At 41.9% G+C, this 288,358-nt stretch overlaps 1 protein-coding gene across 1 annotated transcript; it reads right to left on the bottom strand.

Annotated features, from left to right (window-relative positions):
* Positions 1-77,517: 77,517 nt before the first annotated feature.
* LOC124722755 lies at positions 77,518-216,084 on the bottom strand. Its single transcript, XM_047247894.1, has 4 exons — positions 215,868-216,084; positions 153,906-154,008; positions 77,816-78,010; positions 77,518-77,755 (listed from the first exon to the last, which is right to left on the bottom strand). The coding sequence occupies exons 1-4, from the start codon at positions 216,082-216,084 to the stop codon at positions 77,518-77,520; spliced, it is 753 nt and encodes a 250-aa protein (XP_047103850.1).
* Positions 216,085-288,358: the final 72,274 nt, after the last annotated feature.

The following is a 288,358-nucleotide window of genomic DNA, read 5'->3' as shown; positions in this document are numbered from 1 at the left end:
ACAAGTAATACAAAAATTTCATATTTCAGAGGACACTCGCGCTCCGGTACGGGAAGAGGGACATAGAAATACGGAACAACCACAAAATAATAACACAGGACATTTCGGAAATTATGAAAGAAATTGGCAAGATGCACCGAATTTTGAAATGGAACCGCCGAAACGACGTAACAATGACCGATATGCGACTCGCCGACGTGATGATTTTGACTATTAGCTGTTCATTACTACACATACATTTAAAACATTTAAGAATTCTGGCAACGACATTCATCCACAAGCGTGGCTCCATCAATTCTCTCATTCTTTTCCTCCCAACTGGTGATTAGAGCACAGATTAGAATTTATGTGTGGCTATTTAGAGAATGAACCAGCTGTAAGAATGCGATCGGTCATTCACGATTGTCACAGTGAAGGAGAATTTTACTATGCCTTCCTCTCAGCATATTGGTCTCAAGCTACACAAGACCGAGTAAAACATAGCATCATAATGATGAAACATTTCGAACAATCTGAATTTTCCAGTCTTGTGAAATATTTTGAAGACATGTTGCACAAGAATCAGTACCCGTCAAACCCATACAGCCCCTCAGAACTCATCCGCATTTGCTTAATCAAATTACCTGAACATTTATGACATATTATTTTGGCAGGACGTTGCAAAGACAATATTGAAGCTTTTCAGGGACTGTTACAAGAATTAGAAATTGACACTGACAATCGCGGAACGCGAAAACAGGAACACAACAATTACAGGTCACATCCGAAGCAATTCCGTGATGACAGAAACAATAACTGGACACGACAAGTCTATTCTTACAACGTAAATCGTGACCAAAACAGACACCATCCGTATGACAACCACTGGCAGAGTAATAGTTACAGAGAAAGATCGCATTTCCGTAGTAATGAATATGACAGAGACAATCATAGCAACAGACAATTTGGCAACCAGAACTATTATTATCATGGGAGACAGAATAACTTCAGATGCAACGGTCCACCGTGCAGTGATAATTCAGGGAGAAATTCTGCACCACTTAACCGACAAGAAAGAAACTACAGGAACTACCGACATAACGACAGACGATATAATCATAACGACAGACCTGTATTTCATCAGAACTGGTGGGATTTAAACAGGGCTGGGCCCTCTGGGCAAGGTGAATTTGTAGAAGTTAGACCTTCAAATCCCAATAACGACGCGGGCCAACAAAGAAACGGACAATGACTCGCACCGCAGGCAGCCACGTGCGCCAGCTGGCTCAGAGAAAAATAACATAGACGCAAACATTGAGAAAAATTCCAGTATTCTTTACCGACATATACCACATGATAATTGAGTCGAAGTTGAAACACTGCATACTGGGAAGAGTAAAGATTTACACCACATTTCACATGTAAAATCATTTATTGAGAGATAATCTGCTTTTTAACTTAGTCTTTGTTATAAAATTTTTCACTTTACATTACTAGTATGCTTTGTCAGACTTAGAATCTGTTAACATGCAACAATGTCTGAAGTTAAATATCCAGTCAAGAACCAAGAGAACTTATTTAAACAGAAATTACCACTGCATTGTGATAGTGAACAGAGGACACAGTGTTACTGTGTGTGTACATTCTTGCTTGTTAGTTGCATGATCACGTAACGACTATAAGGCTCACATACTTAGAACATATACCGGCACTGCTAATGAGATTTTCATGCAACATTTTGGTTTACTTGAAAATACATTCTGGATTTAAAGTACTTTCTGTGAGATACCAAACGACACAGTGGTTAGTTTATGTGACAACTACACGGTTTTATCACGACGCTAGTAATGAGTGACAATTTACAATGTTGCTTTTGCAGTGTTTCTGTTTTATATCTGCACAGTTTTTCTGAATTCTTCTGGAAAGTGAAACATGTTCTAGTAGTAACTTTTGTGGTATAGCTACAAGGAGACAGTCTTTTCCGTAGCACAACAATACGTTACAGCACAGTACTTTCTTCATCACGGCAATAAGCGTAATAACTAAGATATCTATACGCAAAGCATTTCACTTTTGTTTATCATGAGGCAAGTACATTGGCTTCTGCAGAACTTAGCTTTCGGAGGACGATAACTACGACACTTCCACAGAGATTATCTTCTAACAAGACGCACAGTTTAGCGCTACAGTACACGTATTTGAATGATTAATTTTGTACTTAAATCATTTATTTTTAAAGATATTTGAAGTACAATGATACAAAGGTTTTCCGTGATACATTTCATTCCATTGCTGTAATCTGTAACACCTGAGGGTATAATTACATTAATCCTCAGGGGGGTACACGCTTACTTTGTGTACCATGTGTGTGGCAAACACAAGGAGCCCTAGCTAATATGGTATTTGCTTATACAACTTTACACATCGGTACCATATTTCTCCAACACAAAATACACAGCTACCTGATCATTTAACTGAGAGAGACAAACATTTATTTTACTACATCAGTGACAGATGCTTACATAATTACACCGTTGGATAACCTCACACTTACGAAATTGTATTTTGTCTGTACTTTGTGAACTGTTCATATTTTTTCGGAACCATTGTGATACTATGAGAGCTTTGAATGATGTATTTGGTATGGGGTCATGATTTTTCAAGTACGTTGGAGGTAGATGACACTATTGAAATGAGCAGAGAATTTTTTTATTTTTTGACATTATAGCAGAAAGCTACGTCTTTTTTGAGATTTGGCTGAGGTTTTATGATGTTATGATGACAATGTGTATTACGCTATTGCGGTATGTTTATGATCAATAAGCTGATGCTATATGAGGAATTTGATTATGCTACGTATTTATTATGATGAAATATTGAAGAAGTGTCGACGAATATGTATATGTGTAATAAGGTAAGGAATAACGAGTAGTGGTTTGGGACTCTGACTTGTGAAAAAATATGTTGGAAACCAAGAATCGTACTTTAAGAGTTATGAAATGTGTCTAAATGTGTGAATGTATCACAATGCTGACGAATATTTTTTGGACACTGTTATATTTATATTGTTTCTACAGATTTGCAACGCAAATTCTCGAACTGTGAAATTTTTATATGAGACTGTCACTGTAGTGCGAACTGGTGTCGTAAATATTTCGGTAAGAAAGTTAAGTGACCGCCTGGACGTAATGCGTCGTGGGCACCCAGCTGTGCGAGTCGCCTGGAAAAAAGCATTAGGGTGTACCTTTCAGAGGCACAGGTGGAAAAAAAAGAGGCTATTATCCTCGCTATTAACATTCCTTTGTAGAAAGCATCGCAAATACGACACACTCAAACTTGAAAACATAATGATTACACTGTGGAGCTCTTAATTTATGATATTTACTGAAATGCCTAATGAAATGATGAGAAACATTTTACATTTATTGTCTTTCTAGTTGAGAGGTTCTTTTGCCTTTGGAGACGCCATTTGCCTAGTGAATGACGTTTCATGCATTGCTCTATATAGGCTATATATATTTGCTCATTTCGTTTAATATCTAGTTTCTAGCTGCACTGCAGCGTTGGTTATTATAAAATTTAGTAGATGTACTAATATCACTATTTTCTGTCTACAGACCGAGGAAAGAATACATTTATGATGTACTTTCTTAGAAAAGAGAGCACAAATAGACATTTCCCTTCACAGGAACTGCATAAATAATTTTTTAAACGATTTGGTAACTTGTCTGCTACAGTAACTTATCGTGATGCATCACTCTAGTATTAAGATGTGACATAGGTATTAGACATGGCCATCTTTAGTGTAATATCCTTTCTGATTGAGCTTTGTCATGTTTAGATATAAGTTATTGCATTTGCTGCTGCTGTTTGCCAGGCGTAGTGCTGCTAAATTTCACTTTGTATTACTCTGTTAAGCTAGTTTTACTACTGATTTATTTTTCTTGTTGCTGCACATTGGCTCATATTAGTTGTAATGTTGCATTGCTTGGTAATTTAGATTTACTGTAGCTTGCTTTGCAATTTTCCATTTTTTTTGTCGTTGCTGTTTGTGTTAATTGTTTTGTGCTGCTGCATTGCCTCGTCCCTTAGTTTAGCATCTGTGCTCAGTAGATTTAAGTTAGCTTAAGAGGGGGTAGCCTATAAGAGAATGAGTTGCGATGAATTTGAAGAAACGCACTGAGAGGCTATACCAGAAAAGTACAGAAAGCAGGTATAGATAGGACTTTTTGGAAATAATGAAGAATGAAGGGAGATCTCCGAGAAGTAAAGAAAGTTTTGTTTGCAAAATACTGCAGTAAAACAAACCCTGTCCTTTCCTTGTGTTATCCCACTATGTGTTTGTGTACCCTTGTGTATTTATGTTCTTCCTGTCTTTATATGTTTATCTGATAAGACTTATGTTGTAGAATTTTTCTAATACTCAGCTATATGAACTATGATGAGGAATACTGTTATCCTCAAATATAATTTGCATTAATAATATGTTATTTACTTTGTAAAGATGTTAGACATTATTAATTCTGTTCTGTTTTAATGCTCATGTGTGTAGTTGATGTTTCAATAATTATTCTGATCTTTTATGTATTTACTTATGTCATAATTCCTGTAACACTGATGTATATGTTTATTTCTATTCTTTTGTAAAACCCCTATTAGTACAAATGTTATCTGTATTATTATGTTTTTAATGATGTATTTTGTACCTTTGTTATTGTATTTTTATGTTATAAAATTGTAATTGATACCAGTTCATCAAATTAAGTAACTTGTAAGTTACATTTCACTGCACACGTTTCTGTTGGTCATAGTATATGAACAATATGTGAGAAGTAGGGACTGTTAGTGTTTGCACGTGTGTTAATAATTCAGCAAGGGGATGGATAATAGCATTGCTGGTTCTAAGGACAATTCCAAAAACTTTGTGAGTGCACAAGTGGTGGTTATGGACTTGCTATATTGTCCGCAAGACTCTTCGATGGTGATAGTGCACCTGCACAGTCGCAGCAGATTTCTGCTGGACATCTCTACAAGAACTACAGTGGGTTTGCTCTTTGATGACCTAGCTACCAATATTCTTCAAAACTTCGAATGACTCTGTTGTGGGTTTGCTATGTTGTGGCCCATTACCTGTCTGCATGTCGAGAGTCAGCACTGTCTTTCCGTTGGAAGGACAACACTACTTCTTCAAGACTGCATGGAAATCCACTACTTTCGCGTGCATTTTCTTTTACTGCTCAGACTTTGAGAAAAACACTGCAATTTTCCTGTGATGAATGATCAGGACTGTCTTTATGGACTGTGAGAAAATTTTAGGTTTTGACCAACATTGTATTAATAAGTGTGTGCATTTGATAGCTTTATTACTGTAATTATGAAAAAAATTTTCAAATCTGTATTGGCCAGTGCCCAAAAGAATTTGTAAAATTTTTTGTGGGGAGCATGGGGGCTATGTAAGTAGGCTGTTTATGTTTCTTATTGGCAACGTTACGTAGCGCTCTGTATGAAAATCACTGGCTGTGCTGTGTGCAGTCTGTGGCTAGTTTGCATTGTTGTCTGCCATTGTAGAGTTGGGCAGTTGGATGTTAACAGCGCATAGCGCTGTGCAGTTGGAGGTGAGCCGCCAGCAGTGGTGGATGTGGGGAGAGAAATGGCGGAGTTTTGAAATTTGTAAGACTGGATGGCATGAACTGCTATATATATCATGACTATTAAGGTAAATACATTGTTAGTTCTCTATTAAAATCTTTCATTTGCTAACTATGCCTATTAGTAGTTAGTGCCTTCCGTAGTTTGAATCTTTTATTTAGCTGGCAGTAGTGGCGCTCGCTGTATTGCAGTAGTTCGAGTAACGAAGATTTTTGTGAGGTAAGTGATTTGTGAAACGTATAGATTAATTTAGTCAGGGCCATTCTCTTGTAGGGATTACTGAAAGTCAGATTGCGTTGCGCTAAAAAAAAAAAAAAAAAAAAAAAAAAAAAAAAAAAAAAAAAAAAAAAAAAATTGTGTGTCAGCTTAAGCACAGTCTTGTATAATTGTTCAAAGGGGACGTTTCAATACCACAATAAAAATGGGACCAATAGATGTTCGTGATAACGGACTCATGGATACGGTTTACTATCGCATTAAAATGCTGGATCGATGCTGACAGAAATTTAATGTAGGTGATTTGGTACATATCTCAAAACAGAAGACGGCATTTAAGAAATCATGCAAATCATGCCTACCAAACTGGTCAACAGAGATATTTACAGTTTCAAAGGGGCAGAGAACGAATTCTAGAACTTATATACTGAAGGTTAGTAAAGGAGAAGAAATAGCAGGCTGCTTCTACACCGAGGAGTTGCAGAAAAGCTCAGAACCGGATGTTTTTCCCGTGGAGAGAGTCATATGAAGTCGTTGAAATAAAGCACTAGTCAAATGGCTTGGTTTTCCTGCTACACAAAACAGTTGGATTGATACCGACGATTTGCTATATAATGGGGGCGCATAGTTCACAACTAGCGCAGTAGCATAACATGTGTGCTAGGAGACGCATTAGAGAATGTGGTGGTATCCTAGACAAATTGTTAGTGGAATTACACGTCCCTGGGTATAAGTACAGTGGACCTGGGAGAAAGCTTCAGAAACGCGTGGTACGAGGTGATACAGGGGTTAATCTGCTCGACGAAGCGTGTATGGAACATGACATTGCATACGCTGCAAATAAAGACCTATCGAGTCGTCACATAGCAAACAGGATTTTAGATGATAAGGCTAAGGCGATACGTAGTTGGAAGGATATTGGTATAGGTCAATGCATCGCAGTATTTGCAGTTGATAAAATCATACGAGGAAAAATTAGGTTGGGTTTAGTGCTGATGAATTTGAAGCGAGTTATGAATGCTGCACGTGGTGCACTAAACAAGAAGAAGGACAAGGGCGGGAAGCAGAGTTGTTTCAAGAACTGTATCCTGACAGCGATGTATGCAGCTAAAACATACTGAAGCAGCCAGATGCGGGAAGATGAAGAAGACGAAGAAGAGGATAGGTTAAAGCACCTCGAGTTCTACCAATACCCAAGACATCTGTCGCTTTTCTTCCATTTCTCATCCCGGCCGTCTCCGCGCTCTCGGCGGTAGGTTCCCTCGCTGGTGGTGCTGCAGTTATCGTTCGAACGGTCAAGAACGCGCAAAAATCCCAAGCGTAGTTAGGAGAGGCAAGAAGACATAATCGTATATGGAAGCCGCAGCCATCGGAAAAGGGCTATACTTGAAACCGTACAGGAAAGGGCTTAGACTATCCATAAATTAAAAAAAAAGCCCATTAGCGGTCCTACCACATCGACCACTCACAAATACTGATCTTCTTAAGTCTGTTAGAAACAAACTCAACGTACCAAGATTCCGTGGTGTGTTTATGCGGGATACATTACCGAAGACTATGTGGAAAACTGGTGAATGTGGCGTTGTGAATTTAGATGTTGCTGGAGGCCCTAGCACCCACTGGGTATCATATGTTATGAAAAATGCGGATACCATCCACTATTTCGACTCATTTGGTGACCTGCAACCGTCAGAAGAATTACAACTATACTACACTCACAGAAGACGTGTGTTCTACAATTATGGTCGCTATCAGGATTTTAATACATCCCTCTGTGGAGATCTATGCATCATGTTTCTCTTGAGGTTTGCAAAGAAGAAGAAGCATTCTATATAAGGAGGAGCTTTAAACATTCCTTCATCAGTTGAGGTTCAGATGCAATGTCGTACACTTTGACGTGAAAAGAACAATCATCTGTATTGTATACAAATTGCTTCCCGCTAACTGATTCGAGCGTTGCTGAATGGAGTATTGCACTGACTGGACTGGAGCAGTCCAAAACATCCCAAATATCACTGAGACTAACAACAAACTTAATCTGGATATTACTGGTGGAAAAGATATTGTGGAAATAGAACCGGTTGCATACAATATACACGATTTAAACGAAGTCTTAAAACAGTCTGGAAAAGGTATTGAACTATATGGAAACATCAATACATTTAAATCTGAAACAAGGACTGCAAATGCAACAATTCACTTTAACCAGTAAGATTCAATAGGGCGCTCGCTGGTTTCACAAAAGGGCAGGATTTGAAGAAGGATCGAAGTAAATTTTACAAATCAGATCAGACTGTGACCATATTTCCCGTCAGCACAATCCGAATCGAGTGTAACGTGGCAATGAACTCCTATCTCGACGATAGTCTGATTCATACTATTTACGGATTCTTCCCCTCAGTTGCAATGGGGTACAAGATTGTTGAGACCTCTGCCAATGCAATATACCTTCCAGCGACAGCTCAGACATTGGATTATTTGGATCTGCGTATTGTGGACCAGAATAACCAACTTGTTGACTTTCGTGGTGAGAATACATCTAAGGCGGGTTGGGCGTACAGTATAAAACGAGTGCATGCAATCCACAGCATGCCACTTCGCTACCGAACAGCAAAGTGAAAACACATGTGAACTACGAGTTTCTTAAATCAGTTGACTTGAAACGGCGCAATGATGTCCTCACTCTATATACCCAGTCCGGTAGAGTACCGTATAATGAGAGAATTATACGTAAGGAACAATTCTCATAAACCTTACGCTTCAACCACATTTAAGAAGAACGATGAAATTAGGATTGTCATCCAGCACCAAGATGCACTCACGCTTCCATGCAAGAGTTTCATATATCTAGAGGGGTCATTAAAGAAAACCGATGCCAGCAACACAGTGGGATCCAAGCTTACACGTTACGCTTTAGCATTCCTGTTCGAAGAAGTACGCTATAAACTCAATGTGTCTGAGATCGACTGTACACGCAATGTTCCCATAACATCACCACTTCAAACTTACGTCTCTGCATCACCCACAGGTTTGCATAATTTAGAAAATGGGGGATGGTTCACATACGAACCAGAGGATAGAGTAGTTGCAAAGTACACGCAATGTACTGCATGCATACCTCTAAAATGCTTATGGGGTACTTTGAGGACATGAGACAGATTATTATGAACGCTAAACAGTAGCTCATTCCGGTGCGGAGTGCAACGGACAATAATTCATACATTCAAGGAGGTCAAGACGAGAATATGACCACAGTCAGCAAGATAATATGGAAAATACCTCACATCAGTGTATTCGAAGAGGGGCGTTTGAAGCTTTTAAAAGTCATGATTTCCGGTACATTTCTGTCACTGACATTTCGCTCGTCGGAGGTTTTCGAGTACCCAGTGTTACCGACTGAGCAGACAAACATGGGCTATTAAAACCTCTTCGCAGCTAGAAACACCTAGATTCATCATACTTGCGTTTCAGACTGATAGAAGGGGTATTGTAGCAAATGATTCCATCGTGTTTGAGAACTGCAAATTAACTAATGCCAAAGTCTACCCCAATTCAGCATTATACCCATGTGGCAATTTACATCTGCAATCTAATCAGAATGTATACAGTCTAGCTTATGACAGGTATGCAAGATTTCGCGCTTCTTACTATGAAATTGCCAAAGGAGAGGGAGGAAGGTGTCTACTCAGTCCACGTAAGTTCAAGGAGCTTTCACCGATCACTGAAATAGACTGCCAGAAACGGAACGAGATAATTAGGTCTGGACCTATAGATGTGCGAATTGAATTTGAATCTTCGACAAATTTCCCAGAACACACTGCCGTGTATGCTCTAGTTTTACATGACCGTTTGATCAACTACTGCTTGCTCACCGGTGTTGTGCAACGAGCTGTATAAATGAATAGGTGCTGCGCCATTCCTAGAGCATTTCACAATGGCGTCTCAAGGTGTGAACATCATTGCAGACTCTCAGGGCCTCTGTGATTGTGGGTGTAGACAGTTCATATTTAAAGGCGTTGCGTTTGTAGCGTACACCAACTTGCTGGAATAATAGAAACATTCTCAGCAAGCATTGCATCACTATCTCTTTCCAGTATGTGAAGAGTGCTAAGACACGGAAGAGCGCAAAGTGGTTAACACATTTTTACCATGGAATTCACTGGTATGATCCTGGCATACCTTATAAAGATATGGCGACGGTGCTTAAATTATTCGATGACAAGGATACCATCGTCTATGTGCAGGGAAAAGAGAAGATCTCATGGATGCATCGAATTTTTAAGTTTGCTGCTATTCAAGACCTGGAATTCTATGAGTGTCCTTCTCTCCATCGACTCAAGAACATGTATGAAAAACATGTTGCTGTGTCTGCTTATGAAAATGTAAAATTAGTTTTAAGTTGGATTAGAAATAAATGAATTTTTACTTCACAACCTCTGTGTTCATTTTCCTCAACCCTGCTCCCACTGCGACAGTTCACAGTTTTTTAATCACATGTTCTGTCTGTGGTTTTCTTCAAGTACACGAGATATAATTTTAGATATTTAATGATTTTTTCATGATACAGGGCCACAGTCATATCATATTTCTTTAAAGTCAGTACCACCATTAGACTTGTTTATTTGCAGTGTTACATTTACATTTACACGATCATGATTTCGTCTTCAGAGTGTCAATGTCAAGTGTTTTAAGTGTCATACAGCGCCTAAGATAGCATACTCTCGTATTTAAAATACACTATTAGATACATTGTCTAAGGGTCGATATTTCTAGTAAGGCTTACTGCTTTGTTTCATCACTGAGTACACCATCTTCACTGCCATCTTAGGCACTGTGTAACACTTAAAACCCTTATAATGGCACTTTGAAGCCGAAATCACGATCGTGTAAATGAAAATGTAACACTGCAAATAAACAACAGTCTATGGCGGTACTGACTTTAAAGAAATTTTAGACATGTCTGCTATATATCATTGGAAGCGCACACAGTCATGTGCCTCCTGCTCCCATAACCCAGTTCGTGCTGCATGATAAGCGTAATTCCAAGCAACCTTTATATATATTTTGTTACCTCCCATTTTAAACTTCACCTCCTTAATAGCACTCACCTTCAGCAAATGCGACTGTCATTTGAGATGGTGCTCCCACACTGGCAGCAGGAGCAGTTTGACGGGTAAATTCAGTGACGATCGCTAGGAAGAATGCATCCTGTGCTATTCTGGGAAGCATTGCAACATCTCTCGGCAGTGGACCCACACCCCAGGTATGCGTTATCGCACCAGCAATAGTGTCTAGGTGCATAAATTTCGTCAGGAATTTCTAGGGTGTCAAGTATGAAAGGGATGCCAGCACCTCATGCTTGCGGGTCCCAAACAAACATCTGTGTGTCACTGGGCAGCTGATGGCCGCATCGCCACTTCACGGGGCCCACCGATTCTCCTGGACTTCAGCGTTGGCGGTGGGTGTCGAGTGGCAGGATGTGCTTTTTTATTAGCGATCTTTTCTTTAAACTATATTCCATCGATTTCACCGACCAACTGGATGCTGTGAATTAAAAAAAAAGCCCATGCATGCGAGGAATATTGATTTAATTAATTTGGATAAATTTTTTGTTTCAACATGGTGTTAGCAGTAAAATAGTTAAGGGGAAGGTGTGCGTGAGTGGGTGACAAGGAGCAGAACAGCAGGTTAAGTGCAGAACACTATGTTAATTTGCATAATCTTTATGGAAAACGCAGTACAATAGTTTAAGGGGGTGGGTGACAAAGAAGAATGCGCCAGAAACGGCGTTCAAAAGCATGTGAAATTCGAAAAGTGTACTAGAAAATGGTGGGAAGACATAACTAATTACATAACTAATTACTTAATTTGGTATCAAACGTGGTGCAACAGTTTAAGGAAATGGGGGTGACATGGAAAACCAGATAACAGAACAATAGGTTAAATAAGACGTGTCCATCGTATCCAGCATGGACTGAGTCCTTTTCCAGACCGTTCCTAGGAAGGGGTGGCGGTCAGATGACTTCGGTTAGTGGAGGGAGCCCAAGGGCCCTGTCTTTCCCGCCATTTCCTTAGGTTAGTAGAGATAGCCCAAGTGGCCTTTCTTTACCGCCAAAATTCAAATTTCTGTCCAATCTCAAGTAGGAGGTGGCAGTCAGATGACTTACATTAGTGGAGGTAGCAAAAGTGACGTATCTTCTTTCCATTCTCTTAGGTTAGTAGAGGTTGCATTGTCCTGATGGAATTTGAATTTCCCACCAGGGGGCTATGGCACTTTCCCATTAGAGAGGTTAATTAATTGATCAATTTGATTAAGTAGTCAATCTAATTGATAAAAGTAAGAGGGGGCCTTTCCAATAACTCAGACCTGAAAGTGTACCTTAGCAGTGAGGGGGAGGTTTTCTGGGGGGGGGAAGTGGGAGGGGTTGGGGGGAGGGCAACAGGATAAGTTCCTGTCAATCAAAAGAGAACGGGGTTGACATGGAAAACCGCTTAACAGAACAATAGGTTAAGTACCTGTCAATCAAAGGAGAAAAATACATTTGCTCCTGAATGCATACCTGTCACTGATGTAGGCAACCTGTACTAACAAAATGCAGTGGCGCCGCCCTTGTCCTCATACTCGAATCAGCATCTTAACTATGCAGAATGCAATAGCGGTCATCTTGATGTCATGACCTCTGAAAAACCAAGAATTAGTATAATTAAAATACTTAATATTAAAAACTGAAAAATTTATAAGGGGATACGATACATCCCCTGAAGAACCTCAAGATTCATAACATGTGATAGCAAGAGATCAAGCAAGAACGTCCTTACCTGGTATTTCTTTTGTTTGTTGTGATAACTATTTATAATATCATACAATTTTCTTATTTCCAAATAAAGCAGTACCCAGCTATAACAACGTTCAAAGGACCTTGAAAATTATATTGTTCTAAACGAGTGTCCTTGTAACTGAGGTTCTTATTTTAGTCTAATGTAGTGGCGAATGGAAAAGAACAACTTTATTTATCCCTGTTTTATTTTACATACAATATTCACTCTTAAGGTTAAATGAATACTTTATATAAAGCTGTATGTCGAGTACTCACCAAACTTCCTTACTCATGAGCGAAGTAATCAATCATTTTAGTCTTCTGTCTATTTGCCCAATACACACTTTCCAAATTACGTGCTACACTCATGCTCATAAATTAAGGATAATTGCAGAACGTGTTGCCACCCAACGTTGCCCTACACAAAACTGGCACTAATAGCATAGTCACATAGGGAATACACGCGACACAGATGTTTAAGTCCACGGTATTGGTGATAAGTTGAGAAAACTGTCCCGAATCACATGTGCTATGAAACGTCACTTTTTCCTGCGCATGTATTCTGATCTCACCATGCACATATACACAAGCCACACAACGGGTTGGCATACTCTGAATCAGGTGGTCGAGCAGCTGCTGGGGTATAGCCTCCATTCTTGCACCAGTGCCTGTCGGAGCTCCTGAAGTGTCCTAGGGGTTTGAAGACGTGCAGTGATACGTCGACCGAGAGCATCAAAAATGGCTCTGAGCACTATGGGAGTTAACATCTGAGGTCACCAGTCCCCTAGAACTTAGAACTACTGAAACCTAACTAACCTAAGGACATCACACACATCCATGCCCGAGGCAGGATTCGAACCTGCGACTGTAGCAGTCGAGCGGTTCCGGACTGAAGCGCCTAGAACCGCTCGGCCACCGTGGCCTGCTACCGAGAGCATCCCAAACGTGCTCGATGGGGTTTAGGTCTGGAGAACAGGCAGGACACTCCATTCGCCTGATATCTTCCGTTTCAAGGTACTCCTCCACGATGGCAGCTCGTTATCGTCCAGCAGGAGGAAGGTGGGACCCACTGCACCCCTGAGCAGGCGGACATACTGGTGCAAAATAACGTCCTGATACACTTTGAAAGGGTACAGTACCGCCCGACATTGAAAATAGGTACAACATACTTCATTATTTTTGTCAGAACAACACATTTTTTTTGTAAAATAACTCAATTTCAATTAATACAGCGAAGCCGGATACCAGTGTGGGAAAGAATGACAATTTATTTATTTAATTGATCACATGTGCACTCCCACAAAGTAAATCCCTACATCCAGTTTGGTGAGATCTGTGAAATGAATGAATGTATGGTCGTCTGCTAACCGCAGATAGTGAATGTGAATATATGATCATCTTTGAGTCGATCCTTTGGCCACCTTTGGTGGGACCAAAGAGATGAAATTTACCAGAGCTTTGAGCGCCTGAAATGTGGCTGACCAATACGATAGCAAGGTGCTTCCCCCACCTCGACAGAGATGGGAGAGGACCTCGAGAACGGCCATATTTCAGCACTCTGCCGCTGGATCTTGTGCTGTTATGACCTGTTTTAGTTGTGCTCGTAATGACGAAAGAGTGGAGACATGGTATGCATGTGGAATATTTAAGAGTAGTTTGAAATATTAATTTCTCTATTTCAGGAACTTTTGTGGGGAGAATTAAATGTCAGGCAGGTAATATTAATGGGGTTGTAGGAATCTTCGGAAGTGACCAACGGTCACAATGAAACCATGTGTAGGAATAAGTTGAAATACTTCCGTGTGCTTAAGTTAAGCTGAATTACTAGCGTGTGTACAATAAGTTGAAATATTTAAGAAATAGCGTGTGTACCATAAGTTGAAATATTTAAGAAATGGCGTGTGCAGGACTTCAAATTAGAGACGAGTTCTTCCACGTGGTGAGTACTGTGTGAGTCTCAAACTGTGTATGAGACAAAGGATAAAGAGAAGTACTCGTCCATGGTATCAGTTGAGGACTCGCGTGTGTGATGTTCTTAATATTACTTTGCGTGATATGATTCTGTGTGACGCTTGATTCAAACTCTGAGAGAGAAGCAAGGTGAGTCGGCCGTCTATCCAGCAACGCCACTTGGCTTGCATTGCACAGGAAGACGTGCAAATATCTCCAGAGTTCATAGTAGGAAAGTAGAATTACGAAGTGGGGCAGTGTCGTGTGAAACTGGGATAAATATTAATTGAAGTGGGAAAGCTGAAAGTGATAGTGTTGTGACTATTTAGTGTTTTATATTTCTTATTGCAGTGTGATGTATGTCATGTAATTTGGGTATGTGTGGTTTGCATGGGAGAGTAGCAAGGTAGTTTCAAAAGATTAGTGGGTTATGCTTGTTCCTTCTGTACCGCTCGGTCTGGAGGAAAGTTTAGTGACGATGATTGTGAAAGTCGAAGTGTGGGGTACAATAGAAGACCCACCAGCCTATCCAGAAAGTGCACTGTAGCGTTAAAAGTAATTACGAGACCATAATATAGAGATTCACCATTGTAGGGCCATGCCCACTGGGCGGAATTTCTTATGTGTTATTGTTGTAGGTTGTAGAATTTGTGTGTTTAGGTTAGAGAATTTATCGGAATAAATAAGATAGTGAAAAGAAAAAGATTGGTGGACTTTAACTTCGAATTGTATGTTGTCATAATGTCCCGAATTTATAATGTGTGCGGTGGCCACGTGTTGACAAAAGCCGTTAAATAAAAGACAAAAAAGAAAATGTAGTATTACCAGTGTGTAGTGTACAGTCAGAGTTCTGTAAATTATTGATAGTCAGATGCGTGTTTCCGTTGCGTATTAATCATATAGGAGGATAACTTGTAACTTAAATTGTGAGTACGAGAGTTCATGTTACTCGATAAATTAAGAATGAATCCACTCGCTTGGCAGACCACTCATCTTGCAGGCCTGACTGCTTGATGCCACAGTATGAGCAAGGCATGTGGGTGCCTCTCATAATTTCGACCCTGCCAGGATTATTTTGCCAGGATTTTTTTTTGCTTCCAGGATATTTTGCCAGGATATTTTGCTGTTAGGGTTTGCTGTTAAGATTTTTTTATTTTCTGATGGAATATATTGTGGTAGCGCTAAGAAGTAAAATTTTTTCTGTTCGCAATTTCTTTCTGGATTGGTGAGGATCTTTTATTTTTTTAATGTAATTAATTGCTATATCGTCCAAGGCTGGAAGATCGTGGTATAATTTTTTTTGCGTAATGTCCGTAGTAACTAGGTTGCAGTCGAAAAGTGTAGCCACCATGGAGAATAGCGATTCTGGGGTGGACGTAGCAGTGCAGCAGGAAGTAGCTGTTGACCATGGGTTAATGAGCGGGGACGGCAAGCACTCAGAAGGGGCTGAATTGTTCAGCGGACCGCGGCTAGGTGATCCTTTATGCGGCGGGCTTTGTCCACAAACGGGGGCTTTTCCCGACGACGCGGGCGAGCCGGGACTAGGTCAGGTATGCGGTGAAAGTGCAGCTACCCTTAGCGAAGCTACGGTTTCTCAGGCGAACGAGGTGAGCGTGTCGAAAGTAGCAAATGACAATGTGATACTACAGTTTTTACAGAGGATGGATAGGGAGACTAAGAAAGGATTGGAAGCAAATAAGGAAAGATTGGAAGCGATGGATAGAGATAATAAGGAGAGAGATAGGGAGAGAGATAGGGAGAATAAGGAAAGATTGGAAGCAATGGATAGGGAGACTAAGAAAAGATTGGAAGCAAATAAGGAAAGATTGGAAGCGATGGATAGAGATAATAAGGAGAGAGATAGGGAGAATAAGGAAAGATTGGAGGCAATGGATAAGGGAAATAAAGAGGCAACGAGGAAGCTACACACAGTTATCGATGAGCGTCTGTCCGCAGTTAATAATCGGTTAGATGAGGGGGAGAAGAATCTGGGTGCGGTGAAGCAAGTATGTGATGCCGTGAAAGAAAAAACCGATAATTTGGAGGTACGAATAAGTGCAATAGAGAGCGATATTACAGAACATAGGGGCGTGTGGCCGGATGAGCGAATCAAAGAGATAGTGGAGGACTTACTTGCAGATAACAAGGGGCATTAGACAGCGTGGAAGCTCAAGTCACACGGCAGGAAGTGGCGCTAAATAAACACAGGGATGAACTTGCAGAGGTAGTGGTCAGAATGAATACGATTAGTGCAGATGTAGAAAAGCTCAGTATAAGAGGCGAGACAGGCTCTGACAGTACGCAGCGAGAGGTTTATGCCAACCAGGGGGAGATACAATCACTATTACAACTTAAAGAGGCGCAATTAGAAATAAGTAGGAAACATAGGGAAGAACTAGCACAGTTGCAATTAGCGTGCAGTAGCGAAGGTGACACACCACCAGGTAGACTGCAGAGGGAGAGTGAGATAAATTCAAAAAACGAAAATAGGCAGAAAGAGGAAGATGAACTCAGAGAGTTAGAAGAACGGTTGTGTCGGATAAAGCAGGTGGCAAACCCAACTGGGTATAGTCCAAGGTCGGAAAACATAAATGCGGAAGAAGAATGTAGGAGGCACTTCGTGTCGGTACAAACGTACACTTGTTTTCCGGATCCTGTTAATTACCAACATCCATGCCTGTGGCTGTCTCAGTTTCAAGATTCATTACCTTCATCGTGGGGACCGCTCCTCAAAATGAAGTTTGTGTGTAACCATTTGAGGGACGAGGCTAGAGCGATAATGCAGGAAGTTGTTAAAGACTGTAGTAGCTACAAGATATTTTGTGACAAGTTTTTAAATGAATTCTGGTCGAAAAGTAAGCAGGACCAGGTTACGCAAAGCATATTGATGATGCCAAATTGTAACGAAGGTGGTATAAGAGATCCAGTGTCGTGCTATCAGGAAATGCTGAGACGAAGTGGATGTGCCATACGAAACTGGGGAGCACATTAGGATCTGTATAACGAAGTTGCCAGTGAGATTGCGCAGAGGTTTAGTGATGGCAGGCAGAGGCTTAGACGATTCCGCGTCACTTCAGCACTTGTTGCAAGAATTGGGTAATGAGAGCAATATCGTGAACGGAGACACGACTCATAGGTCAGACAGAGTCGAGGATAGGAACGGCAGAAACTATCAGAATGACAGGAGAGCATGGAATCCTGGCATTTCATTCTTGTCATAATGGATTGAAACTAGGAGAAACTAATCCAACATATCAGCCCTTAATGTCTTGCTTTAAAACACATGCAGCTGGCACTGAAAATTGTCTATGTAGCGGACATATTCTACTAATATGTAGGAATGCAAATACCATACTTCTGATCAGAGAATAAAACACCAGTAATGGCATCTGTTAGGCTGGTCTCTCAGAGCAAAATTTGCAAATTTTTATTTGGGACAGTAAAGTAAAAGGACTGTTTCCTCAAAAATCAGTTGCTAAAAAAATGTTAGGTTAATGCCAATGAGTCCAGTTTAAATAGTGCGATTTGACTATTGCAGGTACTTAACACGTAATGTAAAAAGTCAACATGTGATCGAAGTTTTTAAATTAGATGCCATCTGATCTATAGTATGTCATAGTCGTGGTGACAGTTATAATGAGGTGCTGTGTATGGTTGTTCGGAATCTGGTGTTAGGGAAAGAGGCCACTAGCACCAAAGTTTCTAACACTTGGACTGTCCCATCTCTCCCAGCTTGTATATTCTCTGCACACATTTAATTTTCATGTAAACTTAGATTCCTAACTAGCAAATTCTTTACTGTGTATAGTGGACCATTCAGAGTGAGGCGGATTGTCCAGGAAAATGCTGTACTGATTGAGACGATCAAGGGAAAACAACCTCGTGGGCTTCATCACATTTCTAACATCAAATTATGGAAAAGTTAAGGATAGATCTAAAGTAGGCAATTTATGGTAGATAGTCAGTGTATTTATTTGTGGTGTGTAACGTTGTGCAGGGTCAAATCGAACATAAGAATTTTCAGGCGGGATGTCAGGAAGTATGACGGAATAGACTGGTCGAATGAGTCATGAACAGGAGTCGACAGAGTGGTGTATGTACGTATTTTTTGTCATATGAATAAGGATCAAGCAGAAACGACGTGATGATTAATGAGTGGATAAAGATGGTAGATAGAGAAGCGACGTGATAAATAGTAGTGGATAAAGGTGATATCTAAGGAGAGAAGCGACGTGAAGCAGTGTGATTAATAAAGAAAGATTCGACGTGATGAAACAGTGGTAAATAAAGGTGAGTAGAATTAATAATGTGGAGATGTCTTAGATGTCTTAGATGTATGTTACAGAGAGACCTGTGTATGCTGCAATAGAGATTGATGCCAATGGCGAAGGAAGACCAGGAAATGATGGAGTAATGGACGGACGGAGAGCCGAAATACGAATGAAGAGATGAGGACAACTGCACAATGTGAAAGGACATAAAGGGAGTACGAGATCCAGATGGTGAACGTTGTGGAATACTGACGTAAGATGTAATATAAGTGTAGATCTAATTCTTAACATAACATTTGCGATTTGGCAAAAATAATATTTTTTGTTGTTGTTGAAGCCTGGTACCAGTATAACTAATCAAAACGGTACCAATAATGTGTACAGTTATTTTGCAGGAGGAATAATTTGTGTATTTTTTGTTCTTAGATGAAACGTCGCAATTCTAAAGTGATAGTCAGCAGGAGGAATAGTCGGTAAAGCGAATGCAGAGGTAAGCCGATGGAGAGAGGTGCCAGAGTGAAAGGACGAATTCGGAGACTGGAATGCTATCTCCGAAACAGCTTCATGTGTTATGTGGTTGAGTATAAGGGAGCAAAGGTATGGTATGTTGTTGTGAGTGTGGTGGTGTTATGAGTATAAGGGAGCAAAGGTATGGTATGTTGTTGTGAGTGTGGTGGTGTTAAGGTTAGCTGACTTCTAGACCTATTCTGTTAGTGTATTAATGGATTGAATGAGAAGGAAAATGTGATGTCTGGTGAGTGAGAGTCGTAAAGTAGTGTGATCAATGCGCACACTCCTGTAAAGGGGATGCTACCGATCTGTAACTAAAACATTATTATGTATTGTTTGATTTGGATGAACCTCGATGGCAGGTCAGGATCTGACATCATGTGGATGGTTCATACGTGTCCTAGAAATGTTGTTATATATAATAAAATGTAAAATATTTAAAGAGATACTGATTTCAGTCTGTCACAAGCACAAAGGTTCGTTGCATAATGTAGTTTTAGAATCAACAGTTTCTAATATTTTCACTGTGATAGGATGTTGGAGTAGTCTACCATATGATATTGTAATTATGAGCAGTATAGATTGCTTATTACTCCTATTGTTTTTTTTGTTTTTACACTTTCATGTTTTGTATGAGGGACGACAGGTACAATCAATAGCGCAAGTGTGGGCTGTATATAGAAAAGGGATAAATGTTGATGTATGTGTAGAAAACTAGGGTGTATAGTTTTATGTTTTTTAGAACAAAGATTCTTCTATTACCAATGTATCTAATAGATCATACATGTAATCAATGAGTATTTAAATATATCCTTTTGTCTGTAATGTTGCGAGATGCACAGAAGGGTCTGACTGATTGGGTGTCGTAACGCCCATGCCGCTAGCAGGCCGAGCTGACGTAGCCATGGCGACGGGCGACAGAGCCGCGGCACTCCCCACTCCACTGCCGGACGGGGTACACTCCACGCGCCCGCTACAGCAGGTCAACGGCCTGGGGCGACACGCACGTACCACTGGCCATTCATAAGTTCCGCCACCCTTACGACTGGGGAAAGTATCCCGCGGAGGCAACAGCGGGTGGTTTCTTCTGCTCAACGGCGCGCGCAACGGCGCCACGGCTGAAAGGACGACTCGCAGCAGAGCCCGGCGGGCATTTGTTACCAGCAACTATTAACTAGTACTGGACTGTGGAGCCGTGAAGCAAGATGACTGCTCGCATGTCTCCATAAGGTGGAAAGTGAAAGACTGGTGTTCCCACGTTGTGAGTAGTGGAAAAGATTTTGTCTTTAGCAGACAGGACGATCGTTTTGTTTTTTCTTGACCACTGAATGATGGGATCCATAAACTTTTGGCAGTGACTTGTTAAGTGTGCTTTGTGAATTGCATGTGGGACGCTTGGTATTCTTGAAGAGGACAGGTGTCGTTTGGTGACTAATTATTGTATGAACGCAAGAAACTAGAGTGGGACATTGACATTTGCGTCTGTAGTAGGAGACATTTGGTGCGCGAATAGGTGCTGTTTGTTGGAACTTACGACTTTTAATTACACCATGAACTGAAAGGACAGAACCGTGGGTAATAGTAGTTGTAGGGCCATTTCTGGACGACCAGATTCGTGTGGATGGTACACTGAGAGTGACTATGACATTTGTGTTTCATGTGAGATACAGTTTACTGTTCAGTGCGTGTTCAAAATGCCGATTTGAGTGACTTAAAGACTTTCGTCCGGGAAACCATGGGAGAGCTTTGACACCGAGACAGTGTTTCTAGGAAAACTATCAGCAACTTTTTGACCCCAAGAAAATCACAGAATGAAATGTTTCCGTGTGACTCGCAAGATAGGGAATAATGTATTTGTAATTGTGTAAATGTTTTTTTTATATGTTTCATTCCTGAAGGGACAGAAAGTGTAATTGTATTTTATTAACATTTGTGTTTAGAATAGTTAGTGTTTTTTTTGTTTGTTCTGGGTTATCAAGTTCACGTAGCATGTTTATTAGAATATTTGGTACAATGATGCTTTAATTATTAGCCAGTGGCGTAATACTAATGTAGCGGCCCTTGTAGCATTGATCAGTAAGATTGTCACAGGGGACAAGAGTTTGCATTGCACAACAAATATCGGAATTAACTGATGCATTTTGATGTCGTGGACAGTAATGATCTTGTTGGTGTGTTGACTGAAGCCACTTATTTTCATTATCACAGTGGTGATTTTTCACATTAAAGTGTAACGAAAGCTAGTCGAAATGCAAGTTCTTGTCGTCTAAATATGTAACAATAGAGAAATGAGCAGTAGAGTAAGCTACGAGAGCTACTGGTGGATTCAAGCACTTATTGCTAACTATTTACTGCGTGTATTGATATGGAGCCTGACTTCTACGTGTAACTAGTGTATGCAATTTTTTTTCTTTTGTTGATTTTGTTTTGTATTTAGACATTGCCGTGTAAAGATTATTACAACGCTATTTATGAATGTCAGATTACTTGTTCTGTGTTTGGACGGTGAGCTACTTACAATTTCATGAGTACAATTGGTATTTTTTTTATTTTGTCATAGAACTAGTGAAGTTTGGATTACTCATAAAAATAACGAAGATCCCAGTAACTAAGCAAATTTTTATCTCAACATTATTTTTTATTTGTGTGATGTAATGTTTTATTTGTCATGTGGATTGTTGCAAACTTGTATGTGTACGTTACTCTGGATTGTGGAGAGTACAATAATGCAACAACTGTGTCAATAATTTGGTAAAGTAACAGCATTTGGTCGTCTATTTGAGGTCACCAGGGGCTGATGACTTGCTAAGTTTGTTCTAATACAGCTTTCTTAAAAAAAATGTTCGGAACTACCCTCGCATTGCAAGGATAGTACCGTGCCATTTTTTTCTGCATGGGTAGCCGGTGGTGAAAGGGTACAGTACCGCCCGACATTGAAAATAGGTACAGCATACTTCATTATTTTTGTCAGAACAACACATTTTTTTTGTAAAATAACTCAATTTCAATTAATACAGCGAAGCCGGATACCAGTGTGGGAAAGAATGACAATTTATTTATTTAATTGATCACATGTGCACTCCCACAAAGTAAATCCCTACATCTAGTTTGGTGAGATCTGTGAAATGAATGAATGTATGGTCGTCTGCTAACCGCAGATAGTGAATGTGAATATATGATCATCTTTGAGTCGATCCTTTGGCCACCTTTGGTGGGACCAAAGAGATGAAATTTACCAGAGCTTTGAGCGCCTGAAATGTGGCTGACCAATACGATAGCAAGGTGCTTCCCCCACCTCGACAGAGATGGGAGAGGACCTCGAGAACGGCCATATTTCAGCACTCTGCCGCTGGATCTTGTGCTGTTAAGACCTGTTTTAGTTGTGCTCCGTAATGACGAAAGAGCGGAGACATGGTATGCATGTGGAATATTTAAGAGTAGTTTGAAATATTAATTTCTCTATTTCAGGAACTTTTGTGGGGAGAATTAAATGTCAGGCAGGTAATATTAATGGGATTGTAGGAATCTTCGGAAGTGACCAACGGTCACAATGAAACCACGTGTAGGAATAAGTTGAAATACTTCCGTGTGCTTAAGTTAAGCTGAATTACTAGCGTGTGTACAATAAGTTGAAATATTTAAGAAATAGCGTGTGTACCATAAGTTGAAATATTTAAGAAATGGCGTGTGCAGGACTTCAAATTAGAGACGAGTTCTTCCACGTGGTGAGTACTGTGTGAGTCTCAAACTGTGTATGAGACAAAGGATAAAGAGAAGTACTCGTCCATGGTATCAGTTGAGGACTCGCGTGTGTGATGTTCTTAATATTACTTTGTGTGATATGATTCCGTGTGACGCTTGATTCAAACTCTGAGAGAGAAGCAAGGTGAGTCGGCCGTCTATCCAGCAACGCCACTTGGCTTGCATTGCACAGGAAGACGTGCAAATATCTCCAGAGTTCATAGTAGGAAAGTAGAATTACGAAGTGGGGCAGTGTCGTGCGAAACTGGGATAAATATTAATTGAAGTGGGAAAGCTGAAAGTGATAGTGTTGTGACTATTTAGTGTTTTATATTTCTTATTGCAGTGTGATGTATGTCATGTAATTTGGGTATGTGTGGTTTGCATGGGAGAGTAGCAAGGTAGTTTCAAAAGATTAGTGGGTTATGCTTGTTCCTTCTGTACCGCTCGGTCTGGAGGAAAGTTTAGTGACGATGATTGTGAGAGTCGAAGTGTGAGGTACAATAAAAGACCCACCAGCCTATCCAGAAAGTGCACTGTAGCGTTAAAAGTAATTACGAGACCATAATATAGAGATTCACCATTGTAGGGCCATGCCCACTGGGCGGAATTTCTTATGTGTTATTGTTGTAGGTTGTAGAATTTGTGTGTTAGGTTAGAGAATTTATCGGAATAAATAAGATAGTGAAAAGAAAAAGATTGGTGGACTTTTACTTCGAATTGTATGTTGTCATAAAGTCCCGAATTTATAATGTGTGCGGTGGCCACGTGTTGACAAAAGCCGTTAAATAAAAGACAAAAAAGAAAATGTGGTATTGCCAGTGCGTAGTGTACAGTCAGAGTTCTGTAAATTATTGATAGTCAGATGCGTGTTTCCGTTGCGTATTAATCATATAGGAGGATAACTTGTAACTTAAATTGTGAGTACGAGAGTTCATGTTACTCGATAAATTAAGAATGAATCCACTCGCTTGGCAGACCACTCATCTTGCAGGCCTGACTGCTTGATGCCACAGTATGAGCAAGGCATGTGGGTGCCTCTCAACTTGACCTGTTACAGTTCCTCTGTCAAAGACATGCAGGGGTGTATGTGCACCAATCTCAATCCCACCCCACACCATCAAACCACAACCTTTCAAGGACATTAAGGGGCTAGTATCTGGTTCCCAGTTCACGCCAGATGAAAACCCGGCGAGAACCACTGTTCAGTCTATACCTGGACTCGTCTGTGAACATAACCTGGGACCACTGTCCCAATGACCATGTACTATGTTTTTGACACTAGGCTTTATGGGCTCTCCTGTGACCAGGGGTCAGTGGAATGCACCTTGCAGGTCTCTGGGCAAATAAACCATGTCTGTTCAGTCGTCTGTCGTCTGTAGACTGCATGTGTGGAGACAACTGTCCCAATGGCTGCGGTAAGGTCCTGAGCAAGGCTACTTGCAATACTACGTGGCCGTCTGCGGGCACTGAGGTGAGGTATCGGTCTTCTTGTGGTGTTGTACACTGTGGACGTTCCGTACTGTAGCGCCTGGACACGATTCCTGTCTGCTGGAATCGTTGCCATAATGTTAAAATCACACTTTCTGGCACGCGGAAGGCCCGTGCTGCAACCCGCTGTGTTTTGAACCATTTTCAACACACTTACTCGCTTCATCGTCCTCTGACATGCAGCAACACACCTTTGCATATATGGACTGCTGCCAGTGCCACCGTGCGACGATCGCAGGTCAAATGCACCGCCTGGTCACACCCTGAGGTGATTTAAACCCGAAAACCGCCCACCAGAGCTATGTTTCACCATGTATCAGCATTATCCTTAATTTATGAGCATAAGTGTAGATGAAGATCTAATTGTTTTACACACTTTAGTAGAATGTTTAACGCAACTACTGCACTACATCACTAGTCCGTCTTTTTCCTTAGTAGTGATAAACATTAACCATGGTCGATTTTTCTGCCATTACGTTAAAATGTTATTTCTTCTCGCTTGACACTCTTGGATGATGTAGCTTCACCTTACCAAATCTCGTGATAGCACTAATGGTAAATTAGTATTAGTATTGAAACTATCACGTTTAAAGAACTGGATAATTAATCCTCTTTTTGTACGTTTCATTGCGTCCGCTTTCAGTGTTCGCTACTCTGTTTCAATAGATACATTGACAAGAATTATTGACGATTTCTACCGCTGCCCAGTAAGTAGTGTCCAAGTGTATAAGCTCAACCACCACTCCTTATAACAGTACCAGAACGAATGCAGTATTTCCTATCGATTATTACTGATATTTTAAAAGTTTAATTGATATTCATAAAGTATAACACATTATTATTAGTTATCTAATGAAAAAATATTCTTGAAATGGGAATATTTTAGAACTGTATATTTTGCCGTTTGTCTCGATATAATTAACCAGTCCACCCCACTCCTTGCCCCCTCCCCCCTCTCACATGGGAGATATTTTAGTGGAGGGGGGGGGGAATTCAAGGAATAAAACATTGGTGAGGGGGGAAATCGTACCCATCCACACATATTTCCCCTCCCCCCTCCCTCCCAACCATTTATTCTGCTGAAGCCTGAAGTTGGTAGTAAGTTAGTGGGGTGTACAAGTTAACTCTGACGTGCTATTCGCATATCACAAAGCCTTTGTTAATATATTATACGAAGCTGTGTAGTACAGGTCTAAATGTCTTAACAAACTACGCAGGGAATAAAATTATGGTTTTAACCATGTGGAAGACTGCCAACGTTCAAACTGTTGGTAATGTGCAGAATCTTGTCTGGCATTTCTACGTCTTTACACAAAAAATGATGATCCTTTAATGAGAACGGAGTTATTTCTGCCATATACAGTGTTCAAATAACATACTGGAATGCAGCCAGGTGATGTCGTCGACAGCCGCCGATATTTGGGTAGGTTGAGGTGCAACAAGCGCTGTATCACTGTAAGAGATACAGAGCGAGCGAATGTGCCGAGGCTTACCTCGGTTTACTACTACCAGGGCCAGGTCATCATAACGTGCCTGTGCCAAAATACAAAGAGTTGCACCACAATTTAAGAGTGAAATTAAAAATTAAAATAACTTTTCGAAAAATCGTTAGTGTATGCTTAAGCATATTAATGTTAACATTGCAAAGTCTCAGAATGATTAAATTAATATGTTAGGCAAAATAACGATCTTAAGAAAATAATAACTCGCACTAAATAAAAATACTAGAAAACTGAAAATTCGTCAGAATGTTTTTCGTGGACTAAGAATGCAGTTCATGTGTGATGTTTCTGCTGTTTAAATGTATGTCACAAATAAAAGTTTGAAGTCTCAACTTGATCAGAGCAATACTTTGGTTAAAACCGGATTTTTTAAAAAATTGAAGCCGCTAAATGTTAGACTCACAAAGCTGAAAATTCGTATGCAGCCTCAGTTTCATTGTTGTAAAAATTAGTATCCAGGCCTGTTCGTGAAGATGGATTAAACTGTGTCTGGGTGACAAGGCAATTTTCATTTAGAGGGAGAGTGTATCTGCCCTGTAACCATCAGCTGGGGAATAGGATTCATGAGGTACAAATAGGTGAGGGTTAGATTCTGGAGCAGGTTGATGTAGGGTAACTATCGCCCCAAGAAAAGGAAGAATTTCGTAAGCTCCTGGAGATGTACTGACGCATAGATTGAGTGAGACTAACCGTATCGATTATCACATAAGGTTAACTGACCACGAGCCAGCGAAGCAGTTGCAGTACAGGTTGTCTCCTCCTAAAATACAGGAATTCAAGAAGGTTACCATAAATTATTACAACAAGGAGTTATTTGGCCTTCTAAATCGCTTTATGTATCACCTATACTTTTTTTCCTAAACCGGGGGATGGGGGTTTCGACCGGTAGTAGACTATACCCAGTTGCTTGGTGGGAAGTTCGTTTATCGGCATTCAAATTTGAGGTGAGGAACACCAGGGGAAATCACAATGTCATAGCAGGCAATTTGAGTTGTATGTTCCAGAAGGAGCCTGAGGTTCAGCCTGACAAGGGAAATGGGGAAGGATGTTTGGAAATTAGAGCAGTTATTAAGATCAATAACATATTGGTAAGTCTGCCCGAGCCCTTAAAGAACATGGGCGTCTGTCAGGATCAGGACAGTGAATTAAAGATTATTAAGGAACAACTTCATATTGGAGAGAGTGTAAAAGTGTATTTCCTCTGGAGTTCGGTCATGTGCTTTTGGGCACGCAGTGACAAAGAGAAAATTGTCCTGCTCATGGAATTACTATCACCTGTGTTTAAGTATTATCATGAGTCTTTGGTGGGTGATCATTTAGGGGCTTACAAAACTCAAAAGCAAAATCAAGGAATATTTTGTGTGGAAGGGAATTGATAAAGATATACAGAAGTTGGTGGGGCAATGCCAAGTTTGTATAATTAGTAAACCTAGTAATGACAGACCTCGGGGCTAGCTAGAATCTACATGGGAACAGGTTCGTATGGATAAATTGTTTATTGACTACTTGGGCCCATCTCACAGGTCAAAGGAAGGTAATAGATATTTGTTTGTGGTGGTGGATGCTTTTTCGAGTTTTGTGTGGCTGATTCCAACTGGACAAATGACGGCTGATGTTAGTATAAGAGCGTTGAGGAATATTTTTGCTAACTTTTGGCAGCCAAAGAGCCTAGTTGCCTTCAATGTACCTGCATTCGTTTCTAGTCAGTTCAGGAGATTTTGTTTCAACCAGGGCATTCATTACATAACCACCACTCCTTATTATCCGCAGCCATCATTTGTGGAAAGAGTTAACAGGAACCTTTCCGTGGTCGAGTTGTGCTTTCAATAATCCCAATCACGAGAGTCATAAGACGTCTCCGGTTAAGTTGACGCTGGCATACACTACTAATTCTCCAGTATCTAAACTGTGGCAGATTGACGCTCTATTGCCAGAAAAATATGACCTTACTGTTGTAATGGCGATCGGAACAGTCGCGGGGTTAAAGTGATGGAAAACGCGGCGGGACCCGCGGAGCGGCCCGCGAGCAACAACAGAATGGGAGAGGATGGACACGACCAACGAAGGACCTTAAGACAACAACAAGAACGAAACAACAGAGTCAAGAAAACCTAACTAGACAACCACGTCAACTCGGGAACAAAACACGAAAGTAAATACGCTGTCTTAGGCGAGGCGATATATCCTGAGACGTATGCAAGGTTAGACTGGCAGGCTGAACGAGAGACAGGCGCTTAAGTACTCTATCGGGGACGCCGCTATTGGCCGCTGCAACCACGTGTTCCACTGTGGTGCCCTCACTCTAAAGGCCCGTCCACACGCAACGATTTGTCTGCGCAAATGTCTGCGCACATCACATGTGCAGACAGATCGTTGCATGTGGACAGAATATTTGCACCAACCTGAGGTGTGTGCAAACCTGGAAGTAGGAGTTGGAGGTTTGAGCGAAAACTCTCAAATCTGTGGGTTCAAACCACATCTGCGCAGACAAGTTGGAGCGCGTGGACAGGAGATCGCCGCAAATCTGACGCGAAACAGCTGTTTTCTCAGTCTAGTGTTTGTATTTGTGCGCACAGGGCATTAAAATGGCTGATACTCTTTAGTGTTCTCGAGAGTTTGTAAGTGATTTCATTGAAATATATAGAAACCACCCATGTTTGTGGAAGATTAAAAGTAAAGAATATGGTGACCGAGACAAAAAGACATCAGCATACAATGTTCTAATTGAAAAATTGCGGGTAGTTGACGCCTCGGGAAACAGAGAAACAATAATATATATTTTGAAAAAAATTCGTTGCGAACTGTTTACCGAAAAGAGTTATCCAAAGTTCAGAAATCTAGAAGATCTGTTGTAGGAGTAGATCAAGTATACCAGCCAACGTTATGGTATTTTGATCTGCTTGGCCAGCCGTTAGTGAGGAGAAATTGTCCTTCTCATACAAGTATTTTTCTCATAATATGAGGGGTTACAAGCTTTAAGAGATAATTATAAGTTTCGACATCCATCCGCAAATAATTTCGCCAATCTTTAGGTTCGCCCAGCAACTCTCGCAGTAAATTTACGCGAGAAAACTGCTTTCGCTTTAGCAGCCACTGTCTACACCATTTTGACCGCTTTATCTGTTTCCTGCGGTTGGTCTGAATGTTTTTTCCAATACAAGTTGCGAAAACAGACCACAACAGAACTTTCTCCATTTCTATATTTCAAAATAACTGAATTAAATTTTTGACGTTTACGGGGAGCGTAGTCGCTTGCCACTGATGTTTCCTACACCGACAGATGGCGGGCGAGTAGTAGATTGGGGTTTGTGTCGTGTGAACACACCACATTTGCAGTGATCTTTTGCATGTACAGACATCTGCGCCGATGTCTGCGCAGACAGATCGTTGCGTGTGGACCGGGCTTAAATGCAGGCCAGGAGGCGCGCGCCGACACAGCTTACGGCGCGATGGTGCTGAGACCTCTAGGGGTCATCGACGTCCATGACGTCTGGCGGGGATTCAAATTCCGCGGCGCGCGGAACGAGACTTACCATGTTCAAAAGGAACTGGCCCAAGGCGAGGGCCAACATATTAGCTGCACACCATAGGGAGGAGGAAAGATATAATCAGGGAAGACAACTCATGAGGGTGGAAGTGGGAAATAAGCTCTTCATTAAGAATTTTTGGGCCACAAGCAAAAGGGCTGATAAAGTAACAGGGAAGGTATTGCTCAGGTTGGTGGGTCCCTGTCAGGTTATTAAAAAGCTAACGCCCATCTCTCTCTTGGTACACTATGTGGCGTCTGGAAATACTCACAGAGTGCACACCTGCCAGACTAAGGTGATATAAGGCAGTCTGGTGGGTAAGGGTAGTGGTAAGGAGGGGAGGTGGAGTCTTGCTCTGGTGGTCACGATAACACCTTGTTTGCATATGGAGTAATCGTGCTGATTTTCTCTTGTAATTAATGTGGCCAGTAGTGTAACTATTGATAGAATTACTGATATAAATATAGCTGCTCAAGCAACTGCGCTTGGGAGACTTAAGTTTGGTGATAACATGCCCTTTAGTGATTTGATCCGCTGCCCTCCACCCTCTCAAAAATGAGGGGGATGACTTAAGGTTTAAGGGGGGGGGGGAGCAAATTGAACCATGTTAGACAGTCAGAGATTTCTGCTGGGATCGATTGACTGGTTTGTCTTCATAGAAAGTCTTTGGTGGTATGGATGAGGTGTGCAAGGTCAGCCAGAAAGAGAGCAGTTGTGGTCAAGGATTGCAAGTGGCTCTGCCTGTACACTAAGAGTTTGCGAGCGTTAGCAGTTAGCGAGGGACGTGTTTGGTGAGGTTGTTGGGAGAATAGGAGTGTGCGTGTGGGAAGGAAGGCACATGCATAGAATTTCGCTAATTTGGAGGAAGAAGATGGCATGCCATGGTATCCATCTTGTGTAGAATGATATTATGTCTTTCTTGGAACTTTTGAAACTTTTGGTCGCTCAGAACGAGAGGACTGGTTTCGTTCTCACCTGATGAGGTAATCTTAATCTAGAACATCGTAGGACTGTGTTGTGAAGATGATCTTCTAAGAGGGGGAGAAATATGGACAGCGCCGGTAAGGAATAAGTTGATTTGATTTGGTGGAAATAGGGGACGAACCATAACCAGCTGTTTTGGTCGAGAGGGATCTGTTGCTCTGTAGTCGGGCATGAGAAGTGTGGAATGAGTGGTATAAAGGCATGATCAGTCCAAGGGCTGAGTAGATTTTAAGTAAGATTAGTCCATACATGGTGCTTTGATAAATAGGTTGTTTTTTCTGTTACTGTAACATCTCACTGTTTATGACTATATAGCACACTGGAATTTTTCTTATTTGAGGACTTTGGTTAACTAATTGTAAATGATCATGTGAGAACTTAAGTTGATCATTTTCTGTGTGAGCTTTGGTTAAATTATTTGTTACCAAGCACTCTCATAAATGATTTTGATAGAATGAGTTAACTTGTGGAAATTTAATGCCAAGTGTCCTATGGAATTGTTATTTTATAGCTTACTGTAAATGAACTATTAATGTCTGAAGTATTTTTAAAATTTCAACTTAAGGGATTGAAACGCAACTTTTGCTTTAGAAAATAGTTTTGATATTGTTTAAATTTTTTTGTGCAAATTGTCCTTGAATGAGCTCTTGTAAATGAATGTTAGAAAAAAAAGATTACAGTGTAAGATGAAACTGATTAACTAATGATTGTTACATCTTAAATAAGGGAAGAGACTACCATTTACCTTTAGCAAAATAAGTGGAATGATCTGGCATGGTGTTGATTGTTCAGCCAATGTGTAAAAAAGGTTGTTGGGCTACTGAAAACTAATAAACTTTTCAAATAATGAGTATTCGACTTTCAGTGTACTACCAGTCCACTCAACTTCCCCACTAAATCTGTGTCTCTGCCTTTCACAGAACAAAAAAAGTCAACAACTTTGTTAGCATACATTACAGTAGGGGAGAGTGTTGTACCTAGAGGATGATGTACCTGGAACACACAATGTCTTTAGTCAGTATTTCTGTCTAGTGTATGATTTTAGAAGCACCTGAAGGAATGTGCACTAGAGACTATCACAAGTAGTTTCCACCATTTCCTACAGTTCGTGTTGCTGTGAGACATGATATAATGCTTTGTGCAGTATTTGTAAATATTTTGAGTTTTATGTAGTTAAGTGCTGTATAATATGTAATAATATTTTAAATAACTTAATAATTCTTCAGTTACAGAATATTATGGAAGTACAATCCTATATATTTTATAACTAGTTACATAATGTGTGGACATTAAGCCATACTTTGTAGATCATGTACCATCCCTTACCTTGAAACAGAAGAAGGTCTTTGATCAAGGAATATGTGATATTTGCAAATTGTCTGAGTTTCGTTAATGTATCAACAACTTTAACTTTCTTGAAAATGGAAATTGGTGTTAATTTCGAAAAGCTTCAGTTTCAAAATATATTTCACATGTAACTAGTTTCTGATAAAACTTCTGTTTAATTTGATTTCACTTACTGATATATTGCTGCATTGCAAAGTAATAATAAACAGACAGACGACAAGACGCAGTACTGAGAAGCTTTTTTTTCAATACAACACTTTTAAAATTCTATAGAATATTTGGTGCCAAGTACATGAACATGTTGTAACTTCGAACAAGTTTTTGCATTGGAAAAACCTTGATTTTCTGGAAGAACGTTTGTAATTTCAGGAGAAGACTGCAACACATAAAAAACGATTGTCATCACTTAAAACTGGAACAAGAAATTGTATTACACTTCTATTAGTGGGTTAGCTAGAGGCGAAAGTTTAGATGTTTTCCATGGTATAAGACTCCCCCTACCAAAAAATAAAGAACTGTTTCTTTACAGGAGCTGTGGAAATTGTCGATTGCTGCTCTCCCTACAGATGAAACAGCTTTTGTATAACATGAACTGCTCAACAGTTCTCCATGAGCAAACTTATGTATAGTGCATCAGTTTCCCATACAACTAACATTGCCTTTACTTGATGAAGAAAAAACAAGAGTGCTAAGAAATTATGTGTGTCGGGTGCCCAACATGGATGGCCTTAATCTTATATACCATATACAGGGTGTCCAGAAAAGGGCTCCCTGATTTCAAAATTAAATATCTCGAAAACAAAGATCGATAGAGGAATGCAGTAAATGGTATGTTTATTGTGAAAGCTGTAAGAAGTTTATACAGCAGTTTGAAATAATAGTTACAAAAGATGGCGCTGTACGCTGTACAGCTCATATCAGCATACATAAGTGAAATAATCGCATGAAAACAATCTTTGCAAACAATCACATCACAATGTTTTCAAAATGTTCACCATTGGCACTACAGAGATTCAATAGTTCAATAATTTCAGGCAACTGCTTTAATTTCTTAAGCCTTTTATACTCTGCAGAATTAAGCCATTCACATTCCCACATTTCCACTAAATTGTATCCAGCATTTCGTATTTCTGCACTTCTTGTTAAAGTCTTTTGATAAAGATCATCCATCATCTCCATGTTTCAATTGTTAATCGTTTCACTTTTGAAACTTTTTTACATCCATGCCAATAACAACCATGTTATTGATAAACAGTATTACTTTCTTTATCAAATCCATCTACTTTTGCTCCTGCAACTCTTACTTCTCCACCATTAAGAGCATATTGAATATTGCTATTATTTAAACTATTCAACCAAGCTATCGATTGTTTACAGAAATTCTCCTTCTGTTCTTTATCCAATACAGTAATTGTATTTTCTGGTAAATATTTGGATCTGTAAATTACCATACAAACGCCAGCAATTGTTAAATAACAGAATGGCTCAATGTTAGCTATCTGTAGAAACTGTTTTCTTAATTCCAAGCAACCTCTTCTTAATATATCTACATCTGTACTCGTTAATTTCTTTCTTGATATTGAACACATAATTTCCTTTAACTCTAGAGCTATGCCATTTGAGAAATGCTTGTCTATCTTTTGGCTTCATAGTGTCAACACAGTAATATTCAGAATCAGGAACCGGTCCTATGTAGTTTTCATTTTCTGGTATATTGAATAGATGTGGGAGGTAGCCTTTCATCAATTCTTTCAAATCAAAAGTTTTTTTAAAACTACTAAGTGGACCTTGCACAAAATTACTGCTATCTATAATTTTTATGCCCAACTGCTGGATCTCCAACAACATCAGTTTAGTTCCTGTGTAGATGGTATATGGTCTTATTGTATTTGCAACACGATACTTCAAAATGAATTGGGAATCATAACCTTTTGCATAGTGAGCTATGAATGTGTGATAACTGTTTTTTCCAGATATCATCCACCTACAGAATTCATTCTTTGTCTTAAATTTATAAACAGTATCACCTTTAAAATTGTGAACAATTATAAGATTTGGAACATGTATGCCTCTTTCTTGAGTGCTTCATAATCAAACCACATGAATCTTTCAGTATAGATGCAATTCACATTCTTTGGAAACCCTTTTTACAACATTCGAAGCACTGGTAAATATAAAAATCTTTGAATTCTCCATTAACATAGCAACCTCCATTATTACAATTTGGGCAACCTTGCACTATAAATACTTTGCCAAATTTTCTTTCACACATACCACCTTTTTGAAGTACAGGTTGCATATAACATCTATGATTTCCAATTTCTGCTACTTGTTTACAATTTTTGCAAAGTCCAAAGCCACATTTATGTTCTTTAGATCTTAAACAAATCCTTTTACATTCTTCACACTTGTAAGCTGTATCATAAACTTCTTGGTGATTGTTCAAGCATTCTTCATTATAACAGTATCTATTCCATTTCTCACAATAAATCTTATTTTCTTCACTTTCATGTTCTGGACATTTGCATAATATGCACACTTTTCGCTTTGTTTTACATCTGTGAGCATCCTTGTTGTTATATGGCTTGTTGCATTTATCACAGAAGTATACTGATTACAAAAAAGCAGTCATACTGTTAATTACATCGAAATGGTTGTGATCTTTGTACAGATAATTGTTCATTCCTTTCTCAGCACTGCTATAGATAACAACATTGAAATTTTCAGCACATACAACATTTATTTGGATATCCAACAATTCTTCAACATTTTTAATGTCATCTAATGTAAAGCCTTCAGCATTGTATTCACCCAATGGATTACATAATATATTGGTTAACTCTTTCTGTAATTTGTATTTATCTCCTCTGATTTTCTTAATCTCGTTTGTAGTTAGTTCTGTTCCCAAAATATTATTTGTTTGGTATATCAAAGCCACAATTACAGCTGTAGGACAGCACAGATTATCATAATGTTTATTTCTTGTCATGCACCTCTTCGTCTTTTTGTCTTCCTGCCAGATTTATAAATTTTTAACTTTACCACCTCCAGGAATAGTTAACATCCGAATATTAAATGATGTTTCTGACATCAACAGACTCATCAGATGTTAAGATGTCCCTCATTTTATTGCACAAAAGTTGAACAGATTCTCGAGTGTTATTCGATGCATTATAACCTGTAGAAATTGGACAAGACATTTTTGGGTCATTGACTCTTATATTCAGCTTATCTTCTTTCCTGAAATTCGTCCTCTTTTTAGCTACATCTACCATAGAATCAAGTGCTTTCGTTATGTAACCTGTTTTCTCACTAACAGTATCGAGTTTGACAATATTAGCATCGTTAAAGACAATTTTATAGTCAACAGACCACACTTTAAATTTTTCCATAAATATCGATTTAATATCTTTAATCTCAAATAAATGCTTTTCAAATGGCTCAGCTTCCATTTCTTGCTAAAATTTTTTACTTATAAATGGATAAATTTGATCTAGCCTCCCTATTTTTCCTTCTCTTGGTGGACGTGGCTTTTCAATAATATCATCATAAAATCTGTAAAAATAATTTATGTTGGGTACATGCTTGTCTTGATCTATTCTTTTTCAATACATCTGAGTGAAATTTTAACTCTTGTAATACAATGGCATTAATTAATTCTGATTTCTTTAATATATTGTGTCCTTTAATACCAAGATTTTTAGCTTTACCTTTGATTTCACTTACTTTCAAATTTTCGAGAGTTCTTGTAGGACCTGGTAAATTTAAATCCACTATATCCTCACAAATTATTATTCTTGCAATAATCACGAAGTTCAGTGAATGTAAAATCTCTCAGCAACGCATCCATTCTATTATCTTTTAGTATAGAAAAATTGTCATTAGCTTTTGAAAAAATAGGTTGTGGTAAATTATGCTAAACAGTTTTTCTATATGTGTTTTGTACTCGTAAATTATAACTTCTGCAATAATCACGAAGTTGAGCGACTGTGAATTCTCTCAGAGAGGCTTCCATATATTAAGTAATAACAAACATTAACTTTGCAAAAAATGAGAATTTTCATTTTCGGTTATTTTGATGCGACTATTTGTTTGTACATGGTTTTTGAGATCGCTTTTAACTGCTTCTTTTGCACACTTACACACTACTTTTCTTTTTTGCCTATTTTCTAGTTGACAATCTACTTGTTAGCTTGTCCCTAGATGAATAAATAACTTAAGTTAACACAGCCAAGATCTTTAATTTCTTGACAGCCAATACATTATTTATAATGTTGTTCCCCATTTAACTCTTGTTGTAGTTGTTTGTAAAAATGAAGGAAATCTTTCATATCCTTAAACATTGCCCTAGGACTCTTATAATTAGATATAAACTGTTCAAAACGTTCTTTTTTATTATCATATGCATTTCAGTAAAGGATTCTAATACATTCATTACAAGCATATGAAAGTTTATCCTTTGTATATTTATTTGAATAAATGTTATCAACTTACTTCTCCACTTCACATTTTTTACACTTCTTATGCACTTCCATTTATTGAGACAAAATTTTCATAGCTGTATAGATAAAGTATTTACACTCCTAATTTTCCTTGTATCACTAGTATTTCTACTGTTGTTGTTGTTGTGGTCTTCAGTCCTGAGACTGGTTTGATGCAGCTCTCCATGCTAGTCTATCCTGTGCAAGCTTTTTCATCTCCCAGTACCTACTGCAACCTACATCCTTCTGAATCTGCTTAGTGTATTCATCTCTTGGTCTCCCTCTACGATTTTTACCCTCCACGCTGCCCTCCAATACTAAATTGGTGATCCCTTGATGCCTCAGAACATGTCCTACCAACCGATCCCTTCTTCTGGTCAAGTTGTGCCACAAACTTCTCTTCTCCCCAATCCTATTCAATACTTCCTCATTAGTTATGTGATACACCCATCTAATCTTCAGCATTCTTCTGTAGCACCATATTTCGAAAGCTTCTATTTTCTTCTTGTCCAAACTATTTATCGTCCATGTTTCACTTCCATACATGGCTACACTCCATACGAATACTTTCAGAAATGACTTCCTGACACTTAAATCAATACTGGATGTTAACAAATTCCTCTTCTTCAGAAACGCTTTCCTTGCCATTGCCAGCCTACATTTTATATCCTCTCTACTTCGACCATCATCAGTTATTTTGCTCCCCAAATAGCAAAACTCCTTTACTACTTTAAGTGCCTCATTTCCTAATCTAATTCCCTCAGCATCACCCGACTTAATTAGACTACATTCCATTATCCTTGTTTTGCTTTTGTTGATGTTCATCTTATATCCTCCTTTCAAGACACTGTCCATTCCATTCAACTGCTCTTCCAAGTCCTTTGCTGTCTCTGACAGAATTACAATGTCATCGGCGAACCTCAAAGTTTTTATTTCTTCTCCATGAATTTTAATACCTACTCCGAATTTTTCTTTTGTTTCCTTTACTGCTTGCTCAATATACACATTGAACAACATCAGGGAGAGGCTACAACCCTGTCTCACTCCTTTCCCAACCACTGCTTCCCTTTCATGTCCCTCGACTCTTATAACTGCCATCTGGTTTCTGTACAAATTGTAAATAGCCTTTCGCTCCCTGTATTTTACCCCTGCCACCTTTAGAATTTGAAAGAGAGTATTCCAGTCAACATTGTCAAAAGCTTTCTCTAAGTCTACAAATGCTAGAAACGTAGGTTTGCCTTTCCTTAATCTTTCTTCTAAGATAAGTCGTAAGGTCAGTATTGCCTCACGTGTTCCAACATTTCTACGGAATCCAAACTGATCTTCCCCGAGGTTGGCTTCTACTAGTTTTTCTATTCGTCTGTAAAGAATTCGTGTTAGTATTTTGCAGCCGTGACTTATTAAGCTGATAGTTCGGTAATTTTCACATCTGTCAACACATGCTTTCTTTGGGATTGGAATTATTATATTCTTCTTGAAGTCTGAGGGTATTTCGCCTGTTTCATACATCTTGCTCACCAGATGGTAGAGTTTTGTCAGGACTGGCTCTCCCACTGCCGTCAGTAGTTCCAATGGAATATTGTCTACTCCGGGGGCCTTGTTTCGACTCAGGTCTTTCAGTGCTCTGTCAAACTCTTCATGCAGTATCATATCTCCCATTTCATCTTCATCTACATCCTCTTCCATTTCCATAATATTGTCCTCAAGTACATCGCCCTTGTATAGACCCTCTATATACTCCTTCCACCTTTCTGCTTTCCCTTCTTTGCTTAGAACTGGGTTTCCATCTGAGCTCTTGATATTCATACAAGTCGTTCTCTTATCTCCAAAGGTCTCTTTAATTTTCCTGTAGGCGGTATCTATCTTACCCCTAGTGAGATAGGCCTCTACATCCTTACATTTGTCCTCTAGCCATCCCTGCTTAGCCATTTTGCACTTCCTGTCGATCTCATTTTTGAGACGTTTGTATTCCTTTTTGCCTGCTTCACTTACTGCATTTTTATATTTTCTCCTTTCATCAATTAAATTCAATATTTCTTCTGTTACCCAAGGATTTCTACTAGCCCTCGTCTTTTTACCTACTTGTTCGTCTGCTGCCTTCACTACTTCATCCCTCAAAGCTACCCATTCTTCTTCTACTGTATTTATTTCCCCCATTCCTGTCAATTGCTCCCTTATGCTCTCCCTGAATCTCTGTACAACCTCTGGTTCTTTTAGTTTATCCAGGTCCCATCTCCTTAAATTCCCACCTTTTTGCAGTTTCTTCAGTTTTAATCTACAGGTCATAACCAATAGATTGTGGTCAGAGTCCACATCTGGCCCTGGAAATGTCTTACAATTTAAAACCTGGTTCCTAAATCTCTGTCTTACCATTATATAATCTATCTGATACCTTTTAGTATCTCCAGGGTTCTTCCATGTATATAACCTTCTTTCATGATTCTTAAACCAAGTGTTAGTTATGATTATGTTGTGCTCTGTGCAAAATTCTACCAGGCGGCTTCCTCTTTCATTTCTGTCCCCCAATCCGTATTCACCTACTATTTTTCCTTCTCTCCCTTTTCCTACACTCGAATTCCAGTCACCCATGACTATTAAATTTTCGTCTCCCTTCACAATCTGAATAATTTCTTTTATTTCATCATACATTTCTTCAATTTCTTCGTCATCTGCAGAGCTAGTTGACATATAAACTTGTACTACTGTAGTAGGTGTGGGCTTCGTATCTATCTTGGCCACAATAATGCGTTCACTATGCTGTTTGTAGTAGCTTACCCGCATTCCTATTTTCCTGTTCATTATTAAACCTACTCCTGCATTACCCCTATTTGATTTTGTGTTTATAACCCTGTAGTCACCTGACCAGAAGTCTTGTTCCTCCTGTCACCGAACTTCACTAATTCCCACTATATCTAACTTCAACCTATCCATTTTCCTTTTTAAATTTTCTAACCTACCTGTCCGATTAAGGGATCTGACATTCCACGCTCCGATCCGTAGAACGCCAGTTTTCTTTTTCCTGATAACGACATCCTCTTGAGTAGTCCCCGCCCGGAGATCCGAATGGGGGACTATTTTACCTCCGGAATATTTTACCCAAGAGGACGCCATCATCATGTAATCATACAGTAAAGCTGCATGCCCTCGGGAAAAATTACAGCTGTAGTTTCCCCTTGCTTTCAGCCATTCGCAGTACCAGCACAGCAAGGCCGTTTTGGTTATTGTTACAAGGCCACATCAGTCAATCATCCAGACTGTTGCCCTTGCAACTACTGAAAAGGCTGCTGCCCCTCTTCAGGAACCACACGTTTGTCTGGCCTCTCAACAGATACCCCTCCGTTGTGGTTGCACCTACGGTACGGCTATCTGTATCGCTGAGGCACGCAAGCCTCCCCACCAACGGCAAGGTCCATGGTTCATGGGGGGGAGTATTTCTACTGTAGGTTTTTTATTTCATTTATGAGTTTTTAGTAAAACACACATTTCACAAAAAGGAAATTTTTGTCTTTAATGACACACTTTAAGTCGATTGCTGATGCCTGAATAATTTATAGGCCATGACGGCTGCTGATAGTAAAATGTTTGAAGAATTAAAGGGGTGTCTCGCAGACGCCCCTACAAAAAATTATGAAAATTTAAAGGGGGCCGCTAGTCCTCCTTAAGATGCAATGAAAAATTTGGCATATGACACAGACCATGATGCCTGCTGCTAAAAAGAAAAAAATTAATTTACTAATGTATTTTTATTCTATATAAATGGCAGTTGTTGCTAGTTCAAAACCGAATATTTTTGAATTTATTCAAGAAAGGAAGTATGAATTAAATTTAGGAAGATGGTTCAATGACATTTGGGTTCCTTTGTTTAATAAAAAGGATGTTTTGATCACAAATAACATTTTGTGCTTCATTCATTACGGAATTATAGGGTCTGTCATCCCAGACCCTGCAATATTAAAGAAAATAAAGTATAATTTTATACAATCTTTGAATAACTACTCTTGTACAGACTATGACGCCGATTGCTGAAAAGAAAAACTTTAATTTACTAATGTATTTTTATTCAATATAAATGGAGGCATGTAATGCAACTGTCACTAGCTCAACGTCAATGTTAAGTATTTTTGAATTCATGGATCAAAATAATTTAGCAGTTTCTGTGATCAAGTATTTTTGGAATCGTTGTTGTCTTTGATGGATAAGAAGGAGATTTTGATCACACCAAATTTACCTATTATTATGGGTTTTCTTGATGAAAATCGATGGTCGAAAAATGCGACCGTCAATTTTTCAAACAGAAAAAAGCATTTTGTTGTATTTTTAAAAGGGAATGAAATAGAATATGAGCACATAGATTACCAAAATGAAAAAGTGAATTTATATCCATATATACAAGAACACATAAAGAATACACCTTCATATATATCTAAAAAAAGATGGTTGCTTATTGCTATAGATGATTTTAAATGTACAGTTATGTTGTTGAACAACTCTAAAGCCAAGGAAGTTCAAAAAAATTATCTTAAACTAGAAAAAATCTTTCTATCCTATGCTGACTATGTAAAAGAATACAAAGCTATTCAAGCTCAAACACAGTCTATAGAATTAAAAGAAACTACAGCTCCAATTGGAAGAGAAAGAAAAAGAATGTCTACAATTAAAAGATGTAATATCTGATGTAGTGGAGATGAAGAAAGAACAAATTATGTACATTCCCACATCTAAGCAGTACGCCAAGAAAAATTAGTTTAAAGTTGGTGGTGTATTATCTGAAAATCATCTTTCAAGAAGATTATCAAGTTATAATAGTGGAAGACCTAAAGAAGATAAAATATTTTATGTCAGAAAATATTAATGTACTGATTACAAATTAATAGAGGAAATGCTTGGTGTACACAGAGTAGATAAAAGAAAAGAAATATACAATATGCACTTCAACAGTCTGTCTTACTTTGTTGAGAAATTATGTGACCAATCCAATGATATTGTTGATGAAGTAAATGAGGAGAGGAAAAATATTTATGATGAAATTTTAACTGTCCCTGCTGTAGAATTTTAATTTAAAATGTATTTAAATTCTATATAAATGGAGGCGCTTGTTGATCTAAAGAGAAATAAGCTCACTTATACAACCAAAATATTTTACTAATTATTGATGAAAATAATGAACTATGGTTTAAAGCTAAAGATGTCGCTAAAATATTAGAGTATAACGACACTGATAAAGCTATTAGAAATAAAGTTGATAGTGAAGATAATGTAAAATATAAAGATACTTTCAACACAGCCTCCAAAGTGGCATTGAAAAGTAATGAAAAATCTTAAACATTTATTAATGAATCTGGATTATGTCCTTTAATTTTAAAATAAACGAAGAAGAAGCCAATCAAGTTAAAAGATGGGTTACTCATGAAGTTTTACTTTCAATTTCGAACTTGGTGAATATAAGATTAGAAAAGAGATGATTGAAGCTTATAAATACCAAATAAAATATTTACAAGAAATAAGAGAATTGGATAAAAAACAAATCGAAAATTTGAGAGAAACAGCTAATATGGCTTTTGATGTAATAAACAAAAGAAACAGAGAAAGAGATACACTTTTACCACCTGTTGTTCCTCAAACAAACAATAAAAATATAACACCAGCTTTTGTTGTTTTAAGATTATATAATTTTAATTATGAGTACTATGTCATCTGAGCACAATTAAAAAATGTACAAAGGTAAATCGATATAATCAGAAATATGCACGAAAACAGCAAGCAAATTTTGAGGATTGGTTATGTGCCAAATTCAATAAATTTATATCAAAAATGAAACAAATCGTCTGCCGATCTCGAGAATTTTATGCGATTTGTTAATGAAAGTCGACTTTTTACATGCATCAATCCAGCAGTCAATTATTTGACCGCTGTTTTATATAGTATTCATAAACAATACAAATTTCATCTCCATTGAGATCATATAAATAATTCACACATTCATCAGTTAAATGATTTATGAATGTAAAGATTAAATCTTCTTCATCATCATCACAGTAACATACAGACGGAAAGAATGAAAACGCCAGTTTCCTCATTCACACTGTTTGGTACATTTATATAGAAAAATTTTACTTAATAACTATAAAAATTTGAAGGGGGACTGGCAGTCCCCTCATAAAAATTCAACTTCTCTCAGAGAAATCTATTTATTCCTATGAAATTTTCATAAAATTATTTTTTCTTTATTTACCCAACTGTTGTGCGTATTATCAAAACCCAACCATTTAACATAAACTTTGTCTCTTTTCTTTCTCAGAACTTTTTCAATGAGACACACATCTGGATATTTCATTTTCCGAAGCTCTTGCTCATAAAAATTACCTTCAATATCTTTCAGTTTATATGTGATTGGATTAGAATGAATCACATCTTGAATTTCAAAAATTTATGTTGACCAATTGGCAGTATATCCTTTTTCAAAAAGTCCTTTAATTTTACTGAGCCTAACTTTGTCTCCTTTTTTAAATTTAGCATCAACTAAAGCAGACTTCAGTCTGCTACTAGCCTTATCATTAGGCACAATGATGCCTATCTTATAGTTATTTTCATTAACCTCTGTTGGCTTCATTTTTATAGTTCGATGAACTGTGTTATTGTATTCACCAACTAGTTTTGGGACTAGATCAGTCCATTTGTAATTTCCTTGAAGAGCAAATTTCTTCCACATCTTTTCTTTAAGTGTTCTGTTGAATCTTTCAACAATAGATGCTTTTAATTTTGAAAAAGTTGAATAATGGTTAATGCTGTATTTCTTCATCAGTTCTTCAAATTCTTTGTTATAGAATTCTTTGCCATTATCTGTTTGTAAATTTTTTAGCATTCTAACTATGAAAATTTTTTCGAATGCATCAGCCACATTCTTACCTGTTTTATCTTGAACTGGAACAGCCCAAGCTAATTTCGAAACACATCAGTAACAGTCAACAAATGTTTGTATCCTCAATTTATCTTCGAAATTTCTTTTAAAATTCCCAAATCCATTTCGACTAAGCCTACCATAAATCATCTATACCAAGAAAAATTACATTTCTTCGTGTAAAATTTTTTCTCATTGGCTTATGCAGCTCGTTAATGATTTCTTCATGAATAAAAAGGGGTGGTAAATTACCACCTCTTAATTTTTTTTTGACGAATTTACTTTTCTACTTTTTGCAAACTTTGCAAAGACCTTCAATTCTTTGTCATCCATTTTTTGTTGTTATTCTGTGTGGATTGTGTGCCTCAGTAAATTTTTTATAATTCAAGCAATAAATGTGATCGCTCTGAAGGACTAAATGCGAAGCATGGTTGTTCATTTATATAGATAAAAAATAAGTTCTAATTAATCTAATGATCTCAATGCTTCTACATCTTCACCTATGTTCTTGTCTAAGCTTTTATTAATTTGCGTATCTAATGATTAAGTTTACTTTCTAGTGAACCAATTTTATCTAATGCATGAAGGAGACTTCTTTTCATTTTGTTTGTTTCATTATTATGATGTTCCATGATACCATCAATAATCCTATTTGTTTCTTTAAATCTGATTGAATCTTGTTGCAATCTTCTTTATTGGCATAATAACTGAACTGTGTTAGAATGCTTGTGTTTTCAGGTTTCGTAACAACATTTGATAGTTGCTGACTAAAGTCAGCCCCAGCTAATGCTAACTCATTATCGAAAGAATGTTTGTTCACTGCATCCTTTGCATCAATTGGATCATTTACATTTGCAAGTCCTCTACCTTTAAAGCAAATATAACCTTTACTTACTTTAAAAATAGCATTAAATTCTTTCTTAAATTGTTTAATTACATTGGCTATCTTTGGATCAATTTCACTTTTGACTTTTCTAGATCGAATGCAGGTTGCACTAAGCCCTTCAGTTTGACCTACCTTACTTCCAAAAATGTCCATTTATTAAATCCAAAATATCATTAAACTTGTAATAGGATGACCGGAGCAGGTGACATGGTCGGGTTTGTAGGACGTGGCTGGGTAGGAGTAGGTGGCTATTTTTAGCAATCCTCCTCTTTATTGTTGGTTCTTCCAATACATTTTCTGGTGGCTCAGCGCCACCACTCGTGCCGTGGTGTATACGTGCCGATGCACGCAGCATGCCACGCTCGGTCAGTGGCTGTGCAAGCTGTAGGAGGTTAGCACCACGAGGCTCGGCCCACTATGCCTACCTTCTGCAGCTGCTGCAGCTCGTGACGACGCCGGGAGTCCCCGGTGCAGCAGCGGGCAACACCCTCCTCCGGCCGCTCCTCGGCGACAGCGTCACAGATGACGACGACGTAACAGCGACCGAGCGCCCAATCAGTCGAACCGAATGCCGACGCCCACCTCTGATGCCATTAAATAGTGCAGACTGCTGCTGAATCCGCCGGTTATGCGCGGCGTGTTTATTAGAAGGTTCTCGATGAGTTGGCTAACGCAACCGCGCCACAAGCGGCCCGCGCCTGCGTAATTCTGCTAATGCTGCATTCTGGCTGTTGATGGCTGCCTTGCACGTACACAGATACCGACGCTCGTTGCAAAACTGTGTCACATGCATAACGCGCCGGCCAGCCTTCGTCCGCCATCTGCCGTGAGGCTGGCGCTTCGCGCACTGAAACACACTAAATCACAATTTCACACCATATTTCCTAAAAATAGCCCCTTATCCTCTACAATTCCTCCCTCGTACGAAAAGAATTCGTCCCTGAATTCAACCAAAAAGTCAAAACAACTACAGTTCACTTCACAAATACCACAAAATGCAATTGATTCACTATGTACACTGTGTTCATTCACTTCTATCTTCATTCTAATCTTTGTTCATAAACATTACTCAGTGTTCTGCTGCAGTGCCTCAAACTGTTCAGTGATTTTGTCTGGACCCTTAGGTTAAAGGTTGGAAGGGGCGGGATTTGAGCTACCTTCCTCTTGAGCCGATAGTGCACTAATCCTACGACAAAGATAAAAATACAGGTGGCGGTGGTTGATGATCCAATAACTAGTAAGCGTTGCTTATGCTCATTACAGTACTCATGCACTCGTTGATAAAGATGTTCCACAGTTATACATCCATCCTGAGCTGCTAGCATCCGGTCCAAAGAGGCGAGCAAAATCGGGTCTAATGTGTTATTCAATAGACGAATTGCACCGGTTTTTCGGGTACATAGATCAATATGCGTGTTATGTTCATGATTGTAGCTCCAGTAATCACGGCTGGGAAACATGTCACACTGTGTGCCGTTAATTAACAGTCCCTGCCCCTGCAATTCTATTCTTTGTGTACTCCCTTGGTTACCCTGCTCGTAACAAACGCAAATAACGACTGTGTTTTCCATTACTGAAAATACTCAATGTAGATGCACTTGATGATAGAACTGCACCATGCCTCCTATAATTCCCTTAGGGCACTCCGCGACTGGTTCTTGAGAGCTGAATAGAGAATACTCACAAGATTTAGGAACAGTGTGTAACAATTTCGCGGGGCAGATGGCAACTAGACCTGTTCGACAATGCAGCAAGTCTTGTGCAGTGAGGAACGTATGAGCTTGTCTGTTACGTGCCACCAACAGTATTTCCCGTACGGTTAACTGCACGAATTTCTGCAAAATTTCCCACTTCACTGGATATGTATGCAAGGCGTAACATTCAAATTTCCAATCCTGACATGTTAATGGTATTATTATATGAATTCTCAGCAGGGTACCCGTCTGTGTACTGGTAACAGTGGTCGTTTTGTAGTACAGACATAAGTGTTCGTCTGTTAATGTCGTCAGTAGCTCCAGAGATGCGAGCAATTCCAATTGAACTTTCCGTAATCCTTCCCGAAGTTGGCCTGAAGGTAACAGTACTGGAGTTAGGTGCCCTCGCATTGATTTCAACAAAGCCTCCTGTAGTTCCGCGGCTTTTATGCGTGCTTCCGAAATACTATCAGCAAGAAATCGGAGCATATTAGCGATTATCAGCTGTGAATCGATGTTATCCAACCGGTAATTGATTATACCCAAGTCGTGATTGGTTGAGTCGGCTGTGGCCTTAATGTGGGACATCAAGGTCGTGGCCAAAGCTCGCAATTGGCGCATATTATTAACTACATCATTCTCCAAACTCTCTAGTTGGGTTGTGTGAAGATATAGCATTCCCTGGTTGCTATTCACATTAACCTGTACCTGCCGTAGCGTTTCATTAATACTTTTAATATCTTCCGCGTCAGCAGTCCCAAAAACAGTTTTTAGAATACGGCCACCTGCGTCTAACCATCCTCTTTTCCTACGGACGTGCAGGATTAACCCTGCAGTTTGCCTGAACTGAGCTTGTAAGCGTGCAAAAGCTGATCATAGTACCTGATATTCCCCCTGTGTGTCATTAAACCTTGACTGATTGGCCACCATGGATTGAAATTCATTAAATGTACCCTCTAATTTACAGATTTCGTCTTCAACCGCCCAAATATTACAGTCCACCCTTAAGGTCCATTGATGTCTGGACATAATTACATCCGCTTGTCGTGAGAACAAAACACCGCTTGATATAGGACGTATCTTCAAGGCTTCAGCTAAGTTGCAACAGCAAAACAGAATAATTATGCCGAGAGATAGTGCACACCTTCCCTCTTCTCTCTTTTCCCTCTTCATGGCTTCAGCTACGTTGCAACAGCAAAACAGAATAATTATGCTGAGAGATAGTGCACACCTTCCCTCTTCCCTCTTCAGCGTAACCCATGATGCTGGAACTGCTGGTCTTACCAGAATGTCACGCCTTCTCAGAAAAAAAAAACTCACATTACCCCTTCCTTTTTACGCGTGGCCTAAGAGCATAATAGCATGTCTGATCGCTTCCACAATTAACTTGGTTCTCTTGTTTATCTACCCTTTTCTTATTCTTTTTCTTAGATTCATCTTTCTCTCCACTAGAAGTTACTGCAGACAATGAAGTTCCTCAAAATTCCCCTTGACAGGCCTAATTCGACTCACATGCACAATAGTAGGGCGAGTTGGAAGCTGTAATTTTACATTCACCGGCAGTGTCATCTCGATCACCTGGAAAGGACCTTGATAACGGGATACAAATTTTTTAGTTTTGCCTTTTGGCACATACGGCTTAGTCATCATCACCCATTGTCCCACATGATATTTGGGTAAAGCCGCCTTTCTATTGTGAACTTTGTCCTGTCTCTCTAACGCCCTAGTGTTCATTTTTTTCACCTGCCGCCAGATTGTTTCCAACTTTGTGGATAAATCCTTAACAGCCGAAATACTGGTTCCTGGTGGGTCTTGAGCGATTCAAATGGAGATGACATCTTCCGACCGAACAGTACTTCATACGGAGACAATCCTGTACTTTCATGCACTTTTGAGTTATACACTGCGGTTACAAACGCCAATAGGGTATCCAGATTGTTGAGTTGCGAATTTACATAATAACTTAACATCTTAGCTATTATACGATGGACTCTCTCAGTCTGACAATTAGCCTGCGGGTGTAACGCGCTCGTTCTCAATTTCTTTACATGTAACAACTTTCATAACTGTTTCATCAAATCGGACATAAAGATTGAACCTTGATCTGTAATTATAGTTTCAGGTGTTCCGAATTTCAATATCCATTGATGTACCATGGCGTGAGCCACAGTTTCGGCTCGCTGGTCCGGAATAGCTGTCATAGACACATAGCGCGAGAAATGATCTGTTATTGTTAAAACATAACGATTACCCGCTGGTGTTTGCACAAACGGTCCCAAGACGTCTACACCCAGTAATTGGAGAGATCTATCCGCTTCTGGTAATGCATCTTGAATTTCTGATTCACTTAATGTAAAGTCACATTTACCAGGAATATCATCAGACCATTCATGCAATTGTCTAATTGGTGATAAATCTCCAAAATCTTCTTTTTGATGAAGATATGGAATCATCTGTTTTTCAACTTCTATATTATCTTCTGTTATTTTCAGAACATTATCACCTAATCCTTCAATACCTTGTTTGAGTTGTTCAATGGCATCGGTAACTGTTAGATCTTCTTTTTTGAATTTTTCATACTCTGTTCTTGGTAGTGTTTTCCATTTTTTAAACTCTTCTTTTAACTGTTTTTTTACTCTCCTGTTCTGGGTAATATCTTGTAAACATTTATTTAAAAATAAAAACATGAATTAAAATATTTTTAAGTTTATGTTGTTATGAAAGGTTGTACTTTATTTCTGAACTTTCCATCATTTGATTTTCTAGTCATGTGTATTGGGAGAAATCCAAACTGATCATTCCAATATTTGCTACACATTTCTTTAAATTCATCAAACTTTAAATCTCCTCCAACAAATTCATGGTAAATACGATTTAAATTTGTGTCATCTTGTCTAAAGATATTTGAAAAAAATTTAAGTTATCTCTTACTATTTGTTTTGGTATCTTTGAGTAAGTTTGGGCTAAGTAAAAACAATATAGTCCTTTATGTCTTCCTCTAATGAAATATTTTCTATCGATATCTTGATTTTCGAGAATGAAGTCATCAAATACAACAACTGAATTTTCTTCACATTCATCTAATGGAATGAATTCTTCGTTATTTTCAATAAAACTAACAATTTTTTCATTAATTTTATCTCCAATTTTTTACATTGTTTTTTAATTTCTTGATATTTTGGTTGATCTAAACTTTTTGAATAAACATAAAAATGATTAATTTTATTCCAGTTCAGCCATCCTGGAGCTAAAATATAATTATTAATCATTAATGTTGTTTTTCCACATGCACTTGGTCCAATTGTTGCACACCTAATAGACTTTGGCAAAAGTTTGCCATGTTTGTTTTTCGAATTCTTTTCTGGAAGTCTTATTTTTGGTTCCCAATCAGTTTTGCTCATTTATTAATAAAATTTTTAACAGTAAATGAGTAGTGATTCTTCAGTTTCTCCTGGTGTATTTCTTGCTCGAACAGTCCATGGGTATACTGCCGGTTCATTGTGTCCAACAGGCACAATATTTCGGCGATCAGACATGTCGCCATCGTCAGGTGCGCTGGACACTATAAACTGGCAGTATAGCTGTGGACTGTTCGAGCAACAAATACGCCGGGAGAAACTGAAGAATCACATCATATACCTTTACGAGGAGGAGATGTATCACAGTATGAAGAAACTCGACAAGCTGCACCACCGAAGATGCCGTTTGCTGAGTGCTCTTGGATTCCTGAAGACATGTCGGACCGAGCAGATGGTGCTGAACTTTGCTAAGGTCACTCATCACATCGATTCTGCAGCAGCCAAAAGAATTAAGAGACGGGCCAGCCTTGCCTTGGTACATGAGAGGGTGAACTTTAAGCGCTGCAGCCTTGAATACAACTCCCAGGAACTATTTAAACTTCATCTTAAACTGGCCAATCAGTTTAATTCGTGGACCTGGGACTGGGTGGATGGTGTTACCTGGACGACAGCCGATTCTGCACATAAAAAGGCCACTGGACGTCAGATTTCAAAATTCTCACGTCTCTCGGATAAATCATCGCTGGAGGCACCATGCAAAACAATCACCAATCTCACTGACATGGAGCTGTCTCATGAGGCGGTTTCGGTTCTGGAGAAGGGACTCAGCTTTGCTCCCACCCCAAGGTTCACGCCGGTCGCGGATATAGTCAGTGCAGTGGAACAGCAGCGCGATTACCACCTGAAGCAGAAGAAGAAGTGCGTTGGGAAACCTGCCAGGCCCTGACCAGAACTAAACCTACGAAGACTAACATTACCAGTAGAGAGAGGGCGGCCGTTCGGCACCTAAGAGAGTGTTCTGAGATTGTTATCTTTCCTGCTGACAAAGGCAATGCCACTGTTGTTCTTTCCCATAAGGACTACATTGAGAAGATGCAGCGCCTGCTAGATGACGACTCCTATAGGAAGATCAACGCTGACCCCACGAAGTAGGTGGAGAACAAGACTAGGGCTCTACTCAAGGACGCGGATCTACCAGAGAGGGATGCCAAAAATTGTCACCTCAAGGCCTGTACCACCAAGACTCTATGGACTCCCTAAGGTCTACAAAGAGTCGGTACCTATGTTCCCGATTCTCAGCAACATTAGGGCACCTACTTACTTGCTGGCAAGATATCTGGCTGAATTACTTAGCCCCTATGTAGGTAAATGCCCTCACCATATCCATAAATCCGTGGATTTCGTGGAACGTATCGACAACTTCAGACTGAAAGACACTGATACCTAGTGAGCTTCGACGTGGTTTCATTATTCACCAGGGTGCCTCTACGAGAGTCAGTCGAGCTTATTGGGCAGAAATTTGACGAGAAGACCACCGAACTCTTTAGGCGTGTGTTGACCTCAACGTATTTTCAGTTTAATGGGGAATACTATGAGCAAACGGATGGAGTCGCAATGGGCAGCTCACTCTCGCCGGTGGTCGCGAATTTGTACATGGAGTACTTCGAGGAGGAAGCCTTGGCGTCATCCAATTGGAAACCTACTTGTTTCTTCCGTTACGTCGATGACACGTTCGTTATCTGGCCTCATGGTAGGGACAAGCTCCTGGATTTCCTTACACACCTAAACTCCATACATCCAAACATCAAATTCACTATGGGGACTGAAGCAGAAGGAAGATTACCATTCCTGGACGTCATGGTCAAGAGAAGAGCTGATGGTACCCTGAGCCAGGGTGTGTACAGGACGAAAACGCACACTGACCTGTACCTGCATGCTGACAGCTGCCACCACCCTTCTCAGAGGAATGGAGCACTAAAAACACTAGTACACAGGGCGTGCAGCATCTCTGACGCAGAGAATCTGCCCCAGGAATTGGAACACCTCAAAACCGTGTTCCGAAAAAGAGGGTACTCGGAATCGCAAATTAGACGCGCTCTCCGCCCCACCACCACAGCACAACATGTGGAGACGGATGAAGTCACGGGAGAAGGGGTAGCCACTGTCTTTATTCCGTACAATGGCGCACTATCGGGGAAAATCGGACGTATATTAAAGAAACACCGAGTTAAACCGTCTTTTGACCGCCCAATAAAACACGGGCATTACTGGGAAGTGTGAAAGATGACCTCGGTTTGAGAAAGGCCGGCATATACCAAATTCCCTGTGAGTGTGGGAAGACTTATATCGGACATACAGTACGCACCATCGAAGATCGTTGCCGAGAACATCAAAGGCACACTCGACTGAAATATCCGAATAAGTCGGTGGTAGCAGAGCACTGTTTGTCCGAGAAACACGAGATAGATTATGAGCGTACCAAGATCCTGGATAAGACCTCTAAATATTGGGAGAGCGTTATAAGGGAGGCTCTCGAAATTCCCACCAGGGAAGATTTTATCAACCGAGATTGCGGCTACAATTTCAGCAAGGCTTGGGACCCGGCACTGAATGTAATTGAGAACACTCTCAGCAAGAAGTACGAACTGGCGACCAGGGCGGACGTAGCAAGCACATCGACGCTACGACAGATTCCGACGCCCACGTCTTCGCGTCCGCCGGCGCGCGGGCGCAGACGGCGAAGAGAGCGGCCCGCGGGGGGAGGGGATTTAAATCGGCCGCCCGCCCTCGGGAGCTCAGTTCTTCAGCGCACCTGACGATGGCGACATGTCTGATCGCCGAAATATTGTGAACGTTGGACACTATGAACTAGCAGTATACCCGTGGATTGTTTGAGCAGTAAATGAGTAGATTATTTCAATTAAGTGATAAGTCATCTGTTCTCAAAAAAAGATTAACTGTACCTATACAGGACAGTTTTAGTAGCGTTTCATTAGTTGGATTTTATTCAACTTTCCTAACTCCAAATATTACATTGAGAAATAATAAACTTTACTGTGATGGAGAAACGATAGAAATTCCTGTAGGTCAGTATAGTTTGAAAAATTTAGAAAAATTTATTCAATCGAAGAAGCCAGATATTCACATTAAAGCAGATGAATTTACAAACAGAATTGTTATTGAAAGTGATGTAAAACTGAGTTAGCTCATTGAGCTAACAGACGGTGACCAGAGTACCGGTGATTTTCACTCAGACGTGTCTGGATTTTGAGTTCAACAGGTTGAGTAGCTGTTCAGGGTTGTCTTAGTATTTGGTTCACCCCAAGTATTTGATTTCCTCGGTATCACCCATATGTGGGAGGCTTTCCCCTATCCACCACACAGGATTATTATTATTATTATTATTATTATTATTATTATTATTATTATTATTATTATGTCATCAGCAAATCCGATATGGTGCACCTTCCCACCACTGAAACAGATGTGTATTGTTCGATTCAATATTTCCATCACATAAATATGGGTTACAATTACGTTACATTGCTGCTAGAAGACATATTCCTCACTTTTTCTTAGACAGTTGCTACCTGTTACTCCACGAAAGGAATTTATGTTGTTGCAATACAGACGTTCAAATTATCCGATTTCTGTAATTTCATTTCGATACCTGATCGTTCTAAGCGGATTCAGCCAGTCAGTCTTGATGTGGATATCCGACTACGATTCTCATCATATGATAGACTGGGTAAACCACATTCTTAATCGGACTGTTGAATCTAGATCACTTATCTATGACAGGGCCTCAATTCATAAACACTGTGGAAAATACTGATACAATGTGCTTATTACAAATAGTTACTTAAATATAAATATATGAAGTAACGAGATAACAGTTTAGTTACAGGAGCAGAGTCCAATCCATCAGAGCAGAGCAGTTTAAGATTGGTTTCAGGGCCAATAGAGGATAAAGCTGTTGCCGTTTGTTCCACGATCACCGAACATCAACCAGATATGGAATATGTGGGCAGAGGTAACAAGGTCATTGCCACGTGGACCTACAAATGCAAGCGACCTTTGGGCGAAAATAGAAAACGTATGGTGGGAAGAAAACCATCACGCTACACTATCGACGACTTAATGAAATCAATGCCCCTACGCCTTCGAGAAATCTTACGTAATGATGGTGGATGGGTTGGTTACTAAAAGTATACTCGTCCACAAAACCCATGTGGACAATTATCTGATAATCGGTCAATCTTTGCTTTGTCACAGCTCTTTAGCATTCAAGTCCATTTACTTTCAGTCTCCTCTTTACAATTCTTGCAATGCAAGGTAATTGAGAAATCTCATCTTCTCGACCTCAACGTAGGAATTGATTGGTGCATGTGTTGTTCAACACAGAGCAGTCGTCACCAACACTGGAATCAATGACTGTTTGTGTGTGTGTGTGTGTGTGTGTGTGTGTGTGTGTGTGTGTGTGTGTGTGTGTGTGTGTGTGTTTTCGTGTTCACACATAATCTGAATCAATACTATTAACATTAGAGAGACAACCATCAATAAATATTGCATCAAATATGACTAAAGTATTTTAATGCGATGGGAAGTTACAAACTGAATTCTTACCCAACCCATGTCCTGCATATTACTTTAAGTAAGTAGGATGTATTAACTCCTTAATATCGTTAGCAGAGACAGTGCGCCCTTGTCGCGGCTCGCGGCAAGTGCAGCGATTATCAGTGCCCAATGCCACCGCGATTTGTTTATGTTGGCTGAGCGTGGTCACTGCAGCGGACGCTTCGGCATAAACGGAAAGAAATCACCTTGGCTCTGACTGCAATGAGCGGACATCACTGTCTGCATGTTTTTATAGTAACCAACGTGAGATTCTACTCACAGGTGCCATGGAGGAATTGGAACGGATATCATGTCATTAGTCATCAGAATATTAACCAGTGATGAACTGTCCACTCTGTTTGAATCCCAAGAAAATAGGAACCTTCTCACAAAGGAATGTGAGGTGATATCAAAATTTACCCAAGGTACAAAAATTAACTGCAGAGTTTTCATGCACGCATTAGTAGCACACAAGGAAATATTATGTCTTGGAGGCGTATATTTCATTTCCTCTTCTCGTATCAACGGCCTTATTTTAGTATGAAGTAAGAAAATAAACACGAAAAGCTAAAGTTCCTGAGAAGCATATAAGTCATTTCCTCCTCTCATATCATAGCTTTTGTTTTAGTATGAAGTAAAAAAAATAAACAGTTTAGGGTTCTGAAACATAATATGACACCAGATTCTTATCGTAGGCGCTATCGGAAACGCAAAAAGCAGGGAGCTGTCCATTCTTTTGTCCAACAGTCTGTTTCCTTTCATGCATTACTACCGCTCGAAGATTCTTATTTAAGGACTTGCAGGCATCAAGTTCTTCATCAGAATAAGCATTATGTTATTGTGCTAATTACGGTATGGAAAAAATGCAGCAATGACGAGTTCCCCTAAAGCAGTGAGGATATTTGCACATGTCTGTATTCAGCAATGACTGCCAGCTGTCACAACACTTCACAGAATCCATACGGCAGGCAACACAACTGTGAGTGCACTTCAGACTTCATTCGGTAAGACGTCAGGAGATGACGGAAACGTCAAATTAACGTCGGTTTCAGAGTCATATTCAATCCAGAATGAGGTGTTATTAAGGTAGTTGAGCGTTCTAGCAATTATACTTTGATAATTCCCATATGAGTATTACGATAGCCAAAAGAACTCGTTAGCTTGAAACCATAGGGAACTGCATTAATATCAAACTGCGAGAACTTGAGACAATACGTGGACTCTACTCTTCGATGGGTAACCTGTTACTGTTATTTAGGATTCTCTCTGTCCTAGGCGTAATGCAAATGGAACTTCACATTCATGAGGCGCTTTCTGCTATTCTTGACAAACATCAGCAACTTGTAATCACTGCGAGATACAACTGTGTGATGATAATGGTACAGTTTGTCAGTGGATGTGGTGGTGTTATGCTGTCAAACTGCCTACAGTAACGTTAATGGTGGCGCACATAATTTAGCACTGACTACATACTTAAGTAAAGATAGTATGGTGACGTCGTCGCTTCTCTTTATTTGGCATCAGTTTGAGTAATCCGATTTAACGAACATAGTACTCCATTCGCGAGCTGCTAATGATACAGTATGACTACAGAGGTCATCGTGCGGGTCTTACATCAATTCTGCAGTCAATTGCTTAGCAAATACTACCCTCAACTATGCAGCTAGAGTGACTAATTACACAGGTACTCTACGTTGCACTTGGTCAAGTGATCAGTTCGCTGCAATCCTGCTTCTACTGTTCGTAAATACTTGTATACTCACCAGTCGTTATTTGACTAAATATGCGCTACAATCTGATTCGCATGTATATGACATGGATTAGTGCCGTCACAAAGCAACAACTAACGGTAGGATGCCGTTGAAGTCCCGTTAAATTGTTGGCAAGACAAATGTTCGCAAATCACCTCTATTGCCTAAAAACCAATTGCATCTTAAATATCGAAGGACCGACGTCCACACTGTCACAGCGCGTTGAAGTACAGCAACGACGGCAGGTGAAAATTTGTGACCGACCGGGATTCGAACCTGGACCTCCTGCTTACTAAGCAGACTGCACTTTTTTTTTTTTTTTTAAAGTTTGAGAAGACTTTCAGCACAAGGTAGGCGGAGGCGAAGAGGGCAGGGGTCGAAGATCCGAGGCCTGGCCACAATGCCTCCCCCATACCTGTCACTGAGTAGCTGCATTATTCCCATGTATTCCATGTTTGTTCCCATATATGCCTTTAATTGTAGAACAGAATGTAAGTAGTAATTAAGGTAAAGTAAATTACAGATTACCGCTTCCAATGGCGTGCGTTCCTTGTAGATCATAACTCATAACAGGCAAAAGGGTGACCGAAAAATACACAGCAAACATTCATTCAGAAATATATTCACAATTTAAGTTATTATGCACTGGATGGATATGAGGTCTGTGATTAAGCCATATATTTTCAACAAATAAAAGAAATTTCGGAGCCGGAGGGGTTTTGCCAAATTAGAACAGTTCTGATTTTTGAACCAACGTAAAAGAAGATTCCAGGTATAAAAAAGTGAAAGAATAGTATTCTGCTCCAAATCAATAAAACTGTCCACCTCCTTGTAGCCCACATAAAGCAACAGATAACAAATTTTGAAACCATTCCTTATATTTGTTATTCTTCTTCAACTTAAAATGTTCTTCTGCAATATTAAACATGTACTCCTCTAAGTTCGAAGTTTTGTTTGTTAACTCGTAAAACACAAACGGTCCCAAAAGCCACGAATAACTGTTATTATTTGCGGACAGGTAACAATTCCAGTCGGGTTGTAAAGTTTCAGTTATCGGTATATGACTTTCTGCGGTTTTGTTGATAAGTGCTAATTTCTTCCTAGCCCAGTTCCAAATTCTGATTCTATTTTCACATAATAACATGTGCGCTACAGTTTCTACAAGCCAACATTTGTCGCAGTATGGAGATGGTCTCAATTTGACCTCTCAGAGAGGTCACAGTTCCTAGTGATAGACAGTAAATCATGAAGTAGAACAGAAGAGATATCTGGCGTTCCGCACGGTAGTGTCATAGGCCCTCTGCTGTTCCTGATTTATATAAATGATCTAGGTGATAATCTGAGCAGCCTCCTTAGATTTTTTGCGGATGACGCTGTAATTTGCCGTCTAGTAAAATCATCAGACGATCAATTCCAATTAGAAAATGATCTAGAGAGAATTTCTGTGTGATGCGAAAAGTGGCAAGTAACACTAAACAAAGAAAAGTGCGAGGTCATCCACATGGGTACTAAAAGAAATCAGATAAATTTTGGGTATACGATAAATCGCACAAATCTAAGGGCTGTCAATTCGACTAAATACCTAGGAACTACAATTACAAGCAACGAGGCGAAACAAAGAATGCGCTTTGTTGACAGAAAAAAACCCTCTGCCAGGCACTTAAGTGTGAATTACAGAGTAACCATGTAGATGTAGAATCGTTCCGCTGTGGGTATGGTTGCATTTACAACGTCGTCCCATACGGCACTGACTCAAGTTGGTAGAATTTTATTGTTGATATTTTTCCAGACGTTCATCCAGTTTTTAGTAGGTTAAAGCACTCGCTCCACACACAGTTCAAATCTTTCTAGCTGCTTCCTCTGCATTCAACCCTCTGTTACAATAAAAGTAAATATTGTGTTGCAGATGTTACACCATTTTCCTCTTGCGACTCAACTTCACAACGTTTAACCGTATTTCGTGATTTTCAAGTATGCAAAATCCAATGCTTAACTGCAAGATGATAAGTAGATCTTCAAATTCGAAAATGACAGTTGATACATACACTGATAGCGACGCGCCGTGTTCACCTGGGCGGCGCCGGATTTTAGGCGGCGGGTGGCATCTTAGCCGGTGCCTGGTAGCCGCTGCAGCGCGAGAAAACGCTCGAGTGTAAGCTGTTCTGATCGCGACGCAGCTACGAGCTGTCCTGCAGATTTTTTTCTGGAAGTACTTGCTGGTGGGTAGAATGTGAAGCGAATTATCTTCGATGTTCAATCAGATTCGTAACTTCAGAGAAGGGCCGAAATGGAGTAAAAAAAGAAAAAAGATACAGTTGGACGCCAACATGCGCCTATGAGTTTAGAATTCGCGACGATTACCACTAGACCGCAGGCTCACCCGACACAACTATGTCACAGAAGTAGACAACACTTCCTCCTGACACTTCCGCATCGAGCAGTGTTGCCGGATCGTGCAGTTGGCCCGACTTAGCATTGTCAGGGGCAGTCGGTTTTATTGGCCACCTTAAGCTAACGACTCGGGCTTAGTCCCTGTGGCGGCTGGCTGGCGGTCAGTTTTTATGTCTAAGACTGTATAAATAAAATTGAGACCAGTATCTTGTTAGTAACGTTTCAGAACTATGGCGCAAAGTAAACAGAGTGATTTTGTGTTGCTTCTATTTCAAGAGGATAAAAAGAAAGATGTGTAAATAGAGATCTGACTTACAATAAAAATTTACTAATCCTCAACAGAGAGGTGATAACACATAATGTCATGCCATTTGGTATGCTTATTACAACACAAGTGGAAAATTTTATGAGTTAATGAGTGAGAAGGTCATATTAATATCTTCTCAGTCTGTTCAGAGCAGACATAAGTGTCTACATGTAAGTAATATTATGCAAGGCTATTTTGAAGAGCCTCAAAATATAGCAAGTTTACAGCTCAGAAGCAATTTTCAGTTGACTTAAAATTTCATCACCTACGAACAAACAGTTTCACTAAGTATGAAAAGTATTGAAATGGTAGGACATCAGAGACATCTTCAAGTGCTTGACTGTAGAAATGTTCACAATCATTTCAAGTTACTGCAATTTCAGCGCATCATTACCGTCATGTTTAATGTACAATATCGATTCAGATACCTTCTCTCTAAGAAACTGATAATTCTATGCCTTTTCGCTAAGAAACAGATGATTTTTATTGAGAAGAAGTACATGAAGAATTTTATTTGGATACTTGTTGCACAGTAACTTCTCTTACAACAAATCTGTTCTGGTTCTCGAGTTTACAAGTAACAACTATTTAATTAATCGAATTTATATTTATATTCCTTTTCTGCCTAGTTCTGGACTGTAGCACTTCTATACCACAAGCTTTAGAGCCAATTCTTCATTTACAGAAGCTAACAGGGAATAGTTTGGAGATACTAGCTAGTTCATTCACAGACTCGAAAAATGTGAATCCTGTACATAATGCTTTAATTATGAACAGCACAAAAATGTACATAAATTGTGCACAAAAATATAATAGGAGTTATGACATAAGTATTATTCAGTGAAACATGATTTCACTTCACTAAATAACAAGACACATGGTGACAAATTATTGTATAAGCTTGCACAAATGGATTTAACAATATACTTATAAAACAACAACTATGAAAGCACTTTCCACTCCCAGTCTCAAAAATATTGCATGTAGTAGAAATTACAAAATAATTTTGAGCAGTGCTCACAAAGTTCTTACTAATGAAAAAATGACATTAATAAACATGAGTAAACATTAAAGTGAACATATAATAATATAACAAGTGTTTTAATATAATGATTTACAATAAACAAATCTGCAAACGTCTGATAGAGAAGAGTCACTTACTATAGAATTCTCTTTCTTACTGCTAAAATAAAGAAAATTTAATTGTTTTTATTAGTAATCATAGCTATTATAAGTTTACTATGAAAATTTGGTATCTTTCAATACTAAATGTACTCTAAAATTATAGGAACATGCTGTAAGAATTGTCATATACCTTACAAGGAATTCTAAGTATAAATAAATGTGTATATTCCAGGTATTTACACATCAAGAATATTATCTCAAATATCAGCAAAGTATATTTAATGAGAAGGAAAGAAAAAAATTATAACTACATATGAGCAGACTATAGCATGTCATATGGAATGTTACAGTATAATTTAAAAATGTGCTTACTACATGCCTGCAGTACCTCATTTGAAGGAAAAATAAAACTGAAAGTTTCAAGATTTGAAAAGTAAGCTCTGTATTCAAGGCATTTAGTTGTGGCAAGATATATTGATGAGAATGACTCTCCATTAAATTTTATTGTAATCTATTGTTCATAAAAATCTGCTACAAATAACATGGCTATGCTAGATGACATTTTTATTACAGTTCATGCTGAAAGTTACAGGTATCCAAGAATTTCTTCCCAGTATTTAATAAGTCTGTTTTACAGTTGTGAATTACTTGATGTCTCTTACAAGACTATTAAGATTCATCAGATAGTCAACGACTGATAAATAGTTTTAGAACATCATAGAAATTAATGAAATTGATAACATGACGCACTATTTGGCAGTCAATATAAAAATGGATCCAGTAACTGTTTGTGATTCTTTAAGAGAAAAAACAAGAATGAAAATGGAAAGAATGAGCTGGAATCAAATGTTATTGAGGGAAGGGAATCTCAAAGTACAGTGTACTATACACACTTATGTGTAAGAAGTAAATGCATGATCTAAACGAACGTCATAGTACAGATATGGAAACGAAATAATATGCATCACTGACTGAGGAGAATGTATATGATATGCTGCAAGTTTAAGAAAGCTGAAATAACATGGTGAAAGAATGGTTTGCAGTTACATATAAAACTAAAGATCTCATAAAACCCCTGCAAAAAGTAGGTGCTTATATGTGTGAATTACTCATTGTTGAATGTAATGGTCTTGTAGTAAGTTGAAGTATGTGAAACCATATGATCTGTTTCATTATTTTTGGTCATTATCGTTAAAGTGAGGCACTCTGCGATGAGAATATAGCAGAAGCTTCTTTTCACACACATTAGTCCCTCATATGATTCATCTGAGGCCAACAAATTTTTGATATCAGTTCATCTCTGTGAGAGTAAAAAAAAAAAAAAAAAAACTACTCATTCAGATACCAAATCTATAGCAGTACTACACAGAACGACAAATACTGAAACATTAAAAAAATTGCAGATCTGATTAGACTGTAGCAAACTGGTCAGAAGTGATGGACTCATCTATACAAATTGTTTTCACCTACTTCTAAAGCTATTTGTATTATCTTCCCTCTTCACCAACAGTAAAGTGCAATAGTTTGAAATATTTCCTACTAATTGAATAGTTTTAAAAGCATAAAGAAATATTTTGTAGCTATATTGGCTGTTATTCCACTATGGCTCTTTGTTAAAATGTATAAACAGGAGGATTTATAGAGAGTATTACGAGTTACGATGATTTTCTATCTTCCTTAAATTATTTTACTACTGCAACATGTTATGTCATCCCATCATCAGACAAAAATTGCTGTAAAAACTTAGGTAAATACTGTAGATCTAAATATAATAATTTTTAGTCTTGGCATGAACAGAGCAGTCTGCATCACATGCTGGGACTAGCGGCTTGTATATTAAGATGTATGTGCATTGTGTTAAAAGTTTTCGTATTGCCATTTTTACCTGGTGATGAGTTCCTTCTTCAAAGAATTTTGTAACATTAAAGTAATAGAAGCAAGAGAACAAAGAATTGTGACTATTAACAGCCTCTATGAGGCTTTTTTTGTATTAAAAATTCAATTAGGCTCATGTCATTAGCAATGTAAAATATTCAGTAAATAAAAATGCAGATTAGGGATGAAAGGAGTATTGTACACTGTATACAAATGTGAAAAAATTCTCAGATGAGTGACAATGGGTATTTCTTGGCAATACCTCACCAAACTGCATGGCAGGTTACAATTACTCCATCACTATCACCACAGATCACAAGACAGTGTGGCAGAAACAAAGACTGTATTCCTCAAGAAACTGTGATTGAATATCCATCAGACAACATGTGTGTCAATCTTCTCTCTTTCTGGACACAGAGAGGGCCACCAACAACCATACTGAAGCTGGAATCACTATCTGTGAAAATCAAGTTGATACTCTGGGCAGTGCCTGATGGGAGCGACCTTAAAGGTATTTCACATTTACAGTCGGTCCCATGACCCACTTTCATGAGTATCAACTTCTTCTGTAGAGGCAGTAGACATAAACACACCAGCTATAACAGAAAAAAGTAAATTTTACAGTATAATAATAATAATAATAATAAAGTACTGTTCATGGTATATTCGAATTCTGTAGATACTATAATACTCAGAGCTTTTATTAAACATATCAGTCTATTTTTGGATAGTTGTCTTTTCCTTTCCTAACACACTGAAAATCAGTCTTATGAAATACACTAAGTCTGAAAATCATGGTTGGCCAATATTTCAAGTGATATTCAGGATGTAATCTTAGATAGGAGTTATAGAGTGTAAAACAGGATTGCTAATACTTACGTTTATTATTATAGTCGATTTATTTGATATAAGCATAACTGTCAGTATATGAGTGCAGTGTAACAACATTGCTTGTACTTTGTTGTTTGAATAGCAACTTCAACTAGAGCTTAGGAAACTGATATTAAAATTTTAGCATATCCATTTAAAAAAACTCATTTTGTGATCGTTTAAAGCAGAATCTGTCACCTGAAACTGTGATTAAATACATCCACAATTCTGCATCCACATAGATGTTTGTTAAATAAACTTTGACTGATGTGCACTTTAAACTGAGGATTTCAGTGGAAGTAGTGGCATACTTATTACCTACAATAAAGTGCTAAGGCTTTTTAATTAAAGAAATGAATTTCTTTGGTTAATCTAATTTAACTTAAAATTCACTATTAAATTTTCTATTTCAGTTTTTGTACCCATTTATAAGCACCAAACGCTTAACCATCAGAAAACAACAGCCATCATACATGCAGCAAGAAATCAGACTTTATGCTAAATCTCCTTAAGACTGTAGTTTATTAGGTTTAGAGCTATGTCTAATGAATAATACTAACATTACAGTATCATTATATATATATATATATATATATATATATATATATAATTAAATAAAGGAGTTAGAGCAAGTACTGAAAAATGAGAAAAGTTGACTTTTTAATCAATAATACAGCAGTTAAAAAAGGACGCCATGTTTTTAAAACAATGCACTATGATTTCTGTTTGAAGTCTCTACCATTATGCACAACGTCTTTGCCAATATTGCTAGTCAGTGGTCTAATATCCAAAACCCTATGTTGCAAAAATAAATGATTAGTGAAACAAGTGGGAAGTGAGTGTTTTTTCTCATACATAATATACTTGAGGGACTGTTGCCTCTGTATACTATAACACTCCACTTTATTTGATGTAACGTTATTATGACACGAGTGATCTGCAGGAAACAAAACTGACAAATTTGTTGCATAAAAGCATAAACTGCAGCTTACATTTGGGCACAGATCATGGGTGCTAAAGCAAACTTGAGTTTGTAGAATAAATTTATGGTTACATCTTACAAAAATAGAGATAAGATAAGTATGATATACCTTGTAAGAAGAATATTAAATCAGTACTACTTAGTGAGCAGATAATATATCTAGTGCTTGGTGTAAATGTTAGGTAAGAGTCTACAAAGGGAGATGGTGGATAGTATTTTAAGTGTAAGAGGAACATTGCCCTGTTAAGAAAAGTGGAAATTATTTAAATCGTTTAATTAAAAATGTACAATGAGTATGACTTTTAGGAGCACTTTTAATATCTTAATTTAGATAGTTATTGATCATAGCAAAGAGAAACAAGAACCGTAGCATTAGAAAATCCGGACCAATATTCTGTTGTGGTAAAAACGAAATGGTATATCAGTAGTATGGCATTCCAGTAGAAAGTTATACTTCTCCTTTATATCTTTCTTGGTTTTACTATGTACTATATATTTATTATTTAAGGATTAATTTTCCACTATGTTTCTGAGAAGGGCCTGTTTAAATTTCTAGCACATTAAAATTGTAATTTGAAACGAAAATACTTTTTAATTTCCTTAGACGTGAATTCATTTCACTAACAGTAGTTTTAGTTGTCTGTGGTACATCTAAAAAAGGTAATCTTAATATCATTGTTCCTTTAATGTTGTATCTTCAATTTAGACCTTGTCACTTTTATAGTCTGACATCTTGTGTTTAAAGCAAGGAACTGAACTTTTTTCTTTTGTTTTCCTGGATATATATTTTTAAATGAAAATTTTACGAATTCCCCTAATTTTATTTCAGTAATACTGTTTTTCGAATCTTTTGACTTGACCTTCCCCTTAGAGTCTAGTGAAGTTCTAATTACCTTCTCTTATTCAGATTAAATTTCTAATTTGGCTGATAAATCAGAAATAAATTAGATCCTTCCATGTATCATAGCGTTAGAAGAAAGACGTACAGTCTGTAAAGCACTCATTAAAATACATCAATTCCCAGAAAAAACTGCGAAATTTGTGAGTGCTTGTCATTGTACTGCCTGTAGGAGCTCTTCCCAATATCTTTACCTTTTCAATTGTTTTTTTTTCTGGCACATTGTCTGTATAAGTGTGTATCTTTATCCATATATTCCTACTGCACTTCTGGTGGCGAAATGGAGCATCTACAAGAGTGTCATCTAGTGTGATAAGAACTCTTAAAACATTAAACAAAAGTCAGTCCAAGTTCGCCAGAGAAACTCACATTTGACAATACGGTGCTATAGGTTCTGTGATAATAATGAAAGCTCTGATTACTTCTTCAACAGCTACATTTTGCAGTTATGATTTACATTTAAATGTGTTGTGGAAAGTTTCAGCATTATTTTACATGATTTTACTCATTATAGCATATTATTTATATTAATGAATCACATGCTTAGACTGTAATCAGTTCCCCAATTTTCATTTCTGACATTTCATCTTTATATCAAATTTATGATATAGATTTATTCAGAATACATTTGCAAGGATGATCACCTTTATACAAATTAGAAATTATGTTCACTGAAATATCTGAGAAGTCTGTATATTTATGACATCTTGGAGTTTTCCTCACCATTCATCTAGCGGTATTACCATTATAATACATCATTGTAGTCTTCTGTTCCTACATGCATTATCTTTGTTTCCTTTCTGCAATTCAATGTACAATTAATAAATGGTTGTTCTTGACCACACTAAACACATTTCATAAATCTATTATCATTAGTTGTTAATGTTATCTCATAGTTTAATTTAACATTTATGACCCATCTGTGCCTTTACATTTTAATTTACAGCAGCCATATTTCTGTTTCCTTTTAGAAATATAATTAAGAATACTTTTATGGATCAGCTGCTTAGCTTTAGTAGATTAAGTCCAAATTTAGGCAAATATTAACAATAACACCAGTACTAAGTCATTGACTGGTTGAGAACACTCACCGATAACACTACTTAAGGTTTCAATTAGTATGTTCTAAAACATACAAGATTAGAATAATTGGTTGTTATCGTTTTAAAAATTACAGAATAATGTATAAAATTGGTTTTCTTTTAATGTGTTTTCAGTTTTAGGCAGTCATGGAGACCAGTTCAGTTTAATGCAGTCTAACAATAGAGAATTATCAATATTTCCATTTACAAATGACATACCAATAATTGTATATGTGATGTCTCTTCAATAAGTCCTTGAACAATATTATTGATAAATAAATATCGGGAAAACAGACATAAAATTTTTGAACACACAAGGTGGGCATAAATTTCCATAGTCCACTTATTTCACAAAATACCAAAATATTTTTAAGAGCAATAAATTTTATAACTCTGTTGGATGTTTAATGAAATAACAAATTTAATTATGTACATCTGAACTGAATAAAAATTTGATTTTAAAAATTTAATCCAGTCTCCTTCCTCTTTCTTCATCTATACTGTGTTTATACCCGTACATTATGGAACTATATGATTTACAATATAATAACTCATTATATCACAAACAAATTTATCTTTATAAAATGAGAACCATAGTGACTAGAAAATGTTATGACATTCCATGAATTCTTTTTCAAGCAGACTCATTTCCCAAAAGATGGAAGGAGAACTAATCTACTTCCTATAACACCATCATTTTCCATGATACAAAACCGCAATGGAATGTGCCTGTATATTTTGCAAATGGTGAGCAAAAATAAATTAATTATGTGTAGAGTATTTTTTTGGAAAGCTTATTTTTCCCAAAAAATTGCTTGAGAAAGGCATGTCAATGTTTCTAGTTAGACACTACATGAAAACTTTTGGTACTCAAGTCCACGTTCATGACTTTATGAGGGATACTACCAGTTAAAAACATCAACACAACATGGAAAAAGTTAAAAAGTCCTCAAAAAGTAATCTGCAGGTAAAGGTGTATAGGATACGTAATTTATCAGACTGGATTTAATTATTGGACATTTCACCAATAAATTTATAAAAATGATGGCAGTGTAACGCTGCTGCAAAGTACATGAGTGTTTTTGGAATAACAGTCTTATCCCACATCAGAATATTTGAACTGCTTTATCATTCTGTTTTGCTGTAGAACTACATCTGCCGTCTTTCTGCACCTTATCCAAATATATTAAACTAAGATAGATAACAAAAAGTAGAATGATATTCCATCAACCCAGAATTAAGCTCCCAAGGAAGGTGAAATTAATGACAAAGTAATTACATTCAGCTGTTTTTAAGTGGTAACGGAAATAATATATAGATATAAAAATCATTGAATTATGTTAGTTATATAACAGTACCAAAAGTAACTGGATCACATAAATCTGTCAGATAGTGCCATTTTCATTCCTAATTAGCAAAGTTTCATAATGGTTATGAGACGGATCAATTAAGCGAGAATTTGTGCCCAGATCCCATCCAATGATCCAGTAGGGATCTATTGTTTCAATGAATAAAATCAGGTGAATAGCAATATGGTACCTTCAATAACATATCTAAAATTATTCATCTGAGTCAGAGCCTCATAAATAATGAGCAATATGATGAACGTATGTGAACGATAAAGAGCAGATCCTTTTTCTACTTACAGACTAGAAATGTAATCAATATTGTCTTTATATAAGATCAAGAACCTTTTCATAACATAGTTAAGTTATAATAAATCACAACTATATATACAAATAGAAGATATATCACATAGAACCAGTACTAATTACTATTACCAGTGTTGTTATAATGAACGGTCACATCTCACATAAAGCTTTTTAAACTGTTAGTAAGGAAGTACGTAACAACTGTTTGTTTTGATTAAAAGAAAAATCTGATCAACTGCCTGTCAAAACTTAATGAATATCAGACAAGTCACTTAAAATCTGACAAAGACTGAAACAAAAATACAGAATGCCAGCTGTAAGACTTTTCCCAAGAATCGAACTTAAATCTTAAATAAGAGGTAGAAGAAAATGCATTTCTCATCTTAGATAAATGTTCACATCATAACAGCACAATAAGGCCAAAATTTGACCCTTACATGCATACAGTCTGCACTGCCTATTGTTCTAGATGCAAACTCATGTTTTCAGAGAATGAATGAAGGTAGCCTGCAGTGTGAATTATAGTATAACTGCAAACTTCTTTCCAAAAAGAACAACATAGATCTTCATCTATTAGAGTCTTGTTGCTGTACTGTCCTACAGCTCCTTTACATTTCAGTTCACACAATGAACTATTCTTCTTCTTTAAATGTGATGCTGACTACCTTTGTTTATGACTAAGTGAAAAAGTGAAAAGTGTGGACTGTAGTGGTCGTAAGTTCAATCATTATGAAAGAAATTTTTCTGCAAGAAGTTTGTTTTGGTGTTGTTTCAGTGGTTTATGTGTCAATGTCGCAGATTACTTATTCAAACAGCTTCTGATTTCGTTCGTGAAACTGAATGTATCCGATTTCATACAATAACATTTCAGAAAAATCCGATGTGTTACTGAACTTCTAACACAACCTCCTTGTCCGTTGTCAGTGATGGTAAACACTAAACAGCAGGGGTGGTCAGTCGAAATACTAAATAGCTAGTCGACTGCCGCCAAATGGATGATATGTTTTTTGAACAAAAATTCACCAAAAGTAAAGGATTTTGCCATGGCTGACTGACAGTGTGGACTGCGAAGAATTGCTGTGAAAAATTGAACGTGCGTCATATTGTCACTAGTGAATTGTTTACCCAGAAACCGCAATTATAGTCATTTACTCGTGGAAATGTATAAGAATAACGAATATGACTAGCCTCGCTTGTAGGAATCCACTAGAAATCTTGATGTGGCCTGGGATCAGAAACTCTGTACCTATGAAGAAAGCCAATGTCTCCAGCAAGAGACAGACGATCCAGCAACAAACAACAATACTGTAATTTTGATAAAAGCTATATTTGCCATTCTAACCTTTACCTTGCTTACGATGTTGGTACCCAGGACAAACAAATCCTTTCACGTCCTTACCACTTTCAGCTATAGATCTAAGGACTCACTGGTTGATTAACATCCTACCGATATTCAATCAACATGGTAATTTCTTAGGACTCCATATTGTCCTGTAACATTGTTTTTCTGTTGACTCTTATTAATCTCTCAACCAAGTGTTAGAGTAGTGCCCTTCTTGGTTTAGAAGTAACATTCTGACAGAGAGACAACAAAGTAATATCCTTACACAGGGAAGGATTTTTTGATGTAGCATCGAAGAGCACTGTGACAAATCTTCTCTACACTTTACCTAGTGCAGTTTTTCATGTTTTCAAATGTTCAGACAATACTGTCAGCCCCTTCCGAGATAGTTTGGGATCTCACCATTTCTCCCAGTTCATGTTTCTATAAACATACTAGATGAATAATTCGATCTACACACGACCTCTCCAGTACTTGACACATCCAAAGGCACATTACTATCTCAAGAGCATCCACTGTTCGGCTCTTCATGTGGGCATAACCAGACAAAAACTAAATGTTTTGGTGACCATGGACAATACGAGGAGTCAGTGTTGCTTTTCTATCGTGATGCACCTATTACGAGGACATTGATATTTGCTGCATGGCCACAGTTACAATGACAATGTCTTTTCACTACACTGTAGCCACCCCTACCACATAAGTTTCAAAGACACACTTGTACGAATATAGCCAGTCCGAATCTTAGTAGCGAACAAATTTTCATCGCCAGTGTTTGTCCGACAAATGGGAGAAAGGTGTTGCATGCTGTTTCTCGTAACCAGACTACACCAGAGTCCTAGGTTCAATTCCATTCTCATGGAGGGAGGATATATAACGGATCCCTCAATACCATTCGAGAAAAGCAGGCTATGTGTTGGCACACAGTTTCACTTTCATCAACTACATCACTAACACAACATTACAGATACTGATTACATCATCTACACAACATAGTTACACCTAACACACGTAACATAGATCCCACCCAAATGGCGCCAATTACAAGCAGGCTGCCCCAGATTTTTTGCCACCTTAATTCATCATCATCACATCATCGTCACTATACCATTTCTATCTTTATCGCTCGGCTCTTCTCGCAGCGCCAATTCCTTCATGAACGCATTTTGTTTATGTATTATGATGCTTTTGGTGAGGAAAGGGAATGGGAAAGGAGAAGACAGGAGGAGATTTATGCGGCTTCTGACCCAGCTTTCAGTTACATAAGCCATGAACTGCAATCACCAAGTATCTTTCTGAACTCTTCCACAGACACCTTCTGCAGCTGATGCTGAGTTTTTGGCAGAAGCTTTTGACAAACGTGTACAGATTCTTTCAGTCAAATATTTTTCCCTCTCTATTCCTCCTATTTAATGGGGATACTTCCTGTTTAGGACTCTGGAACTGAATTGAGGAAGAAATGTACTCAAATCCGGGATTGTTCATCCTCATTTAGGTTTCCGATTGTTTTCCTAAACCAGATCAGGTGAATGTCAGAGTGGTTCCCCATATAGGCTACGGTCGATTGTCTATGTCCATTCTTGCCCCTAGCAAATCCGTTCTCCATCTCTAAAGACCTTATTATAACTTCAGATAAAACTTTAATCTTCATTCCTGCATTGTATCTCTGACAAAGGAGATTGTGACTGTGTTCTATTAATGTCCCATTTCTAAGGCAAGTTAAAATTAACCGTAATAGATACTTGAAACTCAATGGCTGCGATGAATAAATCGCCGATGTCATCAGCATCATCTGTTGCACCTGCTCACTGATAATTTTTGGAATATTACCGATTTCTTGCTTATACGATCATCTGCTTTAGAAACATTGCTTGTATGAATTTTTTCGGCTCACATGCTACTGTCCTAAGAAGTGGAATTTAATATTCAACACTATTTTTCTTATGAGCCAACGTTGTTCCACTTTACAGAGGTATCGATGTTTAACACATTAATACCGACATCTGTAACCAAATTTTAGTCTATTCGTCTTAAAATGTTTCGTTCTCTAACACGGATTAACAAGCGAACGTAAATGATACCGTCGCTTATCGCTGAGTGAAACAGTCCTAACAGTTAGTTACTGACATGGTAGTCCTGCAAAACGTGCACTTAAAACATCGGTGTATTTTGTGATGGGAGCACACACTACGGAAGAGACAAATTGAGCTTGGGGGCATTTGCGGTGTCGCAACTAACAACTACAAATTAAGAAAGTATGATTTGTTAATGACTGATCACGGCATTCAGTTGCAATCAGTTTAAAATGCTGCTTTGCTCTTGTTTCTGTATAGAGAGAAATAGTGAATGAACATGTACTTGGTTCCAAAAGAATTACTACTGGCTTTCAAAATGTATGCGCTATAAACTGTGACCTACAATAGACAGAAAATATTCTAAAAACGTCACGTAACTGACAGGAAAGAGCTGAGAGGGCCAGAAGACGGAGCTTTAGCTTTTATAACCACGAATTACTTTTGGGGTCACAATAATACAGGATACGTCGAGTGCCCAAATCTGACGAGGGAATAAAATTAAGCAGTGTCACGTCATGAGATATTGCAGAGAAATTTGTAATGTCACCCAAGATACTGCTGCAGAATCCGAAGAGTAAGGCTATGTTACGAACAGCTAACAGAATTAAGCTGAAGGAAGAGTAAATCCTCGAAACCATGCAACTCGTCATCTTCCACCCCCCCCCCCCTTGACCACGTTTTCCTACAGCAAGTTACACCATAAATTCCCATGACGTATAGTGAATTAGAATGCGAAACATGTGGCTAAAAAATCGCAAGAATATCCACACCAGTGAAGTAGCCATCCTTCGTTTCTTAGTTACTGCAGGAATAATGATCGCTCACTGCAATAGGAATTCAGTCAGAAATAAAACAGCTATGTCATACTCGCTTTTAAGTCAATGTGAATACCGAAATCACCGCAGGTTAGCATTTTTTTTCTTTTAAAGCTTCTGCCTCACAGTATAAACAAATTTTAAGAACTTGATCAGTTGTGTTACGATCTGTTAACATTTTTGTACTACAGCAATCAATTTCTCTTATAGGTCATATTTTCCCTGCTCCGGCTTCATAAAAACTGGTGTACAATGAACCCTTTTTTTAAAGTTGTAAAACGATTTTTCGTTTATGGTTAGCTTATAGAAAGCCACATAGAGAACATTTATTTGTTTGACAGTGTGATTCTCCTAGAAGATAACCAAGTTTGTGTCCACGTAATTGCAAAATTGCAGACAAAAAACAGAGTGCGAGTTACAGACGGATCATCACTGAGAACATACTGTTTAAAACAACATGTAGAGGATGAAATAGGTAGAACAGTGAGTGAAATTTGATAAATGTATATGTCGTGTGACTAGGGCCTCCTTTGGGGTAGACCGTTCGCCAAGTGCAAGTCTTTCGATTTGACGCCACTTCGGCGACTTGAGCGTCGATGGGAATGAAATGATGATGAGTAGGACAACATAAAACCCAGTCCCTGAGCGGAGAAAATCTCCGACCCCAGCCGGGAATGGAATCCAGGCCGTTAGCATTGACATTCTGTCGCGCTGACCACTCAGCTACCGGGGGCGGACAGGGAAATATGATGGCAACTTTCTATACCTTCGATTCACTAATATCTTTGGCTTAAAGAGTCAAGGACCATAACTGTTGGTCACCATGCACACTTTGGTGGTGACAGGCTACTTAAATTGGCGACAGGCATAGAAGGGCAAAGTACCTCCATTAAAACCTAAAGCTAAACTGAACTCCGTCCGAACATGCCTCGGAAGGCCCAACGATACCGATCGACCGCTGAGTCAACATCAGTCGATAGGCGTCGCTGGATGCAGAGATGGAGAGGAGTGTGGTTAGCACTTAGCTCTCACGGCCGTTGCCAGCTTTCGTGACCGGAGCAGCAACTTCAATTGGCCTTACAAGGGCTGAGTGCACTTCACTTGCCAACAGTGCTCGGCGCAGCTGGACGGTCACAAACCCGACAGTGCGTAACTTCACTGATCTAATGGGAACAGTTGTTAGCACTGTGGCAAGGCCGTTGGCCCATTAGAGCCTACCCAGTGTAAATCCCATGCCTCCTATCACCTAAAAAGTGAATATGACATGCGGGGCTGTATGAGCTGAGAATAGTGTAGATGTTAAAGAAGCGCAATAGCACCATATTTATTGACAACACACTATCGAAACTAAATTTCACTCATTGCTGTGACATTTGGAATATGAAAATACTGGCATAAGTAAAGAAAAAAATTAATATACCCGAGGAACTGGAGTAGAAGTAATCGTAAAAGAGGATGCCATCTTTTCATGAAGCTGGGAACATTAAAGAAAAAAACATCACAGCAGAAAATGGCGGGCATACGTAGGGAAGTACAGCCTTTGTTAACTCACGTAGTCGAAACTATGATGGAAATTTGTCTGGGCTAAGCCTTTCGTGGTTGATTTGATACATATGTCCCACAACATTAATATGCAGTTTTGAGGGTTTCGATGCCTACTTCTCCCATTTGTCTATGGCAAGCACATAGTAAGATACTTTCGAAATTTGGAGAAAAATACTTCGGACCATTGGGTGCATATATAGAAGGCTGTGACCGATCAAATGGGGTGGTGTGTGTTTATAGTGTGCCTCTTTCACGAAAATCAGATCAAATCATCGTCTTCTCCATTCAAAAATTGTCTGAAATAACGAACTGTGTTTTCGTGTACATCATATATATTGGTTTGAAACATCAGTACACATCTCAGTATTCTGCTGGTTTGTACATAATTTGGATGTAGTGGGACATATATGACCCAGAAAACTTCATAGACTGTATAAAACTTTCGTGTGTGGTATATTACAGCCACCTCCAAATGTTATGTTGAAAACTTGTGTGTGAAATTTCATATTTTTCATTGTCAGGAGAACATACATGTTTTGGTCTGATTTGTTCTACTTTTTTCCATAACTGCCATCTTGATAAAACCATTCTAAAAATTAAATATTTAACTCTGAAAATCTTAGGTTCACGTGAAAATATGGATCTAGTCAGGTTCATCGGACACATGTGACCCACTTCACCGATTTTAAAAATCGGTCAACTTAAAATTTTTTTGGTAGTGAAAGTGAATTAGCTATCTCAAAGAATGACAGGGGTTGACGTTGTGTTTTTCAATTATATGCTGAAATAATTTTAGCCTTGAACAGCTCGTCAGAATATACTCAACCAAATCTACACAGTAAAGCGTTACATTAAATTATTTCGAGAAGATTTTAGTTTAAAATGTTTGCTGGGCAACCTTGTAAACTTAGAAAATAAAGACACAACCTAATATATGTGGCGCCAGGATTTGTGAGTTAGCCACGAATTTTGGCAGGGACCTTTGAGAGTCAGACAGAGGTTCGTGCCAGGTTGTTGGTTTTTCTGGGTCACAAGGGGAGAGTACGAACTCCCCTCACCGACCTGATTCTTATTGAGCCTGTGTGTAGGCCACGACTAGAATTTCAAAAAATGTAAGCAGCAAGTCGTAGCTCTCAGCTCGAGTTTGAAAATTTTACACTTGCTCATATACTTTGTGTGGTCGGTAGAATTTATAAGCAGTAAGTAGCCGAGCGAGTAAGCTCTTAGTTTCATATGAGCGAGGATTGTGGATCGAAGTTCACTGCCGGTACTTTTACATTCTGCCTTAATTCTAACAAGAGATTTATTACGACTCTACAAATTATCAATTTCTAATCAATCATTTATAATTTTCATAATCTTTTCCCGGTATCCACACGTGAGAGAAGAGCTATTTCTTTTGCTCCTCGATTCATGGGATGGACAAATGAAGCCGGTTTTGTACGACGAAACTTTTCAGATTGGAGGGGGTCTGCCGACGTGAGGTAATAAAGTAATTCCTCCAAAATGTAGTCCGCTGATGCAGCCTTGCGACGTTCAGGTTTAGAGGTAGCTGAAGAACCTTATAAAACGACTACAAAATTGCGCGTACAACATCGAAGAGAATAGGGTGTTTCTAGAGAACATTGCATAAAAATTCAGTCAGTTGTACACCATGACCGAGAGCCATTTAGGAATGTAAACCACGTTTATTTTGCAATACACACCTTGAAAAAGGCACTCACACGTAAAAATTCGGCATTCATTACATACGTTGTACGTCGCAATAATGACTGTTTTCCATGTTTCTACTATCAGTATCATCCTAATTCCTGCAGAGCTCCATAGGCTGCACATAATTGATGCAAGTGTGAACACAATAATATAAATAAAATGATTATGGTTATTTGACTGAGAGTTTTCGTGTATCCTTATTTTTTATTTTCAATCTTCTTAGGGAATTTTTCTTTTTTTTTAAGATAAATATTGCGAAAATATAAATGAATCATTAAATACTGATAAGCTGTGCAGTAATAATAAGTCTTTTGCTAGAATTACGGGGGAATGAAAAAACAAAGTACCAGCAACGATATTCGATCCAGAGACCACGACCTTGTGAAACTACGCACTTATTCGCTCGCTACAGACTCATTGAATACAAGTGACCGTACAAAGTACATACAACCCGGGAAGGCCCAAGAGCTGTCTACCGGCCGCCGTGTCATCCTCTGCCTTGCCACTGCGGTATGAACGAGCATGTGGTCTGCACACCGCTTTTACGGCCACTTCGAAGACTTTCCAGACCGGGGAGCCGCTACTAGTCGGTTAAGCTGTTTCTCAATTGGTATCACGAGGTGAGTACACCTCGTACCAATCCTCCCACCTAGGAAAAGTCCTTGACAGTAGCGGGAATTGAACCCAGGTCTATTCCTGGCGGAGGTTCGAGTCCTCCCTCGGGCATGGGTGTGTGTGTTTGTCCTTAGGATAATTTAGGTTAAGTAGTGTGTAAGCTTAGGGACTGATGACCTTAGCCGTTAAGTCCCATAAGATTTCACACACATTTGAACCCAGGTCCCGAGTATGGTAGGCGTCTACACTGATTAGTCAGCATCGGAGGAGGACCTACAAATTACTCGTATATAAGCTCGCCTAAAATTTTCAAACACGATTTTGTCGAAAAGAGTTGAGATTTGTATCTTGTTTAAACGTTTTGAAGTCCTAGTCGCGTCCTACACACCCTGTCACCACGAATCGAAACGGTCCCTTGTTAGTATATGATGTACGGTACTGTAGCGACAACAGACGTGTCAGTTTCATAAGTTCCGACATGGTCGCGGATTAAAACAGTGATCCAGGAAGTGTAGAATGAATTTCTTTTGTTTCCACCAACGATCACAAAACTTTTGGTCCTTAGATTACCGGTTTCAGTCAGAAATGACCATTTTCAGATCTGTTGTAGATCGTGGGAAATGGAATACAACTAGTAAACCGATTACGTCTATATGCCATAACGAAAAATTATTACTTTCACGGATATGAAAACATGAAATTAAAATATGACGAGGCATACCTGTTTTATCACTATTTCAAGAATAATAGAATTTTTCGTTTCGGCATATTTTACTGTTCTAAGAGGTAATCTGTTCACTAGCTGTATTCCGTTTCCCATGAATTTCTGCAGATCTGAAGATAGTCATTGCTGACTGAAACCGGTAATCTAAGGACCGAAAGTTTTGTGATAATTGGCGGAAATAAAAGAAATTCATTCTAGACGTGCCACTAGGGAGTCTATAGCCAGCCCTCGTTCCAGCTTATCACTATTCCGACGACTGTGACGATATATGGGCTATTGCATCTGAAATGGAAGAACTAATTGCTATAGATTTCTTGGTCCAACTAAGCTAAATTATACATTCCTATACAAAATACCCGTAATTTCATTCCCTATCGATTGTTTCATTTCAGCTCGTCAGCTTTTCACATCATTCTATAAACAGAAAGAAAACTTTCTAACCGAAACTTCTACAGATTAAGAATATGAGACACTACCTAGCACTACAACGACAGATGCAATGCAAGAATTATCAGTTCCTTCCATTGCTTGAGAGCTGTCACAAACCTAAGAAGCAAACACTTTCCAAGAAGGATCCATCCTCTAAATTACTTTAGAATTGTTCTCGTTTCACATATTTTTGCCGAATGCACAGCTCCTTACTTTCCAAATCCAGAATGCAAGTAGATGAAGCATTGCAGTAATCTCTTTTATCGTACTAAGTCTAGCACTTTATCGCAGGTCGCTCGAAGTTTCCTGGAGGTCTCAGGGAAATTCTTGCAGTAGAAATTCAGTTCAAAGACGCCTTATTGATTTTAAGAAAGCTTTCACTTCATCTTGCCCTTTTATTTTTACGTTCAAGGAGTCCTCGAGTGGAAATAGAATTAGGAACATGTTCACTTGTTATTGACGTTCTGCAGGTTTACTGTCGGATCTTCTCGAAGAAAATAGCGACTGGCCGCGCGGTTACAGGCGCCATGTCACGGATTGCGCGGCCCTTCCCGCCGGAGGTTCGATTACTCCCTCGGGCACGGGTGTGTGTGTTGTTCTTAGCATAAATTAGTCACGAAGTGTGTAAGTCTAGGGACCGACGGCCTCAGCAGTTTGGTCCCTCAGGAATTCACACACATCTTGGGTTTGAAACACTTTCTTCATACCTCAGAATCAGATTTAATCGTTCTTCAAGACTGAAGTAAGATCCAGAACGGAGGTTAATCAGTTTTGTATAACGTGTAAGCAACTACTTTGTGGAAACATAGGGACACTTTCAAAATGGCAGTGATCTCTCATTTGCAGCAGACGAATACAAAGAACGTGCGAGGCATATCCGTGCCTTTGATAGTGCGTGAATAAGCACAACCGACGCAAAGTAAATGAGGATCCTGTGCACTGAAAGCACGTTGCCTCATTTTATGGTCTGTTAAGTTTCTGAGACGTGCAACCAGCAATTACTGCACGTGTCAATGGAGGAAATATATAAGTGTGATTAACTCTTTTGCACGACATGCAGTCAGCTGCTTTATGCAACATTAATGACACTGTCAAAATGACAAATATCTCTCAGCTAGAAGAGAGTCGTAATAGTCGAAGACGACGAACATCCGTGGTAGGCAGATATCCACGTCTCTGAAGCACAGGAGATCGATAGTGAGAAAGTAGGATTCAGAGCACTGATAAGTGCACTGCGTCGTTTAACTGTCTGTTAAGTTTCTCAGACGTGAGTACACGTCCGTTTCGACGCAGGAATCGTAAGCGCGATAGGTTCAAAGAGTGTCGTCAGTCTTTGCTAACCGTAAGCTTTTACAGCGATACGTTCGGAGGCACTTGTAGCGAGCCATTTAGGAAGATTGTCATTCGTTGTCGCAGGTTTTCGTGACGATAGATTTTTGGTGTTTAACGTAAAGAGCACTGTGGCGTTAGAGGACGACCGGCGAGGCGGGCGACGCCGCGTCGGAGCCCTGGCGGGACAGCGGCGCGCGCCGCGGCCGGCCGTGCGGGTGCAGGTTGAGCGGCGGCAGGTTGGGGTGCTCGATGCACGTGGGCGGCGACACGCGCGGGCTGCCCTCCGACAGCTCGCCCAGCGGGAACGCGTCGGTCGACGTGCCGTCCGCATCCGAGTCGACGAACGCCGAGTTGTCGAAGTTGGTGGGCGTGCTCCCGGAGGCGGGTGGCGGCGGCGGCGGCGCCTTGCAGGCGGGGGGCGGCGACGCGGGCCTCCGGGCACAGCCGCCGCCCCCACCACCCCCACCGTCGGCGAGGTGGTGCGCCGTGCCGCGCGGGGTCAGCATGGCCCAGAGCGCCATGCGGCTGTCGGCGCTGTGCGGGTATAGAACGGCCTCGCAGCCCTTCGAGACCCTGCCGTCCAGCGGCGGGCCATCCAGGCTCAGGGTGCCCTTTCCGCTGCGCGGCCTGAAAAACAAAAAAATGGTTCAAATGGCTCTGAGCACAATGGGACTTAACATCTGAGGTCATCAATCCCCTAGTACTTAGAACTACTTAAACCTAGCAAACCTAAGGACATCACACACATCCGTGCCCGAGGCAGGATTCGAACCTGCGACTGTAGCGGTCGCGCGGTTCCAGACTGAACCGCTCGGACACACCGGCCGGCCCTGAAAAACAGTACCAGTCCGTGGATAGAGGATACTGGAGAAGTCATACATTACATAATTCGTGCCTAAATTTTCCACTTCAAATTACTTTTGACCCGTTAAAGACATTTGTACTCTGTTTTCAAATGGCTCTAAGCACTATGGGACTTAACATCTGAGGTCGCCAGCCGGGTGGCCGAGCGGTTCTAGGCGCCACAGTCTGGAACCGCGGGACCGCTAGGGTCGCAGGTTCGAATCCTGCCTCGGGCATGGGTGTGTGTGATGTCCTTAGGTTAGTTAGGTTTAATTAGTTCTAAGTTCGAGGGACTGATGACCTCAGAAGTTTAGTCGCATAGTGCTCAGAGCCATTTGAAACATCTGAGGTCATCAGTCCCCTAGACTTAGAACTACTTAAACCTAACTAACCTAAGGACATCACACACATTCATGCCCGAAGCAGGATTCGAACCTGCCACCGTAGCAGCAGCGCGGTTCAGGACTTAAGCGCCTAGAACCGCCCGGTCACAGCGGCCGGCTACTCTGTTTTCACTTAGACGGGCAGTGACCAGGCGCTCACGAAACAAACAGAAATGGGTTCTCGCAACTTCATAAATAAAATAGATACGGTGACCACCTCACTTTTTAAACTGAACTGTGCCATTTTTGCCTCCCAGGCATCGAGTCATAGTCATCTACCCTTTGTCAGATTCGCTTATACGAGTGCATTTCCGCATCTGTGGTTCGTACCGTCGCTAGAATGATTTGACGTATGCGAGGTTAAGCACTGGAAACTCTTAACTTCTAGTTCGAGATGAATTTTTTAACATTTTGTGTTTAACCTTCGTCTTCTCTCGTGGGTTATGTCTGTTCCTTCTGAATGACTGACATTAGTTATAGCATATTTGGTGAAATCAATTACAGCTACCTAAGTAGCGTTATTATTAATTCTTTTTCTGCTCCGATGCGTCGATAAGGACTGCGTGCCAATTTCAATTCTTTATTCGCTGATCTATTATGTTCTTCTCGTTTTCTTTCATCTCTTCACTACGTTTTCTCTTGCTGTCCTCTTCGTACCAGTTTTTTTTACTGTTCACTACGCTTTTTCTTCCTGTCCTCTTCGTACCTGTTTCTTTCACTGTTCTACCATGGAGTACTACGGTCAATAATTTTTCCCCTATACACTTCTCTCTCAGTTGTTTCTTCTACTTTCATATTATTTTTTTCTAAATCATTTTTTACTTCATGAAACCAAATTGTTGACTCCTTATGCCACAAATATTTGAAGATTTTTTTGATTAATCTACTGTCTCGCATTCAGTATAAATGTATAAAAAGTACCAGCTTTCTTTTTCTCATTACTTATCTGCCGAGCCAGTAGTTTGCTGGTGGAACTTCCTCTAAGGTTCTCGATATCGTTCTTTCAGTTGCGGTACATCGTCCAGAACGTGCAGTTCTCTCAGTGGATAGTTCCGAGAGAGGTGTAGAGCCAGTAGTAGACGTCGGATGTGAGTGTCGGCCGCATTGCCCCAAGTAGCTTTCGCATATTCGAGCAAAGGTCGTATGAGGCACTTGTAGACAGCAAGATAGACGTGGGTGGGCAGCATAGAATATGGGCTGATAACTGGATATGGATCCCTCAATCGTCCAAATGCCCTGCCATGTGCTTCTTCCTGTATCTTGGCACCACGTTAGATGTCTGTCCAGCGTGACGTCAAGGTATCGGGCAGATGATGCCCAGTTTATGACTATTCCCTTGACGATGACAGGCTGCAGGGATGCTGGTACCACCCTATCCATAATGATGATTGCCTGCGTCTCGCTTGGTTTGAATGCTAGCCGTCATTTTTTGCCTGGTCGCCGAGTTAAACTGTCGCCATCTGAAGTCTTCGCTGCAGCGTCTGTGCATTAAGCCTCTTGATGTCCAAGACCATGTTGTCAGCATATAATGCCAGCTTCACCCAATTGTGTTGTGGGTATGTCTGCTATGTGCAATGTATATGGGATCTGGACGAGGCCCCGACCCTTGCAGTACACTGATGGTGATGGTGTAATGACCCTTCTTGCCAGCATGTCCGTGGAAAGTATGTCGATCCAAGCAGTTACACTGTAGTCTCACATGTGCAGTTGGGACTCCATGTATTAGCAATTTATACAATAGTCCTTCATGTCACGTAGTCGAAAGGTTTGATAACGTGGAGCACTAAGGCTCCAGTGAAGTCATGGTGGTCGAAGACCTCTTTTGCATCCTCCACAAAGTGCTGTACTTGCTGGATTGTGAATACTCTTTCCGGAATCCGAACTGGACATCTGATAAACGATTTTCGGCTTCCCCATGGTCTAGTAGGCGTCGCAGGAAGAGACGATCGAACATCTTGGATACTCCAGAGAGTATGTTTATCGGTCGATAAATTGTGGGGAGTGGACGCCTTTCCCAGGCTTGGGAATGACTATAGTAGTTAGTTTTTAGTTTAGTTATGTCATGTTCTGCAGATCATTTTTACGATTATTTTATCGATATGATGTGGAACAAGTCAGATTACAATATACATATACACACACATGAATAGTGCTGATATTAATATTACTGAAATTTTTAGTCCTGCACATGAAACTACATTTAGAGGTACAATTTTTTTAATTCAATCTTTTTACCTGTTCTGAAACAGAAACTCGTCCATGGAATAAACGGAGTTGTCCAAAAGAAATGATTTTAAGCTAGCTTCAAAACTTGATCTACTACCTGCCAGACACTTTATGTTGTTGGGCAAATGGTCAATTGCTGAATAATGTACTCCTTTTTGAGCAACTGACAGCTTCAATAACGGATAGGAGAGGTCATTTTTCCCTCTAGTGTTGTACGTATGAACATCACTGTTCTTCGCGAATGATCTCCCATGGTTCCACATTGTAGGAAAGTTGTCTGTCCATATTACTGCGTTGAGAAGGAACGCTAAGTGGTCAAAAGCTGGCGGCGGAAATTCTAGAAGCATGTCGTTGTAGATAAGGGTCGTCCCTCCAGCCTTCCTTGTTGCTAGGCAGTGAAGCTCGCACGGGCCCTCTTCAGCAGTAAATGGTTCCAAGTGTTCTTCATCTGTGTGTGGTTCGAGGAATCATGGCAGCCTTTTATGAAGCAGATCGACGGGATATTCGTCCATCGGATCGTCTATTGGCCGGAAATAGCTCGCGAAGCCAATCGGGTTTTGTACTGCGATTGCTGACTACCATATTTCACACTCTAAGTGCAGGAATCCGTGTTGTTTTGTGTAGGAAGTGTTGTGTCTCCTTCTAGGTAGAACCATCGTTGAGTTTAGGCTGGAAAGTCTGTTGTCTCCTTGTGTACTTTTCGGCGCTTTCGGTTAAGCAGACACTTCATTGCAGGACTTGTAGTGAGCTGCCATTCCCATTGTTTTCTTGTAATTGCATCACGTAGCTGGAGTGGCAGCCGTCGAGCATCTACTTGCTGTTGTGCCTTTTCAGACGGTAAGACCTCGCTGAACTCATCCAACACACAGGTTGAAAAACGTTGCAGCGCTCCGTCAGTTCCTTCCTCGGTTGGTTAGCTTTAAAGACACGTTGTAACGGCCGTAAGCGTTAGTTATCTTTGAGACGGGACATGGTGAGTTGATGTTAGTCAGGAACGCTTAGTCAAGAATGCTCTTAAGGCGACAAAGACGCAATTATCAACGCCGAACTGAGTTAAAAAGGAGGTCGTGTAGTAGGGTTACGAAAAGTTGATACTGCAGAGAAACATGGAATGAATGTAGCCACTGTACATGATTGCTGCCAGCGGTGGTCACTAGTACGGTCGCAAGAAGACTGGGCTCCGGATGACCACGTCGCGCTACCGAGAGGAAACAGCATTCGGGGTATGGCTCTGATGCGTCTTACTGCATCTGCAGCAACAGTATTTAGTACCACAGTAACACATAACACAATGAACTGCCACACATCGGTTAATTCAAGGACAGCTCCGAGCCAGACGTCCTGAAGCGTTCATTCCAATGACACCAAATCACCGCCATTTCCGATTGCAGTGGTGTCAAGCGAGAGCTCATTGCAGGGCAGGGTGGAGGTACGCTGTGTTTTGCGATGAAAGATGGTTTTGCCCCGGTCCCAGCGATGCCAGTGTGTTGGTTAGAAGGAGTCCAGTTTACGGTCTGCAAGCAACCTGCCTGAGTGCTACACACACATGACCTGCACCTGAAACCGCCAGAATGTTGAATGCAAGCATACATATGTGCATGCATTGTGTTTTACAGGTGCCAGATGTCAGCTTGTGAGATGGAGTTCCGTGCCCGTTGCACTTGGCCGGTCAGTGGAGGGACAGTTAATGCTGATTGTGGATGGCGCTGAAGTTGTCTGATTAAGTCTCATATGTGCTCGATTTGAAACAGATTTGGTGATCTAGAGGGCCAGGAGAACATATCGACACTCTGTAGAGCATGTTGGGTTGCAATTAGCAAACCACATGTCAGCAGTTAAGATTAACTGTTTGCAGGTGCTTCGGTACCTAACATCCAGTGAACATAATGCAATTGTCATTGAAGGGGAAAGTGGTAGTAATAGAGAGACACAAGCAGGGGGAAACGTGATTGGGTTAAACATCAGGGAAACAGATTCGGATGGCGTAGTTGCCTATATTGTAGCATTTAAAATGTAATTATTCCAGTATATGTGGACCTGGGTGGGCAGCTAATAACCGAACTCTTGCAAAGAGCACAGGACATTTTCATGCCTAATAAAATGATAAAAAGTCAAGCTATAATCCGTTGGAGCCCAGAACTTTGCACTCTGAGGCGAAGTGTTAGATCAAGAACAGCTTATCAACGTGCTTTAGGGCAATCAGAGCGCACTCTGAGGCTCCATGAATAAAGGGCAGTTAAGATGCTTTAAGAACATTGCTTCAGGAAGCTAAAAGAATACACTGGAAGAAGTTTTTATGAATGCAACTGCAATTTGACATATGGAGAGAATCGTGTAACCTACTGACTGAAGAGATTAAGGAACCTACTGTCATGTCCACAATTCGTAAAGAGGATGGTTGGATGACAGCTGGATAGAGGGAGTCAGCAGGACAACTACTAACCGTTCTAATTCCTGGATATAACACTACATCTACATCTACGTGATTACTCTGATATTCACAATAAAATGCCTGGCAGAGGGTTCAATGACCCACTTTCATGCTGCTCTCTACAGTTCCACTCTCGAACGGCACGCGGGAAAAACGAGCACTTAAATTTTTCCGTGCGAGCCCTGATTTCTTTTATTTTATCGTGGTGGTCATTTATCCCTATGTAGGTGGGTGCCAACAGAATGTTTTCGCAATCGGAGGAGAAAACTGGTGATTGAAATTTCATGAGAAGATCCCGTCGCAACGAAAAACGCCTTTGTTTTAATGATTGCCATTCCAATTCACGTATAATGTCTGTGACACTATCTCCTCTATTTCGCGATAATACGAAACGAGCTGCCCTTCTTTGTACTTTTTCGATGTCATCCGTCAGTCCCACCTGATGCGGATCCCTCACCGCAGAGCAGTACTCCAGAATAGGGCGGACAAGCGTAGTGTAAGCAGTCTCTCTGGTAGACCTGTTGCACCTTCTAAGTGTTCTGCCAATGAATCGCAGTCTTTGGTTTGCTCTACCCACAATATTATCTATGTGATCGTTCCAATTTAGGTTATTTGTTTGTAATCCCTAAGTATTTAGTTGAATTTACAGCCCTCAGATTTGTGTGACTTATCGCGTAATCGAAATTTAGCTGATTTCTCTTGGTACTCATGTGAATAACTTCGCACTTTTCTTTATTCAGGGTCAGTTGCCACTTTTCGCACCATATAGATATCATATCTAAATCATTTTTCAAGTCGTTTTGATCATCTGATGACTTTACAAGACGGTAAGTGACACCATCATCTGTAAACAATCTAAGACGGCTACTCAGATTGTCTCCTATGTCGTTAATATAGATCAGGAACAATAGAGGGCCTATAACACTTCCTTGGGGGACGCCGGATATTACTTCTGTTTTACTCGATGACTTTCCGTCTATTACTACGAGCTGTGACCTTTCTTACAGGAAATCACGAATCCAGTCGCACAACTGAGGCGATACTCAGTAGGCACGCAGTTTGATTAGAAAACGCTTGTGAGGAATGGTGTCGAAAGCCTTCTGGAAATCTAAAAATATGGAATCAGTTTGACATCTCCTGTCGATAGCACTTATTACTTCATAAGTATAAAGAGCTAGTTGTGTTTCACAAGAATGATATTTTCTGAATCCGTGGTGACTATATGTCAATAAATCGTTTTCTTCGAGGTACTTCATAATGTTCGAAAACAGTATATGTTCTAAAACCCTACTGCATATAGACGTTAGTGATATAGGCCTGTAATTCAGCGGATTACTCCTACTTCCCTTTTTGGGTATTGGTGTGACTTGAGCAATTTTCCAGTCTTTAGGTGCGTATTTTTCTGTGAGTGAGTGGTTGTATATAATCGCTAAATATGGAACTATTTTATCAGCATACTCTGAAAGGAACCTGACTGGTATACCATCTGGACCGGAGGCCTTGCCTTTATTAAGTGATTTAAGCTGCTTTTTTACACCAAGGATATCTACGTACTTCTATGTTTCTCATCTTTGCAGTTGTTCTTGATTGGAATTCAGGAATATTTACTTCGTCTTCTTTGGTGAAGGAGTTTCGGAAAATCGTGTTTAATAACCCTGTTTTAGTGGCACTGTCATCAGTGACTTCACCGTTGTTATCGCGCAATGAAGATATTGATTGTGTCTTGCCACTGGTGCGCTTTATGTATGACCAGAATCTCATTGGGATTTCTGCCAGATTTCGAGACAGAATTTCGTTGTGGAAATTACTAAAAGCATCTCGCATTGAAGTACGCGCCATATTTCGAACTTCTGTAAACTTTGCCAATCTTGGGGATTTTGCGTTCTTTTAAATTTGGCATTCTGACCCGTTTTGTGACCATGGGGCATCAGTACCATCACTTATTAAATTATGTGTTATATATCTCTCAATTGCTGTTGATACTATCTCTCTGAAAACACTCCACAACTTTTCTACACTTACATGATCAGTTCGGAAGGAATGAATATTGTCTCTTAAAAAGGCGTTAAGAGCATTTTATCAGCTTTTTTTAAATAGATATACTTCGCGTTTCTTTTTGATGGTTGTAGGTGTTACGGTATTCAACCTAGCTGCAACTGCCTTGTGGTCGCTAATCCATGTATTTGTCACAACACTCACTATTTGTCCAGGACTATTTATTGTTAAAAGGTCAAGTATGTCTTCACAACCATTTACGCTTCGAATGGGCTCATGAACTAATTGTTCAAAATAATTTTCTGAGAAAGCATTCAGTAAAATTTCGGATGATGTTTTCTGCCTGCCGCCGGCTTTAAATGTATAATTTTTCCAGCATATCGAGGATAGATTGAAGTCGCCACCGACTATAATTGTATGAGAGAGGTACTTATTTGAAATGAGATTCAAGTTTTCTTTGAACTGTTCAGCAACTATGTCTTCTGAGTCGGGGGGTCAGTAAAACGATCCAATTAATAGTTTAGTCCGATTGTCAGGTACAACCTCTACCCGTACTATTTCACATGAACTGTTGTTGTTGTTGTTGTTGTTGTTGTTGTTGTTGTGGTCTTCGGTCCTGAGACTGGTTTGATGCAGCTCTCCATGCTACTCTATCCTGTGCAAGCTTCTTCATCTCCCAGTACCTACTGCAACCTACATCCTTCTGAATCTACTTAGTGTATTCATCTCTTGGTCTCCTTCTACGATTTTTACCCTCCACGCTGCCCTCCAATAGTAAATTGGTGATCCCTTGATGCCTCAGAACATGTCCTACCAACCGATCCCTTCTTCTGGTCAAGTTGTGCCACAAACTTCTCTTCTCCCCAATCCTATTCAATACTTCCTCATTAGTTATGTGATCTACCCATCTAATCTTCAGCATTCTTCTGTAGCACCACATTTCGAAAGCTTCTATTCTCTTCTTGTCCAAACTATTTATCGTCCATATTTCACTTCCATACATGGCTACACTCCATACAAATACTTTCAGAAACGACTTCCTGACACTTAAATCTATACTCGATGTTAAAAAATTTTTCTTCTTCAGAAACGCTTTCCTTGCCACTGCCAGTCTACATTTTATATCCTCTATACTTCGACCATCATCAGTTATTTTGCTCCCCAAATAGCAAAACTCCTTTACTACTTTAAGTGTCTAATTTCCTAATCTAATTTCCTCAGCATCACCCGACTTAATTCGACTACATTCCATTATCCTCATTTTGCTTTTGTTGATGTTCATCTTATATCCTCCTTTCAAGACCCTATCCATTCCGTTCAACAGCTCTTCCAAGCCCTTTGCTGTCTCTGACAGAATTACAATGTCATCGGCGAACCTTAAAGTTTTTATTTCTTCTCCATGGATTTTAATACATACTCCGAATTTTTCTTTTGTTTCCTTCACTGCTTGCTCAGTATACAGATTGAATAACATCGGGGAGAGACTACAACCCTGTCTCACTCCCTTCCCAACCACTGCTTCCCTTTCATGTCCCTCGACTCTTATAACTGCCATCTGGTTTCTGCACAAATTGTAAATAGCCTTTCGCTCCCTGTATTTTACCCCTGCCACTTTCAGAATTTGAAAGAGAGTATTCCAGTCAACATTGTCAAAAGCTTTCTCTAAGTCTACAAATGCTAGAAACGTAGGTTTGCCCTTCCTTAATCTAGCTTCTAAGATACGTCGTAGGGTCAGTATTGCCTCACGCGTTCCAACATTTCTACGGAATCCAAACTGATCTTCCCCGAGGTCGGTTTCTACTAGTTTTTCCATTCGTCTGTAAAGAATTCGCGTTAGTATTTTGCAGCTGTGACTTACTAAACTGATAGTTCGGTAATTTTCACATCTGTCAACACCTGCTTTCTTTGGGATTGGAATTATTATATTCTTCTTGAAGTCTGAGGGTATTTCGTCTGTTTCATACATCTTGCTCACCAGATGGTAGAGTTTTGTCAGGACTGGCTTTCCCAAGGCCGTCAGTAGTTCCAATGGAATGTTGTCTACTCCGGGGGCCTTGTTTCGACTCAGGTCTTTCAGTGCTCTGTCAAACTCTTCACGCAGTATCGTATCTCCCATTTCATCTTCATCTACATCCTCTTCCATTTCCATAATATTGTCCTCAAGTACATCGCCCTTGTATAGACCCTTCCACCTTTCTGCTTTCCCTTCCTTGCTTAGAACTGGGTTTCCATCTGAGCTCTTGATGTTCATACAAGTGGTTCTCTTATCTCCAAAGGTCTCTTTAACTTTCCTGTAGGCAGTATCTATCTTACCCCTAGTGAGATAAGCCTCTACATCCTTACATTTGTCCTCTAGCCATCCCTGCTTAGCCATTTTGCACTTCCTGTAGATCTCATTCTTGAGACATTTTTATTCCTTTTTGCCTGCTTCATTTACTGCATTTTTATATTTTCTCCTTTCATCAATGAAATTCAATATTTCTTCTGTTACCCAAGTATTTCTATTAGCCCTCGTCTTTTTACATACTTGATTCTCTGCTGCCTTCACTGCTTCATCCCTCAAAGCTACCCATTCTTCTTCTACTGTATTTCTTTCCCCAATTCCTGTCAATTGTTCCCTTATGCTCTCCCTGAAACTCTGTACAACCTCTGGTTCTTTCAGTTTATCCAGGTCCCATCTCCTTAAATTCCCACCTTTTTCCAGCTTCTTCAGTTTTAACCTACAGGTCATAACCAATAGATTGTGGTCAGAGTCCACATCTGCCCCTGGAAAAGTCTTACAATTTAAAACCTGGTTCCTAAATCTCTGTCTTACCATTATATAATCTATCTGAAACCTATCAGTATCTCCAGGCTTCTTCCATGTATACAGCCTTCTTTTATGATTCTTGAACCAAATGTTAGGTATGATTAAGTTGTGCTCTGTGCAAAATTCTACCAGGCGGCTTCCTCTTTCACTTCAATTTCGCTACAAGGCAAACTACCTCTGACAGTAATAAATACTCCACCACCAACTGTATTTAATCTATCCTTTCTGAACACTGTTAGATCGTTTGAAAAAATTTCGGCTGAACTTATTTCCAGCTTTAGCCAGTTCTCTGTACCTACAACTACTTGAATTTCAGTGCTTTCTATTAGGGCTTGGATCTCTGGTTCTTTCCCAACACAGCTACGACAATTTACAGCTACAATACCAATCGTTTCTACAACTACCTTACTGTGTTTTACCTGCCCACTTTCTGACGGAGCCCCTTCTGTGGTTCCCTGAGACCCTCTAACCCAAAAAACCGCCCAGTCACTTCCACACAGCCCCCACTATCGGTGTAGCCGCCTCCTGTGTGTAGTGGACTCCTGACCTATTAAGCGGAAACCGGAAACCCACCACCCGATGGCGCAAGTCAAGGAATCTGCAGCCTACACGGTCACAGAACCGCCTGAGCCTCTGATTCAGACCGTCCACTCGGCTCTGCACCAAAGGACCATAGTCTTTTCAATCGACGATGCTGCAGATGGTGAGCTCCGCCTTAATCTCGGAAGCAATACTGGCAGTCTTCACCATTTCCGCTAGCCACCCCAAAACCAGACAGAATCTGCTCCGATCCACGGCGACACACGTCATTGGTACCGACATGAGCCACCACCTGCAGTTGGGTGCACCTTGTACTCTTCATGGCATCCGGAAGCACCCTTTCCACATCCAGAACGACTCCCCCCGGAATGCACACAGAGTGCACACTGGCTTCCTTCCCCTCCTTGGGAGCCACGTTCCTAAGGGACCGTATTTCGTGCCTAAAGTTGGAGCTCCCAACTACCAGCAAACCCCTCCATTTGTGAATGCCCAGACCTTGTGGGCCGAGAAGCTTCCTCTGGAACAGGGTGGACGACTGCATCCGGCTCAGAGACATCGTCAGCCACAGATAGCGCCCGAAACCTGTTCGTCAAACGAACCGGGGAGGCCCTACGGTCGGCCCTACGGAAAGTTTTTCGCTGCCTGCCAGACTTTGGACTGATCTCCCACTTGACCACGGGCCAGGGGTCAACCTCAGTGCAGGCAGTACCCGGGGTGGTCACAGCAGTGGACTGATCGGAGGACACGTGGGACGTGCTCGACGTCCCTCGCATCCGCGCGTCCGATCCCCCACAGCGACGCCCCCTGGCAGCAACCTCAATCTGTGCGACGGAAGCCAACGCAGCCTGAAGCTGTGAGCGAAGGGTCGCCAGCTCAGCTCACATCTGTACACAACAATCGCAGTTCCGATCCATTACTGCACTCCTACTGTTTGAAGCTCGTAAAAATATGTAACAAGCGAACGGTGTACTCGCCTTAGTAGTAGCAGGAACTAGCGATGCGCTCTCGCTGACGGTCTAACTGACACTAACACATATATTGAAGTACACGCATAGTTCAGAAGTGAACTAGATAACGAATACTACAATCTGATAATGGTGATACCTCTCGCTCAAGAGAAAGTTTGCTATAGCAATTTCCAAGCTCAAAACTGGAAATGCACCTGGTCTGGATGACGTTTACCCTGAGGTCGTGTGTATAGTAGGTCCATTGCTAGTGCCATATATATATGGCAGCATAACTAAATAAGGCGTTGTGAATAGGTAGAATACGGGCGATATGGAAAACAGCTAGTGTGGTAGTGATTACAAAGGGAAAGGATAAAGATCTGGTATCACCGAAAAGCTATAGACCTATTACCTTATTAAATGTCTTGGCCAAATTTCAGAAGCTTCTGCTCTGCGACCTGTTGCAGACGCACAGATAGCTCTTCGGTCTTAATCAGTGTCAATATGGATTCAGAAGAGGGAAGTGTACTGATGATACAGTTAACAAAGCTCTTCAGATCATAGAAGATTCGTTAGCAAAGTATGAAATCGCGATGATAGTTGACACTGCAGGAGCATTCGATAATGTTTGGTAGCCTACGATGTTTGCACCCCTCCGAGATCCCGGTGCCCCAAATGTCTGTATAAGAGCTTTGTAGATTATTGCAGTGGACGTAGTGCCCAGTGACTTGTCAGATAGGGCAAGGTAATCAAAAAAGTTACCAAGGGCTGTCCTCAAGCCCCTATAAGTGGTCGACTGTTTTGGGATCTTAGTACTGAACACCTATTGCATCTGTTAGACGGGGCAAATGCTACTGAAGGTGTTGTTGCGTACGCAGATGAGATCCTAATAGTTGCGTCAGCAGACTCTTGGGTGTGAGTTGCGGGAAAGACGAATGATGTGCCTGCTCAGATGCAGCATTGGTGCAAGGGCAACAAACTGACTATAGCTGGTCGTAAAACCACATACACACTTCTGAAGGGAAGACCTTGTGTTGCCAGAAATCCATCGCTGAGACTTGATGAAATCCTTCTAAAACGTAGCACTGTTTGTAGATATTTGGTTATTCTTCTAAGACGAGAAAAGAAACTTTCTAGAACATGTAAAATCTGTTATTTAGAAAGCTGCTAAAATTGTACACAAGATTTCTTGTGCTGGCACAGCTGACTATAAATTACCGTCGCAGGCGACGCGGTCATATCACGAAGCTATCTTAAACGCCACTGTGTACTTCGCTGCCAGCCTCTAGGCGCATTACCTTTGACTAGGCAGCTACAAAGCAATACTGCGACGAACGTATTCCGAGGCTCACGGATGCCTTTCGCTCTACATCTGTCAAAGGACTACTGGTGATTCTTGGGATATGTCCAACGGATATCGTGGTACCTTAGAGGGCAGCGCTGTATTGGTTGGGACGTGGACAATATATCGTGTGTACGAGATCACAGGAACTCGTATTACTGATAAAAGACATTCATAAGCCTGGAAGTCAGACGAATGACAGTCTGACTGGGACGCTATAGACACTGCAAGGCGGGTTTGCAGTATATTCCCAAACATCAGAAATAGGTTCAAACTGCGCGACATTGCCCCTACTGGAGGTATGGTGAATCTATTAACAGACCACGGTTCATACCCCAAACATTTGCATTGAATGGGATGACTGCGATTTGCAAACAATTTTAAGCGATCGAAACTTGTGGACTACTCAATATGATTGCACACAGAATATCTAAAAGGCAACTGCTTGGTTCTCAGTCTATAGCACCAGGTGGACTCTCTGAATTTCAAAGTAAAAAGGAAAGAAGGAAAGAATGCTACGGCCACCCACACGATATGGATGGACTTGAGGATTTCCAAGGCACACAAATGCCAGTGTGGCCAATGTAGAATAGCGTAGCAACAATAGGTTTAGAAGTAGGTATAGTTGTAGTTATTCAGCAAACCTTGAGTTATTCGAAGGCTCCCAGTAAGATTCTTATTTTATAAATGTTCTTTTTTATTTCTACATGAATATTATCAGTGGTTGCTTATAACACAATTTATTACTACATACATAATACAAATCATTGTATGTCACCAAAATTATTGAATATGTCTAAAATTCGTGGCAATAAATTGAATTGAACTGAAATGAAATACAGCTTGTAGGGGATTTTGCACACCTAGTAAGAAACGGAGTGAAATTCGAGTGGTCAGCAAAGTGTCAAGCCACATTTGAGAAAGAGAAATTGAAGTCTTGTGTTGGTAGCTCCTAACTTCAAACAAGAGTTCACCCTGTCCTGTGATGCAAGCAGTATGACAGTTTGTTGTGTTTTGAGCCAGATCGTGGATAATAAGAAACACCCAGTAGCTTTTGCATCGAGAAAATTGAACAAGGTGGAATGCAGCTATTCAATGACACAAAAAGAAAAGGTAGTTGCTGTTTACAGTATTACCTACTTTTTCTGTTATTTATATGGAAAAACATTTAAAGTAGTTGCTAACCATGCTTCCCTTAAGTACCTAATTAAGTACCTAAGCGAGTTTTTAACTATGAAATGGTGCATAAACCAGGGAAGACGAACACTAACATGAACATGCTAACCAGGGAAGTTGGAGCTCTGCGAGCACTTGGCAAAAACTTGTCAGAGTGGTGTAAGGCAAAAGCAGATGACACAGACTGTTGGGCTTTATGGTCACTGTCACATTTTATGACATATGACGGATTGTTGTGCAGAAGTGTGATGAGTGGACCACATGTGGTGGTTGCCACATCGCTCAGAAATAAAGTATTGCAACAGGCAATGATCATCTGTTAGCAGGTCAAGGAAGATGTACAATGACAGATACATACATAGCCAAAAAGTTTTGGTGGAGAACCCAAACACAAGCAGTTGACCAGTATGTAAAACACTGAGTGTCGCATGGGCAAAGAGCTGATCTTAGTTACTAATGTACGCTATTAAAAAGTTTGTCAGTAGCAACAAAACCTTCCAACGGCTTGGTTTGGATATTTTTGGACCATTTAACAGGACACTAGCTGAAAATAAGTATATTCTTATGATAACACATCACTTTCCCCAATTCTTATCAATGATAACGATTCCAGGTCAGCAAATGAGCCCAGTCACATATGCGATGGTTAATAACTGCATACTAACATTTGGCGTTCCTGATACTACAATTGCTGACCAGGGTACAAATTTTATGTCAGACTTCTTGAAGCAGACGTCCCTCCTGCTTCGTACCCGAAAACTTCACCCAATTCCTTTCCATCCACAAGCAACTGGTCATACTAAACGGGTTCATTGTATAATTTCTAAAATTTTAAGTCATTATTTGAATAGTTGCATGATAATTAGGACATGTATCTTCAATACATCGCCTCAGCATATAATTTTAAAGTACACAATAGTACAGGTCTTTCACCATACGAGGTGGAATATGGTAGAAATATGCCATATCCTTCTGAAACCTAAATTAGTTGCTCATGAGGAATCAGTAAAAAAAAATATGGGAAGTGATTAAGAGACGTTTGACAGAAGGTCAAATAAATGAACACAAAGGCACTTGAATGTGAAGAAAAGATGGGGCAATATAAGGGGAAATTGCTACAATGTAGAGTGGGTTAGTGGGTTTTGGTCAAAACACGATAGACCAAAAGGAAGAACAAAAGTTTTTTAACTAGGTACCAACGTCCATATCAAGTGACAGAAATGACATCACCACTAAATGTGAAGATGCAGCTTCCAAAGGAAACATCGATCATTCATATAAGCCAAGTCAGACTCTTCAGTGGAACAGCAGACACTTTGCCACATATTCCAACACCGTGGGCAATACAGAATAAAAACTCTAAGATGGCGAAGAAGAGAAGAATTAAAAATGTTCAGGAGAGATCTAACATACTGTATACATTAAGACCATGTGCTCAGTTTCCTTTTATTTTTTATGTATATTTTGATTCAGCACTTCTGACTACTACAGCAGTGTATGTTCAGAGAAGGTTGTGCTGACATCGCTGACAGTGCTTTCTTATCTCCAAAGCCGTTAAAAGAACCCTGACATGCTCATGCAATTGTGATATCATCATTAGCACTCCCTTATCTCCAAAGCCATTCCAGCAATCCTACCATGTTCATGCAGTTGTGCTTGATATCTTTTGTTACAGCAGCATCAGCACTGCCTTCTGTCTGAGGCCATACTGGGAATCATGACTACAGCATCAGCACTACTTTATTTCTAAGGCCATACCAGTAACTGTCACATCAGCATATTTGGCAATATCCCAAGACCATTGTGGAGAGGAGAGGGACTTCCATGCACACTGGGCACCTCTGACCCCATGCAACTACTCACCAGTCAAATATAAGAAAGTATCTTAATTGCCTAAAATACCAAAACAGTTTGTCAACTAAATTTGCATTACTGACTTCCAAAAATTCGTTTAAAGACTGAATCACCAGTCACAATGGTAATTTTCTTTTTTTTGTGATTTCATTCCCTGCCCGATATGGGCAGAGGATGGCTGGCAGCGGCACAATCCGCTTCTCTTCAGCCGAGTGACATTACAGTTAATATAAGGAGGAAACTATACACATAGAAGATGATAGGAAGGGGACATAAGAACATAAGTGGAGACAATGGGAGCTAAAATATAAACTGATACAGAGATGTTCATTGTGGGACAGTTTAAAAAAAGTCGACGTGAAGTAAAGAAAACACAGTTGGCGATTCGTGGAGCACATAAAATACTCTGAAGTCACATGGACAAGTTAAAAGTTGGCCACACTATTAAAATACTTCAGAACGAAGTCACTTTAAAACCACTGTAAGAAACAGAGCACACACAACAAAGAATAAAATTTGCTGGGAGGGACCTGCTGAGGAAGAGGAGGCCTGAGAGGAGGGGAAAATGAGGGGAGAAGAAGGTGCTGTGGGGGAAGAGGAGCTGGAGCAGGTAGGATGAAAAGGAAAGGTGGGTCAGGGGGAGCACCAAGGGGCAGGAGATGGGTGGGGTGAGAGATGGAGAGGGAAGGATAGTCAGGAGGGAGCACAGAGACACAGAAGGGGTGCACTGGAAAGGGAGGGGGTGGAGGAGGGAGGAAAACCGCTCAGGGGAAGAGGAGGGGAGAGGGAGCCCTGGGGAGTGGAAGGGGAAAAAGTAGGGTTAGAGTTGGTAGGCGACGTAGATATCAGGGCGAAACTCATCATCCAGGAGTGGTGGATGCTGGAAGTTCCGTTGGGAAAAGAGGTTGAGGGTGTGGAGATGGAGAGAGGGTGGGACACCACAGTAAAGGTGTGGCAATGGGCTGGGGGTAGAGAGGATAGAAGACACCAGGGGGTGGGGGGATAAAGTCTACGGATGATGTACAGGGTGTGGATGTGTTTGAGGAAAAGGAGAAGATGTGGGAAGAGGATGAGGTCATAGAGGATCCATGTGGGGGACGGGAGGTGGATACAGAAGGTGAGGTGGAGGTCATGGCGTTCAAGGATTTGGAAGGTTTTATAGAATCTGGGAGGGGTGGAATTTGAGGTGATGATGGCAGAACAAAATGTGGGCGGATCAAGCATTTGTACGCATGTAGGATGGTGGAAGGATGCAGTCCCCATGTCCAGCCAGACAAGAGTTTCAGGAGGTGGAATCTACTGTGAGCTTGGTGCTGGATCGTAAGGAGATTAGGAGTCCAGGTGAGGTGACAGTCGAGGATGAGGCCAAAGTATTTCAAGATAGGAGTGATGTAGATAGGATGACCATAAATAGTGAGGAAAAAATTGTGAAGCTGGAAGGAGGGGGTTGTACGACCTATGACGATTGCCTGGGTCTTGGAAAGGTTGATGTGAAGGAGCCACAGGTTGCACCAGGTGGTGAACTGGTCAAGGTGGGTTAGAAGTTTACGTTGGCACCGTTGAAGGGTAGGATAAAGGGCCAGGAAGTTGGTGTCGTCAGCAAACTGTAGGAGATGAACTGGTGGGGGAGGTTTATCTGCAGTATACAGGAGATAGAGGAGAGGGGAAAGGATTGAGCCTTGGGGCACACTAGTGGTGAATAGAAAGTATGGGAGTTGGTATTGTGGATAGTTACATAGGAGGGACGACAGGAGAAGAAAGAAGCAAAGAGATGGACAAAACTGATGGGAAGAGCATAGATCTGGAGTTTAAAGAGGAGACCACGATGCCAGACACGGTCGTAGGCATTCTGGAGGTCGTGGGAAAGAAAGATATTGGAGTGACAGGAGTTAAGCTGGAGGGAAAGAAGATTGGTAAGGTTAAGGAACTGGTCGTCGGCTGAGAAGGAGGGCCAGAAGCCACACAGGGTGAGAGGAAGGATGTGGTGCTGGTTAAGATAGTGATGAATATGGTGGAAGAGAATGGACTCTAAGACCCTACTGAATGTGGAGATGAGGCAGATGGGACGATAGGAAGGTGTCAGAGGGGGGTTTGTTGGGTTTAGGCAACAGCAGGACATGGAAAGTCTTCCACAAGTCAGGGTAAAAGCCATTGGAGAGGAGGATGCTACACAGGGTAGCAAGGGCAGCCAGGAAGAAGGTGGGGGGAGAAACCTTGAGGTGGCAGTAGACGACACGATCGTGACCAGGGGTGGTGTTGCGTTTGGAGCGGAGGACGAGTTTGATGTCATGTGCGGTAGTGGGAGTGTATTTGTTTGAGGGGGGGGGGCAACTGATCCAAGTACTGGAAACTGGGGGCGAGTGGCGGGACAGAGGTATTAGTGTGTTCAAGGATGGTGGGGAAGAGCATGTAATAAAAATGGGGATCATTGGGAATGGAGAAGACCTCAGAGAGGTGGGAAGCAAAATTTTTAGCCTTACTGAGGTTGTCAGGGAAGGGTGATTGTCATGGAGAAGAGGGTAATGTGGGGTGGGATGGCTACCAGTAAGGTCATGGAAGGCAGACCAGTACTTGGGGAAGTTGACAGGAAGGATGGAGTTGAGGCATGTATATGTTTTGTGCTAGTCCTGGCGTTTTTTGCTGTGAGGTGGTTTCAGATGTGTCGTAATTGCCGGAGGCAGAGGAGTGTATCGCGGTCACAGGTGTGGAGGAAGGAGCAGTAGAGCCTGTGGAATTCATGGAGAAGAAGGATGGCCAGTTGAAGAAGAATAAGGTGGTGAGAGTGGATGAGTTTGGTAGGAACGTGGGCTTCCACGGCGTCAGTAGTGGCTTTCTGGAGGAAGAAAGAGGTATGGGTGACATCATCAGGATGGAGAAAGATAAGGGGATGGCTTTCGACCTGCGAGGCAATGGATTCCCAGTAGCCATCCCAGTCGGTGCAGTGGTAATCCTGGACAGACTTTGGAGGCGCAGCAGGGTGGGGGGCATGAGGGGGCCAATGGGCAGAGGAGATGGTGAGAAGGACTGGGGGGTGGTCACTACCAATGGGATTCAGGACGTCCATGGCGATACGACCAAGAAGGTTGGGGGGAAGCAAGGATGACATCTGGGATGGAGTTACTTTTGGGACAGGTGTGCTGTGGGAGGGGAACAGGGTCACAGTGGAGGGTGGCAAGAAACAGATGCCACTGCCAAAGGGTAGCAGGGTCATGGCTGTGGATGTTGAGGTTGGCGGCAATCACATAGGTGGAGAAAGTGTGGTCAACATGGGATATGAACTCATAGGTGAGAGGAGCTGCAGGACAGATATAGGCAGTGGCACAGGTGATGGAGAGGGAGGGAAAAAAGATGCTGAGGGGAAGGTGTTCAGTCAGGTCATTGAACATCGGTTTGGCCAGACAGGGATATGCTTGCAGTAGTCAACAGCCACCCTGCCTCCTGCAAGGGGGAGGGGGCTGTTGGTGCAGTGAAGGAGAGAGGGATGGGTGCGGACAACATGCTGAGTTTGGAAGAAGGTTTTGTTAATGATGAAGGAGTCGACCTGGTGCTGGGACGGGGAATGCATGAAGAGGTATTTGTTGGCAGGGATGTTTAAACGGAGGTGTCTAGATGGGTGAAGGTGAAGTGGGCCTGGTTGTGGAAGTATCTGGTGTAGGTATTCAAATGGAAAGGGAGCAGGTGGCAAGAGAGATCTGCTGGACAGTGTGGTGACGTTGGAAGGGGTGGGTATTCTGGAGGGTGATGGTCAGGAACTGGATGATGTCTTCGGATGTAGGGAGGAGGGGGGCGGAGGGAATTGTTGAGGCGCTTGGCTGGTTGATGGAGTGAACCGGGACAGTGAGCTTGTGGTTGGTGGGAGAATGGCTTTGCATTTGGAGAAGTAGGTGGGGTGGGGTTCATTGCAGGTGTTGCAGGAAGGAGGACAGGTGCGGTTAGGACACTGTCTGAGGAAGTGGGAGGCTTTACAGGAGGCGGAGCAGGTGGGGGGGGGGGGTTTGCAGTTTTGGGTGAGGTGGTTGTTGTAGAGGAAACAGCGTGGACAGCGGTAGGATTGAGGAGGTAAATGGGAGGAGTCAACTGGGTGGCGACGGTTGAAAATCAAGATGTCCCTGAATGAGGAGGAGATCTATGGAGGAGGCGGACTCTGTAAACATATGCATCAGGAATATAGGCCCGGATCACACTGGTAAATTTCATTAGAAACTATATGACATTCGCCATGGAGCATTGGATTGAGTAGATCATATATTTCATTATATATAATTAAAAACCAACATTTGCTTATAAAATATATATTAGCGAATTAGGAATTTGTAGTAGTTTACAATAAGTTTTACTTTAGATACTATCCCATAAACCCTGTTTCACATTCCAATTGCTTGTGTCACCAGAAGATGGCTGCGCTGTAGAAAACGAGTACTCCTGTCACAAGTAAATAGTTGAACTACAGAAAAAATAGTTCGTTCTTAGTACTGCAATTTTTCTTGAGGTTATTACTGCCACCAACAGATAGCTGCAATTCAGAAACGTGGATAGTTCATTCTGTGTATCATGAGTAGTTCTCACTGTCACCAGCAGATGTAAAAAAAAAAACACAACAGACTTACTCTAAAAGGTCTGAAAATACGCAGGCAGTGCAAAAAGTGCGATGTTTATACCGATTATATAGGACCAGGTTGATGTTAAGCACATGGAAAAACGTTGTAAGCTTCAAATCTACGTCTATAGTGTCACAGTTTTCTTATTAGGGAAGTAAGCAGTAAGGTGTTTTATTATGATACACCAAACTGCAGAACAAAAGGAACTGTATCCAAACACACACACACACACACACACAGAGAGAGAGAGAGAGAGAGAGAGAGAGAGAGAGAGAGAGAGAGAGAGACAGAGAGGAGAGTCAGAAAGAGACAGCGACACAGAGAGACAGAGACACGGAGAGGGGGGAAGACGGGAGCAACGAGGAGAGACGGAGAGAGATGGAGAAACACACAGACACACACAGTGAGAAATGTGATATTTCCAAAGACAATATCAAAGTCAATATCTCAAAAATAAACAAAACTACTTACCATTTACTGTGAGACGTCGCACACATTGCAAGCACAATGAAGCCCCAAAGATTAAATATTGCCACATTTAAACTGTTTGTATCACTCATTAAAATGTACGTTTATCGTAATATAAGCACAGCCTCTATGATAATTCGATCAAAAATAAAATTGGATTATAAGTAGGATTTCGCAGACTTTGGAAGCCCAATGAGGCATCAAAGACGTCCAACATAAGTCGTTGTATGACCACCATCAATTGCTATAAATACTAAACAAATGCCACAATAGGTATTGAAGTGATATTCTCTAGAACACACACGTTTTTAGATGTGGATGTGGAAGTAGTTGCGTTCTAAACTATAATAGGTCACAACTGGAAATGACATTAGTGAGTGTATCAACCCTTGATGCTGACACAGCAGAAATATGTACTTAACATCAAGTCCTCAACCACATCATTCATGTTCAGACCTGTACTAAGCAAAGGTTAAACAACACGGCTGTAAAAATTATAAGATATGGTACATCAACATTGCAGAGCAACAGCATGGCATTGCCATTTTGGAGAGATGAAGATATCAACGTCGTAATACACAGAAAGCAGAGGCGAAATAATGTTATTACAGCAGTGACAGCACTGGGGAATTACCAAAAATTGCCAATGTAATGTAATTATAATCCATAACAAAGTATTTGAAAAGAAAGTTACAAGTCATTGTGTAATCCTTAAACAGTGCTGCACAGGGATCACACACGATCCATTCTTCAGTGGTCTCCAACCTGGCATATCCTTTAGCGAAGGAAGACATAATAGTTCCCCATAGTCACATGTCTGGATACATTATAAAATCGTGACGGTGTTTGCCAATAATTTTGTTCGCTTCTGGGATTGCGATTTGACATACATATGTATATTATATAAGTTTTACTCTACAATTGGACGTAATCCATGTTAAAAATTCAACGCCAACTATCTTATCATATAGTATACCCCTAGCTTTCGCTGTATATACGTGATATCACCTCCAAACGAACATTACGCTCCACCTATTAAACTTTACAGGACTACCAAAGCAGGCTGGGTTCGTTATTGTAGATTTATTGTGTAGTTTCGTGAGACAGAGTAGTATCTAAATACCATGTGCGCTATGCACTTCTGTGTCGTATCTGCTGGAGTCAGAATAGCTTATCGTAGCCACATTAAGATAGAAAATTGCGAACCTTTATGGCACGTGAGAAAATGCAGAAAGGTTGTTAAACACCATGTAGCGACTGCTCTGTTTGTTATTCGGTAGTTGACACCATATGGTAGCTATTGGCACAAAATAATGGTACTCCTACTCAGCACTCGCCTTGTCAAGTCACAACAGAGTATTGCCTCAACCATCGCAGGCCAAGGGGCTTCCAGTCCAATGTGAGCAGAACTGACAGCAAAGCATACATGTGTAGGAGACACACTACCTTACTGGGTGCTTGAATACAGTGAGTGGATTGGAAACTGTGCAATTTACATGCTGCAAAGGGAAAAAATTACTTGCTGATACTGTCTTAATTACATAAAAAAAGAAAGCTCTAGCTGTAGCTCCCAGCACACAAGGAAATGGAGAGCGAACATTTAAATTTACCTACAATTGTCACATGACCATTATCAGTAACAGATGATCTTCAGTTGCAGGTTTTACATTTCTATGCATGGTTGATTGTGGGGGTGAAAATCTTTTTGTCCAACAGTTCCACAATAATGACCTCCCCACAAGGCATAATAACCTTTCTTTCCTTTATAATAGGGACATGTGTACCGGTAATACCCCAAATTTTGCAGGGGGTTTCAGAATGCCATCCACGCTGTTAATGGATTCATGTAGGCATGCCACTGTGACTATACACGTGTACAATAATCACTCTGTTGGGTGTCCTACTATTTATAGAATGAAGTATGGTAACATCACTGAACTTGTCGGCAGGAATAGTTTTTTTCTACCTAAAACATACTGTGACATATATCTCTGTGGAAATCGCTGATCCTGGTGTGACCAAGAGCTGTCACATCAAAAACAATGTTGTCACACAGACACATATGACGTATTTCTGTGAAAATCACACATTTGGTGTGACCATTAGCCTCCAACCATCCCACAACCCCTATTCTAGAATCCATTGTTCTCCAGCTGTTGTGAACTGGAATCTCAATGCACATTGCTGCACCATGTCGGCGTCAGTTGCATTGGAGGAACAATGACAGCACAGCAATACCATGCCTGCTGCGACCTGCTGGTACAACCTGAGAGCGAGACCAGGTCTCAAAAGCTCGAACCTGAGAACTGACAATTCAGGACTATGCCTGTCGAGACCACCTGGTGCAACCAGAGAACAGACGTGTCTGCTGAATAGCAGCTGCAGCTGTGCCATGTATGCTGGAGACGCGAACGCCAGAGGGCACGTGTCACTTCTGTTCAAATCTCCTATTGTTTGAATAAATTAATACAAAGTTTTATTTAAAAAATAATTTGTTTGTAGGTGGACTATGTGGTGGTATTTTGTAGAAGCAACCAGCGTAGAGCAAAGGCTGACACAACAGCCAGCCATGTACATTTTCAAGTCTTCAGCGTTACACTCAATCCTCAGCACTCACATTAAGCACAATGCATATAATGGATAACACCTAATGTCTAATTCTTAATGCCTGTCACCTAATGCCTAACGTCTAATGCATAAATCCAAATGTATAATGTTAGCATCGAACGTATAACACATAATGCATAAGCATAATGCCTATTGCCTAATGCCTAACTCGAGACATCACTGTAAGCTTATCATTGCATGAGCACCTTCCATTACTATAAACGCCAAACAAATGCTGCAACATGTATTAAAGTGGTACATAATCATGATTATTTTGCATTAACTATTACTATGTTAATCACATGATCATTAACTTTAAATTCTCTAGGTGGTTCTGCCTACCTCTGAGTGGCATTGGATGCCTTGCTTCTCTGCCTGCTTTACGCCTATGTCGCCGCTGCACTGATCATCACATGGAATCTCAATGTGTGGTTCCAGCATGTTAGGATCAGGTGTTGCCTTATTATGTAAAAACACTGTCCAAACAGGCGTTGAAGGTCCGATGGTATGGACTGGCTACCATGTCATCCTCAGCTCTTAGGCGTTACCAGATGCATATATGGAGGGGCATGTGGTTAGCACACTGCTATCCAGGCCTTTGTCAGTTTTCGCGACCAGTGCCGCTACTTCTCAATCAAGTAGCTTCTCAATTGGCCTCACAAGGGCTGAGTGTATTCCGCTTGCCAACAGCACTCAGCAGATCCGGATGGTGACCTACCCAAGTGCTAGCCAAGCCTGACGATGCTTAACTTCGGTGATCTGACGGGAACCGGTGTTACCACTGTGGCAGGGCCATTGGCTGTCTTACTATGTATTGTTAACAAAACGCCACCGTTCCACTTCGAGCCATCTAGGTTTGGAATACTATTTTGAACAGGCAAATAATCTGCTGGGTACACTCCGCAGCAAGGTGATCTTCGCTGATTTCAACATAACACTTTATCAAGAAGAAACTAAATAATGCAGCAGCTTTGTGTAGATGACTATCACCTCAGATGAAGCATATATACTACATAAGTGTCATATTATTTTATGCATGTATTATTTAACAGCCAGTGAGCGTCTATGTGCGTGTTATAGTTTTAATGTTTAACTAAATGATCATGTTCTGCTACTTGTTTTTGGTTTGTGCCGTGAATTTATTTGCATTAAAATAACGCACAGTGCTACCAGTTAGTCATTTAAAATTGTGTATTCACTTAAACATCTCAGAAAGAAGAAGTGAAGGTACACTACGTACCACGTGATCAAAAGTATCCGGACACCTAGCTGAAAATGACTTATAAGTTCGTGGTGCCCTCCATTGGTAATCCTGGAATTCAATATGGTGTTTTCCCAACATTAGCCTTGATGACAGCTTCCACTCTCTCAGGCATACGTTCAATCAGGTGCTGGAAGGTTTCTTGGGGAATTGGCAGCCCATTCTTCACGGAGTGCTGCACTGAGGAGAGGTATAGATGTCGGTTGGTGAGCCCTGGCACGAAGTCGGCGTTCGAAAACATCCCAAAGATGTTCTATAGGATTCAGATCAGGATGCTGTGCAGGCCAGTCCATTACACGGATGTTATTGTCGTGTAACCACTCCGCCACAGGCCGTGCGTTATGAGGAGGTGTTCGATCGTGTTGAAAGATGCAATCGCCATCCCCAAATTGCTCTTCAACGGTGAGAAGCAAGACGGTGCTTAAAACATCAATTTAGGCCTTTTCTGTGATAGTACCACACAAAAAAACAAGAGGTGCAAGCCCTCTCCATGAAAAACACGACCAAGCCATAACACCACCACATCCGAATTTTACTGTTGGCATTCCATACGCTAGCAGATGATGTTCACCGGGCATTCGCCCTACGCATACCCTGCCATCGGATCGCCATCGGATTGTGTACCGTGATTCTTCACTCCACACAACGTTTTTCCATTGTTCAATCGTCCAACGTTTACGCTCGTTACACCAAGCAAGGCGTCTTTTGGCATTTACCGGCGTGATGTGTGGCTTATGAGCAGTGGCTCTACCACGAAATCCAAGTTTTCTCATCTCCCGCCTAACTGTCATACTACTTGCAGTGGATCCTGATGAGTTTGGAATTCCTGTGTGATAGTCTGGGTAGAAGGCTGCCTATTACACATTACGACCCTCTTCAACTGTCTTTCAGTCAAAAGACGAGGTCGGCCTGTATGCTTTTGTGCTGTACGTGTCCCTTCACGTTTCCACTTCACTATCACATAGAAACAATGGACCTAGGGATGTTTAGGAGTGTGGAAAACTCGCGTACAGACGTATGACACAAGTGACACCCAATCACCTGACCACGTTCGAAGCCCCATTCTGATCTCTCACGATGTCTAGTGACTACTGAGGTCGCTGATATGGAGTACCTGGCAGTAGGTAGCAGCACAATGTAAGTAATATGAAAAACGTATGTTTTTGGGGGTATCCGGATGATTTTGATCACACAGTGTATTTGGAGGGAAAAATCGGTAAAGTATGTAGCAAATAATGAGGGAAGGTGGGTGCACTTACAGCGAAAATCATGTTGTCCTTATGTTTTATATCACTTTATATATGTTGCGGCATTTGTTTAGCATTTATAGCAATGGAAGGTGCTCATACAATGGTGAGCTTACAGAGAATGTCTTGAGTCACGCGTTTGGCATTATGTGTTAGGCATTACACATTATACATTATGCGTTAGGTATTAGGTGTTAGGCGTCAGCCGTTAGCCATTGGGAGCTAGTCATTAGACGATAGCCATTAGCTGTTAGCCATTACATGTATTGCACTTCGGATGAGCACTGAGGGCTGACTGGGGCCACGATCGTGCGAAAATGCTTCTCGTAATTGAATGTGGTGTGAGTGTATTCACTAAGCTGGTTGCCTCTACAAAATACAATAAATAAATTGTATTTTTAAACAAAATTTTGTATTTATTTATTGAAAGTATAGGAGACTTCAATAGAAGCCCCAGGTGCACTCTGACTTTCATGTCTCCTGAAGACAAGATGTAGCTGCAGCTACCAATCAGGAAATCTGTGTGTTCTCTGGTTGCACTAGCAGTTCCTGACAGCCATGGTGCTGAGTCAATGGTTCTCAGGTTTGAGCCTTGTGGACCCGGCCTGTCTCTCAAGTCGCACCACAGGTTGCAACAGGTATGGTAATGATGTGTTCAGTCGTCTATTCTCCGATCCCATTGCAGCTGCATATGGGGCAGTGGTGTGAAATGTGATTCCAGTTCACAATAGTTGCAGAACAATGGATACCAGAGTCACAGCCGTGGGAGTGAGTGACTGTTCCTGGTCACATTATGTGTGCAGTTTCCTCAGAAATAAGTAACAACACACGTGTCCGTGCGACAACATTGTTTTCGTGGTGGCAGCTCTCGATCACACCAGGATCGGCGATTTCCATAGAAATATATGCGTCAGTGTAAATTCTGTAGAAAAAGAAACTATACTTGCGGAACACCTCAGTGATGATACCATGCTGCATCCTATAAATAGTAGGGCATCCAACAGCATGATTATTGTACTCGTGTATAGTGACAGGAGCATGTCGACATGAATCCATCGGTAGTGCGGCTGGTTTCTTGTAACCCCCTGCAAAGCATGCGATCTAACTGGTCGACATGCAGCTCTCTGTTATAAAGGCGAGAAAGGTTATTGCACCATATGGGGACGCCATTATGGTGGAAATGTTAGACAAAAAAGTTTTCCTCCACACGAGCATCTGTGTATGGAAATTTAAGAGCTATAACCAAAGAGACCCGTCATCTGTTATCGATCCAGGGGACTGGGTTTTTGTGTTGTCCTCATCATTTCATCGCCATCTTTCGTGACAGTGGCTAGATTGGACTGTGTAAAAAATTGTACTGTGTAAAAATTGTGACTTTGTCCGGGCACTGAGCGCCCCACAAACCAAACATCATCATCATCTGTTGTCGATAAAGGTGTTGTGACTATTGATGGCACACACACACACACACACACACACGCACACACACACACACACACACACACACACACACACACACACACACACACACACGCATACATACACACACACATTTAGGTGACGTAAGTCATGGCATACCTCTTACTATCGTGTCGATCCTTCTTTCCCCCAGCGTTGTGCAGCAACTCGACATGGCATGGACTCAACAAGTCATTCGAAGTCCCCTGCAGAAGTATTGAGCAATGCTGCCTCTATGGCCACCCATAATTGCGCAAGTGTTGCCAGGGCAGGATTTCGTGCACAAACTGACCTCTCGATTGTGTCCCATAAATGGTCGATGGGAATCATGTCGAGTGATGTGGGTGGCTAAATCATAAATGTTCGATGGGAATCATGTCGAGTGATGTGGGTGGCTAAATCATTCTTCAAACCAGTAGCGAACAGTTATGGCCCAGTGATACGACAGAATTGTTTGAGATCATGAAGTCCATGAATGGCTACAAATGGCCTCCAGGTAGTCAAACATAACCATTTCCTGTCAGTGATTCGTTCAGTTGGACCAGAGGGCTCAGTCCATTCAATGCAAACATAGCCTACACCACTATGGAACCACCAAGAGCTTCCACATTGCCATGTCGACAACTTTTGTGCATGGCTTCGTGAGGTCTATGCCACACTCGAATCCTATCATCAGCTCTCACCAACTTAAATCGGCATCCATCTGACGAGGCCACGGTTTTACAGTCGTCTACGGTCCAACCGATATGGTCACGAGCAGGAGAAGCGCTGCAGGCTATGTCGTGCTGTTAACAAAGGCACTCTCGTCGGTCGTCTGCTGTCAAGATCCATTAAGGCCGAATTTTGCCATACTGTCCTATCGGATACGTTCGTCATAGTCCCACATTCATTTCTGCAGTTATTTCATTCAGTGTTGCTTGTCTGTTAGCACTGACAAATTTACACAAACACCGCTGCTCTCGGTCGTCAAGTGAAGGCCGTCGACCACTGCGTTGTCAGCGGTGAGAGGTAAAGCCTGAATTATGTTATTCTCGGTACACTGTTGACACAGTGGATCTCGGAGTACTGAATTCTTTAACGACTTCCGAAACGGAATGTCCCAGGAACTACCATTCTGCGTTCTAAGTCTGTTAATACCAGTTACGCGGCCATAATCACGTCGGACACCTTTTCTTATGAATTATCTGATGAGAAATGACAGCTCCACTAATGCACTACCCTTTCATACCTTGTACATACGATAATACCGCCATCTGGATATGTACATATAGCTATTTCATGACTTGTCACCTCAACGCACAGGTGTAGGACGTAGAGTTAAGCAGCATAGAAATACATCCAAATTCATTTACAGAACCCATGCCTCAGTACAGTACAGGTGAAATCGTACAGGGGCCTGAGTAGCCTATACACAGCACGCAGCAGGTTAGATTAGCACCATCCAACAAGTGGCCACTTGCTGCTAAGTAGCGGCCAGGTAAAGTAAGTGAAGTGGCGTACATTTACACTGATAATTGTGATGAAACGGTGTACTTTTACTGTGTTGGCGGTTTGCAGCATTGGCAGGAAAAGGATGATCTGTGGACAACGCACACCCAGTAGATCTTCAGATATATGCTTTTGATACGACCAAATGGCATTGACTTTGTGGATACTATCTGTGGGACAAAGAAGTTATAATTACAGGAAAAATGATCTGTCAAATATTAAACTTGTGGCAAGTAATCCGGACAAAGCAGTGTCACTGAACAGCATGTGGTTGAGGGGGCTCGTCTGTGTAAAATTTCCTTCCAGGGCGAGGTGCGCGCAATATTCCATCCATGTGGATACATTAATGCTTTTGTTAAGTGTGCGCTCTCCATTTCCTCGTGTGTTGTACATTGTGAGCTATAGCATCTACAGTTAGAGCTTTCTTTTTCAATGTGATTAAGACAGTATCAGCGAGTAATTTTGTTCCCTTTGCAGCATCTAAATTCCACAGTTTCCAAGCCACTCAATGTATTCAAGCACCCAGACAGATAATGCGTCTCCTACACATGTATGCTTTGCTGTCAGTTCTGCTCACATTGGCCTGGAAGCACTTGGGCTGCGGTACTTCAGGCAATACTATGTTGTGACTTGACAAGGCAAGTGCTGAGTAGGAGTACCATTATTTTGTGGCAGTTGCTTCCATATGGTGTCAACTACCGAATAACAAACAGAGCAGTCGCTACATGGTGTTTAACAACCTTTCTGCCGTGTCTCACTTGCCGTAAAGATTCGCCATTAGCTATATTCTATCTTAATGTGGCTACAATAAGCTATTCTGACTCCAGCAGATACGACACAGAAGTGCACATCGCACGTGGTAGTTAGATACTACTCTGCCTCACGAAACTACACTATAAATCTAGAGTAACGAAACCAGCCTGCTTTGGTAGTCCTGTAAAGTTTAATAGGTGGAGCGTAATGTTCGCTTGGAGGTGATATCACGTATATACAGCGAAACCTAGGGGTATACTATATGATAAGACAGCTGGCGTTGAATGTTTAACATGGATTACGTCCAACTGCAGAGTAAAATTTATATAAAATGTATATATTTTTTAAATGACAATCGCAGGAGGAAACAAAATTATTGGCAACCACTGTATCGATTTTATAATGTATCCAGACATGTGACTATGGGGAACTATTATGTCTTCCTTGGCTATTTTAGGACATGCTATTACTAGGCTGGAGACCACTAAAGACTGGGTCGGGTGTGATCCCTGGGCAACATTGTTTAAGGATGTACACAATGACTTGTACGTTTCTTTTTAAATACTCTCTTATGGTATATAATTATATTACTTTGGCAATTTTTGGTAATTCCCGACTGCTATCGCTTCTATAATAATATTATTTTGTCTCTGTTTAATGCGTATTACGACGTCGGTTTCTTCGTCTCTGCAAAATGGCAATGTCATGCTGTTGCTCAGCGATGTTGAAGTACTATATCTCATAACATTTACAGTCATTTTGTTTACTCTTTGCTTATTAGAGGTCTGAACATGAACGATGCGGTCGGGGACTTGATATTAAGTACATATTTCTGCTGTGTCAGCATCAACTGATAGTGGTCATACAATGATATCTTTGATGCCTCATTGTGTTTCCAAAGTGTGCGACATCCTACTGATAATACAATTTCATTTTTGATCGAATTTTCGTAGAGGTCGAGCTTATATTACGATAAGCATACATTTTAATGAGTGATACAAACAGTTTAAATGTGGCAATATTTAATTTTTGGAGCTTCATTGTGCTTGGAATATGTGAGACGACTCGCAATAAATGGTAAGTAGTTTTATTTATTTCTGAGATTGACTTTGAGACTGTCTTTGGAAATCCCACATTTGTCACTGTTACTATTTATGTCATGTGTTGATATGTTAACTAACTTTTTTATTGCATACGTATTTTTGAAAAAAATTTAGGATATTGTGGCATCACATTATTGTCGTATACCTAACCTCAGCTACTATGAGCACATAATCGGTGTAAACATCGCGCTTTTGCACTGCCTGCGTGTTTTTCAGACCTTTTAGAATACAGCTACATCTTAGATGTTGAAAATATTTGAATTAAAAGTCTGTTGTTTTTTTTAACAGTGGTGCCATCTGTTGGTGACAGAACTACTCTTTGTACAACGTATGACCTTTTCACATTTCTGGAGTGCAGCTATCTACTCGTATTAGTGTCAGTACTAACCTGAAAGAAAATCGTGGCACAAAGCACGAACATCTGCTGGTGACAGGAGCAATTGGGATATGAAACAGAACTTGACGGTATTTCGTGTTTCCAGGGTTTGTGGGATAGTATCTGAGCCGGCCGCGGTGGTCTAGCGGTTCTAGGCGCTCAGTCCGGAACCGCGGGATTGCTACGGTCGCAGTTTCGAATCCTGCCTCGGGCATGGATGTGTGTGATGTCCTTAGGTTAGTTAGGTTTAAGTAGTTCTAAGTTCTAGGGGACTGATGACCACAGTCCCATAGTGCTCAGAGCCATTTGAACCATTTTTTGATAGTATCTGAGTTAAAGCTCATTGTAAACTAAGTTTAATTCCTGGTTCACTATTTATATATTTTAAACAAATTTTGGTGTTTATTATACACAGAGTAATTTGGTATCTTCACATTCCAGTATTCTATGCCGAATGAGCTGTAGCTTCTAATGGAATTTACCAATGTGACTGCTGAGCCAGTCCCTAAAAGAATTTTTAGAAGCCAGTAGTGCGAATGTAGTTGACAAAATTTTTCGTTACTTTTAGCAGTTCAGATATTTTATCGTGTTTGGCTGGCAAGTGGTTGTGCTGGGTCACAGGCATGTAGGGTGCATAGGGGGCCCTCCTCCCCTTCCTATTCCTTCCCCTCCATGGGCTTGGCACATGGATGGAGTTGCTGATGCTGGTGTCATGATCTCCGGTATGGCTCTAATGATAAGGAAGTGCTGATGCTAATATCATTGAGTCCTGGTATGGCCTTTGTAACAATGTAGTGCCTATCCTGCTGTCAGTGAAATACACTCAAAGGGAAGCATGGAGACAAGCAATAGAAATCCCGACCGTGTTTAGACAGGCATTATTTTGCTGAACGTATACCTAGAATAGCTTGCCATGAAGGGCAACAGAAATGGGGTGTAAAATATCGTCAAATGCTGCTGTGCTATAGAACTTGGTGATGCAGATGATAACTGATGAATTTGTGGTGCCACCCCAGGCCATCACTCCTGGTAGTTGGGCAATAGGGCGGGCGACAGTCAGGTTCCTATCCCACCACAGTCCAGGGTGTCTCTACTCACTTCTTCACTGGTCATTAGGGCACATTTCTAAGTGGGACTGATCACTGAAGACAATTCCACTCTAGTCAATGATATTCCAGGCTGAAGACGTGACTTTAGATACCCAGGACAGTGGAGAGATACCAACCTAACTGTCGCCTGCCATATGGCCCAACAATCAGGAGTGATGGCCAGGGATGCCATTTTTTTTCCTAGCAGGTTCCCTTTGGTTGTCATCTGTAGCCCCCTTACAGCACAGCAGTACGTCGACGATATTGTATGCCCCATTTTGTTGCCCTTCATGGCAAGCCATCCTGGGCATACATTTCAGCAAGATAATACCTGCCTCCACACGGCGAGAGTTTCTACTGCTTGTTTTCATGCTTTCCAAATCTTGCCTAGGCCGGCAAGATCGCCAGATCTCTCCCGAATTGAGAATGGTTGGAGCATTATGGGTAGGACCCTCCAACTAGTTTGGGATTTTGGTGATCTAACGGACCAATTGAACAGAATTTGGCACAATATCCCACAGGAAGACATCCAACAACTCTATCAATCAATGCCAATCTAAATGTCTGCTTGAATAAGCGCCTGAGGTGGATATACATGTCTTTGAGCTGTTCTATTTGTGAGGGTCTTTGTCTTGAATAAATCAACTAAAATTTAAAACTGTAATCATTTGTTTGTCTTTACATGTACATCACATCTACTGATATCCGTCGCATTCAAATAATTACTTTATGGTACTTTTTTGTCTTAGAGTATAGCCGGCCGCGGTGGTCTAGCGGTTCTACGCGCTCAGTCCGGAACTGGGGGACTGCTACGGTCGCAGGTTCGAATCCTGCCTCGGGTATGGATGTGTGTGATGTCCTTAGGTTAATTAGGTTTAAATAGTTCTAAGTTCTAGGGGACTGATGACCACAGATGTTAAGTCCCATAGTGCTCAGAGCCATTTGAACCATTTGAGCCATTTCTTGGAGAATATAAAAAGCACAACTGCGTGAGCATGGTAGGATCCCTGGAATGGCCTTGGAGATAAAGAAGTGTTAATAATGACGTCAGCATAATATAACAAGCGCAACTGCATGAGTGTGGTAGGATTCCTAGAATGGCCTGGAGATAAGCAAGCGCCGATGCTGATGTCAGCACATTCCTTGCCGGAACATGCACTGGTCTACTATTTTTCTGAACCATTGAGGTTGGTACTGCCTTGTTTTGGGGTTTCTTTTTGTTATAGACGGTAGCTAAATGGAATCATATTGTTGTATTCGGTAGTATTTTATTATGCGCCTGCGCTTTGGGAAGGAGGGAGGGCAAATGACGAGGAGTTATTTTCTCTCAGGTGGCGTGCCAGCATGGACAGCCAGGACGAATAAGGTCTTATTTCTGTCCCTGCACATCATCCAGAGGGGAGTAGGGGGTGAATTACGGAGCCATCGTCTTGAATCTGGAGTGGTTTTCTCAAGACAATCCGACGTCTTGTTAACAAGTCATTGGTGGACGCTGGGATTTACTTTGGATGTGTGTAAGATGAGAAACGTGGTGCGCAGGCTGGAAGACACCTTTGGGTAATTGCAGAAGGAAGCATAAAAGACGGAATTTTGGCAGAAGTCCAGGAGGAACTCTGTGGATAGCAACTCTCTTACGAGAAACCGAGGGAGCAGTTTAAACAGGTAATCGACCTGGTGCCAACAACACTGATTCGGTGAAAGAGAAAATGGATGAATGCAGGCAAGAAACTTTTGAAGAGAGTGTTTGGGATAGCTGATGACTAAGATATTTACAATTTAAACAGCGCACTAGGCGAGGTACAAGTAGTAGTGGACGCTACGAAGGCTAAGTTACAATGGTGTACTACCATCCAGTGGATATGAAACAGGCCCTGCTGGATAATACAAGGCTGGTATGGGAATTGCCAACGGAATTAGTGCAGTATATGCATAATACCAAGCTGACCGTAAATTCGGTACTGCAGTACCAATGTTACTAAGAAGTACGATGCAATATTCCTTTGCAGCGCCAACGGTTGTCATGAAATACGTGAAATGTTTTCACAATTGCGAATCCGGACACCATCAGTTGTGTAATGGAATGATCACAATGAAAATTTGTGTCAGACCGGGACTCCAGACCGGATTACATGCTTATCGCGAGTGGTTGCCTTACCACTAGGTTGTCCTAGCACGCCTCACAGCCAGACTCAAACTTCAAAATGTCGTCTAATATGAGTCTACAGTCTGTATTTCTATATCAGTTATGTATATTTCTGTACAGGGAAAATGTTTGTCCATATTCGCAGCTGCGAATATATTTCCTGTATTACATGACGGCCGCAATGCCTGCTCGTGCGTGCATGTCTGAAGGAACATTGCATCGTGATTTTTAACAACACAGGCACTGCAATATCGTATTTATCCGCCGATACTAGACAGCGACTTAACAGTTAACATGTCCTGCCCCAGTGTCGGCATTACATAATGTGTGTACGAGTACAAGTTCTGACGCATGAACGATGACACATGGAAGTTTGGGTCTAGCCGTGAGTCGTACATGGATAGCCTAGGCAGTTAAGGCGACCGTTCGCGTATAGTGGCAAATCCGGGTTCGAATCGCGGTCTGGGACAAATTTTCACTATCGACATTCCATGTTTGATCTTTGTCCGTACTCGCAGCTGCAATACGTTTCATGACAACAAATTATGAGCTATAAAGTGTACAGAATCAACTGGACGCAGTGGGTGGGCTAGACTGTTATGAATTTTGACAGACAGTATCAAGTATCAATGACTTAAGACTGTTGCGCCATAGCAGTTCTTACAAGGGAATGGTCCAATAAGACATATCGAAACATACTCCGAAATTTTTTTATACAGGAAGAAGACAACGAAAGAAATGCACTGCCAAAATTTTAGCTGCTACGAGGCACTGCAGTATTTTGTAAAAAATATTGAAGTTACACATTTATGCCGTGCGAAGAACAGCGTATAACAGCGATTTGAACAACCCCACCCTCCTAGCTCTCGATTCGGCGAATCAATCACGCAGCGCCGCGTAATGGAATTATCCGGAGTTCACAGACACCAATTTTAAGCACCTGAAGTCTGGTTTACGATGGAGCGAATGGAAGTGAACATGTGTGAATGGGCAGTTACAGAAAATTCACTACCATTCGCTTGTGTATGGATAGAATCGTTTCTACTAGAGGAAACGGAAGAAAACACGACTTAGCTGACATTGCCTATGAACGCCGTGTTATTAGTTTTTACTGATAATATTCGGCATACAGGGTACAACTCTACCTTGTGAGAGCCACAATGCGAAACTTTGCTATTCAGGGAGGATTATTTTGCATGGCGAGCGCACTGTACTTCACGGAGTATGCAAAATGGCGCAGGGAAGGAATAATTTGTTGTCTCAATTTGTATGGAAGCATGACATGCGTGGAGATCGTGCACTTTACACGGAATTGCATCTCCATCTCTCCTTAGCACTGGTCCGAAATTTTCCTTGTATGTCGGCTGCCATTTTTCCTTGGCTTCTCATTACCATTCGAGGGGAAATTTGTAAACAGAACACTAATTACCGACTTCGAGCATGATCTCAAGAGGTGACACAGCTAGCGTTTCCACTATGCGTGTAAGGTCTAATGGCTATTTTTTTTTTTTTTTCTAAAACAAAAATTGCCTAGTGGGAAAGTCTGCGCTTCGTGATCCAAAGAGCACGGTATCTAATCCCGTTTAGACCACAACTTTTTCACTATGATTTTTAACCGTTCATTCACTCATCATAGGTGTTGGAGTGGCCACGAAAGACATGTGGTTCGGATTCCACGTTAAACTGCAGGTCTCAGTTTTCCGATTAGGTAACTGGGGAAGGTTGGGGACACGTAATTAGCTGCAGTGGCGTCCAGTTGAAAGACTTGCAAGAGACGTACCGGATACACCACACACAATTCTCTTTTGCTCGTGCTTGTTAGCTTGTTTGCTCCAGTGAAAACCTGGATTACTCTACAAACTTTTTTTTGAATAACTTCATATCGGCAGTTCAATTCTTCCACATGTAATTCTGATAAAAGTGACTAGCAGAGAAAATAAAATCATAGCAGTGTTTGATGCCACAGACGACATCCATCAATGAGGAATAGTAATTTATTGAAATGAAATGTGTCTTGCACTACTACGTTTTATAACAATTCTTAAAAGCCATTCCTAATAATAATGTTTGAAAGTTATACATTTGACTATCAGTGAAACAGTTCTTTGTTTATTCCCTGTAGTCGTCACAAAAATGCGAAGTGCCTATTGAATTACAAAAACAAATATTTTTCTTGCACCATGCACACCGGACAAAGGAAAACTTGATGCAGTCAAGCACTTCGCAGTAACCACTAGTTTTATTTAGAAAGAACTGGGATGGAGTCAGAAATGGTCCCGACCGTTGTTATACATGTTGCACTGCATATCAGGCGTACTTGATCAAATTCGTAAAGCGTGGCGAAGAAAACTGGTAATGCACAAATGACAGGAGCTTAAGAATACTGTTCCATTGACAAACCTGAAATGAGAGAAAGTATCGGAAATTATGTTGTCTGATAATATCCTGAAAAATGCTTTTAACTATCGAAAAAATTCTTTATCGAGAGGTTGAATCGCACTAGTAGTTCCAGGCTGAATCCATGCTACATCTACAGATTTTTCGTCGTCTTCCACAAAAAAGGAGGCGTCGTTATGTTCAGACCATGAATCCAACAAAAGCAATGAATTAATTTCTGCAGTTGGTAGGAATACGTTTCGAAGGAAGTGCTGAAAATTATTCTTTCCCATTTTTCCAGATTTTGATATGTCGATTACAATATTTTTGCAACTAAGCAGTCCATTTTTTTTTATTTTTGGTCCTAATTTGCACTGCGGTTCTTGAAGACATATACACAACTGCGGAAACAGTAAAGCACTCATAATTATCACTGGCATTATCGTATATGAATGTGTCCCTGCATTCATTGATTCGGCAACCGACTCCGTCTTTTTTTCATCCCGAAATAATAAAGTGCGGTGTGCACGCAGTTCTTTCACGAAACCTGACTGATCAGCGTTATAAACAGCAGTTGCGGGGATAACAGTAGGTTTCGTCTTTACGTCAGCTATGAATTTCTCTATAGCATTGTCTATCACTGGCAGCTGCTCTACACTTTTACGTGACGTAAACTTGGTAATTTTGCGACTTCCTATTCTGTACGATTTCTTGAACCTGCGCAGCCAGGTCGACGAAGCCTGCAAGTTAGCAATAATCATGTAAGATGCAATTCGGAGGGCCCAGTCTCGTAAATCTCCATCGGTAACCGTGCATAGCCTGTACGGAGCAGTTCTAAATCTTTCGAACAGTTTTTCATTCAGATGGTTTCCGATTTCCGTTTGGCGCATATTTCTTACTTCATGTAATTCATTCTTCCATTTGTACAGTTGACGTTCCTATTTTACGAAACGAAAACGCCTTTGCATACTGCGTAACTTCAAGCGTTTTTTCCCTCCTTCGTTTAACCAATATTTCACTGCCTTTTCTTTGTCGCTGAAAGCTGTTGCAGTACGTAATTTTTTTAGGCTTGGAAGGTGTTCTTCTTCAGAAATTTTACGGGCACAACTGACGCCTTCCGAATCACAATTCATGGAATCGTCACAGTTATTTCCCGTCTCTTCTGGCGTATCCACAATTTCAAACGAAATGTCGATGTCATTTGAATGAATGTCAGGGAAATCAATTAACAAATGACACATATGTACGTCCTCAGGAGAAGTAGGTCATTTCGGCTACAAACCATGTTCTTCATATTTCATCATTGGTAAATTGAGAACGTTAATTGGATTCCACATTACTGTGAAACTCGAAAAAAAGGTACTATTATCAGGCATGGGTTACGAAAGCACAATAAATATTAAATCCGCTTCATCTGTATTGTCAATACGAAAAGCAACTGATAATTTGTAATAGATGTTACTTGAGTTGCTAATTCGAGAGAGTAGTAACTGTGTATTGTAGTGTCAGAGAAACTGTCAACTACGGCAACCTCAAACGTCCTTTACAAATTACGATCGGATTGTGTCGTGTTTCCTGTTTGCAAATGTACGGCCGACCTCGGCTCTGTGTGTGTGTGTGTGTGTGTGTGTGTGCGCGCGCGCGCCTAGTTGCCCATGCGCGGTTGCTACACCGCCAGTAGGGGTGTACATTTCTACCGCCGTCCGCAGCCCGTGTTCTAGTGGCCCCTGGATCAGGGGGTCCCGGGTTCGATTCCCAACCGGCTTGGGGATTTTCTCTGCCTGGGGACTGGGTGTTTGTGTTGTCCTCATCGTTTCATCATCCATTCGTGACAGTGGCTGGATTGGACTGTGTAAAAACTGGGACTTTGTACGGGAGCTTCAAAATGGTTCAAATGGCTCTGAGCACTATGGGACTTAACATCTATGGTCATCAGTCCCCTAGAACTTAGAACTACTTAAACCTAACTAACCTAAGGACATCACACAACACCCAGCCATCACGAGGCAGAGAAAATCCCTGACCCCGCCGGGAATCGAACCCGGGAACCCTGGCGTGGGAAGCGAGAACGCTACCGCACGACCAAGAGATGCGGGCGTACGGGAGCTGATGACCGTGCAGTTGAGCGCCCCACAAACCGAACATCGTCTACAAACCAAAACATTTCTGTCGCGATACGAATTTGGCAATTATTAGCTTTTTTTAAATACTTGCAGTGCCTCTTAGCAGCTAAAATTTTGACAGTGCATTTCTTTCGTTGTCTTCTCTCTGCGTAAAAAATTTCAGGGTGGCTTTCGACATGTCTTATTGGACAATTACCTTGTTAGCAGGACTACGAGAAGCTCAGAAGCATTTTATAACTGAGTTACGGCACATAGTGAGCCCAGCTAAGAGCTATTTAGCGTTGGTTTACCACATGGCGGTAGTCGAAACGAGGACATACAGAGCGAGACTACGATTTTGATAGTTGGCTTGAACGCTCGGTATCAATGTTTTATTGTACCCCATTATCCAGTGAGATAGGGTTCGGTAGGGAAATGGTTACAAGTAGGCACCAGCAGAGTACCAATAATTTCAGAAAACAGGCGAACCTATGTGCTGATGTTCAGGTAAGAGTTACAGGGTTGCCAACAGGAGAGTATCACAGTCTGCCCACGCCGAGTAGACGGACTGGCATACGGGCATCTGAAGTACAGTTGTTCCTGTGGGAATCTAAAGCAACAGAGCATTGGAGGAAGTATTAATGCCTATCAGCATTTTTAAAGAACACAACATTGGTACACACACCAGAGATTATAACACTGAATTGTTACAAATAGAGAAAAACACAGGGTATGACTAAGACGGAGCTAAAAGACAGCGGAATTCTAATAAACTGAACTGTTTGTGATATTTCCAGGACAAGGATGCAGTTATCACATCACTTGCTGTTTTGGTCAGAGAAGCCACTGGAGAGACTGCCAGTCGAAAACCAAACATTTCTAAACGATACCTTAAACCTGGATATCCTTTACTCATTAGACCAACCAATAGCGTCACAAAAGTGGCAGATTTCCGCAGAAAAGATGATGGAACACATTCAACAGCACCGCGGGAAACAGCGAAACTAGGTCATGAACATAAGCATTTCAGCTACTAGTACTATATCTAAATCTACATGGACACTCTGCAAATCACAGCTACTGAAAATCACATTTAAGTGCCTGGCAGAAGGTTCATCGAACTACCTTCAGAATAATTCTCTATAATTTCAGTCTCGAACAGCGCGCGGAGAAAACAAACACCTATATCTTTCCATGCGAACTCTGATTTCCCTTATTTTATTATGGTGATCATTTCTCCCTATTCAGGTCGGCGTCAACAAATAATTTTCGCATTCGGAGGAGAAAGTTGGTGATTGAAGTGTCGTGAGAAGATTCCGCCGAAACGAAAAACGCCTTTGTTTTAATGATGTCCACCCCAAGTTCTGTATCATTTCAGTGACACTCTCTCCCCTATTTCGCGATAATACAAAACGTGCTGCCCTTCTTTGAACTTTGTCGATGTACTCCGTCAATGCTGTCTGGTTTATTTATTTATTCGTATTTCTAGGGCCCCCCGTCGGGCAGACCGTTCGCCGAGTGCCGGTCTATCAATTTGACGCTACTTCGGAGGCCTGCAGTCGAACTACGGTCACAGGTTCGAATCCTGCCTCGGGCATGGATATGTCTGACGTCCTTAGGTTAGTTAGGTTTAAGTAGTTCTAAGTTCTAGGGGACTGATGACCTCAGAAGTTAAGTCCCATAGTGCTCAGAGCAATTTGAACCATTTTTGAACCTGCAGTCGATGAGGATGATAGGATGACGATGAGAACAGCACAAAACCCAGTCCCTGGGCGGAGAAAGTTCCCCGACCCAGCCGGGAATCGAACCCGGGCCCAGAGGGTGGACAATCCGTCACGCTGACCATCCAGCTACCGGCGGCGGGCAATACTATTTGGTATAAAATGGAAATGTCGTGTGGCTAGGGCCTCCCGTCGGGTAGACCGTTCGCCTGGTGCAGGTCTTTCGATTTGACGCCACTTCGGCGACCTGCGCGTCGATGGGGATGAAATGAAGATGATTAGGACAACACAACATCCAGTCCCTGAGCGGAGAAAATTTCCGACCCAGCCGGGAATCGAACCCGGGCCCTTAGGATTGACAGTCTGTCACGCTGACCACTCAGCTACCAGAGCGGACTATACTATTTGGTAACGATCCCACACTGCACAGCATTACTCCAAAAGCGGACGGACAAGCGTAGTGTAGGCAGTCTCTTTAGTAGATATCTTACATTTTCTAAGTGTTCTGCCAATAAAACGGAATCTTTGGTTAGCCTTTCCCTACAACATTTTCAATGTGTTCCTTCCAATTTAAGTTGTTCGTAATTGTAATTCCTAGGTAGTTAGTTGAATTTATGGCTATTAGATTTGACAGATTTACCGTGTAACCAAAGTTTAACGGATTCCTTTTAAGCACTCATGTGGATGACCTCACACTTTGCATTATTTAGGGTCAATCGCCAATTTTTGCACCATAGAGACATCTTTTCTAAATAATTTTGTAATTTATTTTGATCTGCTGATGACTTTGCTAGATCATCAACGTCAGTATCGTCTGCAAACAACCTAAGACGACTGCACAGATTGTCTCCTAAATCGTTTGTATAGATAAGGAACAGCAGAGAGCCTATAACACTATCTCTGGGAACGCCAGAAATCGCCAGAAATCACTTCTGTTTTTCTGAATGGCTTTCCGTCAATTACAACGAACTGTGACCTCTCTGACAGGAAATCACGAATCCAGTCACATAACTGAGACGATATTCCATAAGCACGCAATTTCACTACGATCCGCTTCTGGGAATCTAGAAATACAGAATAATTCTGAACTCCCTTGTCAATTGCACTCAACACTTCGTGTGTGTAAAGAGTCAGTTTGCGTTTCAGAAGAACGATGTTTTCTAAATCCTTGTTGACTTTGTGTCAATTGACCGTTCTCTTCGAGGTCATTCATATGTTCGAACACAACATATGTTCCAAAATCCTGCTGCATATCGACATTAATGATATGAGTCTATAATTTAGTGGATTACTCCTACTACCTTTCTTGAATATTGATGCCACCTGTGCAACTTTCCCGTCTTTGGGTACGGATCTTCCGACGAGTGAACGGTTGTGTATGGTTCTTAAGTATGGAGCTATTGTATCAGCATACTCTGAAAGGAACCTAATTGGTGTACAGTCTAGATCGGAAGACTTACTTTTCTTAAGTGATTTAAGTTGCTTCACTACTTCTACGTTACTCATGTTGGCAACTGTTCTCGATTCGAATTCTGAAATATTTGCTACGTCTTCTTTGGTGAAGGAATTTCGGAAGGCTGTGTTTAGTAGCTCTGCTTTGGCAGCACTGTCGTCGATAGTATTTCCACTGCTATCGCGCAGAGAAGGCACTGATTGTGTCTCGCCGTTAGCATACTTCATAAACGATCAGAATCTCTTCGGGTTTTCTGCCAGTTTCGAGACAAAGTTTCGTTGTAGAAACTATTACAAGCATCTCACATTGAAGTCTGCGCTAAATTTCGAACTTCTGTAAAAGATCGCCAATCTTGGAGATTTTGCGTCCGTTTAAATTTGGCATGCGGTTTTCGTTTTTCTGTAACAGTGTTCTGACCCGTTTTGTGGACCAAGGAGGATCAGCTCCGTCGTTTGTTAATTTATTTGGTATAAATCTCTCAATTGCTTTCGATACTATTTCTTTGAATTCAAGCCACATCTTGTCTACATTAGCGTCGTTAATTTGGAAGGAGTGGAGAATGTCTCTCAAGAAGGCGTCAAGTGAGTTTTTATCTGATTTTTCGAATAGCTGTATCTTTCGTTTCGTTTTGAAGGATTTGAGCGTTACAATATTCAGTCTCGCTACGACAAAAACTGTGTTCACTAATTCCTGTATCCGTTTCGATGGTTGTTATTAACTCACGATTATTTGTTGCTAAGAGATCAAGCCTGTTTTCACAACCGTTAACTATTCAAGTGGGCTCATGAACTAACTGTTCAAAATAATTTTCAGAGAATGCATTTAGCGCAATTTCGGATGATGTTTGATGCTTGCCACCGGATTTAAACATGTATTTTCGCCAACATGTCGAGGATAAGTTACAGTCATCACCAACTATAATTGTATGAGTCGGGTGTGTGTTTGAAATTAAATTCAAGTTTTTCTTGAGCCTTTCATCAATTGTATCATCTGAGTTGGGAGGTCGGTAAAAGGATCCTATTATTATTTTATTACGGTTGCCAAGAGTGACCGCTGCCCAAACTAACTCACAGGAACAATCTACTTCAATTTCGCGACAAGATAAACTACTTCTAACAGCAGCAAACACGCCAGCGCCAACTTTGTTTAGGCTATCCTTTCGGAACACCATTAGGATCTGCGCAAAAATTTCGGCTGAACTTATATCCGCCTTTAGCCAACTTTCAGTGCCTGTAACGATTTGAGTGTCAGTGCTTTCTATCAGCGCTTGGAGCTCTGGTACTATCCCAACACAGGTGCGACAATTTACAACTGTTTATATCCAGTATCTACTTCCTTCCTGTGTTCGGCCTGCATTCTTTGAGACTGAAGCCCTCTTTGTGCTTTTCAGAGGCCCTCTAGCATAAAAAACCGCCTGGTCCAGTTCACACAGCCCTTGCTACTCGCGTAGCCGCCTCCTGCATGTAATGGACTTCTGACCTATCAGCAGAACCCGAAACCCAACCACCCGATGCGTAAGACGAGGAATCTGCAGCCTACACGGTCGCAGAACCGTCTGAGCCTCTGATTCAGACCCTCCACTCGGCTCTGTACCAGAGGTCCGAAATCAGTCATGTGGACTATGCTGCAAATGGTGAGCTCTGCTTTCTACATCTACATCTACATGGATACTCTGCAAATCACATTTAAGTGCCTATCAGAGGGTTCATCGAACCACCTTCACAATTCTCTATTATTCCAATCTCGTATAGCGCGCGGAAAGAATGAACAGCTATCTCTTTCCGTATGAGCTCTGATTTCCCTTATTTTATCTTGGTGATCGTTCCTCCCTATGTAAGTCGGTGTCAACAAAATATTTTCGCATTCGGAGAAGAATGTTGGTGATTGGAATTTCGTGAGAAGATTCCGTCGCAACGAAACACGCCTTTCTTTTAATGATTTCGTGAGAAGATTCCGTCGCAACGAAAAACGCCTTTCTTTTAATGATTTCCAACCCAAATCCTGTATCATTTCTGTGACACTCTCTCCCATATTACGCGATAATACAAAACGTGCAGCCTTTCTTTGAACCTTTTCGATGTATTCCGTCAGTCCTATCTGGTAAGGATGCCACACCGCACAGCAGTATTCTAAAAGAGGACGGACAAGCGTAGTGTAGGCAGTCTCCTTAGTAGGTCTGTTACATTTTCTAAGTGTCCTGTGAATTAAACGCAGTCTTTGGTTAGCCTTCCCGACAACGTTTTCTATGTGTTCCTTCCAATTTAAGTTGTTCGTAATTGTAATACCTAGGTATTTAGTTGAATTTACGGCTTTTAGATTAGACTGATTTATCGTGTAACCGAAGTTTAACGAGTTTCTTTTAGCACTCATGTGGATGACCTCACACTTTTCGTTATTTAAGGTCAACTGCCACTTTTTCTCGACTGCCACTTTTCGCACCATTCGGATATCTTTTAGAAATCATTTTGCAGTTTGTTTTGATCTTCTGATGACTTTATTAGCCGATAAGCGACAGCGTCATTTGCAAACAACCTAAGGCGACTGCTCAGATTGTCTCCCAAATCGTTTATGTGATAAGTAACAGCAAAGGGCCTATAACACTACCTTGGGAAACGCCAGAAATCACTTCTGTTATTCTCGATGACTTTCCGTCAGTTACTACGAACTGTGACCGCTCTGACAGGAAATCACGAATCCAGTCACATAACAGACGATATTCCATAAGCACGCAATTTCACTACGAGCCGCTTGTGTGGTACAGTGTCAAAAACCTTCCGGAAATGCAGAAATACGGAATCGGTCTGAAATCCCTTGTCAATAGCACTCAGCACTTCATGTGAATAAAGAGTTAGTTGTGTGTCACAAGAACGATGTTTTCAAAACCCGTGCTGATTGTGTGTCAATAGACCGTTTTCTTCGAGGTAATTCATTATGTTCGAACACAATACATGTTCTAAAATCCTGCTGCATATCTACGTTAACGATATGGGCCTGTAATTTAGTGGATTACTCCTACTACCTTTCTTGAATATTGGTGTGAACTGTGCAGCTTTCTAGTCTTTGGGTACGGATCTTTTGTCGAGCGAACGGTTGTATATGATTGTTAAGTATGGAGGTAATGCATCAGTATATTCCGAAAGGAACCTAATTGGTATATAGTCTGGACCAGAAGACTTGCTTTTATTAAGTGATTTTAGTTGCTTCACTACAAACCAACATCCACCATGGGGTTATGGTTCGAATCCTCGTCAGGTTTCCTTCTTGGTTTTTAAAGTTTTGTTCCCTAGTTCTCGTCATTTAAAAGTAGGAAATCATTTTGTCACATGGCAATAGCCTGTCACATGACATTAGGGTCCATTAAACTGCATGCATGTCTCTACCAACTACGAAGTGCACAACCACAACTGGCCTGTCAGGTTCATGTAGGGTGGCTTCCCGTTGGAGTACACAAACAATGAATTCGTCGATATGCTTTTGGTGCTGGGTGCATCCGATAGCCATGCTGCTGCTGCTGTTGGTGCGTGTGCTGCACGGTAGCCTCAAAGGCGCCATCCAGATAAGAATGGTTTTTATCGCCTGAACAATTCAAAGGAAACTTGAGTCTCATTTCAAATAAGTACCCCGCTCATACAATTATAGTCGGTGGTGACTTCAATCTACCCTCGATATGCTGGAAGAATTATACGTTTAAAGCCGGCGGCAGGCATAAAACATCATCCGAAATTGTACTGAATGCTTTCTCAGAAAATTATTTTGAACAATTAGTTCATGAGCCCACTTGAAGGGTAAATGGTTGCGAAAACATACTTGGCCTGTTAGCAACAAATAATCCTGGACAAATAGTGAGTTTTGTGACGAATACAGGGATTAGCGACCACAAGGCAGTTGCTGCTATGCTGAACACCGTAACACCTACAACCATCAAAAAGAAACGCGAAGTACATCTATTTAAAAAAGCTGATAAAAATGCTCTTAACGCCTTTTTAAGAGACTCTTCACTCCTTCCGATCTGATCATGTAAGTGTAGCAAAGTTGTGGAATGTTTTCAAAGAGATAGTATCAACAGCAATTGAGAGATATATACCACATAAAATAATAAGTGATGGTACTGATCCCCTATGGTACACAAAACGGGTCAGATCGTTGTTGCAGAAGCAACGAAAAAAGCATGCCAAATTCAAAAGAACGCAAAATCCCTAAGATTGGCAAAGTTTACAGAAGTTCGAAATATGGCGTGTACTTCAATGCGAGATGCTTTTAATAATTTCCACAACGAAATTCTGTCTCGAAATCTGGCAGAAAACCCAAAGAGATTCTGGTCATACATAAAGCACACCAGTGGCATGACACAATCAATACCTTCACTGCGCGATAACAACGGTGAAGTCACTGATGATAGTACCACTAAAGCAGAGTTATTAAACACGGTTTTCCGAAACTCCTTCACCAAAGAAGACGAAGTAAATATTACTGAATTCAGATCAAGAACAAATCCAAATATGAGAAACATAGAAGTAGATAAAAATGGCTCTGAGCACTATGGGACTTAACATCTATGGTCGTCAGTCCCCTAGAACTTAGAACTACTTAAACCTAACTAACCTAAGGACTTCACACAACACCCAGTCATCACGAGGCAGAGAAGATCCCTGACCCCGCCGGGAATCGAACCCGGGAACCCGGGCGCGGGAAGCGGGAACGCTACCGCACGACCACGAGCTGCGGACATAGAAGTAAAAATCCTCGGTGTAACAAAGCAGCTTAAATCACTTAATAAAGGCAAGGCCTCCAGTCCAGATTGTATACCAGTCAGGTTCCTTTCAGGGTATGCTGATAAAATACCTCCATGTTTAGCAATTATATACAGCCACTGGCTCACAGAAGGATACGTACCTAAAGACTGGAAGATTACTCAAGTCACACCAATACCCAAAAAGGGAAGTAGGAGTATTCCGCTGAATTACAGGCCTATATCACTAGTGTCGATTTGCAGTAGGGTTTTAGAACATCTACTGTATTCGAACATTATGAAGTACCTCGAAGAAAACGATTTATTGACATATAGTCACCACGGATTCAGAAAATATCGTTCTTGTAAGATACAACTAGCTCTTTTTACTCATGAAGTAATAAGTGCTATCAACGGGGGAGTCAAATTGATTCCATATTTTCAGATTTCCAGAAGGCTTTCGACACCGTTCTTCACAAGCGTTTTCTAAGCAAACTGCGTGCCTACTGAGTATCGCCTCAGTTGTGCGACTGGATTTGTGATTTCCTGTCAGAAAGGTCACAGTTCGTAGTAATAGACGGAAAGTCATCGAGTAAAAAATAAGTAATATCCGGCGTTCCCCAAGGAAGTGTTTTAGGCCCTCTCTTGTTCCTGATCCATATTAACGACATAGGAGACAATCTGAGTAGCCGTCTTAGATTGTTTGCAGATGATGCCGTCATTTACCGTCGTGTAAAGTCATCAGATGATCAAAACGACTTGCAAAATGATTTAGATAAGATATCTGTATGATGCTAAAAGTGGCAATTGACCCCGAATAAAGAAAAGTGCGAGTTATTCACATGAGTACTAAAAGAAATCAGCTAAATTTCGATTACGCGATAAGTCACACAAATCTGAAGGCTGTAAACTCAACTAAATACTTAGGGATTACAATTACAAATAACCTAAATTGGAACGATCACATAGATAGTATTGTGGGTAGAGCAAACCAAAGACGGCGATTCATTGGCAGAACACTTAGAAGGTGCAACAGGTCTACCAAAGAGACTGCTTGCACTACGCTTGTCCGCCCTATTCCGGAGTACTGCTGTGCGGTGTGGGATCCGCATCGGGTGGGACTGACGGATGACATCGAAAAAGTACAAAGAGGGGTAGCTCGTTTTGTATTATCGCGAAATAGGGGGGATAGTGTCACAGACATGATACGTGAATTGGTGTGGCAATAATTAAAACAAAGGCGTTTTTCGTTGCGACGGGGTCTTCTCATGAATTTTCAATCACCAGTTTTCTTCTCCGTTTGCGAAAACATTCTGTTGGCACCCACCTACATAGGGAGAAATGATCATCGCAATAAAATAAGAGAAATCAGGGCTCGCACGGAATAATTTAAGTGCTCGTTTTTCCCGCGTGCCGTTCGAGAGTGGAACGGTAGAGAGACAGCATGAAGGAGGTTCATTGAACCCTCTGCCAGGTACTTTATTGTGATTAGCAGAGTAATCACGTAGATGTAGATGAAGTACAGCACTTTATATATACACTCCTGGAAATGGAAAAAAGAACACATTGACACCGGTGTGTCAGACCCACCATACTTGCTCCGGACACTGCGAGAGGGCTGTACAAGCAATGATCACACGCACGGCACAGCGGACACACCAGGAACCGCGGTGTTGGCCGTCGAATGGCGCTAGCTGCGCAGCATTTGTGCACCGCCACCGTCAGTGTCAGCCAGTTTGCCGTGGCATACGGAGCTCCATCGCAGTCTTTAACACTGGTAGCATGCCGCGACAGCGTGGACGTGAACCGTATGTGCAGTTGACGGACTTTGAGCGAGGGCGTATAGTGGGCATGCGGGAGGTCGGGTGGACGTACCGCCGAATTGCTCAACACGTGGGGCGTGAGGTCTCCACAGTACATCGATGTTGTCGCCAGTGGTCGGCGGAAGGTGCACGTGCCCGTCGACCTGGGACCGGACCGCAGCGACGCACGGATGCACGCCAAGACCGTAGGGGACCGCATCGCCACTTCCCAGCAAATTAGGGACACTGTTGCTCCTGGGGTATCGGCGAGGACCATTCGCAACCGTCTCCATGAAGCTGGGCTACGGTCCCGCACACCGTTAGGCCGTCTTCCGCTCACGCCCCAACATCGTGCAGCCCGCCTCCAGTGGTGTCGCGACAGGCGTGAATGGAGGGACGAATGGAGACGTGTCGTCTTCAGCGATGAGAGTCGCTTCTGCCTTGGTGTCAATGATGGTCGTATGCGTGTTTGGCGCCGTGCAGGTGAGCGCCACAATCAGGACTGCATACGACTGAGGCACACAGGGCCAACACCCGGCATCATGGTGTGGGGAGCGATCTCCTACACTGGCCGTACACCACTGGTGATCGTCGAGGGGACACTGAATAGTGCACGGTACATCCAAACCGTCATCGAACCCATCGTTCTACCATTCCTAGCCCGGCAAGGGAACTTGCTGTTCCAACAGGACAATGCACGTCCGCATGTATCCCGTGCCACCCAACGTGCTCTAGAAGGTGTAAGTCAACTACCCTGGCCAGCAAGATCTCCGGATCTGTCCCCCATTGAGCATGTTTGGGACTGGATGAAGCGTCGTCTCACGCGGTCTGCACGTCCAGCACGAACGCTGGTCCAACTGAGGCGCCAGGTGGAAATGGCATGGCAAGCCGTTCCACAGGACTACATCCAGCATCTCTACGATCGTCTCCATGGGAGAATAGCAGCCTGCATTGCTGCGAAAGGTGGATATACACTGTACTAGTGCCTACATTGTGCATGCTCTGTTGCCTGTGTCTATGTGCCTGTGGTTCTGTCAGTGTGATCATGTGATGTATCTGACCCCAGGAATGTGTCAATAAAGTTTCCCCTTCCTGGGACAATGAATTCACGGTGTTCTTATTTCAATTTCCAGGAGTGTGTATATATATATATATATATATATATATATATATATATATATATATATATACCACCAAAACTGACCCCAGAAGACTGCAGAGGGCAGCAGTTCCAGCTGTGTCGTCCTCGATGGGCGCTCACGAACTAACTAAATTGTAGGTAGTCTTGCCACCCCCTTCCATCCTTCACCTCTACCTCCCTGCCACTCTTCACCGTGGGCTTGCCGCTGGTGGTCCACAAAGAGATCCTTCTGGTGAGATGTATATACTGTCTCCAGTCTGCAGAAATCAGTCCCAGATAGACAAAAGACAAGAACAAGACACTTCATTTAATATGTTAAACGTAATCCTCGAAAAGACTGAGCTCCTTTGGAACAACGAAATTCCGGAGAACTTTGCAGATCGATTTTTCAAATGTCCTCTGACTGGAAAACAGGAAGCCCTCTGCCTAAAGCGACTGCAGCTCCTGTCATGTTTGAGAGCAGAGTCTCCCTCAGCTGCGACCCCAGAGCGTGGCACGCGCTCGCGGTCTCCTTGAGGCGATGACCCTTCACCAACACAAAAGGGAAATTTAGTGGCACCGCACCAGCCCCGCAGCTGTATCAGGAGACCACACACTGCACCATGCCCACACAGCCACTGCAAGTAACACCCGTTCTGCGATTGAGAACAACTGAATTTAAGATTAACGCATCTCTTACAGTCGAGCATCTATTAAAAAGGAGAACACAATCGCGACGGTAATAAATGTACTCTTTCCACGAAAATAGAAGCAGTCCGTTTGCATTTAGTGTATGAGCAAAATCGGTAAAGTTTTTACATTCGACTGCAGGATACAATTCGCATCTCAGTATTATGCGACATCCAAGAAGTGCACCACCACCTATTACAAATGATCAGTTTACACACCTCCTGTACTCACCCACACTGCATAAAATTGGGAAAAAAACTTCCATTATTTTGCTGCAAAAATTACCGATCACCGCAGAATGTCCTCGTTATTATCATCATTGGAGTAAAGAAAAAGCGAGAATTTAAACTCTGGAGAACAACATTTATGGTAAGCAATTTATTTCAGCCTGATGGGCAAATTACATGACCTGAGAGCATCTCTCACGTTCAAGTAAGGGTCTGTAAAGAAATTGTGATGCGCGTGTGTATTACAAACATTTCAGGCACGTGAAATAACATTAGAGAACACAATCTTCTACGCTATTGGCTCACGTGCCGGGAAGATAATCATTTTTACATGCATCAACAAGGAGCTATAATTCAAGAGGATGTTACTGTCTTGTACACTATGGCAAGTACGATTTTACCGATGCGAAGCTATATCACACCAGCGCTTATGAAACAAATCATGAGAATCTGTCTTGTAATAGAACCTCTTATAAGATTTTGCCACGTCTCTCTCTCCTCCGATACATCGAAACCAATTACTGGCTGCATACCTACCTTTGACAGTTTTACTCCATAATTTCCCTCTACCAACATGTCTGTAATATTTCTGATGATGCAGCAGAATCTCACGTTCTAGTTTTGTAAGCAATTTAATCATCACAGCCTGTTTCACGCAATCGACTCACAAGTCGGGAAAAAACACTGTCATTTCTAGGTTGCACAACGAGCTATAATTCGAGTGGTGTCTACTTTATAATTAGAGGTTATCAAGTATGAAATAACACTGTAATTGCTGTAACACCTGTTTTTAAACATGCAGTTGTGATAATAATAAAAACAGTCATGATTCCACGAGAATAGATACATCCAATTTCTATTAGTTTTTTGAGCAAAATCGGTGTATTTCTGAGAGAACTATCTGCATCCAAACTTTAACCAGTTATACCTCTCCTTGTAATAGAACCTTCTATAAGATTTCAGTGCATCTTTCTCTTTCAATGTATCGAAAGAACAAATACCGTCTGCGTGTTGACATCGAGCATGTTAAATATACACGTATCGCCCCACTGTAGCACGTGGCCCATGTTCGAAATCGCTTGCACAGATCTGCATAAAGTTTTGTCAATTGTACTGGAGGAAGACAATATCCAGCAGACTATAATCACAAGAGAGGGTTCCTGTATTGGTCCTTCATAAGCAGTTTCATACAGTGTATTTTTGCCTGTAACAAAAAAATGGTTCAAATGGCTCTGAGCACTATGGGACTCAACTGCTGAGGTCATTAGTCCCCTAGAACTTAGAACTAGTTAAACCTAACTAACCTAAGGACATCACAAACATCCATGCCCGAGACAGGATTCGAACCTGCGACCGTAGCGGTCTTGCGGTTCCAGACTGCAGCGCCTTTAACCGCACGGCCACTTCGGCCGGCAGCCTGTAACACATAAAGGCAGTGTACGACTACAGTTTTGTACACTGCCATACATTTTATTTTTCTACCGTGACTTCAAGGTCTGTGTCAGCTGCTAAACCGATATTAACACGTTTCGATCGTTTGGCTCTCACAGAAAGCTGAACATCACACGGTGTAAACTATGTAGCTCCCACAACACACAAGTCACTAGAAATAAAACACAGAGGCGATGTTTCTCATTGACAAAAATGTGGAAGACATTGCAACATATGGAAACTAAAAGAGTTTGCCGCATTGTAGAGCGTTTCCAACTGCTATCCGAACGTGATGACCTATACAGTGAATCTTATCTTCCACAGCGACGGGGTAGCAGATGTCTTGGTGTTCCAGTTTGAAGAGCATTGTTTCCTCATTTTGCAGTCATGTACATGATTACTGTTCCGGTGCTGACCATCGCCGAAAGGTGCCGTTCACAAAACGCGCGAGGTAGTGGAAGTAAAAAGAGGTACTGTTATTTTACTGGTGAAAAAAATAAAAATATGTGGAGGGCATCGCAGCATACACAAATAGGATGAGTTTGCAGCATTGAGGAAATCTTCCAACCAACTTTCTGAAGGTGATGACCTCTACATTTGATCGCACTCTCCATAGTGACAAGTAGCAGATATCCAGTGTTCCGCCAAGACTCCCTCCATCTCGACTAAGTGATGTCAGTCAATCATTATGTGGTAATTAGCAGCAGTACAGTGGACGGACGTTATGGGAAATACACTATTGATATGGGATGATGTACTGTAATACGCACTGCAGTTGATAGTATGATAAATTTTAGCAGTTTTACCAGCTGTTTTGTAATTTCAATGCCAGTCGATGGCACAGCCCAGTGCTTCACAACTTCTGCATAATCGCTAAAATCACCCCTCCATTACTTTGCACGTACCATATACCAGATTGCAAATGCAGATAGATGACTGTGCAGTGGATCCATTCGGTCATCTGTAGTCTATCGAAGTATACCAGTTGTTCTGTAATTTCCATACCACCCAGTGCACAGCAGAATGCTTCCCAATTTCTGCATCATCGCTAAATCACTCCACGACTGCTTTGCAAGTACCATATACTAGACTGCGAATGCAGCTAAATGACTTTGCAGTTTGTCCATTCGACCATATACACCAAAGTATACCACACAGCATCCTATACCGATGTAATTAGGTTGTCTACATATTTCCAGCACATCGATCATAGTGCATAATTTACTATTATGACTGGCCATCTTTCTCTGTGTGGATGGGCGTCACAGAGTATTCTCGTATTCATAGGATAAAGTCGGAGATTGACAAATGCCTTCCACATTGTCCTTGACCAATCCTCCCTGCAACACCTATCTTGACCCACGGCACCCATTCAAAAACACAAGATCTCTCTAGATGCTAGCGTGTCGAGGAGGGTAGCGCCTCTTATTGGTGTGTAGTAACATAAGAGTATAGTGGTGATATAACGGATGATAAAGAAGAAACGTGTATTTTATACATGCTGGAGATCCAGAGGGATGGAGTTTGAAACATTTCACGTAAACTAACCGTGCTATCAATTGTGAAGCGTTATTCCACTGTCTGGAGCCAGTACCAGGAAGGTACCAACGTGAGAGAAATGACTGTACAGCATAGACACACACTCCTATGGTTACATGGTTCTGTACCTAAAAATGCCAATTGTTAATACCATACAGTTTCTGAAGTATTAATCATCCCGAATGCAGCGCTCTTAATACTCTAATACAGGATATATTTGTCCAGCATATGACATACAACCATCCTGCACCATCCCTATCACTACGGCGACAAACTGTAAAATGATAAAAGTACTTCCTTCTGCACCATTCTGGTCTCTTAGGATGGCATCGTCAGTGTATATCCACCGCTCGAGTTGCTTATAAATCAATTAGAACGAAGTCCGGAGGCTGCTGCACAGTCTCTTAGGAAATTAAAGGGTATTATATGTCTTTTTAAGTCGGAAACGTATGTACTCTCAATCACACTTCCCGCATCAGTTGTGCTTATAAGTAGTGGTAGTATCGGTTTTGACAGATGTGGCTATGTCTCACTAGGAGTAGAGCGAGGAATAACCAACATGAATATTTTTGATATCTGATACATTGAGGTACAACCCTCACCTTTCTGTACACAGATACACACGAAGGAGGAGCAACTTCTTACGAGGGAGTAAGCACCACTATCATTAGCCACAGGAGATGTAACAGTCTTATTGCCGTTTACGGTAGCATCATCCTGGTCTGATGTTAGGTAGTTTTGGTCATGGATAGAATAATACAATAATTTCGTCCCAACACCACATCTCTCGAGTAGGCCTACACCTTCCCTCACACTGTTGAAGATGGTACATATGACCTCAGTCCACTCTCCTATAGAACACTCTAGAGAATGGCTTAAGTCTGATAAATGCATTGATTCTTTTCCTTAACACTTACGGAATAACATTGTTTTTCAGAACCAGCCGTAATTCGGTAATATCTACACTCCTCGAAATTGAAATAAGAACACCGTGAATTCATTGTCGCAGGAAGGGGAAACTTTATTGACACATTCCTGGGGTCAGGTACATCACATGATCACACTGACAGAACCACAGGCACATAGACACAGGCAACAGAGCATGCACAATGTCGGCACTAGTACAGTGTATATCCACCTTTCGCAGCAATGCAGGCTGCTATTCTCCCATGGAGACGATCGTAGAGATGCTGGATGTAGTCCTGTGGAACGGCTTGCCATGCCATTTCCACCTGGCGCCTCAGTTGGACCAGCGTTCGTGCTGGACGTGCAGACCGCGTGAGACGACGCTTCATCCAGTCCCAAACATGCTCAATGGGGGACAGATCCGGAGATCTTGCTGGCCAGGGTAGTTGACTTACACCTTCTAGAGCACGTTGGGTGGCACGGGATACATGCGGACGTGCATTGTCCTGTTGGAACAGCAAGTTCCCTTGCCGGTCTAGGAATGGTAGAACGATGGGTTCGATGACGGTTTGGATGTACCGTGCACTATTCAGTGTCCCCTCGACGATCACCAGTGGTGTACGGCCAGTGTAGGAGATCGCTCCCCACACCATGATGCCGGGTGTTGGCCCTGTGTGCCTCGGTCGTATGCAGTCCTGAGTGTGGCGCTCACCTGCACGGCGCCAAACACGCATACGACCATCATTGGCACCAAGGCAGAAGCGACTCTCATCGCTGAAGACGACACGTCTCCATTCGTCCCTCCATTCACGCCTGTCGCGACACCACTGGAGGCGGGCTGCACGATGTTGGGGCGTGAGCGGAAGACGGCCTAACGGTGTGCGGGACCGTAGCCCAGCTTCATGGAGACGGTTGCGAATGGTCCTCGCCGATACCCCAGGAGCAACAGTGTCCCTAATTTGCTGGGAAGTGGCGGTGCGGTCCCCTACGGCACTGCGTAGGATCCTACGGTCTTGGCGTGCATCCGTGCGTCGCTGCGGTCCGGTCCCAGGTCGACGGGCACGTGCACCTTCCGCCGACCACTGGCGACAACATCGATGTACTGTGGAGACCTCACGCCCCACGTGTTGAGCAATTCGGCGGTACGTCCACCCGGCCTCCCGCATGCCCACTATACGCCCTCGCTCAAAGTCCGTCAACTGCACATACGGTTCACGTCCACGCTGTCGCGGCATGCTACCAGTGTTAAAGACTGCGATGGAGCTCCGTATGCCACGGCAAACTGGCTGACACTGACGGCGGCGGTGCACAAATGCTGCGCAGCTAGCGCCATTCGACGGCCAACACCGCGGTTCCTGGTGTGTCCGCTGTGCCGTGCGTGTGATCATTGCTTGTACAGCCCTCTCGCAGTGTCCGGATCAAGTATGGTGGGTGTGACACACCGGTGTCAATGTGTTCTTTTTTCCATTTCCAGGAGTGTATATTTGACTGCATGTGTGAGAACACAATTATGGATTAGGCTACATATGTTTTGCCTGCTTTAATATACCACCTCAGTGTAATACTTACGTCGCCTTTGTTGAAGTATGTGTTGCAAAAACCCATGTAGTTTAAAGGGGAGGAGGAAGGTTAAAACTGAATGCAGCCAGAGCATAATTTTTAAGCTTTTCTCGGTCTCGGTCTTGAGTGTCTGTGTACCCCCAAACCACCTCAATTCCCCGCATTTCGTGTTAAGTTTTCTCTAATTTTATGTATTGTCAGTCGGTTTACATAATTTTGCAAGTTTCTTGCGGTTTTACATATTTCGTCGTATTTTCTTCAATTTTACGTATTTATCATCAATCTGTCAAAATTACACCAGGTTTTCCTCGATTTTTACCGATTTTATGTCATTTTTTTCATATTTTTATATTTTTTCGTATCTGTATGCTCATATTGCCGGGATACTCATGCGTTGTTTGATTTTATGTGAGGATTTTGCGTATGCTATACACCAGCCTACTAAAAAATCCTAAGGATTCCTCTCCTTCCGATGATCTACATGAATGCATTTTGGATAGGGAGATCATGAAAAGTACAGTAAAACTCGTCTCGTAGCTAGATGAGACTCCAAGTGTGGTGCAGATTGGAAATTCGTAGTCTGGAAACAAATCCGTGTACTTCTACGGCACATCAGAGAGCTTGTCTGCAGACTCATCTAGAGATGCACTTGGTGCAAATTCAAAGTCTGGCACAGTTCTACACGTTCCTCTGGCTTCCGCTATACCGTGTAGAGGTCTGCAACAAATGGTTCAAATGGCTCTGAGCACTATGGGACTTAACATCTGAGTTCATCAGTCCCCTAGAACTTAGAACTACTTAAACCTAACTAACCTAAGGATATCACACACATCCATGCCCGAGGCAGGATTCGAACCTGCGACCGTAGGGTCGCGCGGTTCCAGACTGAAGCGCCTAGAACCGCTCGGCCACATAGGCCTGCCGGTCTGCAACAGGGAGCTGACATGTGTACAGAGCTGATTTCTGCTGCTGCTCTGATATTTTTTCCCATAAATATATGCTCTTATTGCTTACCAGATGAGCTTCGCTACTTTTGTTTACACCTTCCAACTCCGATACGTCCCCACTACCATGCCAGGACATCAGCAATCTGTAGATTTCGGGTATTTTTTTATCCTAATTATAAGTTATTCATTAGTTGACAGTGTGTCGACTGCACTTAGCATCCTGGACCGTGAGCGTTATGGCGTAAAGTCAGCGCCGGCACGCCAGTCGGAAACGACAGGTAAGAGAAGGCTATGAAAGAGGTTGGCCAATCGCACGCTGACAGACCTTCCTCCAGGATGACAACGCGACAGCGGCGGCCCCTGTGTGAAGAAGACATAAGCGCCGTGCCCGACTTGTTGCACCCCACTTGGATAACAGCTTCAACGTTAACCACTTCGTTAGCTATCGTTATGCAGCACAGACTTGTGTTTGTCTATTGTGAAGAAGACTGATTACATTGCATGTCGCCATTCGCTATCGAAGTTAAGTATTGTAATTATCTCATCGTAATAAAACTCATTAATACGAGTTGTTTGATTATTTCCCCACTAGAGAACCGAGTATGCCGGATACCTAGACACAACAGTGAGAGCTTCCCTCCCCCGAACCTGCAGAGTGCGCATCCCCTGCAATGTAATTTATAGATGGACAGTTAGCAAGTTATGCGTTAGAACCGCAACCGTCCACCGCTGACAGCTCTACACATACGCCCATGGAGGCTATGCATGCATGTTAGCAAGCACGAAGTCTCGATTTCAACTGCTTTTACGTTATTTTCGACAGTGCTGCAGCCCTGCAAAGAGTGAAAACTCTTCTCAAAACGATTCTGTAGGGGATGTAAGCACAATTAAATTTATCCTGCTAAGGAGCGTAACATCTTCGATGAACGTTATATTACCGATATTTGGTAACAATATTGTCTAGATTCTCCAGTAATAACAACAAACCAAGGCATCCTGTTGCGCCTGTTACACCTGCTTTTGTACTCTTAAAGATCCACGATGACAGCACATAATCATCCCAATAACGCTATTTTGTGTGTTAGATGTCCATAGGAAGGATATAGACAGTCCTTCGTGAGTATGATTCTTATGAACGGTACAGAACAACACATTAGTCGGGCTTGGTGCAGGTGTTTGAGGACCAAATCGCGGCTGTGGGGGAGAAAAAAAATTCGGAGACAAATTGTCTTTGTTTTCTGGCTGCTTCTGGTAAACGTAAACGTAGCAAAGACGGTCGGTAGGACGCCAACTTTCAAAAGTAACTTATATCTCCATAAATTCTATATATTTTGGACCATTGCTAAATTTATTGCAGTTACTGTTTACAAAATGTTTTCTGAAACAGTTGACGTCTTTGCATCACACATTAAGCCTACAGAGAAAATAATAGCAAATCCATTGTGCTAATAATCATATCAGTGTCGCTTTTCACGACTGTTAGTCACCTGTGACAAACAAATGCTTGATTTTTTATGCGAGTTTTGTAGTGCTTGTTAGTAACGGGCAGTGCATGAAGTGGACTGATATTGAGTGGGAGAGTGCCCGAGTTGACAGACAGCGTATCCGAGTAGTGAGCATTGCGCAAAGGTGGCGCCGGCATTGTTCTCTGCGGTAACTGGCTGATAGTCATCGCTTATGCCTATGACTAAAGTAGTGAGTGAGCTCAGAGCAGACGTTGAACTGCATTACATCAGGCCTCGCAGTTCAGTGTCCCTGAATATGATGACCTCTCCGTCTGCTCTGTCCCACAATGATTTGCTAAATTTGCTCTGTGCATTTCCATAGATATGATTCGCTGATGAGATGCTTTGAAGCACTAATCAAATTATTTGTTAGCAACTTCGATTTGGTTTCGTGATTTACTCCTTCTGAACGCTAAGATAAACATGCATTTGCCAAAGATGTTCTTTGCTAAAAGCATTCCGTTCTTGATAAATGGTTAGTTCAGTGGTACCTGAAAACTCTATTCGCAATTAATTCTCAAATCTTGTCAGGTCCGTGTGACTGTCTCCTTCATTTTACTCTTATCGTCATGACCAACAAGCGAAATTTGCCGTGGTTGCCCGCCCAGCCACTACGATAGCGGTCCCTGAGGCTCCCTTTGAGCTTATTGTGTAGCTACCCACTCGCGCAAATGCGTAACGGTATCTGTATCTGTTATGGACCAGTGACTGAAGTATGTGAAAATTATTTTGCAACAAGCTGAGTACATTACGTTGCATGGGTGTATATTTATTTTGATCATCTGTTTGTTATTCCGCCTGTCCACCTCCTCCTCCACTCTCTCGCTGTTTATATCCTCCAGCCTCTCTCTCTCTCTCTGTCCATCTCCTCCTCTTTCCTTTATCTGTCCATCTCCTCCTCTTCCTCCTCATTGTCCATTAATTCCTCTTCCCTTTCTGTGTCGATTTCCTCGTCCTCTTCTCTCAGCCCATTTCCGCCTCCGTGCCACGCGGACTGCCCCCGCGGTTTGAGGCGCCATGTCACGGATTGCGCGGCCCGTCACGCCGCAGGTTCGAGTCCTCCCTCGGGCATGGGTGTGTGTGTTGTTCTTAGCATAAGTTACACTACTGTCCATTAAAATTGCTACACCAAGAAGAAATGCAGATGATAAACGGGTATTCATTGGACAAATATATTAGACTAGAACTGACATGTGATTGCATTTTCACGCAGTTTGGGTGCATAGATCCTGAGAAATCAGTACCCAGAACAACCATCTCTGGCCGTAATAACGGCCTTGATAGGCGTGGGCATTGAGTCAAACAGAGCTTGGATGGTGTGTACAGGTACAGCTGCCCACGCAGCTTCAACACGATACCACAGTTCATCAAGAGTAGTAACTGGCGTATTGTGACGAGCCAGTTGCTCGGCCACCATTGACCAGACGTTTGCAATTGGTGAGAGATCTGGAGAATGTGCTGGCCAGGGCAGCAGTCGAACATTTTCTGTATCCAGAAAGGCCCGTACAGGACCTGCAACATGCGGTTGTGCATTATCCTGCTGAAATGTAGGGTTCCGCAGGGATCGACTGAAGGGTAGAGCCACGGGACGTAACATATCTGAAACGTAACGTCCACTTTTCAAAGTGTCAGTGCGAACAAGAGATGACCGAGACGTGTAACCAATGCCACCCCATACCATCACGCCGGGTGATACGCCAGTATGGCGATGACGAATACACGCTTCCAATGTGCGTTCACCGCGATGTCGCCAAACACGGATGCGACCATCATGATGCTGTAAGCAGAACCTAGATTCATCCGAAAAAATGACGTTTTGCAATTCGTGCACCCAGGTTCGTCGTTGAGTACAGCATCGCAGGCTCTCCTGTCTGTGATGCAGCGTCAAAGGTAACCGCAGCCACGGTCTCCTAGCTGACAGTCCATGCTGCTGCAAACACCGTCGAACTGTTCGTGCAGACGGTTGTTGTCTTGCAAACGTTCCCATCTGTTGACTCAGGGATCGAGACGCGGCTGCACGATCCGTTACAGCTATGCGAATAAGATGCCTGTCATCTCGACTGCTAGTGATACGAGGCCGTTGGGATCCAGCACGGCGTTCCGTATTACCCTCCTGAACCCACCGATTCCATATTCTGCTAACAGTCATAGGATCTGGACCAACGCGAGCAGCAATGCCGCGATACGATAAACCGCAATCGCGATAGGCTACAATCCGACCTTTATAAAAGTCGGAAACGTGATGGTACGCATTTCTCCTCCTTACACGAGGCATCACAACAACGTTTCACCAGGCAACGCCGGTCAACTGCTGTTTGTGTATGAGAAATCGGTTGGAAACTTTCCTCCTGTCAGCACGTTGTAGGTGTCGCCACCGGTGCCAACCTTGTGTGAATGCTCTGAAAAGCTTATCATTTGCAAATCACAGCATCTTCTTCCTGTCAGTTAAATTTCGCGTCTGTAGCACGTCATCTTCGTGGTGTAGCAATTTTAATGGCCAGTAGTGTAGTTTAAGAAATGTGTAATTCTAGGGACCGATGACCTCTGCAGTTGGGTCCCTTAGGAATTCACACATATTTGAACATTTTTGTCTTCTCCGCTCTCTCTCTGTCCATCGCTTCCTACCCTTCCTACCCTCTCTCTGTCCATCTCTTCCTCTTTCTTTTCTCCGTCTATCTGCACCTCTCCCCTCTTTCTACCCATCTCCTCCTGTTCGCTTTCTGTAAGTTTCGTCCTCCTCTTCCTCTGTCTGCCCACCTCCTCATCCTCTCTATCAGAATCTATCTTCTCTTTCCCCCCTCTGACTGCTCATCTCCCCTTTCTCCTTCTCTCTCCATGTTATCACCCCCACCCGAACTGGAAGTTGCTGGTACTTACCCTCACATAATTTATTTCTGGACAATAAGTAATTTGTTGAAATCAGTCTATGGGTTAGGAGGAGGCTTTGCCCATGTCACATATGTTTCACATAGCCTCTATTTGACATATTTGACACATATTGTACACATATTTCACTTCTGTCCCTAGCGAATTTCGCACTGTAGTTTTGTTTTCAAGCAGCTTGGTGTTTATGACGTCATATTTCCTGAACTACGTGTCGTACAGTGATATAATTTTGTAGTTACATGCAGCGTCATATGTGGATACTGACTGTGAAACGTGTTGCGAATGATCTAAGTAGCAAAGAGCTAATGAATTTAAACGTTATATATGATACGACAGTTTTTCACGCATCTCAGTCTTTATGACGTATATATCCTGAACTATGTGTCGTACAGGGATACAATTTTGCTGCTACAATTTGTGGTATATGTGAACACTGTATGCAAAACATATTGTAGATAGAGTTGGTGGTAAGAAAGTAATAATTTTGAGGATGATGCATAAAGGGCCATTTTACTGCGTGAACAGTGAAAATATACTAAGCGATGAACTTTTTTCCTATCCATCATTTTGTGGAGGATGTTAGCGAGAGAAACTCTTTGAAATTACGTGTAAATTTTGGTCCAAATTACTAAGTGCTGTCATTCTCAAATAATGGATGAATATAGTCTGGCTATTTCGAGTCATTAACTGCGCTTCTTTCTCACACCCACCACCATTCTTTTGAGAGGTAGGTGCTTCTTATCCCCGCAATGGCTCTTTCCAGACAGTAATTAATATGTATACCAAGTTTTTTTGAAATCGACCCAGAGGTTTGGAGGAGGTGTAGAACATACATACATTGAGGTGAAAAAAATCACAACAACAAGAAAGAGTTGTGCAACATAAACGAAAGTTGGTAGGTGTTTTTCTACCTCTGAAAGATGGTGTCTATTCAGATTTCACACCAGTCGTATAGGAATGGGGCTAGTACCACCACCATGAGGATGCAAATCAGGTTTCCTTTAAATCTACGCTGTAACAGTCTTGAGCGTTAGTTGCCTTCGAGACTGGACCTGGTGAGTTGATGTTAGTCTAGAATGCCTTTAAGACGTCAAAGACGCCATTATCAACACCTCATTGAGTTCGAACGAGGTCGTGTAATAGGGCTGCAAGAAGGTAGATGTTCTTTCTGCGATGTTGCAGTAAGATTTGGCAGGAATGTAGCTACTATTCATATTGCTGGCAGCGATGGTTACGAGAATGTACGATCGCAAGGAGTCTGCGGTGGTTATCCCACGCACCCTGACTGCAAACTTGTACGTCACTCTGATGATTCGACCTGTTGTGCCGCCATTAATGAAGAGCATTCTAAGGGGTGTTTTCCAACAGGATAACGCTATCCCACATACCGCTGTTGCAACCCATCGTGCTCTACAGAGTGTCGGCATGTTGCCTTGGTCTGTTCGATCACCAGATCTGTCTCCAATCGAGCGTTTATTGCACATCATGAGACGACAAGTCCTGCGTCATCCACGACAGCATTAACCGTCCCCGTATTGACCAACCAAGTGCAACAGGCGTGGAACTCCATTCCAGAAACTCACATCTGGCACCTGTAAAACATAATGCATGCTCATTTGCATGCTTGCATTCTACATTCTGGTGGTTACACCGGTTATTAATGTACCACCATTTCACATTTGCAATGGCTTATCTCTCGCTTACAAATAACCAGTGATCATGAAATGTTAATCGCGTAAATAAGTTATCTAAACAAATGTATTCCCGAAATTTCGTTATCCTCGAGTAATTAATTTTTGGTGTTGCGATTTTTCCCTGTCAGTACACATATGTGCATACATACATACATTTTTGTAATATTTACGGATAAGAGACAGAAAGAGAGAAAGAGAGAGAGCGAGAAGGCGAGAGAGAGATATCGGCGACAACAGTGTAATTTTTTATCTGTTTTGTCACCCTAATTTTCCTTAAACAAACAATGCATTTTGGAAAGATTATGCAGTATTTATGGTTTTGAGACCCTTTAGGCCCATACGCCGGTTACTCAGCCATCACTCTGATTATGCAGCAGTGAAAACTATGTTCAAGCCAGTAAGTTAAAAGGTCTTTGAGATCCATAAAACGCCTTAACATTGATAATAGTGTATAGTAGCCCACATGATATGTATTCGCAGATGCAAATATGTACAACGATCAGCTGTATAATGGAATGACGACAATGCAAATTTGTGTCGCACCGAGACTCGAACCGGGATTTCCCTCTTACTGCGAGCAGTCGCCTTACCATTAGGCTACCCGAGAACGTTCCACGGCCAGATCCAAACTTTCACATGTCTTCAACTATGTATCTACAACCTGAACTCGTATATCCGTTATTTATATTCCCATACAGGGTTTACATTGTAACTGAAAGTGGCTTGCCTGGTGTCGGCGAATAGATACGATATTACAGTGCCTGCGTTACTGAGAAGTACAATGCATTGTTCCTTCGAACATGCACGCATGGATGTACGAGTGCAGGTTATAGACACGGAGCTGATGACATACGGAAGTTTGGGTCTGGCTTTGAAGTGTGCTCAGACAGCCCAAAGGTAAGGAGACCAGCCGCGATAAGTGTGAAATCCAAGTTCGAGTCTCGGTCGTACTTCGCAAGTGCGAATGCAGTTCATGCATTTGATAATGGCTATAGTCGCTGCAGTGCCTGTTCCTTCAGACACGAGTGACTTGCGATTAGACCACCAACTATGGAAAGCGCCCTCAAGAACTCAGCAATGTTGATGATAGTGTTAGATCTAATATCCTTCGGCCTAAGGTGCCCCGTTGCTCTTCAATCTGATTTAATTCTATTACCGATCTGACTACTCTACAGGTCATGTGGTTGGTATTTACCCACCAGGACTCTTTTGTGTGGTAGAATTTTACTATCCATTGGATGGAAACCAGATCCACACGTATCATAATAAACGCACTCATACCATTGCAGAATATCATCCCCATAGTTTGGACACGTCACAATATGAAACAAATGCTGTGGTGTATGGTCTCCTAACATTGATGCCTAGTTCCAGTTGCTACTAGCCTCCGACCAATCGTGCGGGATGACACAGAATGTTGCAGGGAATCCATTACTTATTATCGGATGTCAGGCACTGATTGGAAGGGGCTACGATGTGCACGGTGCACAATATGCAGCCGTCTCTTCTGATGAACAGACGCGGTCGACCGTAATCCTGAGGACGAGTATACCTGCCCTGACGTTACCATGTAGTCCAACATCTTGCTATAGTCACGTCTGAACGCCCCAGAAATCTGGACATTGGAAGTTTCTATCAGCTGGCCAAATAAGATGCACAATGAAACCCCCTAGAAACTCTGTCATTTGCTGACAACGCGGTTTTACAGGAGTACGCGGCATCTCTATAGCCTTCACGTTGATCAACATATGACGCGGTCTACAAATGTTTCAAATGGCTCTGAGCACTATGGGACTTAACATCTATGGTCATCAGTCCCCTAGAACTTAGAACTACTTAAACCTAAGTAACCTAAGGACATCACACAACACCCAGTCATCACGAGGCAGAGAAAATCCCTGACCCCGCCGGGAATCGAACCCGGGAACCCGGGCGCGGGAAGCGAGAACGCTACCGCACGCGCGGTCTACACCTCTGATATACTCCACCGTGGCAGGTAACAACACTAAACACAAACAACTCTAATGTTCTCCGTTAGCCGTTCTACTTGACACAAGGAGTTGTAACTCTAACCATTTACATATCCGTCGATATCATGTACGTGTACCAAAATTACATTGACATCCGACCTTCTCTTCCAGGTATTTCACTTTTTTATGGCAGTGTACATACTCCGGAAGCCGTCATAAGGTGCACTGTAGAGTACCTTGTACCGCTACTACTCATTTCCTTTCCTGTTCCACTCACATACACAGCGAGGAGAAATGTCTATATGCCTCCGTACGAGCCATAATTTCTATTACCTTGTCTTCGCAGACCGTACACGAAATTTACGTTGGTGGCAGTAGAATAGTCCTGCAGTCAGCCGCAAATGCCCTTTCTCTAAATTTTCTCAATTGTTCAAAAAATATGTGTGAAATCTTATGGGACTTAACTGCTAAGGTTATCGGTCCCTAAGCTTACACACTACTTACCTAAATTATCCAAAGGACAAACACACACACTCGAACCTCCGGCGGCACCAGCCGCACAGTCCATGACTGTTCTCAGTTGTGTTTCGATAAAAGAACGCTGTCTTCCTTCCAGGGATTCCCATTTAAATACACGAAGCATCTCCGAAATATTCGTCTCCTGATCGAACCTACCTATAACAAATCTAGCAGCCCGCCTCTGAATTGCTTCGATATTTTCGTCCAATCCGATGTGATGGGGATCCAATACACCCCTGCAGTATTCAAGAATAGGTCGCACTATTGTCCTATACACGGCTTCCTTAATATATGGGGCCGGTCGGAGTGGCCATGCGGTTCTAGGCGTTACAGTCTGGAGCCGAGCGACCGCTGCGGTCGCAGGTTCGAATCCTGCCTTGGGCATGGATGTGTGCGTGTCCTTAGGTTAGTTAGGTTTGATTAGTTCTAAGTTCTACGCGACTGATGACCTCAGAAGTTAAGTTTCATAGTGCTCAGAGCCATTTGAACCATTTAATAGATGGGCCACACTTCCCTGACATTCTGCCAATAGACCGAATTCCACCATCCACCTTTCTTACTCTTGTCCTTACATGCTCGTTCCATTTCACATTGCTTTGCAACGTTACGCTTAGATATTTAATCGACGTTAATGTGTCAGCATCACACCATTAAGGATACAGGATATGAGTGGTGGAAAATTCGAAATTATTTAATGGCTGTATTAAATTATATACTCTTACATAATTACATTGATATATACACTACTGGCCATTAGAATTGCTACACCACGAAGATGACGTGCTACAGACGCGAAATTTAACCGACAGTAAGCAGATGCTGTGATATGCAAATAATTAGCTTTTCAGAGCATTCAAACACGGTTGGCGTCGTTAGCGACACTTACAACGTGCTGACATGAGGAAAGTTTGCAACCGATTTCTCATACACAAACAGCAGTTGACCGGCGTTGCTTGGTGAAACGTTATGATGCCTCGTGTAAGGAGGAGAAATGCGTACCATCACGTTTCCGACTTTGATAGAGGTCGGATTGTAGCCTATCGCGATTGCGGTTTATCGTATCGCCACATTGCTGCTCGCGTTGGTCGAGATCCAATGACTGTTAGAATACGGAATCGGTGGTTTCAGGAGGGTAAACGGAACGCCGTGCTGGATCCCAACGGCCTCGTATTACTAGCAGTCGAAATGACAGGCATCTTATCCGCATGGATGTAACGGATGGTGCAGCCGCGTCTCGATCCCTGAGTCAACAGATGGGGACGTTTGCAAGACAACAACCACCTGCACCAACAGTTCAACGACGTTTGCAGCAGCATGGACTATCAGCTCGGAGACCATGGCTGCGGTTACCCTTGACGCTGCATCACAGACAGGAGAGCCTGCGATGGTGTACTGAACGAGGAACCTGGGTGCACGAATGGCAAAACGTCATTTTTTTCGGATGAATCCAGGTTCTGTTTACAGCATCATGATGGTCGCATCCGTGTTTGGCGACATCGCGGTTAACGCACATTGGAAGCGTGTATTCGTCATCACCATACTGGCGAATCACCCGGCGTGATGGTATGGGGTGCCATTGGTTACACGTCTCGGTCACCTCTTGTTCGCACTGACGGCACTTTGAACAGTGGACGTTACATTTCAGATGTGTTACGACCCGTGGCTCTACCCTTCATTTGATCTCTGCGAAATCATACATTTCAGCAGGATAATACGCGACCGCATGTTGTAGGTCCTGTACGGGCCTTTCTGGATACAGAAAATGTTCGACTGCTGCCCTGGCCAGCACATTCTCCAGATATCTCACCAATTGAAAACGTCTGGTCAATGGTGGCCGAGCAACTGGCTCGTCACAATACGCCAGTTACTACTCTTGATGAACTGTGGTATCGTGTTGAAGCTGCATGGGCAGCTGTACCTGTACATGCCATCCAAGCTCGTTCGACCCAATGCCCAGGCGTATCAAGGCCGTTATTACGGCCGGAGGTGGTTGTTCTGGGTACTGATTTCTCAGGATCTATGCACCCAAATTGCGTAATCACATGTCAGTTCTAGTCTAATATATTTGTCTAATGAATACCTGTTTATCATCTGCATTTCTTCTTGGTGTAGTAATTTTAATGGCCAGTAGTTTACATTATAGGGTTTCAAATGAAAAATGACCTATATATACCAAATTTTAAAGTTACGGTCATGTATGACGCCACGCCCCCTTTATTTCTGTTACAGAAACCAATATTATTTCGAAAAGAACTGTGAACTTTCTGTTTCCAGCGATTGCATGTATGATACATTGTATATGTTGGTAACAGTGCAGGTTTCTACTGTCCGTAAATGATTATCTTTGCTAGTATATGCTTTTGTTTCGCTGAAGCAGTTTGTTCACATATTACTGAATGTTTGTTGCCCAAGTGCTAAATATATTTGTGGAAGTACATATCCTTTAGTGTGCAATAAATACGAGCTATGCCATGCATCAAGAAATTCAATAAAAGGAAATTCCGTGGTAACCAGTTCACAAACAAAGCAAGCCACACTATTGAAAGTAACCTATGCATCAGTTCTTCAGGAAAGAAACTCCCACATGGCACGCCTCCTAGTGATGCAAATTTTTGTGTTAACAATGATGCTGTTTTTAGTGGGTTTGTTGTTGTTGATGTGGGCATCTGATCTTTTTTTTTATAAAAGAAGTGGCGAAATGTAAACAATGTTATGGTGTAGGCTGTCTTGAAATAACTGAACAACAAAGTAGCAGGAAGCGTTTAGTGTCAAAATTAGTTGTTCTGCGTAGATCCTGCAATAAATATATCTCGAAAGTGACTTCGAACATTGTGCATGATTCATATGATGTGAATTTGAAGTTAGTGTATGCAATGCGTGCAATAGGAAAAGGAAAAAAGGTTCCTCAAACGTTTTGTGGTTTGATGGACCTTCCTCTCCTCCCAGTAGGTTCAGCAAGTACATAAAAATACTTTTAGGTGCCTCGATGGCTGTGTCTAAAGCATCTATGAAACGTGCAGTAGAAGAAATTGCAAATATTAGTGGAACCAGGGACATTGCTGTTGCATTGATGGGACGTGGCAATGTCGAGGACATCGTTCCTTGAGTGGTGTTGTAACTGCTACTTTTCTGGAGAATGGAAAAGTTGTTGATGTTGAGTGCTTATCTAAGTACTGCCACACCTGCCATGGTAACACTGAAGGACAAGTTTAACACCAGTGTTCTAAGAATTACGATGGTTACAGTGGAGGTATGGAGTGTGATGGAGCTCTACAAATCTTTCAGAGGTCGGTGCCCGTTTATGACGTTAGATATACGAAATACCTAGGCGATGGGCACTCTAGAGATTTCAATAAAATGAATGTGTTCAATGTTTATGGTGATACCTTGGTAACAAAACTGGAGTGTTGTGGACATGTGGAAAAGAGGATGGGTGATAGATTGAGGAAGTTACGGAGATAAATGAAAGGGAAGTTGCTATCTGATGGGGAATCTCTGTCTGGCTGAGGCAGATTGACAGAAACTGAAACAGACCATTTTCAGAGTTATTATGGACTGGCCATTAGACGAACTGCACCTCTGAATGATGTTACAGCAATGAGAAAAGCTGTATGGGCCACCTAATTTCATAAGTTGTTCACAGATGAGCACACTGTTCACGCACTTTGCTCTAAAGGAGCAGATTCTTGGTGTGGTTTCCAAAAAGCAAAAGATAGTGGTCAGATATACCATCATAAGCATTCTCTTCATGAGTCTGTTATGAATGAAATAAAACCAATTTTTAGAGACATTAGCGACCCTGTTTCGCTCAGTAAATGTCTTCCTGGGGGCACTCAGAATACAAATGAAAGTTTCAACCATTGCATATGGGAAAAATTACCTCAGAATGTTTTTGTAGGACTAAATACATTAAAAGTTGGGGTACTAGATGCAGTGATATATTTAAATGATGGGGTGATAGGAAGGTTGGAAGTCCTGAGAAATTTAGGAATAAAATGTGGCTCTAATGTGGAAGACCAATGGCTTGCGTGTGACACACAACAGGTGCATGAAGCTGAAAGATTCCCTCTTCGAGTTATCAAAGAAGCAAGAAGTACTAAAAGGAATTCCAAGACGAAGCTTGAAGATGAAGAAATGCTGCGGGATGAAGACTATGCTTCAGGAATGTTTTGAGGCACAGTTAAATTGGACTCATATCTTCATTCACAATTTCCCACAAGTTGTATTTTTCAGAATTCAGGTACAGATATTTCCTAAAGTTTATAAAGCATGGCTATAATTTTTTTTCTGTAGCTTGAAATAGTCCATACTTACGTAGTAGACCTAAGCTTTATTGCAGAATCAACTAAATTATAGAAAAAATAACATTTTTATTAGGAAAAAAATTAAAATGTAAAATGTGATATTTTTTATCCTTGTAATATTCATAATAGGTGGAATTAAATAGGTCTAGTACCTCAGCCATCATGTCATGCATATTTGGTAAAAATTTGGTCTCCTTCAAATGTGTAACATTGGATTAAATGGTACCTCAATTTGAGGAAGCATTTTCGAAAAAATTGCATAAATTGCTTTGTAATTTTCTTAATAACTCTAAGCATGTTCAAAAACATTCAAAATACTTCTAATTAGTTTAGAAAGTGTGCTGCATTACCTGGTAAAACATATACATTATAAACAGTTCCTGAAAGAAATAGATGTTGATTTTTACATAATATTGAGCCGGAAAGGTACCCTGTATCCTTAATACTGTATTCGAAAATAACAGGATTGGTTTTAATACTCATCTGCATTAATTTACTTTATTCTACACTTAGACCACGATTTCACTGATCGCACCAAATATAAATTCTGTTTAAATCATCCTGGATTCTCGTACAGTAACTCAACGACGATAAATTCTCGTACACTACACCATCATCAGCAAACATTTGCAGATTGCTGCTCATCCTGTCGTCACATCGTTTATGTATATAAAGCATAAGAGCGATCCTATCACATTTCTCTTTTACAACCCTGACGATATCTTCGACTTTCATGATCACTCGCCCTCCAGGGCAACGTACTGGATCTTTTTACTTAAAAACTCTTCCAGTCACTCACATATCTGCGAACCTATTCGCTATGCTCTGACCTTCGCTAACAGTCTGCAGTGGATATTGAGTCAAACGCTTTCCGGAAATCTAGGAATATGGAGTCCGTTTGTTGCACTCTCTCCGTGTTTCGAAGAGCACCGTGCGAGCAAAGGGCAAGCTGATTCTCGGATGGACGGAGCTTTCCGAATTTGTATTGATTTGTGGACAAAAGCTTTTAAAAAAAATGGCTCAAATGGCTTTGAGCACTATGCGACTTAACTTGTGAGGTCATCAGTGGCCTAGAACTTAGAACTAATTAAGCCTAACTAACCAAAGGACATCACACACATCCATGCCCGATGTAGGATTCGAACCTGCGATCTTAGCGGCCGCTGGGCTCCAGACTGTAGCGCCCAGAACCGCAAGGCCACTCCGGCCGGCCAAAAGCTTTTCTGTTTAAGGAAATTTATTATATTCGAATTTAGAATATGTTCACGATTTCTGCAACAAACCGACGTAAATGGTCTTTAATTTTGTGGGCCCTTCTTTTACCCTTCATAAATATAGGAGTCACTTGCTATTTGATCTAGTCGCTTGGGACTTTGTTACGGGCGAGAGATTCGCGTTAATTGGAAGCTAAATATGGGACCAATGTTGAAGGGTACTCGTTGTAAAACCGAATTTCGATTCCATACGGACGTCGAGAATTATTTGTTTTCAACTCTTTCAGTTGCTCCTCAGTGGCAGGGATGTCGCCCATACGAGGGTGCGTGCGCCAGTCAAACTATGGTAAGTCTTTACGTTCCTCCTGTCACTCTGGGGTGGTGTATTTTAATTAATATAGGTCTGTCTTAAGTTGTGGATCTGACCTTTTAAAGTAAAACTTTTTGTCATCAGTTTTTGGGAATATAATCCGTCCATAATTACTTTTTCTTCCAATATTTAGGCTTAAAATCTGCCATGCGATCCGAAATGAATGCTACGCCGTGACCTCTGAATTTGACTCTTACGTAGATGGAAGCTTAGTGAAGTAAATATTAGCGGAATCATTTTTGAGCTTCCCTCGAGTTGTACGTCAAAGCTGATGGCAGCTGGTTGAATACAGTGCCTGAGGTTTCCTTGTTACTGCGCCTTTTTGGGTCTTTTGTAGATGTTCACACAGAGAACACACCTTATGCAGCCAAAAGCTGCAGTATAAATCGGTGCTTCAGTGCGGTTGCGTCATACCTAAATCATGTATGAGCAACAGATAATGTACACCGTCTCCTGCAAAGACTTCAGTCTCTCCTCGTTAATGAAGAAAAAAAGAGGAAATGTAAAATTTTCTGTTTTATTCCAAGCAAGGATTAGTTCAGAACCGAACGAGTGTGAAGTGAAAGAAGGCTGTATTAGTCCACAAAGCGAGCCGGAGACTCTACAGTAGCAGAAATAACTCGATCATGTAACTAGGTACAACCGTTTTCTAGTTCAAAGTACTGCGCCTTGTTACCTCGCAGTTCGAGCATGGGAATAGATCGCGGAAAATGTTTTCGTGGGCAGCCGCGACAGCTTGCTGCTAACGTCATGAGGTTTATTGGTGCCGAGAAGGAGAAAGAAGTGACAGTGAAGATGGAAAATGGGGTGAAACGTGCAAGCAAAATGTTTCAAATGAGGAAGAACACGGTGTGTAATTTACGGCAGGTGGGATACTACGCTAAGCGGGGCGGGATTCTAGTACCTAATCCGAAGAAGAAGAAATAAAGCACGCACAATAAATGTACCACTGATGATCTGGATAATATTGTTACTGACAAGAAATTTCTACGATGTTCTGCATAACAGCAACAAATATCGCACAGAACTGGACTACGATGCTAGCAAGGAAACTAAGAAACACATTTCTATGGGTAAGATCTGGTTTTAAAAGGAGCCAAAATAAACGAGTCGCTATATATGCAAACGAGACGACACAGTTTCAAAAAGGCATAAACCATTATGTTCATACACACAAATAAGTAATCAGAATTAAAGCAGCCATCAGTTATAGTTACACAGTGTCCTCCAGAAGATACGGGATACGGTCATACACAGACCAACGCTGCCTGATACTAATATTCGATGCATCCGCCTGACGTCACACATGTAGTTCCTAAATAGACTCCATCAGCGAAACGCGGATATAAGCCGACACACGGCTCCAGTCAGTCAATATCAGCGACAGTATCGACAGCGGATCCAGCAGTAGCTCAGCACAGCATCGAGACTCATATATAGCCGCAGCCAAGCGCACCCATAGTGGATAGTCGACAAGTGATTGTAATTATCGTTGACTGGATTCAGGACTAGACCAGAATTAAAGACAGATCAGTCGAAGTGGAAACTGATCTACTGCCACGCACCATCTTCATACCACAGTTAAGTATTTATAAACTGTCTATAAATAAACTATTGTAAATTGTTGCTAATCTGCATTCCAATCTTTTGCCTCTTTGGACATGTGACGAGGCTGTGTAGTTGACGCGTCCAAGCAAGCCATCTCATAACAACAACTACCTTCAGTGGCAGGAGGGTATCATTCTGCCGCCTATTTATGTTTTACACCAAGCGTATTTTGTAAATAAAACATGAAAAGCTGGCGACGAGGAAAAATAGTGATACAAAAATCTGGCGCCGAGGAGGTTGCGGCGTGGATGTCGCAAAACGCGACAGTGCTCCGGTTGCAAGAATAATCGAATGTACGATGTCATAACCTCCCCTCTGTGTTTGTCAGCAGTTCACTTTACCAGGGTTAAAGCATTTACACTGCTGGCCATTAACAATGCAGCACCACGAAGGCATCATGCAACAAACCTCAAACTGGTATTTAGTGTACTACGTGCTTGGATAAACCAATGATTAGCATTTCAGCGCAATCGCACGACGAAGGTAGGAATAACGCCATCTACATTGATAAGCCAAAACATTACGACCATTGCGCACCGCGAAGTTGGATGCCACCTGGTGGCGTTGCAGGCACGTGACGCGCTATGGAAAGTATTTAAGCGCAGCAGAGAAATATGAGGGATCATCCTAGCGAAGAAATGGGCTGCAAATGGGTAAATCCACTGAGATAATCGACTTTGTCAAGGGCGAATCACATTTTTTGTGCACTAGGTCGCTGGTCTTCTCCACAAACGCCGACATCGAGGTGAACGGTGGCTCGAAACGTGTAGCGCGCCACGAGCAATATTATGCTACGGGAGAAATTTTTCTGCGCTTGCACGGAACCTGTGGTAGTAATCGAAGATACGCTGACAGCTGCGAACTATCTGCACCCCTCCATGTTTGATGTCTTCCCCGACGGCGCTGTCACCTTTCAGTAGTATAGTTGTCCGTGTCCCGGAGCCAGAACCGTGCTACAGTGGTTTGAGAAGCATTATAGTGAACTCATGTTGATGCCTCGACGACCAAATTCGCCTGATGTAAATCCTAAGGAACCCATCTGGGTCGCCATCGGGCGCCATCACCGCGTACGCAAATCGGCGGCCCGTTATTTACGCGAATTACGTGACCTGTGCGTAGACGTTCAATGTCACATACCTCCACAATCCTACTAATAAACTGATACACGGAATAAGTGATGTATTTCATTCCAAGGTCGGACAAACAAGCTATTAAGCAGGTGGTCATAATGTTTTGGGTCATCAGTGTACATTTTGTATATAATGAAAAATTATGCAACGGGCTTTTTATTCAGAAATCGCATTTGAACGTTGTTTGTTTGAGAGAAGATTGTGTTATACGCCATAGGAAAGACGTCTAGGAGCAAGTGTTGGAATGTGACATCGGAAAGATTGTGAACTATGGAGATTGCAGTATGTCGTTCCGTGGTATTTCTGTTCGCGTTGGCCAGGATCGCTTCATTGTCATTCGAATTTGGTATCGATGTGTTCAGGAGAGCCATACTCAACGCCATGCGGTATCTTAACGGCTCCACGGGACTAGCGCTCGAAAGAAGAGACATATTTTTCGCTTGGCCGTGCGAGATTGTACAGCCACGTGACGTATCTTGAGTTAGGAAATGCGCTAGTTTATAGGAAGATATGTATCTGCAGGAACAGTGTGACGGCGTCTAAAACACAGCGGGCTGTCAGCTCGGCGACCATCCTTGCAGCTTCCCTCAATGCAGCGGTAGAGAGACGCACTGACAATGGTGCGCCCAACGACAACGCTGTACAGAGCAGTGGCACGACGTCGTCTTTTCGGACCAGTCTCGATTCTGTGAACAGCAGCGTGATGGACGTATCCGCGTGTGGAGCCTCTGAGGAGAACGAACGTGGCATTCGTCTTCATCATCTGAGTCCAGCACATGGCCGGCCGGTGTGGCCGACTGGTTCTAGGCGCTTCAGTCTGGAACCGCGTGACCGCGGTCGTAGGTTCGAATCCTGCCTCGGGCATGGATGTGTGTGATGTCCTTAGGTTAGTTAGGTTTAAGTAGTTCTAAGTTGTAGGGGACTGATGACCTCAGATGTTAAGTCCCATAGTGCTCAGAGCCATTTGAACCATTACAACCCAGCACATGGCTTGATGCTATGGGGTACCGTTGGGCACACAACACAGTCACCTCTGATTCGCGTAGCCAGTAATTTGGACAGCAGGCATTACATTTTTGATGTGTTTAGACTGGTGGCAGTGCCCGATATTTAAGGTACGTTGCCAGTGCTGTCCTGGCTTACCTCGATACAGAGGACAGTCAACTATTTTCCTGGCCAGTGCGTTCTCCAGGCCTCTCACCCATTGAATGCATCTGGTCGTGGGCTGCTATGGGCCACCTCTCGCCAGCCTCTATGATTGATCAAGACCAGCACAGAGATGAAGCAGCGTGGAGTCACGTCCCAGTATCTGCCGTCCAAACTCAGTTCCACTCGATTCCCAACCGGATTAGGGCCACGGTTTCTATAATACTTTGTAGCTCTGTGTAGTAAATTTTACACACTGTACATCCCCATATCTATTACACATTTAATTTTGCGTTCTTCTACTATACGCAACAAGGAGCAAAATTTCGTTATTTGCTATACTATCTGGCACTGCAATTTTAATGACCAGTAGTGTATGTGAAATAATAATGAGTAAAGACAGCAAGCTGGTTACAGAAAAGTGATGTTGTACGTACAGTTTGCACTTGAGGAGCAGCAAGGCGAGCAGGGCGCCGAGCAGCAGCACGCCCGCGCACGAGGACACCAGCACCAGCAGCCATGTGTCGTCCAGCGCCGGGCCTGCAACACACACCCACATCTACAGTCACGTACGTGTGGCACAATGTTCATGAGCTACCAGGATAAGTTGCCCCCCTCCCCCCCCCCCTCCACTGTTCCAATCACAAAAGGTGGATGGGAAGAAAGGTTGTCGGTAAACCTCCATTATCATCATCGGTTTGCCATTACAGCTGCCTGGGTGTGGTGTAAGAGCGCTCTCCACTTGTGCCTAACCATGTACTATTCTTCTCTCGGGACTGTATCCCTGCAAATCCCTCCTTCACTTAGTTCAGACGTATCTTCCTTGGTTTTCCTATCGGTCTTCTAGTATTCACATGTGCGTGCAGTTTGCGGTACTTTCTTCTTCCAATCGTTTGAGATGGCCGACGCTTTTCACTTTCTTTTTCAAGGATATGTACACTCCAGCTACTTTCCTTATTCTTTCATTCCTTACACTATCCTTCCTGGGTTTTTGGATCAGAGTTCGTAAGAACTTCATTTCTGCTGCTTGCAATTTGTTGCCGATCTATTTGGTTGTTGTGGAGTTCTCAATGCTATGTTGTTATAAGGATATAATATGACTGAAGGAGAGTCTGTTTGATCCTAAGCGGACTTGTTCGTTTCGGAGTAGATCCCGAACTTCACGATAGAATTGAACTGATTTTTATCGCTTGAAATGTTCACGCAAGATATTTATCCTATGGCATTTATGATCCATGTCAACCCATGTTTTATTACATTTCATCATTCAGTGTAGAAAGGCTTACGCTGCTGTAAGTCAGCAAGTAGTTTAGATCGGTAGCACGCCCCACCCCATAAAGTGATAGATGGTCACGGAGCGTGAGAACGGAGGCCCTAGCAGGAGCCGTGTCATACTGGAGCATACTGAGAATACGATAGTTTACACTGCGTAGCTTGGTGACAAACGCATAACTATGTTTACATATACTAACTCTTTAAATGTTTATACGCGACTCCAACTAGAGTGCCGACATTATCCATACTGACAGCTTCCTAACCATGATATCAGTAACTACAAAATCAATACCCATTTTAATTAGAACTTTAAAAATATTCTTAGTCATTGGCTGATTAAATCGACTAGGGTCAAAACACTGAAGCTAGATCACTATAGTTCAATTCTTTTATCTTGGTGGCTCGCGCATGCCCGCCCAAACGCGGGAGATTGCTGCGTTGCCAGTTGCACACGACGCACGCGCCAATAGAAGCAGCGCCATGCACTGCTCGCCTGTGCAGACACATCGTGTTCCGACTGCTTTGACACTCTTATCATTCGATTCCACAAAAACTATTTGGCCCAAAAATTAGATTTTTACACACCTTCTTGACTGATACCTTCCCCCCATAAATGACTTAATTTTGTTTCGATGTTCAACGCAGTTATTACGCAGCATTAAATATAGTAAACCATTGCAGAGGTAAAAGTCCATAGAGTATACTTTCCGTATGGTCGATTTTAGTTGCCACAATGTTGAGAATGAAATGTGGACAAGATACCTAAATTTCATATAAAATTTACTGTGTAACAATATCTCATTTAAGTACGACATAGTTGTCGTATGTAATATTGAGAAATATTCCGTCTGTCGCGACTGTAACAAAAGTTTTATTTACACTGAGCACATTTGGCTTTATTTTAAAGCACTTCAATCAATCAAGAGGAAGTAGACAAAATACATTAAACGAAACTGTGGACTTACAAAAACATTAGGACTTCAATATACCGTCTATCAGTGAAGTGCTCTGAGCTATGTCAAATATAATTTTTGTGTGTGGCACACACAAACATCATTTATTTGCTAAAACACTGATCAGCCAACTCAGACGTTGAATATTGTGCTACGGCAGCACAAAACTACGAAAGGTGACTTGGCAATGGAGGAGACAAAATACTGTCCACTGAAGATGCTTCAAAAGAGAGAAACGCGTCTGGTCTATATAAGTCGCTTATTACAGTTGCAGAAGAGGAATATATTTCAGTACCATTGGTAAAACTGCGACTGTGGAACAAAAACAAGAAAGAGAACATGAGTACCATTGTGTATGTGACATACCTTTCATTGATTGAAGTGCTTTAAAATAAAGCCAAACGCGTCCGGTGTAAATAAAACTTTTATTACATTCGCGAAAGACGGAATATTTCTCAATATTACATACGACACCTATGTCGTACTTAAATTAAATGAGATATTGTTATACAGTAAATTTTATATGAAATTTAGGTACCTTGTCCACATTTCATTCCCAACATTGTGGTAACTAAAATCGACCATACGGAAAGTATACGCTATGGACTTCTACCTCTGCAAACCCTTCAGTATTTCGTGCAGTGGTTTACTACATTTAATGCTGCATAATAACGGCGTTGAACATCTAAACAAAATTAAGTCATTTATGGGGGGAAGGTATCAGTCAAGAAGACGTGTAAAAATCAAATTTTTGGGCCAAATATTTTTTGTGAAATCGAATGATAAGTGTGTCAAAGCAGTGGGAACACCATGTGTCTGCACAGGCGAGCAGTGCAGTGACGACAAAATCGCGCACGACGTGGAATGCGGGGAGCACGTGTCTGCAGCAGCGAAAGGGTTAATGAAGAGACAAAGCACTAGAAATTTCAAAAAATTGCATTCAAACGAATATAATTCGTGAAGTAAGGCACTTCGATATTGTTTTTAAATAATGAAAATGTTAAGCATCGCACGAGGTTTGCACTCATAACCTTTCGCGTAGAAGCCCAACACCTTAACCGTTAAGCTAACGCACCTCGTTTGACAACATAACGCCATGAGGACTATAACACGTCACGCAAAATACTGACAAACACTGTTGGTATGACTATGAATTACTCACGCTTCGTCGAAGTACAACAGGAAATAAACAATTACCTCTGTTCTTTATTGCGAAAAAGCTGTTCGTGAGATTGATACAAACACCTTTCCTTGCTATCGCCTGAATTAGGAGTCTTATTGCTTGTTTGATTTAATTAATTAATAGAATATGAAGCAATTGGTATATAGAATGCTTTTTCCAAACTTTCTATAAAAGAAAGTCTGCTATCAAGACATTGCTTTTGTTCTATTACTTTCTGACTGAACGTTTCTAAAACTGAAGACACTCGTCCATGCTCTGCACTGCAGTCGAGATCTGGCAATGCCGTTCTCTGTTCATTGGCTGACTGTTTTGTGACGTCAGATGCGCAGAACGAACCTAAACTCGGCCGCCAACATAAATGACGCGCACTTTAGGCAGTTCCCAGTCAGTTTTCATGTGGACAAAATGTGTATTTTACAAGTTCTGATACTACGCGTTTAAAAGTGATTTAGTAATTAAAAGTGCCTCGGAGAACGTTTATATACCGAATGAAAAAAAAGTAATGAATTATTCAGACTACATTTGTCTACGTAACATGTTTAAATGATTAACATGGTAAGATCACAGATGTAAGCGTGAGATAAGGCATTGCAAATGAGGCATGCTGGTATATTAATAACCGCTGTAAACGCCAGTCTGTTGAATGCAAGCATGCAAACGTGCGTGCATTGTGTTGTACAGGCGCCGGATGGCAGTTTGTGGGATGGAGTTCCATGACTCTTGCGTTTGGTCAGTCTATACAGGGACGGTTTATGCTGTTTGTGGATGATGCTGGAGTTGTTGTTCGATGATCTTCCATATGTTCTCAACTGGAGACAAATCTGGCGATCGAGCAGGCCAAGCCAACATGTCGACACTCTATAGAGCATGTTGGGTTACAACAGAGGTATGTGAGCGAGCGTTATCCTGTTGGAAAACGCACCTTGCAGTCATACTGCGTAGGATAACCACGACACTGTTCCTGTTTTCATAGGAAATCACACTCCAGATCACAATTACACCTGCTGGTTCAATGTATCTAGTACCGAGAAAGATTGGCTGCACCCCTCAACTGGCCTCCTCCTAACCAACACACGGCCATCACTGGCACCGAGGTAGAACCATCTTTCTTCAGAAAATGCAACAGACGTCCACCTTACCCTCCAATTAGCTCTCGCTTGACGCGGCTGTAGTCGCAAATGGTGGTGGTTTGGGATCAATTGAATGCACGCTACAGGACATCTGGCTCCGATTTGTTCTTGAAGTAACAGATTTATAACAGTTCGTTGTGTCACTGTGGTGCCAAATGCTGCTCAGATTTCTGCTGTAGATGGAGTACGATGCGCCAGAGCTCTACGTCGAACACAATGGTCTTCCTTCTCAGTAGCGCCACGCAGCCGTGCGGAGCCCACTCTTCTTCCGAAAGTGCGTTATCGTGAACACCACTGCCAGCAATCGTGTACAATGGCTACATTCCTTCCTTCGCAAGAAGGCTAACGAATTATACTCATAATACACTGAGACGCCAATTTGTCTGTCGTCATGGTGTTAAGTCGACAGAAATAGTTGGGTATTATTGCCTGTATCACCGGCATCCCGTTGTCGTAATCTCTTATTGAGATTTTCATATTACCCTGAACACGAGACGCCGAGATAAATGTGTATATTCTCCGTGACGATATATCCCACATTCCATTCATCCTGATCCATTGGTTACGTGCATCGGCAGCAATGAGTGATAGGAAAGCTGTTGTGAGGTGACGAATAACAATGACAATGATAGTAATAACAAATTAGTAATCAAGGATGTGTAGTGCATTACAGACAATTGTTAACGATTAACAAAATAACCAAGAAAAGCTGAGTGCTTAATAGGCGCACTGCATAGGTGTTCTTACCACTTTTGTAGTGAATTCTGTTCTGGTTGTTTGCAGAGAGAAAAGAAAGAACCCTGTAGCCATACATATCGCTAGGACAACGAGATATTACCTATCAACTATCCTTGCTTTACATCACGAGACGAACATGGCGTCACTGAGCTGATATTTGAAATACATTTCTGTTTTCTCTCTCTGTCTCCCTCTCTCTCTCTCTCTCTTCTTATTTTTCTTTTTATTTTTGAGTAAAGCATCGAGAAGAGTGAGTAATAAGCAATTAGGCATATAATCTATTTACAGTTAGTTTCATCGGGAAAAATAATGCAAAAATACACATTTTAAGTGTATTATTGCGTAATTCCAATTATTGACAGTCTATTCGTGAGCTTGCTCGCATTCTGTGGGGTGAAACCCATCACAGAAGCAAGCAAAACACAAATATTTCTTGCGCCATGCACAACACACAAACGAAATCTCGCTGCACTGACGTGTTGTCCGATATATTGCTCGGAAAACATATCTGATTCATGTTGTTAAATACAGCTCTATCAGATATCAATTTGGATGCGTACCAAGTGTATAAAAGTATGTCTTGAAATACACAGAAAGGCACATAGAGGTATTCGACTGAAACATAACCATGACCAAGATTGTAACTGGGCTAGACAGCATCGTTGTCTAACACCTTGACAACTCGGACGGTGACAGTGTTCGGCCGGTTACTTACGTATACTGGTATCAAAGCTACAGCATGAAAACACAAAAATGTTAATAACCCAAAGATCATTAACTTTGGAACCCATAGTAAAGTAAAGCAGTCATCAGTCGGAAGATTGGTTTGAACACCACAGTGCTTTAATAGGCACGGTCTTGTTGGGGGTGGTATGCCGTTGCTTTCCTCCGACCTTTGAGTTGACTTACCTAGCCAGTTAATGGAGTGACGTACAGTTTAACGTGGCTTATGGACCACAGAGCAACTCGACATTTTTCACATCAACGAACACTGCCCGAGGGGAAATAAGAGTAAAATGGCACATAAAAGTCGTGGGGCTGATCAGGGTTCGAACCCAAAACCTTCGTACTCGTAGTCTTCCTTATTTCCACTCCGCCACCATGTAGCCACCACTGCGGCTTCTGCTTGGCATTAAAATTAAGGATCTCTCGTTTGTGCCTGTTTTGGAACTTGGGTGCCCCTGCACCAAAGTAAAGAGTACTGAATTGAATGTAGTGCTTTCAAGTTGGTATAAACAGAAAAAGAGAAAAATTAAACAACATAAATGGTCTCTCTTTGATGCCTCAATCTTCATTGCCATTATGCCTCTTATGAGGAAAAGAGTACTCTTCATTAAAATAAACATCTTCGTCTTGGTATGCAAATGTTTGAGATCTATTTTACATTAAAATTTTACTAACAAAATTAAAATTTTTCCATTTGTTCACAGCATCTTAATCGCTGAAGAGAAGTTAAGCTGAAATTAAACAATATATGCTTTAAACAAAGTCTTCTTCCTAGACTCAGTACCGCGTCCAGTTCCCATCCTCTTCTACAACTGCATTTAATCGCCGGGGAACAGAGGCAACTAGCTTTCTGATGAATCTGTCACTCTGTGACATCTCTTCCCACACCAGAATGAACTGCTTCCGACAACGCTGCCTTGGATGTTGGTGCAGGTCTTTTGCTCCTAATAATTTTTTCTATCTTTGCCCACACGTGCTCTATGGGATTGAGGCCAGCAGCTTTTGGAGGCCAGTCCGACAGCCCAATGTCTCCTTTAATCTTAAACCAGTGTCTTACACGATTAGCTGTATGGATTGGGGAACAGTCATGTTGGAAGATGATTCTACCTCCAGGAAATCGCTGACGAACAGAAGGAAGCATGATTTCTTCCACTATTTCGCAGTAATAAGCAACACAAAGCGGACGCTCAATTTCCCACAGCACGCCGCAACCATTTGCTGATATCCAGCCCCAAACTGTGACAGACGTCCGGCCACCCCTTTGCCTCTGCTGGACATATTTACTGTCGTATCTCGTTCAACTTGGTCGATACACATGGACAGAGCTATTTGGAGCAGTTGAAAATAAGTTCTCGTCGGTAAATATAACTCGGTCCCTTTACGAAAGCGGCTTCCTTCTGTAGGCCAGTGCGAAATTTAACCTGGCAGTCGCATGTTGCTCTTTCAGCATTTCCTTAACAGCCAATTTCCATCCATACCTTCCTTCCTCGTTGAGCCGACGACGTATGGTCGACCTGCTCACTGTTAGCTGCTGGATGTTTTTAATTTCTCTCCTGCTCCTGAAAGGGTCCTAAACACTGCAGCGGAGTATACTCTTGTATGAGGATAGTAACTGTTCTCGAAAGAACAGATACCATTGATGACCGTGCAGCTTCTCTAGAATAAATGACAATAAATTGAAACACTCAGCTGCCGACAGGTGTTGTTGATATACCTCGATGGGGACAGCTGAAAACGTATGACTGGACTGGGATTCGAACCCGGGATCTCCTGCTTACATGGCAGAAGCTCTATCCATCTGAGCCACCTTTTTTTTTTCAAGTGCTCTACCAACTTTTCTAATTTTATTTTATTTTATTTTTTATAAGGAAGGGAAAATAAAGATTTGCTCCAATTTGTAATGAGAATAGAATGAACAAAGTATATATCATTTCGATGCTGCCGTTGCGCAATATAAGAAATGAAATGTCTTCTTGAGGTTTTTTTCTTTGCCAAGTAGTAAACAGAAAATTTTATGGTGCACAGAAGACTATCACTTCATTGTTGAAGGAAAGTTGCTCCGCTGCTCCGCGAGAGAAGAAAAATGTTAAAACGAAAATGGGAAAGAAAAAATGCCTTCTGCATTGGTGAGCGTCTAGATATTATCTTGAACTCCGGCAAGAACTAAAGTCCCAGGAAGCAATTAGGATTCATACACACAGATCACTGGCAACCTCTGCTATCCGAAATATTGTATTTGAAGTATTTAACCGTTTTATGATTTTCAGCATATTTCCAAATATCCTCCTGCAGTCACAATGTTGGCTCATTTTAAAGTGTTCAATTTCTATGTAAGAAAAATAGTTTAGGAAAGTAGCATGCCTATTCTGCATAATAAACGATGCTGTGCGGCCCATGATTCACGTTGCAGCGTTGTTTTTTGCTCGTGGATATCTCAATTTTTGTGGCTGAATGATCTCTAAAAGGTCTGCACCACTGGGCGCCGTACGGTCTATCACCGACAATCGTTGACGAAGAAATGTTGTAATTTCTTCTGCATGTCCACACGTGAACCTATGAATAAGCGTATCGACTCTTCCGCATGCGTCACAGTTGGGCGTTGGATGAAGGCCTATCATATGTAGCTTTTCATTCGTTGCTACTTTATCGTTGACTGTTAGATACCAGTCGGATATGACGCGTGATGGCAACATGCCGCTGTGCACATTCCGCCATACTATACTCCAATGTCTATGTGGATGTTTTTCTTAGAGACGATTACTGTGGTTTGTTGTCATGAGGAGGTCATAAACCTTCCTGTTCGTCAGGCGTCCGTTATCGACGATGTTGTGTCGAATGTAGCTCATTTCCATGTAGTACAGTCGCACATGTCGGTAAGAAAGTGGAATGCCGGTGATATTAACGGGTGGGTCAAGGCTACGAGGCTTCCACCGCTGAATGAGGTTTGTGATGATACTGATCCTCCGGGTACGAAACTCCTTCCTGATGCGATTTAGGAGCAGAGTGACACATTTTTTGTGTACCTTAATGAGGTTAAGGCCACCTTTGGACGAAGGTAAGGTTAAGGTATCGAATTGAACTTTGAAAATGTGCCCCCTAAAAAGAAACCAACATAACGTTTGTTGTATACTCTTGGCTAGATGGTCGGAGATTGGAAGAATTTGCGCCAAATAATTCATCTTGCTCGTAATGGCGATCTCGATGGTCTTAACTTTCTGTAGTATGTTCAAGTCACGGTCGGAGTGAAATATCAAAGCAGCATGTAATTTATTAAGCATGTGTGATCAGCTCTTCGTCAGGAATTTGTCTGGTTTGGCCTCAAAGGTAGCTCCGAGGGTTGTGTGATAATCCTTGACCTTGCACCAGGTAACATGGGATATGTCTCCGATGCCGCCTCCGATATGCAAAGCTGTGGTTTTAGTTCTATTTAGTATTGCTCCTGAGAGAAACGTGAATGTTTGTAAAAGAGTTTCTGCTGACAGAAGTTGTTGCGATGATGACACAGTTACGCATATATCGTCAGCATACGCAATGCATGGGATAGTGACAGACTCGACACTAACCCCGATCCCGCTATGCGCTAAGTTGTTCAGTAGCGGCTCTACTGCAATGGCGTACAAAATCATTGACAGAGAGCATCCTTGCCGGATGGATTGCCCAATGGAAACTTCTTTCGTAAAATGGGCATTAATGAGAATCCGTGAAGAGGCGTTTGTAGTAAGTGTGCGAATTAATTCTATAAGATGAGGTCCAAATCCTAGTTTCTTCATGCTTTTAAAGAGGAAGTCATGACGTACATGGTCATAAGCCTTCTCAAAATCTAGGAAGATCAGAGCGCCCTGTCCTTTGGTTTCAGCATATGAACAGATGATGTCCCTCAAATCGCAGGCAGCTGAGATTGTACTTCGGCCTTGCACTGCACTGTACTGGTAACTGCCTAAAACCTTGTACATAACAGAATTGAAGTCACCACCAAGGATGAGATGTGCACGATAAGCGCTAAGAAGAATGGGGACCTCGTTTTTATAAAAAAATTGGACGATCTCTCTTATGAGTGCGACCTGAGGGGTCGTACACGTTAACAATCTTCACACCATTCACTCGAAGAGAAATGCCACGTCCTCTAGGCAGCCGCTGCACATCCGAAAGGGTATACCGTCGCGCAGAAGTATGGCAGTGCCTACAGCATCCTGGAGATTGATGTTATCAATAAGAACGTAACCGGGCACTTGTAAGACTCTGACTACCCGCTGTAGGAGGGCAATGTCAACGCTGGTACCATACAAGAAATCAGCTAGCGAACGGAGTTTCACCACACTTTGAATCCTGTTGACGTTAAATGTGGTAATGTTGTAGGTTTGGTTGTCGCACATGATGGCTCAGAGGACAATGAGCTCTGAGTGTTGGGATCTTCCTTCTCGACGGCTTGGAACCGAGCTCGTTGGTAACGTCTGGAGTATGAGGCGAAATGTCAAAACCAATAACAGGTCAGGGAGTGGAAAGGTCGCAGCGCGATGGTCATGCGCGAGAGCCGCTACTGCTGCATCTCCTCGTCCTGCCGCCACCACGGCTCATTGCTGTCGCGGTGCAGCGCGGCGCGCGCTCCGCCCTGCCCGCCACCGCCGGCTGAGTCTGTCAACGTGGACGCATCCGCCTGGCCATCACTCGGGGCGCGACCGACGTCAGCGAGTTCCTGCGGGAGCGCTGCTGCAGCTGCTCTGCCCGCTCTTCCTCTTAGCCGTTACGGTGCTCTGATCCCTCTCGGCGCCCAGTAGTGGCTTCAGGTGTTTGGTTTGTTCACGAATGCGTTCTTGCCTCGCGGTGTTCTCGCAGCGCACTGAGCAAAAAGATTGAGGTTCAGTCTCGCTGCCACTTTCTGACATGTGTACGGGTCTCAAATCATCCGACTTTTCCTCTTTGTTACTATTCCCTTTGCTTCTCCTTCGGCGGCCTTTCTTCGTTTCTGCTGCAGTCTCTGCCGATAGGGGTGGTTCAGGCAAACTGATCTGCACCCGCTCCTGCATCTCACACGGCTTAGTTTCAGACGTGGCTGGCACATCGTTGGTATCCAGCGGTAACTGTCCCGGCGAGGATGATGGGGCCGAATCGACGTCCGTCCTACCGCGAATGTCTTGGAACTGCATTCCACCTTGTTGTATACATAATTCCGCGTAGTCAGCGCGTACACAACTTTCCCACTATGAGCGCGCCCCGCTAAGCACAACAGCGCAGGCGCAGCACTCGTCCGTCTCCACACTATGAGATGGCGCTGCCTTAGAGCCGGACCAAATTCTGCTTCCGCGGATCCGCGTATTAATGTGTAACGCAGCAAATGAGATTGCTGCTAACGTAGAACCTTTTCACCTCGTGGATCACACTTGCGCAATGATACCTGAACGCGCGAGGTATTATAACGAGTGTATAGACCTCCGATTAGTCAGTCTGCACCAGTCTGCACCAGTCTGCATTAGTCTGTACCAGTCTATAGTCAAATTTCAGTCTGCACCTAATAAGATTACCATATTCCTGTATGTAGCCATGAAGATAAAGACACTTTCACAAGTATCCGAGATATGTGAGAATAAGATTAACGTACCAAGACCAAAGGAACTTCAGACTGTCAATTGTAAACAGCATCCAGAATCAAGTTAAGTAATGTTTGTTGTTGTTGTTGTCTTCAGTCCTGAGACTGGTTTGATGCAGCTCTCCGCGCTACTCTATCCTGTGCAAGCCTCTTCATCTCCCAGTACCTACCGCAACCTACATCCTTCTGAATCTGCTTAGTGTATTCATCTCTTGGTCTCCCTCTACGATTTTTACCCTCCACGCTGCCCTCCAATGCTAAATTGGTGATTCCTTGATGCCTCAAAACATGTCCTACCAACCGATCCCTTCTTCTAGTCAAGTTGTGCCACAAACTTCTCCCCAATCCTATTCAATACTTCCTCATTAGTTACGTGATCTACCCATCTAATCTTCAGCATTCTTCTCTAGCACCACATTTCGAGAGCTTCTATTCTCTTCTTGTCCAAACTATTTATCGTCCATGTTTCACTTCCATACATGGCTAAACTCCATACAAATACTTTCAGAAAAGACTTCGTGACACTTAAATCTATACTCGATGTTAACAAATTTCTCTTCTTCAGAAACGCTTTCCTTGCCATTGCCAGTCTACATTTTATATCCTCTCTACTTCGACCATCATCAGTTATTTTGCTCCCCAAATAGCAAAACTCTTTTACTACTTTAAGAGTCTCATTTCCTAATCTAATACTCTCAGCATCACCCGATTTAATTCGACTACATCTCATTATCCTCGTTTTGCTTTTGTTGATGTTCATCTTATATCCTCCTTTCAAGACACTGTCAATTCTGTTCAACTGCTCTTTCAAGTCCTTTGCCGTCTCTGACAGAATTACAATGTCATCGGCGAACCTCAAAGTTTTTATTTCTTCTCCATGGATTTTAATACATACTCCGAATTTTTGTTTTGTTTCCTTCACTGCTTGCTCAATACACAGATTGAAAAACATCGGGGATAGGCTACAGCCCTGTCTCACTCCTTTCCCAACCACTGCTTCCCTTTCATGCCCCTCGATTCTTATAACTGCCATCTGGTTTCTGTACAAATTGTAAATAGCCTTTCGCTTCCCTGTATTTTACCCCTGCCACCTTCAGAATTTGAAAGAGAGTATTCCAGTCAACATTGTCAAAAGCTTTCTCTAAGTCTACAAATGCTTGAAACGTAGGTTTGCCCTTCCTTAATCTAGCTTCTAAGATGAGTCGTAGGGTCAGTATTGCCTCACGTATTCCAACATTTCTACGGAATCCAATCTGATCTACGCCGAGGTCGGCTTCTACTAGTTTTTCCATTCTTCTGTAAAGAATTCGCGTTAGTATTTTGCAGCTGTGACTTATTAAACTGATAGTTCGGTAGTTTTCACATCTGTCAACACCTGCTTTCTTTGGGATTGATATTATTATATTCTTCTTGAAGTCTGAGGGTATTTCGCCTGTTTCATACATTTTGCTCACCAGATGGTAGAGTTTTATCAGGAATTGCTCTCCCAAGGCCGTCAGTAGTTATAATGGAATGTTGTCTATTCCCGGGGCCTTGTTTTGACTCGCGTCTTTCAGTGCTCTGTCAAACTCTTCATCCAGTATCGTATCTCCTATTTCATCTTCGTCTACATCCTCTTCCATTTCCATAATATTGTCCTCCAGAACATCGCCCCTGTATAGACCCTCTGTATACTCCTTCCACCTTTCTGCTTTCCCTTCTATGCTGAGAACTGGGTTTCCATCTGAGCTCTTGATATTCATGGAAGTGGTTCTCTTTTCTCCAAAGGTCTCTTTAATTTTCCTGTAGGCAGTATCTATCTTACCCCTCGTGAGATAAGCCTCTACATCCTTACATTTGTCCTCTAGCCATCCCTGCTTAGCCATTTTACACTTCCTGCAGATCTCATTTTTTAGACGTTTTTATTCCTTTTTGCCTGCTTCATTCACTGCATTTTTATATTTTCTCCTTTCATCAATTAAATTCAATATTTCTTCTGTTACCCAAGGATTTCTACTAGCCCTCGTCTTTTTACCTACTTGAACCTCTGCTGCCTTCACTACTTCATCCCTCAAAGCTACCCATTCTTCTTCTACTGTATTTCTTTCCCTCATTCCTGTCAATTGTTCCCTTATGCTCTCCCTGAATCTCTGTACAACCTCTGGTTCTTTCAGTTTATCCATGTCCCATCTCCTTAAATTCCCACCTTTTTGCAGTTTCTTCAGTTTTAATCTACAGTTCATAACCAATAGATTGTGGCCAGAGTCCACATCTGCCCCTGGAAATGTCTTACAATTTAAAACCTGGGACCTAAATCTCTGTCTTACCATTAGATAATCTATCTGGAACCTGTCAGTATCTCCAGGCTTCTTCCATGTATACAGCCTTCTTTTATGATTCTTGAACCAAGTGTTAGCTATGATTAAGTTGTGCTCTGTGTAAAATTCTACCAGGCGGCTTCCTCTTTCATTTCTTAGCCCCAATCCATATTCACCTACTACGTTTCCTTCTCTCCCTTTTCCTACTACCGAATTCCAGTCACCCATGACTATTAAATTTTCGTCACCCTTCACTATCTGAATAATTTCTTTTATTTCATCATACATTTCTTCAATTTCTTCGTCATCTGCAGAGCTAGTTGGCATATAAACTTGTACTACCGTAGTAGGCGTGGGCTTCGTATCTATCTTGGCCACAATAATGCGTTCACTATGCTGTTTGTAGTAGCTTACCCGCATTCCTATTTTCCTATTCATTATTAAACCTACTCCTGAATTACCCATATTTGATTTTGTGTTTATAACCCTGTAGTCACCTGACCAGAAGTCTTGTTCCTCCTGCCACCGAACTTCACTAATTCCCACTATATCTAACTTAAACCTATCCATATCCCTTTTTAAATTCTCTAACCCGATTAAGGGATCTGACTTTCCACGCTCCGATCCGTAGAACGCCAGTTTTCTTTCTCCTGATAACAACATCCTCTTGAGTAGTCCCCGCCCAGAGATTCGAATGGGGGACTATTTTACCTCCGGAATATTTTACCCAAGAGGACGCCATCATCATTTAACCATACAGTAAAGCTGCATTCCCTCGGAAAAAATTACGGCCGTAGTTTCCCCTTGCTTTTAGCCGTTCCCAGTACCAGCACAGCAAGGCCGTTTTGGTTAGTGTTACAAGGCCAGATCAGTCAATCATCCAGACTGTTGCCCTTGCAACTACTGAAAAGGCTGCTGCCCCTCTTCAGGAACCACACGTTTGTCTGGCCTCTCAACAGATACCCCTCCGTTGTGGTTGCACCTACAGTACGGCTATCTGTATCGCTGAGGCACGCAAGCCTCCCCACCAACGGCAAGGTCCATGCTTCATGGGGGGGGGGGGGGGGGAAGTAATGTTTATACTTGTTATTATGTTAATAAATGTGTGTGAAAATTAATCAAGTTCTGTTTAAAGTTGGTCACCGTCAATCTGCTACTCTAAGCGTGCAAGTGGCATTTCTATCGTCTGACCTAACGGCAGAAGATAAACATGCCATAATAAGACCACGAGACATATTGCTGACACTTGCCTACTTCGTTAGAGCGACAAGTCAAATAATCTGATGGTGTGTGTACCGAAGGTCTTAACAGTACGCACACCATACACCTGAACTGGTATCTCCACCTCGCTGACATGTTCTGGCTGCCGGGGTGGTGGTACAGTCCCTGCAAGCACCTCACTCAATAGCGGAACAAGCATTTCACTACCGTCTGCAGGACGTTCCCGTGGAAGTTGAAATGGACGTCGACGTGTGCCGTTCATCCGCAGATGTTCCGTTAAATGGCAGAACGAACAGTTAGGGGGTTGTCCAATGTAAGTTACCTGTGCGCGACAGCCGCCAATGACAACATACGAATGTATATGCTTTTTTAAGTATACACGTACACTTCACACGCCTCTGTTAACTTGGTAGCGATATGCACTCGACCATTTTTCATTTGTAACTGACAAAACAGCACCGTACAGTGACAGAGAACGTGCAATCAGGTCATTAGGGCACTCAGGTGGCACATTAAATACCCTGACGGTTCTCACTCCGTATCCCGAAGGCACGATTTGGACATTACTAATACTGCCAACATTATGACGAAATGGTGCTCCTCAACGAATTTCTCATAAGTGTCACTGGAAATAAATTTGGCAAATAACGAGTACTGCACAAAGTCCAACTGGAACGTGTCGACTATATCTTCAAACAATTTCAAATCCTCAAAGATCCACTCGTGAATTTCAAACGCCGTCGGTCGTAAGGCAGCGTGATCGAAAACACACTGAACGCTGTTCGCTCTGTTAATTGTCAACATCATACTTACAACAGTTATACAGAAACAAACGTTAACAGCGCTCGCACACTCTGCTCAGCTCTCCACCTCAGCACTGCTCGCGACGTAAACACTGGCCCGCGCTACCGCCCGTCACCGCGCGATGTGCACTGGCCAAGTGCCTGAACACGACTGCGAGCTAGAGATGGGGGATCCGCTCCTGAACTGATTCATAGAGTTGAATCTTTCAAAGGAGTGAACAATCAGTGATTCAGAAAAAAAGAACGGTAGCTCCAAACGTTTCCCACAGCAGAGAGAAAGAGAGAGAGGGAGAGAGAGAGCGTATCAGTGGGGCCTCTGCTGGTCAGAGCACACTACACGCCACACAACACAGCCAGCACCGGCCTCTGCCCTGCTTCTACCTTGGCTGCCTGCATTGTGCAGTGCCCCATTGGATTTTGTGTTTCACATATGCCTTGCCGTCTCTGTGCTTCCTCTGCCGCGTGCAGTGTCTGGCGCAGCTTAACTTAGTATCGCACTCCGTCGGCGATCGTTTCAGTCGCACGTCCTGCCCTCTGGGCAGTTAATGCTAGCAACAGGACAGAGAGCCGCCTAGCGGAGAACATAAGAACTACTTGCAACAACCTGCTCGCAAGAGAACGGACGATTTGTCTCGGAGCGGGTGACTGGTGGCCGTTCACGGCTCCCCCCACCCTCGGAACTCGCCCGCTCAACGCTCACCCCACCGTTCTCGACTCTAGCCAGAGCGTTGAGCAAAGCAATTCAGGTGTCACTCTGGTCTCTGCGGTCTTAGCTCACGCAGTAATACAGCTCGCGGCTCGACCTGCTTGACTCAGCGCCTCTGCAACGGAATTCGTCTCTACTGGATATTGTTCTTCGTAGTAATACCGCTATGTATATTACATAATTATATTATGTATACATCATTTGTTTTTATTTTATTTTTATTTGTTTAAACTGATCAGATTAGGTTCCTGACGACTCCTCTTACTATAGGATTTTTATTATGGACACTCGAATGTACGCTTTAATTACGAGTGAACCGATAAACGTATAGCAAAATGTGATACACCAATATTTTCCTTGTTTTATTCTGCGTAAGGCTATATGCAGCACTTTAGTCTTACAGTCAAATTTATACATACATTTTTCTTATTCTGGTACGGATTTTGCGATTTTAGACGTCTTCGGAAGGAAACGTTCACTTTAAAAATATATGGCTTGCGATGTATTTGTACAAGGTTAATGAAATTTTAATACATTATAGCCAAATATATTGTTAATGTAAATCTCAAGTTACAACATTTTCCGATCACCCAAAAAACCACGACAGTGCAAAATAAATCAATAATCAAAAACTTTGTCATATCGTGGAAATTTCAATAAACAATACAAAATTCTTACTCGTTATCTGTGTTACTTCAAAATAGGATCAAATAAGATCAAAATACAGGTATAGTACTGGAATAAACCAAGTTTAAAGGGCAATGTGCCTTCCATTTATTTTCTATTGTGAATGAGTGGTGAGTCATGAAAAAGAGCTAGTTCATTTCAGGGAGTGAACAGTTCTGATCCGATCTCTGAAAAGAACAGTTTTGCCCATCTCTACTGCGAGCCACCGAGGACATAGACAAATAACGCGACTGCAGATACTTATCCCTTGCACACTTACCGTGAGACATTCCCAGCTGTCCACAATCTACATACATCTCTTGTCACAGTGTGACTTCCGCGCATGGTACTGAATTGACTCGCTAAATTCACTTGATATTCCTTTTCCATTTGAATGACTCATGCTATATGATGCTCATGTAAACTAAGACACTGAGACAGAAAATTCAATTTTTTTGCTGAAGAAATGCTATTCTTCACATAAGTGACAACTTTTATTATCTTTCATGATGCGTTATGAGCCTGAGTGACCAATACCATGATGAGAGGGGAGTACTGGCTGCAGCGTGTCTGTAGCCCCGTGCTACCGCCAATGTCTCATGTCACAATGGCTAAATGAGTCGTCAGTTCTATCCGTGGTAGGGGCCAGCGTGTACGAACTCCTTTTTCTAATTTATTTTATAGAGCTGCGAAATTGTCAGAAAAAATTCTGTAACGAAATCGGAAGAAAAACTTTACACATCAAGTCCTCTTGGTAGCTCGACCCAGTAAGTTGTGTTAATGGTCATAGATCTCGGCTTTCTGACTGCCAAGCTGCTTCACAATACAAGCATCACTGAAGAAATTCGAATCGACCGTCAACGATACGAGTTTCAATACTTTTCTTCACTTAAGACTCACATGCCAGGGTGATAAGTATGAAGGAAATGAACCTCTTGATTACTATAGGGCCTCTGTGCTAAGTTTCCACAGGAGCAATTAGGAACTCTCTGCAGACATTTGCCAACAGCGGCTCTAGCAACTTAATTTTTCTCTGGGTAGCTTCAAATATCGGCAATTTTGTCGCCTTAAATCCAACTGAATATTTTAAATATCACTGTTGAACAGCGTTCACTTCTCCATTAATTAATTTATGGACCTCAAAACAAGCAATTTGCCTGAGTAGCTATAGAGTAGGTTCTGAAAGGCATTGACACAATGTTTCACATCCATTTACCACAGGGAATGAAAGAAAGAAACCAAACACATTACATTGCATTTACTCTCTGTGCCTTGACTAACACGTATGAATCCACGAAAAAAATAAATTATTTGAAGAATCTCCTGTGAAAGGAAAAAGAACAGGATGTGACGCTTTAATTATAGGGCAGTGGATCAGAAACAATGAAGTTAATTCTGTGCCATATTGATGTATTGCATAATACTCATCAAATAAAAACGGTTTTTTGCCTCCGTTGCTATCGAGTGTGAAACACAAGCCGTAGACAGGTTTTATGGGCCATCACTCAACAACATTAAAGCATTTTACACCGTCGAGATTGAGGAGTGGAGCAGATGATGTCAGCCGAAGGCGAGGCAGCACAGTGCCTCAGCTCCCGCCGGTAGGCAGCAAACGGATCCCAGAGAACTCAGACGCTTGCGGTGTTCAGAGGCATATGTTCGTCCAAGAAGTCTCTCGCTAAAATATTGTTGAACCAATCTGTTATTACCAATGTGACAGAAAGCGAAATATATTGTAGATTCGCTTGAATTACACTCATAGCTTCAGCACCGAGAGGAGAGAGGCAATAAAAATTTTGTCGATATATGCTTTAGGTTGCCAGACGTCGCATTAGCTAGTCTCACGTTTTTCCTCAAGACTACGGTCGTAGTGACGAGTGATGTACTCAGACTACAGTTAAGACTTCCTCCGGGAAGTGTCGCAGTCTACAATGTTGCCAGATCGAGTATATTGCCGGACATAGAATTCTGAGGGGAGCACGACTGTATTGTCCACCTTACGTGAACGACTCGGCGGTCAATTTTTTTTGTCTAAGACTGTATCTAAAACACATATTGCACGCTGAAGACCCATGAGAATTAAAGAAACAAAATTAGTTTAAGAGAGCAACGTTAACTATAGCGATCGAAGTATTCATAGTATTGTATACATGTGTGTAAACGTCTTCCAATGCCCACTCAAGGAAGACAAGGATACACAGTCTAGCTTCAATATTATAAATACGTCTCCATTTGTGGATGAACTCAGACTTAGGTTGATAATCATTTTGAATATTTAGCAGTACTGTACCCATTGGTGTTAAACTCGCTTTCAACCAATGATTCCCACAGCTACAGGAACACTACTTGTGATACCTCTTACACAAAATACTTACCCAATGCTATCAGAAGAAAAGATTAACCTGACACAAACTGTGGGAAGTTTGTTATACAACCTTCGTACCTGGATAAAGAGCTTTTCCTATTTGAGAAATCTGTGAACGTTGATTTAAGAAGAAACTAAATTCCTTCAGCTACGACAATGTTTAAAGAAATCGTCTTAACGGCACTAAATCGTGGTTTGTAAATCGTTTACCGGCCGTACTCTGCCGCATTTCGCTGGTTGGAGGGAAAAAAGCTTACTGACAAATTTCACAGAAGGAAAAGGGGGACGAAATGTCTCCCACTGGAAGGTCATGTTGTTTTATTTAAATGATTACAACATCAGGTAAAAAGAACAGTGAGGTTGTCAGTATAAGCACATTACTGTTCTCAGTATGATGTTGCACTACCCAGGGCCTGTAATGATAAAGGGCCCGTTTAGGCCAGACATATCGTATACAGAAGTGGAAGAGAGAGAGCACCACTAAATTCTACAATCCTTATGCATTGCATGCACACAGAAATTACTGTTACAGTGTACTTATGAGGCCCAATGAGTGAACTGCGTATTTTCCGGTGAGAAAGAACACTGGCAAAAAGTCTTCGCTACATTAGGTTACTTAAACTGGTGTCACTCTGAGCTAGAATTTATGGTCAGTGACTAAGTATAAGGTCAGTGAGTCGGATGCGAGTTTTGCAACTGTGAAATACTTTCCTACATTATAGAAGCGAATATTAAATTTGAACTAATATTGCGAAAATTTTGAACTTGGATAGCTTAGAATGAAAATCTTTCTGTTTATTGCAAAGGAAAACAACTGATTTTCTAAAGCGTTCTGTGTCATGTAAAACTTGAAAGAGATGACGTCGACCAAATCATATGGAAGATCTGACAGCGACGAATATCGGAAGGCAGTAAAATCCCTTGGCTTTTGGTGTGGCAGTATTCGACAGCCATTTCTAGGCACAAGTAAATGAAGAAAGGCAACGCGTTTTTGTTATCAAGTAACGTCTTCATCAATTACTTTAGTTTAAATGTAATTTACGAGTAATTGCTGAAGTTTGATATTAACATGAAAAGGATTCCGTAGACAGAGAAAGAACCTGTTCTAGGGAAACTACTTCTATAAGGACCAAAATGCATTAAATGATCTTCAAACACATGTGTTCCAGCAGCGGTATGAAGAAAATGATAGTAATAATGACGGTAATAATCGAATTATCCGGTAACTTCACACTTCACAGTGGATTTTCTCGAAGTAAGAAATTTGTTGCATTAGAGAAAATTTGAAAATGGCTTCACATCGAGGCTATGATGCCTAGAAGAGTCTTTACATCTTGCCGACATGAGAATAGTATAATCTCCACGTCAGAAGCTTGCTTCTACTTAACCATTTTATAGACTTGCATTTTTCCCACCGTGACTAATTTTGTAAGATAAGCACATCATCCGTTACAGCACACTCCTGGGGCTGGGAAATGTGGCCACACTTTTAAGAGGCACAAACAGGTTTACTTTACCTCTGGAAACCTTAAGAGAAAGACGTTATAATCCAGAATTCGCATTAAACATCACGTTCCTTCATTACCAACTGGGCAGAGCCGGTTTACGTTGGGAAATAAGATAGGTGGGAGTCATGGTAAACAGAAATACTGTCGCCAGTAGACTTACTTACATTAGAAAATTTTATTTTATTTGATGAACCGATAGCCAATTAAAGGAACAAGGCTCTTATTTTACATGTACTTGATTGAACTAGACACGTTGAAAAATTTGGTGCTGGACTGTGATTCCGTATCTCCCCTTTCGAGGATCTGAATCTCTCAGAACAGTATAGTTCAATCATTTCCTTCCTTTTCCCAAGACTGCAATCTTCTCTAGGTCTCCTCCAAAGGTAAGTACGTGGGTCCGAATCCTGAACCAGTACAAAAATATTCATAATTTCATTTCAAGCCCTATCACGTACACACCAGCCTGCTAGTGAAAATTAACGTGCATTTTTAATGTCTTTTCATATGTTGGCAACAATCAAAATAGGTGACGTTATTTCTGGTCAAACACGCACACATCTTACTGTTGGTGAGTAAGCAATTGATACTTAAGCTATATTCGTGGATGATAAAGATGGACGGTAGGTGTGCGGTTCGATTGTCGCTCAGGCACAAAAATTTGTATCCTTATTTTAGATTCAAACACCTAGCAGCTGGTAAGAAAGACCGATACTTAACATTTGATTCTACTTAGTTAACAATCCGATTACATGTTGGGTTCGCATCTCTCTCACAGAACTTCACATCATGCGCTTCATCTTTAAATGCATGCATACTTTGTTACTTCTGAATGGAGGTCTAGACATCTTTTGTGGTTAGTTAACAGGGACAAAAGGGTCTTGGTAGGAGTCCCGGTTTTTTACAAAAACTGTCGTCCTTTATTTTCAAGTTTAGATTTGGTTAGTGATATTGGCCAAAATTTCGGTAATTCATGACTTTTCATGGCTAGTCAGCAATATGATATGATTAGATTAGATTAGATTTGTATGATTAATAGTTGTTCCACAGATAATGAATAAGACAAATAAGAAATTTCGTAATAATGTGGAACGTGTCATTTTAATGAAAGATTTCTTTACATACCATGATTCAATTTCTTTACAACAATTTTTTTCTCTATCTCTCATTCTTTTTTGTTTTTATCTCTCTCTCTCTCTCTCTCTCTCTCTCTCTCTCCCTCACACACACACACACACACACACACACACACACACACACACACACATTCTTTTTTACTTTTATTCGTTTGTTGTGCTCGACTATCGGCGAGGCATGAAAGCGTCCGTGAATGACTTTTTTAGTTTTGAGTACACTTACTAAAGAGATATAAAAGCAACTATGAGAGTTACCTAAACCTAGTTACAGAAATGCGAATCAGACGCATTACGTATTGCAGGCCGTAGCAGGCGTGTCTTTGAGACACCAGCTATGGTCATTTCCCAGCCTGCTGTAGTATCACATCGGTTCATCTTCTTCCTGCTGGTACTGTAACTGAGATTTGGCAACAAGGCAAGGTATGTCTGGCAACTCTGTGATCGACGAGTTACTTCCTGGTGTGCACGGAATTAAGCCTCCAAGTTAACTTGATTTTTCCTGTCATTTCCATTGAATAATCTGAGTTATTATCGCTTGAGGTGTAACAAAATATTGTAAACTCACGGTTTTCAGCCCAGGACAGTCATTTCACGTGGAGATCGCAACTAATCTCGTCCTTTAAATAGCGGTTTACGAGTTCTAGCCACTATTGGCCTCGTAAGAGGAAGCCAAGAGACGTACCTCTCCGCTAGCTCTGTGGTAATGTGCTGACCTGTGAAAAAGCGTCTGTTATGGTTCGCGGTTCCAGTCTCGCTGACTGTAACGCTTGTATCCCTTCTGTGAAAGAGCTACAAGCAGTCAGCTCAAACATCAATAAGGAAATCACAAGAAAACCCTTTCTGCCCATAGCGCAATGGTGAAAAATTTACAATGCTGCACAACAGGTAACACCTATCTCCGCTGCTGACAAGCAAATTTTGGGTTTCTAGGAATACATAACTTTATTTATGAAATGCCACATTTGCATACCTCTTGAATATGACACAGCATACCAATTAAACACAGACCCAATCGAAATCTAAGTGAGTAGTATTTTACTAATTCGTGCTGACAGAGGCACACTTGTGTGTAGATACTCAGTTTTATTAAAACAGGCTTTCGTCGTAAGGCTGGCTGGCTCTGAGCGCTATGGGACTCAACTGCTGAGGTCATAAGTCCCCTAGAACTTAGAACTACTTAAACCTAACTAACCTAAGGACATCACACACATCCATGCCCGAGGCAGGATTCGAACCTGCGACCGTAGCGGTCGCGCGGTTCCAGACTGTAGCGCCAGAACCGCTCGGCCACCAGCGGCCGGCTCGTCGTAAGGTTATCGTGAATAGTTTTGTTTCATTTTTTATAATACAGTGCACAATTTTCATAAGGTTTCTTTTAGTGTTGTTAAAACAATAGTAGACATGAGAGAGAAATTAATCATCAACGATATACGCGAATTCTGTGACGTTATCTGTAACAGTCTGACAATGCACACGCAGTTTATTGATTACATGCATGTAGAAAACTTGTTCTGAGTTAAAGCTGTCAAACAAGGTTTGAAGAAGAACAAAATGCCACTACCACACGACAGCTAATGTAGAAAATACTTTTCTGACGTATTTTAGCACGATGCGCTCTTCGCATACATAATACAAAAGTTGTGAGATGCATCTGCTGCCTGGGCGTCTATTAAACCTGAAAGAACAAAATGTCGCAGAAGTTAGTCCTTTTTCCACATGCAACTATTTTGGGTTGAGAAGTGAAGGGAATTATGTTCAAAGTTCCAGTAGATTGATTACTTCAGCAGACAGCAGAATTGCGTTATAAAAAATGTAGCTGTGAATGTACTCGAACTTGCGACATCTTATTTACAGTGCACGAAGCTTACCATTAGGCTACTAGCTGACATGGAGCTACTGCAGCTCCAGTAGTCAACAAAAATTCCTCCAGAATTTCTGCATTCCACAGTGCTGTGAGATAATGCATATGGCCGGATCTAGACTTCTGAGAGTCAGACAGTTATAGCTTTTCTTTTGCACTGTACGACGTTTTCAACAAACAGATAGCGCAATAGAGTAGCTCAAGAGGAAAGGAACACTTCCTATTTAAATTTCTGCATCCTACACTGTTGGCAGTTCTGTGTAGGTGATTTTATTTCGGTGATTACAAAATAGAGTCGAATGTATGCACTGGGTAGCGGAGGCAGCTAGTTCATGGCGATTCGGTCAACCAAGTACATGAATGTACTGAACATGCTACAAACCACTACAGGGGGCCTGTGTGTCAGAATTCTCATCCTGTGTGGCGCAACGGCATTATGATAGAAAAATGAGTCACAGATAATATGATTTGGTGATCTGTTGGATTGATGATAGGTTCATATACCGATGGTCTGGGATTTATTCCAGCTTCTTCCGATGATTTTTGATAGGGAGAGACAGATCCTATTCTCTTCTGGCTATGCGAAGTGAAGAAGGTATAATGGCATTGTGGTCTGAAATTCACATTAAACATGATATTCCTTCTCTACGAAGTAGACGTTAGGTTGAACCACAATAAAGTCAGGAGTGGCGAAATGTAGAAGCTATCACCAGTAACCTTTCTTATACTAGTTACTTATTTCTAGTGACGAAAAAACGCTATGTAGGTTCACAGGACACTTATTCCATCTTTTATTTGAGCTTCTGTATGTCGATAAAAATGGTTCTGAAATGGGAATGCAACTCAGACCGCCCTTAATGCGGGATTTGATCCCTTCGTGACAATACAGCTCTACTACAATTTGTTGTTTGTTCAAAACTGCACATTCCTCAACATCTCCACATATTGTGCGTGAATGGGTTCGAATCATGGCCAGGCACTAAAGTTTTCATTATGTATTATCTAACTCTTGCATGAGAACACCTATCTGCTGGTGGATAATAATTTTGATTTTTAATGTATTTTCATTCGTTGTCAACACTAACGATATCTGACGTTTTTGACTCCCGGTGACACACAGAACTATTTGCGAGATCACTGTAAGTTCAAGGACGTTATTCCGAGCTGCTCGTGGAGAAAAATTCGGTAGCTGACGTCTCTTTGTGTGTAGTCAACAACGATATGTGTGGGGTTCGATTCCCAGTCAGCACTGAACTCTTCGTCATGTTATTTCCAGTTCAAACATGCTCACATGTTGCTGCTGGTGTAACAAACCCACATTTAACGTTCGTTTTATCTAGAATATAACAGCGATAGGTGTCGGGTTGGAGTCCTGAGAAGGAAAAAATTAATGTTTCGTCTCGTCATTTCAGTTAAAACATCTAGCTACCGCCGAGAAAATCCGATATACACAGTTGATTGTGCTTCGATACCAATTTGATTAGGTTCTGGGTTCGAATCCCTGTCCAACACAAAGCTTTACCTCACGGCATTTCAAGTAAGTTACACGTGAAGAAGTTCGTTAACAGGGACAATAGATGCTGGATAGGAATTCCCGTCCGTTAAAAATGTTTATGTTTAGCGATTTAAAGTTAATATTTGTCAACCGAAACTATCTAATATCGAGGTATATCACTCTCTGTATGCATAGTCAGGAATGATTGTTAGTTTCCGTCAGTCACGAAATGTTTGCCTAGTCTGCATGAGCTGGGTTTGAATCCATATGCAGAACGAGACGGTTCGTCGAGTTATTTGAAGTTCATACATATTCTGAACTAGCTCCTCGTGAATAACTTACATTTTTAATGTCTTTTTGTGTTAAATAATAAGTACGGTATGTTACTTTGAAGAGGAAATAATGAAAACGACGAACTTTCTTCGTGCGTTACCTATCTGGCGTAATACTGAGAGTCGTAACATTGTAAGTATGTCATTTATTGCAATAAATGCGAGTTTACAAGCCTTAATGACAGTCTTATCTGTAATAAGGTGTTCCGTGATATTTGTAGTATCGTGGTATAGCTTTACATCTTGAGTTATTGCGATACAGAGCAATTTTTTCTAGTGGTGACTTGTTGGAACCATTTTCAATAGTCAAATGACTGTACCGAGGAGCTATTAGAGGACCTGATAGACGGCTGCGTTATGCGGGTTGCATCAGAATCAGGCGAAATGCAATTCAGGTCGTTCGGATACTTTTGACCACGACTGTACCTGTTGCGGAGGCCCACACGTTGCAACGTTCACTGAATGATCGTTGAGGAGACACTGTTGGTAGCGCCTTGGTTCATCTGTGCGGTCAGCTGCTCAACAGTTGCACCTCTATTCGTCCGCACAAATGTCCGCAGCCGTCGTTCATCCTTATCACTTACAGCCTGTGGTGCACCACAGTTGCTTCAGCGCCGGTTTTGGATAGCGCCATTTTCCCATGCACGGTATAAGTTAATCACGGCGGCACGCGAAAAGTTTACAAACCTTTCCTTTTGAAAATGCTTCCACCCTTGCCTGAAAGCCAATGATCATGCCATTTTGGACGTCAAATAAATCGCTCCATTTCCCCATCACGACAACGACCGCACTGTTTTCCGCGTCACCCGGACGAGCTCCATATACCCTCCGCTGCTGGTGCTACCGCCTGCCGTCTGTGAATGATTGTTGCACGTTGACGTCGAATATAGGCGGTGGTCGTATTAATGTGACTGGACCGTGTAGATATTCTCGTTATAGCGAAGCAGCTTAAATCACCTAATAAATGCAAGTCTTCGGGTCTAGATTTATCATTTAGGTTCCTATCTGAGTATGGTATTATATACTACTGGTCATTAAAATTGCTACACCACGAAGATGACGTGCTACAGACGCAAAATTTAACCGACAGGAAGAAGATGCTGTGATATGCAAATGATTAGCTTTTCAGAGCATTCACACAAGGTTGGCGTCGTTAGCGACACTTACAACGTGCTGACATGAGGAAAGTTTCCAACCGATTTCTCATACACAAACAGCAGTTGACCGGCGTTGCCTGGTGAAACGTTGTTGTGATGCCTCATGTAAGGAGGAGAAATGCGTACAGTCACGTTTCCGACTTTGATGAAGGTCGGATTGTAGCCTATCGCGATTGCGTTTTATCGTATCGCGACATTGCTGCTCGCGTTGGTCGAGATCCAGTGACTGTTAGCAGAATATGGAATCGGTGGGTTCAGGAGGGTAATACGGAACGCCGGGCCGGATCCCAACGGCCTCGTATCATTAGCAGTCAAGATGACAGGCATCTAATCCGCATGGCTGTCACGGATCGTGTAGCCACGTCTCGATCCCTGAGTCAACAGACGAGGACGTTTGCAAGACAACAACCATCTGCACCAACAGTTCGACGACGTTTGCAGCAGCATGGACTATCAGCTCCGAGGCCATGGCTGCGGTTACCCTTGACGCTGCATGACAGACAGGAGAGCCTGCGATGGTGTACTCAACGACGAACCTGGGTGCACGAATGCCAAAAAGTCATTTTTTCGGATGAATCCAGGTTATGCTTACAGCATCATGATGGTCATATCCGTGTTCGGTGACATCGCGGTGAACGCACATTGGAAGCGTGTATTCGTCATCGCCATACTGGCGTATCACCCAGCGTGATGGTATTGGGTGCCATTGGTTACACGTCTCGGTCACCTCTTGTTCGCATTGACGGCATTTTGAACAGTGGACGTTACATTTCTGATGTGTTACCTCCCGTGGCTCTACCCTTCATTCGCTCCCTGCGAAATCCTACATTTCAGCAGGATAATGCACGACCGCATGTTGCAGGTCCTGTACGGGCCTTTCTGGATACAGAAAATGTTCGACTGCTGCCCTGGCCAGCACATTCTCCAGATCTCTCACCAACTGAAATTGTCTGGTCAATGGTGGCCGAGCAAGTGGCTCGTCACAATACGCCATTGGTTACACGTCTCGGTCACCTCTTGTTCGCATTGACGGCATTTTGAACAGTGGACGTTACATTTCTGATGTGTTACCTCCCGTGGTTCTACCCTTCATTCGCTCCCTGCGAAATCCTACATTTCAGCAGGATAATGCACGACCGCATGTTGCAGGTCCTGTACGGGCCTTTCTGGATACAGAAAATGTTCGACTGCTGCCCTGGCCAGCACATTCTCCAGATCTCTCACCTACTGAAATTGTCTGGTCAATGGTGGCCGAGCAAGTGGCTCGTCACAATACGCCATTGGTTACACGTCTCGGTCACCTCTTGTTCGCATTGACGGCATTTTGAACAGTGGACGTTACATTTCTGATGTGTTACGACCCGTGGCTCTACCCTTCATTCGCTCCCTGCGAAATCCTACATTTCAGCAGCATAATGCACGACCGCATGTTGCAGGTCCTGTACGGGCCTTTCTGGATACAGAAAATGTTCGACTGCTGCCCTGGCCAGCACATTCTCCAGATCTCTCACCAACTGAAATTGTCTGGTCAATGGTGGCCGAGCAAGTGGCTCGTCACAATACGCCAGTCACTACTCTTGATGAACTGTGGTATCGTGTTGAAGCTGCATGGGCAGCTGTACCTGTACACGCCATCCAAGCTCTGTTTGACTCAATGCCCAGGCGTATGAAGGCCGTTATTACGGCCAGAGATGGTTGTTCTGGGTACAGATTTCTCAGGACCTATGCACCCAAATCGCGTGAAAGTGTAATCACATGTCAGTTCTAGTATAATATATTTGTCCAATGAATACCCGTTTATCATCTGCGTTTCTTCTTGGTGTAGCAATTTTAATGGTCAGTAGTGTAACAACTTCATATGTAGCAATAATATAGAACCTCTTGCTCGAGGAAAGATCCGTACCTTAAGAGTGGTGAGTCGGTCAGATCACACTAATACTCAGGAAGGGAAATAGCGTAATGAGATGAATTACATCCCCTTATCACCTCTTTAAATTTAAAGTAGGATGTTAGAGCTTATATTGTGTTCGAACATTATGAATTACCTCGAAGAAAACGATCTATTGACACATAGTTAGCATATATTCAGTCTTCTGAAAAATAACTAAAACTTTATTCTCACGTCGTAATGAGTGCTATCGACAGGAGGTGTCAAAATGAACCCATATTTCTAGATTTTTCAGAATGCTTTTTGTACCGCTCCTCACAAGCAGCTTCATATCAAATTGCGTGTCCGTGGAGTACCGTCTCAGTTGTGCAGCTGGACTCGTGGTTTCCCGTCACAAAGCTCACAGTGATAGTAGCTGGTAGAAAGTCATCGAGTAAGACAGAAGTGATATCAGGCGTTCCCCGAGGAAGTGTTACAGTTCCTTCGCTGTTCCTCATCTATACAGGATGCACATTGATAAAACCGACAAACTGCAGGGACAGATTTTTGATTGAAAATGCATCACTGCCCCGGTAGTTGGCGCTGAAGAATGACAGTTCCTCTGACCACGTGCCGTGTGTTTCTGGTGTGTTGCAGGCTGTGTGAATCACGCAGCGTACTAAAAAATGAAATGAAATGATCATATGGCAGTGTTGGCCGGGAGGCCCCATTCGGGGGTGTTCGGCCGCCGTATGGCAAGTCCTTTTTACTGTAAACGGTGTTCACGTCGGGGACAAATCGAGATGGTGTGTGTGTACGGCCAAGTAGATGGAAACGGGAGATACACAGCACGGCTATAACAAATCAAATACCCTTACAGACACCACCCATGTCACAGATCGTTTCAACCCCTTTTTCGGTGTTTGTGTGCTCATGGGTCCCTTCAGATAGACGAATGCGCAGGGTTCAAAATGGTTCAAATAGCTCTGAGCACTATGAGACTTAACATCTGAGGTCATCAGTCCCCTAGAACTTAGAACTACTTAAACCTAACTAACCTAAGGACATCACACACATCCATGCCCGAGGCAGGATTCGAACCTGCGACCGTAGCGGTCGCGCGGTTCCAGACTGAAGCGTCTAGAACCGCTCGGTCACACCGGCCAGCAATGCGCAGGGAGTTGGTGGACTGTGTGTATACCACATTTGGAGGACCGGGCTCTACAGGATATTTAAACGAATTCTAGTACAAGCTCTAGTCAAGTGGCCCGCTAACATGGTGTAAGTCAAGGCACGATTATGTGCATCCTCCATGACAACCGCTATACTACCCGTATCACCTGGAATGCCGTGGAGGCCACTTTGAACATCTACCATGACGTGGATGCGATACAGCTCCGTACTGTGTTCCGCGACGATTTGTCGTAGCACCCACACCGGCCATTACTGAACACGTGTTCGTGGAATCTTTTTCCTCTATTTCCAGTGAGGAATCTGTTCCAGTAGTTTGTCGGTTTTATTGATGTTCACCCTGTATAAACGATTTAGGACAATCTGACTAGTCCTGTAAGACTGTTTGCAGATGAAACTGTCATTTAACGTCTAGTAAAATAATCAGAAGAACTAAAACGACTGCAAAACGATTGGAAGATATAAATAAGCTGCGAAAAGTGGCAATTGGCCCTAAATAATGAGACGTGTGAGGCCATCCACATGACTACTAAAAGGAATCCAGTAAATTACGACTACGCGATAAATCATAAGAATTTAAAGGCTGTCAATTCAACTAAACTCCAAAGGATTACAGTTGCGAACAACTTAAATTGGAACGATCACAGATATAATGCTGTAGGAAAGGCGAACGAAAGATGGCGTTTGATTGTTACAAAACTTACAAGATGCAACAGATCTACTAAAGCGACAGTCTATACATATCGAAAAAGTTCAAAGAAGGCAGCACGTTCTACATTATCATCAAATATGGGAGAGAATATTACAACTGTGATATGAAAGTTAAGGTGTCAATCCTTAAAAAAAGGCGTGTTTCGTCGCGGCGAATTCTTTCCACGAAATTTCAATCACCATCTTCCTTCTTCGAATGCGGAAATGTTTAATTGAAGCCCACCTACATAAGGAGAAATGATCATCGTAGTAAAAGAAGAGAAATCAGAGCTTACAGTTCGAAGAAGAAATAGGCTGAAGGTGTTTCGATGAACCTCTGCCAGGCACTTAAGTGAGTAAGTGTAGATGTAGATGAACAGAAATGAGAATCTCCGGAGGGCAGAGACGTTTTTTTCGTGAAACACTACTGAGAAAATTTAGAAAATAGGCATCTCCGGCAGACGGCAGAATGATCCTGCAACCACCAACGTATATCTCGCGTAAAGACTGCTGATATAAGGTAAGTGAAATTAGGTCTCTTACGGAAGAATATAGATAGTCGTTTCTCCCTCGCTCCATTTGTGAGTGGATCAAGAAACGGAATTTCTAGCAGCGCAGCGGTACAAAGTGACGTCCTCTATGCACGGTAAGGCGGCTTGCGGAGTATGTATGCAGACGTAGATATAGATGTAGGAGAATACTACACAGAGGTCGTGGACTATCTCTACAACTAACTGAAGGAAATACAGCTACGTTTGGCGAGGGAGAAAGTGCCGTTTCATCACGACAATGTAACAGCGCATTCATCTGCCGTTATCACCGTAAGACAGCATGAATTACTTGCTGCAATTACCCAAGTTTTCGCTCGACCTGCTTCCTTGTGATTTTTTCATGCTCCTATACGTGACAAAACTGATCAGTAGTAAAAATATTTCCCAAATGAGGATGTCATCATAAGGACAGAAGCATATAGAAAGCTTGGCAATTCCTATTTGTGGAAGAGCTGAAAAATTGGCGGGGCGTTGGGAAACGTTTATATCATTAAAAGAGGGCTAAGTTGAGAAAATATATGTTTTCGAGACAATGGCTTCTTCATTCCTAACATGGTATTTATTGAACCAACCTCGTATTTTAAACATTGTTGCATGCCAAATACGGGGTTTCTCAAAAAGAGTCAGTCGATTTCACAAGATCGTGACTCCTAAATGAATGACGACAGAATGTTGGGGTGAATTTATACTTAAGCAGAGGACTACACAGTTTTCATTTTCAAAAGACTCTTCCCATTTTACAAAGACAAAGCTTCTGCATGCATGCACATACAATCTTCGGGTGATATTCATAATTACGTTTAAGATTAAAGTTTTCATTTACTTTCCACAAATGTCTAACCTGCATAAGTTTCATGTTTGTTCCACTGGCAAGTTCTTAATCATAATATTAATCGTGAATATGATCTGTGGAACAAGTAACTAACCAACAAACTAATAGCTGTAATTACACGTGAGCGTCCAACAATGTGTCTCCAATTCGTCGTTTCACCATCCTCCAACTACTTTCTGTAGATGCTCACGCGAACAACTGTCTCGCTTCGCCGTTTATGAGAATCCAGGCGTCGCAGCATAATATTCTGCTCTTATCCAAAGTCGCTCATGTCAGTGAGTTCCCCATTCGCTCGTCGTATCGTCGCTAGAATGATTCCCTATTCATCTCTGCCCCACTTATCTACATTAGTTACAAGAAAACATCTGTAGATGTAAATAAACCATCTTGATAAAACTTGGTGGGTATGTAGATGGGTCAAAATAATGCAATGAGTATTTTTTGGATTTTCTCCAATTTCACATTTATGGGGTAAAACACCCTCTGAAAAGTAATTTGGTATATCAAGTATCGAGGGAATATCTTCGAAACCATGATATATGTAAAGTAGGTTTCATATAAATTGTTATTTTACGTTTTACACTCATGTTTTTTAGTTTACCTTTTCAAATACATATATTTCATTAATTGAAAATAATATGTAACTCATTATTACAAAACGAAATCATTGCAACAATGATAATCTGTAAGGAAATGCTTAAAACATAGCTTTTTTTTTACTCCGTGCACATTAAATGAACGAATTTTTTCACATTATACACATGACGTACAACAAACATAAAACAAAATTCAGTAGGATTTCAAATTGTGACGTGTAATCCTCTAATACCCTGATTTGTACCAGGAATATTTCAGTACATTGGAAAACCTTGGCAGAAAGAACTGACTAAGTACTAGTGACTGCGGCTTCGTTATGTTGTTTCTCAGGTGGAGAGTGGCGTCATAATCATTCAGGAGAACTAGATTTGAGAAACTTCGCACAAAGTTTTTCCAACAACGAAAGTCATATACGTCCAATGATTGTACCTGTACTGTCGAGTCTTTTGCGATCGCCGTATGAACAAGTTCCTTATTCTCAGGTACTATATTCAAAACAGTTTTCACACTCTCAGCCCCTCTTTTCATAGTTTTGAAAGAAACTAATGAAGACTGTGGACCAAGAATTCGGCAATATTTTTTTGAACCTCCAAATGTTCTAGTGACCGTACCGATATATGATAAACTAACGTCTGACCGGGTCAAAAGATATTCGAAAGAAGTCTTCTTTCCCTGTGCGGGAGAAAATCTGTATTATTGCTAGATTCTTGGGGTGGTTATTGTAAAAGAAACGTTTTGAACATCGTGCCTGAGCACAAGGAACTTTTTCATCACTAGTTAACCTTGTGATTCCAAAAGGCTTGACGAGACAGGTACATTGTCGTATATGGCATTCGTGTGGAAGGACTTTGTGAGACGGTTTTCCGATTAAGGTCTGTTGAATGATTATGATGTCAATCTCCACTTGAGAAATAAAGTAATCCAACTGCAGTCATTAGTACTTAATCAGTTCTCTTCGCCAAGGTTTTCCAATGTGCTGAAATATGCCTGATACAAATCAGTATGTTTAGAAGATCGCTCACCACAATGTGAAGTGCTACTGAATTTTGTTTTATATTATGTTGTCCATTGTCTGCATTATGTGGAGAAATTTCATTCAGTTTATGTGTGTGATGTATGCAAAACGTTATATTTTAAGCAGTTGTTTTCTTCAGAGATTATCATTGTTGTACTCGATTTGTATCATAATAATGAGTTACTTATTATTTTCAATTAACAAAATATATGTATTTGAAATGGTAAACTAAAAAAACGAATGTAAAACTTAAAATAACAGTTCAAAACAAAACAAAAATAAGTAAAATAAGTGATTAGAATAATAATGGAAGTTTAATTATTTTAACTAGGTATGTTGAAAATATTCCGACAGCACACTGAATACAGCTTATTTTCCAAACATGGTGTTTAAGGAACTACGTTTATTTTACATAGGTGTATGTAGCATGGAAGCTTCTTTAATACGTATTGTAACGAAGTTTCTTTTTTTCAAAATTAATTAATTGTGGTGGGGTGTTTTCCGAAATTTCAAATTATTCCAGAAGATTATTATATAGTTTCAAGAACGTTAACTACGTTTTAAGTTTTATATGATCCACATTTCATATTTATTATAGCTTCGAAGATACCCTCCATACCTGTCATGTCGAATTACCATCTGGGGTGTGTTTAACCACTTAAAACTGAAATTTGGCAAAAAGAAGAAGTATGTATTGCATTATTTTGAGTCTTCGACATAAACTCGGAACCAGTTGCAGGGTGCCTATCTAGGACCTCAGAGGTGACAAAAATTTGATTTTAAATATGTCACGAAATTATTGACCGAATTTAAAAATTTCAAATGCTACCATAATCTGGTCGTTAAGAGGTATAATACTTTGTTAAAAGTTTAACGCACTGAGACAAGTATAGCATTAGAAACTGTGTATTTGTCTTGAGGTACCGTAGTAACTGACGGTGCTCAAATACCCTGACATTATACATCCAGCATTTCAGAAAGAGGGCACTTAGCAACTTCCAACGAGCTTCACGCATAGTTTCAAATCTTTAAGAAATTGTTTCTCGATGTCACCTTCTACAAGATGTTGAGAGGAAGAAGTTTATTCCAATCCATTGTGGTTCTATGGTGCAACAACCTTCTATTGTGATTAATATTAAAGACAGTCCCAAGCTGCAGCAAGCTCTTTATTTCCTAAAAGAGGATGCCGGATAGGGCATAATCAGGTTATCTGGAAGTATAATGAAAAATGGACACAAAAAATAACCGTGCGTGGTCCTATCCTTAGCTTATATACTCAACAACGAAAACCAAATCCTAAATATGCAAGACGTAAAGGACAGGAATGCATATGAAAATGTAATTACAGCTGAAAACCATTCGTGAAATAACCGATAACGAGCGTGAAAAACACCGTAAGAGAGGGTATAAAAACCATCAAGAATAAACCTACAGAAGAATACTTAAAAAGTGTAACCATCGGTTTACCTCGTGCGATGTGAGTCATTAGTCATACCAACGCAGAATAAAGCCTCCATCAAAATCTGTAAACACTGCTCAGGAGCGAACTGCTGGTGGCCGATCCGCGCTCCACAGTGTATACAGGTATTGACAGAATCGGGGTCGAGTGGTGTCGCTAGTAAAGTAAACGTTATTAGGAGGCGCCAAATACAAGTAGTAAAGAGGATGACATTCTCATAAGCGAACTATAGATACTTTGAATAGGAAATAACTTGTATTCATATTGTTACAGAATCCTGTCCAGCACCTGAGGCATGGAGTTCAAGTATGCGAAAGTATTACAGTATGATGGAGAAGGTTTAGAAACACGAAGTAGAAGTGCGGAAGAGATGTGTAATACAATAAACAGAGTGGGGAAGGTGACAAACAATAAGAAGAGAAAGTAAAAAGAATTACACAACAAAACATCAAAACCTGAGGTTCTATCTTACCCAAAAGTATCCGAAAGACCTGACATTCGTTTCGCCTGATTTGCATGGTTGGCTGTGAGCACTATGAGACTTAACTTCTGAGGTCATCAGTCCCCTAGAACTTAGAACTACTTATACCTAACTAACCCAAGGACATCACACACATCCATGCCCGAGGCAGAATTCGAACCTGCGACCGTAGCGGTCGCGCGGTTCCAGACTGAAGCGCCTAGAATCGCTCGGCCACTCCGGCCGGCTGATTTGCTTGCAGCCCACAAAATGTAACTGACTTGTATATCCTCTAATTTCTTTGCAGTACAGTCGTTTGACTATACAAAATAGATGCCACAAGAGACACTAGAGAACACTGTTTTTTAAGGTAATCAGGCGAGATGTAAATGAAAACAACGATGTCGCAAATACTTGGAAACGTGTCATTAGAGATGAGACAATCCTCAACGCTTGTAAACTCAGTTTTATAACAGGGATTTCAACATCACTATCACACTCATTACAGTTTGATTTAAGTAACTCCGCCACATAAGTCGATCCAGCAATCTTTAGGCAAAATTAATATTTTTATGACTAAGATATTTTTAGACAATATCTGGACTTCTAAAGTTCTCTGAGAATTCGGACTATTTTCACTCTTGAAAAGGTTGTACAACATCTGATACGAGTGGTTTGTCATAAATTGGATGTTTAACTAAACAGTTTAGAGCAACCCGGTTAACAATGGCAACGCTCTCTGGAAATCTCAACATTAACATCGTATCACCAGTAATTTCTCTGTACTCATGACTGAGCAATTGTTTGCCCACATATTTGAACTTTAAACGACATAATGAACTTTCCTGTTCTGGAACTTAATTGAAGCCAAGCACCCACTGCTATTGTAACTAAGCAAAGTTTTCGTGCCTGACCGAGACTCGATCGTAGTAACGTTCGTCACTGGTGACTGGGAATAAAGAGTTTTGAAATATCGAAGTTTTAATCAGTATCAGTCAGGAAATCTCAACTTGAAAATTTTTCTGCACTTCCTGGAATCATATCAAGACTCTTATCTCCCTGTTAAGTAACCACGGAAAACGTTTAATATGATTTCAAGTAACAAAGTTTGCACGTGTTTAAAACAAAGTGCCATTATGTAAAGTTTTGTGACGGGGACTCGAATCTAGCACGTAGTCATATTGTGAAGTAAGTAAAATTAGACGTCAGATATCGAACTTTTTCACGAACAGCGAGATGTTTGAATTTGAAATGTGGATACAAATTCTTTTGCCCGAGCGGGAATCAAACCCGACATCTACCGCTGTTGTTTCCTATCCACGAATTGTTTCCTCACCAGTAGTGAGATGTGTGTGTGTGTGTTTGACTAGAAATAACGGCAGCTATCGTTACTATTGACAACACACGAAAACACATTAAAAATGAAAATTATTTATCACTAGTAGTGTGGTGCACTCGTGTATGCTAGGGCTTCAGATGAAACCAAGACTATTTTTGAGCTGGACCAGCTTTCGAACCCACATATATGCTTTTACTGGAGACCAGCTGGAGTCGGTAGCGAAGGAATATGATGTTTATAACGCTGATTCTGAAGTATGATAAAACCTGATGTTCTTCACTTGATATTACTATGCGAGAAAGAGATATGTTTGTGGTTCTTTAAAATACATGGCGGAAGAGGAAATCAAACACAAACCTCGCAACTAATAAACTAGGTCCAGTCCACAAAACCACTGAAGCCCACATTTGCAACATTCATGATTGTGTCGTAAAGTGTAATGCGCTTAGCTCACAATTTAGACAAAGTGAAAAAAATTCAGCTCTATATCAACTCGTTAATTAAAAGGAGGCTCCTGACACGGAAATTATGCTAGTCTTATGTTATCGGGCTCTAAAGGCGCTTTTAGCCATCATAGCCTCGATTTGAAGTCATTCTCAAATATTTACTATTTCAAGCAATTAGCTAGATCGAGTAATAGCATTGCAGAGAATGAAGTTGCCGAATACTTGATTATTATTGCCATTATCTCTATTAACTTCCTCATTCTGCTGCTGCTGCACTCATGCTTGAAGGAAGCATTTGATATTTCCTGATCATTTTCAGAAGCAGTTGCCCAGAATCAGGTCAATATTTAGTTCGCCGCAAATGGTTGCGGCGTTCTGTACCAAATGGACCGTCACAAGTTGTTCAAATGTATGTGCAAGTCTTATGAGACTTAACTGCTAAGGTCATCAGTCCCTAAGCTTACACATTACTTAACCTAAAGTATCCTAAGGACAAGCACAAACACCCATGCCCGAGGGAGGACTCGAACCTCCGCCACGACCAGCCGCACAGTCCATGACTGTAGCGCATGAGACCGCTCGGCTAATCCCGCGCGGTTCACAAGTAGTTATTTAACTTTTTACGCGTATAGGGAATACCTTTTAAGTTAATATCGGACATCTACAGTTATTCGTAGATTACATTAAAATTACACTATCTGATGGAAACGTTACTTCCTAACAAAAATAGCCTTGCACTGCTTCTCTTACTTGCGCTTAGCAACGAAACTTGTAAAATACTAAAACTGGCAGTATACACACTTTCAAACCAATAGGATGTTAATGTCTTCTATTAAATGTCAACATGATTCTCTCTAGATGACTTGCTCGAAATCACGTATTTCAAGTATTACAGGGAAGAAATAATTGCAAAAGATCAATTTGTTTTCCGTTCTAATAAACTCATTTTACGTGGCCCACGTTCACTTTTTGCGGAATTATTCCACTATAGTATCCACATCAAAAATGTAGAAAAATATTTCAACGTCGCAAAACTTACATGTATCTCAGTGGCCTTACACTTCGTCATGAACCAGAAATTCTAGCTCTGTGGAACAACAGTTGCAGCAAAGTGTTGCAGCGAAGACTGTGTACCTCTGCTCTCTCCCACCGGAATATACGCAGGTGAGTTATTGGACTCTATAACTATACTGCAACTATAATCTCGTGTGCAGGCAATGCATACGAATTGCAGAATTTACTAGTGCCGTGGCTTCCAGTTCTGTATATTCCTGACGTAAACTGGTTCTGCGTCGTTTCAGGCCCCCAGGTTCGGCAACGTCATACTGACACGAACAGTGTGCTCAGACTGCCAACTTAATTGTTCGTTTAACTCGTTTTTTTAAACACTGAAATGAAGGTCACGTGACCTTTCAACTTGTTTTATTTCCTTTCTTATTTTCTTGTGGGGGGATTATTTTCCTGGTAAGCTTTTTCCCTTCTAACCAGCGAAATGCGGCAAAATGCGGCCAGTAATCGCTTCACAAACCGCTATTTACCCCTGTTAAGAAGATTTTTTCTAACGTAGTCGTAGGTGAAGAAATTTGGTTTAATCTTAAAACGTGTTAATCAGCAACGTTCACAACTCTGGCGAATAAGAAATGCACATTGCCCATATAGGGACAGGTTTAAGAATTAAGACTGCACAGTCTCACAGTCTAGGCCAGATCGACCCTTTCGTCTTATGGCGCTGCATTGTAGTTTGTCTAGTATCACACCTTGTGTTCCTGTAACTGTGGAAATCACTAGCTGAAACCGAGTTTAACATGTAAGGGTATGGTACTGCTAAAAATAAACAACGATTAGCAACCGAAGGCTGAATTCATTTTCAAACTAACAGTTCTTTGTTTATAACGAATTAAAATTCGTAGAAGTGGCAGAATACGAACTCAATAACAGAAGATTACCAACTCACTGCTTTATCTACACTACTATCCTCCCACTTGAATGAAGTACTATTACAGACGTTTGTTGTGTAATATGTGAGATAGCACGGTTGACTAAAATACAATAGCCGGAGCGGCGTGACGTGCATCACAACGTAAATCTAAATTTTACCTGTAATCTCTGAAAACATTATCATTTTTAAATACTACATATGATGCTTGGACACAAAACACATTTACATGAAACTCTTAACAGTTCTCACAAGGAATTAATTTATTAAATCTTTTTTCAAAGCGTGTAACTGGGAGTGAATTTGACTTCTGAGTCAGAGGAAGTGCTCTCCACTTTGTATCGCACTTCGTTTCCTTCTGTCTTGAAGCTCAAGGAATGTCGCATTCTTGCACCTTATGAAGACGAATACTGAACCCGCACTATTTCACGTGCCCTAGGGTACAGAAAGTCTACGATACATCTCTAGGTGAAGAGGATGGCGGAGGAAGGCCACGTCAACCGGTTTCGTCGCCCTGAATGCCCACAGGCTATCACGGAGGATCAAGATAACAGTGGACTCCACTGCAGTGATGAAGACCCTTTCAGAACTAGCACAGAAATTAGAAACATCCTCCAGATAAATGTTAGCATATAGACCATTCGCCGTCGTCTCAACGAGGAAGGGAGGTATGGACGAAAAGCAGCGGTTAAGGAAATGTTGAAGGAGCAAGATAAGGCTGCCAGATTAAACCACTTTCGTACTAGGAGAATGTTATATTTACTGTTGAGAATTTATTTTCTACTGCAACAAATACTTCAGTCCATATATCTCGACCAAGTGGAGTGACATTCGATAGCAAATACGTCTATCAGCGTCAATGGTGTGACCGAAGTGCAGTCACAGTATATCAGTAAGTGGCTGCTGCGTTTTGTGGCAACTGGACCGTCTATTTTCTCCTCATTAGTACTGGGAAATACTATGTAGTCCCATAGAGCACGTATCAAGAGATATGGGGAAAATTATTAGGTGTAGAGGACCAGCACCGACAGCCAAGCGTTGTCCAAAGCAGTTCATGACGCATGGGAAGAGCTGTCACAGAGTAAGTGTTTCATCCGCAAACTTGTTGCCTCGTTACCCCCGGCGGCTTACCGCAGTTGTAGAGGAGGACGGAAACTGTACACGTTATTGAATTATTATGTTGTTAGGGAGAACATTTTGCTTATGACAAATGAATGTTTTGTTTTCCCTCGACGAAGAGGAAAATTTGTTTGTCTTATCACTTTAATTTTTCTTTTAAAGAGGAGCAGATTATACATCGAAACTAGGCTTTCAATTTTACTCTTTTCACTCGTTAAATACACTCGTATCACATGGCGCATGGTGTGATTGCCATTAAGGCATTAAAGAGAAGTATTTATTTTTTTAAGTCGGGAAGAAGTATCATATTAATTTGTGGTCCCATTATTTACATGCAGACAGGACGCCAATACCGACGAAAGGACAAAGGAGATATCATTTTCTTTTAATGTCAAACAGAAAACACAATACATAAAGAGAAAAAGTGATGGAAAACTGGAGATGTAGACGTAGTCCAGCGTTTGGTTCCGCTTCATACTCAGTTAGATACCTATGAATTCTTTAAAATCATGAACACTTAATAATTCTCGTTGTACTCCTGAACTAATAACTCAAACCATGAATTAATATTCGTAGAAGTGACAGGATGCGAATCTCCCACCTGTGGAGTAGCCACTGATCGCCTTAACCATTATGCCACTCTTCCAACCGCGAATGAGTTATGGTCTGTAACGTCACTCCTTTTGCGTGAAAAAGAGGTGATACACCGAGCGGAAGCGACGCGTTGCCTCTTCGCCGGTAATGCAGAGAGTCCATCTAATTTTGAATTCCATGAACGGAGTTACGAAGAACTAATCTAACTGGAAGCGACACAGTTGGTATTCTGCTAGGTTTTATCAGATCTTCTTGTTTTGGAGATGCAGTGTGGGGGGAGTGTGAGGAATTCATAGCTGCTAACGCAAGTGTCATAAAATTTCGACACAGTGATGGCAAACTTAGTCATGTGGCAACTGCTCGTGCAGAAGCATATATTCTATTACCATGATTGAAATGTACCAGAAAATGCAGTTCAATTGTGCACTACTCATTTCTATCTTACGATGGAAGTTTGATGTAATGAAAGAAAACTGCGTTCCAGGTGCAGTTGTGAAATGGGTCAAATATGTTACACAGGAATGAAAATTTATATTTAGAAGGAAGTGTATCTTTTCTGAAGCAGATACAAAAAGAAAGATATGAAAAAGCGTGCAATTCTGCTATTCAATACAATTTTCACCTCCAGATTTGCCTCAGTATGTTCATTGCTTCCGTACCGTTTGCCTCGGGTGACGATTCCCTAAATGACAAGCAACACACAAATTACTGCCATTAATGGTCCCTTTGGGCTATTTCCGAGTGCTCCTTGTGAAGTAACTCAGAATTTACAAAAAGACATTTCTAGTCACTCCTATAATGTACTGAACAGAGTTCATGAGATGACTTATGAAGCAGAGCTTGTCGTATGATTTAGTTACTGTATTTCGTTTTGGCAGTTTGTAGTTAGAGTAAAGGAAACGAGAGAAAGACTTCCAAACCGCAGCTTTTTTCCGCCGAGATCCGAACCGACTCGCATTACCAACTAGCGCAATGGAAATCGAAAATGTTACCCCTAAGCCAACATGGCACTGTTGTGATATATATATTTTTTTATTACGAGCATGTTTACTAATGAAGATTACTCGGAATGTGACATTAGAGAGCAATCGTAGCGTAGGTGCCAAACGTAAAATCTGGGTTCAAAGAATGAATTTTACTTACTTAGTGTCACATCTTAAAAGGAAGCCATTCAGAATATTTCATCGAGATTGCAAGAAAGTACAGCATTAGAAATAAAAAGTACAGTACTAGAAATAAATCTTAGCCGACGGCCGGCCACCACAGAGACCAAGTCCGAGTCCTTCACTAAAGGTGGCCATTTTTCCGACCACCCCTCAGCCCGGCCATAAGCACGATCTGGCGATATTTTGGGATGTGGAAGTGTACGTAGGAAGGTCCGTCAGTCTTCTCAAGCTGTTACGAAAACGTATCTGCTCGTGGTCAAGTGGTAAGCTTTGTACTCTGTAAAGAGAAAGTCGCTCGTTCGAGTCCACTCCATTGCTTATTTCTTAAATTAGATGTCACACATCTGCATAACTTGTCGTTCTTATGGGACCTCAAACATAATTCGTTTCATTTTGTAATCCACTTGTCCCTACGTCCACTGTGGGGCTGAGGTCAGCACCTTTGGGAGGCCAGTCTAACAGATCAAGGTCACCGTTTGTTTGAAACCAGTGTTTTACACAGTTACATGCGTGGACACGAGAACGGTCATGTTGGAAGATTATTTTGCCTCCAGAAAATCTCAGACGAATAGACGAAAGTCGTTACGTTATCCAATATTTCCCAGTACTAATGACGAGAAAATGGATGGTCCAGTTGCGACAAAACGCAGCAAACACTTACTGATAATTATCCCCATGCTGTGACTGCAGTTCGGCGACACCATTGACTCTGATGGACATATTTGCTATCGAATGTCGCTCCACTTGGTCGAGATATATGGATTGAAGTATTTGGTGCAGTAGAAAATAACTTCTCCACCGTAAATATAACATTCTCCCAGTACGAAAGTGGTTTAATCTGGCAGCCTTATCTTGCTTCTTCAACATTTCCTTAACCGCTGCTTTTCGTCCATACCTTCCTTTCTCGTTGAGACGACGGCGAATGGTCTATATGCTAACATTTATCTGGACGATGTTTCTAATTTCTGTGTTAGTTCTGAAAGAGTCTTCGTCACTGCAGTGGAGTAGACTGTTGTCTTGATCCTCCGTGATAGCCCGTGGAGATTCAGGGCGGTTGACGAGGTCTCCCTCCGCCATCCTCAGAGATGTATCGTAGACTTTCTGTACCCTAGGGCACGGGAAATACTGCGGGTTCAGTATTCGTCTTCATAAGGTGCATGAATGCGACATTCCTTTTTTATTTATTTATTTTATTTATTTATTTATTGTTCTGTGGGACCAAATTAAGGAGAAGTCTCCATGGTCATGGAACGAATCAATACATGAAATTATAACACGATAGTAGAAACAGATAAAATGAAATATAAAAAACATATTCAGGCGACAAGTCGTAAGTTTAAATAAAGAAAATCAACAATGTCACACTGGAATTTGCTTAATTTTTTAGCTCTTCCAGGAGCTCCTCGACAGAATAGAAGGAGTGAGCCATGAGGAAACTCTTCAGTTTAGACTTAAAAGAGTTTGGGCTACTGCTAAGATTTTTGAGTTCTTGTGGTAGCTTATTGAAAATGGATGCAGCAGAATACTGCACTCCTTTCTGCACAAGAGTCAAGGAAGTGCATTCTACATGCAGATTTGATTTCTGCGTGGTATTAACTGAGTGAAAGCTGCTAACTCTTGGAAATAGGCTCATATTGCTAACAACAAACGACATTAAAGAAAATATATACTGTGAGGGCAATGTCAGAATTCCCAGATCTTTTAATAGGGGTCGACAAGAGGTTCTCGAACTTACACCACATATAGCTCGAACAGGCCGTTTTTGAGCCAAAAACACCCTTTTTGAACCAGAAGAATTACCCTAAAAATAATACCACACGACATAAGCGTATGAAAATATGCGAAGTAGACTATTTTTCGTGTTGAACTGTCACTTATTTCAGATACTGTTCTAATGGTAAATAAAGCAGCATTTAGTTTCTGAACAAGATCCTGGGCATGGGCTTTCCACAACAGCTTACTATCTATCCGAACGCCTAGGAACGTGAACTGTTCCGTCTCTCTTATAATATGCCCATTCTGTCTGATCAAAATATCGGTTCTTGTTGAATTGTGAGTTAGAAACTGTAAAAACTGAGTCTCACTGTGATTTAGCATCAAATTATTTTCCACAAACCATGAACTTATTTCATGAACTACATTATTTGATACTGTTTCAATATTACACACAAGATACTTCATTACCAAGCTGGTGTCATCAGCAAACAGACATATTTTTGAATCACCTGTAATACTAGAAGGCATATCATTTATATAAATAAGAAACAGCAGTGGCCCCAGCACCGACCCTTGGGGAACGCCCCACTTAACAGTGCCCCATTGGGACTGAACATCACTACCACTCTCAATATTTCGGAGAATTACCTTCTGCTTTCTGTTCTTAAAGCAAGAGGCGAACCAATTGTAAGCTACTCCCCTTACTCCATAATGGTCCAACTTCTGCAGTAATATTTTGTGGTCAACATAGTCAAAAACCTTCGTTAAATCAAAGAAAACACCTAGCGTTCGCAACCTTTTATTTAATCCGTCCAAAACCTCACAGAGAAAAGGGAATATAGCATTTTCAGTTGTTAAACCATTTCTAAAACCAAACTGTAGATTTGACAGCAAATTATGTGAATTTAAATGCTCCAGTAACCTTGTATATACAACCTTCTCGATAACTTTAGCAAACACCGATGGCATAGAAATAGGTCTAAAATTGTCAACATTATCCCTGTCTCCCTTTTTATAAAGTGGCTTCACTAACGCGTACTTTAATCGGTCAGGAAACCGACCACTCCTAAAGGAAAAGTTACAGATATGGCTAAGTACTGGGCTAACATACATAGAACAATACTTCAGTATTCTGCTAGATACCCCGTCATATCCATGAGAGTTCTTGGTCTTTAATGATTTAATTATTAACTCAATCTCCCTCTTGTCAGTATCATGGAGGAGCATTTCAGGTAACAGTCTCGGAACACTTTTTTCTAAGAGCGCTATATGATTCCCTGTTGGGACTAGGTTTCTATTTAGTTCACCTGCTATATTCAGAAAGTGATTATTAAATACTGTACATATATGCGACTTATCAGTAACACGGACATTCGCACTACGCACTGATTCTATATCCTCGACCTGTCTCTGCAGACCAGCCACTTCCTTTACGACTGACCATATGGTTTTAATTTTATCCTATCTGCACACCACATACGTTTTGCCTTCCTAATAACTGTTTTAAGCACCTTACAATACTGTGTGTAATGGGCTGCTACATTTAGATTTTACCTGTTTCTAACGTTTTGATATAATTGCCACTTTGTTCTACAAGATATTCTTATCCCTCTAGTCAGCCACCCACGCTGCCTGTTTGTGCTAGTACTCTGTTTTGAACATTCTAACGGAAAGCAACTTTCAAAGAGCACTAGAAAATTCTTCAGAAAAGCATTATATTTATCATCTACTGTATCAGCGCTATAAAAATCTTGCCACTCTTGTTCCTTGATAAGGTTTACAAAGGTCTATACATTAACTGGATCAGCTTTCCTAAACAGTTGATAACTATATTTAACATGTGTTACAGCACAAAAATCTTTTAGAGTTAAAATTTGTGCATCATGATCTGAATGGCCATTCACCTTTTTGCTAACAGAATCCCCTTCTAGTAATGAGGAATGAACAAAAATGTTGTCTATGGTTGTTCTACTGTTCCCTTGCACTCTCGTTGGAAAGAATACGGTTTGCATAAGATTATATGAATTAAGAAGATCTACCAGCATCCTTTCCCTTGCACAATCACTTATACAATTAATGTTGAAGTCACCACATATAACTAACTTTTTGTATTTCCTATAAAGTGAACCAAGAACCTCCTCTAGCTTTAGCAAAAATATTGTGAAATCGGATTCTGGGCATCTATAAATAACAACAGTTAGAAGTCTAGCTCCATTAAATTTAACCACACCTGCACAGCATTCAAACACCTTTTCAGTGCAGTACTTTGAAACATCAATTGACTCAAATGGAATGCCGTTTTTCACATACATGGCTACTCCCCCACACCGCAAAGAGCTCTTAGAAAAGCTGCCAGCCAACCTGAACTGTGACATTTCTCAAGTAAGGGCCTACTGCAAGACAGAAGGAAACGAAGTGCGATACAAGCTGCAGAGCACTTCCTGCGACTCAGAAGTCAAATTCGCTCCCATTTAGATGCTTTGAAAAAAGGTTTAATAAATTAATTACTTGTGAGTACTGTTCAGAGTTTCGTATAAATGTGTATTGTCTCTAAGCATCATACATAGTAATTAAAAATGATATCGTTTTCAGAGATTACAGGTAAAATGTAGATTTACGTTGTCATGAACGTCACGTTGCTCTAGGTATTGCACTTTAGTCAACTGTGCTACCTCTCATGTTACACCACAAACGTCCGTAATAGCGCATCATACAAGTGGGAGGACAGTAGTGTAGATAAAGCAGTGAGTTGGTAATCTTCTGTTATTGGGTTCGGTATTCTGCCGCTTCTACGAATTTTAATTCGTTATAAACAAAGAATTGTTATTATAGGAAGACAATGTCAATTGTAACGTTCAAAGTTCGCGTAGTACTGTAGACATTTGTGTATATGGCTTCCTGTGCTCACTGGAGGAAGGCGAGGACAAACGGTCTCCCATGGTTTCCCTGTTATAAGTACACCACAGTGTGAGAATGAACTCAGCCTTCAGTTGCTAATCGTTGTGTATTTTTAGCAGTACCATACCGGTACATGTTAATCTCGGTTTCAACTAGTGGTTTCCACAGCTACAGGAACACAACGTGCGATACCTCTTAGACAAACTACAGCATAGTCCCATGAGACGAAAAGGTCGGTCTGGCCTAGACTGTGCAGCCTTTGTTCTTAAACCTTTCCGTATATGGGCAATGTGCATTTCTTATTCGCTTAAGTTGTGAACATTGCTGCTTAACATGTTTTAAGATTAAACGGTTTGTGAAGCGATTACTGGCCGCATTTTGCCGTATTTCGCTGGTTAGAAGGGAACAAACTTACCAGAAAACTAATCTCCTACAAGAAAATAAGGAACGAAATAAAACATGTTGGAAGGTCATGCGACTTTCATTTCAGTGATTACAAAATCGAGCTAAACGAACAATGAAGTTGGCAGTACAAGCACACTGTTCGTGTTAGTATGACGCTGCCGTACCTTGGGCCAGAAACGACGCAGAACCAGTTTAGGTCAGGAATATACAGAACTGGTAGCCACGGCACTAATAAATTCTGCAATTCGTATGCATTACTTGCGCACGAAATTACTGTTGCAGTATCGTTATAGAGCCCAATATGTCACCTGCGTATATTCCGGTGGGAGAGAGCAGAGGTACTCAGTTTTCGTTACAACACTTTGCTGGCACTGGTGTTCCACACAGCTAGAATTTCTGGTTGGTGACGAAGTGTAAGGCCACTGAGATACATGTAAGTTTTGCGACGTTGAAATATTTTTCTACATTTTTGATGTGGATACTACAGTTGGAGTAATTCCACGAAAAGTGAACGTGGGCAACGTAAAATGAGTTTATCGGAACTGAGAACAAATTGATCTTTTGCAATATTTTCTTCCCTGTACTACTTGAAATACGTGACGCCGACCAAGTCATCTGGAGAGAATGATGCTGACATTTAATAGAAGACATTAGCATCGTACTGCTTTGAACGTGGTGTCTAGTATTTTACAGGTGTCTTTGCTAAGTGCAAGTAAATGAAGTAAAGTATCGCAATTTCTGGTTTGAAGTAACGTCTTCATCAGTTAATTTAGTTTTAATGTACTCTACGAATAATTGGAGATGTACGATATTAACTTCAAAAGGGTTCCCTAGACGTTTAAAGAACTGAATAACTACTTCTGACGGTCCACTTGCCACAGAACGCCGCAACCATTTGCTGCGAACTGAAGATTTACATGTTTTTGAGCAACTGCTTCTTAAAATGACCAAGCAGCATTAAATGTTTCCTTTAGGCAGGCGTGTAGAAGCAGCTGAATGAGGAAGTTAATAGCAACAATGGCAATAATAATCTAAGTATTTGGTAACTTCATGCTTTGCTATGGTATTCTCGATTAGGAGATTTCTTGAAATAGTAAAAACTTCAAAATTGCTTCGAATCCAGGCTATGACGGCTATAAGCCTCCTTACAGGCTGCTGACGTGAGGCTAGCATTATTTCCGTGTCAGAAGCCTGCGCATATAACCAGTTAATGGAGAATTGAATTTTTTTCGCTTTGTCTAATTTGTAAGCTAAGTGCATCGTATGTTACTACCCAATCACGAATACAGCAAACTTGGCCTTCCGTAATATATTTTGAACAAATAGGAACAGATCCCTTTCTCGTCCAGTAATACCAAGTGATGAACATCCGGTTGCACCGCAGTTCAGAATCCGCGTTACAGATATCCTATCGCTTGGCTATCAAGTGCTGGAGAGTCGGCATAGGTTGGGCCATAGCAGAGACGGAAGTCGCGGCAAAAAGAGACCCTGTCGCCAATGAGGTCCCTTTCATTATAAACGTTATTTTAGTTAATGAGCCAATGTTCACTTCAGGTCACAGGGCTCTTATTTTATGCGATCTTGAGACGTTTAAAAATTTGGTGCTGGTCGAGGATTCGAATTTGGATCTCCTCTTTCTTGGTATCTGACCCACGCCGAACAATATAGTTCGATCACTTCGTTGTTTTCTCCAAGACTGCAAACTCTTCTAGGTCTCTACGAAAGGCACGAATGTGTGTTCTAATCCTAGTCCAGTACAAAAATAGTCTTCTAGTTCGTAAAAAAATTTAATTTTGTATAAAGATTGCTGGATTGACCTATGTGACGGAGTTAGTTAACCAAGATTTTACTGAGTGTGATAGTGATCTTGAAATGACCCTTACAGTAATAAAAATGAGTTTACAAGGTCTGTGTCATCTATAATGACACGTTTCCCCCGTATTTGCAACATCATGGTCTTGATTTGAAACTTGACTGATTACCTTAAAAACACTATTCTCTAGTGGTCACTTGAGGTATCCAGTTTGTATAGTGAGACGACTGTACTGCAAAGGGATTAGAAGACGTGCAAGACAGCTACGTTCTGTGGGCTGCATGCAAATCAGGCGAAACGCAGTTCAAGTCGTTCGGATACTTTTGCGCATGATAGCACATAAACGGGAGAGTTTGTCAGGAAAAAACATTAATTTTTTTATGCAGAGTGATCAGAACTAAAAGAGCGCCAGCAATTGTCAAGATCACGTGGACCAAAACATAATTAATTTATAATACTAAAACGGATAGCCTCCGAAGTTGTGCTGTCGTGATCCGAAATCTTCAGTATAAAAGAAGACAAAACTGTAAACGTCAAACATTTTATAAAAGGAACCTACAACAAGTCTTACCTTCTTGATAAAGTATTATGCACAGTAGGATGGTCTGGGAGGCACCGGAGGGAGAGGGCATTATCAGTAAAATTAAGTATAATGACTAAAGACAAAACGGAACCTGTCCTTGCGAAATTTATAGTTAGTAAGGCTTGTTTTCTATTTACCTCTTCATGTTTTTACCTTAAGAATCCAGGTTTTTTTAATAACATAACCCTCTTTAGTGTGCTTGGGATTTGTAGTTTGTGTTTTATCTTGAATGTTTCTGCTTTTCACAGCAGTGTCTTATGAAAATTTTAACTTATAAACTAAACATGTAGGCCTATGTATTCTTCATAAGCACAGGTTACGTTTTTGATTTAGTCATTTTACTTAATTTTACTGATAATGCGCTCTTCTTTAAATGCCTCCCAGCCCGTCCTCCTGCGCACAATATTTTACTGTGGAGGCACTTTAATTTATAGGTTTTGTTGTAGGTTACAGTTATGATTTTTCCCGACAACCTTAGATTTGGATGCTTTATTGCATAATTCTTTGTACTTCATATTCTTATTGTTTGTCAGATTTCCCACTCTATTTACTGTACTACACATCTCTGGCGCATTTCTCCTTCCTGTTTCTAAATCTTCTCTATTCCACTATAATACACTACTGGCCATTAAAATTGCTACACCAAGAAGAAATGCAGATGATAAATGGGTATTCATTGGACAAACATATTATACTAGAACTGAAATGTGATTACATTTTCATGCAATTTGGGTGCATAGATCCTGAGAAATCAGTGCCCAGAACAACCACCTCTGGCCGTAATAACGGCCTAGATGCGACTGGGCATTGAGTCAAACAGAGCTTGGATGGCGTGTACAGATACAACTGTCCATGCAGCTTCAACACAATACCACAGTTCATCAAGAGTAGTGACTGGCATATTGTGACGAGCCAGTTGCTCGGCCACCATAGACCAGACGTTTTCAATTGATGAGAGATCTGGAGAATGTGCTGGCCAGGGCAGCAGTCGAACATTTTCTGTATCCAGAAAGGCCCGTACAGGACCTACAACATGCGGTCGTGCATTATCCTGCTGAAATGTAGGGTTTCGCAGGGATCGAATGAAGGGTAGAGTCACGGGTCATAACACATCTGAAATGTAACATCCACTGTTCAAAGTGCCGTCAATGCGAACGAGAGGTGACCGAGACGTGTAACCAATGGCACCCAATACCATCACGCCGGGTGATACGCCAGTATGGTGGTGACGAATACAAGCTTCCAATGTGCGTTCGTGCATTGTCGCTAAACACGGATGCCACCATCAGGTTGCTGTAAACAGAACCTGGATTCATCCGAAAAAATGACGTTTTGCCATTCGTGCACCCAGGTTCGTCGTTGAGTACACCATCGCAGGCGCTCCTGTCTGTGATGCAGCGTCAAGGGTAACCGCAGCCATGGTCTCCGAGCTTATAGTTCATGCTGCTGCAAACGTCCTCGAACTGTTCGTGCAGACGGTTGTCTTGCAAACGTCCCCATCTGTTGACTCAGATATCCAGACGTGGCTACACGATTCGTTACAGTCATGCGGATAAGATGCCTGTCATCTTACCTGCTAGTGATACGAGGCCGTTGGGATGCAGCACGGCGTTCCGTATTACCCTCCTGAACCCACCGATTCCACATTCTGCTGACAGTCATTGGATCTGGACCAACGCGAGCAGCAATGCCGCGATACGATAAACCGCAATCGCGATAGGCTACAATCCGACCTTTATCAAAGTCGGAAACGTGATGGTACGCATTTCTCCTCCTTACACGAGGCATCACAACAACGTTTCACCAGGCAACGCCGGTCAACTGCTGTTGCTGTTTGTGTATTAGAAATCGGTTGGAAACTTTCCTCATGTCAGCACGTTGTAGGTGTCGCCACCAGCGCCAACCTTGTGTGAATGCTCTGAAAAGCTAATCATTTGCATATCACAGCATCGTCTTCCTGTCGGTTAAATTTCGCTTCTGTAGCACATCATCTTCGAGGTGTAGCAATTTTAATGGCCAGTAGTGTATATTGGCATACTTGAACCCCATGACTGAGGTATTGAACAGGATTCTGTAATAATATTTATACAAGTTATTTCCTACACAAAGTGTTTGTAGCTCGGTTATAAGAATTTCATTCTCTCTACTATAATGATTTTTCATTGACGGCATTGTAGTTGCATTTGGTGCCATGTAATTGTGGTTGTCTTTACTAGCGCCATCACTCGCCCCTGATTCTATCAGTACTGTGTATACACTGTGTGTGCACGGATCGGCCACCAGCAGTTTGCTTCGGCGCAATGGTTACAGTTTTTGAACGTGGCTTTTCTCTGCGATGCTATGACTGATGACTCACATCGTACGAGGTAAACAGACGATTACACTTTTTAAGTATTCTTCTGTAGATTTATTCTTGGTGGTTTTTATACCATCTCTTAAAGTGTTTTTCACGTTCGTTTACCGGCTATTTTAGCCGTATTTGACCAACGCTTTTTGGCTGTAATTATATCTTTTTACATGCTTTCTTACCCTTTACGTGTTGCATATTTAGGTTTTGGTTTTCGGTGCTCAGTATTGTAGCTCAGGCTAGGACCACGCCCGGTTGTTTATTATGTCCATTTCTTATTGTACTTCCAGATAACCTGACGCAGCACGCGGGATAAACGTATCGTTTTTGAGCCAATAAAGAGCTTTCCGGAACCTGGGACTGTCTTTAGTATTAAGAAAGGAATAGGGTTTGTTACTTACAAAAATTTCGCTGTCCGTGAAGTAAAACTTCTACATAAGACATGACTTTTAAATTTTACTACTTCCTTGTTACTGAGATGCGTGAAATGCTTGCTCTTGCTTGAAATGGAGTGCAAATTATACCGACTATATTCATCCATTGTCTCATAATGATGGCACTTAGCGACTTCCAACAAACTTCCTGCATAATTTCAAACATTTTCCAAACGTTTTCATCGCTTGCGTGCTTACCGTTAAGTATTTAACGCATTAACCTATTTGTAAAATAATCAGATGTTTGGAGCTGTTTTATAAATGGGAGTTTCATTCTTTGGAGACTCGAAGGATCAGAGTTGTACACTTTCTGACGAAAAGAATCAGGGAATCCCTATGTAAAGGTAACTGGTCGTTAGATGTGACGAGAGGCAGACCCGCCAGTATAAGAGAAGACGGATAGAACAGTGTTTTCACAAGAGGAACTCCCCATCGCAGCCCCTTCAGATTTAGTAGGAAAATGGCCCAGTGGATAGCCCGTCCAAACCTGAACACAGATCAAGCGCGAAAACAAGAAGAAGGTGTACTGAACGATGCAAAAACAAGCAAAATAGAAACAGTGAACGGTCCAAGCAGAGGATGTACAACATCGAGCGACTCGCAAGAATGACGGCGTTATGGTTGTGTAGTCACAATGTTTGGCTGCCAAGCAGAAGATCCGTGTTCAAATCTCTCTCGCGTCCCACTTTTTTCCATAAATTTAAGAACTGTCCGTCCGGTTGCTGACGTGTCTGTTCTCCTTCTGTAGCCATAGGCATTGTCACACTATATACAGGTTATAGAACATGAGTCATGTGGTAAGAATACATTACTGTTGCAAGTAAATGTGGTGGATAGAGACAGCAGGCAACACGCCGCATAGACCTCTCACAGAAATAAAGAGGTGTGAACTGTGTTACAACAAAGGAATTCGAGAGTCAAAATTTCCAAAAGGGAACGCAACTGTCATAGGAAGTACGTACATGTGGCGGTCCCTTCGTTGCACCTCGCTGTTGCAAATTGATGTTACCCCGCGGCACAAACACGAATTTAAATATAGCGAACAGACACGTTAAGGACTGGAAAGGCAGTTCATAAATTTGGGGCACGAGAGATATCTGAACACGGATCTCATTCTTCGGGGTCCAACACCGTAACGACATAACCACCACATGTTGTTGTTGTTGTGGTCTTCAGTCCTGAGACTGGTTTGATGCAGCTCTCCATGCTACTGTATCCTATTCAAGCCTCTTCATCTCCCAGTAACTACTGCAACCTACATCCTTCTGAATCTGCTTAGTGTATTCATCTCTCGGTCTCCCTCCACGATTTTTACCCTCCACGCTGCCCTCCAATACTAAATTGGTGATCCCTTGATGCCTCAGAACATGTCCTACCAACCGGTCCCTTCTTCTAGTCAGATTGTGACACAAACTCCTCCGCAATTCTATTCAATACCTCCTCATTAGTTATGTGATCTACCCATCTAATCTTCAGCATTCTTCTGTAGCACCACATTTCGAAACCTTCTTTTCTCTTCTTGTCCAAACCATTGATCGTCCATGTTTCACTTCCCTATATGGCTACACTCCATACAAATACTTTCAGAAATGACTTCCTGACACTTAAATCTATACTCGATGTTAATAAATTTCTCTTCTTCAGAAACGCTTTCCTTGTCATTGCCAGTCTACATTTTATTTCCTCTCTACTTCGACCATCATCAGTTATTTTGCTCCCCAAATAGCAAAACTCCTTTACTACTTTAAGTGTCTCATTTCCTAATCTAATTCCCTCAGCATCAACCGACATAATTCGACTACACTGCATTATCCTCGTTTTGCTTTTGTTGATGTTCATCTTATATCCTCCTTCCAAGACACTATCCATTCCGTTCAACTGCTCTTCCAAGTCCTTTGCTATATCTGACAGAATTACAATGTCATCGGCGAACCTCAAAGTTTTTATTTCTTCTCCATGGATTTTAATACATACTCCGAATTTTTGTTTTGTTTCCTTCACTGCTTGCTCAATATTCAGATTGAATAACATCGCGGAGAGGCTACAACCCTGTCTCAGTCCCTTCCCAACCACTGCTTCCCTTTCATGTCCCTCGATTCTTATAACTGCCATCTGGTTTCTGTACAAATTGTAAATAGCTATTCTCTCCCTTTATTTTACCCCTGCCACCTTCAAAATTTGAAAAAGAGTATTCCAGTTAACATCTTCAAAAGCTTTCTCTAAGTCTACAAATGCTAGAAACGTAGGTTTGCCTTTCCTTAATCTAGCTTCTAAGATAAATCGTAGGGTCAGTATTGCCTCACGTGTTCCAATATTTCTACGGAATCCAAACTGATCTTCCCCGAGGTCGGCTTCTACCAGTTTTTCCATTCGTCTGTAAAGAATTTGCGTTGGTATTTTGCAGCCGTGACTTATTCGGTAATTTTCACATCTGTCAACACCTGCTTTGTTTGGGATTGGAATTATAATAGTCAAATGGTTCAAATGGCTCTGAGCACTATGGGACTCAACTGCTGAGGTCATTAGTCCGCTAGAACTTAGAACTAGTTAAACCTAACTAACCTAAGGACATCACAAACATCCATGCCCGAGGCAGGATTCGAACCTGCGACCGTAGCGGTCTTGCGGTTCCAGACTGCAGCGCCTTTAACCGCATGGCCACTTCGGCCGGCTTATAATAGTCTTCTTGAAGTCTACTGGCATGTTAAATTCGATCACTGCTACACGTCTCGAGCTTGCACCTTTCACTGTTTCCAGTTTGCTTCATTTTTCGTAGTTCAGTAAGCCTGCTTCCTGTTTTCATGCCCTATCTGTGTTCAGCTTTTGAAGAGGTATCCATTGGGCTACCTTACCACTAAATCTGAAGGGGGTGTGATGCAGAGTTTCCCCTGCCAGGGAGGAAGCAGTAACATCAGAATGGTTCTGTGAACTGTCACGTGAGTACCAAATACATGAAGGAGATTTCAACCTTTCTAAAGCTGCCGTATTCGACTGTTGGTGAATTGACTGTAAGACGGAATACGGAGGAACGACCGCAGCTAAACCGAGACCAGGCAGTCGTCATGTACTGACGGACAGGGACAGCCGAACAATGCGGAAGGGGGTTGTAAGAAACCGCACGAAATCCGCGGAAGGAAGATCCAAATAGCTGCTAGCAGTCCATCCAGCACGTTGACTGTTTGTAACAAGTTACAATGAATGGCGTACAATGGTCGAGTAGCTCTCACAAGCCACACATTTCCGTAGTCAACGCTAAGCGACGCTTGAGGTGGTGTAAACAGCGGCGCCACTGGACAGAATCACGCTTTACTGCCGGATTATCAGATTGAGGTGTTTGAATTTAGCGGATGCATGGGCAACGGTACCTGACGTCATGTGTAGTGCCTACTGTGAAATAACGCAGGAAGTTGTACTACGGTATGAGGGTGTTTCTCGTAGTTAGGTTGTTGTCCCATTATTGCACTTAAGAAAACGTTAAAGGCTGAAGGATATGAACGTATTTTACAGCACTGTAGACACCGTACAGCAGAAGAACAGTTCGGGGACGACGACTGTTGTTATCACTGTGAGAAGACACCCTGTCGTTATGCAACATCTGTAAGGCAATGGTCTGTGGACAATAACATTCCTGAAATGGACCGGCATGCTCAGAGCCCCGATCTTAACTTAATACGTCTGGAATGAGCTAGAATGTAGACTTCACTCCAGACGCTAGTGTCCAACATAACTAACTTCTCTGGTTTTGGCTCTTGAGGAGGAATGGGCCAGTATTTCTTCACAGACATTCAGCCACATCATTGAAAGTGTTTCCAGTAGAGTCCAACCCGTCATAAGGGCGATGGGTAGACACACTCCATATACATCGGATACTTTTGATCCGATAATGTACGTGACGTGCCCGCAGCGCTACAACGCGGCATTCATTCTTGCGCTGGCCAGAAGTCATCGGTGCGCATGTGCATAAAAACGGGATTTTATCGCTGCTTATACCTCGGTATCTGTTGGTGATGGAAAATTAGGGTCAAGTGTTTCGGGTAGCCCTTGGGGTAGAGACAGAAGGATCGTCACACTGTAACTATCATACCTTGTACAGGTAAAAGTTTGAATGTCGCACATTTCCTCCAGCTTAGACAAATGCAGCAGATCTGGTGGTTCTTTTTGCATTAGATGTGGCATACGGCGTGCTTTAAGAGATTTATGGAGGCACCATTTAGATCATAGGCTGTTCTCGAGAAAACACAAAAAACGTTATTACGGTATATTGATAAATTTTACTTATGGACCGTCTGACAGCAACTGAATAAAACGCAATTTTAGTGCCATACGCGTTTCGCCTTTATTTCCTGCAAGGCATCATCGGTGGCCTGGAATATGTACATATGTTTGCTACTTAATTAACAATTTTTGTCACTGTACCTATAGGCTATAAACAGTTCTGGTGGTTGGTATTTCCTATTAAGTGGTAATGTTTTGAACTGTACTTACATGTTGCATGGACAATTTCTTACGTATTACGCTCCTGTTTCATTTTTGGTGTTGTTCTTCTTCTTATGAATGCCAATTTGCGGTTTTTTCCCCATTCCACAGCACTATGAACTGAACGCTTGTTTCAGTGCAGTGTTTTGATTTCTGTTGCCGACTGTCAAATGTTTTTGCTAAAGATCGAATGTTATTGCCAAACTTTCGAGTGTAATTATTGAAGTATCTGTGATCTGTTCGTGTACACATTTGTGCGCGCGCGCGCGTGTGTGTGTGTGTGTGTGTGTGTGCGTGTGTGCGTGTGTGTGTATGTATGTGTGTGTGTGTGTGTGTGTGTGTGTGTGTGTGTTTTGGTGTGATATAATTTTGTGTATGTGTATTTTGGTGTGATACAATTTCTTTTTGTGGGCTGTGTGTGTGTGTGTGTGTGTGTGTGTGTGTGTGTGTGTGTGTGTGTGTGTCCAGAAGGTGAAGGGGAAAGAGTTTTTTTTTGTTTTATCTTATCATTTCCTTTATTAAGTGTAGTAGGGGGCCTGTGCTGATGTGTGTTTGTTCATTTATCGCATGTTTGTTTTCTACTATGGCTTTCTGGATGTGGAAGTTTTCTTGCGTTTGTTCAAAATGGTTCAAATGGCTCTTAACATCAGAGGTCATCAGTCCCCTAGAACTTACAACTACCTAAACCTAACTAACCTAAGGACATGGACATCAAGCACATCCATGCCCGAGGCAGGATTTCGTGAGAAGATTCCGTCGCACCGGAGAACGCCTTTCTTTTAATGATTTCCAGCCCAAATCCTGTATCATTTTTGTGACACTCTCTCCTATATTTCGCGATAATACAAAACGTGGTGCCTTTCTTTGAACTTTTTCGATGTACTCCGTCAGTCCTACCTGGTAAGGATCCCACACTGCGCAGCAGTATTCTAACGGAGGACGGACAAGCGTAGTGTAGGCAGTCTCCTTGGTAGGTCTTTTATATTTTCTAAGTGTCCTTCCAATAAAACGCAGTCTTTGGTTAGCCTTCCCCACAACATTGTCTATGTGTTCTTTCCAATTTTAGTTGATTGTAGTTGTAATACCTAGGTATTTAGCTGAATTTACGGCTTTTAGATTAGACTGATTTATCGTGTAACCTAAGTTTAACGAGTTCCTTTTAGCACTCATGTGGATGACCTCACACTTTTCGTTATTTAAGGTCAACTGCCACTTTTCGCACCATTCAGATATCTTTCCTAAATCGTTTTGCAGTTTGTTTTGATCTTCTGATGACTTTATTAGACGACAAACGATAGCGTCATCTGCAAACAACCGAAGACGGCTGCTCAGATTGTCTCCGAAATCGTTTATATAGATAAGGAACAGCAAAGGGCCTATAACACTACCTTGGGGAACGCCTGAAATCACTTCTGTTTTACTCGATGACTTTCCGTCAATTACTACGAACTGTGACCTCTCTGACAGGAAATCGCAAATCCAGTCACATAACTGAGACGATATTCCATAACCACGCAATTTTACTACGAGCCGCTTGTGTGGTACAGTGTCAAAAGCCTTCCGGAAATCCAGAAATACGGAATCGATCTGAAATCCCTTGTCAATAGCACTTAGCACTTCATGTAAAGAGCAAGTTGTGTTTCACAGGAACGATGTTTTCTAAACCCATGTTGACTGTGTGTCAATAGACCGTTTCCTTCGAGGTAATTCACAATATATGTTCTAAAATCCTGCTGCATATCGACGTTAACGATATGGGCCTGTAATGTAGTGTAGTACTCCTACTACCTTTCTTGAATATTGGTGTGACCTGTGCAACTCTCCAGTCTTTGGGTACGGATCTTTCGTCGAGCAAACGGTAATATAGGATTGTTAAGTATGGAGGTAATGCATCAGCATACTCCGAAAGGAACCTAATTGGTATACAGTATGGACCTTGCTTTTATTAAGTGATTTGAGTTGCTTCACTGCTCCGAGGATATTTACTTCTACGTTACTCGTGTTGGCAGCTGTTCTCGATTCGAATTCTGGAATATTTACCTCATCTTCTTTTGTGAAGGCATTCCGGAAGGCTGTGTTTAGTAAATCTGCGTTGGCAGCACTGTCTTCGATAGTATCTCCATTGTTATCGCTCAGAGAAGGCATTGATTGTTTCTTACCGCTAAAATACTTCACATACGACCAGAATCTCTTTGGATTTTCTGCCAGGTTTCGAGACAAAGTTTCGTTGTGAAAACTGTTATAGGCGTCTCGCATTGAACTCCGCGCTAAGTTTCGGGCTTCTGTAAATGATCGCCAATCTTGGGGATTTTGCGTCTGTTTAAATTTGTCATGTTTGTTTCGTTGTTTCTGCAACAGTGTTCTAACCCGATTTGTGTACCAAGGAGGATCAGTTCCGTCGTTTGTTAGTTTATTTGGTGTAAACCTCTCAACTGCTACTGATACTATTTCTTTGAATTTAAGCCACATCTGGTCTACACTTATATTATTAATTTGGAATGAGTAGAGATTGTCTCTCAGGAAGGCGTCAAGTGAATTTTTATCTGCTTTTCTGAATAGGTATATTTTTCGAGGATTTGGGGATTACAATATTCAATCTCGCTACGACAACCCTGTGTTCACTAATCCCTAGATCGGTTTTGATGCTCGTTATTAACTCAGGATTATTTGTTGCTAAGAGGTCAAGTGTGTTTTCACAACCGTTTACTATTCTCGTGGGCTCATGAACTAACTGCTCGAAATAATTCTCAGAGAATGCGTTTAGCACAATTTCGGATGATATTTTATGCGTACCTACGGAATTAAACATGTATTTTCGCCAACATATCGAGGGTAAACTGAAGTCATCACCAACTATCATCTTATGACTCGGGTACGTGTTTTAAATCAAACTCAAGTTTTATTTGAACCTTTCAGCAACTGTACCATCTGAACTGGGAGGTCGGTGAAAGGATCCAATTATTATTTTATTCCGGTTGCCAACAATCACCTCTGCCCATACTAACTCACAGAAAGTATCTACTTCAATTTCGCGACAAGTTAAACCACTTCTAACAGCAACAAACACGGCACCGCAACCGTGTTTAGCCTATCTTTTCGGAACACGGTTAGGTTCTTCGCAAAAATTTCGTCTGAGCTTATATACGACTTTAGCCAGCTTTCAGTGCCTATAACCAAAAGCGAACAGCAGATTCGAAGACGGCTATACACTGCAGAAGGCTGAAATTTCTACGATATTTTCCTGAGATTCCGATCTTAACAGCTTTGAAAATTTGGCTGATATCTTTAACCGTTTCCGAGATACAGTAGTTCATGTTTACTTATACACGTAAAAAACGCACATGATATTTATTGTGAGACAAAATATAAATAATAAACGGCCGAATAAAATAGCTCAAAGTTTTAGGTTATATTATCTAGGCATTCATCTAAATGTGTCATCTTCCCCTTTTTAAAAAGGTTTTTCCGCTATCGATAAACACACCAAAAACCTGGTTTCTGGATATCAAAACTGAGCCGCGGATTCAAAGACGCCTATGGAGAGAAAATGGCTGTAATTTTTACGGTATATTCCTAAGATCCCGATCTGAAACATCCTTGAAAATTGTCTTGATATCTTTATCTGTTTCCAAGAAACAGAAGTCCAAATTTACTGCACTTTTACACATAAAATATGCTCGTAAAATATGATGTGATGCGAAATCAAAATAGTAAATAACCGCAGAAAATTGCTCAAATTTTAACTGTATAGCCTCTAGGCTATTATCTGGAAGTACCATCTTCCAGTTTTCAAAAGTCTTTATCCATTACTGGGAAACACTCCAAAAACACGGATTTTGGGTACGAAAGTCGAGCTGCGAATTCGAAGATGCCTATGAACAGCAAATGGCTGTAATTTTTACGATGTATTCCTAAAATTCCTAACTCGAACAGCCTTGAAAGTTTTCTTGATATCTTTACCCGTTTGCGAGATACAGATGTTCGAAGTTACCCTATTGGTACACGTAAAATAAGCACCTAAAATCCGGTATAAGGCGAAAACTTAATTTATAAAGTGATGTAGCACGGAGCAATAATCGTACGCTATAAAGTGTGTCCTTGCCTTCTGAAGGGTTCTGGACACCATATGTTGTAGTACCGAAGCACTTGCAGAATTTTTGTGCGCGTAAAATCAGGTCTGAGATGTAAAATTAGCTTTGTGTCGTTTGAATTTCACATAAGTAAACTACCTAAATTTTTCTGCCCAATACATTTCCTTTCGCATGAGTCTCGTGCCTTGGTGCAGCAGGGAAAAGAAGGGGCCAGTGGAAATATGCAACTATTGGGACGCAAAAATGCGAATATGTTTCTGTTTATTTAAAAGACTCTGACTGAAAACTGAGGTACCAGCAGCCTCGTTCTACTTTCCTCAGTACGTTTAAAATTTTTCTTAAACACTTTCTTGTTTTTTTTTCTTTTTTTTTTACGCTGAGAGTGAAGAAGACACTGGCAGTGGCAAATAGACGGAAAAGTGACAATTACTGGAAGATAGTAGACAGTGGATGAGGTTTAGAAAGTGAGAAGGAGACAATGGCAGTGTGAGAGAAAGAGAGGGACACAGTGGCAGTGGAACATAGTTGACAGTGACAGAACAATGCTAGGAAAAGAGTGAAGGAGACAGTTCTAGTGAGAGAGGAATATAGAGAAGGAGAAAGTGATAGCCAGTGATAATGAGAGACAGAGTCTGTGACGGTGACAACGAGGAAGAGAGGGGTAGTGACAGTGGGAAGATACGTCAGCAGTGGGAAGGGATGAATGAGATAGTAGCAGTGAGAGAGAGCAAGAGGGAGGGTGACAGTCAGAGTAGACAGTATTAGTAAAACAGAACAAAGGGAATTGTGGCTGTGAAGCAGGGAACAGTGACAGTTACAGAGACACAAAGACAAAATGACAACGAGTTGGGCTGAAAGAGTGAGTGAGAACAGACAAGTGTGAGTGGGTGGTTATGAGCAACCTATAGCGATGGGCTTGTAGGATGAGCGAGTTACTGTTAGGGGAGCTTGTGGGAATGAGAGGTGAGTCGCACGTTGAAAAGCGCGCGAATATGTTCGCATGCTAAAATTTTTTAAAGGTGCTGAGGAAGGTAGAACGAGGCAGCTGGTACCCCACTTTTCAGTCGGAGACTTTCAATACACAGCAGGATATTCATCCTTTTGTGCTACGATAGGAGAATTTTTTCGGTGGTGTGGCTCAGCATGTGAAATCGGACGAATCTGTACGAAACAGGACGTATATTGTGTGTTCCAGATCTACCGTTGTGGAAGGATGCGGTCGGACAGCGAGGAGGCGTTACCTTGGCGGGGCAGCTCGACGTACTCGACGGCGGGCGTGTCCGTGAAGGCGCAGGGCGCCGCGCAGGCGGGCTGCCCCTCGGCGGCTGCGGCGGCGGCGGCGGCGGCCGCGTCTGTGTCGTGCGCCAGCGCGCGCTGCAGGAACGTGGGCAGCGGCGGCGGCGGGATGTGCAGGATCGCGTCCGGCGGCGGGCCGCACTCCACGCACGACACGTTCATCTGCGCAGACACACCGTCACCATTCACACTGCGCGCCGCCGGCTCGTCGTCCAACAGAACGGCACGCCACCGTCACATTACGATGTTAAAATACACTACTGGCCATTAAAATTGCTACACGAAGAAGAAATGCAGATGATAAATAGGTATTCATTGGACAAATATATTATACTAGAACTGAAATGTGATTACATTTTCATGCAATTTGGGTGCATAGATCCTGAGAAATTATTACCCAGAACAACTACCTCTGGCCGTAGTAACGGCCTTGATAGGCTTCGACATTGAGTCAAACAGAGCTTGGATGGCGTGTACAGGTACAGCTGCCCATGCAGCTTCAACACGATACCACAGTTCATCAAGAGTAGTGACTGGCGTCTTGTGACGGGCCAGTTGCTCGGCCACCATTGACCAGACGTTTTCAATTGGTGAGAGATCTGGAGACTGTGCTGGCCAGGGCAGCAGTCGAACATTTTCTGTATCCAGAAAGGCCCGTACAGGACTTACAACATGCGGTTGTGCATTATCCTGCCGAAATGTAGGGTTTCGCAGGGATCGAATGAAGGGTAGAGCCACGGGTCGTAACACATCTGAAATGTAACGTCCACTGTTCAAAGTGCCGTCAGTGCGAACAAGAGGTGACCGAGACGTGTAACCAATGGCACCCCATACCATCACTCTGGGTGATACGCCAGTATGGCGACGACAAATATACGCTTCCATTGTGCGTTCACCGCGATGTCGCCAAACACGGATGCGACCATCATGATGCTGCAAACAGAACCTGGATTCATCCAAAGAAATGACGTTTTGCCATTCTTGCACCCAGGTTCGTCGTTGAGTACACCATTGCAGGCGCTCCTGTCTGTGATGCAGCGTCAAGGGTAACCGCAGCCATGGTCTCCGAGCTGATAGTCCGTGTTGCTCCAAACGTCGTCTGTTCGTACAGATGGTTCTTGTCTTGCAAACGTCCCCATCTGTTGACTCAGGGATCTAGATGTGACTGCAGGAACCGTTACAGCCATGAGGATAAGACGCCTGCCATCTCGACTGCTAGTGACACGAGGCTGTTGGCATCCCGCACTGCGTTCCGTATTACCCTCCTGAACCCACCGATTCCATATTCTGCTAACAGTCATTGGATCTCGACCAACGCGAGCAGCAACGTCGCGATACGATAAACCGCAATCGCGATAGGCTACAATCCGACCTCTATCAAAGTCGGAAACGTGACTGTACGCATCTCTCCTCCTTACACGGGGCATCACAACAACGTTTCACCAGGAAACGCCGGTCAAGTGCTGTTGCTGTTTGTGTATGAGAATTCGGTTGGCAACTTTCCTCATGTCAGCACGTTGTAGGTATCGCCACCGGCGCCAACCTTGTGTGAATGATATGATCATTTGCATAGCACAGCCTCTTCTTCCTGTCCGCTAAATTTCGCGTCTGTAGCACGTCATCTTCGTGGTGTAACAATTTTAATGGCCAGTAGTGTATTTTTGAATACACTGACGAAAAAAAAGTACCGTGTAATTGTACGACATAAACCAAAATCGTTAGACGTGGGTCTACATCTGAAAGGCGGTGTCTGTTCCAAATTTCGCGATGTCGCATATGAGTGGCGCTAATAGCACCACTATGAGGATGCAAATCAAGTTCGTTTTAAATACACGCGTTAGTTGCCTTTGAGATTGCATGTGGTGAGCTCATGTCGATCGAGAATGCCTTTAAGGCGACAAAGACGCCATTATCAACACTCACTGAGTTCGAAAGAGGTTGTGTAATAGAGCTACGAGAAGCTGGACGTTCCTTCTGCGATACTGGAGAAAGGCTTGGTAGGAATGTAGCCACTGTACATGTCTGCTGGCAGTAGTGGTCACGAGAACGTACGATAGCAAGAAGAGCGGGCTCCGGAAGGCCACGTGGCACTACGGAGAGGGAAGACCACCGTGTTCGGTGTACGGCTCTGGCGTACCGTACTGCATCCGCAGCAGCAATTTGAGCAGCAGCTGGTACCACAGTGACATAAATAACTGTTAGAAATCGGTTACCTCACGGACAGCTCCCAGCCAGACGCCCTGTAGCGTGAATCACACTGAGCCTAAATCACGGTTATTTGCGACTTCAGTGATGTCAAGCGAGAGTTCACTGAAGGGTTGGGTGGAAGTCTGTCGTGTTTTCTGGTGAAAGCTGATTCTGCATTCGTGCCAGTGATGGACGTGTGTTGGTTAGAAGCAGGCCGGCTGAAGGCCTGCATCCAACCTGTCTGCGTGCTAGACACAATGGACCTTCTAACAACCCTACCACAACAAAGGTCAAAAATTAATTACGATTGTAGTGTTGCTCACGCTGCTAAATATTGCATTTTCGGGCAACAACAAAGTTATATTATGTGGTAGGTGTCATTAGAGCACAGTTAATAAAGTCATTTCTCGAAATAATGGATAAACTAGGCACTCATCTTTTCGTGTTTCCCACGCTGGTCTCGTTGTGAACTCATGGCTAAATCGTCGAAAATCTAGGTAGTGATGATTCCAAGCTCGGATGCAAAGAGGCCTAGGTGTTATTCTGCGATATTCAAAAGTTTTATATATGTGGTGGTGGTGGTGGTTAGTGTTTAACGTCCCGTCGACAACGAGGTCATTAGAGACGGAGCGCAAGCTCGGGTTAGGGAAGGATTGGGAAGGAAATCGGCCGTGCCCTTTCAAAGGAACCATCCCGGCATTTGCCTGAAACGATTTAGGGAAATCACGGAAAACCTAAATCAGGATGGCCGGAGACGGGATTGAACCGTCGCCCTCCCGAATGCGAGTCCAGTGTGCTAACCACTGCGCCACCTCGCTCGGTTATATATGTGTTTCATAAACCATTCTTGAAGATTAAACTTTTGCAAGTTAGGACAATGGTGATGTAAAAAAGTAATCAGCACTCCGAATTTAAGTTACACTTCTTTTTTACTACTTTTGTTGCAATATCACGTAACTCGTTCCAAAACATCACTTCACAATATAGAACATACTTAAAAATATCTTCCTCACTGTTAGTTCACATTTCATAAACTGACTACAATTTGCGTCTTTTTAGCATGACGACCAAAGCTTGACTCTCTAATAACCGCTTACGCGCCCAAAAATCAGAGTTACAAGTACGTCAAAGATCGTAGTGACAAAAGAAAGAATACACATAAGAATAATATTATTGCAATATATACATATCGATGTACCGAAGTAAATCAACATTAATGAAATCAAATCTGAATGTTATCAAAGAAATATGTTAACTATTTTACAGAAACACACTAGAATATTGCTGGTATCGAGAGGTTGAGGTGAGGTGCCGTAATGGTTACGTAATTCAAGTACCATTACAACCTCCATCTGGAGTTATGGTCTGGGGTGCGATTTCGTATGATAGCAGGAGCACACTTATGGTTATCTCAAGCTCCCGCCAGCAAATTTGTACGTCAATTTGGTGATTCGACCAGTTGTGCTGCCATTTATGAACAGCATTCCAGGGGTATTTTCCAACAGGGTAACGCTCGTCCACATACCACTGTTGTTACTCAACATCCTCTACAGAGTGTCGACATTTTGCCTTGACCTTCCCGACCACCAGATCTGTCTCCAATCGAGCACATATGGGACATCATCGGACGACAATTCCAGCGTCACCTTCAACCAGCTTCAACCACCCCTGTATTGACCGACTAAGTGCAACAGGCATTGAACTACATCCCACAAACTGATATCCAACACCTGCACAACACAATGCATTCACATTCGCTTGCTTGCATTCAACATTCTGGCGGTCACACCGGTTATTAACGTACCAGCATTTCATTTTTGAAGTAACTTATCTCTCGTTTACATTAAGATACGATCTTGAAATGTTAATCACTTAAGTATTTTACCTAGACAAATCTGCCCCGGAGATTTCATTACTCTACATTAATTATTTTTGATGTTGCTATTATTTTCCGTCTGTGTAATTCGATGGCAATAAAATATAACGACATCTTCATTGGCTACTGGTCGACCATCAATCGATCCTAAAATGATAGTTATTTTAGAATTAGTATCGAAGTTACAATATTGGCCACAAAACCATCGTTACTATGTGTGATAGGACCTATGCTACGTTTATACGTTAACAGTCATGTTTCACCATCCTTTTAATATTGACGAGTTACACTTAGTAACCATTGCGCTGTCGCCAACTTAGTGCGTAGGTACCGATTCTTTAGCAAGCATGAGATGAGTTGCGCTAGTAACAGTGGTATTATGTCCAACATCGTCCTTATGTGATGTTGCTTTAGTAAGCAACATCTGGGGTTGGTTGCTGGTCAACCGAAATTAGTAATCAACAAGTTGTACACTGAAGAGCCAAAGAAACTGGTAGCCCTGTCTAATGTAGTGTAGGGCCCACGCGAGCACGCAGAAGTGTTGCAACACGACGTAGCATGAACTCGACTAATGTCTGAAGTAGTGCTGGAGAGAAATGACACTATGAATACTGCAGGGCTGTCCATAAATCCCTAAGAGTACGAGGAGGTGGAGCTCTCTTCCGAACAGCACCTTGCAAGGTATCCCAGATATGTGAAGGTAGTATCTAGACATATGGGGGGTCCCATATCACTCCAGCTTTACCCGACCCACACCATGACAGAGCCTCCACCAGCTTGAACAGTCCCCTGCTGACATGCAGGATCCATGGATTCATGAGGTTGTCTCCATACCCGCTCGATACAATTTGAAACGAGACTCGTCCGACCAGGCAACATGTTTCCAGTCATCAACAGTCCAACGTTGGTGTTGACGGGCCCAGGCGAGGCGTAAAGTTTTGTGTCGTGCAGTCATCAACGGTACAAGAGTCGGTCTTCGGCTCCGAAAGCCCATATCGATGGTGTCTCGTTGGATGGTTCACATGCTAACACTTGTTGATGGCTCAGCATTGAAATCTGCAGCAGTTTGCGGAAGAGTTGCGCTTTTCTCGCGTCGAACGATTCTCTTCAGTCGTCGGTGATCCCGTTCTTGCACGATCTTTTTCCAGCCGCAGCGATGTGTCGGAGATTTGATGTTTTACCGCATTCCTAATATTCACGGTACACTTGTGAAATGGTCGTAAGGGAAAATGCCCACTTCATCGCTACCTCGGAGATGCTGTGTCCCATCGCTCGTGAGCCGACTATAACACCACGTTCATACTCACTTAAATTTTGATAACCTGCCATTGTAGCAGCAGTAACCGATCTAACAACTGCCCCAGACACTTGGAGTCTTATACAGGGTGGTCCATTGATCGTGACCGGGCCAAATATCTCACAAAATAAGCGTCAAACGAAAAATCTACAAAGAACGAAACTTGTCTAGCTTGAAGGGGGAAACCAGATGGCGCTATGGTTGACCCGCTAGATGGCGCTGTCATAGGTCAAACGGATATCAAGTGCGTTTTTTTTAAATAGCAACCCCCATTTTTATTACATATTCGTGTAGTACCTAAAGAAATATAAATGTTTTAGTTGGACCACTTTTTTCGCTTTGTGATAGATGGCGCTGTAATAGTCACAAACATATGGCTCACAATTTTAGACGAACAGTTGGTAACAGGTAGGTTTTTTAAATTAAAATACAGAACGTAGGTACGTTTGAACATTTTATTTCGGTTGTTCCAATGTGATACATGCACCTTTCTGAACTTTCATTTCTGAGAACGCATGCTGTTACAGCATGATTACCTGTAAATACCACATTAATGCAATAAATGCTCAAAATGATGTCCGTCAACCTCAATGCATTTGGCAATACGTGTAACGACGTTCCTCTCAACAGCGAGTAGTACGCCTTCCGTAGTTTTCGCACATACATTGACAATGCGCTGACGCATGTTGTCAGGCGTTGTCGGTGGATCACGATAGCAAATATCCTTCAACTTTCCCCACAGAAAGAAATCCGGGGACGTCAGATCCAGTGAACGTGCGGGCCATGGTATGGTGCTTCGACGACCAATCCACCTGTCATGAAATATGCTATTCAATACCGCTTCAACCGCACGCGAGCTATGTGCCGGACATCCATAATGTTGGAAGTACATCGCCATTCTGTCACGCAGTGAAACATCTTGTAGTAACATCGGTAGAACATTACGTAAGAAATCAGCATACATTACACATTTTAGATTGCCATCGATAAAATGGGGGCCAATTATCCTTCCTCCCATAATACCGTACCATACATTAACCCGCCAAGTCGCTGATGTTCCACTTGTCGCAGCCATTGTGGATTTTCCGTTGCCCAATAGTGCATATTATGCCGGTTTACGTTACCGCTGTTGGTGAATGACGCTTCGTCGATAAATAGAACGCGCGCAAAAGATCTGTCATTTTCCCGTGATTTCTCTTGTGCCCAGTGGCAGAACTGCATACGACGTTCATAGTCGTCGCCATGCAATTCCTGGTGCATAGAAATATGGTACGGGTGCAATCGATGTTGATGCAGCATTCTCAACACCGACGTTTTTGAGATTCCCGATTCTCGGGCAATTTGTCTGCTGCTGATGTGCGTATTAGCCGATACAGCAGCTAAAACACCTACTTGGGCATCATCATTTGTTGCAGGTCGTGGTTGACGTTTCACATGTGGCTGAACACTTCCTCTTTCCTTAAATAACGTAACTATCCGGCGAACGGTCCGGACACTTGGATGATGTCGTCCAGGATACCGAGCAGCATACATAGCACACGCCAGTTGGGCATTTTGATCACAATAGCCATACATCAACACGATATCGCCCTTTCCGCAATTGGTGAACTGTCCATTTTAACACGGGTAATGTATCACGAAGCAAATACCGTCCACACTGGCGGAATGTTACGTGATACCACGTACTTATACATTTGTGACTATTACAGCGCCATCCATCACAAAGCAAAAAAAGTGATCCAACTAAAACATTCATATTTCTTTACGTACTACACGAATATGTAATAAAAATGGGGTTTGCTATTTAAAAAAAAAACGCAGTTGATATCCGTTTGACCAATGGCAGCGCCATCTAGCGGGCCAACAATAGCTCCATCTGGTTTCCCCCTCAAAGCTAGACGAGTTTCGTTCCTTGTAGTTTTTTCTTTTGATGCTTATTTCGTGAGATATTTGGCCCGGTCACTATCAATGGACCACCCTGTATAGGTGTTGCCGACCGCAGCGTCGTATTCTGCGTGCTTACATGTCTCTATATTTCAACATGCATGCCATACCGGTTTCTATAGTGTAACTTATTTTATAAGAGGCAATCAAAAAGTTCGAAGGTCCTGTTTACAAGTCTCTGTTTGTAAACCAGCATCGGAGTCTCGCTGTGTTCCATAACCGCTGCAGCAGCTCCCATGAACGAAAACTTTTAGATCGCTTCTTGTTTCAGGTGTTACCTGCGGCTGACCTCATACAGCAGTATGGTTATGATGAGCGATTTTGAGTAAGTGTGCTATTCTATGTGCAATAACGTCAGCTGCACTCGTGTGGCTGCCTATTCGGGTATGACACGCGAGTTGGGAGCCAGTCACTAAAACAGAGGTGTTTTTCTTTGTGTCAGGAGTTTTTGACGAAATTTTAGTCACCAACATTCTCCTCCGAATGGAAAATATGTTGTTAGCGCCTACCAACATTGTGATGAAATAAAAGAAAACAGAGCTCGCACAAAAAGATTTTAGTTCGACAAGGACAGAAGCTGTGGAAATGAATTAAAATTTACACCAAGGTCGGGACTTGAACCAAGGTCTCCTGCTTACGAGGGATGTGTTATCCATTACACTACCTTGGCATTCTGGCTAACACCGCTGCACAGACTATCCTCGTCCAATCTCGTCCCTAACACACACACTTCTGTTCACGACTCAGCCCATCCTGATTTTCCCCTTCTTAAATCGCCAGTATTGGCGAGGCTCTTCGATAATGGAACAACAGCCCAGCTTTGTAGATAATGGGGAAATGCTGCCTGTAGCTCAAGAGAAAGATTTCCCAATTCCGTACAAAGCTGGGGTGCTGTGCAGCTGTGTTAGCCAGAATGGCAAGATGATGTAGTAGATACCACATCTGCCTCGGCAGAAATTTTAATTCATTTCTTCAGCTTCTATTCTAATCGAAAATAAAGTTGAGACTGAATATGTCTCCAGGAAAATGGAATTCCACTAAATATTTAAGTGTTCGTTTTCTCGCGTGCTGTCAGAGACTGGAACGGCAGAGAAATAGCTTGAAGGTGATCGATCAACCCTGTGCCAAGCACTTAATTGTAAATTGCAGAGTGATCATGTAGATGTGATGTATGCGTAGCTCCTGACGCGCATCCCATCTTGCACAGGGCCTCCTCCCACCCTCCGCCCTCAATGCAAGACGCAGTGGCACGCGCAGTGTCGTTGCCGAGCGGTGCGTGTGCAAGTGCGTCAGCCATCTGCTATCGATGTAGCACTACACTATACAACATGTACCGTACGCGTCAAATATAATAATTTTTTAACATGGTTTATGTTCCCTAATGTAAAAAAAATGTTCCGTTCCTTACGTCACCCTTCTGGAGATCGGTTATTTTCTACTGATGCAAAAAAAAAAAAAAAGTTCCGTTCCTTACTTCACCCTCTTGGGTATTTTTTTCCTTCAATTTCTCAGGTAGCTTAGGTTCTTCTCCAGGGTCCAACCTCCCTTCATGCCAAATTTAATGGAAATCGATTGAGTGGGTTCATCGTGAAAGCTTCACAGAATTACTTTCGCGTTTAATAATGTTAGAATGAAAGTGTGGATTAAACATGTGATATGCTTGTATAAATATAGTATTCATTACGTTCAGTCGTATTCTGTACAACAATTCAACCAATAAAAGCATTTCCACAAATATGATAACGTTCAAAAGTAAAAGAGTACGTAGCTTTTTTAAAGAGTAAGTATGTTTCCCTAATTAACGTTGTATTCTTCAAATCCATAAATGTATTGTACTATACACTTTCTAAAGTAGCCTATTTTATTCCCAGCCGTTACGTGACACATGTATCTGTTTCTTAATATCTCAGCTAAATTACGGAGAATGAAGTAGCATGAAAATTAAGGGTCTCGAAAAGGGTAAGGGATTCTAGGAATTATAGGCTACATATAACGAAGACGTGTAGGAAAAGATTCAGCGCAAAATTGAACAAATGAAAGCAACAGCGTTCCCCTGATCTGCAAGCTCTTTTAAAAATAAAACACTGCTCATATAGTTGTACTTTGCAGAGCAGTCTTCACAGTTGGAATGCTTGGTAAATACTTATTATTCTGAAAGCACACTTCGAATTAATATCACATAAATTATAATGTTATGAAAGTTGGAGAGTCTTACGCCATTATAGTTCTTAAATTAACTGTGTGATACATATACGTATCAAATTTTCGGAGGTATGCTTTTCAAAGCCTATATTTTTCTGAAATGCAATTTCTTGGACGTTATAGTACTGTACTGTTTACAAATATAAGCAAATTATTATTATTTCATTAAATTATATTATATATTTGATGCTAGTTAAACTACTTATTAGCATTATTATATAAATTTTATATATTTTATTGTTATTATTACTAAAATCGTACACGGTCTGAAAGTAGGGCTGATGGCAAGTTATGTTTGGGAGGGGCAGGGACAGATACCGTAACAAACTGTGGGCCTATCCCCTCCCCCATCGCTACCTCCGCCAGAACCGAACGCTGGATACGCAGCTTTTCAGACTATACGGAATGTCCTCTTTTCGTCGCTCAGTTGCCTGTGTTGAAAATTCAGAGTACATGTATATAGGGCGGGGAAAACAAGGCGAGAATAAGGTCAGAGCAAGGTAGGGGACGTGAAATTGAGCAAAATTTTCCAGATAACCATAGGCCGGAAATGCACCGTTGTGGGGCTGCGGCCATCAAAAGACAGCCAATCAGCGTCGAGTGTATGGAAGCGTGTGCATGTAAACTAACTTGCCCCACCCAGTACCTGTTATGCTAAAGAGCGCAGTTATTAAATTAGCTAAAGGTAATAGCTTCAGTCCAACAGTCAACGCTAGTGAAACCTTAAACTCTCATCCAGTTTGGTTACTTTAGACGCGAATTTTATGTGATGTTCCTGGGTGAAGCCCGGCTATTGAATTAGCAACTCTAAAAGTACCGTAATGTCATCACCGTAATGCCATTAATTTTAAAAATCTTTGATGATGAAGTTGAAACTCAATATGCGCCCAGAAAAATATAATCACATCGGATCAGTTTTAAAGATGATTTCGAATCGATGTCCCTCACCCTGGTCTGATCCTATTGGTTTTCGCCATCCAGTAACATCAACAATCAGGAACTGTTTAATGGTAGTAGTGTTTATTGAAGAACAAAGCAAAATTCGTAATGAATATTCTTGGTAAAGGCCGTATAGTAAACTTTCTACACTGCTGGGAACTGAAACAAAAGGGAAAGCGTCGTACAAACATTTCCAGTCATCAAAAGTTATTTGCTGGAGGAAATATATTCATAGAAGCAAATCAAAGAGTTTTGGAAAGGAACACGGCGCCTTTCTGCTATATACTTTGCATCTTATTTTCTATGTAACTGCGAAGTAACACAAAAACTGTATTCTCCTCCTTCACCAGTGGCGTTTTTACTCACTGTTGAAATGATTTTCACTAAAAAGTCCTTTTTTATGCTCAAGTTTTTATATACAGTGTAGGATTTATTTTAGAAAGTGGTGTGTTAGGCCTCATAAATGGACATGCCTTGATAATTTGAAGGTTGTTTGTCAATTATTTGGGCAGTGCGGACTGAAATAATACATGTGTCAAAAATTAATCATGGAAATATTGGTTTAGCCGTTGTATTACTGAGGTTCATATGAAAGTATTTCCATGTATGCTTCACAATCTATACTTATTATTCATTTTTACTCCAATATAAGTTCATTTTCCTTTGTTTTCATTGAAATAAGTTACGTGTGAACATTATAACACATATAGTGCGTTCACGTGTGAAGTTTAGTAATTAACTGAATACGACATCATTATGGATGAATATATACTATTTTGTTTCATAGTTGTTAAAATAACATTGGAAATAATGGTGGGCGACAGCTGTAACCCACACGACCAATAATGTGGCAGAAATTCACGCGACTCCTATAATTTTACTTACATTTAAATGCACTATGCAATATGAGACAATATCACAAATGATTACTAAATGCCTTGAATGTCATTTTCTTCTAGTCATTGCGTTGTATTACAATAACCTTTATTTAATTTGATATCCCTTACTGCAGGTAAGTACCACATTTGAAGATGACCGTCTCTGTACTGCGCTTTCACGAACCCACGTTACTTCCCTGTCAGAATTTATACCATAGCAGCTGATCGTTAAGAACCACGAACGCTCATGAGTTGGCAATACTGAAAGACAAACAGTAAACAGTTCCCCCTCTCACATCCTCTAACCTCGCAGTGACTGCGTTACTTCACCATTACTGCCACTGTAGGTATTTTTTTTTTTTTGGTAACTGGGTGGGAAAACTACTCTCTTAAGAAGCCCTTAACAATAGTTGACGTCTTTGGATTCGGCTGTTACTTGCTAGATGTATATTGTTATAAGATACGGCTGAGAACGGCGGGCGGCGCGCAGTTTGAAGACCACTGGTCTAGAAGTTAATGATATGGTGCGGCTTTTGCGTGCTGTACCACCAAAAATCGACATGTAAAGGGCGCTTTTAGATCACACAGGCTTTCATGTCACATCTCTAAAAAAATTTGTTCGTTTAACCTTGCAAGATACGGTGATAATTTTACTGGACTTCACTCAGGAAAAGGACCTCTTCCAGTGGAAAGTTATTAACTCACTGCCAAATCCCAAATAGGACGACAATGTTCAATTTTAGTAATCAGAATTTGTATGCTTACTAGAGGCAGCTGCGAGCACTAGTTGTTGTGAGTAGGATGTTCACCACACAGTTCACACCTGTGGACGATACGCACAGGATTGCCGGAATTCCAATGCTAAGAGATCGATTCCGGCAATCTAGGAGAAAATTGAGGTCGTCAGCGCGTAATTCGGAAAACAGTCTCGTCAGTGCCCTGAGCAACCAGGTGCATTGGTGAACGATCAAGAGACGGCCGGGCATGTTGCGTGAGTAGCTACGAGCGACCCATGCAACAAGAGAAAGGAAAACAAGTAAGAAGTTCAACGAAAAGACATACTGCAAGAAGAAGTACCAGAATGAAGTCAGAAAAGCATTGAATGTGGTATAAGCTATAGCACACCGAGGTCAAAATCCCCGAGAATTCACAACGACGACGATGACGACGAGCGAGCGCCAGCTGATTTGAAGCCAGTACTAATCGTGGGCGACCCTATCACTCGGCCATGCTCTGGAGAATACCTTGGTGTCACAATGGACAGGCGCCTAATGTGGAAGGAGCACACTCGGGAGGTGAGGGGCAAAGTATTGGGCCCGAAGGGGTTACTATACCCCACGAAGACGTTGCCCTCACACTGCGACATCAAGTTGTACCTAGCACTCTTTGTGCCAGGGCTCGATTGTGCTGCCACGGCACGGGGAAACGCCACAGAAACATCACTGAATACGTAGCAAACGGTGCAGAATAAATCGCCCAGGCTTGCAGATGCACATGTCTCGGGGCTTCCCGACCAGAGAACGACACCAGATTGAAGGAATTTCAACGCTTAAATATAGATTCTGGCACTCTGCAAAAAGATTGTACGCGACAGCGTAGGAATTGGGCAAGCAACTCGTCAGTGGCTCGAGCAATCTGCTACACTGGCGACCTACATTCTACGAGATTGCCGGACCTGCTGCATGATTAGTCACGCCACGCTGCAAGAGATGAAGACGTCGCCAAGTGACACCGAAAGGAGAAAAATCACACTAGGAGGCCACGCAACTTCAACACCAGAAATAAGAAGGAACAGCAGCAACTACTCAACCTGCGACTAAACGGGGCAGGGGGCCACATGCAAGTTACAAGTGAGTGAATGCAAGTGAAGGAGTCATATCCATTAGTCGTCTCTCCGCAGTCTACCTTGGGTGTAGTAAAACTTTGCTAAATATTCCTTGTGGTTAGTACGAGACTTTCATTCCTGAACGATGTTGTGAACGCCGAGTATAGCAATCTGAACTTCGTATTGACTGTTTTCCATAATGCCATATGTGTTAAATACCACATGGCAGGTGGAGCATTCTCCTTGTGCAGTACTGATTGAGAGTATTATGGCAGTTTAGTGAACTTCACTTGAGGGTAAGCATCTTAATGCTTGAACATTACCGATGGTAAGCTACTGATCAACTTTTTGTCGTTACGTAAACTGTCGCCTTAGCGAACTAAGACAGACCATTGTTAGAAAGGAACTTCTGCATTATTTCATCGTCAAAAAAGTGGACAGAACAATGTCGTCGTAAATATGAATGAAATGTTATCAGAGTAGAAACAGGTTTTTCCGAAGATTTGTGTTAGACCATTTGGTAGAAATAGTTTTTCTTTCCTTGTATGAACATTAATTACGGATCTGATGCGACGGACATGAGGAAGCCGCAAAGAGGACACTGTTTCTCCACTATTTTTCAAGTGACTTTCATCTCTACCGTTAGGGAGCTGCCAAATTATAGACAGAAAGACAACTGTGAACATCACTATCCAGGAAAATTATTCTTAAAAGATTCCGTCAATGAACAATTTATTAGAAATTTTTATATACCATCTCACCAATGCATCCCTACATATGTTTTCCAATGAAATGTTTGCTTTACCGACCATGGGATAATTAAGTCTCGAAGCCAAATCAAGTACTTCGTGAACCGCTTGGATTATAATTTTGGACGAACATTACAGACTGTAATATTATACACTCCTGGAAATTGAAATAAGAACACCGTGAATTCATTGTCTCAGGAAGGGGAAACTTTATTGACACATTCCTGGGGTCAGATACATCACATGATCACACTGACAGAACCACAGGCACATAGACACAGGCAACAGAGCATGCACAATGTCGGCACTACTACAGTGTATATCCACCTTTCGCAGCAATGCAGGCTGCTATTCTCCCATGGAGACGATCGTAGAGATGCTGGATGTAGTCCTGTGGAACGGCTTGCCATGCCATTTCCACCTGGCGCCTCAGTTGGACCAGCGTTCGTGCTGGACGTGCAGACCGCGTGAGACGACGCTTCATCCAGTCCCAAACATGCTCAATGGGGGACAGATCCGGAGATCTTGCTGGCCAGGGTAGTTGACTTACACCTTCTAGAGCACGTTGGGTGGCACGGGATACATGCGGACGTGCATTGTCCTGTTGGAACAGCAAGTTCCCTTGCCGGTCTAGGAATGGTAGAACGATGGGTTCGATGACGGTTTGGGTGTACCGTACACTATTCAGTGTCCCCTCGACGATCACCAGTGGTGTACGGCCAGTGTAGGAGATCGCTCCCCACACCATGATGCCGGGTGTTGGCCCTGTGTGCCTCGGTCGTATGCAGTCCTGATTGTGGCGCTCACCCGCACGGCGCCAAACACGCATACGACCATCATTGGCACCAAGGCAGAAGCGACTCTCATCGCTGAAGACGACACGTCTCCATTCGTCCCTCCATTCACGCCTGTCGCGACACCACTGGAGGCGGGCTGCACGATGTTGGGGCGTGAGCGGAAGACGGCCTAACGGTGTGCGGGACCGTAGCCCAGCTTCGTGGAGACGGTTGCGAATGGTCCTCGCCGATACCCCAGGAGCAACAGTGTCCCTAATTTGCTGGGAAGTGGCGGTGCGGTCCCCTACGGCACTGCGTAGGATCCTACGGTCTTGGCGTGCATCCATGCGTCGCTGCGGTCCGGTCCCAGGTCGACGGGCACGTGCACCTTCCGCCGACCACTGGCGACAACATCAATGTACTGTGGAGACCTCACGCCCCACGTGTTGAGCAATTCGGCGGTACGTCCACCCGGCCTCCCGCATGCCCACTATACGCCCTCGCTCAAAGTCCGTCAACTGCACATACGGTTCACGTCCACGCTGTCGCGGCATGCTACCAGTGTTAAAGACTGCGATGGAGCTCCGTATGCCACGGCAAACTGGCTGACACAGACGGCGGCGGTGCACAAATGCTGCGCAGCTAGCGCCATTCGACGGCCAACACCGCGGTTCCTGGTGTGTCCGCTGCGCCGTGCGTGTGATCATTGCTTGTACAGCCCTCTCGCAGTGTCCGGAGCAAGTATGGTGGGTCTGACACACCGGTGTCAATGTGTTCTTTTTTCCATTTCCAGGAGTGTATATACAGAAACAGTCAACATAAAGTTACAAAACATAATACACGAGTAATGCAACAACACTGAAACAAAACACGTTGTTATAACGGCACTGGTCTTTAATTTAGGATGAGAGTAGTTTAGATTTCCGTCTGGGCATCGAAATTTAGCTCTTCTGTGGTTTCCCTAAGTAATAACTTCAGCCGATTGCCAGGCTGCTTTCATAAATAGAGACACTACCGATTTTACTCGCCCCCCCCCCCCCCCCCCTCCTTGTACAACATGCTACGTATGGAATGTGCTCGCCGTCAGATTTGAAACATAGATCGGCACAAGCCTCCTGTACATTAGTAGGAATAAATACTTTCACGAAAAAAATAAAATAAATAAAAAACACGAAAAAATATCTGATATCCGTGGGCTACTGGAAATCTCATTAACCTTCTACGACCCCGAAGGGTCAGACGGTCGATGCCATTAGTAATTTAAAGGGCGACGTTGCCACACGGTTAACTGAATGAGTGGAATCCTACCACTGAGAGCCAGACAAACTAGTCGAAACATCGAGCGGTTAAAAATTAACTCATATAACTGAGAACGTATGTAATGTTATGTAACTTATGACCAACGAGAGGTAAAACGAAGATCAGGGTTTAACTCTCTGTCAACGATGTGGTCTTTAGGGACAAATCACAAGTTCGAATTGAGGAAGAAAAAGCCTGGGCCTTCTCAAAAAGGCCATTTCAATATTTGCCTTATACGATTTAGAGAAATCTTGGCAAACCTAAATATGGTTGGAGGGACAGGGGTTTCAACTATCTTCCTCGTGAATCTGGGCCCAGTGTCTGAACACTGCATCACCACGGTGGCTGACAAGACGCTGACTTACGTATTTGATTAGGGAATTTATATGAGATGCAACAGTGAAGCTATATTAAGAGTGAACAATGTGGGGAGGAATTTCGTCGTATACTGTCTCGTTCTTCTTACTTCAAGTTCTAAAATAGCAGGACACTCGCTTTTTGCTCTCGTATACTTGCTCTCGCTCGAGCGTAGCTGAATTGAACGAACTGACTTGTGTGACAACTTCGGTGTAACTGGTAGCAATGTCAGAGTTTTGTTCTAATTGAACTGACAAATATTACACTACCTAACAAGGGCAGTGAAGCACCAGAAGACATGATCGGCTGTAAGTGTAACTTTATATACACACACATTGACGATTACGTGAATGATTAGAGTTGTAGAACGACCACCAGAGTGCATCAGTGTTACTCGTGTTTTATGTTGATGCCAGGCCTGGTAGGTTATATAAGGGGCGTGAACAGCTTCAGGTGATGAGTGATTACTGCGAAGGACACGGAGATGCCGTGTTCTCGTATGAGGTTGAAAGGGCTCCATTGTGGGTCTCAGACTGGAAGTGATGGAGGGAACTCTGGTGGCACAATGGTACGTCACAGAGAACCGCTCTTACGACAGTATCACGGTGCCATTTTTCAACAGGACAATGCTCGTCCATACATGACATGTGCCCTATAAACTGTCTGCCTGATACTGAGGTATTCTGTTGGTTGGCAATATCCCGAGATCTTTCGCCGTCAGAACACGTGTGGGATCAGCTCGGACGTATTCCGTTCTAGTGCTATTATAAAGGATATCGAGGACCAGTTTCAACAGTTGTGGGCCATCTTGCCTCAGCAAAAAATCCAACGATTTTACGACATCCTTTTCAACCCAATCAGTGCATACATCCCGGACAGAGGGAATGCTACGTCATACTGACAAGTGGGCTCATAATGCTAAAATCTTTGAGAAATTGACACGATTTTGTAATCACCAAAATAACATTACATGCTCTCTCAGCCCACGAAGTTACATTCCGTTTCCTCCAGTCTTTCTGGATGCTTCACTTTTTTTGTCTGGTAGTGTGTTTCTCTCGAGGACATGGTTGTGTAACTAATTTGTAACATACTTGTGCATTCATTCGGGTTTCACTACTAGGGATTTTTACTTGTGTCAGCAGCGTGTTACACATTGCAAAAGTACCCGCATTTCACTTGAAGAAGTAGCTTGCCAGCATTAGGTAAATATCTGTTGATGAAGCAGAAGAAACTAAAACTGTATTCACTACGGAAGAAGAGGAGGAGGAGTATTATAATACATTACGTGCTTCGCGCCACTCTGTATGGTGGATAATAGAGTAAACTTGTATATACACTGACCACCCAGAGCATTATGGCCACAAACCTAATAATCGATATGTCCACCTTTGACACGGATAACAGTGGTGACGCTCCTTGACATGGAAGCAGAGAGCTCTTGGCAGGTCGCTGGTGGAAGTTGACACCACATCTGCACAAACAAGTCAGCTAATTCTCCTAAATTCCCGGAAGGGGGGTGACGAGCATTGACGTCACGTTAAATCACAACCCGTATGTTTTCGATCGGGTTCAGATCTGGCTTGCTGGGGGGCCAGAACATCAATTGGAACTCGCTACTGTGTTCCTCTAACCACTTCATCGCACTCCTGGCCTTGTCACAGGTGCATTATCTTGCTGAAAAATGCCACTGCCGTCGGGAAACATGATCATCATGACGTGGTGTACGTGGTATGCAACCAGTGCACGATACTCCTTGGCCGTCATGGTGTCTTGCTCGAACTGCACTGGACCCACAGATGCCAACTTCAATGTCCCCCAGAACATGGAGCTGCCGCCAGCTTGTCTCCGACCCTCAGTACGTGTCAGTGAACTGCTCTCCAGGAAGACGACGGATTCGCGCCCTCACATCGGGATGATGAAGTAGGTATCGGGATCCAAAAAATGGTTCAAATGGCTCGGAGCACTATGGGACTCAACTGCTGAGGTCATTAGTCCCCTAGAACTTAGAACTAGCTAAACCTAACTAACCTAAGGACATCACAAACATCCATGCCCGAGGCAGGATTCGAACCTGCGACCGTAGCGGTCTTGCGGTTCCAGACTGCAGCGCCTTTAACCGCACGGCCACTTCGGCCGGCCTATCGGGATCCATAAGAGCACGCAACGCTCCGCCAGTGCCTCAACGTCCAGTGCCGGTGGCCACGTGCCCGTTTCAATCGAGCTCCCGATCTCGTTGTGTTGACATTGGAACATACATGGGTCGCCGGCTGCGGAGGCCCATCGTTAGGAGTGTTCGGTCCACTGTGTGTTCAGACACACTTGTACTCTGCCCAGCATTAAAGTTTGATGTTATTTTCGCCACAGTTCCTGTTTTTCCAATCTGTCCAGCCAACGACGTCCGACATCTGTAACGAAGGGTGGTTGCCCAACCCCACGACGTCTGGACGTGGTTTCACCTTGGTTTCGCCACGTGATGAAGACACTCGTCACAGCGCTGCTCGAACAACCGACAAGTCGTGCTGTTTCTGAAATGTTTGTGCTGAGCCTCCGGGCCATCACTATTTGCCGTCGGTGAAACTTAGACAAATCGTGCACCTTCCTCATTCTAAACACCGAGAGCACGCTCACTGATACTGCATGCACCGTGCGTGTGTCTGACTAGCAGTCATTCCACGCCGCGTAAAGCTGCCTGGACGGGTTTATGTCGACAGTAGTTCAAATAGCTCTGAGCACTATGGGACTTAACATATGCGGTCATCAGTCCCCTAGAACTTAGAACTACTTAAACCTAACTAACCTAAGGACATCACACACATCCAAGCCCGAGGCAAGATTCGAACCTGCGACCGTAGCGGTCGCGCGCTTCCAGACTGAAGCGCCTAGAACCGCTCGGCCACACCGTCCGGCGTCGATAGTAGGTCGGTGGTCATAATGCTCTGGCTGATCAGCGTATATGTCTAATAGGCAGGAAGGGGGACTAGGGTTTAACGTTCCGAAAACGACGAGATCGTCAGTGGAGGGACAAAATCTCAGATTGGTAAAGGACGTGGAAGGAAATCGGCCGTTTACTATTCAGAGAAACCACCCCGGTATTTGGCTTAAGATTTTCTGATTTTGATTATTTACACTTTTGTTAACATCTTCAAAAAATGAAACACGCCAAAGCTGCACCACAGGGCGGAAAACTTAATTATATATTGTATTGGTTGTATTCTTCGACTTCAAAACTTGGAGAGGACTGAAACAAGTAGGGCTTTCAAATTTACCAAATCCTTTACGGATGAATGAATTTAAATGTGTGCTATGGAACAAGAACCAAGCTGCAAAGGAACAGAAGTTGCTGCAGTGCCATCGAATGCCATCTGATAAAATATTTGGTAAAAATGATTATATACATCGCTCGTATCTTCCAAAATCATACCCACTCCTGCGACTGCACTAGGAAGATTCCTTGAAAGACGTGGAGAACGAGTTTAACGAAAACATTCGAAGTGCCTTGTGAGATGTGGTGCTCTACATTCCCTCCCAATGTGATTAACAGCTTTTTCGCTGATGCAGTTCGTGACTTTCTCTGTCATCGAAGCAGCTGTCAGTGTATATATTTTTTGCAGTTTGTTAGTAGTCTTCGCGATCACAGAAGACAGAAAACTTCTTTATCCCAGATGTTATTTCCGAAACATTATGGTGCTTTTTGCGAAATGTTGGAAGCTGGGCGGAAGTTTTGAAATAATTTCTAGTTCTTTTGCTGCCACACTGAAGAATGAAAGTATCAATAAAGCAAAATTCAGCGAAGATGCGTAACTCGACTACATAGCCCACGTTCGGCTATTTTATTTTAACCAAAGATGAATATCATTTAACGATATATACACCCTAAGACAAATAAAAAAAGTCGCATACCACGAAAGAATTATCCGAAGAGAACGAAGATCATAGATGTGATGTACCACCACGCTCGAACTCCTATAGGAGTCAGTAATACGCCGCGAGTAATGAGGGTAATGGGCAGTGGCACTACTTCAGTAGTGTGTGATTGAGGATTTGGTTATGACGCGAGGAGTGCTAGGGTAGTACGTACAGTTGCGCTGGCCGCTGTGTCTGGATTGCTTAGCGGTCAGAGCATCTGCCTCGTAAGAAAGAGACACGGGCTCGAACCCAGGTCCAGCAGAATTTTTCAACTTTTCTCATTGATGTCAATCAATGCCAACTACGGAGCAAAATTTCGTTCATTCCTTTGCGTCCAAAAGACAAAAATTTCTGAAAAATTCTATGATTTATTCAGCAGAAAGAATTTCACAAATTGAGCAAATCAATAACGCGTTAGTCCACCTCTGGCCTTAACGCGAGCAGTTATTCTGCTTGACATTGATTGATGGAGTTGTTGGATGTCCTCCTGAGAGGTATAGTGCCAAATTCTGTCCGACTGGCGTCAAAATTCCGAGCTGGTTAGAGGTCCCTGCCAGTAATGTTCCAAACGTCCTCCACCGTGGAGAGATCTGGCGACCGTGGTGGGCAAGTTATGGTTTGGCAAGCACAAAGACAAGCAGTAGACACTCTCGCCATGTACGAGGGGACATTATCTTGCTCAGATGTAAGCCCAGGATGTCTTCCAATGAAGCGCAGTACAGCAGGGTGTACACTATGGTCGACGAACCGCTGTGCTGTAAGGGTGCATTGGATGACAAGCAAAGGGGCCTGGCTATGAAAAGAAATGCCACCCCAGATCATCACTCCTGGCTATCAGGGTGTGTGAAAGGCAACAGTCAGGTTGGTATCCCACCGCTCTAGATACGTCTTCGGCGTGGAATCGCATTGCCTGGAGTAGAATTGTCTTCAGTGGTGAGCCACGCTTCGACCTGAGACCACATGCCCATCGCAGACGTGTGTGGAGACGCCCCAGACAGCGGTGGGATACCACCCTCACTGTTGCCCGCCATACCACCTGACTGCCGGGGCTGATGGTCTGGGGTGACAGTTCATTTCATAGCAGGGCCTCTTGGGTTGTCATCCGCGGTATCCTTACAGCACAACGGTACGTCGACGATAGTCTACTCCCCTTTTCGTTACCCTTCATCGCAGGCCACCCTAGGCTTACATTTCAGGAAGATAATGCTCGCCTGTGCACGGCGATAGTTTCTGCTGCTTGTCTTGGTTCAAATGGTTGTGAGCAGTACGGGACTTAACATCTGAGGTCATCAGTCCCCTAGACTTAGAACTACTTAAACCTAACTAACCTAAGGACATCACACACATCCATGCCTGAGGCAGGATTCGAACCCGCGACCTTAGCGGTCGCGCAGTTCCAGACTGAAGCGTCTAGAACCGCTCGGCCACCAGCGGCCGGCGCTGCTTGTCTTCTTGCTCGCCAAACCCTAGCTTGGCCAACAACGTTGCTGGATCTCTCCCCAACTGAGAACGTTTGCAGAATTATGGGCAGGCTTCTCCAACCAGCTTGAGACTTTGACGATCAAACGTTCGACCTGGAAAGAATGTGGCACGATATCCCTCAAGAGGACATCCTATAACTCCATCAATCAATTCCAAGCCGAATAACTGCTAGCACAAGGGACAGATGTGAAGCACTACGTCATTGACTTGCTTAATATGAATCATCAAATTTTACCGAAACTGTAATCGTTTGTTTGTTTGTATGTGTACGTCACATTTACCGATTTCAGTCCCATTCGGATAATTCCTTCGTGATGCGTAATTTTTTTTTTTTGCCTTAGAGTGTATATACATTGCGCAACAGAATTAAAGAATCAACTTTTCAAAAACCTGTAATTATTTGCCATTGCAACGTGTAAGTTTGGAATTTGATTCAAAGGTGTCTAAAGCCTTCTTCTGTAATGGAGCAAAAGCGTGGCGCACTGCGACGTCACACTCGGCTTTGGCGACGCATCAAACACCAAAGTGTCGACTCATTCAGAAAGAAGGCCACAGTTCGGAAGCTCATGTGACGTGTAAGGTGGGTTAATGACATCGCAAAGCACCAAATCTTACCACAATTCTGTCAAACGCTACCGTGGACGTGTTACACGATGGGAAGGTCGTCCCGATCCCTCTTACCAACATTTTACCCCTACTTTTCACGCCTCCGCAATGTAGGTTAGAAACGCGGCGCCCAGCATTGAGATCACGCAGAGTTATTATGTGTGACCGAAGAAAAATTTCAGACACACCGCCACTGAGATTCGACACGAGAAGTCCTCCGGGAATGATATAAAGGTCGTGCTCGTGGCGTAGATTCCCACGTATTTTGAGGTCTAAAAGGACAGTTCACAGTGTGATGAGCAACAGGACGATGTATTCGAGGATCTTTGATTCTGCTGACACCCCACAAACGCTTCAACCGTTCTCTGAAGACATCGTGGGCCATCAATCCCAATGAACGTGATCGCACCCATTTGGAGTGCAGCTCAACAGCAAATTTTGCTCTGATGTACTGTGTGGAACCACAAGGGACGGTTTAAACCCAGCCGACGAAATTTGAACGCGATCCGAAGCAGCAAAGAATGCTTATGCTTTTTACGTCCTCCTGTTTTGCACCCTCTTGTGGTGTGATCACGGAAGGACGTGACATTGACACACGTGTGAATAAAACGGCAAAGGGTTGCTCTAAGACCCCTCCTGTCAGACAGCACCGTCAGTGCCACCTGCCCACACTCGATGAGCTCTTTGAAAATGTACCTGTAAAGAGATAATTCTTGATGATAGCCCTAGGGGCCTGCAGGTAGGTAACCACTTGACACCCCTCCGTTCTGACACGCGTACTACCAGGCTGCTAGGACTCTCTCCTGGGTCTTCTTTGTGCAGGTATATTTTTAAAGCGCTCAATAAATTTTGGTGGGTGGCAATGACCGTAATACCGAACTGGAGGGGGAGGGGGGCTTTAGAGGAGTCCTTTGCGTTTTATTCATCACGTGTCAATGTCGCACATCTCCGTGATGACGCCACAGGAGGGCACAAAATAACAGGGCTGAAAAACATAATAATCCTTTGCTGCTTCTGATAACGTTCAAATTTCGTCGAGTGGTTTTGAGCGGACACCTGTGGCTCCACACTGTACGGCAGAGCAAAATCTGCGGTCGCACTGCACTCCAAAGTGGTGCAATCACATTCAATGCGGCTGACGGCCTACGATGACTTTAGAAAATTGGAATTTCGTGGTAAGGTCTTATGGGACCAAACTGCTGAGGTCATCGGTCCATAAGCCTACACACTACTTAATCTAACTTAAACTAACTTACGCTATGAACAACACATACACACCCGTGCCCGAAGGAGGACTCGAACCTCCGACGGGAGGCGCCCTAGACCGTACCCCGCGTGGCGATGATTTTAGAGAAGGGTTGAAGCGTCCGTGAGATGTCAGCAGAGTCAAAGATTCTCAACAACGTCGTCCTGTTGCTCATCGCACTGTGAACTGTAGTTCTCGACCTCAAAATACGTGGGACTCGACGCCTCATGGGAAGGAATGGTTTCACTGACGCCCCTATGCTACCCCCTGAGGCCATATCGTGTCGACTCTGCGAGGCGATGTGTTTGAAATGTTTTCCTGAGCCGCGCATAAGAAAACCGCGTTATATCGACGCTGGATGTCACGGTTCTAGCGTTCCTCACCCGGGCGTCAAAAGAAGCGATAAAATGTGGGTAAGAGGCAGTGCAGCAATCTTCCCACCGTGTGACACGTCCAAAGTGGCGTTGGCCAGAGTTGTGGTGCAATTTGGTGCCAGTGCGACATCATTACACGTCACGTGAACTTCCGAGCTGTGGCCTTTTTTTCTGCATGTGTCGACATCTTCCTGTCTGTAGCATCGCCGAGCCTGAGGGTGACGTCACATGGTGTCATGCTTTTGCGTCATTACATAGAAAGGTCGGAGGCACCTCTGAGCCAAATTCAAACTTATACGTCGCAAATGGAAATAATTACGGGTTTCGAAAAAGTGAATCATTAATTGTGTTGCGCAGTGAAAGTATTAGACAAATGCACGGACGGAAAAATAAAAAATAAATGATAATTTGTACTGGAAATTCTACGCATTCACATTGGTAGTGGAGAAACCGTGGAAATGCCCGGTAACTACTGGATAACCGTTAACGTGTGGTGAATCGTCTAGGGCTACCACAAGTTGCGCAATTCTGTAGCGTGGTGCGTCGTCGAGCGCAGGGGTGTCGTTTCCTTTGACGCGAAAGGGGAGCGCTCGCTTTCTTTCGGGAGGTTGAATCCACTTAAGGGTGGGGGCGGCCATTCAGGTTGCAGGCGTCAGACCGTGGAGAACGAGTGCACATGTCCCAAGGCGCTGCTTTGAACTGTGCACAGGGCTGGATGAATACCGATTAATAATAACACGTTTGGCTGGAGGTTACAAAATGTATCACATTCCCCATTCACAGACAGCTAAGAATCATTATTTTATACGGGAAATAAAAATCTAGTAGAAATTCAGTCACAAAAATGAGCGTTCAATGAATAAAGTAAAAGTATCTGCCTAATATTTCGACATTTGTACGAGTTTTATAGTAGTTTTTTGAAGTTTGGTGGGGTTTCTACGTTTTGCTACAGCTACATCCAGCAGATTATAGAATCTGTTTTTTTTATTCTCTAGCCTTCGTCTGCCGCTAATAATTCTAACGTTTACTGTTCCTATCAGCGAAAGAGTGTCACAATAGATCTTCTATTAACGTAGTCGTAACCGACGCAGAACATCACATGTACTTAAATTATTTGTTTTGTTCCGCTACCAATGTCTTAATTTAACACACTGATACTTGCTTAGAACATGTTTTGTCAATCATCGGACGATTATATTCTACTGAAAAGAAAAGAAAATTTACTGAAATAAACTAAAATTAACTATGTGTCATATAATTCTGTCACAGTCGCCTCTTGTGAGACACTATGTTTCGATGGAGGGGGGGGGGGGGGGGGGGGGAAGTGACGTTCAGTATTGCTCTGTTGTTGTTATGATGAGCTGCATCTTTTTGTTTGTTGAAATGTGGTTTAAACATTCCAACTTCCATTTTCACGTATTTATTGGTAGAGCCACTATATTATATTGCAGAATTATCGCAAGATAATAAGCACTGAGCTCTAAACCGTTATTATTTTCCGCAATTTACTGAAGACCTCGGTTTGTTACTATACATAAACATGCTTCAACGTGAAAATGATGTACAGAACTCATAAATCACACTTCCACTATCAAGAGGATGCAGCGCAACACAAAACAACAACAACAACAACGTCACTTTATCTCACTCAGGGTGTCTTACAACGGACGTGCTTAATAGTTCATAAGCAACTGAACATTTCAAAACAAGTTTTATAGAAAGTGATAGTAAGCAAAGCGGTCGATAACTTCTGTAAAATGTATAGCTCTAACTTTATTCCTTACAGCGATATCGAAGATAGTATGGTTTTTCTATTTAGATGGAATAATCTACGTTTTTGGCGACATTTGAGAGGAGAGGTCAATGATACATCACATGCTAATATTTGCAGTGGAGTTATGGGCCAAGACAGAGGAAGTGTGCAAGAAGTAAAAATTAAAGCCCAGACTCTGTGAGAGCGCAGATCCACCTCCGTTGCCACGTAAACATATAACGGGACAGAACTCACTCTCGGTCACCACATACAGGCGTTGTACCTCGGCGTTTCTCTTTAGATAATCTCTCTAGTACTGTGGAAAGTAAAGCGATAAATCTAAAACGAGGGAACATTCGTTTCGGTGTCTTGCTAAGTAATAAAGTTGCAAGTCTTAAATGCACAAAAAATTACTCGTCCCTTTTGCTTACTATTACTTCATTTCGATGTTTTGGACGTTGCACTGATTGTCAGGGATGTCATAATGTAAACAAGGTCGATTTGAGTGAAAGAATATAAACGGGTATTACGGAGATCAACTTAACGAAAATTTACCTCTGTAAGTTGTATAGGAATTTTCCTTTGAAGAAACAGGATGGGATGTGTAAAAGAAAAATGGAAAACATGGTACTCGTTCGAAAGATATATAGATGCCGAATTTAAATCATATCCACTGAGTGAGACATCTAAATAAACGACTGTTTCAGTTGTTATTTCAGAAAAGTCCGCACTGCCTGAAAGTATTATTTCTTCTGTGCATTGTATTCGTAGCGACACTGCATAAAATAAAATGATTTAAATGGCCTCTAGCATCCATAACCTACAGAACAGTAAGAACAGTAGCACGTCTTCAACACTGAACAACTCTTTTAGTTTGCGGGCAGCTGTGCCATTCGCAGATACGATATAAAAAGGCGCAGTAATAAACACTATTTTCCATTGATTCTCTCTTGGAATCAGAAAAAAATTGGTATAAAATCAATAGGGAAATAAACTATACAAAAGAAAGTAGAAACATTTTTAAAATCATATCTCAGTTGTTCCTTGTTCACAAATGCTTACATTATTTCTAGAAAACAAGTAGAGAAGTAGTATTATATATGGGTGGAGAGAGAGAGAGAGAGAGAGAGAGAGAGAGAGAGAGAGAGAGAGAGAGAGAGACGTACACGAAGGAGGAGAAAGTTTCAGATATCAGTAAATTGGCATCATGCAGACTTCCGCTGTACAACCACTCTGGTGTAGATCTTGCTCTCCTTGATAAGGGTGGGGTAGTAAATCAGCAGTGCGCATTTAGGGGAGCTATGCTGGCATTCAGCTTAAGGAGAACCCCTGATACCCTAAATCTGGGTGGACTGGCGGGGATTTGAACGTCACTCGTTGCATTTTCAATACGAGTTACAGAGCATGTAATTAGGTAATTCTAGAGTGGAGTAAAGGTCGAGCAAATTATACTGAAACGGGTTTTCGTTAATCTTCTACTGCCCTAGTATATGTTCGTGAATATTGCTGTGTCTGTGAGATAAGAGGGTTGTAATTTAGAAAGAGGAATTACATTCACTCCACAGACGAACAGGAAATAGAGAGGACGTACGAAGCTGCTGCAGAATGCACGTACACAGACGCTACTTCGTACGGTAGTAATACCGTGACGCGGAAAGGAGCAAGGCTGGTAGGGTACGGAACATACGAATAAGTACAAGAGGCGCGCTTCCGGATCTGGAGTAGGTTGCCTATCCGGGCTGGGTCGGGACGATGGTGTTTAGGGTGGTTAAATTCGACACTATTACACAGCAAAGCAATGACTAATACATAAAAGGTTTCAAAAGAAAGAAGCGTATTATCGAACAGACACAACAATTTTCAGACGGATTTAATTCGCGTAGCAGAGCTGTAAGCGAAGCCATAGAATAGATAAACAATGCACATAGGTTCGGCCCGCTACTGTCAAGCTTCGATTTGTGGAGGAACCGTCAGATGGGCAATTCGTTATTTTTGGACCGTTACGAAGGAGCGACGATTTTTGAGGAAGAGGCGACTTACCTGGGCTGTTGCGGGTCACGTGCGGCGGCAGGCCGTGTCACATGTGGGCCCGGCCCTGTTGCTACAGGAGACGCGGCCGCGCGCAGCGCATGCGCACCCGGCGCCGGCCGGCGCGGCGCCCGCCCACGCCGCCATATTGATCGGCGCCGCTATCGAGCGCCGCCGGCCGCCCCGCCCCGCCCACGCACCGAATTTTGTGCGCTTTCTCGGCCGCTGCATCGAGCGGCCCTGCCCGCGCCGCACCCGCCCCGGATCTTTCCCGTCCTCCCGTGCCGAGACCGCCCTGTCGATTGCATTACTGCGCCCCACGTGTTCCGACGCCGGCAACGGCCCGACTTAAAATTTTACTCCGTCGTGACAGCTTCCAGACCGTCTAAGCCGCTTTCGACTTCGACGAAATGTTGCGTACCACGTAAGAACTGCGCAAAGTGCGGAACGGGGCTCGGCTTTTACCGCCGCGTTATTTTCGATTAACGGGACAAACTTCGGGGGGACTCACCGTGAAAAATTACGAAACAAACAAGAGTCGAAGGACGAGATAGGAAAGCGGTATTTGAGAAAGGTGTGGGACAGGGTTTTAGCCATTTTAATATCTCTTTATATTCTACTAATTATCCCTGCACAATTCTATGAGTGAATTACGTTTCCTACTTGACCATCTATATACTCGCAGAATCGATGCGCAAAGTAGTGCAGTACTATTACTATTCCATGAGCGCATAATTACTCCTTGTAATACCCTCTCTGGTGTGTGTGGAGAGGACTTCTAGGATTTTCTCCGTGCCCAAAGGCCGCATTGAATAATTGTAATTTTGCTACCGAGATTACTGGAAGACTGAGATTGGAAATATAATGTATGCTAATGAAGAGAATATATACTGAGCATTTACAGCAAAGGTCTGTAACGAATTTCATTATATATGTATTCTCTAATTGGAAATTTGCACGGAGCTGACGCTTCGTTGATAATCAGAAGGGAACTTCCGATGAATTGGAAACGAACCTGCAATTATTAGATCCAAGATCTCCATTATTTCATCGGATAATTAAACTCTATCAAAGCAAACTTTCCGCTTGATCTGAGGTTTCCCGACTGACTACGCAACGCAAGGAAACCAAGACATTTTATTTACACAGGATTGCAGATCGCTTCGAATCATCGAGACTGCGGACAAGGAGAGTCATCGTCCGATTCTGATTAAACAAGTAAAGCTTAATTATAACTTTCTTGAGAGACTGTGATGGCTGTGATATGGCTGCTTTTGAGTGAGATCATTAATAAAATACTAATAACTAAATTTCCTCCTCACCAGCAACCAGTATAAACAGAATATTAATCAAAATTATACCATCTCCGACGTTATTCAGTCTGTTTAATGAGCAAGCAATGAAGAAAACGTAGGAAAAAATTTGGAAAAGGAACTAAAGGTTTCCCGATGATGTTATGTCCCAGACGGCCGAGGAATTGAAAGATTAGCTGAATGGAATACTCGGTGTCTCGAAAAGAGGTCATAAGATGAATATGAACACATTTAAAAGAAGGGTAATGAAAAATAGTCTAAATAGAGCGATGCTGAGGGAATTAGACTAGGAAATGAGACTCTAAAACTAGTACTTGAGTATTGGTGTTTGAACGGCAAAATAAATGACGATGGTGGAAGTAGAAACGGTATAACTCGCGGTGGAGACAGAAACAAAAGAGCTTCTAAAGAAGAGACATTTTTGAAGACCGAGTATAAATTTAAGTGTTAGAGAACCTTTACTGAAGGTATTCGTCTGGAGTGTTGCCTTGTGCGGAAGTCAAGAGTAGGTGATATTGAAATGTGGCGCTACAGGATAGTGCTGAAGGTTAAAGGGATAGAATGAATAACTAATGAGGATATACTGTATCGCATTGGCGAGTAAAGAAATTTACGAAGCAGCTTCACTAAAAGAACGGATTGATATACAGTCGCACGCTGAGGCATCAAGGAATAGTCAATTTGTTAATGGAATGAACTGTGGGTGATAAAAATGTAGAGGGAGAGCAAGGGTTGACTGCAGTAAGCAGGTTCATCTACTTCTACATACATCCTTCGCAAGGCACGCTATGGCGCATGGCGGAAGGTAGCCTGTACCACCACTAGGTGTTTTCTTTCCTGTTGCACTCGAAAATAAAACCAGGGAAAAACGACTATCTGTACGCCTCCGTACGAGCCCTAATTTCTCTTATCTTCGTGGACCTAACGCAAAAGTACGTTGGCGGCAGCAGAATCATTCAGCAGTCGACTTCAGATGCCGGGTCTCTAAATATTATCAATAGTGTTTCGTGAAAAGAACCTCGTCTTCCCTCCAGGGATTTCAGTTTGAAGTACCTCCGTGATACTCGCGTGTTGATCGAACCCACCGGCAACAAATCTAACAGCCCGGCTTTGAATTGCTTCGATGTCCTCCTTTAACCAAACCTGACCTGATAGGGATGACAAACATGTAAGAGATTTCTTCCCAACATGAGTATAACATATGAAGACACGCAGATCGAAGAGGTTGATAGTGTTAAATTTCTGGGATTACAGTTCGATAGTAAATTCAGTTGGGAACGGCACATCACAGAATTGCTTAAGCGCCAGAACAAGCCTGTATTTGCCGTTAGAATGATGTCAGATGTAGGAGATATAAAACATAAAAAAACTTGCTTACTTTCATTCTATTATGTCATATGGGATCCTATTTCCGGGACAACTCATCAACAGAGCAAAAGTTTTGAGATGCAAAAGCGTGTGATAAGAATTATTTGTGGTGTAAACTCAAGAATATCTTCTAGAAACCTGTTCAAGGAACTTTGCATTCTAACGACTGCTTCTCAGTATATTTATTCCTTAATGAAATTTGTTGCAAGTAATACATCTCTCTTTCCAGCCAACAGCTCAATACATACACTACTGGCCATTAAAATTGCTACACCACGAAGATGACGTGCTACAGACGTGAAATTTAATCGACAGGAAGAAGATGCTGTGATGTGCTGTAAGTAGGCTGTTTAGGTTTTAATGCTGGTAACGCCACGTAGCGCTCTATATGAAAATCACTGACTGTGCTGTGTGAAGTCTGTGGCTGGTTTGCATTGTTGGAATATTTGCTACTGTAGTGTTGGGCAGTTGGATGTGAACAGCGGATAGCGTTGCGCAGTTGGGGGTGAGCCGCCAGTAGTGGTGGATGTGGGGAGAGAGATGGCTTTTGAATACTATTAAGGTAAATACATTGTTTGTCCTCTATCAAAATTTTTCATTTGCTAACTGTGCCTACCAGTAGTTAGTGCCTTCAGTAGTTAGAATCTTTCATTTAGCAGGCAGTATTGGAGCACGCAGTATTGCAGTAGTTTGAGTAACGAAGATTTTTGTGAGGTAAGTGATTCATGAAAGGTATAGGTTATTGTTAGTCAGGGCCATTCTTTTGTAGGGATTATTGAACGTCAGATTCCGTTGCGCTAAAAAAAAAAAAATTGTGTGTCAGTTTAGTGATGATCAGGATAAGTAAAGAAAGAAATGTCTGAGTCCGTTCAGTATTGCTCAGCTGTTTGAAAATCAAATAACGTAAGAGGTTTATCAGCACAGTAATTCATTAATTTTTCTAAGGAGAGGTTTCAATGCAAATGATTAGCTTTTCAGAGCATTCACACAAGATTGGCGCCGGTGGCGACACCTACAACTTGCTGACATGAGGAAGGTTTCCAACCGATTTCTCATACACAAACAGCAGTTGACCGGCGTTGCCTGGTGAAACGTTGTTGTGATGCCTCATGTAAGGAGGAGAAATGCGTACTATCACGTTTCCGACTTTGATAAAGGTCGGATTGTAGCCTATCGCGATTGCGGTTTGTCGTATCGCGACATTGCTGCTCGCGTTGGTCGAGATCCAATGACTGTTAGCAGAATATGGAATCGGTGGGTTCAGGAGAGTAATACGGAACGCCGTGCTGGATCCCAACGGCCTCGTATCACTAGCAGTCGAGATGACAGGCATCTTATCCGCATGGCTGTAACGGATCGTGCAGCCACGTCTCGATCCCTGAGTTAACAGAGGGGACGTTTGCAAGACAACAACCATCTGCACGAACAGTTCGACGACGTTTGCAGCAGCATGGACTATCAGCTCGGGGACCATGGCTGCGGTTACCCTTGACGCTGCATCACAGACAGGAGCGCCTGCGATGGTGTACTCAACAACGAACGTGGGTGCACGAATGGCAAAACGTCATTTTTTCGGATGAATCCAGGTTCTGTTTACAGCATCATTATGGTCGCATCCGTGTTTAGCGACATCGCGGTGAACGCACATTTGAAGCGTGTATTCGTCATCGCCATACTGGCGTATCACCCTGCGTGATGGTATGGGGTGCCATTGGTTACACGTCTCGGTCACCTCTTGTTCGCATTGACACTTTGAACGATGGACGTTACATTTCAGATGTGCTACGACCCGTGGCTCTACCCTTCATTCGATCCCTGCGGAACCCTACATTTCGGCAGGATAATGCACGAACGCATTTTGCAGGTCCTGTACGGGCCTTTCTGGATACAGAAAATGTTCGATTGCTACCCTGGCCAGCACATTCTCCAGATCTCTTACCAACTGAAAACGTCTGGTCAATGGTGGCCCAGCAATTGGTTGGTCGCAATACTCCAGTCACTACTCTTGATGAACTGTGGTATCGTGTTGAAGTTGCATGGGCAGCTGTACCTGTACACGCCATCCAAGCTGTTTGACTCAATGCCCAGGCGTATCAAGGCCGTTATTACGGCCAGAGGTGGTTGTTCTGGGTACTGATTTCTCAGGATCTATGCACCCAAATTGCATGAAAATGTAATCACATGTCAGTTCTAGTATAATATATTTGTCCAAAGAATACTCGTTTATCATCTGCATTTCTTCTTGGTGTAGCAATTTTAAAGGCCAGTAGTGTAGTATCAATACTAGGAATAAGAACAATCTACATAAAGACCTAAGATAACTTACCTTGATCCTAAAAGGCGTCCAATGTTCAGGAACACACATTTTCAATAAATTTCCACCACCCATAAGAAACCTGGTTTCAGATTAAGCACGATTTAAACAGTTTTTAAAGACTTTTTGATAGGCAACTCCTTCTACTCCATAGATGGATATCTTAACAGAGACTGTTAAGCCAGCTTAAGTAAAAATATCTGTTAGATTTCAGTTTTGACAACACTTGACGACAACAGTCAAGATTAGGTATTTTGCGCATGATAAATTTGTTAATAGTGCATAACAGAGTTTCATTCTGATAGCGTGTTAATTCTGTAAATATTAGCTGCTCCAGTTTACTGCATTGTATTAACCTATTTCGACTATCTCCTGACAAATTATCAGGGTAGTAAGTATTATACTCAAATGTTTTATGTTTTTATGTTATACTTTCTGAAATGTTACACACCCACGAGAATCATCTCATTTTTTGGGTCTATGAAACGGAAACTGAATCTAATCTAATTTAATCTAATCGAGCAGTACTCAAGAATGGTCGCACTAGTGGTCCGTACGAGGTGTCCTTTACAGATGAACCTCACTCCCCTAACATTCTCCCAATAAACCGGAGTCGACCATTCGCCTTCACAAGTAAGCGCTCTTTCATATCACTTTGCATCGTTACGTCTACACATTTAATCGACGTGAATATGCCAAGAAGAAGGCCAGCGCCGATACTGTGTACGAACATTACGGGATTATTTTAGTACTCAGCTACATTAACTAACATTTTTGTACATTTACATCAAGCTGCTGTCCATCACAGGAAATAGACATTTTGTCTGTCTTCTTGTATCCTGTTGCAATTGCTCAACGACGGCGTCTACTCATACACCAAAGCGTCATCACCAAACACCCGCAGATTGCTGCTCATCCTCTGCATTAGATCATTCGGCTAGACATAAGTTACCCTAGCTATGCAGAGATGAAGAGGCCTGTACAAGATAACCAGTGAGGAGGGCTACGAGAAACCAGTCTTCAGACTGAAGATCACAACAGCAGCAACAACGTCTAATGAACAAATACTGGGAAACGGACAAATGGTTCAAATGGCTCTGAGCGCTATGGGAGTTAACATCTGAGGTCATCAGTCCCCTAGAACTACCTAAACCTAACTAACCTACAGATATCAAACACAAACATGCCCGAGGCAGGATTCGAACCTGCGACCGTAGTGGTCGGGCTGTTCCAGACTGAAGCGCCTAGAACCGCTCGCTCACAGCGGCCGGCGGAAACGGACAGTTTCTCTGGAAATGACGCTTCTGTTTATACACGGCCCAGTCACATTAATGTGACCACCGCTGGTGTTCGACGTCGACCCTCAATAACCACTCACAGACGGCAAGTGGCAGCACTAGCAGTGGAGGGTATAAAAGCACTTCCGGGGGACGCGTGAAACAGTACAGTCGTTGTCTTAAAGCGAAAGTGGAGTGATTTCTGTGACGTCCAGGGCATGTTCTTTGGCTCTCAGCTCAATGGTGGAAGCATTTCCAAAAGGCTAAGTTTGTAAACTGTTCGCCTGCCGGCGTGGTAAAAGCATACGGTGCATGGCAAAATGACGCTCTCCAAAACGGGCGCCGAGGCAACTGCGTTGCACCACATGCCATAAGTGGTAGGGGTGAACGACGGCTGTAGAGATGTGTACTTCCGAATAGACGTGCAACTGTTGAGCGACCGATCGCCCAGATGAATTATGGGTCTACCAACAGTGGCTCTTCAACGACCGTTCAGCGAACTTCGCTGCATATGGGCCTCCGCAAAAGACGCCTGGTTCATGCACCCATGCTGACTGCTGTCCTTGGCGAGGAGGCTGGAACTTGCACGCATCTGGGTGTCCACTGAATGGTGACAGGTGGTCTTTTCTGATTAATCACGTTTCATGCTACATCGGACAGATGGCTAACACTGAACAATCGTCGGGAGGATCCAGGTCGGTGGAGGGAGCGTTATGGTTTGGAGAATGTTTTCGTTGCATTTCTGGACGATCTCGTCATTCTGGAAGGCAATGTATCGATACAAATATGCACCTATGCTTGGGGACCATGTCAACGCCTAAAGGCAGTGTGCTTTTCCTTAGCGGGATTGCACGTACCAGCAGGACAATGCATGTCACATTGCTCGCAGTGCACATGCGTGGTTCGAAGGGTTTACTATACTCCCCTGGTCACCAAATTTCCCGGATTTAATCCCAACTGAGGATGTGTGGGACCACCTTGATCATGATGTTCACACAGTGGATCTTCAACCGAGGAATCTAGTACAGCTGTCCACGGCACTGGAGTCGGCATGGTTCCACATTCCTGTCGGTGCCTTCCAGAAGCTGAATGACTCTCTTGCTGCACGTCACATCTACATCTACATCTACATCTACATCTACATCTACATCTACATGGATACTCTGCAGACGGCCGGAGTGGCCGTGCGGTTCTAGGCGCTACAGTCTGGAACCGCGCGACCGCTATGGTCGCAGGTTCGAATCCTGCCTCGGGCATATATGTGCGTGATGTCCTTAGGTTAGTTAGGTTTAAGTAGTTCTCAGTTCTAGGGGACTGATGACCTCAGAAGTTAAGTCCCATAGTGCTCAGAGCCATTTTGAACTCTGCAAATAACATTAAAGTGCCTGGCGGAGGGTTAATCGAATCACCTTCACAATTCTCTGTTATTACAATCTCGTATCGCGCGCGGAAAGAGTGAAAACCTATATCTTTCCGTACGAGCTCTGATTTCCCTTATTTTATCGTGGCGATCGTTTCTCCCCATGTAGGTCGGTGTCAACCGGACCGCGGTGCAAAGGATGGTTATTCAGGTTTTTGACAGGTGGGAACATTAATGTGACCGGACAGTGTTCTACGCCGTGCATTAGTGTAGACGACACGCTTTCGTTGGCTGTCACAGGGCTGTACTGCTTCCCGTGACTTAAACAGCACTGTTCAGCACACGTTGTCTGTTGTTCACCACAGCCGAGGCGTATGTCCGCTTCCTGCGGAAGCAACTGCAGCTACTGCTGAAACAAGTGCCTTGGACAGTACGAGGCGTCCTGTGGTTGCTGCATGATGATGCCCCAGCCCACTTACGCTCCATAACAGGAAACAGGAACGTGTTGTTCGTTGGGATGCCCTGTTGGAGGGTGGTACATGTTAATAATAAAATGCCTCCTACGATAGAAACTATACGCTTCTGATCATATGCTGATTAGATCTCTGCGTTCCTTACCTTCTCAGCGATAATCTCTTGCAGTTGGGCCGGCTATTCAAAATCACCCCGATTAGTGTTTCCGTAGTTGATGGTCTACATATGCATCTACACTGGTACTCCGTTAGCAACCACACGATGTGTGGCGATGTGTTCATAGTGTACCAGTATTATTTTCCACGTTCTCATTCCATTCGTGGATGGTAATGAATATAATTACTGTCGACAAGCCTCATAGTGCAAATTTGTCTGCTTTTACGACCGAACAAGTTGGTGTAGTAGTAAAACACTGGATTCGCACTCGGGAGGACGTCGGTTCAAAGTCGCATCTGTCTATCCAGACTTAGGTTTTGCGTGGTTTCTCTATATCGCTTAAAGAAATTGACGGTATGATTGCTTTGAAACCGACGTAACTGGTTTCCTTCCCCAATCCGAGCTTCTTTTCCGTCTCTAATGACCTCGTCGTGGACGTGACGTTGAAACATAATCTGCCTCCCACCTTTACTGTTGTGGTCGTTACATGAGATGCGTATTGGAATGCACAACATCTGTCTTGCAGCGTTTACCACTGGTATTGATAGACCATTTGTGCGACACTCTAGCGATGTGTGAACAAACCCGGGAGTGATCGGAGAGCCGCTCTTTATATCTCTTTGTACCTTTCATATATATACGGTACCGCACCAACGAACAACTCTTAGGAACTGGTAGCACCAAGTTTTGTGGGCGGTCACTTTGTTGGCGCACTTAAACTTCCCTAGGATTTTTTCGAAAAATTTCAGTCTGGCATTGTTTTTTCCCGAGGTCTTATTTATGTGATCTTCAATGGCTCCAGACCGATACTACTAGATATCTGATGGGCGTGGCAAGTTCCACTGATGGCTCACATGAGCATTTAGTCAATGGTATCGGCTCATTTCCTCTACTTTTTTAGTACTATGTGACATTTATTAATGTTTAGAGACAGTTACCATCCTTTGCACCAAGTACCGATCACCTGAAAGTCTTCCTGCATTTCGCATCTATTTTTTACTGACGTGGTTCACATGGTTCAAATGGCTCTGAGCACTATGGGACTTAACTTCTGAGGTCATCAGTCGCCTAGAACTTAGAACTACTTAAACCTAACTAACCTAAGGACATCACACACATCCATGACCGAGGCAGGATTTGAACCTGCGACCGTAGAGGTCGCGCGGTTCCAGACTGTAGCGTCTAGAACCGCTCGGCCACCCCGTCAGGCTACTGACGTGGTCTCCGCGTATAGAACTGCATTGTCCGCGAACAGTCTCAGAGAGCTAAAAACGATATCTGCTATATCATTTACATATATATGTCAGCCCCCGGTAGCTGAGTGGTCAGCGCGATAGATTGTCAATCCTAAGGGCCCGGGCTCGATTCCCGTCTGGATCGGAGATTTTCTCCGCTCAGGGCTGGGTGTTGTATTGTCCTAATCATCATCATTTCATCCCCGTCGACGTGCAAGTCGTGGAAGTGGCGTCAAATCGAAAGACTTGCATCCGGCTAACGGTCTACCCGACTGGAGGCCCTAGTCACACGACATTTACATTTTACATTATTTACATATATCATGATTGGATTGGATTGTTTGGGGGAAGAGACCAAACAGCGAGGTCATCGGTCTCATCGGATTAGGGAAGGACGGGGCAGAAAGTCGGCCGTGCCCTTTCAAATGAACCATCCCGGCATTTGCCTGGAGAGATTTAGGGAAATCACGGAAAACCTAAATCAGGATGGCCGAACGCGGGATTGAACCGTCGTCCTCTCGAATGCGAGTCCAGTGTATATATCATGAGCACTAATATAGGTATCATACATTATTATATACATAGGCTGCTACTCTTGCTGCTGACGATATTTCCCAATTGAGTACGGCTTAATGAGTTCTGTTCGATAGAATGCCTTCAGTCCCCCCGCATACCAGATTCGATATTCCGGAAGTACGTATTTTGTTTACTACGCAGTTATGTTAATGAACAGGTTTGTTTCTAAATTTATCATCAACTGAGAAAACATCTCACAATTACACCTGCGTACAGAATGAACCAGAACTCCACCGGAAAACATTCGAAGTTAGTTCAGGAATATCTTCTAAGTCTTTTTGTATAAGAGATCCACGGTCTCCGATGGTTCGTTACATAATTATTGCATTCCGTTTGGATTCCTGCCCCAGTTAGCTTTGTATCTGTGTTGCACTTAAAACAGTGCACGACAGTGCGAATTGGACCATATTTGCCCCTGAGAATTCGTCAGGTCCTGTGGTTTCAACAAGACGGGGAGCCAGCGCACTTCACACTCGATGTTGAGAACCACATTGAATTAAAGTTTGGACGACAATCGGTTGGTCACGGTGGTCCTGTTCCATGGCCAGCTCAGTTACCAGACATGACACCAATGGACCGCTCCTTCAGTCTGTATATCTACATCTATACCTCGGAAATCATAGGAAACTTACCTCGCTGAGGGCATGTGAAGAGCCTTGTCTACGAGACTCAGGTCGATAGTCGCGCGGACCTGGCTGCTAGGATTATCGTAGCACATGCGTAGTTCGCCAAACTCCTGTTATTCTTGAGCACCTAAGAAAGTCGATGGTGCATCACTGTAGAGCTTTCCGTGATCATACTGGTCGACATTTTGCTCAGCACCTGTAAAGAATCGGTTCTGCAGTTTGCTAGCCGGCCAGGGTGGCCGAGCGGTTCTAGGCGCTTCAGTTTGGAACCGCGCGACTGTTACGGTCGCAGGTTCGAATCCTGCCTCGGGTATGGTTGTGTGTGATATCCTTAGGTTAGTTAGATTTAAGTAGTTCTAAGTTCTAGGGGACTGATGACCTCAGATGTTAAGTCCCATAGTGCTCAGAGCCATTTGAACCATTTTTTTGCAGTTTGCTATGACCTGCACTGTACACTGACAGAACAGCCATAACACACTGTGATAAAAGCGTACGTGTTTCGTCTGAAGGTTCTTGCATTTTGTGTATTGTACATTTTGGTTACTGCATATTACCAGTTTCTACAGCGTTGTATAGCTATTTTCGTAGAACCAACTGAGACTGCGGCAAGAAACCGAATAATCTGTAATTACATTATTACTCTGTAACGTGCCGTAAGAGAGCGTGGATCCCTTATACTAAAATACTCAGAAGATATCCCTCTGAAAGTTTGTCGGTGGAGTTCTGGTTCACTCTGTATATCTACATCTATACTTCTTAAATCATAGGAAAGTTACCTTGCAATCACGGATGGAGCGTTGGAAGAATAATTGCTTACAGGTCGCTATTTGAGCTGAAATTAATTTCATTTGATTTTCACAGTCGCACGGAAATACTGTACAATGAGCAAAAAAATGTTCTTAGATTTCGTCCTGAAAACAAGCTCTAGAAATTATGTAGGATTCTGCGAGATGTTATGCATATTTCATCCAGTTTCAGAAGGTAGAGACCTTTTATCGTTTCTGTTAGGCTGTCCGAGGCAAGGAGGTCTGCGAACATTCGCACTGCCGTTCCCTGTGTACGTAAGGTTTCCCGTACTGATCCACCCTGATGTGGATCCTACACACCTGAGTAGTAGTCTGGTAGGATTTTTCAAAGAAAAACTGTGCAGTCGCAAGTATCTTACCAATAAATCGAAGTCTGTTGTCCAATTTACCCATATCCGAAACCGTATATTCACTTCACATTCAAAGCACACACCTAGATATAATATCTACAGCGCACTGCTCATGAAATGCGAGGGCAGCGGCGAAGAAGGTATTCAGGACTAACAAGCCATATACACTGAGGCGCCAAAAGTCATGACATACCTCTTCATATCGTGTCGGACCTCCTTTTTCCGGGCGTAGAGCAGCATCTCGATTTGCAATGGACTCAGTAAGTCGTTGGAAGTTCCCTGCAGAAATACGAGGTGCATTCAAGTTCTAAGGCCACCGATTTTTTTTCTAATTAACTACTCACCCGAAATCGATGAAACTGGCGTTATTTCTTGACGTAATCGCCCTGCAGACGTACACATTTTTCACAACGCTGACGCCATGATTCCATGGCAGCGGCGAAGGCTTCTTTAGGAGTCTGTTTTGACCACTGGAAAATCGCTGAGGCAATAGCAGCACGGCTGGTGAATGTGCGGCCACGGAGAGTGTCTTTCATTGTTGGAAAAAGCCAAAAGTCACTAGGAGTCAGGTCAGGTGAGTAGGGAGCATGAGGAATCACTTCAAAGTTATTATCACGAAGAAACTGTTGCGTAACGTTAGCTCGATGTGCGGGTGCGTTGTCTTGGTGAAATAGCACACGCGCAGCCCTTCCCGGACATTTTTGTTGCAGTGCAGGAAGGAATTTGTTCTTCAAAACATTTTCGTAGGATGCACCTGTTACCGTAGTGCCCTTTGGAACGCAATGGGTAAGGATTACGCCCTCGCTGTCCCAGAACATGGCCACCATCATTTTTTCAGCACTGGCGGTTACCCGAAATTTTTTTGGTGGCGGTGAATCTGTGTGCTTCCATTGAGCTGACTGGCGCTTTGTTTCTGGATTGAAAAATGGCATCCACGTCTCATCCATTGTCACAACCGACGAAAAGAAAGTCCCATTCATGCTGTCGTTGCGCATCAACATTGCTTGGTAACATGCCACACGGGCAGCCATGTGGTCGTCCGTCAGCATTCGTGTCACCCACCTGGATGACACTTTTCGCATTTTCAGGTCGTCATGCAGGATTGTGTGCACAGAACCCACAGAAATGCCAACTCTGGAGGCGATCTGTTCAACAGTCATTCAGCGATCCCCCAAAACAATTATCTCCACTTTCTCGATCATGTCGTCAGACCAGCTTGTGCGAGCCCGACGTTGTTTTGGTTTGTTGTCACACGATGTTCTGCCTTCATTAAACTGTCGCACCCATGAACGCACTTTCGAAACATCCATAACTCAATCCATAACATGTCTCCTTCAACTGTCGATGAATTTCAATTGGTTTCACTCCACGCAAATTCAGAAAACGAATGATTGTACACTGTTCGAGTAAGGAAAACGTCGCCATTTTAAGTATTTAAAACAGTTCTCATTCTCGCCGCTGGCGGTAAAATTCTATCTGCCGTACGGTGCTGCCATCTCTGGGACGTATTGACAATGAATGCGGCCTCATTTTAAAACAATGTGCATGTTTCTATCTCTTTCCAGTCCGGAGGAAAAAAATCGGAGGCCTTAGAACTTGAATGCACCTCGTAGTGAAGCCATGCTGTGTCTATAGCTGTACATAATTACAAAAATGTTACCTTTGCAGGATTTTGTGCACGAACTGACCTCTCGATTATGTCCCATAAATGTTAGATGGGATTCGTGTCCGGTGATCTGGTTGGCAAAAGCAGTCGAAATGTCCTGAATATCCTTCAAACCAACCACGAACCATTGTGGTCAAATAACATGGTGCACTGTCATCCATAAAATTTTCGTCATTGTATGGGAACATGAAGTCGATGAATGACTGCAAATGGCCTCCAGGTAGCCGAACGTAACCAAGTCGAGTAACATTCCATGTTAACACAGCCCCAACAATTATGGAGCCACCACGAGCTTGCACCGTGTCTTGTTGACAACTTGGGATCATGGCTTTGTGAGATCTGCACCACACTCGAACACTACCCTCAGCTCTTACTAGCTGAAATCGGGACTCATCTGACCAGGTCATGGTTTTTCAGTCGTCTAAGGTCCAACCGATATGGTCATCATCACAGGAGAGGCGCTACAGGCGCTTTCGTACTGTTAGCAAAGGGACTCACGTTGCTCGTCTGCTGCCATAGCCCATTAACGCTGACTTTCGCCTCACTATCCTAACGGGTATGTTTTTCGTACGTCTCAAATTGATTTCTGCTGTTATTTCACGCAGTGTTGCTTGTATGTTAACACTGACAACTCTACACAAACGCCGCTGCTCTCGGTCGTTAAGTGAAGGCCGTCGGCCGCTGCGTTGTTTGTAGTGAGAGATAATGCCTGAAATTTTGTATTCCCGTACACTCTTGACAGTGTGGCTATCGAAATACTGAATTCCCTAACGATTTCAGAAATGGAGTGTCCCTTGCGTCTAGCTCCAATTAACACTCCATGTTCAAAGTCTGTTAATTCCCGTCATGCGGCCATAACCAAATGGGAAACTTTTTCACATGAATCATCTGAGAACAAAACAGTTACGACGGTGAACCAGCAAAAAAGTATTTAACTCTCTAAAATTATCGAAAATGATGTTTGAGATGTAACCTTTATCAACTGTCAAACTGAGTGGCGCATGTGTAAAGATACTGAAGTTGAATAGGGATGATGATGACTCAAATTCCTTTCCATCTATTCAGATTTAAGGTTTCCGTGGGTTCCCTAAGTCTATTATGGCCAGTTCCGTGATGGTTCCTTTGGAAAGACACCGACATCTAGATATACCTTCCGCCTCCTTCCAATGAGAGCTAATGCTCATCTCTAATGACCAGGTTGTCGACGGGACGTTAACTCGTAATATCCATTTTTCGTTTTTCCTTATATGAATCACGTTTTCCACATTATAGGATAGGTAGGCGAAACGTTAAGTATCCATTTCAACCATCGTGGTGAGTATTTTGTAGGGATAATAAAATACGAAACTACGTGACACGTGGCTAGACGTATCTGCAAATGGCAGAAAGATGACGATCCAGAGTTTTGAGTACGATGCGTAAACAATGAAATAGGAAAACTGTAGATATTCACCATAAACGTGTGAAGTTTATGGGGACGAGCAGTGTACATATTTGTTTTTCATTGATGTGCACGCGTACCACAGCTGCAGCACAGGAGATAATAGTCGGCTTTTGGCAAGAATCATACTGCTACCTCTCCTTAAAGTTCAGATCTGGCTGCAGCTGGTTTTCTCATCTTTCAGTAGTTACATTCAACCCTTCTTCGACGGCGCTACGCTGAAAATTCCGAGCTAAGTGGTGCAGCGATTAAGACACTGACCTCACGGGGTTACCATCCTTCACGATTATTCAGATTTTATTTAATTTTTCTAAAACGGTAAAGGGAACACTGGAAAGTTGCTTTGAAAAATATAAGACTAATTTCCTTTCCGAATTTTTTTCTATCCGAGCTTGTGCTGTCTCTAAAGATTTTAAACCTTAATCATACACTGCAGGCTTCCACAGCCAGTGTTTACTACATTTAAAACTTCTGGGCTGAGAGGCCGTGGTCTGTATATAACTGTTTCCTGACGTTTCACCTTCGACTGTGCAAGGACGTATTCTGATGTTGCCGTTTACCTCTGAAGGCGTCTCCTGCAATCGGAGGTGAAACGTTAGGGGATGATTTTATGCACCGATCACGTACTCTCAGCCCGGAATTGCTAGCTATACTTTAACCCTTAGTTTTCTTTACCCCTTGCCCCTTGTCTCTCGTCCCCAGTCCACTGTCTTTTTGCTTTTCTTTTGGATTTGCATTTGGTTTTCGATGAAGAAAACTAGAATATAGAGGATAACATGCAAAAGCTGCAACTACGCTACAATTCATATTTCGATAAACGAAACAGTTATGGAGAAAGAACTGTAATCTTATATTTACGACAGATAACACTGTTGTTATTTTGTTTTTGATTTTCATTATATCGGAACCTACTTTTTTGATAATCTTCATATTTCTGCTAACTTCGACGGCTCAAACAAAAAATTTAGGAAAATGTATCACCTGTAACTAGAGAGGAAAATGGTTAAATGGAACGTGTGTTCTAGGTATCTTACTTACAGTTGCTTATTAATATATGAGTCGACCTTGAAAATAACAGTGCCACATAATTTATTAGAACTGTTCGGAGAAGCATAGATGCGAAATGTATAGCTAATTACCATGGTAAGTTGCATGGAAAATATCGGAACATAAGCGGAAAATGGAAAATTGTAGTACAGTACCTGCAGATTAAGCGACAGGCCACCAAATGTACAATTCAAGTGAAATAAAGCACGAATATGGTTAAGTCCCCACATAAATATTACACAGTCGCGATCCAGGTAACATCAGCAGGATAGATACTTCTAAATCTATATCACGCTTTTACACGCTTGAGAGAAACATTTATAGACACTTATTATACATAAAATGTCAAGATTCATAGTAAATGGGGTAACTTTTAATACGTTATAAGGATATTACGAACAGAAACAGGGAAACACTACCTTCAGTCCAGTGTAATGGAATATAAAAATGTCCATAGTAATCGAGGCACACCGGACGAAACGTTAGTCACCCCTTAAAAGAGCACACTGGTAGCTTCGAGGTCCGAAAACTTTGTCCACAAAATTTTTCTATGCTTACCTTTTACTTATTATGCATGGTCTCCTTCGCAACACTTTCCTCCACAGTTGACACACCGCTCCCAACACCGTTTCCACTTTCGGAAGCAGTCTTGTTATGCGTCTTGCTGGATTGCGAGAAGGGCGGTCTGAGATTTTTTTATCTCGTCTACAGTTGCAAATCTTCGTTCTTTCAAGGGATTTTCAACTTTTAACATAAAAAAGTCCACAGGGGCCAGGTATGGAGAGTACGGAGGATGAGGCAGCCCAGTGATTTCGTTTTTCGTGCAGTGATCACGCACCAACAGGGATGAATGTGCGGGTGTGTTACTGTGATGCATGAGCAATGAATTGTCTCGCCATATTTCAGGCAATTTCCTTCTCACATTTTCTCGCAGTCGTTGCAACATGTCCCGATCTCAATTAACAGTTTGTCCCCGTGGCACGAATTCATGATGAACTAATCCTCCAAAGTTAAAGAAAACTAGCAGCATAGCTTTGACACTTGGCCTGACCTGATGAGCTTTTTTTGGTCTTGGACAACCTATCACGACCTATTGTGAAGACTCAGCCTTCGTCTCAACATCAAAACTGTAGACCCACGTCTCATCACCAGTTATGACCCTCTTAAGGAACATCTCGTTTTCATTTCGCTATGCAAAAGCTCTTCACAGAAAGCTCATCACAGACTTCCGGTCTTGCTCGTAAGCTGTGGGACGAATTTGGCGGCAACACGATGCATTACAAGATGCTGAGTCAGGATTTCATGACATGATCCATGACATGTTATACTCTTCTGAAATCTCTCGGACAGTCGGCCTTCGATTGGCACGCACCGTTTCGTTGACGTTCCTGACACGAACGTCTTCGGTAGACGTCGAAGGGCGTCCTGAACGGTGGTCATCTTTGACTTCCGTCCGGCCATTTTTAAACGGTGTGAACCATTCGTAACACCGAGTATGGCTTAAGCACTCATTACCGTAGGCTTCCTGCATCATTGGGTGTGTATCTGTAAAGGTTTTCTTGAGTTTCATGCAAAATTTAATGCAGATGCGTTGCTCATCTACTCCTCCATCTCGAAATTCGCAAACACAATTGCGACACAATTTTCTACTCAATACAGCACTGAACAATAACTAACAGACATACAACTATGAAACTTCCGGAAGTTACGCAATAAACACAGATGTGTGCAGGAATGGCAACCGAATTTCACTCTAACACACCATTGGCGCGAAATTACGAATGTTCCGGGAGTTTTTGAAGAGACCTCAAATTGCGCCGTAGGTTGTGTGAAACTGGCACCACTTGGTCGTATGTCTATCCGCCACACATGTAAGTTGGGGCAGTGAGGTAGTGGGTGTATGCCAGTCGGTTGAATGCAATCCGCGCAGTAAGATGAATCGACGTGGAGACGTGAGAGAATCAGAGAAAGAAAAGACACGCCCACGACCACACCGTAGATGAAGTTGCCTAGTTAGTTGTTTCAAATGACTGAAATGGCTCTGAGCACTATGGGACTCAACATCTGAGGTCATCAGTCCCCTAGAACTTAGAACTACTTAAACCTAACTAACCTAAGGACATCACACACATCCATGCCCGAGGCAGGATTCGAACCTGCGACCGTAGCGGTCGCGCGGTTACAGACTGAAGCGCCTACAACTGCTCGGCCACACCGGCCGGCTTAGTTAGTTGGTGTAGCAACGCATGTTGTACAATGTGTCTACATAGGAAAGTGTATCACGTGCAGCCATGTAAAACAGCTAACAACAATGATCATAAAGAGATCCTAAATGACATGGACTGATGTGGAATTTCACGGTCTTGTCCAAGAAAATATATTTTCAAACGGGAATTGCTGCTGTCAGTGTACGTCAGTAGAGTACAAGGGACAGTATGAGCGCAGCCTACACGGTTACCAGATTTCCTGCTTTCCCCTATGGCATCATCCAACAATGCCAGATTTCTTCTGCTACTCCTCCCCCATTCTGTGTCAGATTACAATCCAAGGTGACGGAAATAGCCCACTTGTACTGATGGGAAGTTCAGAAAAGTTAGAGATGGTTGAACTAACCCATTTCTGCTACGTTTAACTCGTTCACGCTGACATTGAGAATTCTGTTTCTCGCGACGGTTCAATCCCTCGTCCGGCCATCCTGATTTAGGTTTTCCGTGATTTCCCGAAATCGCTCCAGGCAAATGCCAGGATGGTTTCTTTAAAAGGGCACGGCCGACTTCCATCCCCGTCCTTCCCTAATCCGATGAGACCGATGACCTCGCTGTCTGGTCTCCTCCCCAAAACAACCCAACCCTCTGTTTCTCGCTGTGGGGTAGGCTGTGGGTAGGCCTCTCCGTTGAGAATTCCCACTGTTCTCGAGAGAGGACCTGCCTCATGAGCCGAAATATAGCTCCATACAGCTACAGAGAACCGTCCACTTCTTTGTCTTTCGTCAAGATACATTGGCTGGAAGCGTTGTCCTCATGGGCGGTATACCTAACGCAAAAAACATTTGCGTGTTAATGCAAATATTCACAAATTCAGGGGTCATGTTTACTTATCAGATGAGGGATGAACTACTAAAATCATGATATAGGAACTGTTTATATTTATTATTTTGTGCCTACTACAAATATAAAGTCACTAACAGCATAAACTAATAAATTTATGGAGAAAATTTAGTGTGTCTCCTGAACAGGGGCGTCGCTACAGGAAGAAAATATGTTTTCATCCGAAAAGATTACTCTAGTCCAGTCAAAGTCGATATATTCTTCTGCAAAAGCCATGCGGTCAATCCTCTGATAGTCGGTCAATGGTTGCTTCGTAGCAGCTCTCCGACAATATAATCCAGCGTCTTTCAGTCTCCTCGCAACAGTCTTTCCGCTGCCGGGAAACTGAGATATCTCTTTCAGGCCACGGCAACTGAGGAATGGATTAGCTCGTATATTCTCCAAAACACGTTGATCATCTGCTGCAGTAGACACACGGGGCCGGCCACTTCCTCTTTTCCGCCCTATACAGCCCCTTTCCTGGTATTCTTTCCACCAGCGTCTAGCTGTTGTTGCCGGTACTCCGCACTTTTCTCCAGCTTCTGATGCCGAGTAGTTGCCATGCTCAATCAGTGCAACCACACGCACCCTACTCTCTCGATTCCACTGCGACTGCATTGCGAATGTCGCCCTTGTGACGTTACCACGCGTTTTATGAAGAGAACCATTTACAGCTCAGTGGAGAAACAAAGACTGACAAAATAAAATAATATATTTTTTCAGTTATCTGACACACAAAAATATAACCTTCGTTAAAATGCTTTGTCAAGAATCACTGTTAAGAAAGAAACGATAATCATTAGGGAAGATATTAAACGATGCTGTTGTTCATTTAGGTCAGACCACAAATAAGCAATGAAAGGTAAATTAAGGTTTCTGTCCCATTCATGTAATCCATTTGACTTATTACTTGAGTAACATGTTGAAAAAACACTGCGCCCTCTTGACACTGCCACTCGCAGCATGTGACGTGGTGAGCAGTGTGGCCGGCCGATGTGGCCGTGCGGTTCTAGGCGCTTCAGTCTGGAACCGAACGACCGCTACGGTCGCAGGTTCGAATCCTGCCACGGGCATGGATGTGTGTGATGTCCTTAGGTTAGTTAGGTTTAAGTAGTTCTAAGTTCTAGGGGACTGATGACCTCAGATGTTAAGTCCCAAAGTGCTCAGAGCCATTTGAACCATTTTTTTGAGCAGTGTGCCCAGACACGTGGTGTTTGTGTTGATGAAACAGGAACGCTGCGATAGCCACTGTGATGTAGAAACAGCACTCGGTGTTGACCATGATCACATCACTCGACTACCCAAAAACTGATTCCCATTCTCAAATCCAACGGAACTTGTGAAATCTGCGTTACCCGACTTTTTATCATCACAAAATACCCTTCCCATACAGCACCAGACTCGAAAGCATTCATGAAATGAGTTTTTCGAAAAGTATATAAATCACTTCTGCGTCTTGTGACGTAAAACATGGGTATTGTTACTGGCCACAATGCTGTATTCCAAGACCTGCCGACAGCAGGCCCTTCTTCAGAAGTGGTCTTCTGTATTTTCTAATCGCTGCTCAAATGATTTGCTGCTCTAAAGCAAGTCAGAGCTTTATGGGTGTCTAACTTACGGTGTGACCAACACTCGGTATAACGCTTTAAGAAATCTCTGAGGCCGGAAACAATGAGAAAAGTTCGAAAACATTTCAGTGCGTCATCAAGGAATGGGTTGAAATTAAAATTAATGATGGCCGCAAGCGAAACGCTACCTAACGTGACCAGGTATTCTTTCAATTACACGTTGGAAGTAGTTCCCATATGAATACACTGATGCTTTTGTATTATGATCACATTTTGGTCTATCAGGAACTACATTCGACGGAAACTGGTTCAACTTCACGACACTACATCAAACCCTCGCCACGCTCTTTGTGGTCAACTTGCTCCTCTTCATATTATTTTCTTTCATTCAGTCTGGTGTGGGCTGCCAATTGAAAGGCTCGTTCAGAGATTCTGAGCGCTTTTATAAGCACAATTTTCTGATTTCATCACGGTAAACATTACATATAAATGTTATTTATCTTTCCTTGGTGTATTGCCTTTAATAAAAGGGTAATGAGCAGCAGTAAAATTAAGTAAGGCTATGCAGAGGGTATGAGGTCAGGAAATGAGACGATGGTAGTCTTAGGCGTGGTTTCCCATGTGGGCAGCAAAATAACTGCTGCGGCAGAAGTAAGAAGGATATGAAATGTGATCTGGAAATAGAAACAATAGCTTTATTGAAAAAGAAAACCTGCTACATCCAAAAATGAATTCAAATATCAAGGCGTATACTCCGAAAGTATTTCTCTCCGTTTCTGCTGTTATTTGATGATGTAGGTAAGCACGAACAGTGGTAATACATGGGCTTTAATCATGATACAAGTCACAGACGTGGGAATATTACTCAAAGGGTTAACAATTAGGTTTTCTGCTCTTTTTAGACATGTAGGCGTACCGCCATATCTGTCATTCGGATTTCATTGTGTCCGCATCCTTTCGTGAAGAATTCCTGCTAAGAAAACGGAATCTTCTTGCCACTAACGTAGTCAAGGACTCACGACGTCGTACGCCCTTCTTGGCAACTGTGTTGGTATGAGAATGACTTGGGGTTGTGGGACTACATTGTATCTGCTACATCCATTTAATATTTTCTTGTCATCTCGGTCAAATATTGTCAATAATTATCGCAGAAGGAGTGGTTTTGAGTTAGGAAACGTATTTCAGTTCAAAATGGTCGCTTCATGCAAAAGGTGGTCGTACTCTTCATGTTTCACGTTGGGAGCTGTATACGTCAGCTGCGATTATGGTAAGGGCAGTATTTACTACTGTGCGAACAAGGCACTGCTGCAGTAAAGTGCTCAATTTATATAACTATAGCTGTTTCTTTCATTAGTTCCAGTTTTTCTGCAGAAGCTTGATCTTATCAATTCCTTCCGCTAGGGCTCTTTTTTAAGTTCTAATGCCTAAGGGACCAAACTGCTAGGGTCATCAGTCCCTAGACGTAGAAACTACTTATACTAACTTAAACTAACTTATTCGAAGGACAACACACACATCCATGCCCGGGGGAGGACTCGAACCTCCGGCAGAAGCGGCCGTGAAATCTGTGACACGTCGCACTAGACCGCGCCGTCACCCCGCGCGGCAACTGCTATTCTAAAGGTCAAAACTGAGAGACTATTCTTAACCCTCCGTATCATATGTGTGTCGTAAACCTCCCAGGATTTGCGACAGTAGTATTCTTCGCGAATAACAATTTACATCAACAACAAAACAAGACTAAGTCGCTGAAGAGACTAGAATTATCTGTCAGGGACCCGAATTTGTGTTGTTTACATCATCTCGGTGTGAAACAAGACGGTAACAGTCACTGAAGCAATAAACGAAGTTATTATTGATGTATTAACTATGGGAGCTATATCCTATTCATGTATAACAAATTTCACTGAAGCTGATGAGTATAAGTACACAATTCATTGGTAGATCTCAGCGGTGTAATGTGCTATCGGGCTGGCGTCTGGCAGCGCAGCTTCACTAGGGCTGACAGAAACAGGCTGTGGATAACTGTGAGGCCTTTCTGATCTGTCCAATGCCTTACTCATAGTGCTACTGTTTTTGGTACTTGGCAGACGTTTTGAAAGGGTTTGGCACGCCTGTGGTCATTCACTCTCTTTCAGGACTTGTGCCGAAGGACCATGCTCAATTCCCAAAATATTGTCTTTTTATATTGACGAGTAATCTGGATAGTCGTATCACGTTCATGTGCCAACTACATCGCAACTTTAATATTGCGATCCTAGGACCTAACCTGCAGTGCGTTTTGTATTTCATAATCGGAACTATCTGCATTAACCGTCATCAGAGCAATGTCAGGGAACAGAATGCAGCAGTGCCTTGGTAGCTACTTGGAGACCTGCTTGAGTCGTGTTCTAAGCAAATGGTAGTTGCTGGTTCACATTGTATTACACTAGCGAGAAGTACCGACTTTTCCTTTTTCTCTGCAAACATCCAGAACTAAATTCAGTAACAAAATGCTAAGAATATATTTGCATTGTGCCTACTCAAAGATCAACCTATTTTTATAGATTTTTATATTCACAGCCATTCTCATTCTGCCTTGCAATAAACTTCATTCATTACTTGCTTGTTCTTGTTACGATTATTATTGTCATTCTCTCACTTTCAAGAGTTTTCACATCCCTATTTACTATCGATGCACATAAAGAGTAGCTATGAAAGAAGGGTCTGCTTCAGGAATTCCAAGCAACATAACTCAAGAAACAACGCAGGAAGGATTCGAACAACTACTTTCATACAGAGACATGCATTTGGAATCTGTTCATCGTTACGTGGTCAAACAAGAGGGTAACATTACTGAAACAATGATCAGGCTACTTAGTATATAATAGAGCACACAGATTTCAAGAAGGAAACGTATGAAGACGCAGACTTCCTCGTTATCAATATGTGCGGCATATCTTTCGTGTTAACGAAAGTAATATCCCGCTTTACCTCTTCTTACATCTCAAATGAAATGAATGCCATGAGGAATCGAATATTTGTTGACTGCGTCTCTTCTTGCTTCCATCCTTACCAACATATTTCTTCATTCTCGCGGTAATCATGACATTCTATATGTATGCTGCAAAACATTGCACGTGGACACATTCGACATCGAGGTGCAAAGCGTTTGGTATCTTACATTATATTCAATTCAAATGAGCTTCCGATGTATTTTTACTTCGTTTGTATTGTTAGATGATTATAATGTTACGGAAAATTATCTCACATGCTATATGCTGAATGAGAAACACTGAATCATGTTTTGCTTTCTCTACGTTGAAATGATATAAATGTCGGCGTCAACAGCCTTCTTCCACACCGGAAGCTGAAACATGTATCAAATGGTTCAAATGGCTCTGAGCACTATGCGACTTAACTTCTGAGGTCATCAGTCGCCTAGAACTTAGAACTAATTAAACCTAACTAACCTAAGGACACCACACACATCCAAGCCCGAGGAAGGATTCGAACCTGCGACCGTAGCGGTCGCTCGGCTCCAGACTGTAGCGCCTAGAACCGCACGGCCACTCCGGCCGGCAAACTTGTATCATTCTGGATTAATGATAATTGAATGTCTCAAATGTATACATAGCCCACAAGGCGACGTCAGAAACTATCAGGGGAGAACGCCGCATAAAAACCAAACGTGCGCGCGCGTCTCCACTCTGAAGAACCGTATCGGACAATCACGACAAGCATTTCGCTAAAGAGCTGCCTCGTAAGAGAGCCGAGAATTGGCAGCGTCGTAGCAAGTATTTGTCAAAACTGTGATAGTGCATTTACTTCTGGGTGTAGTCCGGCATTACCTCGCTAAATTCACTTGACATTCGTTTTCCACATCGAAGACTCATACGATATAATCCACTGTAAGATGAGACACTTACAAAGTATATTTAATTTCTGGACTCCAAGAACGGCGTTCTTCACATAAGTAACACCTGTTTGTGTGTTTAAGGTTGCGTTTTGAGGCTCAGGCAACATCGCAGCGACCATAGTCCGCCTGTTGCCGCCAGTGTGTCGCTAGCTCAGAGGTTCACTTGTGCATTGCGGCGCTCGTACTATATGACATAGCAGTTCCAACCTCGGTGGAAGCCGCTGAATACAACCTTTTATTTTCCATTTTTATTAATGGAGTTGCAAACTGCTAGTAAAAATTCCTTGAACGAAATCTGAAGAATGCAATAGCATTTAACTGTAGACGTTTTCTGACACTGGCGTTAGCAATTCCTTTCCGTTCTCTGAAACCTCCAAAACGATAAATTTTTCTAGTTTAAATCTGATGATCTCAACTATCACTTTCGATCAAGGTTAAATACTTCATGAATCCATACATGGAACTCCAAATGTGCAGTGTTCCTGCACTGCTACAGAGCATACATTGCAAGGTATTCACACAGTTTATCGCACAGACTTACCATAAGGAATGAAACAAGAACTGTAATACACTTTACACCACAGACGCTCACTCTGGCTTGACGAAAACATCCGAACATTGACCAAAAGTTGCACAAATAATTGACTTTGAAAGGAAAAGAAATGAGGTATGAAGCATTTATAAATTCGTCGATTGTAGTGAGGTGGTTTAATTTTGTCCCAGTCTATAAAATTAATTTCGGGCCATATTCAACTCTTGCCGATTAATGTAATATAATACCCGCCTACTAATCGTGGCGTCTGTCTCCGTTGCTTTTGAGCGTGAATGGAAATCGTAGAAATTTTCGGTGGAGCAACATTTAATAATAAAGCGTTTTAAATCATCAAAAGCGATGAGCAGTAGCAAGCGCTTTCGATAAAGAACGGGGGAGTGCAGGGCCACTGCTGTCACCACGGCCGCTGCCGGTAGCCAGCAAATGGATCCCGGAGCATTGCCGCATACGGCGTCCAGAGGAGGACAGTCTGCAGGAAATCTGCGGCAAAATGGTTACTGGATAAAATTTTGATATCGGTGTGTCAGAAAGCGAAATAGATTGAATCTGCGCTACCATTACATTCACGTCTTCAGCCTTCAGACAGAAGAGGATATAAAAGTGTTTTATGCCAGCTGCTCTCGAACCACGGACATTGTGAACAGAAACAACGGACGCTACCGCTAGACCACAGGGGTAACCAGCCTATAGTTTCTCTATCATGGGATAAGTTTTCCTCCAGGAAGTGCCGCAGTCTACAGTGTTGCCAGATTGTGCAGATAACCGGACTTACAGAATTAGCGAGTTGGCCGTTATTTGTCCCATGTCGCGATCGGCGCGGATTTAGCCTCTGAAGCGGCCGGCTGCCGGTCGAGTTTTATGTCAAAGAGTGTACATTACCATGAGGGGTGACGTACACGTACACACGTGGTTTCCGTTTTCAATTACGGAGTGGAATAGAGTGTGTCCCGACATGTCAGGCCAATAGATGTTCAATGTGGTGGCCATCATTTGCTGCACACAATTGCAATCTCTGGCGTAATGAATGTCGTACACGCCGCAGTACATTTGGTGTAATGTCGCCGCAGGCTGCCACAATACGTTGTTTCATATCCTCTGGGGTTGTAGGCACATCACGGTACACATTCTCCTTTAACGTACCACGCAGAAAGAAGTCCAGAGGTGTAAGATCAGGAGAACGGGCTGGCCAATTTATGCGTCCTTCACGTCCTATGAAACGGCCGTCGAACATCCTGTTAAGGGTCAGCCTAGTGTTAATTGCGGAATGTGCAGGTGCACCATCATGCTGATACCACATACGTCGACGCGTTTCCAGTGGGACATTTTCGAGTAACGTTGGCAGATCATTCTGTAGAAACGCGATGTATGTTGCAGCTGTTTGGGCCCCTGCAATGAAGTGAGGACCAATGAGGTGGTCGCCATACATTTACAGTCCACGGTCGCTGTCGCTCTAGCAGCACAGGTAGAGTATCCCGCATGAAATCATGATAACGTGCTCCATTGAGCGTAGGTGGACGAAACTAAAATGAGCTCTAACATGGAAATTAAGCGTTTCCGGACACATGTCCACATAACATCTTTTCTTTATTTGTGTGTGAGGAATGTTTCCTGAAAGTTTGGCCGTACCTTTTGGTAACACCCTGTATATATACAAGGTGTCCCAGCTATCTTGTCCACCCAAAATATCTCTGGAACAATAGCAGCTATTGGAAAACGATTTTCACCGGTATCAATGTAGGGCTGGGGCCCATGAATGTACATATTTGGAAACATTCTAAAACGAAAGCATATGTGTGTTTTAACACAAACTTATGTTCTTTAAATGGACCTCCTATATTTTTTCTTCAGCAATCCATAGCATGACAAAGCACATACACAATGGCGTTGATTGCATCGCAATATTCCCATTACATCCCGAGATATTAAGACGCGAAGTTGACGCTTGAAACACCCGACATGCGCTGCTAGCGCACGTCCTGAGGCTCAGGCGTGAACCCCATGCTGCCGTAATCGCGATGTGATTGACATGCGTAATCACACTTCCATACTTATCAAGGGTCCGAAACGAATAATACGGTCTGCTGCCATCCTGCATTAACGTCGTACATTCCAGCAGGTATTTATCCCATAGGCTAGGGGTGATGCGGTTCTATAACATATCTGTGTACCGCAACGTTAGTCACAAAGTTAACTTCGCTTATCGTTAATCCGTTACTAAAAAGGTAATGCCGTTCAACGTTAAAACTTTACTTTACTGTAGATCTAGCGCAAGTGACAGTTAATCATTCACTCGTAATAGTAAAAGTCATGTTGATGGTTTTAGTGAAATGAGCAAGTGGACTAAAAGTTTTACCGTTGTTTAGGTAAAAATGTTTTGATTTGGGACGTTCAGGTAGGACATAGAAGATGAATGTAAACATGTTTAACCAATTAGTTTTATTATCACATAATTATCAATGTTATGTTTATCTAATGCGTTAAATGGCAAATTGTTGCAAAAAAAATGTTTCTTAACATCACTGGGTAAAATGGCCCTTTGTAGAAACTTCCACTGTGATACCAGCACTACATACTAAACATAGCGTTCACATCTCATGCTCAAAGTGATGCCCATTGGCTTGCATAAATAGGGTCACTCTGCGGATGATGGATGCCCTACTTCGTGCTACTGTTTCCTCTTTGATGGCTGTACAAACATCAATAATGCGTTGCTTCATGTCCTCTGGTGTTGTTGGTTCATGTTGGTAAACAGCATCCTTCACTGCTCCCCAAAGAAAATAATCCAGCGGTGTAAGGTCCGGAGATCGGGTAGGCCACGTAACTGCGCCACCTCGTCCAATCCACCTACCAGGGAACTTACGGTTCAGAAGTCGTCGTGCTCGTAAGGCGTTATGTGCAGGGCATCCGTCATGCTGATACCACATGACCATTCTCCGGTTCAGAGGTACGGCGTCCAAGAGTACAGGAAGATGGTGTCGTATAAATCTGGAGTATTGTCTGCCATTTCGGATGCCATTTATAAAGAAAGGTCCGATAATGGTGTCTCCAATAATCCCACACCAAACATTAACTTTCCACGGTCGTTGATGCTCTACCTGACGGAGACATTTTGGATTGTCTGCGGACCAATAATGCATATTCCTCATATTGACAATTCCTTTGTTGGAGAATGATGCCTCGTCGGTAAAGAGAACATCTGCAAAAAAATTTGGATTAGTCAGAAGTTTTTGCTGAGCCCACCGACAAAATGATACCCTATTGCGGAAGTCATTTCCATGAAGATCCTGGTGTAAATGAACATGGTAAGGATGAAATTTATGACGTTTAAGAATACGCTGTGCACTTAATTTCGACACACCAACTTCACGCTCAATTTGACGCGTGCTGATTTGAGGATTCACAGCTGTGGTAGCGAGCACAGCAACTTCAGTACGTTCATCTGTGCGTGTTCTAGGACGATGTTGAGGTCTTGGATTTAAGCTTCCCGTTTCACGTAGACGAGATGTGCGACGACCAAACATCCGGCGCGAAGGCAATGGCTTGTCAGGGAATCGTCTTCTGTACAGTCGTTCTGCCTGAACAGCATTTAGTCCATCTACAACAGGGTTCAGTACAGGTATGTAGAGTAGGGTAGAAAACAGACATATTAACTTAATAATCATAATGTTCGCTAACAGTACTATCAACAAACAAGCAATCTCATAACGTATTTCCCGTCAACGTACATTCTCCATAGATCAGCAGCATTTCTACCATATCTTCATGTGTGTGCATTATACTGTACAGTATCAGTTCCACAACACAACGTTTATTCACAATGTGTACTACCTCCGTGCCGTCACTAGATTACTCTGATGCACGACTACACTGGCAAGCGGTGTACTGCACGCCAAAGCAACAAAAAATGGGATGCTCGGAGGGTGGTGGAGTACAGGAGTTTGCATGGGTCGCAAATCATAAGCAAGGCGAAGTGGTAACTGTGGCAGTAGTGGGAACTACGTTGGACACTTGACTAGGTAGAGCCAGGCCCTGCGTGACAGGCACAATGGGTCATATAACGCATTAGATAAACCTTATTTTGGGTGTGCAGGATAAATAAGACAACCTGACGGGTGTACACCGGTCGGTACTGGTTCATATTGTGTACGTAGATACGTAAAACGTGCAAGAGGGAAACCATTAAGTGCTTATGAGAGTTGATGGCAGCAGACCGTATTATTCGTTTCGGACCTCTTGATAAGTATGGAGGTGTGATTACACATGTCAATCACATCGCGATTACGGGCAGCATGGGGTTCACGCCTGAGCCTCAGGACGTGCGCTAGCAGCGCATGTCGGGTGTTTCAAGCGTCAACTTCACCTCTCAATATCTCGGGATGTAATGGGAATATTGCGATGCAATCAACTCCATTGTGTATGTGCTTTGTCATGCTATGGATTGCTGAAGAAAAAATATAGGAGGTCCATTTAAAGAACATAAGTTTGTGTTAAAAAACACATATGCTTTCGTTTTAGAATGTTTCCAAATATGTACATTCATGGGCCCCAGCCCTACATTGATACCGGTGAAAGTCGTTATCCAACAGCTGTTATTGTTCCAGAGATATTTTGGGTGGACAAGATAGCTGGGACACCCTGTATAATAGACGGTCATTCAATAATTAAAGAGAGAAATTGGTCTGGGGAGAAAACTGTTAGTAGGGCGAGATTGGTACTTTTATGGCATTAAGTTGGCATCACTGGGATGAGCCCTGATCAGCTGATGTATCAACATTGTTTTGTTTATAACCTCAAAAATACATTTCAAGATGGTGAATCCGCTTGAAACGTCCACATTAATTGAACGACGTTCTGATATTCGTTATTTACTTGCTGAAGGCGAGAAACCAGTGAATATATGCTGTAGAATGTCTAAAGTTTATGGTGAAGATTGTATGAATCGCGTAAATTTGTACAAGTGGGTAGTGCAGTTCAAAAATGGTCGCGACTCAGTGACTGGCGAACAGCGTTCTGGCCGACCAGTTGCAGTTTCAACTCCCTCACTTGAAAGTCGAATTGATAACATTATTCATGCGGACCACCTGTCAAGAAAAAATTCAAAACCCAAGCATCAGCAGGAAAAGTCATGTTGACGGTGTTTTGGGATGCTGAAGGTCCAGCTTTTTGTGATTATCTCGAAGAGCAGCGCACAATAAACAGCAAATACTACTCGGATTTTCTGTTAAACAAGGTGAAGCCAGCCATGAGAGAGAGAGACGTCGTGGATCTGAGAGGAGAGGTGTGAGTCTCCAACAAGACAACGCACATCCTCATATTGCTCAAATAACCCGTGAAACCACCGAAAAAATAGGTTGAGAAGTATTGTCTCATCCCCCTTACAGTCCTGATTTAGAACCTAGTGATTTCCATATGTTTGGTGCACTGAAGGAGGCATTACGGGGGAAGAGGTTCCAGGACAACGAGAACGCGAAAACGTTTGTGGGAAATTGGTTCAAACATCAAGATAAAGTGTTCTTTGCAGCCGGAATAAAAAAGCTTGTAGCCCGTTGGAACAATGCATAAATGTTCAAGGGGATTGTGTTGAGAAGTAGAAAAACTATTATTTTGTAAAAATAAACGCTTTTTTCTCCAGACCAATTTGTCTCTTTAATTATTGAATGACCCTTGTAGGCATTCTAGATGCATCCATCGTTTACACGTGTACGGGTGTTAGGCAGAAATTAACATTTCAAGACTCTGTCACTCTGTGTATTTAAAATACTCAAGTGTTGTGAACCTGCACGACTCGTACGCTGCAATATGAATAGCCATGGGCGGACTCCATCTATGGTGAACGTATGTTAAAGCCCTCTTGATGATGTCAGGTTTGTGTTGGAACGTGAAGTTCGTGAGGAGGAGTTAGACAAGTGTGCAACACACTGCTTATTAATGTTTGCAATGAAAGTTCACGAAAAAAAGACGGAAGATGGGTAAATGTGCAGACAGTAGTAATTATACATACTGCAATGTAAACATAACGCGACGGAAACTTTACTATCCCAGCAGACTCTATCATCAAATATAGCACAGTTTCAGTTCCTTATAGCGAAATATTTACTATGAATAGCCGGTACGAAATGTATGATACTTTTGAATGGGATGTGTGTGAACTAGCGAGGCATGACATTCAAAACCTGCAGGACCATTATGGAGAAACCACACTTTGTACAATAATCACATGACTGTCGAGATAATTTATGTTAATGACCAAGAGCGTCCACGCAAAGTGGTTTGTTTCATAGTGAGCATTTGAGGGTCACGAGACTAAAATATTATCTCTATGTAGTTTATTGCATCTTTTGAATAGTGAATGCAAAGTGACAGTTGTCGTAATGTGCTAATAATTCTTCATGACGACTGCTGCTACTTTCTGCGGCAAGAAATCTGAAGGTGTGACTGCTTAACATGCATTTAACAGCAGTCAAATTCAAAGAGCACACTCCAAGAGTATCACTACTGATGAACATTGATGAGTCACTACATAGTAACCACATGTTTAATTACATGTTGGCCCACCTTTTGTAATGAATACTGAGGCGGTTCTGCGTGACGTGGATTGGACAAATCCATGGTAGGTTTCCGAAGGTATTATGCACCTCATGTTCATGCAGTTCCCGTAAATTGCGGATGCAGAGCTGAATTCCAACACAGTCCCATTTGTGTTGTATAGGGATCAGAGCGGGCGAATCTGATGGCCATGGCATCAAATTAAGTGCTCGACAAAGCACTGTTGCACGATTCTGACCTTGAAACACGGACAGTTATCCTGCTGGAAGACATAAAACGTGGGGTGAAGCATATACGGCCACTCTGAAATGTGAACATCAGAATGAACATCAGCTGAAGGACGAAAGACATCAGCTGACTCCAATTACCCTAAGCAGCCGAAGATAAAATTGACATACACAATATAGTGGATACATTCAGCGACTTATACCACCAACTTACGAAACTTTGTTGTTTACTCTCTGTAACTACTGTGACCGCGTTATGAGTGTGTTTACGAAGAGAACTTAGAAAACCGACTCTTATCAGTATGATGTATGGCATGAAATGAAAGGCCAAATAATCAAGGGTAAAAGTCTGAGAGATGGATTTTATGATACAACTTCTCGCGGTATCATCAGACAGTTGGCCATTGTCGATCATCTTCGTTTGCCCTCGCCACCTCATTCATGACGTGACAATTGAGCGTTACGAAGCATCGACGCAGCGAGGAGACATCAAATGGAGCTAAATATCATGCAAAATTCCTATCGCATATACTTCGCGACAAGATAATTCTGAAATTTAAACAATGATTCGTTAAGTCAGACGACTGCTTCCTCCTCAGATCGTGAACTACCATAGCCGTTTCCTTTCCTGGTCGTTATCCACATCATCTGGGTCCACTTCCTGTTCCTTTCGTTTGAGTAAATGTTCTGCAGTAGAGACTTCGATGTGGATACTACATTATATTTCTGTAAGGAAATATTTAAAGTAATTAATAGTTAGTTTCTCGCAAGATATAATTCATGATAGGAGACAACTGTCGCAAATCTAATAGAGATGTATAGAGATATTGTATGTAGTTGTAGTGTATCGACCATATTCAATCAAAAATTATTCCAGATTGGAAGTGAGTTGCAACAGAGCCAGCCACAGGCAAGAAAGAGTGCTATGCTTTGCGAAGCCAAACATGGCTGACAGACGCTGCGAAGCAGAGGCAGCTGGGTGCTGTATAGCAACAGCTGACACTGCAATACACTAGCGGAAGGACGGAAACCTTTCCTCACTGGCCACCACAGAAGTATTTAGTGTATGTGTCTTAAGCCCTAAACGAACATGGTCTTGAGCGTATAACTACTCAGCCACTCGTGTACTAAAATATACTGTGACACCTAGAGCAACATCCTCGAATGCAGTATGGGTCCGCTGTTCAATCAACATATTGGGCAGCCTGCCTTGAGCCATGAGTGCAGCCGCCGCTGGAGCAGGGAGGGATGTCACAGCTGCCTCCGTGTTATCGTCAGCTGCGATGCACCACTGTCATCGTGACTGCAACTGGATACGACACTCACAGCGCCATTCCAGTGATGCCATGCTCAGCCCCGCTCTTTACACTGTCAGCAGTACTAGACATCTATTATTTACGAGACACAACTGGACACCTCCAACGGAACGTACTACGACTAAGGGCTGGGATAAACAAGTTAATTAAACAAATCTACTGTCATCCTCATGTCTCACTTCACTCCCCCTGGTTCATCCAACATAGTGTTACGGCAGTATATGCGATTTATGGCGAGACTTGATCTTCTGAATGTAATATTGCAGGAATAACTAACTTTAGCTGTAGACACAGGATGGCGTAAAAGAATATTTTGTGCGATCCATGTCACGAAGTTGGCACGTGGGCTTAATATGCATCTAGATAATAGCGTCAACGAAAACAGTGGGTCAGGAACTGGAAAAAGCATACATTCGTGATTTGGTGCCGTTGTCAGACCTTTTATAAACCAGGTGAATACAAAGAGAATGCTTCAGAAACGCTAGAAGCACAGCTCTTAGTATACTGACCAATGAAAACATTTAATGTGTTCCACCAACTGTTCGCTAGCACGACGCTGGTTTAGATGACGTTTCGGGTGAATGTTCGTTCAGTGCTGCAAGATTTGACTGAGGATTAAATATTGCAAAATAATTCCTTGCTGATGGTACTCTAAATGGCTCAGATTGGTTTGACAGTCAAGGGGTTGAAACAATGCGTTTGTTATGGTTTGAAGAATGATCACATTTGAATATTATCGTGTCACCGTGGTGTATTATGTAATAGTAATGACTGGCCTAATGGTCCTCCCATTCATCTCTCAATTAACTGGGTTAGTTCCTTTGAGAGCAATGGTAAAAAATCACATTGACATACGTCTAAGATGTGTATGAGTCGACCCTCAGAATCTGAGGCTGTTCTCACTGCCAAAGGAGGTTGTACAGACTAAGGTGTGGACGTATATATAGCGCATTCTGCTACCACTGTATATACACTCTGCCATATTTATAACGTAAGTCTGGTGTGGTTAATTTACAACAAAAGTAAGTTGGTGTGCTAAAATCAAAAATGGGATAGTTACCTTTTATTCATTAGGTGCAAAATTTTAAGTTCCACTCCGAGAAAGCAAAATCTCGTAACAGATTGTCCCTTCTATAATGGTTCTTGACAGTCCACTAGGTCAAAAATTTTTGCCACCACAATATCGTCACAGAAACGGTTCTGTAATGGGCATAAACAGATTTAACGTTTCTTTTTGCTAAGAAGCATGTTGTTTTCTGTGTAGTAGATATTTTCAGTACCAGTAAAGGCTGTAATTGTTTTACAGTAACTCTTCCCCATGATATAGCGGAATTCGTGCAGAGAACTTTACGTTTTTACCACTTCAGCAAACAAAAAGCTGTTAAATGTAGGGTCCACCAGTTTTTAAACTCTGCAAATGGCTTTACCGATACGAAATACGAAATATCGAGAGAACCACATGTACAAACCATATAACCATCCTTTTTAAAGCAGATCCAAATAGGAATGAAGGGTTATAAACAGATTTTTCATTGTGTAGTGAATGTCCTTGAATCCATTGTTTTTTCTGTGTTTACTGTTATGAATGACTATTTTTCATTGGTGCTCTTACAATAAATGATGAAATTTTGTTATCCCCACACACCTATATTGAAACGTCTGATCACAATTGTGTGATTGTCCTCTCCGCGCTCTTTACAGAAGTAAAATTTAGAGAACCAGCATTTGAGGCTGACTGCAGTACAATTTTACTGCCGCCAACTTACATTTCGCGGAAAGACCACAAAGATAAGAGAGATTAGGGCTCGTACAGAGGCATATAGGCAGTCATTTTTCCCTCGTTCTGTTTGGGAGTTGAACAGGGAGAGAAAATGCTAGTTGTGGTACGAGGTACCCTCCGCCACGCACCGTATTGTGGATTGCGGAGTATGTATGTAGATGTAGATGTAGAAACGCGTCGGTTTTTGAGGGAGACACTGATTCGTGACTCGACGAGCAAACACCACTTCTCTATTTACGTAATCCCAACATTGTGCTGGTATTAGAATCAGCAACTCAATATATTTTTAGTTTATTAATGAAGGTTATTTGTGACTAGTGTCGAACATTTCGTTTATTCTCAAACTATTACCTACATTAGAAGGCACAATGTTTCTAACAAAATATGAAACACAACATTTTCAAATGTTTTGCGTGCAAAGATAACAACAGTGAAATAAATCTTTTATGACATACCTGCATTACTAATGTTTCACCTTACATAATGGCCTACATTTTTTCTTTTTCTCAGATCAATATAACAGGTGTTACCTGACAGTATTGCGATTGTCTTGATACATTCTGCATTAGACAGGTGTGTCTAGTTGTTTGTACTTAAAATTTTCACAAGCGCCTTCATTTGTTTATTGTGTGCCCATATGCTGTGTCTCTCAGAGATCATAATGTTACAGGCAAATACATATGTGGTGTATTCACAAAGATCTGAGAGTATCGCACTGTTTTATAAAGGTAGCAATCTGGTCATAGTTACAGAAGATGATTATGATAAAAAATTACTGCAATTATTTTTGTAGAGAATGATATCGTAGAAGTTAACAGGGACCCAACCAAATCATTTCAAACCACCATTAAGAAAAATATCGATAGCACGCAATTTTTGTTACTTCCACATGAGAAACGAAGTCTAATTAGCATGAATACCAGATTCCTTAATACAACTCCACAAAGAGAGTAAAAGTATGCGCATTATTATTGTTAGAAGAGAGGCTCCAATGGCAGAGCTTATTGTTTCCAGTTAACCTTAGCGGACGAAGTAGAGTAACTTTAGCAAATGAAGCTAAAGTTCTGCTAATCACTGATGACATACTATTAGCGTCATTTGACATAGTAAACCCAAATACTAATCTACCAATCGATGAAGCTTTAAAAATAATGAGGAGAACTTTAATAAGCAATGGAAACATGGGAGAGGGTGTACTACTAGAGTTTCTTGAACTGTTGGAATTTAGCGTGAGTTTTAAGGTTGGTTGGTTGATTTGGGAGAGGGGATTAAACAGCGAGGTCATCTGTCTCATCGGATAAGGAAGTGAGGAAGGAGGGCGGCTGTGCCCTTTCAAAGGAACCATCCCGGCATTTGCCTGAAGTGATTTAGGGAAATAACGAAAAACCTAAATAAGGATGGACGGACGCGGATTTCAACCGTCGTTCTTCCGAATGCGAGTGCAGTGTACTAACCACCCCGCCACCTCGCTCGGCGTGAGTTTTAATTACTTTGAATTTGGTGAGAAAGTCTATCAACAGTAGCGTGGTTTGGCGATGGACTATTGCTTCTCTGGGTTATTACCGGACATATTTGTCAATAATATAGAGACGGCGGCGTTTCAGAATAAACCACTACTGACACAGAAGATATTTATGTACAAACGCTACGTACGCGATACATTTATACCAATAAAGGGAGGGGAGAGCGATATGCATGCCCTGCAAATGAATTTTAACCAGCAATAGCACACTATTAAATACGTTACACTATTAAATAACCTGAAATGAAAATTAAGTTCTTACACTTAACCGGCCGGAGTGGCCGTGCGGTTCTAGGCGCTACAGTCTGGAGCCGAGCGACCTCTACGGTCGCAGGTTCGAATCCTGCCTCGGGCATGGATGCGTGTGATGTCCGTAGGTTATTTACGTTTAATTAGTTCTAAGTTCTAGGTGACTGATGACCTCAGAAGTCGCATAGGGCTCAGAGCCATTTGAACCATTTTTTCTTACACTTAACAGTAAAAAGGGCAGGAAATAAGTTCAAATTTTCCGTTTGCCGTAAACCAATGCACTCAGATGCAGTAATAATGGATGACTCCAGCCATCCACCATAACATAAAAAGAGGCATTTCTTTCTTATGGTAGGTAACCTATGTAAGCTTCCATTAGATCAGTGGTTCCTAACCTGGGGTTAATTACCCCCTGACGGGTAAAATGAAATTTTCTTAGGGGTAAAAACTAAAGTACTCGATTCTGTTTCAGTCACGAAATTAAATTATTTTCAAAAGATCATTACTGTTATCACAATTTTGTATCTAATACTGATTATATAAGTTACCAATAATTACTTTTTCTCAATTAGTAAGCATTAATGCAGTGAAGGTTACACATTCCTCACGTAGTCCACCCACTACACGCATATGTTTTGCTTTGTTCCGCACATCGCTGATGACAAAAGTGAGGCATATACGTAACAAATGCTGAATATCTCAAGAAAATGTCTTCTCCACATTGTAGATAGTACCTGCAGTTGTCCAGAAATTGCTTCGTTACTCGCTTCGAAACAGATAATTGAACTGACAGTACGACACAACAGTAACTACATAACGGGTACTATAGTGCTGTACACAGTATTATTATTATTAATACTGCTATTATTAATATTAGTTGCTGTGGTCAGACACAAAGCATTAACATCCTGAAGTCTTCCAATTTCGGCCAGTTCTGAAGTAAGCAGTACAGCAATCAACTGATTTACGAACAGTAAGTATAGTGCACACCTTTTAAGTTGTTTGATTTTAAATGGGGTTGCAGTGTGCAGGTCAAGCAAGTGCCGCAAGGGAGAGGAGTAATGCAGGGGAAGAACTAGTGTCTACCATCACTGTGGATAGCTATCATTCTTATCTGAGAAGAAGTTGTGTGTGACACCTGCGGTGCACCACGAATTTCTTCGTCCCTCATTCTAACACGCACACACGCACGCGCGCGCGCGCGCGCGCGCACACACACACACACACAAATATTCGCTAAATATCATTCATCTTCCATCATTTTGAAAATAAAAGGGTTCCAAGAAAAGTTTTTCATTCTACAGTTTAATTAAGTGCTAAAGTTGGTGATAGTATGGGGGAGCGAAGGGGGGGCAACAGACAAAAAGGGGGCGAGAGGGGGGAGACGGCAGGTGTACTAGCTAATGTCTGATTGCACTCAGCGGTAATGGTCTAAGAAAGGTTGGGGACCACTGCATTAGATAAGACGGAAATACAACACGAGTTATGCATCCCCAAACAAGTAGCAGTAGCCAATGGTTTTTAGAGAAGCTTAGTTACAGAGATTCTCAAAAACTACAAAAGCGGGAAAAAATACGTAAAGAAGAAAAAAAGTTTACAACAATGAAATATTATGGCCGTATTAAGGAACAGTTGGCGCACGCTTGCCTTAAACAGTACAAAATAGTATTTCGAATAGCAGGTCAATTAAGGTTTAAACTAAGACAAAAAAATGTTCAAATGTGTGTGAAATCTTATGGGACTTAACTGCGCGGCAAAATAAGACATAAAACAGTAAAAAAATGAAAAAGTATTGAACATGTGATCGCCGCGCGGGATTAGCCGAGCGGTCTGGGGCGCTGCAATCATGGACTGTGCGGCTGGTCCCGGCGGAGGTTCGAGTCCTCCCTCGGGCATGGGTGTGTGTGTTTGTCCTTAGGATAATTTAGGTTAAGTAGTGTGTAAGCTTAGGGACTGATGACCTTAGCAGTTAAGTCTCATAACATTTCACACACATTTGAACATTTTTTTTGAACATGTGATCGTTTTTATGCAAGCCAGACTAGTCGGAATTTTGTAATTAGATATAAGGCATATATCAGCCCAAACGACAAGCCTGCTTTTGACCGTCATTTGTGAAGCACAAAACATACTGCGGATGGTGCTGAGAGAACTATGGAAATTTTACACGTGGCACCTAAAGGAATGACATACCTGAAGACTGCAAAATACGTAAAGGAAAGATAGAGGCGCCTGACAAATTGATGAACGAACGGACGGAATTTAAATAAAATAAATGTTATGCTCTTTTTGAAAATGATTCATGACTGAGCAAAACAGTCAGCTTATTATATGTCAGTAATTTATAAAACAATGCGATAGTGTCTGAGATCTTTAGCAGTACAACATCTATGTATTTAATACTAACATTAAGACCTCTGAGAGACAGAGCATATTAACACATAGTAAACAAATGAAGGCGCCTGTCAAATCTTTATGTATAAATAACCAAAGACACCTATCGAATTTAGAATGTATCAAGACAATCGTAATAAAGTCAAGTAACATTTATTATTTGGATCTGAGACAAAAACGAAAGTAGGCTGTTATGTACAGCGAAACATTACTAATGCAGATATGTTATAAAAGATTTATTACACTGCTGTTATATTTGCACACAAAAAGTCTGAAAATGTTGTTTCATATTTTATTATAAATATTGTACCTTGTAATACATAACATGGTTTGAGAACGAATGAAGATTTTCGAAACTTATCACCAATAAAAATATTGTTTGCAAATCTGAAGAAAATCGTAATTAATAAATTACTTCTGTATTTGTTGTGGCTTTTGTTGAGGAAGGATTGGGGTTTGTTGCGTCCGACACGATTTCCTTTCCTATGTCAATCTCTCCATCTCAGCATAGTATTTACATGCCGTTGCTTAGAAAAGTTCAACTAAGCAGCCCCGAGGTAAGAAAACTATGTGGCCTCAGATATTAAACTCAGAGTCTGATACTGGTATCCAAACAACCACACATGAATTACACAATTGCTCTGAAGCAGTAGTAAATTATTGTTTATCACAATCACAAATTCGGTATTTGCGCAACATATTCGTTTCCCTTAAAACATGGTTTTATAACCGTGGCACCAAAAGGCAACATGGCAATCAGTTCAGAAGCAGCGGATAATGAAGGAATGAGAACAGGCACGAATAAATTATTTGATGCATTAATATTTCTGTTATAACTGCAGCTTTCAATGTTTCTGTTGTTAGCCGAGCCGGGAGAACCGAATGGAAACAGTGTAAGTAGGCTGTTTAGGGTTTTATATTGGTAACGCCACGTATGAAAATCACTGGATGTGCTGTGTGCAGTCTGTGGCTGGTTTGCATTGTTGTTCGCTATTATAGAGTTGGGCTGTTGGCTGTTAACAGCGCGTAGCGTTGCGCAGTTGGAGATGAGCCGCCAGCAGTGGTGGATGTGGGGAGAGAAATGGCGGAGTTTTGAAATTTGTAAAACTGGATGTCATGAACTGCTATATATATTATGACTTTTGAACACTATTAAGGTAAATACATTGTTTGTTCTCTATCAAAATCTTTCATTTGCTAACTATGCCTATCAGTAGTTAGTGCCTTCAGTAGTTTGAATCTTTTATTTAGCTGGGAGTAGTGGCGCTCGCTGCATTGCAGTAGTTCGAGTAACGAAGATTTTTGGTAGGGTAAGTGATTTGTGAAAGGTATAGGTTAATGTTAGTCAGGGCCATTCTTTTGTAGGGATTTTTGAAAGTCAGATTGCGTTGCGCTAAAAATATTGTGTGTCAGTTTAAGCACAGTCATGTATAACTTTTTCTAAGGGGACGTTTCATATGTCGACCCTTAGCGAAGGATACCTCACTGGAATCTTCTGATTTTTTCCTTGTAGTTTGTGCAATTAGTGCAACATTTGTTTATTGCTAGCGCGTAATTGTAGAGCGAATTTCCTTTATAGTTGTAGTTTTTCATTCTTGTACAGTAAAACAGTTGTGGCATGCATGTAGAGTTGCACCAAGTATTTCGCAGCTGCGCTTGCAATTATCGAGATATTATTTTCAATGCTATGTTAATGTGTTTTCTTAATTTGCTCTTCAAATTGTGGTTTTCTGTGTTGTCGCGTGAAATATTGTGACAATAATGGCGTGTGAAAAACGTAATACTAGGCTCCAAAGTATACTGAGAAATGACAGTGAAGACGAAAGCAGTGTGTTAGCGCCACCGTGTAATGAATTAACTAATGTTCAAAGTAGTAATTTGGTAATTGTGCACAGGGAAATGGAGCGGGCTGCAAATAATGGTGTAGGCAGTGAAACAATTAGTGAACAGGGAAGCATTATCGATCGATCGGTCGGCAATAGCTTTTCTCAGGAATTCGAAATGACAGGACACAATCTTGCAAATACTGTAGATTCAGGTTTTGCGTCCTCGCCGTTTTCCAAATAAGGCAAGACACATTTTCTGCTTTTCAAAACGCGAATATTGCCGGTTCAAATGCATTGCCGCATAGCACTGAGGAACATGTTTCAGACACCAGTGCATTGTTATTACAATTAATGCAACAAATGGGACAAAAGCTTCAAAAATTAGACACAATGGAACAAAATCTTCAAAAGTTAGACACAATGGAACAAAATCTCCAAAAGTTAGACACAATGGAACAACACCAGAGACAAACACAGCAACAGTTAGATGGCTCTGAGCGCTATGGGACTCAACTGCTGAGGTCATTAGTCCCCTAGAACTTAGAACTAGTGAAACCTAACTAACCTAAGGACATCACAAACATCCATGCCCGAGGCAGGATTCGAACCTGCGACCGTAGCGGTCTTGCGGATCCAGACTGCAGCGCCTTTAACCGCACGGCCACTTCGGCCGGCCAACAGTTAGACGCAATGAAACAAAATCAGAGACAAACACAGCAAAAGCTTCAAAAGTTAATCACACTTGAACAAACACGTGAAGATTTAACTACTGAGTTACATAACATTGAATCGAAATGTCAATAAGTCTGTAATGACGTAAAGACACAAATTTGTGAGCATTTTCAACCTATTTTTTTCGCGGCATGAAAATGCATTACAGAATCACGAAACAGCCATAAAAGAACTGCAAACCATTGTTCATGAAAATCATGAGACCTTGTGGGCTAAAATTGACTTAGTTGCATCTACCGATTCGGTTACGCTACTTGCAAAAACTCAGGAAAACTTAAAGGACACAGTGGATACGATTTCAACACAAATGGACACTCTGAAACTTGGTTCAGAAAAACACACTGAGGAAATAAGTACACTATCGGAGAAAGTAGCCGAACTTTCGGATCAGTTCTTCTTTATCTGCAAAGGTAGATGATGATCTGAATGACACAAGACCTGTAGCCATCACTGACACAGAAGAGTATGAACAAATTAAGAAACTCAAACAAAATCAGAATCAAATTAATACGCAACACAAAAGAGAAATCCGGGAAGTACAAGATCAGTTGGCACATGTAATACAAAAATTACATATTTCAGAGGACACTCGCGCTCCAACACGGGAAGAGGGACTTAGAAATACGGAAAAGCCACAAAATAATAACACAGGGCATTTTGGAAGTTATGAAAGAAATTGGCAAGGTGCACCGAATTTTGAGATGGAACCGCCGACACGTCGTAACAATGACCGATATGCTACTCGCCGACACGATGATTTTGACTATAAGCTGTTCATTACTACACGTAAATTCAAAGCATTTAAGAATTCTAGCAACGACATTCATCCACAAGCGTGGCTCCATCAATTCTCTAATTGTTTTCCTCCGAACCAGCTGAAAGAATGCGATCAGTCATTCACGATTGTCACAGTGAAGGACAATTTTATCATGCCTTCCTCTCAGCGTATTGGTCTCAAGCTACACACGACCGAGTAAAACATAGCATCATAATGATGAAACATTTCAGACAATCTGAATTTTCCAGTCTTGTGAAATATTTTGAAGACATGTTGCACAAGAATCAGTACCTGTCAAACCCATACAGCCCCTCAGAACTCATCCGCATTTGCTTAATCAAATTACCTGAACATTTACGACATATTATTTTGTCAGGACGTTGCAAAGACGACATTGAAGCTTTTCAGGGACTCTTACAAGAATTAGAAATTGACACAGACAGTTGCGGGATGCGAAAACAGGAAAACAATCACTACAGGTCACATCCGTCACAATTCCGTGACGACAGAAACAATAACTGGACACGACAAGTCTATTCTTACAACACAAATCGTGACCAAAACAGACACCACCCATATGAAAACCACTGGCAGAGTATTAATAGTTACAGAGAAAGATCGCATTTCCGTAGTAATGAATATGACAGAGATAACCATAGAAACAGACAATATGGGAACAAAAACAATTATTATCAAGGGAGACAGAATAACTTCAGACGCAACAGTTCAGCGTGCAGTTATGATTCAGGAAGAAATTCCCCACCATGTGACAGGCAAGAAAGAAACTATGGAATCTACCGACATGACGACAGACGATATAATCGTAACGAAAGACGTGAATTTCGTCAGAACTGGCGAGATTCAAACAGGGCAGGGCCCTCTCGACAAGGTGAATTTGTAGAAGTTAGACCTCCAAATCCCAAGAACGACGCGCGCCAACAAAGAGACAGACAATGACTCGCACCGCAGGCAGCCACGTGCGCTGGCTGGCTCAGAGAAAAATAACATAGACGCTAACCTTGAGAAAAAATTTTAGCATTCTTTACCGATGTACCATATACCACATGATAATTCCACTGAAGCTGGAGCTCTGCATAGTAGGAAGAGTAAAGGTTTACACCATATTTCACATGTAAAACCGTTTATTGAGAGATAATCTGCTATTTAACTTAGTCTTTGCCATAAAATTTTTCACTTCACGCTACTGGTGCAATTTGTCACACTGAGAATCTGTTAACATGCAACAGTGTTTGAAGTTAAATAAATATCCAGTCAAGAACCAAGAGAACTTATTTAAACAGAAATTACGAACGCATTGTTATAGTGAACAGACGACACAGTGTTATTGTGTGTGCACATTCTTGCTTGTTAGTTGCACGATTACGTAACGACTATAAGGCTCACATACTTAGAACTTTTACCACTACTGCTAATGAGATTTTAATACAACATTTTGGTTTACTTGAAAATACATTCTGGATTTAAAGTACTTTCTGTGAGATACCAGATGACATAGTGGTTAGTTTATGTGATAGCTACATGATTTTATCACGATGCTACTAATGAGTGACAATTTACAATGTTGCTTTTGCGGTGTTTCTGTTTTATATCTGCACAGTTTTTCTGAATTATTCTGGAAAGTAAAACATGTTTTAGTAGTAACTTTTGTGGTACAGATACAATGAGACAGCCTTTTCCGTAGCACAACAATATGTTACAGCACTTTCTTCAACACGGCAATAAGCGTAATAACTAAGATATCTATATGCAAAGCATTTCACTTTTGTTTGTCATGAGGTAAGTACATTGACTTTTGCGGAACTTAGCTTTTGGAGGACGATAACTACGACACTTCCACAGAGATTATCTTACAACAAGATGCACAGTTTAGCGCTACAGTACACGTATTTGAGTGATTAATTTTGTACTTAAAACATTTATTTTTAAAGATATTTGAAATACAATGATACAAAGGTTTTCTGTGATACGTTTCATTCCATTGCTGTAATCTGTAACACCTGAGGGTATAATTACATTAATCCTCAGGGGGGTACACGCCTACTTTGTGTACCATGTGTTTGGCAAGCACAAGGTGCCCTAGCTATTATGGTATTTGCTTATACAACTTTACACATCGGTACCACATTCCTCTAACACAGAATTACACAGCTATCTGATTATTTAACAGAGAAACAAACATTTTTTTTACTACATCAGTGACAGATGTT

The sequence above is a fragment of the Schistocerca piceifrons genome, chromosome X, assembly GCF_021461385.2.
Source record: "Schistocerca piceifrons isolate TAMUIC-IGC-003096 chromosome X, iqSchPice1.1, whole genome shotgun sequence".
NCBI lineage: Eukaryota > Metazoa > Arthropoda > Insecta > Orthoptera > Acrididae > Schistocerca > Schistocerca piceifrons.
The sequence above is the reverse complement of the archived record's forward strand: the minus strand, read 5'-3'. Positions and strand labels throughout refer to the sequence as shown.

Coding starts and splice junctions, on each gene's coding strand:
- LOC124722755 (XM_047247894.1), bottom strand. CDS start 216,084: ATGAACGTGTCGTGCGTGGAGTGCGGCCCGCCGCCGGACGCGATCCTG. Junction 78,011..153,905: donor CTGCTCCTCAAGTGCAAACT/GTACGTACAACA, acceptor TTTGTTTTTCAG/GCCGCGCAGCGGAAAGGGCA. Junction 77,756..77,815: donor GGCGGCGGCTGTGCCCGGAG/GCCCGCGTCGCC, acceptor CGCCTCCGGGAG/CACGCCCACCAACTTCGACA.